The sequence below is a fragment of the Schistocerca piceifrons genome, chromosome 2 (genome assembly GCF_021461385.2).
Source record: "Schistocerca piceifrons isolate TAMUIC-IGC-003096 chromosome 2, iqSchPice1.1, whole genome shotgun sequence".
NCBI lineage: Eukaryota > Metazoa > Arthropoda > Insecta > Orthoptera > Acrididae > Schistocerca > Schistocerca piceifrons.
The window spans coordinates 1,030,422,090-1,030,668,126 of NC_060139.1; the positions used below are offsets into that span (position 1 = coordinate 1,030,422,090).

At 43.4% G+C, this 246,037-nt stretch overlaps 2 protein-coding genes across 3 annotated transcripts; one reads left to right on the forward strand and one right to left on the reverse strand.

The window, feature by feature from the left end:
• The first annotated feature begins 614 nt into the window (after positions 1-614).
• On the forward strand, positions 615-38,946 carry LOC124776572 (dehydrogenase/reductase SDR family member 11-like). The gene is made up of 6 exons (XM_047251618.1): positions 615-834; positions 11,320-11,482; positions 16,898-17,027; positions 24,496-24,625; positions 32,944-33,108; positions 38,833-38,946. Exons 1-6 carry the CDS (start codon positions 697-699, stop codon positions 38,872-38,874), a joined length of 768 nt encoding a protein of 255 aa, XP_047107574.1. The 5' UTR covers positions 615-696; the 3' UTR covers positions 38,875-38,946.
• Positions 38,947-107,201: 68,255 nt separating this feature from the next.
• On the reverse strand, positions 107,202-236,584 carry LOC124776573 (farnesol dehydrogenase-like). 2 transcript variants are annotated; one of them, XM_047251620.1, is made up of 6 exons: positions 236,446-236,584; positions 138,381-138,543; positions 123,011-123,140; positions 121,613-121,742; positions 113,716-113,880; positions 107,202-107,380 (listed from the first exon to the last, which is right to left on the reverse strand). In XM_047251620.1, exons 1-6 carry the CDS (start codon positions 236,581-236,583, stop codon positions 107,339-107,341), a joined length of 768 nt encoding a protein of 255 aa, XP_047107576.1. In that variant the 5' UTR covers position 236,584; the 3' UTR covers positions 107,202-107,338. The 2 variants fall into 2 exon arrangements, with proteins under 2 accessions (XP_047107576.1, XP_047107575.1); XM_047251619.1 differs by lacking the exon at positions 236,446-236,584 and adding an exon at positions 147,052-147,261.
• Between the last annotated feature and the right edge of the window lie 9,453 nt (positions 236,585-246,037).

Sequence of the window (246,037 nt, forward strand, 5' to 3'; positions counted from 1 at the left end):
CATCAATCTGACTGGAATATAAAATAATTACTATCAGTTAATGGAATAGAGCTTTAACGAAACTAGATACTTGAAATGGTTCAAATTAATTAGGAAAATTTTCTGACTAAGGTATTTTAGCAAAGTTGGGACTGGCCTTGTACTCGGATCTACAGAATGACAGCTTTATCTTATGGCACATCTCTCAGTAACAACTAATGACAAGTAAGAAGGAAAAAAAATGTCATTTAAGGAGGCGAGTAACAAAACAAAATAGAAATGTGTCCCAGCTTGCTTTGCTACAAACGGAGGAACTCAGAATCAGCAAAACTATAATGTTATTAACAACTACTTGAAAATGAAGTTGATCAAAAGCTCTACCCACTACTAATATACTTTGTTACTTATCAAAAAGTTTATACGTCTCTTTACGACTCAGGTGACCCGGCAATTTGTCAATTAGACGAAACCTATTGTTAGACGCCATAGAAAGACAAGTTTGCATGACGCAGGAATTATGACGTCGCAAAATCTGCTAATGCGCCGAGGCAGTGCGTGAGTGTTCTGCTGGCCACACAGAGCCAGTGGCCTTAACAGATGACGCAATGCGCTTAGCGTTGCGCAGATAAAACGGCGGTAACTGCGGGACTGTTTGCAGTTTCCGCAGACTCGTGTAGCTAGCCGCACAGCTGAGCCGGTAAGACATTTCACACAGCGATGGGCATCGAGAAATACAAGGGACGCGTCGCACTGGTTACTGGCGCCAGCGCAGGCATCGGTGCTGCCATAGTGCAGGCGCTGCTGAAGCATGGGCTCACCGTCGTGGGAATGGCCAGGAGGGCCCAGAAAGTTAAGGTAAGGATTCTCCAGCACTGTAGTATATTCCGGGTAACACTTCTTTTATCAACAAAACGTTTAAATCGTAACTCTATGCACTGTGGTGAAGCTACTGGTCATTCTGATGTAAGAAGATACAGTGGCTCTCTAGCGTAATATTAGATGTGGGACATGTAAATATCGAAACAGAATTGTGACAAACAATGCAGTGAAGACATACAGACAGTGGTGAAATCAAAGCACTCGGCTATAACAACATTCGTGTAAGGATATCGTTTTTCATGACCATTGGTGTAGAGTGAGGCTGTTGATATTATTACTCGAAAACTACGGCATCTAGCGTAAATATTTCTGAGTATAAATTTAACCTGCCGTCAATTTCCTGTAAAAAAGTCTTGTTCATATTTTCTCTAGGATTAATAGTTTCCGCGTTGCAGGGAAGGGAACAGTCGAAGATTCAGGTTACCTTCCATTAGGAAAGTGTGTGCACTCAGTGTCTGTTAAGTGATTTATGAACTATAGAGCGCACCAATCAGTCGTCCTTTTTTCTTTTGTAGGTTTTATTACGAAAATCCAGATTTCGGCTAGTGCCTATCCATTATCAATGCACTATTTTCTAATTTTGATGCATGATAGTTCCCTAGAGTAGTATTTAAAGAATTGTGACTGATGCCCGAACAACAGGGAACTAACATGCAACAAGATAAGTAAATAGTGCATTGATAATGGCTAGGCACTAGCCGAAATCTGGATTTGCCTAGTAAAACCTACAAAAAAAGGACGACTGATTTCTGTGCTCTATAATTTATAAAACAGTCGAAGATTATTAACTCTTTCGTGGTTGATGGTATAGAAACATAAAGTTTCGAGTTTTGGAACGTCTATATCTCGTATGTATCTAGTGCTACCATGTAGGGAGATTAGAAAAAAATTCTGTGGAACAGCGTTTTGATATATAGAAGGCTGTGAACGATCAGATGAGGCGCCGGGTGTTTATAGTGTATCTATTGGACGAAAATAAGTTCAGATCACCATTTTCTCGATTCCAAGAATGTCTAAGTAACTAATTGTGTGTCCTTATGCATTACAGACATTCTTTGGAAATGTTACTACACACCTCAGCAATTCTGCTGGTTTGTACGTAATTTGTATGTGGTGGGTCATATATGCCCTAGAAAACTTCACAGAATGTAGAAAACGTTAGTGTGTGGTATGTCAAAGACATCTTCAAATGTTATGTTGAAACCTTGCTTGCAATATATCATGTTTTTCATCATCAGGAAAATAATTGTGTTTTGGTACTGATTTTTTGCACTTCTTTCCATCATTGCCATTCTGATAAAATCATTCAAAAATGAAATATTTAACTCTGAAGAAACTAGGCTCACACCTAAACTTGGATATAGTTTGGTTCATGGGACAAGTGTCTCCCACTTCATTTTGAAAATCGGTCAACTTAAAATATTTTTGGTAGTAAAACTGTATGATTTATCGCAAAGGAAGACAGGTTTTGAACTTTTATTTCTCAAATATATCCTAAATAAATTTTAAGCACTAAAGGGTTAAAGGTAGTATTTACGATAAAATTAATGTTTATTGTTAAATGTAGAAGCTTTAGAACAAATATTAAAAGTGTTTACCACATCTAAGTGCAATAGAGCCGTATTAAGGTATAAATTGCGCTGTGGGGGCTCAACAGGGTGGTGTGGACGGAGGGTAGAAGCTCAAGGAAAAGTAGGTCCCCAGATTGTGGTCTTGCAATTTCCTGCTTCATAGGTCTGTAAACTGAAGATCGAGGAGGTGATTCCCTTCCTGTATCTGCCGTATCTATAATATTACTTCGCCTCGCATTTTAATCCCACTACCGAACCAATCTTTTATTCCATCATTGCTTCTTTGATGTAGAGATTGAGCAGTGAGGATGAAATACTGCACATTTTTCTTACACGCTTTTTGATGTGAACACATGGTTTTTGGTCTTCTATTTTTATTCTTCCGTCTTGGTTCTTATGCGTACTGCGTGCTATCAGACTTTCCCTATTTTTCATAGAATTTCGAACATCTTGCACCATTTTACATTGTCAAACGCTTTTTCTAGGCAGACAAATCCAATCAAGGTGTCTTGATTTTCCTTCAATCTTACTTCTGTTGCCTGACATAACTTCAGAACTGCCTCTCTCGCAACTTTACCTTTCCAAAAGGCGAACTGGTGGTTCATTGAACCGTCTGCCAGGCACTTTATTGTGAATAGCAGAGTAATCACGTAGATGCAGATGTGGATCTAACAGATAGTGATATTTTTTCCGTTCTTCAGCGTATTAATCTTCTCAGCAACTTTAACGTGTTAGTTGTTACTTTGATTGTGCGATAGATTTCGCACTTACCCGCACTTGCAGTGTTAGAGAAAGTGTCACTGCATGCTCCCAGTCTCACATATTCTGCAGATCACGTGGAATAATTGTTTGGTTGCAACAGAAATTCCGAAGGAATATTCTCAAAGCTGTACACCTTATTTAACCGCAAGTCATCCAGAGCTATGATAAGCCTATCTCTAATACTGGATGACCTATGTATTCCACGTCGACTCCCAATTTTTTTTTTTTCTGTCACTTCGTCAGACAGTTCCTCCCCTCGTAGACGCCTTCAGTGAACCATTTCCACCTACTCAGTCTCACCCTTGTGATTAACAGAGAAATTTCTCTTGCACTCTTACTGTTCGCTGCTTTACTTCTAATTTTACCAAGAATGTTTTGACTTTCCTGTCAGCTGAATGTGTCCTTCCGACGATAATTTGTCTTTCTGTTTCTTTACATTTTTCGGTGCATCCGGTTTGCCTTAACCGCCTGGCATTTTTTGTTTATTTAATTCCTAAGCGAATCACATTACTGTAATCCTGTCTTTTCCTGAGCATTTTTGTATTTCCTTCTGTCTTCGATCAAATGAAATATTTCTTCTTCGTTAACTTCCTTTTACCTTTAATCCTCAGTCCATCTTCCGTGTTTGTCCTTTTTTAGACACGTCTATTTCCGTTCAAATAAACTCTCTACTTTAATGTTCACTAGCGCATTATCTACTGTCTTGAAAAACTTCGGCGCGCGGAGTGGCCGCGCGGTTAGAGGCGTCATGTCACGGATTGCGCGGCCATTAACTCCGGAGGTTCGAGTCTTCCCTCGGGCATAGGTGTGTGTGTGTTGCCCTTAGGATAAGTTAGTTTAAGTAGTGTGTATGTCTAGGGATCGATGACCTCAGCAGTTTCGTCCGTTATTAATTCACACAAATTTGCACATTTGTAAAGAACTTCAAATGCACATCATCATGCCTCAGTATTAAAGTATCTGACTGCTTTCCACGTATGTGCTTCCTGATTATTGTCTTAAAATTCAGTCGACCCTGAATTTTGATCTGCATCTACATCTACTCCTGGTTACACTTTTCAAATCTAATTTCCGATTTCGGAATCTATGTCCGACCACGATGTAATCCAGCTCGAATCTCCCAGTAGTGTCTTCGTCTTTTCCAAGTATACCTCTTGTGATTTTAGAACAGTGTATTCGCTATTGCTAAATGAAACTGACTGTTTAACTCAAATAGACTCTCTCCTCTGTCATTCCTACTATCAAACCCAATATCTATCATAACTCTGTCTTCTGTTCGTTCCCCTACTACCTCTTTCCAGTTCCCAGTATTATTAGATACATATTGAATTACCTCTTCGATATCATTGTATACTTTCTGGGTCTTCAGATTGTAACATCAGGATGAACACGTACCGTTGGTTTGTTATCAATTCTGATAAGACAAACCCTGGTTTGTTATCAGTTATGACAAGACAAATCTATCAGTGATATTGTGTTCTGCCCACACGCCTAATATAGGGTTTTCTCGCATCGCTAGACAACAATTCTAGCAAATCGTTTAATGAAGTTTATTACAGTAAGTTAAATTGACAATACTTAACTTTGCGTATTCACAGAGGTGTGTCACAAGCAAATGGCGACATGCAAATAATCAATGTCCTTCGGTATATACAATTTCATTGCAATAAAAAAATGCAGTTCATAAGACAGTGCCGTAGCGTTAGTATGACGGCTCGTCTTCCACTCAGGCAGTGGCTATGTTTTTTTTTTCTTTATTGAGTTTCAATTCCCCCCGAAGGGGGCGGGCTGGCAGCAGCTTACTACGCTGCTCTACAGCCTACAGACTTTTTTTAAATAAAGGAAGAAGAAAGAAACAAGGAAAAACAGGCGATAAAATGGTGATTTAAAGTGTAAAATGGCGTAAAATTGCGGAAAGTTAAAACAGAAAGCAAAAGGGGTTGGCAATGTAGATAAAAGACACAGGAATCAGACAAGTAACATAGTAGACACACAATTAAAAAACATGGCGACAGTCTGGTTTCTGTTTGCAAGAGATAAGAGGCACACCCAGCGACAGTATGATGGCCATTCGCAACAAGACCCAAAAAACACAACACAGAACACTCACTGTAAAACACGCACTGTAGAACACTCACTGTAGAACCCTGCACAAAAGTGGCAGCACAAAGACGATACTCCCGAGCCAAAGGCAGATGGGGGGGGGGGGGACCTGCAGGAGGGGGGAAAACAAGGAGGGAGGAGAGGAAAAAACGAAAAGGGGGGGAACCAAGGAGGGAGAGGACTAATAAAGGGAGAGAAGGGCAGATGCGAGAGGGAATGAGAGGAGGCAGAGGAGGGAAATGGAAAAGGATGCGGGGGAGAGAAGGGGGCAAAGAGAGGGGAGGTGAGGAAGAAAGAGGATGGAAGGGGGGGGGGGGGAGCAGTGGCTAGGCGGCGCGGCGCTTTTATTCTCTTCGCATAGAGGCCGCCCCTGTGTTGATGGCGTCCCAGTCGGCGCACTATTGGCTGACGTCGTCTCACAGCCTTCTCTGCTCCTCCGTTCTTCACCGTCGTGCCAGCGCGTCTCGTTACGCCGGAACAACTGAACTATTGACAGCAACTCACTCTGTGCCCTGCCTTTCTATTCGTAGCAAATCCTACTCCGACTACACTTTCTATATTGAGCACTCATAAAATATTATAATATGGGAAATATAGAAATATGGGAACAAGTGAGGAAATACTGACCCTACGACTTATTTTAGAAGCTAGATTAAGAAAGGGCAATCCTACGTTTCTAGCATTTGTAGACTTAGAGAAAGCTTTTGACAATGTTGACTGAAATACTCTCTTTCAAATTCTGAAGGTGGCAGGGGCAAAATACAGGGAGCGAAAGGCTATTTACAATTTGTACAGAAACCAGATGGCAGTTATAAGAGTCAAGGGACATGAAAGGGAAGCAGTGGTTGGGAAGGGAGTGTGACAGGGTTGTAGCCTCTCCCCGATGTTGTTCAATCTGTATATTGAGCAAGCAGTAGAGGAAAGAAAAGAAAAATTCGGAGTAGGCATTAAAACCCAAGGAGAAGAAATAAAAACTTTGAGGTTCGCCGATGACATTGTAATTCTGTCAGAGACAGCAAAGGACTTGGAAGAGCAGTTGAACGGAATGGACAGTGTCTTGAAGGGAGGATATAAGATGAACATCAACAAAAGCAAAAGGAGGGTAATGGAATGTAGTCGAATTAAGTCGGGTGATGCTGAGGGAATTAGATTAGAAAATGAGACACTTAAAGTAGTAAAGGAGTTTTGCTATTTGCGGAGCAAAATAACTGATGATGGTCGAAGTAGAGAGGATATAAAATGTAGACTGGCAATGGCTAGGAAAACGTTTCTGAAGAAGAGAAATTTGTTAACATCGAGTATAGATTTAAATGTCAGGAAGTCGTTTCTGAAAGTATATGTATGGAGTGTAGCCATGCATGGAAGTGAAACATGGACGATAACTAGTTTGGACAAGAAGAGAATAGAAGCTTTCGAAATGTGGTGCTACAGAAGAATGCTGAAGATTAGATGGGTAGATCACATAACTAACGAGGAAATACTGAAAAGGATTGGAGACAAGAGGAGTTTGTGGCACAACTTGACTAGAAGAAGGGATCGGTTGGTAGGACATGTTCTGAGGCATCAAGGGATCACCAATTTAGTATTGGAGGGCAGCGTGGAGGGTAAAAATCGTAGAGGGAGACCAAGGGATGAATACACTAAGCAGATTCAGAGGGATGTAGGCTGCAGTAGGTTCTGGGAGATGAAGAAGCTTGCGCAGGATGGAGTAGCGTGGAGAGCTGCATCAAACCAGTCTCAGAACTGAAGACCACAACAACAACAACAACAACAACAAAATGTTATATAAATTCTGAGTAAAATATTGGCAACATTTATTAGTGAACTAGCTGTTCCTGGGTGTGCGTTGCTGTTGCTATGTCTGGTTAAATAGGAAAGAAAGAAAAGAGAAAGTATACGTATGGGAACTGGATATGCATCCTAATCTCATTCTCTCCCATGTCTCTGTCCACTTCTTTCTCCTTCGCCCTCTCTCTGTCCATCATCCACCCCCCCCCCCCCCCCTTCTTCTGTCCATCATTTCCTCCCCCTCTCTCACCGTCGCTTCCTTCCATCTGTCTCTTCCCCCATCTCTCTGTCCATCATCCCTCGCCCCCTTCTACGTCCACCTTCTTCTCCTCTCCCTTTGTCTCCATCTCCTTCTACCCTCTCTCTTTGTCCATTTCCTTCTTTCCGCTTCCTATGTCCATTTTCTTCCAAGGCTCTGTTCATCCCTTCTTCTCCCTTCTCGTTGATCTGAAGCCTACTGTACTGTTGTTCCAAATTCAGATTCTGTAGTAGTATTCAAACCATAATTCCATAAGCCATAAATACGATTTTCCCAATTTGCTAATGAAGTTTGACTGTTATGTACTTTATCTATATAGATTTATATATTGTCTATATTAAAATATGTAGCCCATGTCCATTCGAATATTCATTAGAGTATTGTGTAATAATTTGAAGTAAATCGGTGAAGAACTTTTCGACTTTTTTGGTGAAACGTTTCCCCTACATACATTACATATTTATTTATGTATTATATGTGTTTAAAAGACTGGTATATAAAAACAACGTGGTCTCAAAATTTCGTTGCAGTCCCTGAAGAACTGTCGAAAATTTAAGATTTCTGTACAATGGGTATGAAATTTGTGCTAACAGCATATCCCCTTACAGGGCACATGTTGTATGGATACACATTAAGCGTCTTTAATGCAGTATTTTGCATTGTCTTCTGGATCCGCATGCCATTGATCATTGCTGATTCTTCTGCCTCTTAGGGGTAGTTTCCCACTCTGAGGGCAAGAGGTTGCCCTGAAACTCTGTCCGCTCCTCCGTCGTCTTTGAAGAAAGTCGTTGCCCCGAATGAGGGTGACTTCTTATACCAGAAGTCTCCTGCCGCCTCTGTGAAGATTTTTTTGTTCAGAATTTAAGTAGTGCATTAGTTCGAACCTGGGACACAGACCGTCGTGACTTCTAATCAAAGATGCCACCCCTGGTTGGCGGCGTATGCTCCGAGTACGGTACAGAGGCCTATATACACTGAATCACCAAAGAAATTAGGCATGCGTATTCAAATACAGAAATACGTAAACAGGCAGAATACAGCGCTGCGGTCGGCAACGCCTATATAAGACAATAAGTGTCGGTCTCAGTCGTTAGATCGGTTACTGCTGCTACAATGGCAGGTTATGAATATTTAAGTGAAACCTGAACGTGGTGTTATAGTCGGCGCACGAGCGATGGGATACAGCATCTCCGAGGTAGCGATGAAGTGGGAATTTTCTCGTACGACCGTTCCACGAGTGTACCCTGAATATCAGGAATCCGGTAAAACATTGAATCTGGGACATCGCTGCGGCCGGAAAAAGATCCTGCAAGCACGAGACCAATGACGACTGAAGACAATCGTTAAACGTGTCAGAAGTGCAACCCTTCCGAAAATTTCTGTAGACTTCAGTGCTGGGACATGAACAAGTGTCAGCGTGCGAACCATTCAACGAAACATCATCAATATGGGCTTTCTGAGCTGAAGGCCCCCTTGTGTACCCTTGATGCCTGCACGACACCAAACCTTTACGCCTACCCTGGGCCCTTCAACACCGACATTCGACTGTTGATGACAGGAAACATGTTGACTGGTCATACGAGTCTCGTTCCAAATTGTATCGAGCAGATGTACGTTTACGGGTATGGAGACAACCTCATGAATCCATGGACGGTGCATGTCAGCAGGGGACTGTTCAAGCTTGTGGAGGATTTGTAATGGTGTGGGGTGTGTGCAGTTGGAGTGATGTGGGACCCCCGATTATGTCTAGGTGCGACTCTGACAGGTGACACGCACGTGAGTATCCTGTCTGATCACCTATATCCATTCATGTTCATTGTGTCTCTCGGCGGACTTGGGAAATTCCAGCAGGACACTGTGACGCCCCACACGTCCAGAATTGCTACTGTGTGGCTCCAGGAACACTCTTCTGAATTTAAACAGTTCCGCTGGCTACCAAATCCCCCAGACATGAACATTATTGGGCATATCTGGGATGCCTTGCAACGTGTTGTTCAGAAGAGATCTCCACACCCTCGTGCTCTTACGGTTTTGTGGACAGCCCTGCAGGATTCAGTTCTCTCCAATACTACTTCAGACATTAGTCGAGTCCATGTCACGTGTTGCGGCACTTCTGCATGCTCGCGGGGGCCGTACACGATATTAGCCAAGTGAAGACGACGATTGGCAGCCTTGACAGCAGTTTTCAGTGTGACTCAGCAGCAGCGTTTTACTGAAGACGGCGAACAGATGGGTCACCGAAATATCGAATCACGTTGATTTCAGCATCCAGCAGCAAACCCGAGGAGACTATCAAGAATTATTACGCCGGGAAAGCCTACGAAGTCACTCTCCTTTGCTACTTCCTAGCTTGTGCGGTCTAAACTATCTACGTCCTCTTCCTCACTTCAGAGATGCTAGCACGCAAACGAGGCGTCTTCCAACATATGTTTATCAGCAAAATACGCTCATATGGTACGTAACTACCAACAATCACGCCTTGTAACATACCTTTTCGATACCTCTTGCATACATGAAAAGACGGAAATAGTGAAAGCAAATCTCTCGCCCTTAGTGCAGTCTAGTCTCTAGTGTTTTGCTCTGCATGTGATTGCGAACGATCCCAGCATTACGCAAAATTTTTGATAAGCACGATTTTCGTGATACTTTTACAGCGCGCTGATAACAAAACAAAATTCTGTATTTCCGCTAGTATCACTACAGCTCGCTTAACTGTACCGCCGGCAGGACCAGTCCAGGGCACTAGCTGTCATGTGCCATCTACTTTACATTGTACTATAATCCTGAAACTTCCTGGCAGATTAAAACTATGTGCCGGACCGAGACTCGAACTCGGGACCTTTGCCTTTCGCGGGCAAGTGCTCTACCAACTGAGATACTCAAACACGACTCACGCCCCATCCTCACAGCTTTACTTCTGCCAGTACCTCGTCTCCTACCTTCCAAACTTTACAGAAGCTCTCCTGCGAACCTTGCAGGACTAGCACTCCTGAAAGAAAGGATATTGCGGCACACAGTTTTAATCTGCCAGGAAATTTCATATCAGGGCACACTCCGCTGCAGAGTGAAAATTTCATTCTGGGTACTATAATCCTGTTCGATTCTCACAGTTCAGGGCAGGTGCTTGGAACATAGTGATCATACCAGGCTACAACTGCCGGAAAAATCGGCGGTAGCGGAACATTGCCTGAACGAAGGATCCGTGTTGAAATTTGACCAGACTTTGCTAGTTGTCAATACTTCCGGTTTTTGAAACCGTGTTCAGAAACAAGCAATTAAGCAATTAAATCAGGTAATAGTGACAATGGTTTTTCTCTTAGCTGGACATCCCGCAAAACACAACGTTCTTCGATACAGCCAAAAATCGTTCAAATGGCTCTGAGCACTATGGGACTTAACTTCTGCGGTCATCAGTCCCCTAGAACTTAGAACTACTGAAACCTAACTAACCTAAGGACATCACACACATCCATGCCCGAGGCAGGATTCGGACCTACGACCGTAGTGGTCGCGTGGTTCCAGACTGTAGCACCTAGAACCGCTCGGCCACTTCGGCCGGCTCGATACAGCCAGTCCAAGTGTTTGTAAATAGTTTTTGAATATGATATTCCAGTACAAGTTGGAGTCATCCGCGATATGCAATACATCTGTAGAAGGGTTGGGCAAGATATCATCAGGCTATGCTAAAAATGTATCGAAAATGGTGGTGGTCATGTTGAGAACGTTTTGTAAGTCATTTAAGCTGGTGTTTGCTGACAATAGTGTACTTTGTCTCCTTTAGTCGTTGCCTAGCTTTTATTGTCCAAACTGTCTTCGTCCTCCTCGACATTTCAGGGACGCTAGCACGCAAACGAAGCGGTTTCGAACGTAAGTTTACTAGCGAAATATGGTCACATTGTACCCACCTACCAACCGCCACGCCTTGTAACATACCTTTCGATACGCTCTGTATAGCAAGATGTTTCTGCTACACAACAGGAGCTGGCGCTCAAGGACGCGCCAGGGAAACTGCACGCGATTGCCGGGGATGTGAGCGACGAAGCCAGCATCCTGGCTGCCTTCAAGTGGATCAAGGACAACCTGGGTGGCGTCGACGTCCTCATCAACAACGCTGGTGTATTCCCGACTACCAGCCTTATAGGTAAGAGTTTCGCATTATATTATGTCATTTATTTAAGAGCATATGAAAGTGCCAATCTACCCTGTTCCAAAGAATTAGAGGAACCTGTATCTTTCGCCGGTGTGTTAAATCTGTTTTGATACAGGAGGCACCTGTGGTCATATGTTGGCTGAGTTATGCATTACAGTGTCCTGAGAAGAAAGTGAGCACCACTGTCCCAGTGTTTTCTAGCGCACTACAGAGATGGCAGTTGTCATTTTTGGACAAAGTATTCAATCAAGCACAGGCAATACGACACCTTAATGCAGTGCAAGTTGCAAGGGCAGTCTGTTTGATCCAAAAAGGGTGGACTCAGTCGTGTTGTTGCTGATACCAAAGCCTCTCCATCCATAGGTTATGCACGCCCTATAGGGAGACAGGTTTGTACACAAGACGAATTGGATACGGTCGCCGAAGCATTACAACCCCACATGAAGACCCATGCACTGCAAGACGTTTTCGGAAGGACCACTGACGCCGCTGTGTCCGACCAGACTGTAGTGAGGGTTAAGACAAAGGACCTTACGAGCCAGACGTCGTGTTCGAGTAGCCCGCTCTGACACGACATCATCTTGCAGCTCGCCTTCAGTTCAGTGTCAACTGGCCACTTCGTCACGTGCGACATGTGTTATTCACAGATGAATCCAGGTATCGTCTGACGCAAGGTGATGGCCGTGTTAGTGTGCGAAGCCCCGTGGTGAGTAGTTCCAGATTTACAAGGTTCTTTGATAGCCATACGGATCTTGTCGCTGTCCATGGTCGCCTTACCGAGCAGATCCCGTTGGACCGTGTGATGGCTACTGCACATGGTGATGGCTCTGAATTCCTCTAATGGCAGCGTCCGTATGGTGGCGTCAGGAAGGGTGTCTAACGAAGCCTGGACAGTGAAGTAATGGAATGGCCGGCGGCGAGTCCCAGCCAAAGCCCCATCGTCCATACGTGCGTCGCGTCCTTGACAGACGTCTTCGTTGTCGTCCTGTTCCACCACAGACTTCCCAAGAACTCTCAAGGGTTCTCATTGAAGAATGGGAACGGATGCCACAAGGCGATCTCTGTAGCCTTATACGGAGCATGCCACGTAAGTTTTAGGCAGTGATAAACGCACGCGGAGGGCATACACGTTACTGAAGCTCTCCAAGTCCAATGAAAAACATCCGGTATGACGGCTTGAATGATTTTTTCCATTTTATTTTTGACACCTGCCGGACATTTCAGTTCTTTTTATGTCAAAGATCCAGGATGGAATGACGTTTTGTTGTTGAAGATTAAGATATAATTTGATAACATACCATTTCTCAATTATTGCTCAACGCAGTACAGCAGACGCCCGAAGTCATTATTTTGAGCAGTGTATTTATAAATTATCACTAGGGGAGAACGTTGTACCGTGGATCTCTCTTCAGAATCCTGGTTGCAGCCAACCCTGTAATACGAACAACAATGTAATACGATTTTAACGCATTTCAGTCACTTCATGCGTGCTGCAGCCTTTTCCAGGAAAAGTTAGGTTTTTAGAAATGTCAAAACCATGTACCAAGATACCACATGATCATCTACCTTGGAACAATTACTCAATTGCACTTTAAAAGGTTTCTGACAATACTGCATTTAATTGTCTATCTGTTACATTATTACTCTACTATAGGTCAACAATCAGTAACGAAAACATTTCATAGAATCGTTGTCAAGGCCTGTTATATGTTAAATACATTTTGAAATAGATGTTATGGAAACTTAAACAAATTTCCATTTCCAAAAGAGGTAAAACTGTTGAGGCATTAAAGAAACTTGGTTGATTTCTTAATAAAACATGTTCCATAGTAGAAGTCCCTCTTCCGACTCAAGGTACAAGATGGTGCACGACTGACAAAATATGGATTAACCGTCAACACGTTATACACCTAGTGTTAAAAATAAATATAATTTTACTCACCATAAAATTCTGTAATTGAAGAGTTAGAAATATCTTCCTACCAAATTTAACATATTATACCGAACACAAATATGTATAACTCAAAATATTTGCAAATGCTGCACAAAATACTACCCCATGTTTCACAACAACAAAAACTGTACGAAACGCCAGAAATTCCTTATGACAATCCGTAGTGGATATTCCTTTGTGTGAGCCAAAAATGGGACGCTAGATTGAAACACCGACCAGGAAACTGTGCTTGCTCCTAGGTACACTATCCTCAAGGCAGAACACTGTCCACTAATATTACTTAATCAACGTGTTTGCTTTTATTTGATTAATCTTTTATTTAGGAAAATATATGGAGATCGTGAGTGTTTTACGGATTTACATAGAATATAGGCGTCAGTTTCACTGAGTTCATACCCTATTATTTCTTGTTCACACTTTCTTTATTGACGGGAGTGCGTTGCTGATAAATAAAGTATTGCATCCAGGCACAGTAAAAGGAGCTATCTACCAAGGATTCAGATTACCGGGAATGAAGCTTCAAATGCTTCAGCTATAATTTCAGTGATACTTCTCTGTCCTTGCTGAAGGATGTAAGTTGTCCATTTTCACGTGGTAATGTTTCGAAAAGTATGTGTGATCTCAGGAACGAACTAGACTCTTACTGTCTTCACGAGAAACGCATGAGATTCGAAAAGTTCGTAGACAGTGACTCTTTTGAAGCTAGCGTATCTCTGTGACATCTTTGAAAAACTCAGTTCATCTAACGTACTGATACCGACAATTGGCAACTCTTAGACAAAATTTCAGCTTTCAGAAAGAAACTACCGCTGTGGAAGTAAAAAGCTGGATGATAAAGATATATATTACATTTTCCGTTCTCTTCACACGTTTTAGAAGACACTGAGTTTTAGTTGAGTGTCTATGTTTGTGGTTAATTTAACTGAACCTTGTCAGGCTTTCGGACGTACTTTCCAGAAGAAGTTCATTAACACAACTAGATGAAAGATACTTTTAGTGCTGAACTTCCATCGACACTTATCACTGAAAATCAAGAGCAACTAACTTATCGATATTTCTTTAGACTCTACAATGAAATGGAAGTTAGTTTCCTCATCACTGCTTGAGTTTTGGAGCTTGGTGAAGCAGAAAGATAACAAGGTTGTATATGTTCTGATTTCTTATGCAACATCCTACTTATGTGAGGTATATTTTTAGCATTGGCAGTCATCGACACGAAATACAGATCGCGTATGAACGTGGGGAAAGAGAAACGAGACGCAATTTGCAACCTTGTGCCGAGATTTGAAACCTTACGAAGAAGTAAGCTGATTTTTCCCGTTGACATCGTTCCAAGAATAAGATGTAATAACATAAAATGTGATACGTTAAGAGTTAATAAAGAAAAAAATACTCTTACTCATTTTTTCTAAACTTCAATTGATTTATCCCACAGTTCAAGTCAAATGTCATGTACAAAAGAAGCCCTGAGTGCTTATGTTTAGGTGAAGCTTGTTGTGGACCGGAAAAGTTTGAAAACCACTGGTCTGTATGAAACGAGGTTACGAATAATCAGGGAAAGAATTTTGGTGAAGCACGATTGATTTCAAGACTGCTTGCACCATTGTCAGACGTACCCCATATACCGGGTGATCAAAAAATCAGTATAAATTTGAAAACTTAATAAACCACGGAATAATGTAGATAGAGAAGTAAAAATATACACCTGCTTGGAATGACATGGGGTTTTATTAGATACCAAAAAAAAGTATTGCTAGACGCGTGAAAGATCTCTTGCGCGTGTCGTTTGGTGATGATCGTGCGCTCAGCCGCCACTTTCATCATGCTTGGCCTCCCAGGTCAGCAGACCTTAGTCAGTGCGATTATTGGCTTTGGGGTTACCTGAAGTCGCAAGTGTATCGTGATCGACCGACATCTCTAGAGATGCTGAAAGACAATATCCGACGCCAATGCCTCACCATAACTCCGGGCATGCTTTACAGTGCTGTTCACAACATTATTCCTCGACTACAGCTATTGTTCAGGAATGATGGTGGACATATTGAGCATTTCCTTTAAAGAAATCATCTTTGCTTTGTCTTAGTTTTTTATGGTAATTATTGCTATTCTGATCAGATGAAGAGCCATCTGTCGGACATTTTTTGAACGTTTGTATTTTTTTGCTTCTAATAAAACCCCACGTCATTCCAAGCTTGGTTGTCAATGTGTACCTCTCTATCTACATTATTCCGTGATTTATTCAGTTTTCAAATTTATACTGACTTTTTGATCAACTGGTATGTACACCGAACGAAGATGCAACAAGTTAATCGCAGAGCCTGCGTTGCCGACATCTGCACTGTCAGACCAGGAGACCCGCAACATCAGTCACGAATCGACAACCCCAGTGGGTGGCAGCCAGGTTGGTAAGTCCAGTATCTCATCCCCCAAACTTCCAAACTTCACAGAAGCTCTCCTGCGAACCTTCTAAGACTAGCACTCATGCAAGAAAGTATGCTGAGGAGGAGACAAGGCTTAGCCACAGCCTGGAGGATGTTTCCAGAACGAAAGTTTCACTTTGCAGCGGAGGGTGCACTGATACGAAACTTTGTGGCATGTTAACCGGACCTAGAGTCGAACTTGGGAGCTTTGCCTTCCGTTGGCAAGTGCTCTACCACTGACCAGCCCCAGGACGACTCGCAGTCCGTCATTACAGCTTTATTCCCACCAGTATCTTACCTACTACCGGCCAGACTTCACAGAAGCTCTTGTGCCTGGGTAGCTCTGTGGTAGAGCATTTGCCCACGCAAGGCAAAAGTCCGGCACACAGTTTTAATCTAACAGGAACTTTCATATCAGCCCACACTCAGTTGTAGAGTGAAAATTTCATTATTTGAACCTCATTTGACACTGTTTCTGTAAAGACGTAAAAAAATGTTCCTAAGTTAGCAAAAAACAAAATAGTATGCTCAAGAAGAAACGATGTCAACGGTATTTAAGAAACACGACCAGTTTGGTAAAAAATGATAAAACGGAAGGGACTTCCTCACATTTCGACCTCCATTCTGTTATCCTGTGTTAACTACCACGGCGACTCACATCGTACTGAAGAAGGCCATAGTCCATTTATGCACAGATTAATCTCATTCCATGGACGCTCAGTGACATTATTCGATGGAGTCCTCAATTCTAATCTGTGATTTGCACTATACTTACAGTCACATCTACACTCCGCAAGCCACGTTATGGTGTGTAGTGGTGGGTACCTTACGTTCCATTATGGTTTACCGCCATTTGAAGTACCATTCAAAATCGCGCAGAAGGAGAACAAACGTCGGTGGGTCCGCGTGCAAAGTGAAATAGTCTATGTGGGATGTAGTAATATGTTGCCTGACTGTTTCTTGATGTAAGTTTCCTGAATTTTAAGAAAAACGGTAACGATTCTTGTGTCGTCTGTCTGTTTTCGTGAACAGACGGCAAGACGAAAGACTGGAAGAGCATCCTGGACGTGAACGTGCTGGGTCTGAGCATCTGCACCAGGGAGGCCGTGCAGGACATGCTGAGCAGGGGCGTCGACGACGGCTTCATCATCCACATCAACAGGTGGGTCTGTGGCCGGTCCTGTGCCAGCATCGTGCTGATAGTTTCATCCATTTCTGTATTTCAACTGACAATGTTGTTTCTGTAGTTACACAGTGCGATTAAGCTGTCCCTACTGATGTTGTTTTACACAGCCCTTGATGTTAAATCTGGCTGTCAACAACCATGTGCAAGATTTTCATATTCTCTCGCTTGCTTAGTGCAAGCTAGTAGTCGTACAGAAAAAATTAGTAGCACCTTTGTGTAAGAAATTTAATGTCATTCAATTCTGTACTGGAATACTTTTCCCAGGAGGCCGTGGTTTTCGAGTTATTTAAGAAAAACGTACGAAAATGACCTTGAAGCGGATCTTCATTCCCACACTCAAACACTACCCGTCATCGTTTCTAGTACATTGTTAATGGCACCCCCTCCTACCACGTATAGAAATTTACGAGTGCCTGAATTATTTCCCACATTTGACCTTTTTTATAGTCTTCATTGATTGGCCTTATTACGCCACCGGTGTAGTGAAGCACTTACAAATGGTAAAACTGACGTTTGTGTAATTTTAGCTAAAAGTCTTGTGACTTTTAACAGCTTAACATAAACAATTACATTGTTTTATTAATCAGGCCTTTTGACTGAGAAACTGCTATGCTTGTAAAGGTTAAGTCTGGATCGAATTGTCAACGTAATGAGTTTTAGTGTAGCGTTTACAAAACTCATTTTCTTTCATTACCCTTGCGGAACGTTTAAATTAATAACGTTAACAAAGTAGGAGAATGTGCTGGTGGCTCAGTAGCCCAATCAAAAGACTCCAAAAAAGGTCGAATTTCGGGAAAAGTTCAGAAACTTTTGTACAATGGTGGCGGTAGTGGTAGCGGAGTGTCACGAAAAACATGCTAGAAATCCTGAGTGGTGAGGGATGGGTTTGGGGGTTAGTTGCGTTTGAAGGTCACTTTTGAACGTTTCTCTTTAAGAACTGTGACCTCCAGCGAAAACGTGGCCCAGTACAAAATATTAGTACTTTAAATTTCCTACAAAAAGATAGTGTTCATTTTTTCTGTAGGGTTAATAGTTTGAGTGCAGCGGGCGAGAGAATATGAAAATCGCACGCTTGGTTTTCGAAGGCCGGGTATAACATTGCGGGGTGCATAAGACGACATCGCTCGGGGCAGCCGAAACACACTCTTTAATAGCTTGCAGTCCAGGAGCCATAGTTTTGGTACTGCTTTTGCGAAGGTGTGAAGAACATCTTACTGTGCTTCTCACACCTAGTGAGTACCTGTTGCCATAAGTGCGAGATAGCAGCAGAAATCATTTCATGGAGAAGTGTCAGAGAAAACACGTACCACTCTCTAAACGCGCAAAATCGTGTTTAGTAATCCATACAAGAAAAACCTCCAAAAAGAAGGAACAGTCAAAACTGGACAGGCTCACTTGTAAATAACTATATAGTTTTCTCAATTGACAATCGTCAAGGAGGCTTAAAATATGGCAGAGCTCAACAAATATACGCAATAGCCGAGGTTTCTTGCATAAATCTTATTACGTACTGTCACTCTGTTTTTTATCGGTAAATCTAAGGTAAATGTGTAAAGAGCAGTGCACTGTTCTGAGTGATTGTGCTCTATGGTGTCACTTTTTTTTTTCGTCGTCAGTCTTCTGACTGGTTTGATGCGGCCCGCCAAGAATTCTTCTCCTGTGCTAAACTCTTCATCTCAGAGTAGCAGTTGCAGTCTACGTCCTCAATTATTTGCTGGATGTATTCCAATCTCTGTCTTCCTCTACAGCTTTTTCCCTCTACAGCTCCCTCTAGAACCATAGAAGTCATTCCCTTATGCCTTAACAGATGTCCTATTATCCTGCCCTTCTCCTTATCAGTGTTTTCCACATGTTCCTTTCTTATCCGATTCTGCGCAGAACCTCCTCATTCCTTACCTTATCAATCGACCTAATTTCCAACATTCGTCTATAGCACCACATCTCAAATGCTTCGATTCTCTTCTGTTCCGGTTTTCCCACAGTCCGTGTTTCACTACCATGCAATGCTGTACTCCAGACGTACATTCTCAGAAATTTTTTCTTTAAATTGAAGCCGATATTTGGTATTAGTAGACTTCTCTTGGCCACGAATGCCCTTTTGGCATTGCTAGTTTGCTTTTGATGTCCTCCTTGCTCGGTCCGTTACTGTCTTTTTTACTGCCTAGGTAGGAGAATTCTTTAACTTCATCTACTTCATGACCCTCATTACCTTCGTCTTTCTTCAATTTACTCTCAGTTCATACTATGTACTCATTAGACTGTTCTTTCCGTTCAGCAGATCATGTAATTCTTCTTCACTTTCACTCTAGATAGGAATGTCATCAGCTAATCGTATCTTTGATATCCTTTCACCTTGAATTTTAATTCCATTCCCGAACCTTTCTTTTATTTCCATCATTGCTTGGTCGATGTACAGATTGAACAGTAGTGGTGAAAAGCTACATCCTTGTCTTACACCCTTTTCAATACGAGCACTTCGTTCTTGGACGTCCACTCTTATTATTCCCTCTTGGTTGTTGTACATATTGTATATGAACCCGTCTCTCCCTATAGCTTACCCTTACTTTCTTCAGAATTTCGAACATCTTGCACTATTTCACATTGTCGAACCCTTCTTCCAGGTCGACGAATCCTATGAACGTGTCTTGATTTTTCTTTAGTCTTGCTTCCATTATTAACCGCAACGTCAGAATTACCTCTCTCGTGCCTTTTCTTTTCCTAACGCTAAACTGATCGCCATTTAGCACACTAAAGCAGAGCACGTAATGCAGAATTTTGATGGTTATATCGATGCAAACAGTTTTTACCCGTCCTATTACGTCTTTTAAGCCAGTTCAAAGGCAATGTTTAACCGCTAGAGAGGAGGATGGCGCCTCAGTTATTAGTGCTAACATGTGTTGTTGTTGTGGTCTACAGTCCTGAGACTGGTTTGATGCAGCTCTCCATGCTACTCTATCCTGTGAAATCTTCTTCATCTCCTGGTACTTACTGCTACCTACATCCTTCTGAATATGCTTAGTGTATTCATCTCTTGGTCTCCCTCTACGATTTTTACCCTCCACGCTGCCCTCCAATGCCCTCCGGTCCCTTCTTCTTGTCAAGCTGCGCCACAAACTCCTCCCCAGTTCTATTCAATACCTCCTCATTAGTTATGTGATCTACCAATATAATCTTGAGCATTCTTCTGTAGCACCACATTTCGAAAGCTTCTATTCTCTTCTTGTCCAAACTATTTATCGTCCATGTTTCACTTCCATACATGGCTACACTCCATACAAATACTTTCAGAAACGACTTCCTGACACTTAAGTCTGTACTTGATGTTAACAAATTTCTCTTCTTCAGAAACGCTTTCCTTGCCATTGCCAGTCTACATTTTATATCCTCTCTACTTCCTTTATTACTTTAGGCGTCTCATTTCCTAATCTAATTCCCTCAGCATCACCCGACTTAATTCGACTACATTCCATTATCCTCGTTTTGCTTTTGTTGATGTTCATCTTATATCCTTCTTTCAAGACACTGTCCAATCCGTTCAACTGCTCTTCCAAGTCCTTTGCTGTCTCTGACGTAATTACAATGTCATCGGAGAACTTCAAAGTTATTATTTCTTCTCCATGGATTTTAATACCTACTCCGAATTTTTCTTTTGTTTCCTTTACTGCTTGCTCAATATACAGATTGAATAACATCGGGGATAGGCTGCAAACTTGTCTCACTCCCTTCCCAATCACTGCTTCCCTTTCATGCCCCTCGACTCTTATAACTGCCATCTGGTTCCTGTACAAATTGTAAATAGTCTTTCGCTCCTTGTATTTTACCCCTGCCACCTTCAGAATTTGAAAGAGAGTATTCCAGTCAACATTGTCAAAAGTTTTCTCTAAGTCTACAAATATTAGAAACGTAGGTTTGCCTTTCCTTAATCTATTTTCTAAGATAAGTCGTAGGGTCAGTATTGCCTCACGTGTTCCAACATTTCTACGGAATCTAAATTGATCTTCCCCGAGGTCGGCTTCTACCAGTTTTTCCATTCGTGTGTAAAGAATTCGCGTTAGTTCGGTAATTTTCACATCTGTCAACACCTGCTTTCTTTGTTATTAGAATAGAAGGTACGTAAAACCCTCATTGTGTGGAATCTTGGTAGCGGTGATATCGGAAAGTATAACGGGTCACAGTAAATAGAGAACTTGGAAGTTTGACCAAAGCAGAAGTAACTATAACAGTAATTACACGGTCCAGTCAACCATAGTTCATGTTCGACGTCAGCGCGCAACGCAATAACAACTCACAGACGGCAGCTGGCAGTTCTGGCACTGGAGGGTATATAAAGCGTGTCGTAATGCGGAAACGGCGAGTTTTGCCTGACGTCCAAATTGGCACAATCATGGACTTTCGGGCCAAGGGTGGAAGCATTTCCGAAACGGCTAAATTTGTAAATTGTTTGTCTTCCTCCGTGGTTAGAGTAAACCGTGCATGGCAAAACGGCGCTATCCAAAACCTGCATCGAGGCAACTGTGTTGCGCTATGGGCCACAGATGACAGAGATTTATGTATAAGCGACTAGATGTGCGACTGTTGATCAAGTGATTTGCTAGATGAGCCAAGGGGTTACCAACAGTGTCTTCTCAACGAACATTTAGCAGACATTGTTGCATGTGGGAGTCTATAACAGGCGCCCGGTTCATGCACCCACTCAGGCTGCTGTCCATCACCAACGAAGGCTGGCATTGGCACGCCTGTGCCGAACTGGGAGCCCACTAAGTGGCGACTGGTGGCCTTTTCGGACCAATCACATTTTGTGTTCTATCAATCAGATCGCCCTTGACGTGTACGACATGAAACGTCTGAAAGCATACACCCTGCAGGCGCTATGGTTTGGGGAATGTTTCTCGTGGCATTCCTTGGGCGATATCATCATTCTGGAAGGCACAATGAATTAACACAAGTATCGGCAGCCATCCTAGAATCGCTATATGTGGTTTGCTTTTCGTCGGCACAATGGCATCTACCAGTACGACAATGCAACGTGTCGCACAGCCCGCAGTGTACGGGCGTCGTTCGAGAAACATCAGGATGAATTTATCGTACTCCCTCGGTCATCGAACCCCTCCGGATTTAAACATAATCTGGAATCTACGGGACCACCTCGATCGGGCTGTTCGCTCCATGGATCCCACTCCGAGAATCCTAGCGCAGCTGGACACGGCACTCAAGTCGACATGGCTCCATACCCCAGTCAGTACCTTCTAGAGTTTCACTCTATTCCTGCACGTCCCGAAGTGGTCCGCTCTGCAACAGGTGATTATTCAGGGTTTTGACAGGTGATCGCATTAATGTTACTGCACCGTGTATAACTATGACGCGTATGAAGTGTTTACAGCTTTCTTGGCTCGTCAACAGGCAGTTACTTACGGTGAATATGCTGGAGGTAATGACAGAAAACCCGAGTTTTTAATATGATTTGATGCACCAAAGAGACCGGTAGCATTTTGCGCAACGTTGTTGTCACAGGGAATTTCGGTCTCATTATGACACTGTGTCGAGGTTATTACTTTCAGAAGTCAGTGAGGATGATCCTGGTTCGGTGCATGAACATTTAATGATTGCTATCTGGTGGAATACAAAAGTATCCACTGGAAAATATGACAAAAATTCAACGTGAAGAACATGGAATTTATTAATGTCAGTGGTATGAAATACTAAGGCCACGAAGCTTAATAACATTGCCTAGAATTAGTCAATTGTAATACGGCAAATCATCAGTACTGATTAATGTGCTGGTTCCAATTTAAGGAAAGTAGAAAATTACAGTCACTCACAAAATATTATCGAGCTGCCTACTAAACAGGCTGATACCAATAACAAATGGCTCTGAGCACTATGGGACTTAACATCTATGGTCATCAGTCCCCTAGAACGTAGAACTACTTAAACCTAACTAACCTAAGGACATCACACAACACCCATTCATCACGAAGCAGAGAAAATCTCTGACCCCGCCGGGAATCGAACCCGGGAACCCGGGATACCAATAACAGAAAAACTGATTGGGGACTACCAATGCGGTTTCCGCAGAAACAGATCCACATTAGATATTCACCCTAAGACAAGTAACTGAGAAGGCGTGGGAATTCAGTTTAGATGTTCACATATTATTTGTGGATTATTAATGAAGGAATTTAAAATACCATCAAAATTAATCAGATTAGTTAAAATGTGTATAGGTGAAACTTTATGTCGCATAAAGACACCGGTAGGAGAAACTGAAGATTTTAAGGTATACACTGGACTGAGACAAGGGGATGCCATTTCACCTATTTTTTTATTTTTGTCCTAGAGAAGATCGATAGAGAATTTTCTAAAACCAGTCCACAAGGGATCCAGCTACAGGATGTGAACATTACAAGACTTGCCTATGCAGATGATGTAGCACTAATAAGTAGTTTCAAAAGAGAATTAATCAGAAAGATGCAAAATTACTACAAAATTGCTGAGAAAACAGGATTATATGTTAATGAAGAAAAGGCAGAACAACTGCCCATAAGTAAGAAAACCAGAAAAGATGCACCTCTGACTGTAGATGGATGCAATTTCAAGACTGTTGACCACTTCAAGTACTTAGGAAGTCTTTTTATTAATAACAACAGAACAGATATAGAAACAGACGCCCGGTTATCAACAGCAAACAAGACAATTTTTAGTTTCATCAAAATTCTATGAAAAAGATCACTCAGCAGTAACTTCAAAATCCGCTTATATTAATCGACCATTATACCTGTGATGTTATAGGGATGTGAAACATTAATATTTAGAAAGGAAGATGAAGAAAAACTGATAATATTCCAAAGGAAAGTACTAAGGGAAATTTTTGGACCTGTATACGACGAAAATAACATGCAATGGAGAATAAGAAGAAATGAAGAATTAAGAGGACGATACAAACACCGTAACATCGTCGAAGTGCTCAAGAGGAGAAGGTTGAATTGGACAGGTCATATAGCAAGAATGACAGAGAATAGACTACCTAGAATGGCATTCAGCAGAACAATAGATGGAACGAGAGGAAGAGGGAGACCCAGAATCAGATGGCGGGATGACATTCGGGAGGACACAACTAGGATGAACAGCAACAGCAACTGGACAAACAGTGCATTGGACAAGCAGAAGTGGAAGAGGCTCAGAGAGCAGGCGTATGGTCGATAAGGCCCTTTCCACATGTAAAGTAAGATAATTAGATAGGAAAAGGAGGAATAGAAGAAAGATTGCGTAGATGAGTGGTGAAGTAGCACATTACGAAATAGGCAACAAATAGCAGACGTATGTTTCACTGGTAAACTATTACTTGAGTTTGATCATCCAAAATTGGGCCTCATTTACTGATGTGCTACTCATCTGTGATGTTGCAGCATTTTTCTAATATTGTAAACTGTTCTGTAATTTTCAGTGTTGCGGGACACATACCACCGTTTATAGACGGTTTTGCGATGTACAGCTCCAGCAAGCATGCCGTCAAAATACTCCTCGAAGGGCTGAGGAAAGACCTGGTCGCCAAGGGCAGCAAGATACGAGTTGGGGTAAGTCATCCACTGTGTGTGGCACATGTCTAACGGACCAGCAGGGGTGTGCTAACTCCTTCTCGTTAGTGATACTTGCATATCATCACTGTTACGACTCTGTTCTTTCTTTCAGCCTATTTTTCGTAAATTTTCTGAGTACTTGCATTCCAGTTATCCATTGTAAAGTTTCTACTAGCATACACTGATCTCCTAAAATATTCTGGTTCCAAAAATCAAGGCAAAAAATCACCAGTACAATTAAAAGACATGAATGCAAGGTGTCTGTTCATTCGGATATGTCGGTAAGAACAGACACCATGCGGAACCCTCAACCATGATACATCTTACTTAAATTGAAGGCGGAGCAGGGAGATAGGAAAGGAAAGGGAAGTAACTATTGACATCAGCTGCATGAGGATTTTATGCGGAACAGACGCTACGCATTCATATAATTGATTCACCTCGATGTGCAGTGTGCGGATGCTCAATTCTGTTCAGCCTCCTGTGGGAATCAAACAGAGGGCATGGACGTTGACTGCGGATAGGTGGGTTGGTCGAGAGGCGTGCCGAGATAGTCTGCGTAATGACGCTGAACCCTGTGTCCGGATGGCGCAGTGGTTAACGCAATTGTCAAGTAAGCAGGAGATCCCGGGTTCGAATCCCTGTCGGGCACACATTTTCATTTGTCGCCGCTGATTCTGCATAAAGTTCCTATGCCGCGGCCATCATTAGTTCCTTTCCTTTCTGTCCACTCAACGTTCAATTAAAAGACTTACAGGTCGAACAGAAAGCACGTAACCGAAGTGTAAGACACATCAATGTGATCAATAACGTCATGAAAGATAGTTCCAGATGATGAATCAATGTTTTAGCATAGTGCGTCTTTGCCACATACAAATTACTATAGTACAGGTCAAATGACGCCAATGGAGATTTTGATAACACCCAGAAAATTTTCCACCCATGGTGTTACTTATGATCTCTATGTGCTCCATGCAAAATGAATGCCATTTGTCCTACAAAGGTTAACTTTCACTGACGTGGGGGCTATGAGGAACTCAGTACAGCTATAGTGGGTATCCCAAACATGATTTATGGGGTTGAGGTTCCGTAGAATGAGATAAATTAGTTGCTATACTATTCCAGAAACGAGACATGGCAAGGAAGCAGTGGTTGCGAAGAGAGTGACAGGTTTGTGTGTTATCACCAGAGTTACCAATCGCTACGGTGAGGAATCACCAAAGGTAAGCGAGGAGAAATGTGGAATCTAAGTTAAAATTTCATGGAGGAGAAATAAAAACATTGCCAATGGCATCGTAATTGTGTCAGAGATGGCGACGGGCTTGGAAGATCCAATGAGTGGAATGGATCATTTCTTGAAAAGAAGCCAAATGGTGAGCACCAATAAAAGAAAAACAAAGTTAATGGGATGTAATTCAATTAAATCTGGTTATGCTAATAGAATTTGATTACGAAATGAAACATTAATAGTTGTACCTAGGTTTTGCTCTTTGGGCGGCAAAATAATAGACGATGTCCAAAGTAGAGAGAATATACGGTGCAATGCATACTGGAAATAGCGAGAAAAGCCTATCTGAAAAATGGATATACAGGGTGTTTCAGAAGTGATGGTCAATAATTCAGGCATGGAAAAAAACGGGCCAAAAGTAACTAATAAGCCCGAATAAACATGGGTCAGCAGATCAAGCACTGCAGAGGTATTGCTTTAGTTCGAGTTGGGAACCAACTGCACGGCCCTGGATATTTAGGTTGGTCTCTCAATGTTTGGGATCGACTATCTGTTTACAGATGCGCAACCACTTCCCTTCCCCCCTCCATGCACTGTGCCGTTACGGCCTCATAATCAGTTACGAACGTGAAGGCACCATACACAGAGGATACACGAATGAAGAGTACGCTGACACGTACTTCATGTATGGCAAAGCGAATAGCAGCGACCTTGAGGCTGCACGATTATATGAAGGAGCTTTTCCTCTCCGTAGGCACCCCGACAGGCGTGCATTTAGCCGGTTAGTGCCTTAGAGAAACCAGGAGTTTCACACACGATGTACGAGAAGGTCGACCCAGATCGGTAACACCCGATCTTGCGGACAGGGTGTTACGCATTGTACATGAACACCCGGATACGTCAACAAAGCGGATTGCTACCCAAGGGCGTGTCCTGATTCATAGAAGTGTGTGGCGAATTTTACATCAGCAGCTACTCTACCTATATCATCTCAAGCGAATGCGAGCCCTCAACAATACTGTTTTCCCTCCTAGAGAGAATTTCTGCCAACGGCTGCAACAACAGCGTACTCGCAATACCCTATTTGTAAGGAGTATTCTGTTAACGGATACGGCTGGATTTCCCCATGACGGTATTTTTGTGTTGTTGTTGTTGTGGTCTTCAGTCCTGAGACTGGTTTGATGCAGCTCTCCATGCTACTCTATCCTGTGCAAGTTTCTTCATCTCCGAGTACCTACTCCAACCTACATCCTTCTGAATCTGTTTAGTGTATTCATCTCTTGGTCTCCCTCTATTATTTTTACCCTCCACGCTGCCCTCCAATACTAAATTGGTGATCTCTTGATGCCTCAGAACATGTCCTACCAACCGATCCCTTCTTCTAGTCAAGTTGTGCCACAAACTTCTCTTCTCCCCAATCCTATTCAATACCTCCTCATTAGTTATATGATCTACCCATCTAATCTTCAGCATTCTTCTGTAGCACCAAATTTCGAAAGCTTCTATTCTCTTCGTGTCCAAACTAGTTATCGTCAATGTTTCACTTCCATGCATGGCTGCACTCCATAGAAATACTTTCACAAACGACTTCCTGACACTTAAATCTATACTCGATGTTAATAAATTTCTCTTCTTGAGAAACGTTTTCCTTGCCATTGCCAGTCTACTTTTTATATCCTCTCTACTTCGACCATCATCAGTTATTTTGCTCCGCAAATAGCATAAACTCCTTTACTGCTTTAGGTGTCTCATTTCTTAATTTAATTTCCTCAGCATCACCCGACTTAATTCGACTACATTCCATTATCCTCGCTTTGCTTTTCTTGATGTTCATCTTATACCCTCCTTTCAAGACACTGTCCATTCCGTTCAACTGCTCTTCCAAGTCCTTTGCTGTCTCTGACAGAATTGCAATGTCTTCTGCGAACCTCAATGTTTTTATTTCTTCTCCATGGATTTTAATACCTACCCCGAATTTTTCTTTTGTTTCCTTCACTTCTTGCTCAATATACAGATTGAATAACATCGGGGAGAGGCTACAATCCTGTCTCACTCCTTTCCCAACCACTGCTTCCCTTCCATGTCCCTCGACTCTTGTAACTACCATCTGGTTTCTGTACAAATTGTAAATAGCCTTCCGCTCCCTGTATTTTACACCTGCCACCTTTAGAATTTGAAAGAGAGTATTCCAGTCAACATTGTCAAAAGCTTTCTCTATGTCTACAAGTGCTATTTTTAACTATCATAGTTGTCACATTTGTGCCGATGTCAATCCTAGTGCAGCACACACGACATCAGCAGCGCTATTTATCTGGACAGGACTGCACGGAGAACGCGTAACTGGACCACACTTTCTACCACAGAGACTAACTGGACAGCAGTACATGTGTTTTCTGCGGAATGTACTTGCAGACGTGCATGACGCCGTCCCACTGAACCAGCGCTTAAACATGTGGAATGAAGCAGCCTTCCAGCGTTTACAGAATTCGCCAGGACTGCCTGAGAGGATTCGCAACTCAGTTGAGAGACAAGTTGAGTGTTGCATTCAGGTGCATGAACAACATTTCGAACACCCACTTTTACGTTTAGAGATGCCGTATGTTTCTAGACACCAATGAACTGCACCAGAAAATCTGTTGTATCTCGACAACGGTCGATTTGAGGACCCATGTTAATTGGAGCGTTTTAGCTACTTTTGGCCAGTACTTTCCCTATGTCAGTTATTGATCATCACTTCTGAAACACCCTGTACATTAACACCCACACGTTATAAAAATGTATAATGTATGTGTGTATATCCCACATCTCCTCCTAAACCAAATGGCCGATTTCAACCAAGTTTGTTACACCTGCCATTCTGTCCGTAAAGAGCCGCTGTGGGGGTAAGAACCACCCATCTATCATAGTTCAGGACGTATGACGCCATATGCAATGAGGTGCCTGAGAAACTGCTGCGTCATGCTTGACGTTTAAAGTTTGCAACACATTACGCAGACAGTATCCACATAGGCTGGTAAATGTGCCTACATAAATTGCACGACACATAGTTCAAGAATTATGACGTCATAAACAGTAAAATACATGAAGGAATGCCCATTGTGCATGATATTTATGTTAGTTACCTCTTTGCTACTAACTATACGCATAAAAAAGTTTTACATCGCCCCAGTTGCCAGAACCCATGAAGACAGACGACTGTGGATTGTATCGCAGACACAGCCCCTTTGACTGTTCAGAGATGTCACTAAACCCTCCTAAAGATGTAAACATCCATGCATGAGCAACGTCCATTAGACGGAGGGGTTCCGACAGCCGATCAGTTCCAGTTTCTCCACCAGACAGCGGGTGTTGTCTGTATTTCAACCATGCCCAGACGGGCAATGCCGCGGTTTGATCGCGTCCGAATTGTTAGTTTGTGCCAGGAAGGGCTCTCAACAAGGAAAGTGTCCAGGCGTCTTGGAGTGAACCAAAGCGATGTTGTTCGGACATGGAGGAGATACAGAGAGACAGGAACTGTCGGTGACATGCCTCGCTCAGGCCTCCCAAGGGCTACTACTGCAGTAGATGACCGCTACCTACGGATTATGGCTCGGAGGAAACCTGACAGCAACGCCAACATGTTGAATAACGCTTTTCGTGAAGCCACAGGACGTCGTGTTGCGACTCAAACCGAGCGCATTAGGCTGCATGATGCAGAACTTCACTACCTACGTCCATGGCGAGGTCCTTGTTTGCAACCACGACTCCATGCAGCGCGGTACAGATGGGCACAACAACATGCCGAATGGACCGCTCAGGATTGGCAACAAGTTCTCTTCACCGATGAGTGTCGCATATGCCTTCAACCAGACAAGTGTAGGAGACGTGTTTGGAGGCAACCCGGTCAGGCTGTACGCCTTAGACACATTGATCAGCGAGTGCAGCAAGGTGGAAATTCCCTCCTGTATTGGGGTGGCATTATGTGGGGCCGACGTACGCTGCTGGTGGTCATGGAAGGCGCCGTAACGGCTGTACGATACGTGAATGCCACTCCCGACCCATAGTGCGACCATATCGGCAGAATATTGGCGAGACATTCGTCTTCACGGATGACCATTCGCGCCCCCATCGTGCACATCTTGTGAATGACTTCCTTTAGGATAACCACATCGCTCGACTAGAGTGGTCAGCATGTTCGCCAGACATGAACCCTATAGAACATGCCTGGGATAGATTGAAATGGGCTGTTTATGGACGACGTGACCCACCAACCACTCTGGGGGATCTACGCCGAATCGCCGTTGAGGAGTGGGACAATCTTCACCAACAGTGCCTTGATGAACTTGTGGATAGTATGACACGACGAATACAGGCATGCATCAATGCAAGAGGACGTGCTATTTGGTATTAAAGGTACCGGAGTGTACAATTTGGACCACCCCCCGAAAGTCTCGCTGTGTGATGATACAACATGCAATGTGTGGTTTTCATGAGCAATAAAAAGGGTGGAAATGATCTTTATGTTGATCTCTATTCCAGTTTTCTGTGCAGGTTCCGGAACTCTCGGAATCGAGGCGATGCAAAACTTTTTTTGATGTGTGTACATTCGAAACACATTTTGCACACGGTATTTACATACGCCACTGAATGTACTTATATAAATATATCATTGTACGACACACAGCTCAAGAGATATGACTGTTAATATGATGAGCTGTGTGAAAAAAATGCGCCATCATGCATGGAGTTTTAGTACATTTATTCTTTAGCACTAAGATACTCCAACAGTCAAGTCAGCATAAGGAAATTCCTGGCACCTGGCAGTGTTGTCGACAGCTTTCAAGTGCGAAGTGCAGACTGCAGTAAGCGAAAACAATAGCTGTGTATGGAGCTATGGAGAGGCATTGCGGTGAAGATGTTTACAAAATGGCTAAGCAGATGCACCCAGCGTACATAAACTGTCTCATAATTTTATAGCTGATTTCACGAATACATGGTCTAACATGTGTGAGACTGGTTCTGATCTATCTTCCTGCTATAGTTGCGCAAGGACGCTCTGGGAGTGTTTTAGAAATTTGTGTTGAACCTACAGCCTGCAAGATAGGAAGATACTAGTTCACCATGCAGAGTTCAGAAGAGTGCAGCAGTACGAACAGCTACGTAATCAGACAATGATCTCAATGTCGGTTGCATTACACTCCCTGTAAAGGGAAAGTTATCGTTAGCAGATATTAGTGTGCGGGTTCAGGCGTAACTAAACTTGCGATTTAGTCGTGATTCGTACAGGTAGCACTAAATATGTACAGTAAGACAACAGTAAAAAATTATATACACAAATCTTCCCCGAAATTCACTCTGCTAGTGAAACTCGTATTGCAATACCTACAGTAGGTTCTGAGATAAGCATTCATTTACGGACAGAAAAAAAGCGTTGGGAGACATTAGTAATACGAGGGCAGTTCAATAAGTAATGCAACACATTTTTTTTCTCGGCCAATTTTGGTTGAAAAAACCGGAAATTTCTTGTGGAATATTTTCAAACATTCCCGCTTCGTCTCGTATAGTTTCATTGACTTCCGACAGGTGGCAGCGCTGTACGGAGCTGTTAAAATGGGGTCTGTAACGGATGTGCGTTGCAAACAACGGGCAGTGATCGAGTTTCTTTTGGCGGAAAACCAGAGCATCTCAGATATTCATAGGCGCTTGCAGAATGTCTACGGTGATCTGGCAGTGGACAAAAGCACGGTGAGTCGTTGGGAAAAGCGTGTGTCATCTTCGCCGCAAGGTCAAGCAAGACTGTCTGATCTCCCGCGTGCGGGCCGGCCGTGCACAGCTGTGACTCCTGCAATGGCGGAGCGTGCGAACACACTCGTTCGAGATGATCGACGGATCACCATCAAACAACTCAGTGCTCAACTTGACATCTCTGTTGGTAGTGCTGTTGCAATTGTTCACCAGTTGGGATATTCAAAGGTTTGTTCCCGCTGGGTCCCTCGTTGTCTAACCGAACACCATAAAGAGCAAAGGAGAACCATCTGTGCGGAATTGCTTGCTCGTCATGTGGCTGAGGGTGACAATTTCTTGTCAAAGATTGTTGCAGGCGATGAAACATCGGTTCATCACTTCGAACCTGAAACAAAACGGCAATCAATGGAGTGGCGGCACACCCACTCCCCTACCAAGAAAAAGTTTAAAGCCATACCCTCAGTCGGTAAAGTCATGGTTACAGTCTTCTGGGATGCTGACGGGGTTATTCTGTTCGATGTCCTTCCCCATGGTCAAACGATCAACTCTGAAGTGTATTGTGCTACTCTTCAGAAATTGAAGAAACGACTTCAGCGTCTTTGTAGGCACAAAAATCTGAACGAACTTCTCCTTCTTCATGACAACGCAAGACCTCACACAAGTCTTCGCACCCGAGAGGAGCTCACAAAACTTCAGTGGACTGTTCTTCCTCATGCACCCTACAGCCCCGATCTCGCACCGTCGCATTTCCATATATTTGGCCCAATGAAGGACGCAATCCGTGGGAGGCACTACGCGGCTGATGAAGAAGTTATTGATGCAGTACGACGTTGGCTCCGACATCGACCAGTGGAATGGTACCGTGCAGGCATACAGGCCCTCATTTCAAGGTGGCGTAAGGCCGTAGCATTGAATAGAGATTATGTTGAAAAATAGTGTTGTGTAGCTAAAAGATTGGGGAATAACCTGGTGTATTTCAATGCTGAATAAAACAACCCCTGTTCCAGAAAAAAAATGTGTTGCATTACTTATTGAACTGCCCTCGTATGTAAGGATAAAGCATAAATACAGAAAATTTTTCATCTACATTATCTTTCATGTGCACACTAGTAATTACACTCGCTGATAGTTGATGGACATTTACCTTAATATTTTTAAATTGTCAGTGTACTGATGAGTTAATCTGTGGTGTTAATGTGTCTGTATATAAGCCATGAGCATGTATGCATGCATGTGAGGACAAGATGGGGGAGGGAGAGAGAGAGAGAGACAGACAGACAGACAGAGAGAAAGAGAATTTAGATTTTCAAAATGTAATTTCTGTTACGATACTTACTTTTGAGTGCAATATATTTTCTTGCAGGAGGTTTCTCCAGGACTAGTGTGGACCGAGGGAGCTGCAAACATAGCGGCTGCTCCTCCAGAAGGAAATGAGTTTTTTGGCAACTTGAAGCAGCAGCCTGCCCTGCAACCAGAAGACTTAGCAGAAGCCGTTGTTTACATGTTGTCTCAGCATCCTCGTGTACAGGTGCGTGTCATGCAGTATAGAATCGGTAGATCGCAAATTTGTGTACATGCCATGTGGACTGGTACTTTCACCACAACGTAATTCAAGATTTCATCCATATTTTCGCAGTGCTCTAGGTAATAAGATGTTTATTGAGTGTGTTTCGAAACTATTCGTTCAAATTAATACAGGAGTTTTACTGCTTGATACATACGTCTGCACCACACTGAGCCTTCTCGCTGTGTGTGACCATTCCCTACTAGGGATACAGCGTTCTTTTCCGGCTCAATATTATGTAAAAATCAACACCTATTTCTATCAGGCACTGTTTATAATGTACAGATTTTTTGTTGATATCAGGTAATGCAGCACACTTTCTAAACAAATTAGAAGTATTTTGAATATTTTTGAACCTATTTAGGGTTACTTAAAAAGTTAGCAAGAAATTAATGCAAATTGTTTTCCAAAATGCTTCCTCAAATTGAGGTACCATTTAATCCAATGTCATACATTTGAAGGTGACCAAATTTTTACCAGATATGCATAACATGATGGCTGAGATACTAGACCCATTTAATTTCAACTATTACGTATATTACAAGGATAAAAGAATATCGCATCTTACATTTTAATTTTTATAATTTTTTTCCTAATAAAATGTTACTTTTTTTATAATTTAGTTGCTTCTGCAATAAGGCTTAATTCTACTACATAAGTATGAACTATTTAAAGTTACAGAAAAAATTAGAGCAATGCATTATAAACTTTAGGAAATATTTGTACCTGAATTCCGAAAAATACAACTTGCAGGAAACTGCAAATGAAGATTTGAGTCCAATTAAACTGTGCCTCTGAACATTCCTGAAGCATTTCTTCGTCTTCAAGCTTCCTCTTGGCATTCCTTTTAGCAGTTCTTGCTTTTTTGGAAAACTTGAACGGCGAATTTTTCAGCTTTATGCACTCTTTGTCTGCCACATGCAAGTAATTGATCTTCCATATTAGAGCTACATTTTATGCCTAAATTTCTCAGGACTTCCAACCTTCCTATCACTTCATTATTGAAACGGTAATCTTTCCCGTATGCAATGGATGAAACTTTCATTTGTATTCTGAGTGGCCCCATCAAGACATTTACTAAGCAAGACAGAGTCACTCAGGTCTCTAAAAATTGGTTTTATTCCATTCATAACAGACTCAGGAAGAGAATGGTACATTTGACCACTTTCTTTTGCTTTTTGGTAAACACGCCAAGAATCTGCTTCTTTAGGGCACAGTCCGTGAATATGGTGGTCATCTGTGGAAAACTTATGAAAGTAGGTGGCCCATACAGCTTTCTCATTGCTGTACCATCATTCAGAGGTGCAGTTCGTCTAATGGCCAATCCATAATAACTCTGAAGGAGGTCTATTTCAGTTTCTGTCAATCTGTCTCGGCCAGACAGAGATTTTCACATCAGATAGTAACTTTCCTTTAATTTTTCTTCGTAGCTTCCTCAATGTAGCATCCATCCTCTTTTACACATGTCCAGTTTTGTTACCAAGGTATTATCATAAACATTGAACTCATTAATTTTATTGAAAGCTGTAAAGTCCCCATCGCCTAGGTACTTCATATAATCTATAAACGGGCATCGATCTCTGAAATATTTTCAGAACTCTATCACACTCCATACCTCCACTGTAGCCATCATAATTCTTAGAACTGTCCTTAAGTGTGACCATGGCAGGTGTGGCAGTACTTAGATAAGCACTCCAACAGCTTTTCCATTCTCCAGAGAATTAGCACTCACAACACCATTCAAGGAACGATGTCCTCGACGTTGCCATGCCCCATCAAGTGCAACAGCACTAATGTTTACTGTTTCTACTACTGCTGCTTTCATAGACGATTTGGACCAACAGTCAAGGCACCTAAAATTATTTTATATTCTTGCTGAACCTAATGGGTGGAGGAGGAAGGTCCATCAAACCACAAAACGTTTGAGCAGCCTTTTTTCCTTTTCCAGTTGCACGCATTGCATACACTAACTTCAGGTTCACATCATATGAACTATGCACAATGTTCGAAGTCATTTTCGACGTAGATTTATTGCAGGATCTACACAGAACAACTAATTTTGATGTTAAACCCTTCCTGCTACTTTGTTGTTCAGTTATTTCCAGACAGCCTTCACCATCACATTGTTAAAATTTGTCCCTTCCTTTGACAAAGAAGGTAAGATGCTCACATCAACAACAACAAATCCACTACAAACAGCGTGATTGTTAACACAAAAATTGGAATCACCAGGAGGCGTGCCGTGTGGGAGTTTCTTCCATGAAGAACTGATACGTAGGTTACTTTCAACAGTGTTGCTTGCTTTGTTTGTGAACTGATTACCACGGAATTTCTTTTTGTTGTATTTCTTGATGCGTGGCGTAGTTCGTATTTATTGCACACTAAAGGATATGTACTTCCACAAATGTATGTAGCACTTGGGCAACAAACCTTCAGTAACACGTGAACACACTGGTTCACTGAAACAAAAGTAAATACTAGCAAAGATAATCGTATAAAGACACTAAAATGTGCAATGTTACCAACATATGCAACGTATCGTACGTATAATTGCTGGAAACAGAAAGTTCACAGTTCTTTTCGAAATAGTACTGGTTTCTGTAACAGAAATAAAGGGGAGCGTGGTGGCATACATGAAGGCCTATACGGTGTATATCAGTGTAATCAGGAAAGACTGTACAATTTAATAAAGTCATAAAAATATCGATTTTTCCAACATTTATACTTGTAAGTATCTTGTATCCTTAAAGGATAGCCACAGCCGGGGCTGTGGTAGCTATACCGCTACGCTATTTGTTGGCAGACTATGTTGAAACCGTTATCAGTATATCCTCTGTCCCCCACGTGGCATATGCCGTCGTCGGATCTTCCACATGTACCAATTTTTTTCCGGCAGTGTATTTTCTTTCCTCGTCCTGTCCTTCACGAAGCGAGCGGCCTTAAGACGCTTTGAACGCTCTCTCACACTTGTACAAGCGCGCGGCCTCCCTGCAAATCATCGTCCACTAATTTAGAGAGTCTGAACGACAGCTAACTAACTAGGCTGAACTATGACCAGAACAACTTTCACTTGTACAAGTGTGAACAGGAAAACATTTCTTAGGCCATGACGCTCCCTCCTGACGATTTTTGCAGGCTCGTACAGGCCAACAGCCGTCTGTCCGATGGAGCATAAAACGCGATTCATCTGAAAAGGCCACCTGTCGCCACATGGTGGAGTCCAGTTGTGGTACTGAGTTGCAAATTCCAATCTTAGTCACAGACGAACAGCGGTCAGCATGTCTTGGAGTATTTGGAAAAGCGGGTAGAAAGTAACAATCAACATCTTCACAAGCAGCAGTGTATCATCAGCAAAGAGTGGTATCAGCTATGTTTGGCATACCTAGACTCCCTTTTTTGCCGAAGCGAGGCCATTATCCAGACTACAGGTGGTATCGTACGGTACTAGAGAGATGTCTCCTGGGGGTAGCAAATTTTTTTTTTCCAGTGTGATTTTATTTTTCGACGTGGTCTTAGACAGTGAAGACTGCACACTTCCATGTACCACATTCTGACGCTTCATGGAGTTTTAGAGGGTTCTTTCATCTTGGACAGTACTCCCCGTTCCTACTGATCCTTTCCATCGGTCCTAAAAAAGATGGCCCTACAAGATAACATTGCTGCCATATGGAAACTAGAGCAGAAGAAAAAGCGTATTGTGTTACAATATAGCGAAATTCATAGGCCTGCCTGCATCTGTAGCTCTTAACATTCTAAAAAAGCTAATTTAAATCCCGGTCTTTTGTGGAACCTGCTGCGTTTGACATTGCTTCACCTTAGGCGACCGATCCGATCCTCGTTAAAGCGGTTTTGTTCGTTAGTGGAAGTCCGAATAAAAGGTAATTATGGAGGTGCATCAGACGGAAAATTTCAGTATGCTACAAACAGACTGGCAACAATCAAAGGGTGTGCTATAAACCACCCATTCAACGTAAGCATCATATGAGCAATCATATAGCTCATATGTAAAAGGATTTTTTTATATACACAAAAATACTGTGAATTCAGACAACAATTATAATAAAATACAATTTTGTTTGGAGACATATCAATTCAACAATCATTGCGACAAGTGTTACCTTGTACTTAATCAGTTATCTGGAAGTACATAGGAATATTAAGCTTTGTTTCCATAGAACACTGGACTAACAATTTAATTAAAAAGTCGCCGTAAAATTATAGTTGACCATTATTAATTTAACTGCATAGTCTAAATGTAAATCATAAACTCCACTGTACATATATGGAGACATTATGTGATGAAATTTTGAAACAGGGTAGAAGGCGTGGTAAAGACACTGGAGGGACGCAATCTACCTGGCGGATTCATTCCCAAATAGTGACATTCTGTCAGTATACCAAAAGAGTACAAGGGGTATGACCAAAAATGCTGGCTGCGTTTCCAGCATTTATTGCAATATAGTTTTTAACATCAGTGTATGCCATCTATGTTACTTGAAACTGATTTATAAACATCTTATTAACATTTAACTGTACGCCACATGCGCTGTGCATCTAAGACACCGTTTTCAAAATTTCATCACCTAGTGTCTTCTTACATGTACAGTGGCCATTGTGATTTACATATAGGCTATGCGATTAAGTTAAGACTGGTAAATTATAAGTTTACACCAACTTGTTAATCCTGGTCTAATGGTTTATGCAAACAATGTCTTATGTTCTGACGCACTTCAAGATACGTGATTAAGAGTAAGGCAACACTTGTAATTATGCTTTTTGAACTGTTTGCCTCCAGACAAAAGTGAACTTTATTATAAATACTGTGTGAACCACTTGTATTTTTATGTATGATTCTTTTTCAACTTAACCCATTCTTTTACATACGGCCAGTAAATAGAGGGCTTTGGCTGTCCAGTATGTCGTAAACTGAGGTTACCTGTGTGAATTTGTAAACAGGGGCCTCAGTTGGACTAATGCTTGTACATGCCTGAGTTAGGTTAGAATACGTGTCATTATAACTACATCCAATCTATATTACTATTTACAACAGTATGTAATTACGGAATTGTAATTGTGTATACTGTGACACGTCGTGTGATCAATGTGCTCTTTCTATGTATGATTCTTGTATTACTTGTATTTATAGCACTGATGGTAGCTGCACTTGTCAGGTGATAGCTAGATGTGTAATATAGTAAAAAAGACAGACGATACTACAACCGATGCTGACCTTCTTTCTGTCCTGAATCATCAATTTCTCTTTTCTATTTAGCTGCAGTAGACTTCCAAAAATCTTGGGCATCCAACCTCTGTCCTACGCTATTATTGCTTGTTACTATGTCTTATTATCCAATTACTTGTTTATCCAATGACTTGTTTGGAAGTAATTTTCTACGGACGAAGGTCTGCTATGGCTGCGGGATTGTGGTTACGTACAATTACTTGAAGGCATCTAGGGAGCAAAAATGTTGAGCACATTCCACTAATCAGGAGGTGAACTGACTGTAACAGATGTTGTTTAAAAATTGGGGCTCTATTCAAAAACGTGTACTAAAGACTTCATCGTTACATTCACACTTAGTGATCCTGGAGGTGAGGAGGTGCCTTCCATAAGATCTTTTCTGTGTAAAAGTAAATATATGAAGCTGAATTACTTCCAGGCTCTAAATATCTCAATTCCTGTTGCAGGTGCACGATATAATTATTATACCTACTGGCCAACAGTTATGAGAACAACAATGGTAGACTTCTGTTGTGTAAGTGGAAATATTTAAGAAATAAAAAGTTTCTTGTTAAATAGTGCGTCTGTGTGTATTATTTTTTACTACCCAGCCAAACTATCTATAAACCAATCTAACTGATATTACATAATATAATGTTCATTTATAGTAGAGAATTTTGAGTGCTGTAGTTGATACATGCCACTAAGCCTTTCCTCCAGACAATGCATCGATTCGATGCACTGGACTTTCACTATCTCTGCGGTAAAGTTTATATTTAAGATACTGGACGGCTGGTTCAACAGTAGATTTATCTGAAAAGAATAAAAAAGAAAATGTCCAGAAACAGATTGCGGGGAGGTTTAAAACAATATTTTGGAAAATATGTAAGCTGATGACAGCTTGACTAATATGCAAAAGGTGGAATTACACCAAATATTGATACATTATAAGGTGTTTTCCGATGTATATATGAATGCAAATGAAAAATTACGGGCTATAAATAATTTCACAAGCCTTTATCCCATACCATTCGCACTGATGGAGGCGGCGCATCGAGAAATAAGTAATACGATCGATTTGTAAAATCATTGGATCCATTTCCTGTGATATCCTAGATCAACAACGATGACTGTGGTGTAATATTTTGCAGATGATATTTGATGAAGCTGCAAAAATGAGGCTACTAGTTGAGCTGAAACATCTCCTGCACAATTAGGCACAATGCACAAATTGTTTACACACACATAGACTGAGGTTACAAAAGTCTGGGATACCTCCTAATATGGTGGCCAGCCTAGTGCAGAATCTCGACGTGGCATGAATGGGAGATCTTGCCCACTTGCCTCTTATAGGATGCTTAGGAAGCTGTTTTCTCGAATAACTGGACAACAAACAAGCAAATCATATTAATGGAATTTATTACAGTAATTGAACTTACACTACTTAACTTTCGTTTCTACATGATGGGTCGCAAGCAGTTGGCGACATGCAAATAATCAATGTCCTTTGATATATACAATTTCCATGCAAGCTAATCGCACAAGTTCACAAGTCACTGCTATCATTAATATCACTGCGGCTCTTCTAGTGCTAAAGTGCGCGTCATTTACGACGGCGGCCGAGTTTAGGTTCGTTCTGCGCATCTGACGTCACAAAACACAGTCAACCAATGAACAGAGAACGACGTTGCCAGAGCTCGACTGCAGTGCAGAGCACGGACGAGTGTCTTCAGTTTTAGAAACGTACAGTCGTAAATAAAGTAATTGAACAAAAGCAATGTCTTGATAGCAGACTTTCTTTTAAAGAAAGTTTGGAAAAAGCATTCTTTATACCAATTGCTTCACATTTTGTTAATTTATAAGCCTTCTAATTCAGGCGATAGCAAGGAAATGTGTTTGTATCATTCTCAGTAACCGCTTTTTGGTGGTAATTGTTTATTTCCTGAATGAGATTTTCACTCTGCAGCGGAGTGTGCGCTGATATGAAACTTCCTGGCAGATTAAAACTGTGTGCCCGACCGAGACTCGAACTCGGGACCTTTGCCTATCGCGGGCAAGTGCTCTACCATCTGAGCTACTGAAGCACGACTCACGCCCGGTACTCACAGCTTTACTTCTGCCAGTACCTCGTCTCCTACCTTCCAAACTTTACAGAAGCTCTCCTGAGAACCTTGCAGAACTAGCACTCTTGAAAACAAGGATATTGCGGAGACATGGCTTAGCCACAGCCTGGGGGATGTTTTCAGAATGAGATTTTCACTCTGCAGCGGAGTGTGCACTGATATGAAACTTCCTGGCAGATTAAAACTTTGTGCCCGACCGAGACTCGAACTCGGGATCTTTGCCTTTCGTGGGCAAGTGCTCTACCACTCCGCTGCAGAGTGAAAATCTCATTCTGGAAACATCCCCCAGGCTGTGGCTAAGCCATGTCTCCGCAATATCCTTTCTTTCAGGAGTGCTAGTTCTGCAAGGTTTGCAGGAGAGCTTCTGTAAAGTTTGGAAGGTAGGAGACGAGGTACTGGCAGAAGTAAAGCTGTGAGTACCGGGCGTGAGTCGTGCTTTGGTAGCTCAGATGGTAGAGTACTTGCCCGCGATAGGCAAAGGTCCCGAGTTCGAGTCTCAGTCGGGCACACAGTTTTAATCTGCCAGGAAGTTTCATATCAGCGCACACTCCGCTGCAGAGTGAAAATCTCATTCTGGAAACATCCCCCAGGCTGTGGCTAAGCCATGTCTCCGCAATATCCTTTCTTTCAGGAGTGCTAGTTCTGCAAGGTTCGCAGGAGAGCTTCTGTAAAGTTTGGAAGGTAGGAGACGGGGTACTAGCAGAAGTAAAACTGTGAGTACCAGGCGTGAGTCGTGCTTCGGTAGCTCAGTTGGTAGAGCACTTGCTCGCGATAGGCAAAGGTCCCGAGTTCGAGTCTTGGTTGGGCACACAGTTTTAATTTATTTATTTTTTATTTATTTATTTATTTATTGTTCCGTGGGACCACATTTAGGAGAAGTCTTCATGGTCATGGAACGAGTCAATACATGAAATTATAACACGATTGTAGAAACAGATAAAATGAAATATAAGAACATATTCAGGCGACAAGTCGTTAGTTTAAATAAAGAAAATCAAGAATGTAACACTGGAATTTGCTTAATTTTTTAGCTCTTCCAGGAGCTCCTCGACAGAATAGAAGGAGTGAGCCATGAGGAAACTCTTCAGTTTAGACTTAAAAGTGTTTGGGCTACTGCTAAGATTTTTGAGTTCTTGTGGTAGCTTATTGGAAATGGATGCAGCAGAATACTGCACTCCTTTCTGCACAAGAGTCAAGAAAGTGCATTCCACATGCAGATTTGATTTCTGCCTAATATTAACTGAGTGAAAGCTGCTAACTCTTGGGAATAAGCTAATATTGCTAACAACAAACGACATTAAAGAAAATACATACTGAGAGGGCAATGTCAAAATTCCCAGACTATTGAATAGGGGTCGACAAGAGGTTTTCGAACTTACACCATACATAGCTCGAACAGCCCGTTTTTGAGCCAAAAATACCCTTTTTGAATCAGAAGAAGTACCCCAAAAAATAATACCATATGACATAAGCGTATGAAAATATGCGAAGTATACTACTTTTCGTGTTGAAATGTCACTTATTTCAGATACTGTTCTAATGGTAAATAAAGCGGCATTTAGTTTCTGAACAAGATCCTGAACATGGGCTTTCCACAACAGCTTACTATCTATCCGTACGCCTAGGAACTTGAACTGTTCCGTCTCGCTTATAACATGCCCATTCTGTCTGATTAAAATGTCAGTTCTTGTTGAATTGTGGGTTAGAAACTGTAAAAACTGAGTCTTACTGTGATTTAGCATCAAATTATTTTCCACAAGCCACGAACTTATATCATGAACTACATTATTTGATAATGTTTCAATATTACACACAAGATCCTTCACTACCAAGGTGGCGTCACCAGCAAACAGAAATATTTTTGAATCACCAGTAATACTAGAAGGCATATCATTTATATAAATAAGAAACAGCAGTGGCCCCAGCACCGACCCTTGGGGAACGCCCCATTTAACAGTGCCCCATTGGGACTGAACATCATTACCACTCTCAATATTGCTGAGGATTACCTTCTGCTTTCTGTTCTTAAAGTAGGAGGCGAACCAATTGTAAGCAGTAATATTTTGTGGTCTACACAGTCAAAAGCCTTCGTTAAATCAAAGAAAACACCTAACGTTCGCAACCTTTTATTTAATCCGTCCAGAACCTCACAGAGAAAAGAGACTATAGCATTTTCAGTTGTTAAGCCATTTCTAAAACCAAACTGTACATTTGACAGCAAATTATGTGAATTTAAATGCTACAGTAACCTTGTATATACAACCTTCTCGATAACTTTAGCAAACACCGATGGCATAGAAATAGGTCTATAATTGTCAACATTATCCCTGTCTCCCTTTTTATAAAGTGGCTTCACCACCGAGTACTTTAATCGGTCAGGAAACCGACCACTCCTAAAGGAAAAGTTACAGATATGGCTAAGTACTGAGCTAACATACGTGGAACAATACTTCAGTATTCTGCTAGATACCCCGTCATATCCATGAGAGTTCTTGGTCTTTAGAGATTTAATTATTAACTCAATCTCCCTCTTGTCAGTATCATGGAGGAGCATTTCAGGTAACAGTCTCGGAACACTTTTTTCTAAGAGCGCTATATGATTCCCTGTTGGGACTAGGTTTCTAATTAGTTCACCTGCTATATTCAGAAAGTGATTATTAAGTACTGTACATATATGCGACTTATCAGTAACACGGACATCCCCACTACGCACTGATTCTATAATCTCGACCTGTCTCTGCAGACCAGCCACTTCCTTTACGACTGACCATATGGTTTTAATTTTATCCTGAGACTTAGCTATTCTATCTGCATACCACATACTTTTTGCCTTCCTAATAACTTTTTTAAACACCTTGCAATACTGTTTGCAATGGGCTGCTGCATTTAGATTTTGACTGTTTCTAACGTTTTGATATAATTGCCACTTTGTTCTACAAGATATTCTTATCCCTTTAGTCAGCCACCCAGGCTGCCTGTTTGTGCTAGTACCCTGTTTTGAACGTTCTAACGGAAAGGAACTTTCAAAGAGCACGAGAAAAGTCTTGAGGAAAGCATTATATTTATTGTCTACTGTATCAGCACTATAAACATCTTGCCACTCTTGTTCCTTGATAATGTTTACAGAAGTCTGTACAGCAACTGGATCAGCTTTCCTAAAAAGTTGGTAACTATATTTAACATGTGTTGCAGCACAAAAATCTTTTAGACTTAAAATTTGTGCATCATGATCTGAAAGGCCATTCACCTTTTTGCTAACAGAATGTCCTTCTAATAATGACGAATGAACAAAAATATTGTCTATGGTTGTTCTACTGTTCCCTTGCACTCTCGTTGGAAAGAATACGGTTTGCATAAGATTATATGAATTAAGGAGGTCTACCAGCATCCTTTTCCTTGCACAATCACTTATACAATTAATATTGAAGTCACCACATATAACTTACTTTTTGTATTTCCTATGAAGTGAACCAAGAACCTCCTCTAGCTTTAGCAAAAATGTTGTGAAATCGGAGTCTGGGGATCTATAAATAACAACAGTAAGAAGTTTAGCTCCACTAAATTCAACCACACCTGCACAACGTTCAAACACCTTTTCAGTGCAGTACTTTGAAACATCAATTGACTCAAATGGGATACCGTTTTTCACATACATGGCTACTCCCCCACACCGCAAAGAGCTCCTAGAAAAGCTGCCAGCCAACCTGTATCCTGGTAAAGGAAGCCTCTGAATTATCTCCTTATTTAAGAAGTGTTCAGATATACCAATAATTTCAGACTCAACATCTATAAGCAGTTCACAAACTTTATCTCTAATACCTTGTATATTTTGATGAAATATACTAATTCCCTCATTAATCGTATACCCAAGCTTTGTAGAAAGTGGTTTCTTTGTTAGAGAGACTTCCCTTAAGCAGGAAAACCTATCAGCTGACTTCAGTCTAAAAAAGGTACAGCTCTAACACCCACAACTACCGGAATTTTCCCATGAATGGTCCCACCACCCCCACCTATGCTGTCACCTATAAGTTTTGCCAACCTCCACTTCCCATACCCGTTGAGGTGCAGGCCATGTCTAGTGAAACCCGTCCTACTGATAGACTCCATCGACACCACTGAAATGTGACTCATGCCTTCTGTCATCAGCACGCCCCCAAGTCTCATGTTATTACGCCTGACGGCTGTATTAAGATGAGGCCGATCGTGACGCTGAAACAGTTCCACGAAATGCACATTCGTGTTGCCAGTCTGAGTGGCTATCTTTTCCAGGTCACCATCTATGTCATACTCCCCATCCCTATCAATACTATTACCAGCCCCACCCACAATCACTACCTGGTCCTCTTTAGTAAAATCCCTACATAACCCCCCTATGTTAAAAGTCACCTGAGCCTATCCTGCATTAGGCTTCACAATGCTGGTGACCTGGTACTCACTCCCCAAAACTTCCTAATCTGCCAGGAGGTTTCATCGTTTATTTCCTATTGTACTTCGACGAAACGTGAGTAATTCATAGTCATACACACAGTGTTTGTCGGTAATTTGCGTTATACACTCCTGGAAATTGAAATAAGAACACCGTGAATTCATTGTCCCAGGAAGGGGAAACTTTATTGACACATTCCTGGGGTCAGATACATCACATGATCACACTGACAGAACCACAGGCACATAGACACAGGCAACAGAGCATGCACAATGTCGGCACTAGTACAGTGTATATCCACCTTTCGCAGCAATGCAGGCTGCTATTCTCCCATGGAGACGATCGTAGAGATGCTGGATGTAGTCCTGTGGAACGGCTTGCCATTCCATTTCCACCTGGCGCCTCAGTTGGACCAGCGTTCGTGCTGGACGTGCAGACCGCGTGAGACGACGCTTCATCCAGTCCCAAACATGCTCAATGGGGGACAGATCCGAAGATCTTGCTGGCCAGGGTAGTTGACTTACACCTTCTAGAGCACGTTGGGTGGCACGGGATACATGCGGACGTGCATTGTCCTGTTGGAACAGCAAGTTCCCTTGCCGGTCTAGGAATGGTAGAACGATGGGTTCGATGACGGTTTGGATGTACCGTGCACTATTAGTGTCCCCTCGACGATCACCAGTGGTGTACGGCCAGTGTAGGAGATCGCTCCTCACACCATGATGCCGGGTGTTGGCCCTGTGTGCCTCGGTCGTATGCAGTCCTGATTGTGGCGCTCACCTGCACGGCGCCAAACACGCATACGACCATCATTGGCACCAAGGCAGAAGCGACTCTCATCGCTGAAGACGACACGTCTCCATTCGTCCCTCCATTCACGCCTGTCGCGACACCACTGGAGGCGGGCTGCACGATGTTGGGGCGTGAGCGGAAGACGGCCTAACGGTGTGCGGTACCGTAGCCCAGCTTCATGGAGACGGTTGCGAATGGTCCTCGCCGATACCACAGAAGCAACAGTGTCCCTAATTTGCTGGGAAGTGGCGGTGCGGTCCCCTACGGCACTGCGTAGGATCCTACGGTCTTGGCGTGCATCCGTGCGTCGCTGCGGTCCGGTCCCAGGTCGACGGGCACGTGCACCTTCCGCTGACCACTGGCGACAACATCGATGTACTGTGGAGACCTCACGCCCCACGTGTTGAGCAATTCGGCGGTACGTCCACCCGGCCTCCCGCATGCCCACTATACGCCCTCGCTCAAAGTCCGTCAACTGCACATACGGTTCACGTCCACGCTGTCGCGGCATGCCACCGGTGTTAAAGACTGCGATGGAGCTCCGTATGCCACGGCAAACTGGCTGACACTGACGGCGGCGGTACACAAATGCTGCGCAGCTAGCGCCATTCGACGGCCAACACCGCGGTTCCTGGTGTGTCCGCTGTGCGGTGCGTGTGATCATTGCTTGTACAGCCCTCTCGCAGTGTCCGGAGCAAGTATGGTGGGTCTGACACACCGGTGTCAATGTGTTCTTTTTTCCATTTCCAGGAGTGTATTTTAAAGTCTTCCAGGTAATCTGTTGAATGATTAGCCGCGTTAGTCTAATGATTAAACTGTTTTGCTGCTAACCGAAAGATTATGAGTTCAAACATTGTTCGGTACTTAAAATTTTATTTATTTAAAGAGAAGATCTAAGTGTCTTACTTCATGAATTTTATTCGTTTGAATGTAATTTTCTCAAATTTCTAGTGGCAACTAAAATCGACCATACGGAAAGTACACGCTATGGACTTTTACCTCTGCAAACTCTTCAAAATTTCGTGCAATGGTTTACTACATCTAATGCTGCACAATAACTGCGTTGAACATCGAAACAAAATTAAGTCTTTTGTGGGGGGAAGCTATCAGTCAAGAAGATGTGTAAAAGTCAAATTTTTGGGCCAAATAGTTTTTGTGAAATCGAATGATAAGTGTGTCAAAGTAGTCGGAACACAATGTGTCTGCACAGGCGAGCAGTGCAGTGACAAAATCGCGCACAGCGCGGAATGCGGGGAGCACGTCTCTGGAGCAGCGTAAGGGTTAATGCGGCCGTGGTGGCTTTACTTCATGAACTGCGCGCTCCCCCCTAAACACAAGTTTGCGAACTATACTATACTATGGCGCTGCTTCTCTTGGCGCGTGCAACTGGCAATGCAGCAATCTCCCGCGTGTGGGCGGGCATGCGCGAACCGCCAATATAAAAGAATTGAACTATAGTGCGGCCGAGGCTAGGCAGCGCATCGCTTTTATTCTCTTCGTGTAGAGGCCGCTCCTGTCGTGGTGACGTCATAGTCAGCGTGCTATTGGCTGACGTCGTCTCACCGCCCTCTCTGCTGTATCGTTCTTGATCTTCATTCCGGCGCTTGTCGTTACGCCGGAACACGCAACGAGTGGTTGGAACTCTTCTGCAGAAATACTGAACCATGCTGCCTCTAGAGACTTCCATAACTGCGAAAGCGTAGCTGATGCAGGATTTTGAGCACTAACTGAACTGACCTCTCGATTATGTCCCATAAAGGTTCGATGGGATTCATGTTGGGTGATCTGGGTGGCAAAATTATTCTCTCGAATGGTCCAGAATGTTCTTCAAAGCACTCGCGAACAGTTGTGGCTCAGTGACATGGCACATTCCATCGTTGTTTGGAAACATGAAGTCCATGAATGGCTATAAACTGTCTCCAGTTAGCCGACCGTAGCTATTTCCAGTCAATGATCGTTTCAGTTGGACCAGAGAAGCCAGTCCATTCCATGTAAACACAGCCCACACCATTATGGAGCCACCACCAGCTTGCACAGTGCCTTGTTGGCAATTTGGATCCGTGGCTTCGAGGGGTCTGTGTCACACTCGAACCCTACCATTAACTCTTACCAACTGAAATTGGGAATCACCTGACAAGGCCACAGTTTTTCAGCCATCTAGTGTCTATCCGACATGACCACAAGTTCAACAGAGGCGCGGCAGGCGATGTCGTGCTGTTAGCAAAGGCAGTCGCGTCGGTCATCTGCTGCCGTAGACCATTAGCAGCACATGTCAGCGATTATTTCACGCAGTGTTGCTTGTCTGTTAGCATTGGTAACTCTATGCAGACACCACTGTTCTCGGTCGTTAAGCGAAGGCCATCGGCCTCTGCGTTGTTCGTGACCAGAGGTAATGGATGAAATGTGGTATTCTCGACACACTCTTGACACTGTTGTTGTTGTTGTGGTCTTCAGTCCTGAGACTGGTTTGATGCAGCTCTCCATGCCACTCTATCCCGTGCAAGCTTCTTCATCTCCCAGTACCTACTGCAGCCTACATCCTTCTGAATCTGCTTAGTGTATTCATCTCTTGGTCTCCCTCTATGATTTCTACCCTCCACGCTGCCCTCCAATACTAAATTGGTGATCCCTCGATGTCTCAGAACATGTCCTACCAACCGATCCCTTCTTCAAGTTGTGCCACAAGCTCCTCTTCTCCCCAATTCTATTAAATACCTCCTCATTATGTGATCTACTCATCTAATCTTCAGCATTCTTCTGTAGCACCACATTTCGAAAGCTTCTATTCTCTTCTTGTCTAAACTATTTATCGTCCACGTTTCGCTTCCATACATGGCTACACTCCATAGAAATACTTTCAGAAACGACTTCCTGACATTTAAATCTATACTCGATGTTAACAAATTTCTCTTCTTCAGAAACGCTTTCCTTGCCATTGCCAGTCTACATTTTATATCCTCTCTACTTCGACCATCGTCAGTTATCTTGCTCCCCAAATAGCAAAACTCCTTTACTACTTTAAGTGTCTCATTTCCTGATTTAATTCCCTCAGCGTCACCCGACTACATTCCATTATCCTCGTTTTATTTTTGATGATGTTCATCTTATACCCTCCTTTCAGGACACTGTCCATTCCGTTCAACTGCTCTTCCAAGTCCTTTGCTGTCTCTGACAGAATTACAATGTAATCGGCGAACCTCAAAGTTTTTATTTCTTCTCCATGGATTTTAATACCTACTCCGAACTTTTCATTTGTTTCCTTTATTGCTTGCTCAATATACAGATTGAATAACATCGGGGATAGGCTACAACCCTGTCTCACTCCCTTCCCAACTACTGCTTCCCTTTTATGCCCCTCGACTCTTATAACTGCCATCTGCTTTCTGTACAAATTGTAAATAGCCTTTCGCTCCCTGTATGTTACCCCTGCCACCTTTAGAATTTGAAAGAGAGTATTCCAATCAACATTGTCAAAAGCTTTCTCTAAGTCTACAAATGCTAGAAACGTAGGTTTGCCTTTCCTTAATCTATTTTCTAAGATAAGTCATAGGGTCACTATTGCCTCACGTGTGTCAACATTTCTACGGAATCCAAACTGATCTTCCCCGAGGTCGGCTTCTATCAGTTTTTCCATTCGTCTATAAATAATTCGCGTTAGTATTTTGCAGCTGTGACTTATTAAACTGATAGTTCGGTAATTTTCACATCTGTCAACACCTGCTTTCTTTGGGATTGGAATCATTATATTCTTCTTGAAGTCTGAGGGTATTTCGCCTGTCTCATACATCTTGCTCACCAGATGGTAGAGTTTTGTCAGGACTGGCTCTCCCAAGGCTGTCAGTAGTTTTAATGGAATGTTGTCTACTCCGGGGGCCTTGTTTCCACTCAGGTCTTTCAGTGCTCTGTCAAACTCTGTACGCTGTATCATATCTCCCATTTCATCTTCATCTACATCCTCTTCCATTTCCATAATATTGTCCTCAAGTACGTCGCCCTTGTATAGACCCTCTATATACTCCTTCCCCCTTTCTGCTTTCCCTTCTTTGCTTAGAACTGGGTTTCCATCATGCAAGTGGTTCTCCTTTCTCCAAAGGTCTCTCTAATTTTCCTGTAAGCAGTATCTATCTTACCCCTAGTGAGATAAGCCTCTACATCCTTACATTTGTCCTCTAGCCATCCCTGCTTAGCTATTTTGCACTTCCTGTTGATCTCATTTTTGAGACGTTTGTATTCCTTTTTGCCTGCTTCATATACTGCATTTTTATATTTTCTCCTTTCATCAATTAAATTCAATATTTCTTCTGTTACCCAAGAGTTTCTACAAGCCCTCGTCTTTTTACCTATTTAATCCTCTGCTGCCTTCACTATTTCATCCCTCAATGCTACCCATTCTTCTTCTACTGTATTTCTTTCCCCCATTCCTGTCAATTGATCCCCTATGGTCTCCCTGAAACTCTGTACAACGTCTGGTTCTTTCAGTTTATCCAGGTCCCATCTCCTTAAATTCCCAGCTTTTTGCAGTTTCTTCAGACACTGTAGATCTCCGAATACTGAATTCCATAACGATTTCCGAAATGGAATGTTTTGTGGACTGGCACGACAGCCAATCCACTAGGACGGGAGGCCGAAGGGCACGCGTTTAAGCTCACGCAGGCTGGCGTGAGGTCTGGAACAGGACACGGAAATGAACTAGCAAAAATAGTACGTAGCTTCTGGAATACTTAACTTTAATCCATAATTGGTGAACATCGGTCTGACGGTACATGCATCACAAGATAAATAGCAAATGATAATGGCGCCTTGCTAGGTCGTAGCAAATGACGTAGCTGAAGGCTATGCTAACTATCGTCTCGGCAAATGAGAGCGTAATTTGTCAGTGAACCATCGCTAGCAAAGTCGGCTGTACAACTGGGGCGAGTGCTAGGAAGTCTCTCTAGACCTGCCGTGTAGCGGCGCTCGGTCTGCAATCACTGACAGTGGCGACACGCGGGTCCGACGTATACTAACGGACCGCGGCCGATTTAAAGGCTACCACCTAGCAAGTGTGGTGTCTGGCGGTGACACCACAGAATGTCCTATGCGTGTAGCTCCAACTACCAATCCACGTTCAAAGTTTTTTAATTACCGACGTGCAGCCACAATCATCTCGGAAACTAATTTCCGTGTCGCTTCGTCAGTGTGAGGGTGCAAGGACTACATTAAGTGACACATGAGCATCAGTTACAAGGTACAGGAGACCTAAGGGTGGTATTATTCTCTTGGAGATACGACATCAGGGATGCTGTAGTAATGTATTACGAAGCAATTTCTGTGTCTCATCGTAAGTGTTAGGGTACAGGGATTTCACTAAAGACGCAGCGGACTAATAGTGCCCGCATGTTTCTTGTAAATGGTACTGGTGCGCTGGTGTTACTTCATTTTAGCATTGTAGTACCCGCAGCCTGACACTCACGAAGCAACACGAAAATAACTTCGCGATTGCATACTACACGCTCCCTGCTGAAGTATCTCCAAGAGACTAATAACACCCTCAGGTCTGAGGTAGCTTGTAACAGGTGCACCACAGCAACTCTACTATAGTCCCCATACCCTCTCACTAACGATGCGACACAAATATTGCTCCGAGCTTCCAAACTACAGCGTCCAATCTGACATATCTCCAAGAGACGAATACAGCCCTCAGTTTTCTAGTAGCTTGGAACTGTGAAACCTTCCCGTCTCCTCTATACCTCTTTTGTTATTACGCAATAACCGTCTCCTCTATACCTATTTTGTTAATGATAACCTTCCCTTTTACCATAACCTATGAAACCTTTCCTTAGGATTTCTATCTCTTGCTTAATAATAACAAATGAAATCTTCCCTTTGAAATTTATTCTCTTTCTCAATCTTCGCATACAAACTTAATTGCTGCTTTTTAAAAGTGATTTTCGGATTATTTCGACGAAACATAGAATGTGTCGTCGTCGTGTGGCCCTCAGTCGTTATCTGCAATAACCCAAAACTGTTCCCTACCTTTTATACTATTACTGGATCGCCATCTGACCGCTACATCGAACTGCGACATGAATATACTTACTCTGTTTTACTAGACTCTGTTAGCTGCTGGTGGGCTGTCATAATAAGTGGCTGTATTTATTACCAAAGCTGACGTTATTCTTTAATAGCAAAGCTGACGTTACTCTTTAATTAATTTGACTGAAGTTACGTATTTCATAGTTAAACTTTTTCTTGCCAACAATAAAATTTTGCAAAGTTTTACGTTGATGGTTTTTGGGATGGGTTATAATTAGAAATGCAATATTGCTGGCAAAAGTTAATTATATTCTGAATGAAATGATTTTACAAACGTTCAAATGGGACTTACTTTTTACGATAGTCTTACAACTAGCAATGCGCAAACATACCTTCAGTAGTCTTGAGTTTCTCAAAAAAACTAATTCAATAATATTAGTTCCTCTTATTATAATAGTTAGCTGATGTCTCTGTACATCCGTTTATAATCTCTTGTAAATCATAGCTAGTGGCTGGCAGGCACACCGCTCCTCTCAACCTCTCGCTTCAGACCTGCTACCGACTCGCTTCACTTCTCGTTTACTACTGACTTCCTACGAACGCTAAAGTGCGGTCTCTCCTGCCAACAATGCTTTCTGGTGCAGACAATCCCTGCTAGCATTACAAAATGTATCAATGCGCGGTCTTTCCCACTCTTTTCTTAAAATGTATCCATACGCGGTCTCTCCCGCCCTTTTTAAAATGACATCAATTTGCGGTCTCTCTTGTCAACAATACTTTGGTGCAGACATTCCCTGCAACCACAATTATTTCCAACATGACAAATATTAATTATTCCTACTTAATCGTATTAATAAAATATAAACATCTTTCATAAATTGTGGTTTGACAACAGACAATAGAAATATACACGTCTTACAACTGATGCAACGGCTGCCCCTTTACTGTAGTCCCCACAGCTTTCAACTGACAATGCAACACAGAAATAGCAAATGGATTGCATACTACAGGCTCACTGCCGACTCATCTCCAAGAGACTAATAGTATCCTCAGGTCACTAGTAGCATTAACTCATACACTGCTGCCACTACACTGTGGCCCCAGCACCTTCACCCTGATGACGTGACACAAAAAGTGCTTCGCGATTACAACTTACAGGCTACTTGCTGACATAACTTCAAGAGACTAATACCACCATCAGGTGTCTAGCAGCTCGTATCTGATACACCGCTGCTACTTTACTGTAGTCCTCGCACCCTGACACTAACAATGCGACATAGAAATTACTTGGCGATTTTATACTACAGGCTCCTCAATGACAAATCTCCAGTGGCTACTACCACCGTTAGCTCTCTAGCAGCTTGTAAGTGAAGCACCGGTTTCACTTAACTGTAGTCCCACCGCTCACACACTGACGAAGCGACAAAGAAATTGCTTTGAAATTCCATACTAAAGGCTAACTGCCAACGCATCTCAATGAGATTAATTCCAGCTTGAGGACTCCAGTAGTTTGTAACTGATGCACTGCTGCTACATTACATAGTAACCACACATTTACACTATTAAGTTGACACAGAAATTGCTTCACGACTGCATAGTACAGGCTCCCTGACAACATATCTGGAAGAGATACACCCTCAGGTCTCCAGTAGCTCGAAACTTATACACCAATGTCAGATTACTGTAGTTCTTGCACCCCCACACTAACGATGCGTCAGAGAAATTGCTTCGCGATTGCGTACTATAGACTCCATGCCGACGTGTTTGCAAGACTACTACCACCCTTAGGTCTCTAGTAGCTTGTGACTGAGGGACGCATCTCACTTAAGTGTAGTCCCCGAACCCTTACAGAGACGAAGCGACACAGAAATTGCTACGCGGTTGCATACTAACGACTCATTGCCGACATATCACCCAGAGATTAATACCACCCTCCAGCCTCTAGTAGCTTGTAACTGATGCATCGCAGCCACTTTACTGTAGTCCTCCCACTCTTACAATGACGATGAGACAGAAAAATTGCTTAGTGGTTGCATACCACATTCTCCCTGCCGACGCATCTCGAAGAGACAAATACTGAACTCAGATCTCTAGCAGTTTAAAACAGATGCATCGGTGCCACTTTAGTTTAGTCCCTGCACCCTTACAATGATGATGAGACACAAATATTGCTTTTCAACTGCATACCACAGTCTGCCAGCCGGCGTATCTCCAAGAAATAAATACCATCCTTTGGTCTCTAGTTGCTTGTAACTAGTGCATCGCTGGCACATTACTGTAGTCCCCACACCCTTACTATGACGAAGAGAACAAAAAATTTGTTTACGATTGCACATCTCAGGCTCCCTGCCGAAGTATCTCCAGGAGACAACTACCGCCTTCCAGTCACTATTACATTGTAACTGATGCATTGCGGTCACTTCAGTGTAGTCCCTGCACCCTTACAATGACTGTGAGACACAAAAATACCTTCGCGATTGCATACCGCGGTCTCCTTGCCGACATATCACCCAGAGATTAATACCACCCTCCAGCCTCTAGTAGCTTGTAACTGATGCATTGCAGCCACGTTACTGTAGTCGTCGCACCGTTACAATGGCAATGAGACGCAAAAATTGCTTAGCGATCCATACTACAGGCTCCCTGCCGAAGCATCTCCAAGAGAATGATAGCGTTATCAGGTGTCCAGTAGCTTGTAACTGATTCACCATTCTTACTTTGCTTTAGTTCCCGAATCTTACAATAATGATGATACAAAAAAATTGCCACACGATTGCAAACCACAGGCGCCTCATGACGTATCTCCAAGAGCGAAATACCTCTTTGAGGTCTCAAGTAGCTTGTAACTAATGCATCACTGCCACTTTACTGTTGTCACCGCACCCTTACATTGACGACGACGCAAAAAAACTACTTCACGCTTGCATACTACAGGCTCTGTGCTGTGCAACTTTATTGTAGTCCCTGCAGCCTTACAATGAAGACGAGACAAAATTATTGCTTCTTGAATGCATACACCAGGCTCCCTGCCGATGTACCTCCAAGAGACAAATACCACGTCCAGGTCTTTAGTAGTTTGTAACTGATGCATCACTGCCACATAACTGTAGTTCCCACACCCACACAATTGCATTGAGACAAAAATATTACTTCGCGATTGCATAATACAGGCTCCCTGCCAGCATATCTCTAAGAAATGTATAGCGTTCCAAGCTCTCTAATATCTTGTAGCTGATGCATTGCTACCACTTTAGTGTAGTCCCCGTACCCTTAAAATGACGACGAGAAACAAAAATTGCTTCCCGACTGCATACGGAAGGCTCCCTGCGGACGTACCCCCAGGAGCATAATACCGCCCTGATGTCTCTAGTAGGTTGTATGTGACGCATTGCTTCCAATTTGCTGTGGTCCCCACACCCTTACGATGGCGATGAGACAGAAAAATTTCTTCGCTATTGCATAACACATACTCCCTGTCGACGTATATCCAAGAGACAAATACCGCATTCATGTCTCTAGTAGCTTGTTACTGATACATTGCTGACACTTTACTGTGGTCCCCGCACCCTTACGATGAAAATTAGACAAAAATATTGCTACACGATTGCATAGTGCATGCTTCCTGCGGACGTACCTCTAAGAGACAAATACAGCCCTCACGTCTCTAGTAGCTAGTAACTGATGCATCGGTGGATTATTACAGTAGTACACACACCCTTGCAATGACGATGAGGCACAAAAGTAGCTTCGTCATTACATACTACAGGTTCCCTTCCCACGTATCTCCAATAGACAGTTACCGCCTTCAGGTCTCTAGTATCTTGTAACTGAAGCATCGATGCCACTGTACTGTAGTCCTCGCACCTATTACAATGACAATGAGAGACAAAAATTGCTACGCGATTGCAGACTGAAGACTCCCTGCCGACGTATGTCCAAGAGACAAATACCGCCCTCAGGTCTATAGTAGCTTGTATCTGATGCATGGCTGCGACTTTAATGTGGTCGCCGCAGTATTACAATGACGATGAGACACAAAAATAGCTTCGCGAATGCATACTCAAGGCTCCCCTCTGATGTATCTCCAAGAGTCAAACACCGTCCTCAGGTGTCTAGTAGATTGTAACCGATTCATCTCTGCCAAGTTACTGCACTCCCTTACAATGATGATGAGACACAGAATCAAATACAAAAATTGATTCGCGATAGCATACTACAGCTTCGCTCCCGACGTATCTTCAAGTGGCAAGTACCGCCCTCAGATCTCAAGTAGATTGTAACAGATGCACCTCTGCCACTTTACTGTTGTCTCCGCACCCTTGCAATGACGATGAGATACCAAATAGCTTCGTGATTACAAGCTACAGGCTTCCTGCCCACGTATCTCCAAGAGACAACTACGGCTCTCAGGTCTCTAATAGCTTTAACAGATGCATCGGTGCCATTTTCCTGTGGTCACCAAAATCTGATAATGCCGATGAGACAAAAAATTGCTCCGTGATTGAAGGCTCCCTGCCGACGTATGTCCAAGAGGCAAATACCACTGTCATGTCTCTAGTAGCTTGTAGCTGATATACCTCTGCCAGTTTACGTACTCTTACAATGAGTCGCTATTAAATACGAAAAGATCCATGCAGACTTCTGCCGAAGTGTGTGACGCTGCCAATGTCAATATATTGATCTCCTGCTGGAAGTCAAGTATCTTTCTTCAGATTCACCTCTGCCTGCTTCCTGGATCCCTCGCAACTTCACATAGTCGTTTTAACACAGAAATTGCGTCGCTATTAAATAGTAAAGGATGCATGCTAGCTTTTTCTTAAGCGAGTAACGCATCAACTGTCAATGTATGGATGTGCTCCTGGCAGTAAGTGTCTTACTTCCGATGCACCACTGCCAGTTCACTGTATCCCTCACACCCTTCCATTGACGAATTAACAAAGAAATTGCGTCGCTATTAAATACAAAAGGATCCATTCAGACTTCTGCCGAAGTGTGTGACACTGTCAATGTCAATGTATTGATCTCCTGCTGGGAGTCAAGTATTTTCTTCCGATTCACCTCTTCCTGCTTGCAGGATCTCTTTTACTTTCCAATAATCGAATTAATACAGATATTGCGTCGCTAGTAAATACAAAATTTTCCATGTTAACTTTTTGCTAATAGAGTAACGCATCAACTGTCAATGTATGAATGTCCTCTTCGGAGTAAGTTTCTTATTTCCTATCCACCACTGCCAGTTTACTGTATCCCTCGTAATCTTACATTGACGAATTAACACAGAAACTGCGTCGCTATTAAATACAAAATTATCCATGCTTTCTTTTTCCTAAGGGAGTACGCATCAACTGTGAATATATGGATGGCCTCTTGGTATTCATGTGTCTTATGTCCGATGCACCACTGCCAGTTTACTGTATGCCTCGCACACTTACATTGACGAATTAACACAGAAATTGCGTCGCTATTAAATACAAAAGGATCCATTCAGACTTCTGCCACAGTGTGTGACACTGCCAATGTCAATGTATTGATCTCATGCTGGCAGTCAAGTATTTTCTTCCGATTCACCTCTTCCTGCTTGCTGGATCTCTCTTACCTTCACATAGTCGAATTAACAGAGAAATTGCGTCGCTATTAAATACAAAATTATCCATTCTGACTTTTTCCAAAGTGAGTAACGCATCAACTGTCAATGTACGGATGTCCTTTTTGGAGTCACGTGTCTTATTTCTGATGCGCCACTGCCAGTTTACTGTATTCCTCACACCCTTTCATTGACGAATTAACACAGAAATTGCTTGGCTATTAAATGCGAAAAGATCCATGCAGACTTCTGCCCAAGTGTGTGACGCTGTCAGTGTCAATGCATTAATCTCGTACTGGGAGTAAAGTATCTTTCTTCCGATTCACCTGTGCCTGCTTGCTGTATCCGTCGCTCCTTCAATCAGTCGAATTAATACAGAAATTCCGTCGCTATTGAATACTAAAGGATCCATGCTGACTTTTTCCTAAGCGAGTAGTGCATCAACTGTCAATGTATGGATAACCTCTTGGGAGTCAAGTGTCTTATTTCTGATGCAACACTGCCAGTTTACCTTCGCAGCCTCACATTAACAAATTAACGCAGAAGTTGCGCCGAAATTTAATACTAAAGGTTCGATGTCGACTTTTCCCAAAGCGAGTAATAAGGTCACGGTGAACGTATGGATCTTCTCCTGGGAGTTAAGTCTTTCTTTCCAATGCATCACTGCCAGTTTATTGTATCCCTCGCACCCTCACACACACTGGACTCGCATTCGGGAGGACGACGGTTCAATCCCGTCTCCAGCCATCCTGATTTAGGTTTTCCGTGATTTCCCTAAATCGCTTCAGGCAAAGCCGGGATGGTTCCTTTGAAAGGACACGGCCGATTTCCTTCCCAATCCTTCCCTAACCCGAGCATGAGCTCCGTCTCTAATGACCTCGTTGTCGACGGGACGTTAAACACTAACCACCACCACCACCCTCACATTGAAGATTTGACGCAAAAATTACGTCGCTATTAAATTCTAAAGGATCCATTCCGATATCTCCAAAAGCGAGTAACGCAGCTTCGGTCAACGTATGATTCTTCTCCTGGGAGACATGGATCTGTTTTCCGATGCACCACTGCCAGTTTACTGTACGCCTCGCATCCTCACATTGACGGATTCACACAGAAATTTCTTCGCTATTAAATATTTAAGGATCCACGGCGTCTTCTCCCGAGGCGAGCAACGCGGCTACTGTGAGTGTATGGATGTTCTTCTGGGAGTAAAGTGTCTTTTTTCCGATGCATGACTGCCAGTTTACTGTATCCCTCGAACCCTCATAATGATAAATTTACAGAGAAGTTGCGTCGCTATTAAGTGCTTAAAGATCCATGTAGAATTCTCCCCAAAAGAGTAACGCGGCTATGGACAATGTATGGATCTTCTCTTAGGAGTCATGCATCCTTTTTCCGATGGACCAATGTTAGTTTACTCTTTCTTTCGCACCTTCAAACGGGCGATTTAAGACAGAATTTGTGTCGTTATTAAAAACTAAACAATCCATGCCAACTTAACATAAGGTCAGTGACGCACCTGCGGTCAACGTCTGGATCTTCTTCTGGGAGTTATGTATCTTTTTTTCTGATGCACCACTGCCAATTTACTGTATTCCTCGCAAACTCACATTTCCGATTTAACACAGAAATTGCTTCGCTATTAAATTCTGAAGGATCTATTCCGACTTCTCACCAAGTAAGTATCGCGGCTACGGTCAACGTATGGATCTTCTCTTGGGAGTGAATTAGTCGTTTGTAAGTGATGAATCACTGCCACTTTACTGTAGTCCCCGCACCCTTACAATGACGATGAGACACAAAGGTTGCTTCGCAATTGCATGCTACAGGCTCCCTACCGACGTATCTCCGAGATGCAGATAGTGTCTTCAGGTCTCTAGTCGCTTGTAAGTGATGAATCGCCGCTACTTTACTGTAGTCCTCACACCCTTACAATGACGATGAGACTCAAAAGTTGCTTCGCGACTGCTTACCACCGACTCCCAGCCGATGTATCTCCAAGAGACAAATACCGCCCTGAGGTCTCTAGTAGCTTAACAGTTGCACCGCTGCCACTTTACTATAGTCCTCACACCGTTACAATGACAATGAGACAAAAATTTGCTTCGCGATTGCATGCTTTATTCTAACTGCAGACGTATCTCTAAGAGACAAATACCACCACCCGGTCATTAGTAGCTTCTAATTGATGCATTGCCGCCAATTTCTTATAGTCCCCGCATACTTACGATGACGATGAGACGCAAAAATTGCTTTGCGATTGGATACCACAGGCTACCCTCCGATATGTGTCCCCAAGAGACAAATACGGGCCTCAGGTCTCTAGTAGCTTGCAACTGGTGCATCCCTGCCCTCTTTGGTGTAGTCCCTGGGATCGATGTTGCTTCACGTCCGTGGGTGTAAACCTGAAATTTGCCCCACACGTGACCCCTGGGTGGTGCTAAGAAGGCAACAAAACTGGCAGCCAGACAATCTTTCTAGATCTCCTGGCTATACGAGAAGTACATAACCGAGAGGAAATGACTCGTAAACACATCAAAACCCCTTCGCAGGGCCAAGCATCTAGGAAACTTGGAACAAGTATTAAAATATGCCATTTGAACATTGAGGGCATTAGTAAAACCAAATGCCAAATTCTTCAAAAGTTATTGACTAAGTACAACATTGATGTGGTTGCCCTACAGGAAACACACACAAATAACGAAGATCAACTACGCTCCAGAGGAAAAATACCAGGATACGATATCATTGGTGCACCATACCACCATGCCTATGGAGTAACCACATACGTCAGATGTAGTGGACTGGCCAGACAGCCAATCCACTATGACCGGTAGCCGAAAGGCACGCGTTTAAGCTCACGCAGGCTGGCGTGAGGTCTGGAACAGGTCAGAGAAATAAGACTAGCAAAACAGGAGGTAACTGGTAGAATACTCTAATGCATAATTGGTGTACATCGCTCTTGACGGTACATGTTTTACAATCTCAATATAAACTGGTAATGGCGCCTTGCTAGGTCGTAGCAAATGACGTAGCTGAAGGCTATGCTAACTATCGTCTCGGCAAATGGGAGCGTATTTGTCAGTGAATCATTCCTAGCAACGTCGGCTGTACAACTGGGCGAGTGCTAGTAAGTCTCTCTAGACCTGCCGTGTGGCGGCGCTCGGTCTGCAATCACTGACAGTGGCGACACGCGGGTCCGACGTATACTAACGGACCGCGGCCGATTTAAAGGCTACCACCTAGCAAGTGTGGTGTCTGGCGGTGACACCCCATCAGAAATAAAGTAGAGCACGCTCACCTGCTATCCACTTCCACAAATGACAACATCCACTCTGTGATAACCAAAATAGGTGAACTGCTCATAAGTAACATTTACAAACCACCAGGATCCGCATGGCCAGCAGATGTTCTCCAATCACACTGCCATCCCGCGGTCTTTGTAGGGGACTTTAAGAGCCATCACACGCAATGGCGATACAGAACAACTGATACAAATGGTGAAGCCTTAGCCAACTGGGCAGAAGAAAACAGCATCCACCTCATTTTCGATGCTAAAGATAGAGGTTCCTTCATATCAGCAGTTTGGAAACGAGAGCTTGACCCAGACCTGTGCTTTGTCACAGCTGATGATTAAAGGACACAAAACCAGGTAAAGCCCATGGCTCCCTGAGTTTCTTATCAAGTCTCCAAATATACCAAAATATGGTTAGCAAAGTTCTTCACATCATTACTGCAGACAGGAAACACATCCCCAAGAACTTAAACGCGCCAAGATAATTTCCCTCCTACAGCCAGGTACACCGGGAAATCTTCCGCAAAACTATCGGCCGATAGCACTGCTTAGCATGGTGTACAAACTTCTAAAACGAGGACTACTTAACAGGATCGGTCAGACAATACTCACGGCCATCACAGTAGAACAAGCTGGCTTTCGTCCCAACCAAAGCTGTGCAGACCAAGTCCTGGCCCCTACAACACATACTGAAGCGGGATTCCAAAAGAAATTAAAAACACCTGTGGCCTTCATTGACTTATCAGCTCCTACGATACCGTCTGGAGGCAAGGCATACTCTATAAACTGATGAAAATAATTCCCTGTCAAAAAGTGACAAAGCTTACCGGTAACATGATTGGTAACAGAGGATTCCAGGTCGTCATGGGAAATAAAGTCAGTAGCCAGAAACTCCTTCCAAATGGCGTACCTCAAGGCTCGGTATTAGCCCCACTGCTTTTCAGACTATACATTGCTGACATGCCAGAAACAGCTTGTATGAAATTTGGCTACGCTAATGACTGGGCTACTGCAACAAGGCACACCGATTTTGATGCATTGGAAGAAACCCTGTCATCCGACCTGTCTGCCCTGAAGACTCCACGAAGACAGAAGTAACTTGCTTTCACCTCAATAACAGAGAAGCCGACAGAGCTCTGGAAGTATACCTTGACGACACACGCCTCAAGAAGTAGTCAAGGTACCTAGGGGTCACGTTAGACAGAACCTTGTCATTTAAATCACACCTTACAAAAGCAGCAGCCGACGTGAGGACAAGAAACGACCTCATTCATAAACTCTCCAGAACCACCTGGTGATCAACGGCAACAACTCTGAGGACGTCTGCACTGAGCCTGGTATACTCTGCGGTGGAGTACTGTGCCCCAGTATGGCTAAAGAGTAGTCATGTGAACAAAATCGATGTCGACAACATGCGCATTATTTCAGGAACCATTAGGTCTACACCTAACATACGGCTACATGTCCTGAGTCATATACTACCCCCAAACTACGACAGAGAAGCAGCCTTGGTCAGGGAATAAAACAAGATCGAAGCAAACCCTGAACTACCGGTACACATCGATATACCTGATCTGAATACCAAGAGGCTTCGTTCAAGACATTCTCCTCTTGCTCGCGACAGCCTCATTGGATCTGACATCAACTCTTGGAGAAGAGAATGGATCCAGAATGCCCCAACAACTTGCCACCTAATGCCTTGTATTACCGAGGCAGTACCTGGGTTTGATCAGCCCCCTAAGATCTGGTCAACTCTGAATCGATTAAGAACTGGGCATGGAAGATGTGCTGACTCACTCTTGAAATGGGGACTGCTGTCTTTGCCAGCATGTGACTGCGGCGCGCCAAAGCAAACCATCCAACACATCAGAGAAGAATGCAGTGCTAGAGTGTTCAGTGGGGAATTTGAAGAATTCCTCGTGGCATCCCAAAGATCCATCGAATATATACAAGGATTAGATGTTTGTCTGTGAATATATGTAATTTTATGAAATGTAGACTAACGTGATCCAGTACTGAAATGTAGTTAAATGCCATACGCTGAATAATAAATAAATAACTGTAGTCCCCACATCCCTTTCAATGACTATGAAACACAAAAATTGCTTTGCGATTGCGTAATTTTAAAAATTATCTGTTTACAACAAGTAACCAAGCCATACATGAACATTATTAACACAAAATTTAAGCATTATTATTTAAAAATTGGTTAGAAGTGGAAGTGAAAGTACTGAAGCCATCTTGTGCATTTTATTTATGAAAAATAATTAATCGGGAATTAAATCAAAGATTTTTTTTAAATGTTGACAAGAGTTAGTGATATTTAAAAAATAATTAGTTCCTGGAGTTATGTTTTGTTTTCTACATTTTTACAGAAAAAAAAGTCACATAGTAAAATTTTCATTCTGCAGAAGTATGCTAACTTGTGTGGAACCTCTGAACTGCATAGTTTTATGTTATCAAGCCTTTTTATTACTCACAGTGATGACTGGCTGCTCCCATTGACTTCTGTTCTTTTGACGTGTTTGTTCTATTTCCTAGTTTTCATTTTTGGTTATTATACACCTACAATCACCCACATAAGTGACATTTAATACTTCAGAGTAGATCTGTGTCTGAGTTATCTCCTTTAAACTTGCAACTGGTTGATGGAAACTGCTGATATAGTAATGTAATATCGTATGGAGAAACAGAGTTGAGCATTTACAAATTTTCCAGATATGTCCTTCACAGTTATTTTTAAAATGAAAGAATTCAGTAATTGGAAAAAACCATATTTGCACTCGCTATATAGATCTCATAATGAAAAAGCTTTTTTGATGTACAGAATATTTTAAAGATGTAGAACATGGAACGTATCTCTAAGAGACAACTACCGCGTTCAGGTCTCTAGTAGCTTGTAACTGATGCATCGCTGTCACTTAACTGTAGTCACTGCACTATTACAATGACGATGAGACACAAAAATTGCATCGTGATTGCATACCACGGGCTCCCTGCCGTCGTATCACCAAGAGACAAACACCACCCTCAGCTCTCTAGTAGCTTATAACTGATGTATCGCTGATACTTTACTGTAGTCCCCAAACCTTTACAATGACAATGACACACAAAAATTGCTTCGCGATTGCATACTACTGTCTCACTGCGGCCATAGCTGGGTTAGACAAATACTACCCTCAGGACTCTAGTAGATAGTAACTGATTCTTTGCTGCCACATTACTGTAGTCCCCACACCCTTACAATGACAAAGAGAAAAAAAAATTTGCTTCGCGATTGCATACTACAGGCTCACTACCAACATAACTCCTCGACACAGAAGCCACCCTCAAGAAACTAGTAGCTTGTAACTGATGCACCACTGCCATTTTACCAAAATCCCTGTACCCTAACACTTACGATGACATCTAGAAATTGCATATCGGTACCAAACAACAGCATCCCTCTTCTCGTATCTCCAAGGGGCAAATACCGCCCTCAAGGTCTCTAGTATCTTGCAACTGATGCATGTCTTCCACCTCACTTTTACTCCGCACCCACACACTAACGAACGACACAGAAATTGCTGCTAGATTGGATATTACAGGCCTATGCCGACGTATCTCCCAGAGACAAATACCGCCCTCAGGCCTCTAGTAGCTTGTATAGATGCAACATTTCCACTTTACAGCAATCCCCGCACTCTAACAATGACGATGAGCTACAAAAATTGCTTCGCGATTGCATACTACAAGTTCCCTGACGACGCATCTCCAAGAGACTGATGCATTACTGATACATTACTGTAGTCCCCGCACTCCTGTAATGAGGATGAGATACAAACATTGCTTCGTGATTACATACTACGTGCTCACTGCTGATGTAATTCCATGAGACAAATGCCGCCTTAGGTGTCAAGAAGCTTGTAACTGAAGCATTATTTCCACTTTACTGTAGTCCCCGCACCCTTAGAATGACGATGAGACACAAAAATTGCTTTGCGATTGCATACTACAGGCTCCCTGCCGACGTAACTCTCAGAGATAAATACTACTCTCAGGTCATCGCTGCCACTATACAGTATTCCCCGCACCCTTATAATGACAATGACACACAAAAATAGCTCCGTGATTGGATACTACAGGAATCCTGCTGACGTATCTCCATGAGACTAATAACGTACTCAGGTCTCTAGTACGTTTAATTGATACCTCGCTACCACTTTAGAGTAGTCCCCTCACCCTTAAAATGACGATGAGACACAAAAATTGCTTCTCGATTTTATACGAAAGTCTCACTGCCGACATAACTCCATGAGACAAATACCGCCCTCAGGTCTCTAGTAGCTTATGAAACGTCCCCTTAGAAAAATTATACAGGACTGTGCTTAAACTGACACACAATATTTTTAGCGCAACGCAATCTGACTTTCAAAAACCTCTACAAAAGAATGGCCCTGACTAACATTAACCTATACCTTTCACAAATCACTTACCTCACCAAAAATCTTCGTTACTCGAACTACTGCAATACAGCGAGCGCCACTACTGCCAGCTAAATAAAAGATTCAAACTACGGAAGGCACTAACTACTGATAGACATAGTTAGCAAATGAAAGATTTTAATAGAGAACGAACAATGTATTTACCTTAATAGTCACAATTGACATCCAGTCTTACAAATTTCAAAACTCCGCCATCTCTCTCCCCACATCCACCACTGCTGGCGGCTCACCTCCAACTGCGCAACGCTACGCGCTGTTCGCATCCAGCTGCCGCTGCCCAACACTACAATGGCAGACAACAATGCAAACTAGCCACAGACTGCACACAGCACAGCCAGTGATTTTCATACAGAGCGCTACGTAACGTTGCCAATAAGAAAACATAAGCAGTCTACTTACATAGCCCCCATGCTCCCCACGAAAAAATTTTACAAATTATCTTGGGCACTGGCCAATACAGATTTGAAAAAATTTTTCATAATTACAGTAAGAAAGATATCAAATGCACACACTTCTTGATACAATGTTGGTCAAAAGCTAAAATTTTCTCACAGTCCATAAAGACAGTCCTGGTCATTCATCACAGTAACATTGCAATGTTTTTCTCAAAGTCTGAGCAGTAAAAGAAAATGCACATGGAAGTAGTGGATTTCCATGCAATCTTGAAGAAGTAGTGTTGTCCTTCCAACGGAAAGACAGTGCTGACTCTTGACTTGCAGACAGGTATTGGTCCACAACAGAGCAAACCCACAGCAGAGTCAGTCGAAATTTTGAAGAGTATTGGTAGGTAGGTCATCACAGACCAGACCCACTGTAGTCCTGGTAGAGATTACGGTATTGGTGGGCCACCAGAGGCGCAGACCCACTGCAGTCCTTGTAGAAATAATGGTACTGGTGAGTCAGCAAAGACGCAGACCCACTGTAGTCCTTGTAGAAATAATGGTATTGGTGGGTCATCAAAGGTGCAGACCACTGTAGTCCTTGTAGAGACGGCCAGCAGCCATCTGTTGCAAATGTGCAGGTGCACAATCACCATCGAAGAGTCTTGCGGACAATATAGCAAGTCCATAAACCACCACTTGTGCACTCAAAAAGTTTTTTAATTGTCCTTAGAACCAGCAATGCCGTTATCCAGTCCCTTGCTGAATTATTAACACACGTGCAAACACTAACAGTCCCTTCTTCTCACATATTGTCCATATACTACGACCAACAGAAACGTGTGCAGTGAAATGGAACTTACAAGTTACTTAATTTGATGACCTGGTGTCAATTACAATTTTATAACATAAGAATACAATTACAAAGGTACAAAATACATCATTAAAGAACATAACAATACAGATAACATTTGTAGTAATAGGGGCTTTACAAAAGGATGGAAATAAACATATACATCAGTGTTACAGGAATTGTGACATAAGTGAATATATAAAATAATGAGAATAGTTTTCGAAACATTAATTTCACACATGAGCATTAAAACAGAACAGAATAAATAATGTCTCAATATCATTACAAAGATAATAACATATTATTAGAAAAAATCTACAACATATCTCTTATCAGATAAACACATAAAGACAGGAAAATCACAAATACACAAGAGTGCACAAACACATACCAGAATAACACAGGAGGAAAGGACAGGGTTTGTTTTCAGTGTAACATTTGGTACTGCAGTCCAACCCAAAACTACATTCCATAGATCTCTCGTCTTATATCAACATTTGTTTCCACCAAAAAAAATCCTATCCAAGCATGCTTTCTGTATTTATATGTTCACATATTTCATACCTCATTATTTATTTCCAAGAAAATCCTACCTAAACTTGTCTCTAAAACCTCTTTAAAAATACTTTTTACGTAAGAATACAATTACAAAGGTATAAAATACATCATTAAAGAACATGACAATACAGATAACATTTGTAGTAATACAGGCTTTACAAAACATGTAACATGTACATCAGTGTTACAAGAATTATAACATAAGTACATATATAAAATTATGAGAATAGTTTTCGAAACATTAACTTCACACATGAGCATTAAAACAGAACAGAATAAATAATGTCTAAACATCTTTACAAAGAAAATAACATATTATTAGAAAAATTCCACAACATAACTCATATCAGCTAAACACATAAAGACAGGAAAAAAACAAATACACAAGGGAACACAAACACATAGTGGGATAACACAAGGAAAGGACAGGGTTTCTTTTACTGCAGTATTTTGCAAACAAATCTTTCTTTACTTCTCGGAGATCTCCCTTCGTTCTTCATTATTCCCAAAAGGTCCTATCTATACCTGCTTTCTGTACTTTTTTCGTATAACTTCTCAATGCATTTCTTCCAATTCATTGCAACTCATTCTCTTATATAGTCTACCCCCTCTTAAGCTAACTTAAATCTACTGAGCTCAGATGCTAAACTAAGGGATGAGGCAATGCAGCAGTACAAAACAATTAACACAAACAGCAATGACAAAATATTCAAATTGGCCAAGCAAGCAGCAATATTACAACTAATATTACGCAATGAGCAGCAAACAAGAAAAATAAATCAGTAGTAAAACTGGCTTAACAGAGTAATGTAAAGTGAAATTTAGTAGTACTATGGCTGGCAAACAGCAGAAGCAAATGCAATAAATTATATCTAAACATGACAGAGCTCCAGCAGAAAAATATTACAGTAAAGACAACAATGCAGATAAGGAAATGTATATTCACATCCTAATGTCTATGTAATTAAAGTGGTGCACCACAACTTATTCTACAAAATAAATTACCAAGTACTTGAAAAGAAAATTATGAATGCAGTTCCTGTGAAGGTAAATGTCTTTTTGTGCTCCCTCATTCTTTTGAAAAAATTATTATTTACTCGATCTGTAGACAGAAAATATTTATATTAGTACATCTATAAAATTTTATTTTAACCAATGCTGCAGTGCAGCTGGAAACTAGATATTAAACAAAATGAGTAAATAAATACATAAAGCAAGCCATATGGCATTTCTCTCAATTAGCAAGACAATAGCCGTGAAATGTTTCTCATCGTTTCATTAGGCATTTTAGTAAATATCATAAATTAAGAGCTCCACAGTATAATCACATGTTTTCAAGTTCGACCGTGTCGTTTTTTGCGATGCTTTCTACAAAGGAATGTCAATAGCGAGGATAATGGCCTCTTTTTTTTTCACCTGTGCCTCTGAAAGGCACTCACTAATGACTTCTTTCCAGGCGACTGTCACCCATCTGGGTGCCCACGACGCATTACGTGCAGCTGGTCACTTAACTTTCTTACGGAAATATTTACGACAGCAGTTTCCGCTACAGTGACAGTCTCATATAAAAATATTTCACAGGTCAAGAATTTGCGTTACAAGTGTCTAGAAACAAAATCCTATTGATATAACAGAGTCCAAAAAATTTTCGTCGGCATTGTAATACATTCACGCATTTACATACATTTCATAACTCTTGGTTTCCAACAACCTGTTTCACAAACCAGAGTCCCTAACCACTACTCATTATTCCTTACCTTATTCGTCGACACTTCTTCAATATTTCATCATAACAGATACGTAGCATACTCAAATAAATCATATAGCATCAGCTTACTGATCATAAACATACCGCGACAGCATAATACACATAGTCATCGTAATAATAACATCATAACACCTCAGTCAACTCTCAAAATCGTCGTAGCTTCCTCCAATAATTTCAAAACCTAAAAAAAATTCTCTGCTCATTTCAATAGTGTCATCTACCTCAAGCGTACTTTAAAAATCATGATCTCGTACCAAATACATCATTCAAAGCTCTCATAGTATCACAATGGTTCCAAAAAAATATGAACAGTTCACACAGTACAGACAAAATACAGTTTCATAAGTGTGATGTTATCCAACTGTGTAATTATGTAAACATCTGTCACTGACGTAGTAAAAAAAATGTTTATCTCTCAGTTTAAAAATATCAGATAGCTGTGTAATTTGTGTCTTATAGAAAATTGGTACCGATGTGTAAAGTTGTATAAGCAAATACCATATTAGCTAGGGCTCCTTGTGCTTGCCACACACATGGTACACAAAGTAAGCGTGTACCCCCTGAGGATTAATGTAATTATACCCTCAGGTGTTACAGATTACAGCAGTGGAATGAAATGTATCATGGAAAACTTTTGTAGCATTGTACTACAAATATCTTTAAAAATAAATTATTTAAGTGCAAAATTAATCACTCAAATACGTGTCCTGTAGCGCTAAATGTGCGTCTTGTTGCAACATAATGCCTGTGGAAGTGTCGTAGTTATCGTCCTCCGAAAGCTAAGTTCTGCAGAAGTCAGTGTACTTACCTCACGATAAACAAAAGTGAAATGCTTTGCGTATAGATATCTTAGTTATTACGCTTATTGCCGTGATGAAGAAAGTACTGTGCTGTAACGTATTGTTGTGCTACAGAAAAGGCTGTCTCATTGTAGCTATACCACATAAGTTACTACTAAAACATGTTTTACTTTCCAGAATAATTCAGAAAAAACTGTGCAGATATAAAACAGATACACCGCAAAAGCAACATTGTAAATTGTCACTCATTAGTAGTGTCGTGATAAAATCGTGTAGCTGTCACAGAAACCAAATACTAAGTCATCTTTAATCTCACACAAACTACTTCAAATAAGGAATGTCTTTTCAAGTAAACCAAAATGTTGCATTAAAATTTCATTAGGTGTATATGTTCTAAGTATGTAAACCTTATAGTCGTTACGTAATCGAGCAACTAACAAGCAAGAATGTACACACACAATAACACTGTGTCGTCTGTTCACAATAACAATGCATTCGTAATTTCTGTTTAAAAATGTTCCCTAGGTTCTAGACTGGATATTTAACTTCAAACATTGTTGGATGTTAACAGTTTCTTAAGTCTGACAAAGCATACTAGAAATGTGAAGTGAAAAGTTTTATGGCAAAGACAAAGTTAAAAAGCAGATTATCTTTCAATAAACGGTTTTACATGTGAAATGTGGTGTAAACCTTTACTCTTCCTAGTGCGCAGAGTTTCAACTTCAAAGTAATTATCACGTTCGATACGTCGGTAAGGAATGCTAAAATTTTTCTCAAGGTTAGCGTCTATGTTATTTTTCGCTGAGCCATCCGGCGCACGTGGCTGCCTGCGGCGCGAGTCATTGTCTGTCTCTTTGTTGGCGCGCGTCGTTATTGGGATTAGGAGACCTAACTTCTACAAATTCACCTTGTCGAGAGGGCCATGCCCAGTTTGAATGCCGCCAGTTCTGATGCAATTCAAGTCTGTCGTTACGATTATATCGTCTGTCGTCATGTCGGTTGTTTCTGTAGTTTCTTTCTTGTCGGTCACATGGTGGAGAATTTCTCCCTGAATCGTAACTGCGCGCTGGACCGTTGCATCTAAAGTTATTCTGTCTCCCTTGATAATAATTATTTTGGTTCCCAAATTGTCTGTTTCTCTGATTGTCTCTGTGATAGTCACTACTGCGGAGAGGTGATCTTTCCCTGTAATTATTACTACTCTGCCAACGGTTGTCATACGGGTGGTGTCTGTTTTGGTCACGATATGTGTTGTGAGAATAGCCTTGTCGCGTCCAGTTATTATTTCTTTCATTGCAGAATTGTGACAGATGTGACCTGTAATTGTTGTGCTCCTGTTTTCATGTTCCGCGATTGTCAGTGTCAATTTCCAGTTCTTGTAACAGTCCCTGAAAAGCTTCAAAGTCGTCTTTCCAACGTCCTGCTAAAATAATATGTCGTAAATGTTCAGGCAATTTGATTAAGCAAATGCGGATGAGTACTGAGGGGCTGTATGGGTTTGAAAGATACTGATTCTTATGCAACATGTCTTCAAAAATTTGACAAGACTGGAAAATTCAGATTGTTCAAAGTGTTTCATCATCATGATGCTATGTTTTACTCGGTCTTGTGTAGCTTGACCAATATTCTGAGAGGAAGGCATGGTAAAATTCTCCTTCACTGTGACAATCGTGAATGACCGATCGTGTTCTTACAGCTGGTTCATTCTCTAAATAGCCACACATAAATTCTAATCTGTGTTCTAACGACCAGTTGGGAGGAAAACAATGAGAGAATTGATGGAGCCATGCTGGTGGATGAATGTCGTTGCCAGAATTCTTAAATGTTTTGAATTTACGTGTAGTAATGAACAGCTTATAGTCAAAGTCATCATGTCGGCGAGTCGCATATCGGTCATTGTTGCGTCGTTTCGGCGGTTCCATTTCAAAATTCGGTGCACCTTGCCAATTTCTTTCATAATTTCCGAAATGCACTGTGTTATTATTTTGTGGCTGTTCCGTATTTCTATGTCCCTCTTCCCATATTGGGGCGCGAGGGTCCTCTGAAATACGTAATTCTTGTATTACGAGTACTTGTGCCAACTGATCTTGCACTTCCCGGATTTCTCTTTTGTACTGTGTATTGATTTGATTTTGATTTTGTTTGAATTTTCTAATTTCTTCATACTCTTCAGTGTCAGTGAAGGCTACAGGTGTTGTGTCATTCAGATCATCATCTACCTTTGTAGATAAGTTAGTGAACTGATCTGAAAGTTCGGCTACTTTATCCGATAGTGAAATTATTTCTTCTGTATGTTTTTCTGAACCAAGTTTCAGAGTGTCTATTTGTGTTGAAATCGTGTCTACTGTGTCCTTTAAGTTTTCCTGAGTATTTGCAAGTTGCGTAACCGTATCGGTAGATGCTACTGAGTCAATTTTAGCTTGCAAGGTCTCATGATTTTCATGAACAATAATTTGCAGTTCTTTTATGGCTGCTTCGTGATTCTGTAATGCATTTTCATGCCGCGAAAAAATAGGTTGAAAATGCTCACAAATTTGTGTTTTTACGTCATTACAGGCTTTTTGACATTTCGATACAATGTTATGTAACTCAGTAGTTAAATCTTCACGTGTTTGTTCAAGAGTTTGTTCCAATGAGTATAACTTTTGAAGCTGTTGCTGTGTTTGTCTCTGGTGTTGTTCCATTGTGTCTAACTTTTGAAGATTTTGTTCCATTGTGTCTAACTGTTGCTGTGTTTGTCTCTGATTTTGTTTCATTTGCTGCATTAATTGCAGTAATAATGTATTAGTGTCTGGAATCTGTTCCTCTATGCTTTTCGGCAGTGCATTTGCACCGGCAACATTTACATTTTGACGAGCAGAAAATGTGTCTTGACTTATTTGAGAAAACGGTGGGGACCCAAAACCTGAGTCTACAGTATTTGCAATATTGTGTTCTGTCATTTCGGATTCCTGAGGCGAGCTGTTGCCGACCGATCGATCGATAATGCATCCCTGTTCACTAATTGTTCCACTGTCTATGCCATTATTTGCCGACCGCTCCATTTCCCTATGCACAATTACCAAATTACCACTTTGAATGTCTGTTAATTCATTACACAGTGGTGCTGATAAGCTACGCTTGTCGTCACTATTATTTCTCAGTTTACTTTGTAGCCTAGTGTTACGTTTTTCACATGCCATTATTGTAACAATATGTCACACGATAACACAGAAAAGCACAATTTGAAGAGCAAAAATAAGAGAACACATTAAAATAGCACTGAAAATAATATCTAGTTAATTGCAACTGCGAAATACTTGGTGCAAATCTACATGCATGCCACAACTGTCTTACTGTACAACAATGAAAAACTACAACTACAAAGGAAATTCTCTCTATGATTACGCACTAGCAATAAACAATAGCTACACTAATTACACAAACTACAAGAAAAAATCAGAAGATTCCAGTGAAGTATCCTGGCAGGGTCGCCATGTGAAACGTCCCCTTAGAAAAATTATACAGGACTGTGCTTAAATTGACACCCAATATTTTTAGTGCAGCGCAATCTGACTTTCAAAAACTCCTACAAAAGAATGGCCCTGACTAACATTAACCTAAACCTTTCACAAATCACTTACCTCACCAAAAATCTTCATTACTCGAACTACTGCAATACAGCGAGTGCCACTACTGCCAGCTAAATAAAAGATTCAAACTACGGAAGGCACTAACTACTGATAGGCATAGTTAGCAAATACTGGCGGCTCACCTCCAACTGCGCAACGGTACGCGCTGTTAACATCCAGCTGCCGCTGCTCAACACTACAATGGCAGACAACAATGCAAACTAGCCACAGACTGCACACAGCACAGCCAGTGATTTTCATACAGAGCGCTACGTAACGTTGCCAATAAGAAAACATAAACAGCCTACTTACACTTATTACTCATGCATCGCCGCCACTTTACTGTAGTCCCCGCACTCTTACAATGATTATGAGACACAAACATTGCTTCACGATTGCATACTATAGGCTCACTGCCGACGTATCTCCAACGGAAAATACCGCCCTCAAGGTCTCTAGTACCTTGTAACTGATCCACAGCTTCCACAATACTGTAGTCCCCGCACCCACACACTGTCGAAGCGGCACCGAAATTGCTACTTGATTGCATACTATAGGCCCCCTGCCGACGTATCTCCAAGAGACAAATAACGTCCTCTGGAATCTAGTAGCTTGTATTGATGCACCACTGCCACTTTACTGATGTCTCTGTACCCTAACACTTATGATGAGACACAGGATATGCTTTACGTAACCATACCACATCATGAATCTCCAAGGGAATAATACTGTCATCAAGGACTTTAGTATGCTGTAACAGATGCACGGCTGCCACATTCCTTTAGTTTCCGCAACCACACAATAACGAAGCGACACAGAAATTGCTACTCGATTGCATACTAAGGGCTCCCTGCCGACGTATCTCCAAGAGACAAATAAGTTCTCTAGTAGCTTGTAACTGATGCACTGCACCATCTTTACTGTAGTAACCGTACACTTACCATGATAATGACACACAAAAATTGCTTCTCGAATGTATACTACAGTCTCACTGCCGACGTACCTGTATTAGACAAATACCACCCTCAGGTCCCTAGTAGATTGTAACTGATCTACCGCTGCCTCTTTACAGTAATCCACGTACCCTCACAATGTAATTGTTTGGCATACTACAGGCTCGCTACCGACGTATTTCCAAGAGGCTAATACAGCCCCTAGGTCTCTAGTACCTTGTAACTGGTGCACACGTGTCACTTAACTCTACTCCACGCACCCTTACACTGACGAAACAACACACAAATTCCTTCGAGATTGCATACTACAGGCTCCCTGACAACGTTATCTCAAAGAGACTAATACCGCCCTCTGGTCTCTAGTAGCTTGTAACTGATGTGTCTCTGAAACTTTTAATGTACTCCCCGCATTCTCACAATGGAGATGCGACAAAGAAATCATTTCACGATTGCATGCTATATCCTCCCTGCCAACGTATCTCCAAGAGGCTAATACCACCCTCAGATCGCTAGTAGCCTTAACTCATACACCACTGCCACCTTACTGTAGCCTCCGAACCCTCACAATGATGTTAAGACACTAAAATTGTTTCACTTCTCCGTAACATAGTCTGACCGCTGACTTAGCTGCATGAGACTAATACCACCTTCAAAGAGCATAGCAGCTTGTAACTGATGCACTGTAGCCACTTCACTGCAGTAACCGCACCCTCACACTGACAATGTGACAAAGAAATTACTTCGCAATTGCATACTATAGACTCCCTGGCGACGTATCTCCAAGACGCTAATACCACCGTCAGGTCTCTGATAGCTTGTAACAAATGTAAAGTGGCTACTTTACTGTAATCTCCATACGGTCACATTTACGATGCAACACAATAATATCTTCGTGATAGCATACTACAGGCCCCATACTGACGTATCTCCAAGAGACTAATACCGTACACTGGTATCCAGTAACTTGTAACTGACGCAACGTTGCCAGTTGCGATAGAGGTACTTCTTCGCGATAGCATGCTGCAGGGTTATTGCTGACGTATCTCCAAGAGACTAATAACGTACTCAGGTCTCTCTACTAGCTTGTAAGTGATTCACCGCTGCCACTTTACAGTGGTCCCCATACGCTAACAGGATAAGACACAGAATTTGCTTCCCAATAGCATACAGCAGGATCTCTGTTGTGTATCTCCATGGGAATAATACCGCCCTCGAGGTCTCTGGCATATTGAAACTGATCCACTGCTGCCACTTTACTGTAGTCAGCCCACAATCATGGTGACGATGCTACCCAGAAATTGCTTCGCAATTACATATTACACCCTACCTGCTGACGTTGCATGAGGGCTTAATTAATTTTTATTGCAAATAATTTTTAATTTTAGTCGCTGTATGTCCGGTTACGAAGTCTCGTAAACGGTTGGCCCTGATTAGTATTTGTACGCAATCTGAATGCATAGAACAACAACAAAGAATGAAACGAAATTTCCGTTAACACAATTAATTAATTAAGTCCCCAGCAACTATGAAAGCTACGAAACAACAAGGCACAAGTGTCGCTGTTCTGTGTGTGGAAGTGTGATTCAACGTACACATCTGGCACGGTTCTTCCTCAATACGACAAGATATTTTAAATACCATTTATACTGAAGTAATTAAAAAAAACAAACAGAAATACTATAATTGCACATAGAAACCAGAAATACAGTCTAATACAAGAACACGAGCCAGATGCTTTGTTGACTGAACCTGTTGTGACCAAGAGGCATTATTGTTTAAGACATTGAAATAATGAAAAAAAAAAGGAATTTTTTACCTTCATATATATTGACGAAAAGCACACTCTGATCATTACAGCATCCCCAATCCAACAACATCTGGTGTCTAGCCCATCAAAATAATACTACAAGTTCTGAACAAGCCCTCTCCATGGGAACTTCTCAACAACGACTCACCACTGCTACATCTCAATAAGCACTGCCTACTGCTACTTCTCAATAAGCACTCTCCACTAGCGCAATCTCAACAAACACTGCCAGTGGAGGCGGCTGAATAATACTCTTTGGCGCAATCTCTGGCGCTGTGGCCCAGTGTAGCCACCTTTCAACGTATGTGCAAGAGACTCATACCACCTGCCAGTCTCTAGTAACTGGTGCACTGCTGCCACTTTACTGTAGACCACGCACACTCACACCGACGATGCAACACAGATATTACATCGAGATTAAATACTACGCACTACCTTTAAAAGTATCTCCAAGAGACTAAGACGCCTTTCAAAGTTCTAGTAGCTTGTACTGATGCACAGGTGTCACTTAAATGTAGTCCCTGCACCCTCACACTGACAAGTGGGACAGAAATTGCTACTCGATGGCCTAATACATGCTCGCTTCCGACGTATCTCCTAGAGAAAAAATACTGCCCCCCGGTCTCTAATAGCTTGTAACTGATGCATTGCTGCCACTTCATTGCAGTCCACACAATGACAATGAAACACAAAAATTCCTTCACCAGGGAAGGCGAATGGAATATTCCAGAATTTGAAACACGAACAGCTGCTGGCATGAGTTTCTTAGAAGTAGGTACCTTAGAGGCTGCGAAGTAACTCAAATCGCTTGATACGGGCAAGTCTTCAGGTCCAGATTGTATACCGATTAGGTTCCTTTCAGATTACGCTGATACAATAGCTCCCTACTTAGCAATCATATACAACCGCTCGCTCACCGATAGTTCTGTACCTACAGATTGGAAAATTGCGCAGGTCGCACCAGTGTTTAAGAAGGGTAGTAGGAGTAACCCATCGAACTACAGACCTATATCATTGACGTCGGTTTGCAGTAGGGTTTTGCAGCATGTACTGTATTCAAACATTATGAATCACCTCGAAGGGAACGATCTATTGATACGTAATCAGCATGGTTTCAGAAAACATCGTTCTTGTGCAACGCAGCTAGCTCTTTATTCGCACGAAGTAATGGCCGCTATCGACAGGGGATCTCAGGTTGATTCCGTGTTTCTATATTTCCGGAAAGCTTTTGACACCGTTCCTCACAAGCGACTTCTAATCAATCTGCGGGCCTATGGGGTATCGTCTCAGTTGTGCGACTGGATTCGTGATTTCCTGTCAGGGAGGTCGCAGTTCGTAGTAATAGACGGCAAATCATCGAGTAAAACTGGAGTGATATCAGGTGTTCCCCAGGGAAGCGTCCTGGGACCTCTGCTGTTCCTGATCTATATAAATGACCTGGGTGACAATCTGAGCAGTTCTCTTAGATTGTTCGCAGATGATGCTGTAATTTACCGTCTAGTAAGGTCATCCGAAAACCAGTATCAGTTGCTAAGCGATTTAGAAAAGATTGCTGTATGGTGTGGCAGTTGACGCTAAATAACGAAAAGTGTGAGGTGATCCACATGAGTTCCAAAAGAAATCCGTTGGAATTCGATTACTCGATAAATAGCACAATTCTCAAGGCTGTCAATTCAACTAAGTACCTGGGTGTAAAAATTACGAACAATTTCAGCTGGAAAGACCACATAGATAATATTGTGATGAAGGCGAGCCAAAGGTTGCGTTTCATTGGCAGGACACTCAGAAGATGCAACAAGTCCACTAAAGAGACAGCTTACACTACATTCGTTCGTCCTTTGTTAGAATATTGCTGCGCGGTGTGGGATCCATACCAGGTGGGATTGACGGAGGACATCGAAAGGGTGCAAAAAAGGGCAGCTCGTTTTGTATTATCACGTAATAGGGGTGAGAGTGTGGCAGATATGATACGTGAGTTGGGATGGAAGTCATTAAAGCAAAGACGTTTTTCGTCGCGGCCAGATCTATTTACGAAATTTCAGTCACCAACTTTTTCTTCCGAATGCGAAAATATTTTGTTGAGCCAACCTACATAGGTAGGAATGATCATCAAAATAAAATAAGAGAAATCAGAGCTCGAACAGAAAGTTTTAGGTGTTCGTTTCTCCCGCGCGCTGTTCGGGAGTGGAATGATAGGGAGATAGTATGATTGTGGTTCGATGAACCCTCTGCCAAGCACTTAAATGTGAATTGCGGAGTAATCATGTAGATGTAGATGTAGATGAAATTGCTTCGCGATTGCATACTACAGGCTCCCTTCCGACGTATCTGCAACAGACTAATAACACCTCCGGTCTTCAGTAGCTTGTACCTGATACACTGCTGTCGGTTTACTGTAGTCCCCGCGCCCTCACATTTTCCACGCGACACAGAAATTGTTGGGCAACTGCATACTGCTTGCTCCGTGACGACGTATCTCCAAAAGAATAATACCACACTCTGGTCTGTAGTAGCATGTAACTGATGCACCACTGCCACTTTACTGTAGTCCCTCCACCCTCACAATGACGATGAGACACAAAAATTGTTTCCCAATTGTATATGTCAGGATCCTTGCCGACGTATCTCCAAGAGACTAATCCTCAGGCGTCTAGCAACTTGTAACCAATGCACCGCAGCCACTTTACTATAATCACCGCATCCTCACACTCACGATTCGACACAGAAATTGCTCCAGGATTGCATACTACAAGCTCCTTGCCGACTTGTCTCCAAGAGACTGTTACCACCCTCAGGTCTGTAGTATCTTGTAACTGATGCACTGCCGCTCTTTACCATAGTTCCCATACCATAACACTTACTGTGCGACACAGAAATTGCTTCGTGATACCATATTAGAGGCTCCCTGCTGTTGTTTCACCTAGAGACTAATGCCGCCCTCAGGTCTCCAGGATCTTGTAACTGATGCACCGCTGAAACATTACTATAGTTCCCGCATATTCACACTGAAGATCCAACACAGAAATTGATCCACGATTGCATAATGCCGACGTATCTCCAAGGGACTATTACCACCATCAGGACTGTAGGAAGTTTTACCTGATGCATAGCTGCTGCTTTACTGCAGTCCTCGTACACTTGGTATGTGACACAGAAACTGCTTCACGATTGCATACTACGGGTTCCCTGCCGACTTATCTCCAAGAGACTAATACTACACTCAGGACTCTAGTAACCGCTGCAGCTTTACTCTAATCCCCGCACGTTCTCACAGACGATGTGGCACAGTAATTGCTTCAACATTGCACTCTACAGGCTCCCTTCCAATGGATCTTGAAGATACTAATACCGCCCTCAGGTTTCTAGTAGCTTGTACTGATGCGCTTCTGTCATTTTACTGTAGATCCCACGCTCTCAAACTGACAAAGCGACACAGAAATTGTCTCGCGATTTCATTCTACAGTCTCCTTCCAAAGTATGTCCATGAGAATAATACCAAATTCTGGTCACTAGTGGGTTATAACTGATTTATGGCTGCCACATTACAGTTATCCCCAAACTCTCACACTTTTGATGCAACACAGAAATTTCCTCGCGGTAGCATAGTACAGGCTACCTGCTGACATATCTCCAAGAGACAAGTACCACCCTGAGGACCCTAGTAGCTGTTAACTGGAACACCACTGCCACTTTACTGTAGCCGCCGCACCCTCACCCTGACGATGAGACAAGGAAATTTCTTCGCGATTGCAGGCTGCAAGCTCCATGCCGATGTATCTCCAAGAGGCTATTACCACCCTCAGGTCTTTCGTAGGTTGTAACTGATGCACCGCTGCTACCTCACTGCAGTCCCCGTACACTCACACTGACGATGCGACGCAGAAATTGATTTCCGATTGCATTCTATAGGCCCCCTCCAAGAGATTAAGAGGACATCGTATGTCCATTGCCGCCAATGTTAAATTATCGAACTCTGTGACCCATTATCTTGGAAACATTTTAAGACACCACCTTACAATTTTCCATAATTATGGAATCCACCTTTCTAGATAGTTTCTGTATGCAAAGAATAGTGTGGGATATTGGATACTGGATAGTTTTCCAAGCACACAGAAACAGAAGAAATGGTAAACAAAGTTCTTAAAAGTATCATTGACTGGTTTTCTGCGAATGGTTAGAGCCTCAGATTTAAAAGACCCAACATATTCAGTTCTGTGCAACTAGAGGTACTACACCAATGATAAGTGTAAAAGAAAGTAGTAAATAGGATGGCAACTTCAAAATTGTTAGTGGTCCATATTGATGAGGCTTTTTCTTGGCAACTCCTTCTATTCAATAGAACTATTTCTATTTTTTTAATGGTGTGTAAGAATTACTACCCCGCATCAGTACATCTTTTTTTTCTTTTCGTAAAAAAATTCGAATTGTTCAGAACGTAGCCATAAGCACAATTTATTTTGCGTTGTGAATGTGTAATGACTTGTTCCACATCGTTGCGACCTGTCGTGCAAAATGATGCATGGAACTTGTTACTAACTGCTAACTACTCACTTGCTACCCACTGCTTATCACCCCATCCTGGAAGTAATACATCGCCACTGGTGGAGAGAATTGACTATTCCATTAAGGGGACATTGTATGTCCAATGCCGCCAATGTTAAATTATCAAAATTTGTGACCCATTATCTTGGATACTTTTGATGACCCCAACTTACAATTTTCCATAATTATTGAATGCACCTTTATAAACACACAGAACTAGAATTATTACTAAAATTGTATTGAGGGGCGTTTTATCTTTTTTTTCAAACAATCAATTTTTTTTACAGGATGTTATGAATAAATGAAATTAAAAACAACTCAACTCAGGATATTGTAATTATTCTAGTTCCATATGTGTTGAATCTCATACTTGGTATACTGTTAAAATTTCCTTTTTATAAAATGGGCCATTTATTGCAAAAATTGTAGTTCAGAGGTATTGAGGTATAAAACCTTTTTTATTACAAATTCTTTACATACTTACATTTCTGTGTCTTTTATGGATTAGAATTGCCCTAGCCCACAGTCTGTGTCTTCGTCAGTGTCACAACAGCTCAGTGCTTGCCTCCACTTTTTCTTTCTTGCTTCTTTTGTCATTTGCCGAGCAGTTAACTCTGCATCACGTGCACGAAGCTCATCCAGTTCCCGCAATCCTTTAGCTGTGTTCTGTCAAAATCTTACCCCTTACTTCTCCAGAACCTTAAGTCTTTCATAGTTCTCACCATTAAAAGCTATTACAGCATCAGACACCGCTAACTTTAGAGTCATAAGGCCAACAAATACATTTTTAGGCACACGGCACTACACAACAGTTCTGAAGAACTCATTCACATTCTGGGTATTCCCATGTAAACACTTCTTTAGCAGCGCAGGATTTGCCTGCTCCTTTTACCTCCATTCCTCCACTTGTGCCATCATAATTTTATGTACACTGCTGCTTATGAAGTAATCTGTTCTTCTAGTTCACTGTACAATCTTGGCAGTACTTAATGAGCACTTCAAAATCCAAAACTTTTCTAGTGTCAATATTTATTGCATGTATAAAACTAGTTTTAGAACTAAACTCACGCTTTTTCCAGGATCCATCCACAGCAAATGACACCTTCCTTTTGTTCAAGAGCTTCTGATGTAGCAGCAACCATTGAATCTTCAACCACAGTATTTACAGAGTACCCATTTGGTGTTACGTATTTCGAATACCTAGAACGTTATTTTGGTAAATTCAACACAGTGCAGAGAACATTACCAGCCGTTGCACATTTACAAATGCATATGAGGCCATAGAACAGTCTCATATTCATACAATGTAGGCTTTCACGGCCGGTGCTGTCTTCAGTTGAAACTTCCGGGCTGCGAGGCCGTGGTCGTATAAAATTTCCACCTAACGTTTCGTCTCCATCCCATTATCATGCTCCCATGTATAGAGAAGCAATAGAGATTTACAAACACCATGCTTTTTCGTTTTTGCGCTTCTGACATTTAATAATTAATTTAGACACAACACCTATTCTGGCTCCAATATCCTCATAAAGTTTAACTTCACCACCACAAAGACACCAAGAGACAGTTTTGGGAAAGAATTTGTGCAAGGATTTGCAGGTCAATAATGACGTTGTCCATAATATCATTACTTTTACCACTGCCACCTGCTCTGAAGTTACTTTTCTTTTCAATGCACTAGAGGGGTTGGTCACTTCAGAAACATTATAATGGTTTCCTTCACTGCTAGCACATGTGTTTTCAACTACTTCAGAAGAAAATTCAGGTCTCACATATCTGTTACCAGCAAATTTGCATTTCTTGAAGTTACTTTTACGGTTAGTCATTTTATTTACGTATAAAAAGCAATATAAGTTAGCTTACTACAAAAATAGCCGGTAATCACACTGCTTTCAATGAAAACTAGTATCAGAAACAAAGGGCTGATTTGTTTATTCGTAATGCCAACTTCTGAGACGTAGCAGTAGGCACAAAACAAAGTAATTCACAGCCTTCTAGAATGTATAGTTCTCAAGAGATGACTGCTAAACTGTGGCAGTATATGCGTAGCCGCGAAATTTGACAGTCACACGTCAACATTTAAAATATTATCTCACAATTGCCTGATTTTACTGTATTATATACCAAAATGTTCAGGAAAGTCCAAAGTATATTACAGGGTAGAAAACAGGAAATGTCAAATTTCAACGAATTTCACGTGCAATGTCCCCTTAACTACTATCTAGTACCACTGTTTCCACTGAACTTATGCTTAGTAGAATTGCGTGAGGTAAATGCTTTACCTGGCTGCGTTAGGATGTCGGTTCCGGTACTTGGGAAGGCGCGCTGACACCGAATCAAATCCTTCCGGTGTGTTAACGACGAAAGCCGGTGTGCTCACCAGCATGGACTTAGTTTTTAAGCGATTTCCCACATATGACTGGGTGAATTCCAGGCAGCTACCCACATCCTTCATCAATTACATGATTCACAAAAACTACATACAATGTCCCACACTTTCACTTGGGATAACACTAAACACAGACAGGTGGGGAACACATGTCACTTCTCTTTGTCAGAGGAGATTGGGTGGCGACAGGAAGTGCGTCTGGCCAGCTTCTACCACTGACGTTGCCAAACGTAGATTATCTCGTCGACCCCATGCAAACATGGGATAAGATCAGGAAAAGGTAGATGTCAGGTAAACTCGATGATCTGCCTGCTACGAGTATATCCAAAACAGCATCCAGGGCAGGACCTAATACTTGGCGGCTTCCTTAGATGGCTGCATTATATACCAACCCCTCCGTCTTCCCCCCGCCCCCCCCCCCCCCCCACTTCACCCCATCCCCTTAATTTGATAGCTTATTCATGACGAATTGTGCGACAGTACAACTGGGGCTCAACCATTGTACTTCTATATTAAGAGGGTCTGAAGCGACTGAGGTTTGTTAAATAATTAAATAACCAAAATAACGGTAACCTTGCAACAATACCCGCTTGGAAAACTCATACAAGTGAATAAACAAATCAGTCATTTAAATGAATAGTCTTACAATAATGCACTTGACTGGTGCAAGAAAATACACTTATCTTTAGCTCTCCATTGATGCGGCTGTATCAAAACGCGTGGAAATAATTACCCAGTGAAACAGGCCTATTGGGAGTTTGTTATTTGCATTTCTGGAATTTGTACATATTTTGGGTCTCTCAAACGCTAAGCGACAATTTAAACCGCTTATTACTCATTCGCAGTCATTGGTCAGAGTAGCTGTGTCGCTGTGAGATGTGCTTGTTTTTGTCATCGCTGCTTGGCAGCGATGAGTGCGGGAGCTCTATCGTCAGAGGAGTCGGGAAAAGGCGCTGAGTAGAGGATTCGTGGCAATGCAGTCGTAGAGTTAAGTTCATCCGTGTTTAATTAAAATGATTTGTATTTGAATATCGTCAAACGGATGAGAAGGAGTTGCCTAGTGATTTACAATGAAGGTAGTATTTTCACCTATTGGCACCGCCGTCGCGAGTAGTTAGAATCATTGTTGAATGAGACATCCGTATCAGGGAAGTTTAGATATTTCATTAAAGATTGAGTAATTTTGACCGTAAGGTATTTTTCACGTTTAATAATTATTTGTCTAATATTTGTGAGGGTAAGAATTTGGTATCAATGTTGCCCTTTATCAATTTAATGAGTGTGAAAGGTGGCTACACTGAGCCACAGCGCCAGAGATTGCGCCAAAGAGTATTATTCAGCCGCCTCCATTGGCAGTGCTTGGGGAGAACTCGTAGTAGGCAGTGCTTGGGGAGAACTCGTAGTAGTCAGTGCTTGTTGAGATGTGCTAGTGAAAAGTGCTGGTCGAGAACTCGTAGTAGGCAGTGCTTGCTGAGATGTGATACTGAAAAGTTCTTGTTGAGATGTGGTAGTAACGAGTCGGTGTGGAAATATTGTAATGATTAGAGTGCTTGTTGAGATGTGCTAGTGAAAAGTGCTTGTTGAGAACTCGTAGCAGAGAGTGCTTGCTGAGATGTCGTAGTGAAGAGTTCTGGTCGAGATGTGGCAGTAGAGTTCTTGTTGAGATGTGGTAGTAGCAAGTCGGTGTGGAGATATTGTAATGTTTAGAGTGCTTTGCATCAATATAAATGAAGGTAAAAAAAATTTTTCTTTTCTCTCTCATTATTTCAGTGTCCTGAATAATGCGTCATTACAGGTTCAGTCAACAAAGCATCTGGCGTGTGTTCTTGTATTAGAGTGTAATTCTGCTTTCCTTACGCAATTATAGTATTTCTATTTTTTTAATTATTTCAGTATAAATGGTATTTAAAATTTCTTGTCTTGTTGAAGAAGAACCGTGCCAGATGTGTACGTTGAATCACACTTCCACATACAGAACAGTTATACTTGTGCTTTGGTTTCGTAGGTTTTATAGTTGCTGGGGACTTAATTAATTAATTGTGTTAACGAAAATTTTCATTTCATTCTTTGTTGTTGTTCTATGCAGTCAGATTGCGTACTAAGACTAGTCAGGGCCAACCGTTTACGAAACAGCGTAATCGGACTTACAGCTACCAAAAATATTTGCATTTTATTTAATTAAGCCCCCATGCAAGTGTTGTAACATTAACCGCATACACGTAATAATGTATCAGATAATTAAAGAGAGTCCTAAGAGCATTGTCCACATCCTCGATCCAAATCATTTTTTTTAAAGGAGGCCGTTGGGATCCAGCACGGCGTTCCGTATTACCCTCCTGAACGCACCGATTCCATATTCTGCTTGCAGTCATTGGATCTCGACCAACGGGAGCAGCAATGTCGCCATGAGATAAACCGCAATCGTTGTCTGGAGCGTTGCACTAAGGTCTCAGCAACTGCAGTCTCGTCGCATAGAGAGCAGCAAGCACCACGTTTACAAGCAATTACATTACGACGTAAGGTATTTTCATTTCAGAATCAGTTTATTACGAAAATCATCAATGCACAGGAACCGTTTCATGTACAGCACTATTAGCCAGATCATTAACACACTGGAACCACTTTGTTTCATTAATAAAATTAAAGTAAAATTCAGGATTTAATCAGTTTGCACATTTTTTAGAAAGATTATAAAACAGAGCCAAATTCATGTTGTATTATCGCAAGCATATATACACTACTGGCCATTAAAATTGCTACACCACGAAGATGGCGTGCTACAGACGCGAAATTTAACCGACAGGAAGAAGATGCTGTGATATGCAAATGATTAGTTTTTCAGAGCATCCACACGATGAAAGTATCCAATCGATTTCTCATACACAAACAGCAGTTGACCGGCGTTGCCTGGTGAAACGTTGTTGTGATATCTCGTGTAAGCAAGAGAAATGCGTACCATCACGTTTCCGACTTTGGTAAAGGTCGGATTGTAGCCTATCGCGATTGCGGTTTATCTCATGGCGACATTGCTGCTCCCGTTGGTCGAGATCCAATGACTGCAAGCAGAATATGGAATCGGTGCGTTCAGGAGGGTAATACGGAACGCCGTGCTGGATCCCAACGGCCTCGTATCACTAGCAGTCGAGATGAAAGTCATCTTATCCGCATGGCTGTAACGGATCGTGCAGCCACGTCTCGATCCCTGAGTCAACAGATGGGGACGTTTGCAAGACAACAACCATCTCCAAGAACAGTTCAACGACGTTTGCAGCACCACGAACTATCAGCTCGGAGACCATGGCTGCGGTTACCCTTGACGCTGCATCACAGACTGCGATGGTGTACTCAACGACGAACCTGGCTCCACGAACGGCAAAACGTCATTTTTCGGATGAATCCAGGTTCTGTTTACAGCATCATGATGGTCACATCCGTGTTTGACGACATCGCGGTGAACACAAATTGGAAGCGTGTTTTTGTCATCGCCCTACTGGCGTATCACGCGGCGTGATGGTATGTAGTGCCATTGGTTACGCATCTCGGTCACCTCTTGTTGGCATTGACGTCACTTTGAACATTGGACGTTACATTTCAGGTGTGTTACGACCAGTGGCTCTAACCTTCATTCGATCACTGCGAAACTGTACCTCTTGTTGGCATTGACGTCACTTTGAACATTGGACGTTACATTTCAGGTGTGTTACGACCAGTGGCTCTAACCTTCATTCGATCACTGCGAAACTGTACATTTCAGCAGGATAATGCACGACCGCATGTTGCAGTTCCTGTACGGGCCTTTCTGAATACAGAAAATGTTCGACTGCTGCTCTGGCCAGCACATTCTCCAGATCTCTCACCAACTAAAAACGTCTGGGCAATGGTGGCCGAGCAACTGGCTCGTCACAATACGGCAGTCACTACTCCTGATGAACTGTGGTATCGTGTTGAAGCTGCATGGGCAGCTGTACCTGTACACGCCATCCAAGCTCTGTTTGACTCAATGCCCAGGCGTATCAAAGTCGTTATTACGGCCAGAGGTGGTTGTTCTGGGTACTGATTTCTCAGGATCTATGCACCCAAATTGCGTGAAAATGTAATAACATGTCAGTTCTAGTATAATATATTTCTCCAGTGAATACCCATTTATGATCTGCATTTCTTCATGGTGTAGCAATTTTAATGGCCAGTAGTGTATTTGGTTTCTCTCGCGGCTTTAAAGAGCTATAGAACAGCGAAGTTTCAACCAACCAACCAAGCCAGTACGAAATCATTACAAACGAAAATAAATTAGCAAAGGAACTGTCAGCAGTTAATTGACATTGCTGCTCAAATACAGAAGAGGCAGCCGTAGACACGGAATTGCATCAAACTACGCTTCTGCAGATAATGATCTCTGAATGTTTACTGCAGCTACGGCAAATACGTGTCCGTTGATAGCACTCAACACATTCCACATTTAAGTCTGAAGTAGGCTAGACTGAGCTTCGATATGACGACATTTTCCTCTGGAAGTGTAAATAGAACTTAGACTCTTGACTGCACTCGAGACGGAACTGTAGAGACAACTCGTAGAAAGAACAGAACAGAACAGGTCTTCTTCTATGCGGCGGTGTCCGAAGAGCGTGATGTGGCCATGGCGGCGTCTCGTAACTATGGGAGGCTCAGCCTACAGCTTGTTCCTCATAGACTCGCCTTGAGGCTGCTTGGGTGTGCAGCATCTCTGCTGTTGTCGACTGTTGATCTGATGCAGTCGATTATCGAGGACACTGCAACACCAAGGACTCAATAACATATGGCAGGCTGGTACGGCATTTTCACGTGAAACTACGCACATTTTAAGCCTATAGATACCTCCACTTTCCATGGATGTACTTTTCATTCAAGCTGAAGATTCCTCGTTTCACGAAATTTCGGGTAATCTGGCGGATGTCAGTAAATTCTGACATAATATTCCGGCACAGATGCTTCTTGCCATTTGTAGATACATGCTGGTGGGAGCACATGGAGCTTTCCTGTTTAAGTATCTGCTGGCAAATTCTTGGTATACTCGAATGTCACTGCGAAGTGTGTAATTTGAACAAATCTGCTTCTGCTTTAAGTGTGTGCGTTACTATAAGCGTTACTGTAGTAGTAGGTCCTCTTATTTCAGATCAGTTATCTTCCTTCGATGAAATCGCAGAACGAAGGTGGTTATGCCCAACATGAAGTTCCAGGATTCCAAGCAGTATCCAACAGAATATTTACTGTCCCGATTGGAAAGCTACTCAAAGAGTAGTATTTACACTAAATTCCTCTTCATGGAGTTCAAAATCTTCAAAATGTGGGCCACAATTTTCGTTTCTCTGTGTTCCATCGAAAGACCAGTACACGTAATTGTAAGTAATATATCTATAACGATTCTGGTGCGCTTTTCACTTCAATGACCTTGGAGAGTGCAATTGTTAGTGAGGGATGCCTATATGCCAGGAGCCCAGGCAATGATCTCAAACACATGCTTTCCTTGAGACGGCGCTTGCGAGAAATCTAAAAATGCAGGATGGTGCTGGTGAGAAATTCGAAAATGACGAATGGTGAGAAAGTTAAAAAAATTCCTTTCAATCTGAGGCTTTTTACGGTTTCAGTATAACATGGGCAAGTGTTGTAACAAGTTGCAACTTGTTCAAACAGGTCTTAACTTGCTCAGTGAACATCGTGATTAGATCTGCTGACATCTGTGCATGTGCACTGATGCAATCTCCAAGCATGTCGTATTTCTTTGAGTTGAGATAAATACACTACACCACTCTTCAAGGTCCAGTAGCTGCACTCCCAGTATTGTCACTTACAGTAGCTGACACATTCAATACCTGACACACCGAATAGCTGACAAACCCAGCACCTCACAGTCCCAGTATTGACACTCCCAGTAGTTGACACACCGAGTAGCGACATACCCAGCAGCTGACATCGCCAAGCAGTTGACAGCTCAAGTAGCTGAAACTTCCAGTATTGACACCCCCAGCAGCCAATTCTCCCAGTACCTGACATCGCAAATAACTGACACCGCCCTCCCCAGTAGCTGACACCCTCAGTAACTGACACCTGCTGTAGATACACACTATCAGCTTCTGGTGACAATACTATTTATGACCCAGTACCTAACACTCACTAGGCATCTTGCTACATTGTCACTCTAACATGGAGCAACTAGTTAAAATTTTGTTATAACATAAAACAAAACAGTTTCGTCGTAAAATGTGCCAACTTGTTACAGCTTCGCTTTTACATTGTGGGCAACCTATGCAACTGACACCGCACCCCCCCCTCCCCACCCCCTCCCCCATAGCTAAGATTCCCCTTCCCCCCATCGGTAGCTGACAACCTGCACACACATAGTTACTGCTAATAATGTTACAATACAGTTTTAATATCTAGAAGTTGACAGTCACTAATAAGTATTGGCATACACACTGTCAACTTCCGGTTTTGAGATACTGCTTCAGTTCTAAAAGCCCGTTTGTTTGTGCCAGTCATCACTGCCTTGCCTGCTTGCCACTATCAGTAGAAAGTGACAAATGTTTTGTTGTGGAAGGTGAAAGCAATATCCTTAGCTGGGGGCGACTATTCTGTTGACTGATTTTGAAAGCATACCAACCCTTTGCTGCGCTGGTACTAGTCTTAGTCGTAGGAAAGGGGAATTTTGTTAAAATTCAGTAAAGGCGTGGCTGGGCGAAAGAAATCTGGGGCCGCTAACGGTGTGTGGTTATGGTCGGCAGCCAGTAGGCCAGGCAGGGTAAACATGGCGCAGAGCTGCAGCGGCGATTTGCACGTACGATTTGTTTGTAGTGGGGCAACGTGAGGCAGGAACTGCAGCGTTGCTTTAAGCTATTGCGATGTATGAGGTGAGGCACGGGAGTGGCAATGTATAAGTGACTGACATATGGGAATTTACCCCTGCCTTACTAGACAACATTCCATTAGAACTACTGATGGCCTTGGGAGAGCCAGTCATGACAAAACTCTATAACTCTACCATGTGGTGAGCAAGATGTATGAGGCAGGCGAAATACCATCAGACTTCAAGAAGAATATAATAATTCCAATCCCAAAAAAAGCAGGTGTTGACAGATGTGAAAATTACCGAACTATCAGTTTAATAAGTCACAGCTGGAAAATACTAACGCGAATTCTTTACAGACGAATGGAAAAACTGGTAGAAGCGGACCTCGGGGAAGATCAGTTTGGATTCCGTAGAAATGTTGGAACACGTGAGGCAATACTAACCTTATGACTTATCTTAGAAGAAAGATTAAGAAAAGGCAAAACTACGTTTCTAGCATTTGTAGACTTAGAGAAAGCTTTTGACAATGTTAACTGGAATACTCTCTTTCAAATTCTGAAGGTGGCAGGGGTAAAATACAGGGAACGAAAGACTATTTACAATTTGTACAGAAACCAGGTGGCAGTTATAAGAGTCGAGGGGCATGAAAGGGAAGCAGTGGTTGGGAAAGGAGTGAGACAGAGTTGTAGCTTCTCCCCGATGTTATTCAATCTGTATATTGAGCAAGCAGTAAAGGAAACAAAAGAAAAATTCGGAGTAGGTATTAAAATTCATGGAGAAGAAGTAAAAACTTTGAGGTTCGCCGATGACATTGTAATTCTGTCAGAGACAGCAAAAGACTTGGAAGAGCAGTTGAACGGAATGGACAGTGTCTTGAAAGGAGGATATAAGATGAACATCAACAAAAGCAAAACGAGGATAATGGAATGTAGTCAAATTAAATCGGGTGATGCTGAGGGAATTAAATTAGGAAATGAGACACTTAAATTAGTAAAGGAGTTTTGCTATTTAGGGAGTAAAATAACTGATGATGGTCGAAGTAGAGAGGATATAAAATGTAGACTGGCAATGGCAAGGAAAGCGTTTCTGAAGAAGAGAAATTTGTTAACGTCGAGTATAGATTTAAGTGTCAGGAAGTCGTTTGTGAAAGTATTTGTATGGAGTGTAGCCATGTATGGAAGTGAAACATTGACGATAACTAGTTTGGACAAGAAGAGAATAGAAGCTTTCGTAATGTGGTGCTACAGAAGAATGCTGAATATAAGGTGGGTAGATCACGTAAGTAATGAGGATGTATTGAATAGGATTGGGGAGAAGAGAAGTTTGTGGCACAACTTGACTAGAAGAAGGGATCGGTTGGTAGGACATGTTTTGAGGCATCAAGGGATCACAAATTTAGCATTGGAGGGCAGCGTGGAGGGTAAAAATCGTAGAGGGAGACCAAGAGATGTATACACTAAGCAGATTCAGAAGGATGTAGGTTGTAGTAGGTACTGGGAGATGAAGAAGCTTGCACAGGATAGAGTAGCATGGAGAGCTGCATCAAACCAGTCTCAGGACTGAAGACCACAACAACAACAACAACAACAACATAGTTTCTGTCTCTCTCTGACACTATGTCAGAAGCAAGGGGAAAAACAATATAAATAGTCAGGCATTTTAAGCTTGAGGTGTGTGCCAGGTCAGTCAAGAGTCGGGTCGGACCAGTGCTGGTCTACGCTTACAGGGGCCAGTCTGTCGGCGATGTTGTAAATATTCTGTGTAACTCTGTATTTTGTTTCTGTGTACTTGTTCTAGCTGTATTCCACCTCCCGGGACACAACACCGGGGCGGGATGGAACAGCAGCCGGGTACATGGAGATTGCACGGTCTGCCTGAAGGAGGGCAGTGACAGCGGTCTGCAGTGGGTCCAATACGAGCCACGTCCACTTCCCACCTGCCATACCAGTTCCGGACGAGGCGCACACTGTGTGAGGCACGGCAGTGTTGCGGCAACAGCAGAGACGGCGGCGGGTGTTGCCATCTGGAAAGCACCGCTAACGGCAACCTGCAGCACCGCATCCAGGAGGGCGCGGGTCCAGCCCTGTCCTGGAAGCAGCGTCGACCCGAGGGCCACGGGTGACTAGTACATCCACCTTCGTCCCATGGTTGGACAGAGCAGGCCAAACGTGGCTGAGGGCGGCGAGGACCACACACTGCAGCAGTCTCCGCAATCACAGGCAGCTACACGGCGCAAGACGTGACGCCTCTGCGGGCGGCGACCGGGCAGAGCGTGGCCGACTCCCAGGTGAGCGGCCTTGATGACAACAGCAGCAGCATCGTCATACCAGGAGTTGCTGAGCTGGCTGGACTCGCGGAACAGCGTGCGGTGCGCCGACATTACACTTCTGTACACTAGCTAAATAAAGGAATACTTCTGAATACTGCTGTGCCACTCTGCACTGCCCCTTGACGCTATTGAACTTGCTCAGCCTCCCGACGAGAATCAGCATGGTGGACCCTGACTTTAGCTCTGCCAACTGCAGTCCCGGATTCGACCATCGTCACCCCACAACAGAGGTGTCAGCTATACGAATGAATATTACCACTGTTCAATTTGGTATTTGGGAAAACATATTTCAACAGATTCACCTTCCCAGAGGTTTTTGTTACTGGTACAGACAATCACCATTTCAGTTATCAACAAAAATCATTGATGGTGGTAGGCATTTTGATCATATTGATATGCTAAATTCATTCCAAGTATGGAAATGTGTATGGATAAATCATGAACTAGCTCAAACTGTTGTTTGAAAGCATTATATGTTGTGAATAACATAATAAAATAAACTTCTTTACCCTGATAGTTCTGGTCGACAAGTGCACTTTATGTTGTTGGTTGGATCAACAGCAGTGGTTATGTGTGTGTTGCTATGTTATAGAACAATTTTTAGGTATTTTAAAGAATGTAATGCCATAACATTCCTTATTTTCTTTATTCTCGTTGACAAGTGCAATTTAAGCTGAAGGTTAAACAGCAGCAGGTCCCATTTGTGTTTTGCAATGCTATAGAGCCAGTTTTCATGTATGTAGATGAATTTAAAGCGTAGTATGAAGAACTAATTGGGCTCTTCGACTAACCTAAAATTTATTTCATTAGTGAAAATAAGCAGTCCATGTGTGTACAGACAATTTACCTGCGGAAATATTTAATTTCAAGGTCCCTTGTGCTTGCTAAAGTATGGTACAAAGATGGTACTACGAAGATTCACGAGTGCGGCTTACACTGTAGGTTAAATCAATAGTCCTAATACGCAAGCTATTTGTGTATTTTTAAATGTTATAGATCAAATAAGTTACAGTGGCAGTGCCATAGCTGTTTATACTCGAAATCTTACATATTTTTAAGAATAATACAGTTTTATTTTGGTGCAGAGTTATTTTTGTCCACAATCAGAGATTGGTAATTGTGCTTATGTATTATGATAAGCAAACTGTGTTTGTGTGTGTATTTTGCACTCGGAATCGTTACTTGGTTTGATAAAGAATTTGTATTTTGGTGGTAAAGATTGTATTTTCCACATATAGACCTTTCATCTCTGTCTTGTTCTGTCATTATATTTTGGCATGTTTCCTCTCGGTCATTTTCCACCAATTTTTTTGGTAATATAGTTTAACATGTAAAACATCCTGTTATGTAGTCCTCCTTGCGTATTACGAAGATATGGAGTTTAAGTGTTACATCACAATAATGATCTTGTCAGAACACCTTTTCTTGTCCTATAATGATGCTTCATCAGTTCGTTTTTCTGTGGCTATGCTGTGAGCTTTTTTGAAATTGTATTTTAGCGCATCATGATTAAAATTTTGCTGTTGTGTAGTAGCTGAGCATTTGAAGTACAACTGAGCACAGGAAATACAATCAGTAAATATTTTCAGAACCTTAGCGCTATAGTTCTGCTCAGACAAAGCCTCTCAAAAATTGATTGTACATAACCTTTTGTAGGTACAAATCATTAGAAGTAAAAAGCATTATCGGCTAACTGGCACCATCAGTTACATTTTCCTACTGCAGAACATGCTGAATTGTCTTAAATGATGCTTTCTAAGGTCAAACATTAATGAAAAACTTGTAAAGATTTCAGCTGATGACTGTTCATTCGATGAACCACAAATTACATAACCTCAGACTCTGATGTCAGCACCCTTCAAATATATTATACATTGAGATGTCATTGTATCTTTTGACAAGCAGCCTAGAACCATTTAGATGTGGCAATATTTAATTTGAGACTTAATTGTGCATTGCACCACATGTATTTTATTTTATTTCCTTATTCATTTATTTGTTTAACGTAGTCGAATTAGGGGCATCAGGCCCTCTCTTACATCAGACCACGGTTGCGCACAGTTACCTAAGGAATAACAATTTTAATATCACAATTGAGTCAAGGTCTTCAGAACGGCCGTATCTGTTCTGGATGGTGACAATTGGTAGCCTGCAATTACAGGTCTGTATGAATAGGCTTTCGGTACAACATCTGTCGGAGTGTGTCTTCGTTCTTAGGCCATACTAGGTGTCTAAAAAGGAATATTATTTTTCGATCTACAAAGCACATTTTTTTTCTCTGTATCCAACTGAGATGTTGAAGAAATTTGCGGAGACTGTGCAGACCATGGGACCAAATTATAAATGTATCATGAATGTGCTTGTTCAAAATCTTGCATAAAACGGTTGGACAGGTTGGCTACCAGGGGAGACAAAGAACGACACCGTAGGAATGCTGAAAAAACTCCTCTCGATATCTGTCTATCCCCAAGACGTTTTTGAACGAAGGACGCTTTCAGCATGCTGCACTCCTTCTCTCAATCATAGTTTCATTTGGAGTGAGCAATTATCAGGCAATGAGGTACTGAAATTAAAGCCCCATATAGTCAGCTACATGCACTGTCCAGTCACATTAATGTGGCTACCTTCCTAAAGCCTGAATAACAAACTTTTGCAGTGCAGACCGCTGCGCGAATGTGTAGGAGGAGAATCTGTGGAGGTTCTGGGAGGTACCGACAGCGACATGGAGCACTGCCGACTTCAGCGAGCCGGCCGGTGTGGCCAAGCGGTTAAAGGCGCTTCAGTCTGGAACCGCGCGACCGCTACGGTCGCAGGTTCGAATCCTGCCTCGGGCATGGATGTGTGTGATGTCCTTAGGTTAGTTAGGTTTAAGTAGTTCTAAGTTCTAGGGGACTGATGACCTTAGATGTTAAGTCCCATAGTGCTCAGAGCCATTTTTTTGACTCCAGCGACTTGGCCACCTGCATTAGGATTCTCGGCTGAGGATCAATGACATGAATGGCCTGATTGAGCTAGTCCCACAGATTATTGGTTGGATTTAAATCTGGGGTGTCTGGTGACCAGACAAGTATCCTTGTTCTCCAGACCTTGACTAATCCTGATGCCATTGAAACCATGCACGTACACTGTGAGTTATATGACACTGCAGCATTGCCCTGCTGGTAATGCCATTGTGCCAAGGAAGAACAATTTACATGTACAGGTGGAAATGGTCCCCAAGGATAGATGCATACTTACATTAATCCATTGTGCTTTCTAGAAGAGGATATCACCCAGAGTATGCACTCCAGCCTGGAGGGTTCACGAACCAGGCAACTGTTGTGAAGGCCCATACCTAGTAACGTTCAGTGAAGGTCGTTGAGGAGACGCTGTAGGTAGCCACTTGATACATCTAGCTGGTCAGTTGAACAGTTGTACGTCTATTCCCCCGCACATATGTATTGTGCTGTGTCATGGGCATGGTGTAAGTTCACCTTTATCCTTTTTGGGCAACCGAGTGCACATGGGTCTGGGAATAAGGTTGGTGTATGTAAAAATGTGTGTATTGAAGTGAAATGCCGTGTGGCTAGGGCCTCCCGTCGGGTATGCTGGTCGCCTGGTGTATGTCTTTTGAGTCGACGCCACTTCGGTGACGTAGAGTGTCGATGAGGATGAAATGATGACGAAAACAATAAAATACCCAGTCCTCTAACGCAGAAAATAGGCGACCCAGCGGGGAATCTAACCGTACCCCTCAAATGGCAGTCTGCTGCGCTGACCACTCAGCTATGGAGGCGGGCAATATGTGTGTTATACATTGCGTATGTTTGTTGTAATGATGTTCTAGATACGCCGTTCGTTCATTGCGGAAACCAAAGATGTAACAACACTGTGGAGTAGCTAGCAACCGCTCGAGGTTGCCGAAGGCCGACGATAATAATGAAATAGTTGTCAAAAGTCGAGGTGGTGTCACGTGTTTGTTTTGCAATGACGGTCCGAAACGATTTTTCTTTGAGAGGGATATACAGTCCACGTATGAGCTTCGTAAGCGTCAGTTTGTCAAAATCGGTACATATCATAGTCCTTCTTGGTTGAGGTCTGATTTGTAGTCTGTTGGACAAGAGGTTCTGATAAGCAACTACCTTTGACTGGCGTGGCAGTGAGATTTTTTTCTCCCGCGACCGATTTATAACCGACGTTGTTCGAGTAGGTTTCGCTGGCTTAGCACTGGCAAGGGAGGTCTTCATTGACTAATGGTAATTCGTGGGTAAAAATTATTGGTTCACGTGGAAGAAACTCAAGTAGCCAAGTCTTCGTTTGGTGGTAGTTGTTGGCGTAATTCACTGTGTCGAAAGTTATCCGAATTTTGACCGTGTCTTCCTGCTAGTTGACTGAAAGCAGTCTCAGAGGTAACAGGATTGTTGCTGTTATTTTTCGGAGAATTGAGTGACTTTTTGATGCCTCGAGAGAGAGGCACTGATTCGCGTGTGTACTGCTGTATGTGGTGGCGCTAGCAGATTACGATCGGTACCACTTGGCTTGTTAATACTGAATTTACCCACAGGGATTTGAGTCGATCTTGAACTTCACCGTTATTTAAGGTAAAACTCAGTAAAGAAGAACCGTCGAACGAACAGCACGTAGCAAAACTGATACTAGATTGATTATTAAAGACGAGGGCCGACTTTCATTTAAAGCAAAAGTGTCCGTTGAAAGCCACTTCAGGCCAGAAGAGTGCACCATTGTTCCATAAGTTTCGTATTATTTAACACAAAGTTTTATTACTGCATAAGTATCACAGACCATAGTTATTTTACATTAATCCGTTTGTTATTCTATACACACTCTATGCACTGAATAGCCGATGCTATGGATATTTTGTGCTAGTTAAATAAATTATTTCCGCCAGGTGGTACTACAAGAAATGAGACAAATAATTATTACATTACTCACTATTTTTAACGTTCTGTTCTGTCCTGTAGGTTCTACTTTTTATAATTATTCACTTTTAGATAAACTGTATCTTCAAATAATACGTAGTTTATGTAAATCGTTCCTCATTGTCTGATGTAGACGTCATATAGCACAAACATGCCCTCACCAGACCTATATATCGCAATGCTGCCCGGCCAATAGGAGCAGTTTCAGCGGCTGAGATCAACTGTTATACACAACATCTGCTTCAGTTTATGAGTAGCAGATCTTCGATTTTAAAATGTAAAAGACTTTATTTTAAGTCACTGGCGCCTTTGCGTAACTAGAAAGTTTTCCATCTTTCACAATGCTGTCTGAAGATGGCCTAAGCCTAGGCCAAAACCGGTCAGTTTAATAAAATACCCAACTCGATCTAGACTGTTTCTTCACTGATTTGATATAGATTAGAAAAATTTTGCATATCTGTCCTTATACTGGAAATAACGGAGAACAGTCAACTTATTCCTATGCCCGATTGTTCTCATAATAAAGTAAGCGAATATAAAAATTCATTTTTGAAGTATAGAGGACAGCAAAGTCTTAGTGAAAGAGTATTGTTAGAAAAGGAAGAACCAGTAAACGGTGTGTCAACCGTTACTGTAAGAGGAGTACTGAATGAAATTGAATTAGAATTTTTGATTGACACAGTCAAGTGACTCTATTCCTAAAGCAGCTTGCGAGATCCACAAGAATTGATACACAGCATAGAAGTCTTCTGCTTTTCCTGTAGCTAACGTGCTTATAGTGGGACTGACAGGAATCAAAAAGAAAAATTTAGAAGAAGAAATGCTACTGACATTTGGCATTTCTGGAATAACTTCGCAACAATCAATGTTAGCAGTGTTTAGAATTCCCTATTTTATTGGATATGAACTTGTTAGTGACACACAAACTATTGTTAGACTTGCCTAATGAACGAATGGAGATCAGAGTTATTAATCAGCATTTGTGGATTAAAAGAAGTTTAACTCAAGGATAAATAGAAAATTTTAAAGGCTGGAGTACCCAGTTGAATGAAGGATTTGATGTGAAGGAGGAAGAATTGTCACTGGAAGCCGAAAGTATGGTTAAAGACAAATGTTCAGAAACGAATTGTTTAAATGAGATGGTGAAAGAACTAGCATCAGTGTTAGTGAAGAATAGACCAACATTTAGTGACAAACCTGGGGTACTGAAAAGGTATGAATGTAGGCTGTGACACATGAAATCCATAGAATGACTGGTTGGGATATTACTGAATGATCTAACTGTAACAGCTAAGAAACAAAACGGTGATTTTTAAACTCCTCCTTGATGCTAGAACACTTAATCTAACTACTGAAATTGAGCGCGATAGGCCTGTTCCTACAGGAGAAATGCTAATGAGGTTTCATAATGGGAGCTATTTAAGTTTCATCGACCTCCCAGTTGGCTATTGGCAGATAGTCCTCCCTAAAGAATTAAGGAAGTACACTACATTTTTGTTTAATGGTAGGTCCCATCATTTCAAGTTACTACCATTTGTTTGTAGAACAAAAATCCGCTTCAGTTGCTAATGAGTACAGTTTCGAAGTTTAAAGCTTCGTCTTCAGGTGCCACCAAATAATTTTGAAAACATGAATGTGTAGCAATCAGGCCAGTCAGTCTTCAGAGATCATATCAATGTGAAACGAACGGATCATGTTTCTGTTATACAAAAAATAAAGTAAACGAGCCCTGGTCCGGAGCCTTCCCTTTTTGTCCAGTGGCGTTCATGTGTTGTAGCAGTCGCAGGGATCTCCAAACTGTAGAATGTTGTAGTGGCAACCAAGTGATGGGGGTTATGGAGATTGTCCACTGCTATGACTATCACCCTAGAACCATATTAGCAAGCAACTGAAAAATGAAGTGCGCGACCTTTCACAAAAAGTGTCACTGTACTTGGATTAATAAGTAGTACACAACACTTGTTATAGACTGAGCTGGCTATGAATTTTTGGTTTTGCATTACTTTATTTATTTATCTATTTATTCGAATATTTCTTTTACAGAGCATGTTAAAGCAATATTTAAATTTCTGCTGTAATATTCTTCATTCTGTTTGGCCCTATTCATTTCAAATCTTCTGATCCATGCCTCAGGAGTTCTTTCATGTTAGAAGGCTGATTCCTTTTTCTTTCCTGTTCATCCACGAAGAGAAGTTTCTGAAATTCTTCTGAAATAAATTCCTGTTATATGAGTCAGCTACATTGGTGTTTACTTATATGAGGTCATTTAGTGTCTATGTAAACCATGCGTGTTGTCATTTCAACTTCATTGTATTAGAGTGTTCCGTGTGTTATGTTCTCTACATGTTCAGAAATCTCCTTGTAAGTCATGGTCTGTTGCTTTCTGTTTCTGTTGCCCTTTGGGGCAAGTATCCTTCTAATCAGCATTCTTTCCATTTTCATAATTTTGATTATACCACTTTTCCACACTAGTTTTAGGGTTTCAATGCCATATAGAGCGTTTGTTTAATTTTCGTGCCACATGATAATGTCTTCTTCTTGTTTAAGTTTCCGGAGTTTGGAATGAAATGTTCATCTCAGTAGTACGGAGATGGGGATACGAGCACAAATTTGATACCACATTGATACGCAAATTAATTAAATTGATCAATTAACTAGCCCCCTCCCCGAACACACCCATCCCCAAACTCACCTCGCTGATTGACATAAATGTGTTTTCTTCAGCCAGCATGTGGGTTTCCCATCCTCTCCCCGCCCCACTCGCTCAAATACCCTATTGGCAGGAATTTCGAATTCTGGCGGCAATTCCGAATTTTCGCTGTACAATTCAATTGTCAGTTCAGTGGACAAAATATTAACCGTCATTGTTGATGGAAATTGTTTAAAAAACGGAAACAGGTGTTAGAAATCGGGAAACATTTAACGGGATGGGGGATCGGAGAATTATCCTCGGAGAACGAGATAACTTGCATTTAGTAGGACAGGGATATTCTTGTTTAACTTGCGATCACATTGTGTACTGTGATGGCAGAGTCATTACGACACTCTGTGATGCTCAGCTGGTCGCGAGTGCGCCAGTGTTCATCCCTTCCCCACATCCTGCATCACGTCGCCTCATATGTCCTTGGGGGGCTTGGTCTATCGCCCACCTGACCGCATTCATGCCTGCTACTGCTACTGCCTCACCTCGTGGGCACTCCTCCCCTCCTCTAGGGGCTTGAGAGGAAAGGGTACCGTGTGACGCGTACTCATAACTTTCAGCGGGCCTTAGATGGCACAACCAGTGGCATGTGTTCCGCTTGGCTCAGTGTCCGGCAATCTGCACAGTGACCACCCACACACCATGGGGTGGGTGGCAGCCAGCAGTTGGAAATTGGCAGATGATTGCAACGTTCAATTCCATGCTCAAGGCGAGCTTTGGTGGCTATCTGCCACTAACAATAGCTTTGTTTTCGAAGTTTAGTGTCTTCCTACAACTGTGTCCTGATGAAAACAAATATTTCGAGGGCTGCAGCTGGAATTGGGTGTGACAGACTATCTGTCTCAGAATGAACAAAGGATGTTTTTCTAAAGATATCAGATGAGTCCAATTTTTCATCCACTTGTCGGCAAACAATTTCCAGAAAATGTCTATCTTTTTCACAGAATTTTTTTGTCCCCCACAGAAGCCACCTGCATGAAGCCTGCTTCACGAAGAAAAAGAAGACGAGGTTAGCGTCCTCCTCCCACAGCTGTATTCTGACTAACAACAACATCTATTTCGAGGGATGCAGCTGATGTCAGAAGTATCAGTCTACCTGGTTGCCTCAGAACGAACAGAGAGTGGTTTTCTATATTGCCATTTAAGTGTCTATAAGAAAATTATGAGTTCAAATTGCGACAGATACAAAATTTTGTAGCAAAGTATTCAAAGTTTGCATGATTGTGATACATATTCATACCAAGTGGCTATAAGAGTTCTTTTTTTTTTTTCCTTGCTCTCGTGGTATTCATTCCCGAAATGTGGCTAAGTTATAACGCCAGCTGTAAGCTACCATCACATAAGTAAATGTCAAAATTCAGTGTGTGATAGTTTACATATTCAGAAAACATCTTTTAAAGTATTCAAATCAAAGGGATTGTGCTACCATCACATACGTAAATTTCAAAATTCAGTGTGTGATAGTTTACATGTTCAGGAAACTTCTCCTACAGTAATCAAATCAAATTGTGACAAGCGCTTATTACATTTCCACTGTTGTTCTAGCATTAAAGCAGCAGCACCTGGAAGCTGAAAGTCGCCATCAAGCCGAAGAGCTTGTGCTACTATCATGTGAGTACAACTCCAAATTCTGTGTGATAGTTTATTTGCACAGAAAACAGCTCTTGATTTATTCAGATCATAACAAGTGTTTTAAAACTTTTGGTCTGCTGTTGCAGCATGAGAGCGCCAGCTGACGGACATTGAGCGGATGCTGCAGGCCAAAACGCAGCAAGAAAATAGGTACATTTGTAATATATTGCCGTTAGACTTAGTTTCATCGTATACAGCTGTGTGAGGCATATATTATTCATTCTTGTAGATGCTGTTACAGAGCACGAGGTGGAGGAAATTCTAGCAGGGCATGCATCGAGGATGATGACCAGGAGTCATCACTTCCACCTGGTATGAACATTTAATTTTTTCGTCGCTATGTATAATCAGTATCTCGCTGCAGTCAAATTCAGTACAGATTTTTTGTTGTTATTTCTTACAATCAATTGTACGGATGGCAGCCAGTCAAGGAATATTTTAGGGAATTGGTTTAAAAACATTTATTTCAAAGGCCCAGTGGAATCTTTACAAGTTTTCTCCCAGAGTAATTCACGTCCTGTCTTCGTGACACGAGTCGCTTGTCTTTCATAATGGAGGCAGTTAAAGCTGCTGACAGGAGACGCCCTGAGCCCTCAGCTGAAATTGCTAGCGAATTCACGCCATTGACTTTAGCCAATAGCGTGCACGGGATACCGACCACATGTGTGGACTTCGGAGCGTCCTGCGGTGCAGAACACAGTTGCTTCTCTCTCTTGTAATCCAGAGCTCGAGTAGAACAGGCGTCCTTTTGGAAGGCACAACCTCTGGCTCTGCTTTTCACGACCGGCCACCAACGTAAGTTGACATGAACCGCTTCCCCTTCCGTTGCCCATTTTAATTAATTGTTCGACCTCCTAGACTGGCCTAAACCTGCTAACTTCCGATCCTAGGCGCGCCCTTTGTACTATGTATATTGAAAAATACCCTCTTTATTGTATTTAATTTCCTATTTTGTCATTTAACGGCAGTCCTGGATGCCCACTATCAAATCCTGACCGCACGACCTCCTGCACACTGCCGCCTTCCCCCTTCCCTTTCAGAAGTGGGATGTAACAATTATATTCACCCCCCCCCCCTTCCCTGCACGTACTCTTTTACAATTGGTGACCAGAAGTGGGACGTTAGCGTCCGCTTAACTTTACATTGGCTGCAGAAGTCCCTCATAAACTTCCCCTAACTGTACAAATATTTTGTTGTAGATGACTACCAGGTGGAAGTGTTTTCCACCGCCACTACCTCTAGCATCACTGCTAGCTGACTGTTTCATATTGTAGGGAACACACGGACACTACTAGGCAGTGTCAAAGAATGATGATGATGGTGGTGGGGGTTGGGATTTATATACCTTCAGACTCCACCCACTATTTTACAGAGACGAATAGGAACTCAGACTGACATACCAGTGAATTATAACTGGCGTTCTTTTTTCTTCAAGCAGGCTTGGTGCAGAAGTTTGAGGAACATATCGCAGCTGTTGGGAATGAAAAAAAAAATTCTTACACAAATATCCTTTGTTTTTGGCAAGTGGCTGGAAAATTGAATGCAGCTGATAGCTTTAGAAAAACACTCTTTGTCCGTTCTGAGGCACATAGGTAGATTGATACTTCTGGCACCAGCAGTATGCCTTGAAATACATGTTGTTGACAGTTATGTTCAGCTGTGGGCGGAGGACGCTAACCTCACAATCTTTTCCTTCTTGAAGCAGGCTTCATGCAGCTGGCTACTGTGGGGGACAATAAATTCTGTGTAACAAGTAGAGGCAGTTTCTGAAAACGTCCTTTGTTTGCCAGCAGCTGGATGGAAAGTTGGATGCATCTGCTATCTTTAGGAAAACATCCTTTATTAATTCTGAGACAGATAGATAGTCTGACACACCCAGTGCCAGCTGCAGCCCTCGAAATATATGTTGTTGTTTGTCGTGAGAGGAAGGCGCTACCCTTCGAAAATAAATTGTTCATTACAATCATCTGCCGCTGTCATCTGCTGCTGCCTGCTCCCCCTCTCCCTCCCCCCCCCCCCCCTACCCCACACCCTGTGGTGGGAAGTTGAGGGTACTGCAAGTGCACGTGGTCACTGTGCAGAGAGCTGGACACTGAGCCAAGCGGCACACGTTGCACTGACTGTGACATCTAAGACCACCTGAACGTTAAGAGTACGTTTCGCGCGTCGCCCTTTCATCTCTAACCCCCGGAGCAGGGCAGGCGGCAGTAGACGGATCCAGCAGTGTCCCTCGAGGCGAGGCAGCTGCAGTAACCATCATGAATGCGGTCTGGTGGAGGATGGACCGAGCCCGCCAAGGTCATATGATGTGGCGAGGCACGGAAGACATGAACCCTGGCGCACTCGCGCCCAGCAATGCACTATAGAGCGTCTTAATGACTTTGCGATCGCAGTATACGAAGCGAACAGAAGTTAACCAAGAATATCCCTGTCCTACGTAATGCAAATTATCTCCTTCTCAGAGTGAATTCCATTCATTCCCCATTCTCTTAAATTTTTTCAGGTTTCTGCCAACTATTCCCATTTTATGAAAATAACCATCAACAGTGTCTGTTAATATTAAATCCTCTGAACTGACAGTTGAACTGTACAGGGAAAATTCGAAACTGCTGCCAAAATTCGAAATTCGCACCAATGGGACAGGTGAGGGAGGGGGACGGAGAGTGATGGGGACGGAGTGGAGAATTCATGTGCTGGCTCAGGGTAGCACATGACGTCATCTGGGGTGGGGAGTTAGGGATGAGTGTGGTTGGGGGAGGGTAGCTAATTGGTAAATTTAATTAGTTTCCATATCCATTTGTTTTTGTTTATCAGTAACTCCTGTGGTCAATTTTTAGCGATTGCTGTTATTTCTGTCTTTCGGCAAGAATTTTGGTAACCGATTTTTCCTGGCTGCTCATTTAGTTTTTCGATCTGGATTTTGGCAGCGTCATTTGCGAATGACAGGCTGTCCACATAGGTGATATTTTCTTTTTTTCCCAGGTTTATGCCTTTCGTGCCGGATTTTCACCAGTCTCTTATCACCTTCTTCAGGCCGCAGCCGAAAATCAAAAGTGTCAGGCCACTTCTGTGCCTGTTTTAAAGGCTCCTTTGAAAAAAAAAAATTGTTTACTACTACTACTAGGCTAATTACTGTTTAGCTGTACAGGGCCTTTATACTGAAATGTTTCCCACACCACCTTGTATTCTCTTTCTATGTGTGTGCATAACTGTATGTTCACTGTTGTGGGTAAATACAAACGGCGTACACAGGGCGATGTGTGAAACTGATAGCGATTACACACTTCCGCTGTTGTAGAAATCTGCTGCAGCTGCTGCAGATATCGTGTTGAGCTGAAAGTGGTAACCAAAGTAGTGAGAAACTTTCTTCGGGGCTCTGTTGCATAGCAATCAGATTGCTTTCAGTTCTGAGAAATGTCCAGGTACAAATGTGGATTTGAATGATCCGTGAAGTGACTTCTTTTCCTAAGAAAGCATCGAACTATTTCACTAGAAATGAACGCTCCCTTCGGAACTGTTCTCAAGCTGGTATTTATTATTAAATCACGATAGAAGTATATGCTGGTTCTAGAATAACGCGTACCTTCTTGAAATGAACAATATTTTATTGTTCTATTAACTGATTTCCTTCGATATACACATATATTTTACAATGTGAGTCAAAATCTCGCAATGGTGTCGATTTTTACGTCACAAGAATGGCTCTCTTCTTGTAAAATTACTCTTAACGAGAACAAAAGCTCTATATCCTAAGAATAATTATGCGAGCGCTGACCGCCACAGAGTAATAAACAATATCTTTGTCTTTCTCTGTCTCGCACTGTCACAGCAACTTACGCTGCATCATACATCATACTGTGTGATAGTAGGTACCACCATTTCAAGGTACAACTATCTGTTTATGGAACAAACTTCCACTTCAGCTGCTAGTAAGACCGGTTTTTGTCTCAAAGCCTTTGGAGGATTCTTCACAGAATCTGATTGTACATTAAGTATTTGTCAATGTGTCTTGGATAATGCTTCTAGTTTCTGGGTCCAAGCCGAATTCTTTCACAGTATTGATGATGGATTTTGTGTCAATGGAATCATATGCTTTCTTGAAATTACTAAGGCAACCTGAGGATAGTGCTATGACATTTTTTATGAACTTTTCGTTCTCAAAAAAATTGGTTCAAATGGCTCTGAGCACTATGGAACTGAGGTCATAAGTCCCCTAGAATTAAGAACTACTTAAACCTAACTAACCTAAGGACGTTACACACATCGATGCCCGAGGCACAATTCCAAACTGCGACCGTAGCAGTGGTGCGTTTCCGGACTGAAGCGCCTAGAACCGCTCGGTCACCCCGGCTGGCTTTCGTTCTCTGTACCGAAGAATAGAGCGAGATATTAGAGATACGATCCATTGTAGAAAGCATTTCCAGCCACTTTAAATCTTTTTGTTGGGAAAACATTACTGCTTACAAGGGAACCTCCCTATCGCACCCCCCTCAGATTTAGTTATAAGTTGGCACAGTGGATAGGCCTTGAAAAACTGAACACAGATCAATCGAGAAAACAGGAAGAAGTTGTGTCGAACTATAAAAAAAAAGAGCGAAGTATACAAACTGAGTAGTCCATGGCAAGATAGGCAACATCATGAGTAATGTGAGCGCAGGAGCGCCGTGGTCCGTGGTTAGCGTGAGTAGATGCGGAACGAGAGGTCCTTGGTTCAAGTCTTCCCTCGCGTGAAAAGTTTAATGTTTTATTTTCAGACAATTGTTATCTGACAAACTCTTCATCACTTTTTTGGGAGTGATCATCACATCCACAAGAAAGCTAAATCGGGCAAAGTAGAAGAATCTTTTTACCCATTCGCCAAGTGTACAAGTTAGGTGGGTCGACAACATATTCCTCTCTTGTGACGCACATGCCGTCACCAGTGTCGTATAGAATATATCAGAGGTGTTTACCCGTGGAGGAATCGGTTTTGAGCTATGACCTTGCGATCAAATGTTTTCGGTTTCCATTGGACAGGCACGTCCTTTCGTCTACTAATCGCATGGTTTTGCGGTGCGGTCGCAAAACACAGACACTAAACTTATTACAGTGAACAGAGACGTCACTGAACGAACGGACAGATCTTAACCTTGCGAAAATAAAAAAAATAAAATTTTCACTCGAGGGAAGACTGGAACCAACGACCTCTAACTCCGCAGGTGCTCACGCTAACCACGGAACCACGGCGCTGCTGAGCTAACACTCTTCATGATGTTGCCTATCTTGCCCATGGACTACTCAGATTGTATATTTTGCTTATTTTTTTCATAGTTCCACACAACTTCTTCCTGTTTTCTCGATTGATCTGTGTTCAGTTTTTCATGGACTATCCACTGTGCCAACTTATGACTAAATCTGAGGGGGGTGCGATGGGGAGGTTCCCTTGTTAGTATCTGTGTGTAAGAAAGGAATCCTGACTTCTTGCTGTATATATTTAGTAAACCTTGGAAAGTACATGATCCTTTTTTATGTTTCATTCTCTACTCTAAAATGTGCTGTGGACTGTTCTCAATTCACCCAATTGTAGAGCCTTTTCGCTGAAGTACCATGGGATTACTTGGGAGAGGATTTCCAGTTAGTGCATTTGCTATAAAACAAAGAGCAACCTGGAAAACTCGGTCTCAACTTAAGCAGTAGGGTATGATTCATTTCTGGGACAGGGAGAGAAAGGTTATCTACAACTTGTACAGAAGGCAAAGTATAATAACTTTATGTGGCTTCTGGTGAACTATCTGTCAGCAACCTTATAAGCTTCGCCACAGAGAGAATGAAAGTTTAATATATTGCGAGCGATGCTACTTAAACCTAACTAACCTAAGGACATCACACACATCCATCCCAGGGGCAGGATCGATTACCTACGTCCTCTTTCCTAGGAACCAAGTTGGATGGCATAAGTTATCAACTGCAACGTTAAAAATCGCATACCGTTAACGAACATTCTGAAATGTAGTATCATTTAGAGTGTTCTATTGCAAAATATTCTAGGTATAAAAAATATCACACAGATACACCATTTAACAAGAGACTGTTTATTCTGTAAAATGTTTCCAACCGTACCATAGTATTACTGTTCGCTCATCAGTATAACTATTACAGAAAAACTGAACGCCACACAATCGTTAGCAGAGGGATTCGCGTTCTCATCTTTCCTTAGAACGGTTGGCCGGTTGGCATAACAATTACATCGTGCACCTGCAACAAGAATTGACACGTTACAGGTAAGAGCTTGCAAATAATTGAGCTACATAACTTTATTTTAATATGGAATAAATTGTTATTTTGAGAAGAGGGAACGCCTCACTCCCAGTAACATTAGATGTGAATATAATTAAGATGTCACTACCAAATTCCAACTTTTTAAAATAATTTCATTTACACTATTCATCCCTTTATCAGTGGAGTCCGCTCCTCAAACAATTTTTGCTGCAGATATTTTGTGGCAATAAGGCGTATTCCCAATCTCACGACAGTATTATCCCCTCGTCCATAGAAAACTATTTACTTTTCAGACAAGACCTTGTGTAAACAGGACTTAGTAACAAACAATGTAATGCCGTAAGATACAGTGTGGGTGCCCAAGAATTTTGGAATTCTACTGCAGCCAAATAGAAAAGACAAATATTTGATTGGTACCTCCGACCACTGCAGTGATGAGAAACCAGCTGCCTATTGAATAGATGGTTCTGAGAATACCCTGTGATTGTCAGCTATCTCGTTTGGCACTCCGAAATTTTCCATTCGATAGACGTTCATCTTCACTACTTTGCGACTACTTACGGAACACCGCTATAACGATCAGTGGTTCCGTCATTGAAAGTGCAGTGAAATTACGCTGATGAGCCAAAATATAATGAGCACCTGCTTAATGTGGTATCGATGCCACAGGGTAGGTGCCCGTTCTTAGGTTGGCACTACGAGAGCGGAAGATCTTCGCCGACCACAGCGACAACTAGCCGGCGCTGTGCAGCTCTACGAGCGCCGCTCCACTTCCCGCATCTGATCAAGAGCAGACGACTTAGCAACTTACAAGGGAACCTCCCCATCGCACCCCCCCTCAGATTTATTTATAAGTTAGCACAGTGGATAGGCCGTGAAAAACTGAACACAGATAAATCGAGAAAACAGGAAGAAGTTGTGGTGTCACCGCCAGACACCACACTTGCTAGGTGGTAGCCTTTAAATCGGCCGCGGTCCATTAGTATACGTCGGACCCGCGTGTCGCCACTGTCAGTGATCGCAGACCGAGCGCCACCACACGGCAGGTCTAGAGAGACGTACTGGCACTCGCCCCAGTTGTACAGCCGACTTTGCAAGGAAAGGTTCACTGACAAATACGCTCTCATTTGCCGAGACGATAGTTAGCATAGCCTTCAGCTACATTGACTACGACCTAGCAAGGCGCCATAGCTTTGATAATTAATATTGTGAAGCATGTATCATTAAGAGCGATGTTCTACAAATGTGGATTAAAGTTAAGTATTACAGCAACTGCGTCCATTTTCTAAGTTCTCATTTCCTTTTAACTGTTCCAGACCTCACGCCAATCTGCGTGGGCTTAACGCGTGCCTTTCGGCTTCCTCTCGTTGTGACTTGGCTGTCGTGCTAAGTCACAACAGAAGTTGTGTGGAACTATGAAAAAAATAAGCAAAATATACAAACTGAGAAGTCTATGTGGAAGATAGGCAACATCAAGAAGAACACGAGCTGAGGGGTGCCATGGTCCCGTGGTTAGCGCGAGCAGCTGCGGAACGAGAGGGCCTTGGTTCAAGTATTCTATCAACTGAAAATTTTAATTTTTTTCTTTTCGCAAAGTTATGATCTGTCCGTTCGTTCATTGACGTCACTGTTCACTGTAATAAGTTTAGTGTCTGTTTCTTGCGACCGCACCGCAAAACCGTGCGATTAGTAGACGAAAGGACGTGCCTCTCCAATGGGAACCGAAAACATTTGATCGCAAGGTCATAGGTCAACCGATTCCTCCACAGGAAAATCCGTCTGGTATATTCTATACGACACTGGTGACGGCATTTGCGTCACATGACAGGAATATGTTGTCGACCCACCTAACTTGTACACTTGGCGAATGAGTAAAAAGATTCTTCTACGTTGCCCGATTTAGGTTTTCTTGTGGATGTGATAATCACTCCCAAAAAAGTGATGAAAACATAAGAGTTTGTCACATAAACTGCAACAAATGAATGCAACAGTTTCACAGTCGCACAGTTTTCCCTGTGCTCTGTCAAAACATATGTTTTTAACGCTTTCATATTTTTCTGTGTGTAGACCGTCAAATCCTGTATATGTCCAAGCAAATCTGAACATGTCCTGGAATTTTGGAGAGCGAATTTAATTGTGTGTGATTGCCTGATCTTCGATAATTGTCGGAAAATAGAAAATTGAACATTTTATTCGAGGGAAGACTTGAACCAAGGACCTCTCGTTTCGCAGATGCTCACGCTAACCACGGGACCACGGCACTCTTGAGCTCACATTATCCTTGATGTTGCCTATTTTACGCATGGACTACTCAGTTTGTATATTTTGCTTATTTTTTTCATAGTTCCACACAACTTCTTCCTATTTTCTCGATTGATCTGTGTTCAGTTTTTCAGGGCCAACTTACAACTAAATCTGAGGGGGGTGCGATGGGGAGGTTCCCTTGTTAGCTTCTACTTGTAGGGGGGCTAGCCATTATAGACTTTGCCTTTTGTAACTTCTAGTAGCTGTTAGCTTCGACACATGAACAGCTTCGCACCTACGTGCTCATCTGTACCAAAAGTTAAATAATGTGTGTGTATATGTTTATACACCAGTAAAGGTGCTTTAACTTTACTTGCAGTACCGAAGTGCTTCACCTTTTCCTGCTCCTACTCGCGTCCTTCACTCTCAGCCTATTTTGCAGAAGCAGTTCACAGGAGCAGATCCACGCGTCGCCTATCCAGGCGGGATACAAAAAAAGTGGCGACGAGGATCGTTCTTTTTCTCCTCTTAGGTCGTTTTTTGCTCGGTACTACTTTATTTTTTGTGATAGCTCCGTGTGACTGCATGTATGAGTGCTTCCACCCTTCGCTATAAGACTTTTTGTGCAAACCATTTACTGAACAGATCAACGTATGACTTGCTTGGTTCGCCCCCGCTTCGTCGTTCACATTCCACGCTGACTGCATTTACTGGACAGAAAATCTCAGTGCTTGGCGTGTGTAGTTAGCAAGCCACGTATAGTGCAACGACGAAAATACTGTCTTTTCATGTGCTCCACTCTAGTAATGCTCCGAGCATTTTGTCATGGACGCATTTGAGCTTTTTGGCCTCGCAATCAGGACAATGTACAGGGTTATTACAAATGATTGAAGCGATTTCACAGCTCTACAATAATTTTGTTATTTGAGATATTTTCAAAATGCTTTGCACACACATACAAAAACTCAAAAAGTTTTTTCAGGCATTCACAAATGTTCGATATGTGCCCGTTTAGTGATTCGGCAGACATCAAGCTGATAATCAAGTTCCTCCCACACTCGGCGCAGCATGTCCCCATCAATGAGTTCGAAAGCATCGTTGATGCGAGCTCGCAGTTCTGGCACGTTTCTTGGTAGAGGAGGTTTAAACACTGAATCTTTCACATAACCCCACAGAAAGAAATCGCATGGGGTTAAGTCGGGAGAGCGTGGAGGCCATCATGAATTGCTGATCATGATCTCCACCACGACCGATCCATCGGTTTTCCAATCTCCAGTTTAAGAAATGCCGAACATCATGATGGAAGTGCGGTGGAGCACCATCCTGTTGAAAGATGAAGTCGGCGCTGTCGGTCTCCAGTTGTGACATGAAGACAATTTTCCGCGGGCTACGCGTGAAACTTGCCTGCACGCGTTCAACCGTTTCTTCGCTCACTGCAGGCTGACCCGTTGATTTCCCCTTACAGAGGCATCCAGAAGCTTTAAACTCCGCATATTATCGCCGTATGGAGTTATCAGTTGGTGGATCTTTGTTGAACTTCATCCTAAAGTGTCGTTGCACTGTTATGACTGACTGATGTGAGTGCATTTCAAGCACGACATACGCTTTCTCGGCTCCTGTCGCCATTTTGTCTCACTGCGCTCTCGAGCGCTCTGACGGCAGAAACCTGAAGTGCGGCTTCAGCCGAACAAAACTTTATGAGTTTTTCTAAGTATTTGTAGTGTGTCGTGACCATATGTCAATGAATGGAGCTACAGTGAATTTATGAAATCGCTTCAATCATTTGTAATAGCCCTGTACTTTGCATCAATGCTAATGACCATGGAGACAGTGTTGCCGCACTATGCGATGATTTCGCTCAACTCTTTTCTGATGGCCTTGGTTGTGTCACAGACTTTGCAGCGCATGTTGTAGTTAAAAAACAATGCCACGCCTGTTTTCCGGCGTGCACGCTAGCTCTAAATGTGGAGTCCGCAGCTCGTGGTCTCGAGGTTGCGTTCTCGCCTCCCGAGCACGGGGTCCCGGGTTCGATTCCCGGTGGGGTCAGGGATTTTTCAGCTGCCTCGAGATGACTGGGTGTTTGTGCTGTCCTCATCATTTCGTCATCATTCATGAAAATGGTGAGATTGGACTGAGCAAGGATTCGGAATTTTTACGGGCGCTGGTAACCGCGCAGTTGAGCGCCCCACAAACCAAGCATCATCATCATTCAATGTGGAAAAATGTAAGTTAATGTGGATGTGTAGGATGGAAACACTTGTAATGTTCGCATAGAGTATTACTAGTGCCCTGCTTGACACAGTCAAGTCGTTTGAATATCTGGGTGTTACGTTGCAAAGTGATATGAAATGAGCGTGTGAGAACTGTGGAAGGGGAGGCGAATGGCGAATGGTCGACTTCGGTTTTTGGGGGAAATTTTAGGAAAAAGAGTTTGATCTGTAAAGGAGACCGCATATAATATGCTGGTGCGACCTATTCTTGAGTACTGGTGGAGTATTTGGGATCCGTAACAGGTCAGATTGAAGAAAGACATCGAAGTAATTCGGAGGTGGGCTGCTACATTTGTTACCGGTAGGTTTGAACAACACGCAATTGTTACAAAGATGCTTCGGGAACTCAATTGGGAGTCCCTGGAGAGAAAGCCGACATTCTTTACCAGAAACGATATTGAGAATATTTAGAGAGCCGGCATTTGGAGCACATTGATGAACGATTCTACTGCTGTCAACATACACTGTGCTTAAGGGCCACAAATATAAGATGTGAGATTTTAGGGCTCATTAGGAGGCATATAGACAGTCGTTTCTCTCTCGCTCTATATGTGAGTGGAACAGGAAAGGAAATGACGTAGTGGTACTGCTTACCCTCCGCCACGCACTGTTCGGTGGCTTGCGGAATATCTATGTAGATGTACGTGCCGTCCGCCTATTGACGAGCCCTATATCCCAGCTGCCTTCAGTTAGTATTACGTCCAGACAGAATTTGAGGGCTACTCTTCAGAGTTCCCGGGTGTTAACATGTTTGGTTTTCTGGTATTTGCTACCGATTCAATCCGTTGCTTAGTAACAGAGGCCAAAGCAAAGTGGCAAGTCTACGAGTAAGTACGTGATGTGGAGTACCTGTACCCTCTACAAACAACTCACGCATAATGCTTCGCAGCCGCGCACCATAAACACATGATAATCGTTATGCAAAATCAAAGAAGAACCTGGTTTTAAATTATTGGATTACTTAATACTAGCTAGTCACCATGTAATCATTTTATTTCCGAGATAAGTAGGAAAGGATACACAGAATGAACTGTTTTAACGTAACCATTCTACATGGTATGAATGCGCATTTGCTCTCTAGTAGGAGACTGCCTACAGTACGCTTGTCCGTCCTCTTTTTAGAATACTGCTGCCCGGTGTGGGATCCTTACCAGATAGGACTGACGGAGTACACAGAAAAAGTTCAAAGAAAGGCAGCACGTTTTGTATCATCGCGAAATATGGGAGAGACTGTCACACTATTGATACAGGATTTGGGCTGGAAATCATTAAAAGAAAGACGTTTTTCGTTGCTACGGAATATTCTCACGAAATTCCAATCACCAACTTTCTCCTCCGAATGCGAAAATATTTTGTTGACACCGACCTACATAGGGAGGAACGATCACCACGATAAAATAAGGGAAATCAGAGCTCGTACGGAAAGATATAGGTGTTCATTCTTTCCGCGCGCTATACTCGATGGGAAAAATGGTTCAAATGGCTCTGAGCACTATGGGACTTAACAGCTGAGGTCATCAGTCCCCTAGAACTTAGAACTACTTAAACCTAACTAACCTAAGGACGTCACACACATCCATGCCCGAGGCAGGATTAGAACCTGCGACCGTAACGGTCGCGCGGTTCCAGGCTGGAGCGCGTAGAGCCGCTTGGCCACTCCGGAGAGCACTAGATTGGAATAATAGAGAAATGTGAAGGTGGCTCGATGACCCTCTGCCAGGCACTTGAATGTGATTTGCAGAGTATCCATGTAGATGTAGATGTAGTTGTACCGAGTCTATATTTTATGTAACTCACCTGAACGCGAGGGTGTTGGGACAGCATGTAGACAACGGCTTCTGCAATGTCTTCTGATTCCAGGAAAGGCATATCCTTCAGTTCGGAGAAAAATTCAAGTACCTTTGGGGGAGCAGCTGCCATGTTTGATGTTCCTTCAGTTCGTACTGCGCCTGGAGAAACTTCCTGCAAGAAGACACATTGCACTAAGATGTAAGTACAGTCGCAGAAATCAAATTTTGAAAATCAAAATCCTATCACTTTGTTCTTCCCTCTTCCTCTTCCTTTCTCTCTCTCTCTCTCTCTCTCTCTCTGACACACACACACACACACACACACACACACACACACACACACACACACACACACTCACAGAACATACCCACACGACCTTACATACAAAACCATTAACACCAAGAGAATCCCATCAACACATTACCACTTCGTCTTCAGGCACGAGTGGCCTACCGGGACCATCCGACCGCCGTGTCATCCTCAGAGGAGGATGCGGATAGGAGGGGCGTGGAGTCTGCACATCGATATCCTGGCCGTTATGATGGTATTCTTGACCGAAGCCGCTACTCAGTTGGCATCACGAGGCTGAGTGCACCCCGAAAAATGGCAACAGCGGATGGCGGCTGGATGGTCACCCATCCAAATGCCGGCCACGCGCAACGACGATTCAAATTATACACTCCTGGAAATGGAAAAAAGAACACATTGACACCGGTGTGTCAGACCCACCATACATGCTCCGGACACTGCGAGAGGGCTGTACAAGCAATGATCACACGCACGGCACAGCGGACACACCAGGAACCGCGGTGTTGGCCGTCGAATGGCGCTAGCTGAGCAGCATTTGTGCACCGCCGCCGTCAGTGTCAGCCAGTTTGCCGTGGCATTCGGAGCTCCATCGCAGTCTTTAACACTGGTAGCATGCCGCGACAGCGTGGACGTGAACCGTATGTGCAGTTGACGGACTTTGAGCGAGGGCGTATAGTGGGCATGCGGGAGGCCGGGTGGACGTACCGCCGAATTGCTCAACACGTGGGGCGTGAGGTCTCCACAGTACATCGATGTTGTCGCCAGTGGTCGGCGGAAGGTGCACGTGCCCGTCGACCTGGGACCGGACCGCAGCGACGCACGGATGCACGCCAAGACCGTAGGATCCCACGCAGTGCCGTAGGGGACCGCACCGCCACTTCCCAGCAAATTAGGGACGCTGTTGCTCCTGGGGTATCGGCGAGGACCATTCGCAACCGTCTCCATGAAGCTGGGCTACGGTCCCGCACACCATTAGGCCGTCTTCCGCTCACGCCCCAACATCGTGCAGCCCGCCTCCAGTGGTGTCGCGACAGGCGTGAATGGAGGGACGAATGGAGACGTGTCGTCTTCAGCGATGAGAGTCGCTTCTGCCTTGGTGCCAAGATGGTCGTATGCGTGTTTGGCGCCGTGCAGGTGAGCGCCACAATCAGGACTGCATACGACCGAGGCACACGGGGCCAACACCCGGCATCATGGTGTGGGGAGCGATCTCCTACACTGGCCGTACACCACTGGTGATCGTCGAGGGGACACTGAATAGTGCACGGTACATCCAAACCGTCATCGAACCCATCGTTCTACCATTCCTAGACCGGCAAGGGAACTTGCTGTTCCACCAGGACAATGCACGTCCGCATGTAGCCCGTGCCACCCAACGTGCTCTAGAAGGTGTAAGTCAACTACCCTGGCCAGCAAGATCTCCGGATCTGTCCCCCATTGAGCATGTTTGGGACTGGATGAAGCGTCGTCTCACGCGGTCTGCACGTCCATCACGAACGCTGGTCCAACTGATGCGCCAGGTGGAAATGGCATGGCAAGCCGTTCCACAGGACTACGTCCAGCATCTCTACGATCGTCTCCATGGGAGAATAGCAGCCTGCATTGCTGCGAAAGGTGGATATACACTGTACTATTGCCGACATTGTGCATGCTCTGTTGCCTGTGTCTATGTGCCTGTGGTTCTGTCAGTGTGATCATGTGATGTATCTGACCCCAGGAATGTGTCAATAAAGTTTCCCCTTCCTGGGACAATGAATTCACGGTGTTCTTATTTCAATTTCCAGGAGTGTAGATTATCGTTACTAGTTACGTGTAAAACGTAGTGTAGGCCACGAATGCGGGTATTCATGCTTTATTTAATATTAAATGCACAGCGACGCCGTAAGAACTACTCTTTCAACTGCTATTATGATGGCGTACTGGAAATCCGTAGCAGGAAATGGGAAAAGAAAAATAGTAGGAGAACATGTAGTATAGCAATGAAAGAGGAAGCTGCCTGATAGGGTTCTGCACAGAACATAATTTAAGCATCGCTAATACTTGGTTTAAATATCATGAGAGAAGATTGTGTAAGTGTAAGACTTGGAAACACAGGAAGGTTTCCAATATACTGCATAATGGTAAGGAATAGTCTCCGTAATCAAATTATAAGGCAAAAACTTCCAGGGGCAGATGTGGATTCTGACCATAAGTTATTAGCTATGAATTTTAGATATAAAGTAAAAAAAAGACGAGACTTGAATAAATTGACGAACGTGAGGCTGTTGAGAGTTTCAGAGGGGTAAGAAACACAACAATAGATGAATGGGTACTCTTCAGGGATAAAACAGTGAAGGCAGCCAAGGTTAAATAGGGAAAAACACGGAGCACAGTACAAATTATTGGACAAAGAATGAGAGAATGAATGTAAAGGAGAAAATACAAAAATTCAGCAGATGAAACAGGCAAAAGAGAATACAGACATTTAAAAATTGAGTCTGACAGGAAGTGAGAACGACAAAACAGAAGTAGCCAGATGAGAAATGCAATGATATTGAAGCATTCGTTACTAGCGAAATGATAAACGTCACCTATAGGAATTATAAGGAGATAATTGCACAAATGAGAAGGTGTATGAGTATCAAGAGATCAGATGGAAAGACAGTTATAACCAAAGAAGGGAAAGCTGAAAAGCGAGATCAGATAGAAAGACAGTTCTAACCAAACAAGGGAAAGCTGAAAAGCGAAAGAAATCTATAGATGACAATAGAACGGAAATGTCCTTGAGGGTAATACAATAGAAAGGGCGCATAAAGTAGATTAAGATGAGCTGGGGATCATGACATTGGTAGAAGAATTTGGCAGAGCACTGAAAGACATAAGTCGAGACAAGACTGTTGGAGTAGACGACATTCCTTCAAAACTATTGAGATCCGTGGTAGATACAGCCATGACAGAACTGTTCCACCTGGTGTGAAAGTTATAGGAGGCAGTCGAAATACCATCAGACTTCAGAATCCAATTTCAAAGGAAGGAAGGCGCTGAAAGTGTGAATATTGACGAACTATCAATACAATAAGCCATGGTTCAACACACTGACATGAATTGAAACTAGTAGATGCCGACCTGGGAAGATCGCTTTGGGTTCTGCAGAAATGGACACACGCGCGAGACAATAGTACGCTACGATTCATCTTAGATGATAGGTAAGGCAAATCTATGCTTATAATGTCTGGATTTACAGGAAACTTTTTACAATGTCAACTGGAATACGATCTTTGAAATTATGAAGATAGAAACGATAAAATAAATGTACTGAATGGTTATTTAAAACTTGTGCAGAAACTAGACTGCAGTTATGGGAGTTGAAAGACATGAAAGGAAAGCAGTAGATAAGAAGGGAATGAGACTGACTTGTAACCTATTCCGATATTGCTAAATCTATACACTGGACATGCTGTGAGGGCAATCAAGGAGACATTTGGAAAGGGAATTAAACTTCTGCGAGACGAAATAAAACCTTGAGGTTTGCTAATGATATAGTAATTCAGAAGTGAACTTGGAGGAGCAGTTGATTAGAATGGGCAGCGTCTTGAAAAGAGGTTATAAGATGAATATCAACAAAAGCAAAAATACGATAATGAAATGCAACGGAATTCAACCAGATGATGCTGAAAGAATTAGATTAGAAAATGAGACACTAAAATAGTAGATGGATTCTATTAGTCATGCAGGAATATTTGACGATGGCCGAAATAGAGAGAATATGAAATGTAGATAAGCTAAAACACGAAAGATTTCTGTTAAGATCTAATGCGAATTTAAGTTTTAGGAAGTCTTTTGTGAAGGTATTTATGTGGAATGTAGCGCTGAAATCAAGTGTAACGTGGACGATAAGCAGCTGAGACAGGAAGTGAATAGAAATGTTTGAAATGCGGTGCTACGGAGAAACGCTAAAGATGAAATGGGTATATCGGAAAAACTAATTGTGAGATACTTAATCGAACTGAAAAGAAAAAAATAAATTTATTGCATAACTTGACTAAAAGAAGGGATCAGTTGATGGGACACATACTGAGGCATGAAGTAATCGTCAGGTTGGTACTAGAGGTATACATGGTGTGGGCGAGGGGGGGGGGGGGGGAAGGGGAGGAGTGGTAAGAAAAAGTAGAGGAAGACCAAAGTTTGAATACAGTAGTTTCAAATAGATGTAGGTATGCATAGATGTAAAGGCTTGCACCAAATACAGTATGTGGAGAGGTGCATCAAACCAGTCTTCGAACTGAAGATCACAACAGCGACAATCGTATGTCTGAATGAAGTATGGTACTCGGTGTTCTGAAGGTTGGAAAAGACTCAGGTAATAAACACCTGTTCAGAAGTCATATGCATTCGCGTAATTTGCCGAATGATCTACAGTAATGAACCATTGACAGAAAGGACACAAATTATTCGTAGAGTCGGAAAAGTGAATAGATGTTTTAACTTAATGGGTGGTGGCAAAAATTTATGACCGCAGAAACGAAGCGAGACTGTTCACTTATGGAGCAGTTGGAATGAAGTTATCAACCAGTACCGTGGACAGGGATGTAAGGTATACCAGGTGATTTCAGAGCGGCAGAGAAAGATGCAGGGGAAGCCCTAGTATATGCTGTGTGGACTGCAGGTCAGTACCAGGCCATTGTCGACACGGATGATCCAGCAAGCGAGGTGGCATTCGGTGCGTGGCAGTGCAAATCCCTAAGCGGACACGCAGATTTGGCTTTCTCTGGTTTCCCTATAATCGCGTGAGCAAATGCACGAATTGCTCCTTTGATGAGAATCTCATTCTTATTCATACCCAATCTGAACTTGTACTGTCACTAATGATTACATCGTACATAGTACGCTCCACCCTAACGTCCCTGCCTCTTCAATGGTGAATCCCATATTCGGTTGCAAAGTAGCCTGAGACGTATTTTAGTTGAAGTGTAATTGTGGTGTCACCGCTAGACACCACACTTGCTATGTGGTAGCTTTAAATCGGCCGCGGTCCATTAGTACATGTCGGACCCGCGTGTCGCCACTGTGTGATCGCAGACCGAGCGCCACCACAAGGTAGGTCTCGAGATACGGACTAGCACTCGCTCCAGTTGTACGGACGACTTTGCTAGCGACTACACTGACGAAGCCTCGCTCATTAGCCGAGCCAATAGTTAGAATAGCCTTCAGCTAAGTCAATGGCTACGACCTAGCAAGGCGCCATTAGTAACGTTGCATGTATCTAAAGAGTCTCACTTGTATCGCCACAATCTCCAGATGTACCAAAAGGATGGATTAAAGTTAAGTATTCCAGAAGCTACGTACATTTCTTTATAGCATTCATTACGTATCCTGTTTCAGACCTCACGCCATCCTGCTTTAGCTTAGCGCGTGCCTTTCGGCTTCCTCTCATTGTGTCTAGGCTGTCTTGTCTAGACACAACAGTAATCTGTTATCATTTGTCAGAAATTGCCGAAATTAACGCCTTCCGACGAAACATGGCTTCTCTGCAGGTTGACAAATTATCTATTTCATGCACAGACCTACTAGTTTTCCATACGTGTAAGTCTGCAGGCAAAGCATCCTTGCAGCTTCTTTGATGTTACACATGTCCGAAAGAACAGATTAGATCTTCATATAGTTAAGGCTAACCGGCCATTGACCTTCTTGTTCTGTGCTGGATGCACACGCATTGCCCGAAGTCTTACGGGACCCGGTAAGATTGTCTGCCGCGAGTAACGAGTGTAATGGGCAGGGGCACTACCAACGTAGTGTGTGGACATTAAGTTGAGAATGTGGGTCTCACGGGGAGCGTGCAGGGGATAAATCCCTGCAGTCGCTCTATCCTATCTGCACTCGGTGGCTCAGATGCCTAGAGCGTCTGCCATGTAAGCAGGAGAACCCGGGTTCGAGTGCTCGTCCGGACACACATTTTGAACTGTCCCCGTTGATGTACATTAACGTCTGTCGACAGGTTAGGGTCTTGGTCCCATTATCTTTTCGTTATATAGGATAGATCATCCAGAGCTCACCTCGTGTAAGTATGTTGTTGTTGTTGTTGCAAAGACTAGTGTGGTACAGTTTTCTACGCTAGCCTATTCTGTGGAAGCCTCTTCATCTCTACATAAATAGTGAAACCAATATCCATTTGAACCTGCTTTCTGTTCCGGCCCATTACGTAAGTGGCGCTTCCTTGATTACTCGGGATTTGTCCCATCAACCGAATCCTCGAATCCTTCCTTCCCCCCCCCCCCCCCTTTGATGCCTCACAACGTGTCCTACCAACCGATCCCTTCTTGTAGTCAAGTTGTGACGCAAATTTCTCTTCTCCCCAATTCTATTCAATACCTCCTTATTAGTTACCATCTAATCTTCAGCATGCTTCTGAAACAATAAATTTCAAAGACTTCTGTTCCGATCTAGACTGAACTGCTTACCGTCTACATTTCACTATACAAATACTTTAAGAAAAAGTTTCCTAAGCTGAAAATTATATCAGACGTAAGCTAAATTCTCCTTTTGACAAATACTTTTCTCCCCATTGCCACGCTGTTTGCATCAAATTTGCTTCTTGCATCGTCAGTTACTTTACTACCAAATATCAAAACTTACGTGCTATTTTCAGTATCTCCGTTGTTAATCTAATTCCCTTAACACTACCAAATTTAATTCGACTACATCCCACTACTATTGTTGACGATTTTATCGTTTCAAGACATTCCGTTCAACTGTTCGTCCAAATCCTTTGCAGACTCTGAGCGATTTAAAATACCATCAGCAAGTTTCAGATTTTTTATTTACTTTCCCTGAACTGTAATGCCCGTTCCAAATTTTCCTTAGTTTCCTTTACTGCCCGCTCAACGTACAGACTGAATAACACCGGGGTAGGCCTGGGACATGTTTCATTCCCTTTTCAAATACTGCTTCCCTTTCATGTCCTTCGATTCTTACAGGTGCAGTCCGGTTTCTGGAAGAATGTGCCAACCAATTCGCACATTATACTGGAATCTCACTCCCGTGACCGTATTTCATATTATGTGGTTGCAATAATCACTGTAGCTGTGCTATTGTTCGCCTAGTTCCTGTCCAAACACTAGGCTTCACAGACATCAGATTCTTAAGACGATTTGCATCCACATCACGCCAATTACACATAAATCAAAAGTAAGACCATATATCCCTTGTTCGCACGGTTCATTTGCTAGCATAATCCGTCTTGTTTTATTTGAACGCTAATACACTGACTTAATTTGTATGTGGCAAAGATAGTCTATGTTCAAATATTGATTCTTCGTCCGGAACTGCGTTTTCTTCTTTTATTAATCACGTGTGATGGGTCTTATACTTGGACTAAGTGCGTTCTGTTCGACCTGTAACTTTGTAACTTGTATCTGCAATATTTTCTTGATTAATGAGAATCAGCATATGCTACGTTACTAAGAATAGCTGGAATACAAGTACTAAGATAACTTGCGAAAAACAAATAAAAGATAGTCTCATAACAATAATGATATGCAAGCATCCTTAATTTGAAAGCAGACAGAATGTGACTTTTCCTTCATTAGACATGTGCCACTTATGATGGATGACTTACCCCAACTCGTATCTTGCTGCCCTTGGCGACCAGGTCTTTCCTCAGCCCTTCGAGCAGTACTTTGACGGCGTGCTTGCTGGCGAAATACATCGCCATACCATCTATAGTCGGTGGTGTGTGTCCGGCGACACTGAAAATTTGATACCAGGTTACAACTTTTGAAACAGGATCCAGCATCGCATGTGAGTAACATATCAGTACGTGAGGCCCGTCTTGGAAGATTAACATCAACTCATAATTTACCAGTGAAACACACTGATTATATTTTGCTGTCTATTTCGTAAAGTGCTACTTAATTACTCTTCTTCCCAATACTTCTTCTTATTCCTTCTTACTTCTACCTGACTGTACTTTTACATTCAATAATCTGGACCCAGCACATAAATCAATGGTGGTGATGAATTACGCTTAGTCCATTCTTGGAAATGTAAATAGCTCCACGGTCGTATTAATTTTTACTACTGTCAGGGACAAATTACGTGAACGTGACACTTTCCGAGGGATGTATTTGGAGTATCAGTATGACTTACTACTGGTTCTATTGATTGGAAAGGAACAATTCAGAGACAGTGGTATTATGGGAACAAAGTTTCTTGTGTTGGAATTTTTGTGTAAGTCGTTAGTGGTTTTCTTGCTGCATCAAATTACGGTAGAAACCGGGCTTTCTATCATTACTTCCGTGACCTTCACTGGAAATAATTGGTTGTTGTCGTGCCAAGTAACGATCCAAACAAAAGTGACCATGAAATTTCTACACACCTGCTACGTCGGAACTGAAGCGCCATCCGGCCCTAGATGTGGATTCTAAAGTGGAGAAGTGCGTAGTATTAAATTTGATATTAGTGAAGGTCCTTGAAATATATAATAAACCATATGAAAACTAGACTGTGATACAATACATGGACAATATTTATACACCCGATCTCGGCTAGAGTTTGTTAGCTACAGCTGGTCTCACTAAGCGTGTAGATGTTCGGCTGTTTTATATTTTAAACCTCGTAAATGATTGTCAAATGAAAAAAAAAGAAAAAAATAGTCATGTCCATTTGAGCTAACGCAGTTCTGTTACCTTTCTGGGGGACTTTTCATGTACGAATCAATTAAAACGTTTTTGCTTATTAAAGGTTTGCTGAATCTTTACGAGCTTGTGTGCGGGAACTTAACCTGACACGTGTCCAAGTGAATACCTTTCACCATCGACAATGATTGCTGGTGCTGTCTTCCACCTGTTGCAACAGCTGTTCACCAGGCGTAACACACAGGCTCATACATTACTATTAGGATCGCAAAGCTGTGTCTAAATGACTAAATTGTCTACACTAGACTGCAAGGTACAGACATACGTTACTGAATAAAACTAAGAACACAATGCCGAGACAGGAAGTGACACAAGCGCACCTGTTGATGTGGATGATGAAGCCGTCGTCGACGCCCCTGCCCAGCATGTCCTGCACGGCCTCCCTGGTGCAGATGCTCAGACCCAGCACGTTCACGTCCAGGATGCGCTTCCAGTCTTCCGTCTTGCCCTCTGGTCACAAGAACAAAGATAAATACTACTGCACGTGCGTAAACATTTATGCAATCTGTGTTACTAAATGGTTAACCTGGTGAACAGTCACTTGGTTCCAGCTGAAGGTTTGCATAACCCTGTGCTTGTTTAAAATATTCACCGTGACCCCGGAAGTTAATCAAGAGCCAGACACACCATTAAGATCCAAGTTGAAATTGTTAAGCACAACGGAATGACTAATATGAAAAATATGGCGGTAGCTGTGGATTCGAAAGTGGAGAAGTGCGAAGTATTAAATCTACATCTACATCCATACCCCGCAAGCCAAGTGACGGTGTGTGGCGGAGGGTATTTTGAATACCTCTATCGGTTCTCCCTTCTATTCCAGTTCCGTATTGTTCGTGGAAAGAAAGATTGTCGATATGCCTCTGTGTGGGCTCTAATCTCTCTGATTTTATCCTCATGGTCTCTTCGCGAGATATACGTAGGAGGGAGCAATATACTGCTTGACTCCTCGGTGAAGGTATGTTCTCGAAACGTCAACAAAAGCCCGTACCGAGCTACTGAGCGTCTCTCTTGAGTCTTCCACTGGAGTTTATCTATCACCTCCGTAACACTCGCTGTTACTAAATGATCCTGTAACGAAGCGCGCTGCTCTCCGTTTCATCTTCTCTATCTCTTCTATCAACCCTATCTGGTAAGGATCCCACACTGGTGAACAATATTCAAGCAGTGGGCGAACAAGTGTACTGTAATCTACTTCCTTTGTTTTCGGACTGCATTTCGTTAGGATTCTTCCAATGAATCTGTCTGGCATCTGCTTTACCGACGATCAACTTTATATGATCATTCCATTTTAAATCACTCCTAATGCCTACTCCCAGATAATTTGTGGAATTAACTGCTTCCATTTGCTGACCTGCTATATTGTAGCTAAATGATAAAGGATCTTTCTTTCTATGTATTCGCAGCACATTACACTTGTCTACATTGAGATTCAATTGCCATTCCCTGCACCATGCGTCAGTTCGTTGCAGATCCTCCTGTATTTCAGCACAATTTTCGATTGTTACAACCTCTCGATATACCACAGCATCACCGGCAAAAAGCCTCAGTGAACCCCCGATGTTATCCACAAGGTCATTTATGTATATTGTGAATAGCAACGGTCCTACGACACTCCCCTGCGGCACACCTGAAATCACTCTTACTTCGGAAGACTTCTCTCCATTGAGAATGACATGCTCCGTTCTGTTATCTAGGAACTCTTCAATCCAACCACACAATTGGTCTGATAGTCCATATGCTCTTACTTTGTTCATTAAACGACTGTGGGGAACTGTATCGAACGCCTTGCGGAAGAAACACGGCATGTATCTGGGAACCCGTGTCTATAGCCCTCTGAGTCTCGTGGACGAATAGCGCGAGCTGGGTTTCACACTATCTCTTTTTCGAAACCCATGCTAATTCCTACAGAGTAGATATCTAGTCTCTAGTCATTATACTCGAACACAATACGTGTTCCAAAATGCTACAACTGATCGACGTTAGAGATACAGGTCTATAGTTCTGCACATCGACGTCCCTTCCTGAAAACGGGGATGACCTGTGCTCTTTTCCAATCCTTTGGAACGCTACGCTCTTCTAGAGACCTACGGTACACCGCTGCAAGAAGGGGGGCAAGTTCCTTTGCGTACTCTGTGTAAAATAGAACTGGTATCCCATCAGGTCCGGCGGCCTTTCCTCTTTTGAGCGATTTTAATTGTTTTTCTATCCCTGTGTCATCTATTTCGATATCTACCGTTTTGTCATTTGTGCGACAATCTAGAGAAGGAACTACATTGCTTTCTTCCTCTGTGAAACAGCTATGGAAAAAGACATTTAGTATTTCGGCCTTTAGTCTTTCATCCTCTGTTTCAGTACCATTTTGGTCACAGTATCTCGACATTTTGTTTTGATCCACCTACAGCTTTGACATAAGACCAAAATTTCTTACGATTTTCTGCCAAGTCAGTACATAGAACTTTACTTTCGAATTCATTGAACGGCTCTCACATAGCTCTCCTCACACCACATTTCGCTTCGCGTAATTTTTGTTTGTCTGCAAGGCTTTGGCTATGTTTCTGTTTGCTGTGAAGTTCCCTTTGCTTCCACAGCAGTTTTCTAACTCGGTTATTGTACCACGGTGGCTCTTTTCCATCTCTTACAATCTTGCTTGGCACATACTCATCTAATGCATATTGTACGATAGTTTTGAACTTTGTCCACTCATCCTCAACACTATCTGTACTTGAGACAAAACTTTTGTGTTGAGCCGTCAACGACTCTGAAATCTGCTTTTTGTCACTTTTGCTAAACAGAAAAATCTTGCTACCTTTTTTAATATTTCTATTTACGGCTGAAATCATCGATGCAGTAATCGCTTTATGATCGCTGATTCCCTGTTCTGCGTTAACTGTTTCAAATAGTTCGGGTCTGTTTGTCACCAGAGGGTCTAATATGTTATCGCCGCGAGTCGGTTCTCTGTTTAAGTGCTCAAGGTAGTTTTTAGATAATGCACTTAAAAAAATTTCACTGGGTTCTTTGTCCCTGCCCCAGTTATAAACGTTTGAGTCTCCCAGTCTATATCTGGCCAATTAAAATCTCCACCTAGAACTATAACATGGTCGGCTAATCTACTCGAAATATTTTCCAAATTTTCCTTTTTTTTACCACAACAGCTATCAGTAGAAGGTGTTAACAGTGGTGGTGGTGGTTAGTGTTTAACGTCCCGTCGACAACGAGGTCATTAGAGACGGAGCGCAAGCTCGGGTTAGGGAAAGATTGGGAAGGAAATCGGCCGTGCCCTTTCAAAGGAACCATCCCGGATTTGCCTGAAACGATTTAGTGAAATCACGGAAAACCTAAATCAGGATGGCCGGAGACGGGATTGAATCGGGTGTTAACAGAAAAATGTTTTAAATCCATTAATTTAATAAACTAAAAATACACATTAACCGCATCTCCCTATGGAAGAACTTTAGTTGATATTACAAAATGTGCCCTAGGTATCTGCTGATTTTAAGCGTTACCTCAGAATAAATGAGAAAGTGCCCTTTTGACGCAACTCAGGAACTTTTATTCCAACGAATATAGTTAGACTGAGGAACACGTGTATCTACTAAAGCAATGCTGGACTGGGACAGACAACCACAGTGATATGAGTAAATGCGGACCAAGCGTTGTCCTACGATGCCGGTGCAGCTAATAATGCTCAACATAAATATTCAGCATGAGACGTACGGAAAGCTGCTGTCATAGTACAGGACGTGGGTCGTGCTTCAGCTAATATAAAGTCTCGGCCCCTATAGGTTACGAAGGAGTGCCCCAGATCCGGGTCTGCTCGTCTCTCAATGGACTGTTCAATCCGTCCACGTCTCTGTCCCATAGCTCTCTATATTATAGCTAAACTGTACAGCCTGCTCTTTTCGTCGTGGTATACAGCAGCTAGGTGCAAATCACTGTATAATAAGACTCCCCGGCCAGTGGCATGATTCCCTCTTACACAAAACTCCCGCCAAGAAAGTGCATTGCGCTAAAATCCTGATGACTTTCCGATTCGTCCTTCATTCTCAAAATAGGTACAACTTCTACTCCGTATTCGTGACGTCACAAACGTTTTTACCAATGACATGTTTTCATGCTCGTAACTGCCCTCACATCATAGGTCCTCTAAAAGTAAAAAAGCTGCAACCACTGCTAGGCTTTTATTTTTCTGCAAGCCGTGTTTCTTTGGGAAAGTGTTGGGGTTGTTTTGGGGAAGGATGCCAGACAGCGAGGCCATCGGTCTCATCGGATTAGGAAATGACGGGGAAGGGAGTCGGCCGTGCCCTTTCAAAGGAACCATCCCGGCATTTGCCTAGTCATTTAGGGAAATCACGGAAAACCTAAATCAGGATGGCCGGACGCGGGATTGGACCGTCGTCCTCCCGAATGCGAGTCCAGAGTGCTAGCCAATGCGCCACCTCGCTCGGTGGGGACGTGTAAGATAGTTATCCGCTGAAGGCACACTTCAGGAGATGACAAAGCGCCGGGCTCCCACTGATAAAGCTCTTTGCCCTAGCCTCTGCTTGGTCACAGGGCTGCAGGCGGCTCATTGACGCACAGTAGCTGCGAACCCTTGGAGCTAGCCCGGCGAGGCAACTTTCACGGAGACAGGAGACATCCAGTGATCAGCCCACATCCGACGTCACTGAACACTCCTGTCCGACCCATTCTGCCGCTACTGCCCCTCTGCTAATGACACAATACTAAACCCACCTCCTTTTACACCTGTCGTCGGTGTGGAATTCCTAAACTTGACTTCACACGAATAGCAGTTGCTTAGGATCCAGGCGATCGGCAGCTGCGGTCGCCGCTTCCTGACTGGAGCTGTGGGTTTGACAGTGCACGTCACTGTTAAACAGTTAGATCAGTAAGATGCGGGTCCTATGATCAACGTACCGCAAATTGATATCATGTACACTACTAGCCATTAAAATTGGTACACCAAGAAGAAATGCAGATGATAAACGGGTATTCATTGCACAAATTTATTATACTAGAACCGACATGTGATTACATTTTCACTCAATTTGGGTGCAAAGATCCTGACAAATCAGTACCCACAACAACCACCTCTGGCTGTAATAACGACCTTGATACGCCTGCGCATTGAGTCAGAACAGAGCTTGGATGGCGTTTACAGGTACAGCTGCCCATGCAGCTTCAACACGGTACCACAGTTCATCAAGAGTGGTGACTGGAGTATTGTGACGAGTCAGTTGCTCGGCCACCATTGACCAGACGTTTTCAATTGGTGAGAGATCTGGAGAATGCTGGCCAGGGCTGCAGTCGAAAATTTTCTGTATCCAGAAAGGCCCGTACAGGACCTGCAACATGCGGTCGTGTATTATCCTGCTGAAATGTAGAGTTACGCAGGGATCGAATGAAGGGTAGAACCACGGGTCGTAACATATCTGAAACGTAACGTCCACTGTTCAAAGTGCCGCCAATGCGAACAAGAGGTGACCTAGACGTGTAACCAATGGCACCCCATACCATCACGCCGGGTGATACGCCAGTATGGCGATGACGAATACGCGCTTCCAATGTGCATTCACCGCGATGTCGCCAAACACGGATGTGACCATCATGATGCTGTAAACAAAACCTGGATTCATCCGAAAAAATGACGTTTTGCCATTCGTGCACCCAGGTTCGCCGTTGAGTACACCATCACTTGCGCTCCTGTCTGTGATGTAGCGTCAAGGGTAACCGCAGCCACGGTCTCCGAGCTGATAGTCCATGCTGCTGCAAACGTCGTCAAATTGTTCGTGCAGACGGTTGTTGTCTTGCAAACGTCCCCACCTGTTGACTCAGGGATCGAAATGTGGCTGCACGATCCGTTAGAGCCATGCGGTTAGAAATCTGTCATCTCGACTGCTACTGATACGACGCCGTTAGGATCCAGCATGGTGTTCCGTGTTACCCTTCCAAACCCACCGATTCCATATTCTGCTAACAGTCATTGGATCTCGACCAACGCGAGCAGCAATGTCGCTATACGATAAACCGCAATCGCGGTAGGCTACAATCCGACCTTTATCAAAGTCAGAAACGTGATGGTATGCATTTCCCCTCCTTACACGAGGCATCACAACAACGTTTCACCAGAAAACGACGGTCAACTGCTTTTTGTGTATGAGAAATCGGTTGGAAACATGTCAGCACGTTGTAGGTTACGCCACCCTTGTGTGAATGCTCTGAAAAGCTAATCATTTGCATATCACAACATCTTCTTCCCGTCGGTTAAATTTCGCGTCTGTAGCACGTCGTCTTCGTGCTGTAGCAATTTTAAAGCCTAGTTGTGTGTATGTATCAGGTTCGAAGCCTCGAAATCAATAATGCTATAATGAAAAAAAAAATTCCAAATCATTCGTTTAGTGACTATTGGCTCTTTCAACGACGATCTACACATTTATGAGATCTCGTTAACCTCTACGATAACGCTATTGAAGGGTCTCTACATGAGCCTCTTCATCATTTTGTTTAACACTTAACTTAATGTACCCACCTCTGGCGCTTCCTTTCCGGGCGCAAACTGTACACCACATAAAAAAAGAGACTGAGCAGCTTAGTGTGTCTATAGAGACCACACGATACGAGCTCGGGATTATATTCCTTTATATATATTACCTTTATTTCACCTCACATTTTACTAAGATTTTTGATAATTCTCGGAGCCCCACACCATATTCAATACATCTATGCCCAGTATATCAGTACATACATCCTCCCCTCCTCTCACCTGATATATGAAAAGCATGAACGAGAGTGTACGAGGTAAATTTCAGTATCTAGATCTGTAGGAGTAAAAGTTTGCCTGCTACTGTGGCAGAACAGCGAACCCTTTAAAGCACGTACCATGTACCAAAGACGTTTCTGTTCACCTTGGACGAGGCTCTTGGGTTGGCACCAGACAGTAGGGAGATCTCTGAGCACTTCCCGAGGAACAGGACGTGTGGGTTCCAAAGAGTTCACTCAGCGGTGTACCTGGAGACGCGAGACGGGTGACACCGACTAAGTGTGAGTGTGCCTATTCATAGTTAATTCATTACCTTATTTTTGTAGATTTAACGTCCTGCTGTCATCGCTCATTGTTCGTTGAGCGGTATACACAATTTTTGCGGTTAATTTCGGAACGTTATAAACAGTTGCATTTGGCCACGCTTGCAATCCATTGTTCTGCTCTACCTCTGCTCGGACATGTGCACTCGATTTCTCTTCGGAATCTAGTTTCCACATGTCTTTGTTGTCTCAGAACGTGTTAAGTACGGATCTAAGACCCTTAAGTTTGCAGATCGTGACTCACAGTAATGTATCCTGTCTAATTTGGTCAGCTATTTTGAATTTCACCATTCATTTTATGCAGAATTTTTGTTTGTGACGACCACGTGTTCGCGTATTTGCAGAATCATTACACGTCATAGTTACTGATTCTCGAGGTAAGACTTCCGAATTAGTTTCAGAATTTCTTCTTTGGTGCAACTGTTAAGTTCATTCTTAACGACGAATTCTTGTTCACTTGCTTCGTGAACTCAAGACAAGCGAACGACCGTTCGCCAATCACGTGCATAATGGTGAAATTTCTTCTTTATTCTTATATTGTCCAGAATATCTGTTATATGCGTATACGTGCGTGAATGTCGCCATTAAAACGTTCCTCTGACCCTTCCATAATTAAAATTTAATGATAAATCGTGCGGGTGTCTCTAAGACGCAGTTGTAAATGTGCTTTTGGAACTCAGCCAAGTGTGTTATGAATAACACCATCCATTTATTAGTTGTTCAAATGGCTCCAAACACATCTGAGGTCATCAGTCCCCTAGACTCAGAACTACTTAAACCAAACTAACCTAAGGACATCACACACATCCATGCCCGAGGCAGGATTCCACCCTGCGACCACAGCAGCAGCGTGGTTCCTGACGTAAGCGCCTAAACCGCTCGGCCACATCGGCCAGCATTTATTAGTTGTTTAGCTTATTAGTTTGTTCACCTGTTCTTCACTAAATGTGATATTTTTACCATAGCACATGTTTACGTATGCCCTCGTAAAAGAAAAAAAAACGGCTCTGAGCTCTATGGGACTTAACATCTGAGGTCATCAGTCCCCTAGAACTTCGAACTACTTAAACCTAACTAAGGACATCACACACATCCACGCCCGAGGCAGGATTCGAACCTGCGACGACCGTAGCAGTTGCGCGGTCCCGGACAGATGCGCCTAGAACCGCTCGTCCACCGTGGCCGGCTGCCCTCGCAAACTTTGATTTTATGTCCTACTGCTATCTATTGTGCAAGAGATAGATATACCCAAGTTATTTTTTTAATATTTATTCAACTATCATAAATGGGCAGATCCGGCAACTCAGTTCATCTAAACATCAAGCGTTTTTATTTCGGGTGCATCCAGATACCGTCTTGCCACCTTCCATCTTAACAGATACCTCATTTTCAAGGACACCGTCATTCCGAGCACCGACCCCCAACCAGATCTTTCGCCGAGAGATAACTTTCAGTATTAACATTTATTTGTTCAAGCGGTGGTGAGTGCAGTTAAGGGATGTAACTCTAATACAGGTACAGCAAGAAAATGCAGAGTAAAATCACATTGAATATTTTTTTATGTGATATTGTTGCGACCGATCGGATGGTGGTCCATATCTGTGACCCACTTTCCATGGAACCTAATGTCGTTGAGGTCAACAATACGTGATGCGTGTGCCACTCTCGACGAACACCTGCCTCGTAGAGGCAATTGGCACTTACTTACACAGTTATTTTTTCCAATTTGGAGGAGTTGACTGAAGTACAGTGGGACCACTCGACGTGGGTCAGCGATTTAATATTCTGTTGGCACAATAAATGCGTGCAGGTTGGTAAGGGCAGATGTTCAAGCATGACTTCGCGCATGTCTCCATGAACTGTAGCGTAAACTTTCTGGGGCACAGTATTCGAACGACCACAGCAGCATAAAATACCCGTATCAACGTTTCTTTTTATGCCATTTCTTAACGGATCCGTATATGAGTAATACCAAAAAAATTTGCCTCATGTAATTCTGCTAGTCTGACACAGAAAATACCATAATTCCGTTGGAAAAGTGTATGCTTCTCTCTGAGTTATTAAACAAATTACGAAAACTGGCTGGAATTCGTTTAATATTTCCCTGGTCACTATATGTCTATGTGACAGCACTACTTGAGACATTAGTCGAGTCCATGCCACATCGTGTTGCGGCACTCCTGTGTGCTCGCGGGAGCCCTACACGATTTTAGGCAGGTGTACCAGCATCTTTGGCTCTGAAGATCCACACAATATTAGGCAGGTGTAGCAGTATATATATATATATATATATATATATATATATATATATATATATATATATATATATATATATATATATCGTGTAGGGCCCCGCGAGCACGCAGAAGTGCCGCAACACGACGTGGCATGGACTCCACTAATGTCTCAAGTAGTACTGAAGGGAATTAACACAGTGAATCCTGCAGGGCTGTCCATAAATCCGTAAGGGTACGAGGGGGTGCAGATCTCTTCTGAACAGCACGCTGCAAGGCATCCCAGATAAGCTCTATAAAGTTCATGTCTGGAGAGTTTTGTGACTAGCAGAAGTGTTTAAACTCAGAAGAGCGTTCCTGGAGCTACTCTGTAGCAGTTCTGGACGTGTGCGGTGTCGCATTGTCCTGCTGAAATTGCCCCAGTCCGTCGGAATGCACAATGGACATGAGTGAATGCAGGTGATCAGATAAGATGCTTACGTACGTGCCACCTGTCTGGGTCGTATCTAGATGTATCAAGGGTCCCATATCGCTCCAACTACACACCATTACGGAGCCTCAACAAGCTTGAACTGTCGCCTGCTGACATGCAGGGTCCATGCATTCATGAGGTTGTCTCCATCCCCTTACACATCCATCCGCTCGATATACAACTTGAAACGAGACTCGTCCGACCAGGCAACATGTTTCCAGCGAGGCGTAAAGTTTTGTGTCGTACAGTCATCGAGGGTACACGAGTTGGCCTTCGGCTCCGAAAGCCCATATCGATGATGTTTTGTTGAATGGTTCACCCGCCGACACTTGTTGATGGCCCAGCACTGAAATCTGCAGCAATCTGCGGAAGTGTTGCACTTCTGTCACGTTGAACGATTCTCTTTTGTCGTCGGTGGTCCCTTTCTTGCAGCATCTTTGTCCAGCCACAGCGATGTCGGAGATTTGATGTTTTACCGGATACCTAATATTCACGGTACACTCGTGAAATGGCCGTACGGGAAACTCGTCACTCCATCACTGCCCCGGAGAAGCTGTGACCACGTACAAATCCACTTCAATCTTGATAACCTGCCATTGCAGCAGCAGTAACCGATCTAACAGCTGTGTCAGACACTTGTATTACAGTCAAAATGAACACTTACCTTTTGTTATAGAACTTCTTCTTTCATGTGACTGTGGGTCAGTGTGTAGATACATTTATACGCACTTATAGAATAACTCTAACACTTATTATGAAATAGACTGTCATTGGTAATACAACTCAAGCACCTTCAAAGAAAACCGCTTCTCGTTGCCCTGTCCCTGTGTCGGTCTATTTGAAGACAGACCGCCGACGGCGGCGCGGAGAAATCTTCTGGGTGTTTCTTGATACCTCCGCCTCACTGGTGCGATAGAAGGAACACCTGTGTGGTGTCGATAGTAAGTGCCAGCTCAACACCTATCGACTGTAACACATATTTAATGTCTATTCCTGGAATGTCTAGCAATTACGCTGACATACGTACACTTTCGAGTCGTTATCGAATCTGTAACGATAGTACGAGAAAACATGAATGAGAATGAAGAGCAATCTTCAAATCGCGGTTTATTACTAAAATAAATTAATAGCAGTCTCTAAAAAACTATAGAAATGAGTGATAAGTTATATCGTTGCTGTTAGCCCAAAAACGCAAGTTACAATGACCAAAGTGCATTTTCTGGTCGCAGCGAAATAACAATGACGTTGCTTTGCGCCCAGTCTTCGTTTGATGTAGCACATTTGTTTCTCATGGTGGAGTGGGATAAACAAGAATACAACCAGTTTTCTTTGCCATAATTTTTACTTTTTCCGTCCTATGTGTGGACTATAGCAAAAAAATTGTTCCAATCCCTTTTTCCCCAAACGCAAAACATTTGCTGTTATGTGCACTGCTTCTACACTACTGGCCATTAAAACTGCTACACCACGAAGATGACGTGCCACAGACGCGAAATTTAACCGACAGGAAGAAGATGCTGTGATATGCGAATGATTAGCTTTTCATAGAATTCACACAAGGTTGGCGCCGGTGGCGACACCTACAACGTGCTGACATGAGGAAAGTTTCCAACCGATTTCTCATACAGAAACAGCGCTTGACCGGCGTTGCCTCGTGAAACGTTGTTGTGATGCCTCGTGTAAGGAGGAGAAATGCGTACCATCACGTTTCCGACTTTGATAAAGGTCGGTTTGTAGCCTATCGCGATTGCAGTTTATAGTATCGCGACATTACTGCTCGCGTTGGTCGAGATCCAGTGACCGTTAGCAGAATATGGAATCGGTGGGTTCAGGAAGGTAATACGAAACGCCGTGCTGGATCCTAACGGCCTCGTATCACTAGCAGTCGAGATGACAGCCATCTTATCCGCATGGCTCTAACGGATCGTGCAGCCACATCTCGATCCCTGAGTGAACAGATGGGGACGTGTGCAAGACAACAACCAACTGCACGAACAGTTCGACGACGTTTGCAGCAGCATGTACTATCAGCTCGGAGACCACGGCTGTGGTTACCCTTAACGCTGCATCACAGACAGGAGCGCCTGCGATGGTGTACTCAACGACGAACCTGGGCGCAGGAATGGCAAAACGTCATTTTTTCGGGTGAATCCAGGTTCTGTTTACTGCATCACGATTGTCGCACCCGTGTTTGGCGACATCGCGGTGAACGCACAGCACATTGGAAGAGTGTATTCGTCATCGCCATTCTGGCGTATCACCCGGCTTGATGGTATAGGGTGCCAATTGCTTACATGTCTCCGTCACCTCTTGTCCGCATTGACGGCACTTTGAACAGTGGACGTTACATTTCAGATGTGTTACGACCCGTGGCTCTACGCTTCATTCGATCCCTGCGAAACCCTACACTACAGCAGGATAACGCACGACCGCATGTTGCAGGTCCTGTACGGGCCTTTCTGGATACAGAAAATGTTCGACTACTGCCCTGGCCAGCACATTCTCCAGTCCAGATCTCTCACCAATTGAAAACGTCTGGTCAATGGTGGCCGAGCAACTGGCTCGTCACAATATGCCAGTCACTACTCTTGATGAACTGTGGTATCGTGTTGAAACTGCATGGGCAGCTGTACCTGTACACGCCATCCAAGCTCTGTTTGACTCAATGCCCAGACGTATCAAGGCCGTTATTACGGCCAGAGGTGGTTGTTTTGGGTGGTGATTTCTCAGGATCTGTGCACCCAAATTGCGTGAATATGTAATCACATGTCAGTTCTAGTATATTTGTCCAATGAATACCCCTTTATCATCTGCATTTCTTCTTGGTGCAGCAATTTTAATGTCCAGTAGTGTATTAATTTTCGTCTTACATCCTCCAGTGTCGCAAAACAAAGCTTCGTTAAAGGCCATCCGATCCCGACGGTGAGTCACTCCACCTTGTCAGTGATACTTAACAGCAGCAGTACAGTGCGCTTATCTTCCATATTGAGTCAACAGCAGCAGTACAGTGCGCATATCTTCCATATCGAGTCACCGCTAGACTTACACTCCTGCACACTTGAGTAAGAGAGAACGAGTGGACGAGTGTGATGCGACTGCAGCGCCACAGTTGTCATACTCGCGTAACCACAGCGAGAACGAAGCAACTCCGTTGGTATTGATGTTAACAATGGCGCCTTGATTTGTGAGGCATAGAGTCTGCAGCATAAGACTCGCGTACTACCTGCGTCCCTGATCCCTAGCACACAGGATTTGAGCCTGGAGAAGCAGTGACTTGAGGCGATACGGAACACCTCTCCACGGAGACAGTGGAACCAAGAAACTGTCCCTACTCATACAGATGAGTGAGTGCAATGTAAATTGTGGGAATGCAGGAGGACGGCGTAGGTTATCTTCAATCAGAAAGATTGGCGACAATTAATAATAAAATGATGTCCATGGGTTGGCAGCTGCGGCGCCCGGCTGACCTTTTTATAGTTCGTACTGCCAACTCGTGTACCTGCTGCACTGCAAGTGTTTCGAGATCGGCCTATCGATTGTGGTGCGGTACTCTCCAGAGTCGTGAGTAGTCATCACATAAATGACAACTCGCAAAAGCTCAGAGCCTCTTTCATTGCAGGAGATACTCCTCTTTTGTGACAAGTGTAGCAGCCGACGGAACCTGATACATTACAAAACGCCCACAGAGTTATGTCGTAGGCTTATGTACAAGGTACAGGAGACTTCAAGTATTCAAGTCTCATGTATGGGAGTTATTTTAGCCCAGCTAGATGGGCGTAATCGAAAACTTTACGTTTCACATACATTCACACTAAGTGGAACAGTATTTCGTACCAATATCCTTCGCTACGAACCGTACTGTGGTTTGCAGAGTATGTGTGAGCTATGCTGCGGCTCGCATTCGTACTGTTGTAGGTTTTCGTCCTCTGTTGGAGGCCAGACTGTTTCGTTTAGTTGACATAGTTGCGGTTGCTTGTATTCTTCTTGTGTTGACTTGGTTTCGCAAGTGTTGCTTGTCCGCTAGTGGCAGCAGTGGTGTTATCGATATATAGTAAGTGTGGCCCTATTTTTGGGGTAACGTTGTTGTTCTTCCGGGTCGTGTGACTGAGTAGTTCGGTAGAGGACTCCGGAGGAGCCAAGAGGGCAGTTCGCGAACACGCCGGGTCTGCTGGCGGCACGCATGCAATGCCTGATGGAAGGGCTGCGGTCGCGAGGGTACACGATCTAGTCGTCATCCGGATCCATCAAAAGTTGTGTGGATTTTAATCCTAGCAGTGAAACCTCCACCATTGTGATATCTCGCGATTCTCCAGTGACTTGGGTTTGTGTTGCTGCTCGCAGTGTCACCGAGACAAAGAGCAGAGAGTCGAATGCTTGGGGAAGGCGGATCTAATTAGCTTTCCTCGACTTCTTGTTACTAATCGCTGCATTCTATGTTTTACTATTTATTAAGTTCAACTAGCGGTACTTTTCCTGCCTGCTGACCGCTAACGCTCCGGTGAGCGGCCCTAGAGGTTACTGTATGTAACGGCAGTGTACGTTTCCTCGCCTTGGCGCTGCTTTCCGGTAAGGCGTGTAGTTTTGACAGTTTCCTCGATTTGTAGGTCAGTTGGTGTTTCTTCTACTCTGGTAGTAGTGGTTCCTTTCTCCTTTCGGACGCTCTAAGCACAACTTTCTGAGGTCGTAGTGCTGACCACCGGTTCCGGCTTTGGCGTGGTGTACCATCGTTGCATTGGTTATCAGACGTTAGGTAGTTTCAGCAGATTATCATTAGTCATTCGTTAGACTCCCACTAGTCTGAGTTACCATCTTAAGTGAATGCAATTCTTAACTGCCTTTCTCATCGCTCGCGAAACTGTTTTTGGCCCGAACCTCTCAGAGGTCGATTCCTGGTGCGCCGTCTGTGATTGGTCCTTGTATTTTATTATTCTATTTGTTGTTTTATTGTATGTTTCTAAATTTTTTATATAATTGCTATTCTTGGCGTTACAGCACGTATAAATGATCGTGCTACCAAGTTTACCATAATTTTGTCTCACCTGTTTGGTGACATGTGTTTTTAAATTAACCTTTGCTGCTGTATTTGCTGCTAACCTCTATGTTTTATTTAAATTTTTTATGTAATTGAAATTCTTGGCGTTACAGTAGGTGTAAAGGTTGTGCTACCAAGTTTACCAGCATTTTGTCTCACCCGTTTCGTGATCAGTTGCCTGACTTTTTAAATTAACCTTGCTATTGCATCGCTGTTTTTTATAATTGCCGTTCTTAGCGTTTAAAGCCTTCAGCCGTGGTCACTTGCCTTAAAATTCTAACTGGGCTCACATTTGCTTGTTTTTAAAACATTATTTACTGTGTTTGTATTTTATGCTCATTTGGTAAATTGTAACGCACGGAAAGCCACTATTAATTATAGAGTTGTTTATTCTTTCATTAATAACGTCTGATATCTTTATTTATTGCTTAGTCTGGAATTACCCTTTTAAATAAATATGTGTAATTGCAAAAGGCAAACAGTAGTTCAAATACAAATGGCTCTGAGGACTATGGAACTTAACATCTGAGGTCATCAGTCCCCAAGAACTTAGAACTATTTAAACCTAACTAACCTAAGGACATCACACACATCCATGCCTGAGGCAGGATTCGAACCTGCGACCGTAACAGTCCCGCGGTTCCGGACTGAAGCGCCTAGAACCGCTCGGCTACAATAGTAACAATAGTAAGTGATTACAACCCCGTCCACAATTGTAACCGAATCCTGCCTTCCTTAACTACCAGGTTTCAATTTGTACATATGTGGATATAGATGTTGAGTAAGAGAGATTGTATTGATTTTAAATGGCTTGGGAATATCAAATGTTCTTCAAAACAGTCAGGTAAGCTAATCCAAAATGTTTCTCTTACCTGTAAGGCTAGTAAAGGGGAATACACCAGCGTTGTTGATGAGGACGTCGACGCCGCCCAGGTTGTCCTTGACCCACTTGAAGGCAGCCAGGATGCTGGCTTCGTCGCTCACATCCCCGGCGATCGCGTGCAGCTTCCCTGGCGCGTCTTTGAGCGCCAGCTCCTGTTGTGAGGCACAAATTCCATACTATACACGAGAAAAGAAGAAAATGATCAAAGCAGATCTCTCACTCTTAGTACAGCCTAGTCTTTCGTGTTTTGCTGTGCGTGACATTTCGAACGTTCTCATGACTACGTCGAATTTTTGAAAAGAACGATTTACGTAATTTGAATAAATATTCTCCAGTTGTACTTGAGAAATCGTTTATTTGGTTAAGATAGTACACACAGCCCAGGTTTCAGGACCTAAATCCCATCTTCAGGGGCTACAAAAAACGAGGGAAACAAGAGACATACTGTATAATATTAACTAACACTAAAAGTCCATCTATCTGGTCATACCTCAATTGCTTACGAGAAAATCATGCCAGCCATGTTATAAAGCCGCAAAGTTATCAAGTAGCATGCGGGATCCCCTGTGGATGAGGCATGAAAATATTCTCTGTATTTTACTAAGATGGTATCTGTTCTTTCGGACATGTCCGAAAGAACAGATACCATCGCTCCCCATGCAGCTCATTAGAATGAAATTACAACCAAATGAAAACCCTTAGCTGCTTACAGGCGTTGACGTACGTCAACGGGGACAGATGAAAATGTGTGCCCCGACTGGGACTCGAACCTGGGATCTCCTGCTTACATGGCAGACGCTCTATCGATCTGGACCACCGAGGTCAAGTGGCCAGTGAGTCTTATACATATGGTGTTGTGGGTTGGCAGGAGAGCCAACACCGGGTACTAGAGGAAGCCGAAAGGCACGCGTTTTAGCTCACGCAGGCTGGCGTGAGGTCTGGAACAGGACAAGGAAATCAGACTTTAGAAGAACGGACGTAGATGGAGAAATACTTATCTTTAATCCATTAATGATGAGCGTCGCTCTTGACGGTACATGATTACAGTATCAATAGTAGCTGGTACTGGCGCCTTGCTAGGTCGTAGCAAATGACGTAGTTGAAGCTATGCTAAACTGTCGTCTCAGCAATTGAGAGCGTCTGTAGATAGTGAACCATCGCTAGCAAAGTCGGCTGTACAACTGGTGCGAGTGCTAGGGAGTCTCTCTAGACTAGATCTGCCGTGTGGCGGCACTCGGTCTGCAATCACTGATAGTGGCGACACGCGGGTCCGACGTATACTAACGGACTGCGGCCGATTTAAAGGCTAACACCTAGCAAGTGTGGTGTCTGGCGGTGACACCACACTCTGGGTCTGAGTTAAAATGATGCAAGCTACAGCACGGCTATAGTGAGCATTCCAAACATGATATATGAGATCAAGTCATAAAATCAGGGTTCCCGTATTTTGTGGTGCATTTGTAACTAGATTCTTCCAGAAAGCAAAATGTTTATTATAAGTGTCGAAAAACAGAAAGGAAAGCAGCACTTGCAAAGCGAGTGAGGAAAGTTTGTAGCCCATTGCTAGTGTTTTTCGGTCTGCACATTCAGCATGCAGTAAAGGAAACCAAGGAGAAATTCAGGACGTGAATTGCAACTAGAAAAAAATAAATCAGTACATTTTAGTTTTGAAAGAAGCAGGAATGTAGCAGAATGAACAGTGTCTTGAGAAGAGAGTTGTAGGAGGCACATCAACAAAAGTAAAAGAAAGCTAATGAAAAGTAGTAGAATTAAATCAAGGATAGCTGAAGGCTATGCTAACTATCGTCTCGGCAAATGAGAGCGTATTTTGTCAGTGAACCATCGCTAGCAAAGTCGGCTGTACAACTGGGGCGAGTGCCAGGAAGTCTCTCTAGACCTGCCGTGTGGCGGCGCTCGGTCTGCAGTCACTGATAGTGGCGACACGCGGGTCCGACGTATACTAACGGACCGCGGCCGATTTAAAGGCTACCAGCTAGCAAGTGCGGTGTCTGGCGGTGACACCACCTATGGTATCTGTTCTTTCGGACATGTCCAAAAGAACAGATACCACCGGTGACCATGCAGCTTATTAGAATGAAATTATAATGATATGAAAACAGATGTTGACATAGTGACCATCTTCTGATTCTGTGCGGATGCACAAACAGTGACCGAACTCTTAGGGGAACGGCAACGCGCCGCGAGTAACGAGTATAATGGGCGGGGACACTACGAATCTAGTGCGGGACAGTACGTCGAGAATGTGGGTTTTGCGGGAGGTGTGCCAGAGATAAATCCCTGCAGTCGCACTATCCTTTGAGTCCTCGGTGGTTCAGATGGATAGAGCGTCTGCCATGTAAGCAGGAGATCCCGGGTTCGAGTCCCAGTCGGGGCACACATTTTCATCTGTCCCCGTTGTAAGCAGCAGAGGGTTTTCTTTTCAGTGTAAAGATTCTTTGTGTTAACCAGAACCACACCTGGTAAACAGGGAGTGACCGAATAAAACAAGAATAAATCAATAAACAGACACTGACTGACAGCGTAATGTAACATACGAAGCAACTGCGAACGGCCCGACATGAGCCATATGCGTACGACCGTAAAACGGAGGAGTACACGTCGTGAAATGTCAATTTATGAATCTCAGAAATAACTTACGTATAAGCGCCCAGCCCGCTGCATGTCGTACACGTCAAGCAAAACCGGTCAACAGACGGCCACGCGAACCGCAGTGAGAGTTCTCAGAACACGTAGTCGTCATGGAGCGTCGCCGCCACCGAGGGCGGAACAACCGACGAAATCATAGTTAACACCACGACGACGCTCCCACGTTTTCTCCCAAACGTCATCCACTACTAGAATTTCTGCATGAATGGCATTAACTTATCCAGGCCTGGTACAGAGTAAACAATTAAAGGCCGTTTTCCATCTAACTCAACCAATGCGGGCTGGTATCCGTTAATCCGCCTCAGTTACCCTGTGTCGGTGATTACTGCGCAAACACCGTTTCCACACCGTTTCCAGGTACGCGTACACCATAGTTATTCTACCACACAGAGATTTGGGTTCAAATGGTTATGGCTCTGAGCACTATGGGACTTAACATCTTAGGTCATCAGTCCCCTAGAACTTAGAACTACTTAAACCTTTGGAGAGAAGAGAACCACTTGTATGAATATCAAGAGCTCAGATGGCAACACAGTTCTAAGCAAAGAAGGGAAGGCAGAAAGGTGGAAGGAGTATATAGAGGGTTTATACAAGGGCGATGTACTTGAGGACAATATTATGGAAATGGAAGAGGATGTAGATGAAGACGAAATGGGAGATAAGATACTGCGTGAAGAGTTTGACGGAGCAGTGAAAGACCTGAGTCGAAACAAGGCCCCGGGAGTAGACAACATTCCATTAGAACTACTGATGGCCTTGGGAGAGCCAGTCATGACAAAACTCTACCATCTGGTGAGCAAGATGTATGAGACAGGCGAAATACCCTCAGACTTCAAGAAGAATATAATAATTCCAATCCCAAAGAAAGCAGGTGTTGACAAATGTGAAAATTACCGAACTATCAGTTTAATAAGTCACAGCTGCAAAATACTAACGCGAATTCTTTACAGACGAATGGAAAAACTGGTAGAAGCGGACCTCGGGGAAGATCAGTTTGGATTCCGTAGAAATGTTGGAACACGTGAGGCAATACTAACATTACGACTTATCTTAGAAAAAAGATTAAGAAAAAGCAAACCTACGTTTCTAGCATTTGTAGACTTATAGAAAGCTTTTGACAATGTTATCTGGAATACTCACTTTCAAATTCTGAAGGTGGCAGAGGTAAAATACAGGGAGCGAAAGGCTATTTACAATTTGTACAGAAACCAGATGGCAGTTATAAGAGTCGAGGGGCATGAAAGGGAAGCAGTGGTTGGGAAAGGAGTGAGACAGGGTTGTAGCCTCTCCCCGATGTTATTCAATCTGTATATTGAGCAAGCAGTAAAGGAAACAAAAGAAAAATTCGGATTAGGTATTAAAATTCATGGAGAAGAAGTAAAAACTTTGAGATTCGCCGATGACATTGTAATTCTGTCAGAGACAGCAAAGGACTTGGTAGAGCAGTTGAACGGAATGGACAGTGTCTTGAAAGGAGGATATAAGATGAACATCAACAAAAGCAAAACGAGGATAATGGAATGTAGTCAAATTAAGTCGGATGATGCTGCGGGAATTAGATTAGGAAATGAGACACTTAAAGTAGTAAAGGAGCTTTGCTATTTAGGGAGTAAAATAACTGATGATGGTCGAAGTAGAGAGGATATAAAATGTAAACTGGCAATGGCAAGGAAAGCGTTTCTGAAGAAAAGAAATTTGTTAACATCGAGTATAGATTTAAGTGTCAGGAAGTCGTTTCTGAAAGTATTTGTATGGAGTGTAGCTATGTATGGAAGTGAAACATGGACGATAACTAGTTCGGACAAGAAGAGAATAGAAGCTTTCGAAATGTGGTGCTACAGAAGAATGCTGAAGATAAGGTGGGTAGATCACGTAACTAATTAGGAGGTATTGAATAGGATTGGGGAGAAGAGAAGTTTGTGGCACAACTTGACTAGAAGAAGGGATCGGTTGGTAGGACATGTTTTGAGGCATCAAGGGATCACAAATTTAGCATTGGAGGGCAGCGTGGAGGGTAAAAATCGTAGAGGGAGACCAAGAGATGAATACACTAAGCAGATTCAGAAGGATGTAGGTTGCAGTAGGTACTGGGAGATGAAGAAGCTTGTACAGGATAGAGTAGCATGGAGAGCTGCATCAAACCAGTCTCAGGACTGAAGACCACAACAACAACAACAAACCTAACTAACCTAAGGACATCACACACATCCATGCCCGAGGCAGGATTCGAACCTGCGACCGTAGCGGTCCCGCGGTTCCAGACTGTAGCGCCAAGAACCGCACGGCCGCTCCGGCCGGCCTTTCCCGCATTACTAAATGTATTTGAGGGGGGGGGGGGGGCTCTAAACTATGGCGCAGAAGTTTGCCTAACTTTGTATTTGTCCAAAAACCTCCCTGTATGTAATCTTTACTGAAAGCATGTGCAAATTTTTGAGACAACGAGCCATAAATGGTAGAGATATATATTTCGTATTAACACGAATAAAAGGATTTTTTGTTTTCTATTTTGCGAAAAACTTTTTCAGTCGTCTTCTCTTGTAGCCATTTGCCTTGCCTATCTAAACAATGGTGTCAGTTTCTCTATTCCTATATTTCTCATCTAACTGAAACTTATTGAAGCTTCATGATAGCTATAACACCCTTCTATCTGTTTGCAAAAAGGAAGAGGATCCAAACCATACATTTGTACACTGTCCTCGGAGCAAGTATCACATAAACGTACTTGCAAGTAATCTTCGGGCTCGTGGTCATCAGTTCCTGAACAGCCTCCAAACCTTGTTAGAATCTAGTGATACAGCAACGTGTAAAATACAGTACTAGTTCGTCAAGAGCACCAATATCACGACATAGCTCCACACGCTGCTAATCTAATGCTCTTGGTATTTGAAATTCTACGGGAAGACGAAGCACAATTAACTGACCATATTCCCACGTGCTGCTCAGGGGTATATGGAACGCTCAGTCTATAAATGAATGTCACTCCTTAACTGACCATAATCACACGTGCTACTCAGGGGTATATGGAACGCTCAGTCTATAAATGAATGTCACTCCTGTATTCATGTGTCTGAATACTGGTGTATCTATACGTGTGGCTGTAATGCGCAAATGTCGCTCTTGTGTCCTGTTCTCATTTTCTGTCTAGATGGTACTTATAGACCTACACAAATATTCAATTCTCTTTACGCAGTTTTTGAAATAATTCATGCAGGACATATAAAAGATGATTTGCTAATTTAGATTAATAGTCATTAATATGGATTGAATGTTTACCAATGACGATTTATCATTTGTAATTGTGATCTATATATTCAGAGTGAGACGACGATTGAAAATTTGTACCAAGGGCGGCATTCAAACCCAGGTCTCCCGTTCACGAGGCAGATGCGCTAACCACTACGCCACCCTGGCACATTGGCTTTGCACAACTACACAGACCACCTACCACGCCTCCCTTCTCAATGCAAATTCCCAGCCACGCATCAGTCCAGGATCCCCTGTTATTTTCGATGCTCAGATGCTATTCCAACACAATTGGAGAGTATCTGCAATGCTTTTGAGTTTAGGGGGATAACAAGTGGGATGAGGTGTGAAAGGGAATTTGGACTGAGGAAGGAGGCATCCTAGGATAGTCCATACTGTCGTGGAAAGCCACTGTGCCAGGATGGGGTAGCATCAAGTGCGTCTGCCTAGTGTGCTGGAGACATGAGCTCGAATCTCAGCCTTGCTAAAAGATTTCATTCGTCACTTCAGTTTGTACACATACATCACAGACGTTTGAGACTTGAAAAGGTCTCTGGAATCATACAGTTTCGTTTGATTTCTTATTGAGTTACCAGTAGAATTTTTATAGCATACTACCTCGTGAACCCTGTGTTACATTTTCGCCTTGTTTACTCGTTTCATTATACTGTGGATGTTAAATTTGTTTTATATCGGAATCTGTCCCTTGTTAAGCCCATGTAACTTCGTAATAGGCGGGCCGGCCGCGGTGGCCGAGCGGCTCTAGGCGCTTTAGTTCGGAATCGCACGACTGCTACGGTCGCACGTTCGAATCCTGCCTCGGGCATGGATGTGTGTGACGTCCTTAGGTTAGTTAGGTTTAAGTAGTTTTAAGTTCTAGGGGACTTATGACCTCCGATGTTAAGCGCCATAGTGCTGTTTTTCGTAAAAGGTGAGACTTAAAAAAAGTAATGTATGGCGCACTCTGAGCTGTCAAAACAAACTGTACTAATGTCAAGTGTTGACATGGTTGCAGGGGCATGTTCCGATAGCCAATAAACAAAAATTAAAAACGGTGTCAGCAGGTCTCTACACACTTCGCTTCTTGTGATCACCAGTGCCTGGCTCCGAGCGTTTGGTACCGCACTTTAAGAAAATCATATTTGCTCACCACAGATTGTAAATGGATTTGGAGTGAGTACTGAGATATACAAAACGGAACTTTTGCCGTCAACGTGCATTATTCCCAAAGGCTCTACACTACTACGGAACGGATTAAAGATATATCGATAAGCGCTCTGCAAATTATCAATGTCATTACATTGGCAGTAGAGACAGATCGCGTTGAAAATAATCCTGGATTTTGTGTATGCGATTCACGGACATCTAAACAAACTGCATTCGATAGCCGGCCGCTGGTGGCCGAGCGGTTCTGGCGCTACAGTCGCAGGTTCGAATCCTGCCTCGGGCATGGATGTTCGTGTTGTCCTTAGGTTAGTTAGGTTTAAGTAGTTCTAAGTTCTAGGGGACTTATGACCTCAGCAGTTGAGTCCCATAGTGCTCAGAGCCATTTGAACCATTTTTTTTGCATTCGATATCTGGAATGGTCGTGGTGTAAAGCTTTGTAGATATAGACGCTAGGGCGTTTCGCTTCGTAATGGTATCATAGCTGAGATCTCGGTAACTTTTTGTTTCGTTTTAGGAAAATAAGGGCAGAATACCAATACGTTTTAGGTTTTGTAATGCACATTATTATGTTACTGATTGTTTTAATCAATTATGCTGCAGCGGTGTCGTGAAACGGCTTCGTCGTACGCCCACTGGTAGTGTCCCGAAAAACTTAGATTTGGTGCTAAGTCTTGCGGAAAATTAACGATTCACTTATATGTTTAAGGAAGGAAATCCGTTTTTATTTTCTGCGATAATCTTTTTAACATTTGGTCACCCCTTAAATATGAATGGCACCATAATCGTTGCCCGTGTCATAGGTCCTAATAGTACTGTTTCCTGATTGTGACTGATTTAAAATAAGCATAATGGCTTGGAGATCTGTATACTCCACAGGAAATGACTCAGTCATGTACAAATCTTACCTGCAGCGTAGCACTACTGGAAAACGCGCACCTTACGAGTATTGTAGCCGTGATACATCTTTGTTGTACTTACCTTTGAAAAGCCGCTTTTCGTCATTCGATTTAGTTTGATCTGCATTTCTGTCACCATTGACAGTGCCAACAAAAAACGTATGGAAATTAAGCAAATCAATCGTGGTTTGATGTTGGCCACATGAGAATCTCTTTGCACAAAAGAAAGTGAAAGCGGTACCTTTACTGGACGAACGTCTGCAGTTCACCCACTCGCTAAAAGCTTTTATTACACTTCAACTGGCAACCACATCGCTGTTTGTCCCAGTCACGCATCTGATACTACTGTTAACAACCTTAGGTATCTTTTTATTAAATATTACCAATTAGCGATGGCCTCAGGATAGTGGTTCAAAAATGGTTGTAATGGCTCTGAACACTGTTGGACTTAACATGGGAGGTCACCAGTCCCCTAGACTTAGAACTACTTAAACCTAATTAACCTAAGGACATCATACACATCCATGCTCGAGGCAGGATTCGAACCCGCGACCGTAGCAGCAGCGCGGTTCCGGACTGAAGGGCCTAGAGCCGCTCGGCCACTCAGGATAGTGCCTGAGCATTTAAACGCTACCTTGACAACGGATGTATTATCCCAAATACAGTGCCGTGGTGAAGAGTCCTTACCTTAATCTTCTCGACCCTCCTGGCCATTCCCACGACGGTGAGTCCATGCTTTAGCAGCGCCTGCACTATGGCAGCACCAATGCCTACACTGGCGCCAGTAACCAGTGCTACGCGTCCCTTGTATTTCTCGATGCCCATCGCTGTGTGAGCCAACTTACTGGCTCGGCTGTGAGACTAGCTAGACGAGTCGACGGAGTCTGCGAACCTCCCGGCGAGTACCAGCGATTTGGCGATTTAACGATAAGGGTATTACGGCACGCGCAAAGGTCAATGGTACGTTTATCTCTGGAATTCTGTGTAGCCCGGCAAGACAACCTTGTACTCTGTACACTCTTAAACAGATTTGCGTCAGGCGAAGTTCTTATCCTACGTCGTTGCACAATACTTCAGTCACGACATACTAATTGTCTTATTTGACATATCATCGAGATACTTCGGTTATAAGGAGATGTAGAAAGATTTTACATAAGTGGGGGAGTAGCCATGTATGTGAAAAACGGCAACCCATTTGAGTCAATTGATGTTTCAAAGTACTGCACTGGAAAGGTGTTTGAATGTTGTGCAGGTGTGGTTAAATTTAATGGAGCTAAACTTCTAACTGTTGTTATTTATAGATCCCCAGACTCCGAGTTCACAACATTTTTGTTAAAGCTAGAGGAGGTTCTTGGTTCACTTTATTGGAAATACAAAAAGTTAGTTATATGTGGTGACTTCAATATTAATTGTATAAGTGATTGTGCAAGGAAGAGGATGCTGGTAGACCTCCTTAATTCATATAATCTTATGCAAACCGTATTCTTTCCAACAAGAGTGCAAGGGAACAGTAGAACAACCATAGACAACATTTTTTTTCATTCATCATTACTAGAAGGGCATTCTGTTAGCAAAAAGGTGAATGGCCTTTCAGATCATGATGCACAAATTTTAACTCTAAAAGATTTTTGTGCTGCAACACGTGTTAAATATAGTCATCAGCTGTTTAGGAAATCTGGTCCAGTTGCTGCAGAGACCTTTGTAAACCTTATCAAGGAACAAGAGTGGCAAGATGTTTATAGCGCTGATACAGTAGACGTTAAATATAATGCTGTTCTCAAGATTTTTCTCGTGCTCTTTGAAAGTTGCTTTCCGTTAGAACGTTCAAAACAGGGTACTAGCACAACAGGCAGCCTGAGTGGCTGACTAGAGGGATAAGAATATCTGGTAGAACAAAGTGGCAATTATATCAAAACGTTAGAAACATCTAAATGCAGCAGCCCATTACACACAGTATTGTAAGGTGCTTAAAAATGTTATTAGGAAGGCAAAAAGTATGTGGTATGCAGACAGAATAGCTAAGTCTCAGGATAAAATTAAAACCATATGGTCAGTCGTACAGGAAGTGGCTGGTCTGCAGAGACAGGTCGAGGATAAAGAATCAGTGCGTAGTGGGAATGTCCGTGTTACTGATAAGTCGCGTACATGTACAGTATTTAATAATCACTTTCTGAATATAGCAGGTGAACTAAATAGAAACCTAGTCCCAACAGGGAATCATATAGCGCTCTTAGAAAAAAGTGTTCCGAGACTGTTACCTGAAATGTTCCTCCATGATACTGACAACAGGGAGATTGAGTTAATAATTAAATAACTAAAGACCAAGAACTCTCATGGATATGACGGGGTATCTAGCAGAATACTGAAGTGTTGTTCTATGTATGTTAGCCCAGTACTTAGCCATATCTGTAACTTTTCCTTTAGGAGTGGTCGGTTTCCAGACCGATTAAAGTACTCGGTAGTGAAGCCACTTTATAAAAAGGGAGACATTGATAATGTTGACAATTTTAGACCTATTTCTATGCCATCGGTGTTTGCTAAAGTTTTCGAGAAGGTTGTAATATACAAGGTTACTGGAGCATTTAAATTCACATAATTTGCTGTCAAATGTTCAGTTTGGTTTTAGAAATGGTTTAACAACTGAAAATGCTATATTCTCTTTTCTCTGTGAGGTTTTGGACGGATTAAATAAAAGGTTGCGAACGCTAGGTGTTTTCTTTGATGTAACGAAGTCTCTTGTCTGTGCTGACCACAAAATATTACTGCAGAAGTTGGACCATTATGGAGTAAGAGGAGTAACTTACAATTGGTTCGCCTCTTACTTTAAGAACAGAAAGCGGAAGGTAATTCTCTGCAATATTGAGAGTGGTAGTGATGTTCCGTCCCAATGGGGCACTGTTAAGTGGGGCGTTCCCCAAGGGTCGGTGCTGGGGCCACTGCTGTTTCTTATTTATACGTATAAATGATATGCCTTCTAGTATTACAGGTGATTCAAAAATATTTCTGTTTGCTGATGACACCAGCTTGGTAGTGAAAGATCTTGTATGTAATATTGAAACAGTATCAAATAATGTAGTTCATGAAATAAGTTCATGGCTTGTGGAAAATAATGTGATGCAAAATCACAGTAAGACTCAGTTTTAACAGTTTCTAACTCACAATTCAACAAGAACCGATATTTTGATCAGACAGAATGGGCGTATTATAAGCGAGACGGAACAGTTCAAGTTCCTAGGCGTTCGGATAGATAGTAAGCTGTTGTGGAAAGCCCATGTCCAGGATCTTGTTAAGAAACTAAATACTGCTTTATTTACCATTAGAACAGTATCTGAAGTAAGTGACACTTCAACACGAAAAGTAGTCTACATTGCATATTTTCATACGCTTATGTCGTATGGTATTATTTTTTTGGGTAATTCTTCTGATTCAAAAAGGGTATTTTTGGCTCAGAAACGGGCTGTTCGAGCTATATGTGGTGTAAGTTCGAGAACATCTTGTCGACCCCTATTCAATAGTCTGGGAATTCTGACATTGCTCCCACAGTATATATTTTTTTAATGTCATTTGTTGTTAGCAATATTAGACTATTCCCAAGAGTTAGCAGTTTTCACTCAGTTAATACTAGGCAGAAATCCAATCTGCATGTGGAATGCACTTCCTTGACTCTTGTGCAGAAAGGAATGCAGTATTCTGCTGCATCCATTTTCAATAAGCTACCACAAGAACTCAAAAATCTTAGCAGTAGCCCAAACTCTTTTAAGTCTAAACTGAAGAGTTTCCTCATGGCTCACTCCTTCTATTCTGTCGAGGAGCTCCTGGAAGAGCTACAAAATTAAGCAAATTCCAGTGTTACATTGTTGATTTTCTTTATTTAAACTTACGACTTGTCACCTGAATATGTTTCTTTATATTTCATTTTATCTGTTTCTAATATCGTGTTATAATTTCATGTATAGACTCGTTCCATGACCATGGAGACTTCTCCTTAATTTGGTCCCACGAAACAATAAATAAATAAATAAATAAATAACGAAATGTACCAGGGGCAAGCAATAAGTAATGCAACACTTTTTTTCCCGGCAAATTTCAGCTGAAAAAAATGCGGCATTTGCTGTGGGACATCGTGGAATATTGCCGTTTCAGACCAGATTCTGTAAGTTCCTATAGGTGGCGGCGCTTTACATAGCCTTCAAAATGGCGTCTGTCACGGAGGCGAGTTTCAAGCAGAGAGTTGTAATTGAGTCTATTTAGCTGGAAAAACAGAGCATCGCATATATTCATAGGGGCTTTCAGAAGGAATACGGAGACCCGGTAGCGACAAAAGCACGGTGAGTCGTTGGGCGTTGCGTCTGTCGTCATCGCAACGAGGTCGAGCAGACCTCTCTGATCTTCCGCGTGCCGGCTGGCCGCACACAGGACTGTGACACTTGCAATGTTGGAATGAGCGGACACTCTCATTCGAGGTGATCGACGGATCACAATCAAGCATCTCGCTGTTTGCCTCTGAAGGTAGCCCTGACATACTGTCACTAGTTGGGGTATTCAAAAATGTGTGTTCCCCTCTGGGTTCCCCGCCTCCTCACAGAAGACGATAAGGAGCAACGGAGGCCCATCGGTGCTTGATTGCTTGTGTTTCAAGAGGCTCATTGAGACAATTTTTGTCGAACATTGTCCAGGGCGATGAAACATGAGTTAATCACTCCGAACAAAAGGATACCACCTCTCCTCCGAAGAAAATGTTCAAAGCCGGAACCTCAAACGGTAAAGTCGTAGCGACGGTCTTATGAGACTCTGACTGGGATATTCTGTTTGATGCCCTCTCCCATGGTGCAACCTGCAACTCCGAAACGTATTGTGCTACCCTCACGAAACTGAAGAAACGGTATCAGCGTTTCCATCGCAACAAAAATGCAATTTAATTTCATCTCCATGACAACGAAAGGCCTCACACAAGTCTGCGCACCCGAGAGGAACTCACAAAACTTGATTGGACTGTTATTCCTCGCCCACCCTACAGCTCGGATCTCGTACCTCTCAAATTCTATCTCTCTGCCCGATGAAAGATGAACTCCATGGGGAGCAGCATGTGGATGATGGGGAGGTTACCCATGCAGCAAGGCTTGACTCCGACGTCGACAACCAGAGTGGGTAACACGCGGATGTGCAGTCCTGCCAGTAAGGTGGCGTAAGGCCGTCGCATTGAACGGCGATACTGTTGAGAAATAGCCTTCTGTAGCCATGAGACTAAGGAGTAATATGGGGTATTGGAATCCTCAATAAAAGTGTGGGGTCCTGCCCACTCGTCTGATATAGGTTTCCTAAAGGATGCTGCGTTCTCGGAATGCTATACAATAGTTCAAGGAAATCACTTTATTTATTTATTTAACCTGGCAAGATTAGGGCCATCAGGCCCTCTCCTACATCTAACCAGGCATTCTACTTATTTTACAATCCTATGTTTTAGTAGGCATGTTAAATTACATCTAGTACAAAAAAATGAAATAAACGATTACAAAGGCACACCTGGAAAAATACATACATATAGAGTTTATATTCGTAGATCATAAGTTCAAAATGGTTCAAATGGCTCTGAGCACAATGGTACTTAACAGCTATGGTCATCAGTCCCCTAGAACTTAGAACTACTTAAACCTAACTAACCTAAGGACATCACACAACACCCAGTCATCACGGGGCAGAGAAAATCCCTGACCCCGCCGGGAATCGAACCCGGGAACGCGGACGCGGGAAGAGAGAACGCTACCGCACGACCACGAGCTGCGGACACATCATAAGTAGTGTTATAATTAGACATTATTGAAGAGACAGATTTTAAATAGGAGTGCTAGCAGCAGGGAGTATGAGGGAGACTGATGGTCAAGGGAGGAGAAGAATAGAGACATGATGAAACGTAATTAAGGAAATATAAAGGAAAAGAAGACTGCGTGGCTAATAGAGATAGATGAAGAGGAAGGCATCTCAGGAGCAAGATAAGGGATGCTAGATTTGCCATTTGACAGATGAGAATATTGGCCTTGTACATTAATTTTGTGGAGAACGTTATGAGGATGATAGCAGGAAATGCTTCAACTTCTTAAAAGCAGCAGTGGATTGAATTTGGCGCAAGGTAAGGGGCAGTTTGTTCCAGAGGCGGACAGCGGCAACTGAGAAGGTGTTTGCAAAAGTTTTTGTTTTGTGAGTAGGCACAGTTAGGATGCCAAATAAGAGTGACCTCGTGTTTCGATTATGATGGCATGACAGGTTTTTAATCTCTGAAGCAAGATATTGGGGTGCTTGCGCGACGAGGAGTCGGCGAATGTTGCAGGTGTTATGCACACAGGCATTCATGGTTAGTTCTAGCCGTCTTTTGTTTTCACTACTCATGCTTTGTTTTTATTACAATGAAGAAGGTAGATAGATGGTTCAGATGGCTCTAAGCACTATGGGACTTAACGTCTGAGCTCATCTGTCCCCTAGACTTAGGACTACTTAAACCAAACTAACCTAAGGACATCACACACATCCATGCCCTAGGCAGGATTCGAACCTGCTCCCGTAGCAGCAGCGCGGTTCTGGTCTGAAGCGCCCAGAACCGCTCGGCCACAGTAGACAACACTTAACTTTGTATTACAAGAACGTGTCGCAAGCGATGGGCGACAGCAAACAGTCAGTGTCCTTCTCTATATACTATGTCCATACAAACAATGGATGTGGGTCACTAATAACTGCTGTCGTAGTGCTCTCCTAGCGCCCGTCTAGTACTGTGTCCGAGGCTGGCAGGAGCGGCGCTTATATTCTCTTCTTGTAGAGGCTGCTCCTGTCGTGGCATGGTCCCAGTCAGAGAGCCATTGGCTGACATCGTCTCACAGCCTTCATTGCTCTTACGTTCTTCATATTAGTGCCGGGGCTTGTCGATATGCCGGAACATTCCTTCCCCTCCGCCCCCCGCCCCAAAGCGACGAACCGTCGTCGTGTAGGGAGCGCGACCACGGCGGGGAAGACAGGAGTGTGGGCACCTCGCCGGACCGGAAGCTGTGGCTGCAGGGGACGTCAAGCTTCCGGTCGTGCCCCGCCATCCGGCCTGCGCTCTGGCGGAAACGTCTCCCAGAAAACAAACAGAAGGGTACGCATCCGAATCCTGATACCAGGAATCATATGAAGAAGGCGGTGATTGCTGCGGTGTGCGAGGGTGCAGCTCCATCGGTAGGACGAGAGGAGGCGGATGGGGCGAAGGCTCCCTCTCCATGGAGTTGTCCCACGGTGTCGTGAGGACACCCTCCGGCGGCTGCTTTGGCCGCGATGTCCTCAGGACCCGTGAATATGGCGGAAGAGACACTGCAAGACCATCGTGCGCGTGACAGAGGTGAAGCTGATTTTCATGTCGACGCTGCAAGCCATCTGGACCTGAAATGAGATACATGCAAGCGCCAAGTTGACGATTTAGCTCGCGTCACCCCCACCGTTTTCTGCCGCTATAAACCCTGTAAAAGACAATATCAAGCGGCGTGAAGCGATACTTACGGCCTTCTTTCGGCGCCGGACGCTGAGGAGAGTGGAACAGGTGGAGGAGTGTCCAATAGCAGCGGCAGTGAAGCGGCGATGGCCCACTCGTGGGTGCGAACGATATGAAGCGAGAAACAGTTCTAGTGCTTGATCCCTGGTGTATGCGGCGCGAACTTTGTCCGTCTACTGCTTGAAGGTTCTGACAAAACGTTCCGCTTCGCCGTTTCACTGTGGATGGAACAGTGCACCGGTTACATGTTGTATGCCATGGTGTTCACAGAATGTTTCAGATTCATTTAACGTGAAATGAGATCCTTTGTCTGACACTATTGCTTCAGGTAAACCTTCTAGGCATAAAATAGACGACACCTGAATTGTGCTACGTGAAGTTCATTGGCACAGCAAAACGGAACTTGATATACGAGACAATCACAATCAACCAGTGAGTGTTCCAAAAAGGTCCCACAAAGTCTGTTTACACACGTTGCCATGGTAACTGCAGCTTAGGCCAAGCAGAGAATTTTTATGGCGGAGCGGACTGATTTTTCGCACATGCGTGACATTGTGACGTCATCTGTTCTATTTGGGCGTCCACACCCAAGTACGGTGTCGACGCGCTATCTGTTTCGTAAGAACAGTCCCCCAGTGTCCTTGAAGAAGTAACTACTACATTTCTCTTTGCAAAGTCTTAGGGATCAACACACGTGACTGTACACTGTCATTTTGAACAAGAACTACACCTTTCTGTACAGCGAGACTATGCCGACGGGCAAAGTATCAGCGCACTACACAGTTCTTTATGCTAGGCAAGAAGCAAGGCCAAGATGTGCGAATATATGTTCAAATCTGGATCAGCTTCCGTGGCCTGTGCAAATTTTCTTATAGTTCAGCCGAAAAGACTGAAGCAATTCAGAATCATGAGCATCGATGTGACAACAATATATAGCAGAAGCGTCAAAGTCTGCACCAGGGTTAATCAGGAAACGTGTAAGCGCATCCGCATTACCATGTTAGGCCGTCGGACGATACACAAGCTCGTACTGGTGTACTGAGACAACAACAAAGCCCGTCTTTGCAATTCCGTCGGATGAAACAAGGACTGCAAAGGCTTGTCATCCGTTACTAAGTAGAATTTTCTGCCATACAAATAGTGGTGGAATTTGGTGACACCGTACACAATAGACAAAGCCTCCTTCTCGATTTGTGAATAGTTACACTGAGCTTTGGACAACGCTTTCGACGCGAAAGTAATAGGCCAGTCTTTATCACCAATTCTGTGCGAAAGCACTGCACCGATTCCGTAAGCGTACAACTGGTTTGTCAGGATCAAAGTGAACTAAGCGTCGATCACTGAGCAATGAATGTTTAAGTTTTTGAAAAGCTACTTGGCACTCATCTGTCCAAATAAAGGGGACATTCTTGCTACACAACCGATGCAATGACGCTGCTATTTGCGCAGCATTCGGTATGAACTGAAATAATACACTACTGGCCAATAAAATTGCTACACCAAGAAGAAATGCAGGTGATAAACCGGTATTCATTGGACAAATATATTATACTAGAACTGACATGTGATTACATGTGCACGCAGTTTGGGTGCACAGATCCTGAGAAATCAGTACCCAGAACAACCACCTCTGGCCGTAATAAGAGCCTTGATACTCCTCGGCATTATTGAGTCAAACAGAGCTTGGATGGCGTGTACAAGTACAGCTGCCCAAGCGGCTTCAACACGATACCACAGTTCATCACGAGTAGTGACTGGCGTATTGTAAAGAGACAGTTGCTCGGGCATCATTGACCAGACGTTTACAATTGGTGGGAGATCTGGAGAATGTGCTGGCCAGGGCAGCAGTCGAACATTTTCTATATTCAGAAAGGCCCCTACAGGACCTGCAACATGCAGTCGTGCAATATCCTGCTGAAATGTAGGGTTTCGCAGGGATCGAATGAAGGATAGAGCCACGGGTCGTAACACACCTGAAATGTAACGTCCACTGTTCAAAGTGCCGTCAATGCAAACAAGAGGTGACCGAGGCGTGTAACCAATGGCACCCCATTCCATCACGCCGGGTGATACGCCAGTATGGCGATTACGAATACACGCATCCAGTGTGCGTTCACCGCGATGTCGCCAATCACGGATGCTACCATCATGATGCTGTAAACAGAAACTGGATTCATCCGAAAAAAATGGCGTTATGCCATTCGTGCACCCAGGTTCATCGTTGAGTACACCATCGCAGGCGCTCCTGTCTGTGATGCAGCGTCAAGTGTAACCGCAGCCATGGTCTCCGAGCTGATAGTCCATGCTGCTGCAAACGTCGTCGACCTGTTCGTGCAGATGCTAGTTGTCTTGCAAACGTCCCCATCTTTTGACTCAGGGACCGAAACGTGGCTGCACGATCCCTTACAGCCAACGGATAAGCTGCCTGTCGTCTCGACTGCTAGTGATACAAGGCGGGTGGGATCCAGCACGACGTTCCGTATTACCCTCCTGAACCCGCCGATTCCATATTCTGCTAACAGTCATTGGATCTCGACCAACGCGAGCAGCAATGTCGCGATACGATAAACCGCTATCGCGATAGGCTACAATCCGACATTTATCAAAGTCGGAAACGTGATGGTACGCATTTCTCCTCCTCACACGAGGCATCACAACAACGTTTCACCAGGCAACGCCGGTCAACTGCTGTTTGTGTATGAGAAATCGGTTGGAAACTTTCCTCATGTGAGCACGTTGTAGGTGTCGCCACCGGCGCCAACCTTGTATGAATGCTCTGAAAAGCTAATCATTTGCTTATCGTAGCATCTTCTTTCTGTCGGTTAAATTTCGCGTCTGTAGCACGTCATCTTCGTGGTGTAGCAATTTTAATGGTCAGTAGTGTACAATAATACTCCTGGTAACACAGTATCTGACATTTTTGAGCAGTGTCATGAAATTTATATATGCTTTGATAGCTTTTAATAAAGTGACGTCAAAACAAAAGAGAAATAACTCTAATTATACTATGAACAGTGCAATGTTAATTAAGCCCGACGCACATCAGCAGTCAGCAAACTAACTCAGTACTCAGTGTGGTTACGGAATAATAAATAAGTAATTCGTCTTGAATACCAATGTAAGATAACAACCATAATCTTTTGCAGATAAAATCTTATACTAGAACTAGAATCCTGTGACCAGGCCTTTCTGCCTGGGATGTTATCTCGCAAACTTGAGAAAATCTGGAAGTGAAATATATTAAGTCATTCGTAGCGGCCGCATAGCTCTCGTGGAATCTGAAAGAAAGTTTAGTGTCCTAACCGGTGGCGTGCCTCGAAGATGAGCTGAAAGAAAACTACTAATTATTTTCTAGTATAGCGCCTAACAGTGCTCAATATTTGATTAAGGCCACGTCTACTCAGGACAAGCAAGGTTTAGGTTTACAAATAATTACGTACCTTACACAAATTTTAGGTCATGAACGACTATGTTTTAGTTCCGTTTACGACTTACATAGACTATTACAGCAAGATGAACCTCAGAAATCTTTCTTTCCTCTTCGAGTCCAACAACAGAAGAAGATTAAAAAAAAGTAGAAAGTTCAGACACAGAATCTCGAATGTCCATGGAATATATTGCAACACAATGCATTTGTTTAATCTTTGGCATTATCGCCAGCTATTCATACAATAATTATCACTACTTGGCATTTACAAACTTAAAATTCATGACCACCCCAGGAGACACAGTTCAGCAGTTGTCCCATTAATAGAGAAGTGTTGGCGCACGAAACGAAAATTTTGTTCATTTAAGTCATTTACGCTTGCCTTTCTTACCTACTTCTCTCTCGTACCAACTCTTAAGCTCTTCATCTCAGAGTAGCACTTACACAGAGGATCTTCAGTTATTTCTTAGATGTATTACAATCCCTTGTGTTTACTTCAGTTTATTCCCTCTACGGCTGCCTCAGGTATCACAGAATTTATTTCTGATGTTATATCGTCCTTTTTTATTTGTCGTTCGGAATTAACAAAGCGAATATTAAAAAAAGAAGACTACAACTTAAAATAAGACGGATTCAGAGCTACATAATGCTAAATTTTACACTACAAGACTTATTTTTTAAGGCAGTTAGCGGCATTGTTCATGTGTTATGTCCTCAAGTTCACTGCTAAAACCATTCACGGCGCACTCGATACGGTGGGACATCTACATCTACATAGATACTCTGCAAGCAACCGTACGGTGCGTGGCAGATGGTACCCTGCACCACTACTCGTCATTTCCTTTCCTGTACCATTCGCAAATAGAGCGAGGCAACAACGATTATCTGTATGCGTTCGTATAAGTCATAATTTTTCGTATGTTATCTTCTTGGTCCTTGCGCGCAACGTACACTACTGGCCATTAAAATTGCTGCACCAAGAAGAAATGCAGATCATAAACGCGTTTTCATTGGGCATTACTATACTAGAACTGGCTTGTGATGACATTTTCACGCAATTTGGGTGCATACATCCTGAGAAATCAGTACCCAGAACAACCACCTCTGGCCGTAATGACGGCCTTCATACACCTGGGAATTGAGTCAGAACAGAGCTAGGATGGCGTGTACAGGTACAGCTGCCCATGCAGCTTCAACAAGATACCACAGTTCATCGAGAGTAGTGACTGGCGTATTGTGACGAGCCAGTTGCTCGGCCACCATTGACCAGACGTTTTCAATTGGTGAGAGATCTGGAGAATGTGCTGGCCAGGGCAGCAGTCGAACATTTTCTGTATCCAGGAAGCCCGCACAGGACCTGCAACATGCGGTCGTGCATTATCCTGCTGAAATGTAGGGTTTCGCATGGATCGAATGAAGGGTAGAGCCACGGGCCGCAACACATCTGAAATGTAACGTCCACTGTTCAATGTGCCGTCAGTGCGAACAAGAGGTGACCGAGAAGTGTAACCAATGGCACCCCATACCATCACGCCGGGTGATACGCCAGTGTGGCGATGACGAATACACGCTTCCAACGTGCGTTCACCACGATGTAGCCAAACACGGATGCGACCATCATAATGCTTTAAATAGCACCTCGATCCATCCGAAAAAATGACGTTTTGCCATTCGTGCACCCAGGTTCGTCGTTGAGTTCACCATCACAGGCGCTCCTTTCTGTGATGCAGCGTCAAGGGTAACCGCAGCCATGGTCTCCGAGCTGATAGTCCATGCTGCTGCAAGCGTCGTCGAACTGTTCGTGCAGATAGTTGTTGTCTTGCAAACGTCCCCATCTGTTGACTCAGGGATCGAGACGTTGCTGTACGATCCGTTACAGCCATGCGGATAAGATGCCTGTCATCTGGACTGCTAGTGATATGAGGCCGTTGGGATCCAGCACGGCGTTCCGTATTACCCTCCTGAACCCACCGATTCCATATTCTGCTAACAGTCATTAGATCTTGATCAACGTGAGCAGCAATGTCGCGATACGATTAACCGCTATCGCGATAGGATACAATCCGACCTTTATCAAAGTCGGAAACGTGATGGAACGCATTTCTCCTCCTTACACGAGGCATCACAACAACGTTTCACCAGGCAACGCCGGTCAACTGCTGTTTGTGTGTCAGAAATCGGTTGGAAACTTTCCTTATATCTGTACATTGTAGGTGTCGCCACCGGCGCCAACCTTGTATGAATGCTCTGAAAAGCTAATCATTTGCATATCACTGCATCTTCTTCCTGTCGGTTAAATTTCGCGTCTGTAGCACGTCATCTTCGTGGTGTAGCAATTTTAATGGCCAGTAGTGTATATTGGCGGTATCAGAATAGTTCTGTAGTTAGCTTCAGATACCGGTTCTCTAAAGCTTCTCAACAGTGTTTCTCGAAAAGTATGTCGTCTCCCCTCCATGGATTCCCATTTGAGTTCCCAAAGCATATCCATAACACTTACATGTTGTTCAAGCCTATCGGTAACAAATGTGGCAGCCCGCCTCTGAATTGCTTCGATGTCTTCCTTCAATCCGACCTGGTACAGATCGCCAAACACTCGAGCTGTACTCAAGAATAGGTCGCACCATCGTCTTAGATGCGGTCTTCTTTACAGGTGAACCACTGTTTTCAAAAATTCTCCAAATAAACCGAATTCGACCATCAACCTTCCCTACCACAGTTCTCACATGCTCATTCCATCTCATAACACCTTGCTGCGTTAATCACAGATATTTAAAGGACTTGACTGTGTCAAGCAGGTCACTAGTAAAACTATATCCAAACATTACAGGTTTGTTCTTCCTACTCACCTGCACTAACTAACATTTTATCGCATTTAGAACTAGCTGCCATTCATCACTCCAACTGGAAATTTTGTCTGAGTCGTCTTGTATGTTCCAACAGTCAGTCAACTTCGACATTTTACCTACACCAAGGCATTATCAACAAACAATCGCAGATTGCTACCCACCCTGTCTGCCGAAACATTTATGTATGTAGAGAACAACAGTGGCCCTATCACACTTCCTTGGGGAGCTCCTGACCATACCCTTGCCTCCAATCAACACACACCGTCGAGGACAACATACTGCGTTCTATTACTTAAGATGTCTTCGAGCCACTCACATATCTGTGAGCTTATTCCATATTCCCGTACTTCGTTAACAGCCTGCAATGGGGCACCGTGTCAAATGCCTTCCTGAATTCTATAAATATGGAATCTGCCTGATGCCCTTCATCCACAGTCTGTGATATATCATGTGAGAAAAGGGCAAGCTGAATTTCGCACTAGCGATACTTTCTAAAACCTTGCTGGTTCGTTGACATAAGATATTCAGTCTCATGAAAGTTTATGATATTCTAACTGAAAATATGTTCAAGGTTTCAAGCAGAATTTAGGAATATTGGTCCGTAATTTTGCGGGTCTGTTCTTTTACGCTTCTTGTATATTGGAGTCACATGCGACTTCTTCCAGTCGCGTGGGACTTCGTGCTGGACGAGAGATTCGCGAGAAATGCAAACTAGGTAAGGAGCCAATACCGTAGAGTACTCGATGCAAAATCGAACTGGGATTCCATCCGGACCTAGTGATTTATTTGCTTTTGGAATCTTTCAGTTGTTTCTCTACACCAGGGATGCTTATTACTATGTCGTCCATACAGAAGTCTGTCCAGTGGTCAAATGACGGTATGTTTGTAGGATTCTCCGGTGTGAACGATTTATTGAACGTGAATTTCGACTTTCATTTTGCTTTCTTCACCTGCCACACAAGACTGGTTCATCGATTGGCTGAGTCCACACTCGCACTGAAGATCGTTCGAGACGACCCATGTTATCATCATCTCCCAACATCATCCGATGCCTTGCCTCACACGTTTTAGGGTGACCCATACTCTTCTCGAAGGTTATATATATGGATCATCTATATTTCGACGTTCTATTCTTGACTTTGCTTCTGCCCCACAATCTTTTCCAGTCCTTTCCTGGTTGGTTGGGCAACATCTCTTCGCTTGTTTACCATAGTGTGACATTGATTTTAAGCGGTGTTTTGCTGTCACATCCTGGTGTAGAGGAAGCTTTGAGCTTGACAGTATTGTACTATATTGTCTGAATATTGTCTAATTTCTTCTGGTTTCTGTACAGGTAGACAATCAACAAGTGTAGGTATAAACGTTCCAGTATTATTCTCAGTGCTTGTCTTAGGTAAGTATGGATTTTTGACACTTATGTACTTCTAGCCCAAACAGGTGCACAGTACTCGGTCACCTAATATACAATACCAAGGCAGAAGTTCGCATTGCATTTACATCACACCCCCAGTTTGTTCCAGTGAGTTTGGAAATGATGGTATTTCTATATTTCAGTTTTTGTTCTGTATCCATCTCCTATGGGCTTTGAATGTTGCAGGCCGGTCAAGCCTTACTCCAAGGCAGAGAGCGTTACCTTCATGTTTAATGATCTGGTTATTCACTCAGATGTTCAAAGTTCTTTTGGCTTCTCTTTTATTAAGGTGTATGTTTACACTGTCTGTCTTGTCTGGTTTGATTTGAAGATGCAATTTAGTGTAATATAGGCGAAGCTGGTGTAGATATCCGTTCGGTTTCTGCTCTGTTTTTTCAAATGATTTACTTTGATAAGTTATTGACATATCTACCGCGAATATTAACTTACGGGACGTTGTATTTGTAACATGCGCAGTGTACAAGTTAAATAATAAGGGTGCCAGTACTGAGCCCTGCGGGAGTCCATTATTGGGCGCCATGCATGTGCTAGTCTGACCATTAAGCGTTGCTGTTATCTTTGTTCCACTTCAAATGTTCTTCACGAGTTTATAAACCTGGTTGCATTGAGTTTTTTCTGTCAGTTTATAAAGTAGGCCATTCCTCCACGTATGCTGATGTTCTATCCACCAGGACGATGCCTGTTTTCTTCTTATGCTCTTAGCCATTTTCGATAAGAATTGTCAGAGCAAGGACTCGATCGCAGCAATTTCTTTTAGGCCTAAAACCTGCTTGCTTTATCGGTGGGGAAAGTTCTACAACTAATCATCAAAATTCTGTTTCTTCTTTTTCAGTGTTCTCGATAAATTCCTTTCCTGACCTATTCTGCGGAGAACCGGTTACCTTACCTGTCCACCTAATTTTCGACATCTTTCTCTAACCTCAATCTCAAACGCTTCCATTATAGTCTTCTCTGGCTTTCCCAAAGTCAATGAAACATCATAACATTACTATGTGAACACTAAAATTGAAGTACTGACGTTTAATCTTAATTATTCAAGGGGGCCATTGAAACTTCATATAATCTTGAAAGGTAATCTGCCATAGTTGCGCACGAGAAGTCATGTGCACACGTAGCCATCAAGAGAGGTAAAAGGAAGTAGACATACTCACATGATATAAGTTTCCCTCTGTGCCCCACATTGCTACGATTTTCTACCACGCCTACCAATCAAGTGCCATGGTAGAAATGACGCACGAAACTAACGACGTTTCATGAAAACGCATCCCAGGGCGTTCACGTTTAAGTGTGGCAGACAGAAGATTTTCAGTAACACACGTAGAACGGGCAGTTACCATGCCACAAGTGCTACGTCGTTGATGCTGTGTGCAGTGGAAAATGAAATTTAGTAACGGAGTCGTTCCTCATTAGTGTCGTTTTCAGGATTCCATGCCTCAGTCTCTGAAAACGGAGCCGTTACTGGACCGTTTTGTTGTCCATCTGACTGTCTGCCTTTCTGCCAGACTGTTAAGAACCCTTTTTCTCAGAAACGAGTGGACGTATGAAGTTCAAAGGTATATGGTTGCTTGTTGGTGAAAATTTGTAAGCTTGTAAGTCAATTCTGTTACGGCTCAAAGTCAGCGTCAGCATGCCGGTCGGGACCGACAGAGAAGAGAAGGCTGTGAGAAGAAGTCAGCCAATCGCACGCTGACCGACCTACCTTCCAGGACGACAACGCGACGCCAGAGGCCCCTAGGTAAAGAGGACATAAGCTCCGCGCCTCACTTGGTGGCGGGGCATTTCGTTAGCAGCTTCGACGTTAGGCACCTGGATACCAGTGTCAACATTAGCGACTTCGTTAGGAACCTCTATGTACCACAGACTTGGGTTTGTCTAATCTGAAGAAGACCGATTATTTTGTATGTCGCACTTTGCTTACGACACATTTATCAAAGTTAAGTATTTTTAATTTTCTTATTGTAATAAACCTCATTAATACGACTTGTTTGATTGTTTGTCTAGCGAACCGAGTATGTAGGACTCCTAGACACAACAAATTCAATCAAAAGATGCGGCCATTTGTGTTACATATTTTTGTAATCGAAAACTCTCTCATCAAAACTTATAGGGTGCTTTCCGTTGACCCAGAATCATGAAAATCGGCAAGAAGTAAGCTTTCACATACAAGTAAAGGAAAAATTCCGAACTATCTTAATTCCTAATTATATAACACGAAAAAATATTTTTTGTCATTTTTTAACCGCCTCCCTGTTTGTCTGTCCGACGGTTACGATCCTTTTTCTCTGGAATAGATTGCCGTGTTAAGTTCAAATTTATGTTACGTACTGAGAACTATGGTACGTCGGCTGTGGAAAAATTTTGAGCTTCTAAGACAATTCAATCATAGATACGATCATTCATTTCACGTATTTTGACACTCGAAAACTCACACATCAAAACCTAAAGGGTACTTCAGACTGACATAAATTCATGAAATTTCGCAAGAAACAAGTTTTCACGGCACACGTCGTTTCCCGGAATGGGTAAACTGTCTATATACATGATTAACGTGAGAATTGGCAATACTCTCTTAGGATTTAAAGGTTGACTACAGCGCGCATACACAAGCTCTGGAATCTAAGATATTGTTGTCGCTCTTCGCAGCGCACGGATTAAGTAGTATCAATTTGGAGGCCAGTGTAGGAGCCCGCCTGCTGTGGTGCGCACGTGTGTTGGGCGAGGGGTCGACGCCGAGCTGCCGTACCGCCGTGTCCGCCAGCAGCGACGCAGGGTTTGGTAGTGAGTCGATATTTTTTATAATTTGCATCGCGCTTATCAGTTTAAAGAAAAGGGTTTGCGTATGTGCGTAGCAGCAGACGGTGATTTTGATAATGATAGGAGTTGAATTCTTAAGGGAAACCATTGTTAGGCGAATAGATTAAGTATTGATTTTTGTCATTGATTTCTTTTGTGATTGTCAGGGAATTGTTTCACTATGTATTTAATTGAGAAGTATTTCAGTCTGTCTCAAGAGTTTGATTAATTTGTAATGCCACTGAAGGCAGATTTACATACAAAGCGATTGCTCAAGGAACTTCTAGTGTTTTGTTAATTGAATGAGAAAGAATCGCTTTCAGAATATTTTTTTAAAAAAGGAATTACTTGTTTGGGTTATCATTTATCGAGTTTAGATTTGACCAAACCCTTTCTCTTGAATTATATGTAGTTGTAGTAAGCAGCAGCAGCAACAGCAGGAGCCGCCATACAGAACAAGCATTGCACTCAGCATGAATAATAGGTTTTTTATTTTTTTGTTAAATAATGGAATGCAGCAGATCAAGCAGTGGCAGCAGAAAGACCAAGTAAGTTATTTGTTGCGCACAGGACCAATAAAAAATAGAGTCTAGGCGATCTCTGTAATAGTAAAGTTAACAAGGGTACAAGCACGAAATTTTCAGTGGAAAACATGAGACAAGAAGATAGAGTTCGCGACTTTTACCTGGCGACCCTGTCAGGATCCTTTTTTTTTTTTTTTGTGGATGAGTTGTAGTTAGATATGCTTCGTCTTTCTACTGCCAACTGCAAGCTTATGCAACAGTAATCATTAGTGGTGGCACAGCATTTTGATCGCTTGTGCACTGCTTTGTATTAACACAAAATTTTACTTCAGCAGTTTTGTCTTTGAATTTGTTGGTGCATTGTGTAATAGTTAATTGAACAGTGGTATTTTTAGGATAGCGGTGTATTTTAGTGACATGTTTTCATTCGTATTGCGACAATGATGATGCGAGCACAAAAGAAAATGGAAAAGAATGCAGATGCTACTGCAAACGTGAACGTAGATACGGTTCCGAACATGAATGTAGAAGCGGTTTCAAACGCAGTTTCCGAAAATTCGGAACAGAGAGTAGAAAATTCTTTTGAGAGTATTGAGATCGGGGGAATTTTCGTACGATACTGTGGGGAATTGGAATGTAGGCGACCATTTGCCAACAATGCGTGATGAACAACTGTCTGCTACACGCAACTTAGGACATGACAATACAGTGACCAAACCAAACTCATTATGAGAAATTCTAGCGTTGCTTTCGCCTCAAAAGTGCAAAGTAATTTTGCTTTCCCCACTTTCGGTGGAAATTCAGGCCTCGTTGGCGCTCCGATAGAGCGGAGTAATTTTGCCTTTCCTTCTGTTAGTGGAAATGCAGGTACTGCTTCTGCTTTAACAGAGAAGAGTAACGTTGTACTCCCTGCCCCAGTAATGATGTTTTACAATTATTACTGAGTAAACTCACTGAACTTAACAATAATGCAAAGAATTTCAAATCGCTTCAGAACGAAATTAACGAGAATCTCACATTGTTTCGGGGTGAGGTGAATGACAAGTTAAACTGTAAATTTGAAGAAACGACCAGTCAGTTGAAAAGTCAGGTACGTGAAGAATTCAAATCAGATCTTAATAGTCTTGTATCCCGACTTGATCACGTACAAAACGTTGATATTGTTGAAGTGAAACGACAGACGTCACAACAAGAACTGCAAGTAGAGGAATTAGCGAAAAATGTCGAGTCATTGCAATTACAGACCACCAATGAAGTTTCAAAGATAGAAACTCAATTAACGACAGTAGCTAAACAGGAAGAAGATAGGCGCGATATGCGGCATCAAACGTATAACACAGATCATAGACGCCAGAAAAATGATTTTTATGACCATAGGAACTCTCAGTTCAGTAATAGAGATCGCAGACTGCGAGAGCAAAGGCGTTATGGAAATGAGAATTATTTTAGAAGGAATGGTAGTGGTAGAGACAACCGAAATTGGCGCGGACACTCAAATTACAATTCGGAACGCGGTGCTCATGCAGAATACAGAGCATCGAGCCCACGTGATAATTATGGTCATAACAATTATGAGAACCAAAACAGTTATGATGAGGGGACAAATCAAAATTGGCAGGATCGCAGAAATTTCAATTCAGAGCGTGGTGACAATGTAGAGATGAGACCACCCAACCCAAGCAATAATTCGCGGCAACGCGAGCCGGCACAATGACTAGCAACACGGACTACATACGAACAGTTTGTAGCGGCGGAAAGCCGACACACAAATTATGCTGTTCATTGCATTTGACAGGTCCTGCAATTCTTCCTGACATTCAGAGATTGCAACAATGCCATCAACGAATCTTATCGTTATATCCCATCACTCCGCAGTTGACTCCCAATCTCGAACCATCTCTAAACGGGCCAAAGAGTACATATCTGTCTCATATTCTTTGTAATCCAAACACTTTATTCTTGGCCTTCCACTATTATTTTTCTCTCTTAGTTCTTGTACGTATGTGTATGACCCGTCTTTCCCTGTAGCTTACACTTCTTTTCCTTAGAATTTTGAACACCTGACGTCATTTTAAATTTTCGAACCCTTTTGGGGTCGTGCTTCCATTATCAAGCACAACGTCAGAATGCCCCCCCCCCCCCCCCCCTAGTGTCTTTATCTTTCCGACAGCCAAACTGATCGTCATCTAAAGTTTTCCCCGTGTTGTTTCAATCCGTCTGCACATTATTTTTGTCAGTAACTTGCGTGCAGAAGCTGTTAAGCTGACTGTAACAGTTCTCCTATTTGTCTATCCTTGCAATTATCATGAGAGTCTTGATGACGTTTTTCCGCTACGTTTGTTGGTACGATTGCTACATCCCCCAATGATTTTGGAAATTCCCAAGGAATTACTAGCACTCTCAATAACTGAAATGCTTTGGAAAGTATGAAAGATGGCCATGTAAAGAGAATACTGGCTTGTCTGCCTGATCGAACGATCCTTACATGGGTTTTCTGTGGTAGTGTCCTATCATTCCTGACAAATGAACTGATAGTTACTGCTAGAAATCCATGATCTGTAACTACCCACTTTCTTGCCTGTTATTTCTTGCGAATTGTAATACTTCCTCATAAACTTTATTTTCTACATTCATAATAATTTTCATCTTGATGTTTTGTGTTTCCATATTTTATTACTTCGTTTTCTTTTCTTTCAATAGTCTCTGTGTACGTTATGAGAGAATCCATTGTATTAATCACTGACGTATACATCTAATTGAATGCACACCAAATAAACAATGGTATTACAGACTAATCGATCTACTCTCTTCGCATTACTTCGGCACACGACATTGGGTTGGAATTTACTATGGTACAGAGTTGAACGCACAACATTAGGTATTGAATGTCCGATTCATCTGATAAGTACCGCCTTGCAAAACTTAAATTCGATCTCTCATTTTCATTAGGGTTCTGTAAGATAGTAAATGAGACAGGCCTGAAATCTGACGAACAGAACAGAGCACACTGTATGGGAAACGGGGAAGGGGGGGAGGGGGGGGGGAGAGGAGGGGGGGGTTGGTTGGTGTGTTCATAAGGGGCAATTAAATGTAACGAGGAAGATAGAAAAAAGTAACTAAACAGTTTATTATTTTAAAAGCAATCACCACAAGTGTTAAAATTGTGAGACAAGACGTTCAGTGCCTTCATGTAAAAGTATTTCCAGTAGCCTACGGAACAATGGTGGTACCCAGATTTGCACCACCAAAGCAAATCGACGGCAATGAATGTTTTTCTTCAGAGCTCCAAGTACACTATCAGAGTGCAACAGAGCTAATAGTTCTGTCTCACTCTCTCTCTCTCCCTATCTTTCTTCTCTCCGGTTATGCTTTCATCGGTGAACTTCTCCACTATATGTTCCTGAAAAGAAACCCGTCATGTATTGTCAGTACTTTTTACTTTTAATTGGCTGCTGCCTTTTAGAAACGGGAATAACAAAGAAATGCAACATATCTTGATAAAATTATAGTTCTCCTTCTTGTTAGACTTACAGCTTTATTCTTCAGTGCCAAAAAGTTATAACGTTTTTCCCGTCCTACTAAGACAAATAATCCCTAAAGTTGAAAAAAATTTAAAGGGAAAGAAAGTGTACCATTAACGTTCTTTTGTAGAGCTGGGTTCTCTCATCTTTTTGTTATATATTTAGTGCAGTTGATTTAAACATTTTAAGAATAGAAACTGTAAAAGTTAACTGAATCTTCTAGCGTAAGAATAAATTGCGTTTATCACTTTTAGTGTTTTTAGGCAGTTAAACTAAAATGTCTTTTGTGCTCAGGTGATTTTCATGTAAGTGTTAAAGAATTTTAGAAATTAGTTGAAACAAGATTTCTGCAGAATTTTAGGACTGCCATCTTTGTTCTTGGTTATACACGTCTGCGTATATACATGGATCATATTTTGCACTTAGTTTCGTATTTGTCAGTATTTTCCATCTTTCTTTCCCTCAGTGGTAATGGAATTTTTGTGCGTTGCTGCAGTAAGTTTAGCGCTTCTTTCCGTTACATATGTTTTCACAATGTATATGTCATTCTGTGACAGATCATCATTACTTACTACTCTTCTCTTGAAGTTCGGCTTCATTTGGTGGATGTGATGGGTCATCTGCCCAGAATACAACGTTTTGCTCCGCAACCTTTTTATGCAGCTAATGGAATTCTTTGTGATGCAAGGCAGAGACTAGCGTGATTTCATTGTCTTTCTTTTCTCTTTTGTGTTTCTTCACTATCGAAACTGGAGTTGAGATTTCAATTCTCAGTTTCTTCCTTGCTTTTCGTGTCTGTTGTGAACAAAGTACTGTTGTGGTCTGTGTGGTTTCATTGGTCATAGATTGGTAATCACATTTGTTTCCTGCTTATTCAGAATAGATATTTACACTGTTTTTCAGTTGTTATTTGCTTTCGTTAACGCTTGTTGGTATCTTCACATGCTCTTCCACTTCCATAGGTCCCTAATGGTGTTCCTTACACGTGTACTATCAGTAACGCCGACGTAATCCTCGTCTATTTTCTTTTACCAGCAGTTTCATCGCTCTTAATTTTGTTCACGTGTTATTCTTCGGTATTTTCTGTAATCGTATCATTCATATTTTTCCGATTTCCAGGCTCCGATGTGTCCATTGAGGGGTCAGCACGCCCTAATACACCGACCAGCCAGAACTTATCTGATAGTCGGTATGTCCAGCTTTGGCACGGATAACAGTCACGGCGCGTCGTTGCATGGAAGCAATGAGGAGTTGATAGGTCGCTGGAGGGAGCTGACACCACATCCGCTCACACAAGTCAACTAATTCCTGTAAATAACTGCATCTGTGATGCTGAACTCCATCTTGAGTGGAAGTATCCAATAGTGTTTGGCTAGTGTTGTTATGTAACATTTGTATTTCGTTAGCATTGTTGTCTCTCTCTCTCTCTCTCTCTCTCTCTCTCTCTCTCTCTCTCTGTGTGTGTGTGTGTGTGTGTGTGTGTGTGTGTGTGTTTGGTGTGGTTATCATGTGCGTTCAAATACAAAATAAAATGGACAGATCCACGATTCAGGACCCAAACACATCAAGGAAGAATGCCGAAAAAGGATCTGGAAGTGAACTGAAAAACGGTTGTGGCAGTCTGGCCGTGGGGAACGGTTCGTGCTTGACAATGAGCGCTGTGATTGGCGGAAATATCACTGTCAAGGCGTTGCTCTACGGTCATAGTTGTGATCCAAGCATGACACCAGGATATGAAACCAGCTGGTTTAGTGATCTGTCGTCTTATAAGTCACTGGATAATAACCTTTGTGGGACTGCTGGTGAATCAGCTGTTAGCCATCTGTCAAGCTTTGCCACAGAGAGAATGGAAGTTTAATATATCATAAATGATGCTTGAAATTCATCGATTAATTTCGTCGTCTTTCCTAGAAATGAAGTTCAATGAAATACGCTACCAACTACGAGGTTCAGAATCGCACACCATTAACGAACGTATTGAAACGTACTGTCATTCTGAGTGTTTCTTTCTTTCTTTCTTTTGAAAGCACCTTGTCCCGCATCTTTGAGCAGGGTCGGCATGGTTAAGTCGGATTTGGAATGGTGAATGTTAAGGGGTGGCTGGATGCCCTACCTGCCACCACCCCATACCTCCCAAGATGGCATGAGTGTAGCCCAGCTGCCTGCACCTAGTGTAAAATATGAAATAGGGCGAACGTGTTTCAAATGTCCGCGAGATGGGTAACTGAGGCGGAATGTGGGGACCAGCCCAGTACTCACCTAGTGGGATGTGGAAAACCACCTGAAAATCACATCCAGGCTAACTGGCACACCAGTCCTCGTCGTTAATCCGCCAGGCTGGTTCGAACCGGGGCCAGCGCCCTACCCGAGTCCAGGAAGCAGCGCTCACAGCTAACCTCGCGGGTCGTTCTGTCATTCTGAATGTTTCATTACAGAATATCGTAGGTATAAAAAATAAAACACAGATACACAATTGAATAAGAAACTGTTTATTCCAGAAAACATTTCCTATTACACAGCTGTACCACAGCATTACCGATCCCTCATCAATAAGTCTGTAATAGAAATACTGAACGTGAGACAATCGTTGGCAGAGGGATACAGGATCTCACTTTACCTTAGAACGGTTGGCCAGTTGGCATCACAATTATATCGTGCACCTGCAACAAGAATTGAGACATTATGGGTAAGAGCTTGCAAATAATTGAGCTACATAACTGTATTTTAAGATAGACCCTGTTTTTTTGGGTAGAGGGAACGCCTCACTCCCAATAACATTAGATATGAATATAATTAAGACACGAGTAGAAACATTTTGCAATATAACTTCAACTTTTTAAAATAACTTCCTTTACATTCAATTCATTCGTTTATTATTGGAATCCGTGTCAAAAACAATTTCTTGCTGCAGGTATTTCCTGGTAGTAAGGCGTACTCCGTATCTGACGACCGTATTAGCCCTTCGTCCATAGAAAACTATTTAAGTTCCAAATAAGTCATTGTTTAAACAAGACTTAAGCAGTAATGCTGTAGGATACAGGTTGATTGCCCAAGAATTTTGGAAGCCTGCTTAAGACATACAGAAAAGACAAATACTTGAGTGGTACCTCCGACCACTGGAGTGATGAGAAACCAGCTGCCAGGACTTTCTATTGAATAGACAACTTTTAGCATACCCTGTGGGTGTTGGCTATCTCTTTTTGGCACTCCAAAATTTTCCATTTGATGGACGTTTATCTTCCCTGCTCAAACTGGGACTACTTACGAATTCCGCTGTAACGATCAGCAGTTCCGTCATTCAGAGCACAGTGAAATCAATTTCTGGTTTTCCGCTAGGTAATGATACGCACAGTAGAGCCCACCCTCCATAAACTTGCATTAAATGACTCATTGGCTGTCAGTGCACTCAAGGCGTTGCATCATTCGAAAAGAGGCAATGTAATGACTCACTAGATTAGACTATAGACATCCAGTGAGTTACGATCCAATTGCTCTCATGTTTCGTCCGTTAAAGACGTGCAAATGTATGTGACACTGTGAGAATGTCCTTTTCTGAGGTAACCGACTGCAAGCGTACACTAATGTTATGAACAGACAGAACATCTTGAACGACTAGAGATAGGACGTTCATATTCACAAGATATGTATCTTCTGCAAAAATGATTAGAATTTGAACCATGTCGGCCAGCGTGTTCAAGGTCAACATCGATATCGCGGCTCAACACCACCTACCGGTAAAATGTGCCGGCGGCTCTCGCTGTTGCTATAAAGCGAAGGTGGTGGATGAGTGTGACTTGAGCAGACGTCCAGGATACCTCGCTGACGTATGCCCGAACCGTACCGTCAAATCAGTGAGTTTGAAAGAAGATGCATTATTGCCATGAGAGCATATGATGCGTCCATCCGGGAAACTGCTGCTCTTGTGAGATGAATTGTTTTGGCAGTGCAGTGGATGTGTGCAGGTGAATAATTTACGGCTCAAATGGCTATGAGCACTATGGGACTTAACATCTGAGGTCATCAGTCTCCTAGACTTACAAGGGGAGGCCGCCAATTGTGAAACTCAGATTCGATTCATACTGCGCATAATAAAAGCTCATGGCCAGAGGTGTAATGTGGCAAAGCACCAAGATGCACTTCTCAGCCGTTGTCGAGAAAACCGAGTTAAAAGAAACCGTTCCGGTGAAATACTCTCTACGATTAATAGTTTTCCACAGCGTCGTGGCGCAGCGGTAAGTGCTCGGGTTTGTAATCCGAAGGTCGCCGGATCGAATCTCGCGCCATGCAACCTTTTTTTTAGTATTTGTTTTTTGTAATTCAAATGTATATATATATATATATATATAATTCCCGGCAATCAGTTGCAACAATTATGCGTATAATAAGTTGTTGAAAGTCGTTTGTCGTGGAAAAACTGGCGGCTTCGAACATCATTATGTTTTCCGCAAACAAAGTTGTATTTCACAAATGTTATTAATGGTCTTCATAATGTTTACCACGTATAGTTAACGGAAGACGTAGAAACGATATTCCGAAACGAATACGTATAGCGTAAGTAAAACGTTCGAATTAGAATAGAGACCCCACGAACACAAATTTGCTGTGGCAGGTATGAAATATAAACTCCGTTACTCGCTCGTTACACTTGAAGGACAGATGTTGAATGGGCCGAAACGAGCCGCCGCATAACAGCGTAGTTGCACGCTAACTTCGAAAGAAGGTAGATGCGGTCCCTAGCGCAACTTATAACATCGCTGAAAATCAGTGCGGACGTGAGAGTTTTGGTACACCCTGTTAAACAAACGGAAAAATGGAGGCGGTACAATTGGAGAGCGATCCGCCTTTTCCAACATGCATAAGCAATTCATTAATAGTTTATATATATATATATATATATATATATATATATATATATATTTGAATTACAAAAAACTAATAATGAAAAAACGTTGCATGGTGCGGGATTCCATCCGGCGACCTTCGGATTACGAACCCGAGCGCCAAGCGCTTACCTCTGCGCCACGACACTGTAGCAAATTACTCATCGTAGAGAGCATTTCACCGCAACGGTTTCTTTTAACTGCCGATTTTCTTGACAACGGCTGAGAAGTGCATCTTGGTGCTTTGCCACATTACACCTCTGGCCATGAGCTTTTATTATGCGCAGTATGAATCGAATCTGAATTTCACAATTGGCGGCCTCCCCTTGTTAGAACTACTTAAACCTAACTAACCTAAGGACATCACACACATCGATTTCCGAGGCAGGATTCGAACCTGCGACAGTAGCAGCAGCGCGGTTCCGGGCTGAAGCGCCGAGAACCGCTAATGATTCACGGAGGGCCGTAGAACACGACGAGATGGGTGAAGTCGCACCACACCACGAGAAGATCGACACCCCGTCCGAATGGCATTGCAAATCAGATCTGCGTCGTCTTCGACTCTTGGCGCAACAATGGAACGCGATGACAAAGCGTTACCGTTTGTTACGGCAAGGGTTAAGTGCGCGTCGTCCTCGGTCTATCTCTGACTAATGTGCAGAAACGTACTAGACGGCAGTGGTGTGTGGAAAGACGTCACTGGTACCGGAATTGCATCACAGTGTTTTCAGACGAACCCAGGTTGTGTTTGTTTGAAAATGTTGGCCGCATTTTGGTTCGCAGCAGACAGGGGGAGCGGCATCACAGTGACCGCGTTCGCACAAGTCTTACAGCGCCAACCCAAGGCCTTATGGTGTGGGGTGCTATCGGGTAAAATCACAAACCACAACTGGTGCGAGTTCAGGGCACTGTCACCCGTGTGACCTAAGTGAATGACATACGTCGACCCGCAGCCGTACGCTTTCTGCACAACAACTAAGATACAATTTTTCAGTAAGACAATCCACGATCACATGTTGCTGCGCGAACACGTGCCTTCTTGGTGTCACAGGATGTCAGCCTTTTGCTCTGGCCCCGCCCAATCGCCACACTTGTCACCAGTCGAATGTGTGTGGGATAGGGCGAAATGACGTGTGAAGCTCTGTTATCCAATGCCAACCATCACAGACGAACTTTGGAACCAAGTGAGTGCAGCATGGATGGCTATACCACATGGCGCCATTCGCGCCTTATTCGCGTCGATGCCATCACGCATGGAACAACTTATCAGTGTCCCTGGTGGACCTTGTGCCTACTAGGCATGCTGAAATGAGGTGGCTAAAATGTCAATCATTACTGGAGAACATACCAATGTATATGTCCTGTGAATACGTACGACATATCTCTAGTCGTTCAAGGTGTTCTATTTTTTGTGAACATGAGTGTATATTACACGCAAGTCGATTCCCAATGTTGGCTCGAAAATGTAAGTGGAGCTGTACTCACTCGGTAGAAATTCCTGTCGAGTTTGAAACTGATTGTTATTGATAAGACGTGACACTGGTACTTGATCCCTGCTGTTTAGAATTTTTTACGACTGCTGCTCAAACTCCTTGTTATAAGGTTGCTGGTGGTACCATTCCTCGTGTATACGTTAGACAGTCCTCACTGATACACCAACGACTCGGGTAAGTTCGTCCTGGGTGTGGTCCTCGGCTCGTCCATATACGGTGGCTCATTTCTGCCATTCTGACTTCTTCACGTCGACCCATCTTACTGCGCTCATTCTATACAGCTGACTGGTACATACACACCACTTCACTGCCATAACTTACTCCAACGTGGAAGGTCACACCACCACCTCGTCACAATTCTACATCATCTATAGCGCTCCAAAGCGACTCGTGTACTCTATAAAGGGGTGGACTTGTATTTCACCCCAGTGAGTTTTAATCCAATCGACTACCGAGAAAAATTTTTATGATTCTATTTGAGAGACGTGTTTGTGCAGTTTGAGCTGTTAGGAACTGGACCTTCAGATGCGTGCATATGCAGGTCGAAACTAAGAACAGAATCTGATAGTAAAGTTTCGACCTGCAACTCTCGTCACATGACCTGTCTGTTAACATTCGTAGGTTGTCTGACTGAACCATCCTTTCAGATATGTAGCGTGTAGTAAGTGAGAACTGTAGGAAGCTCCAACTAGTGTGCGGCTTTAAAACATCGACTGCACATCGACCAACCCAGCGCTACGAAACGTCATCAAGGACGCGCCGACACGCCAGCCAATGGAAAGAGCGGACAGCGCCACACCTCCAGTAAGACAGAGTTCAGCGCCCACTCTCAACGCTGGTTTACCCATTCGCCCATCACTGGTGGGCCCCCAGTTAGATCCCAGACTTCGAGAACATCACTACTGAGTATAAGAAAGACGATACATAGCCTGGGTTTTGGGAGGAGTTATAGTGAACAGTAATTGCTTGTAGGAGGCACAAGCAGCACCTCAAGTTAGGTTATATTTATAATTTTTTTAGCAATAAAGTACTGTAATAATTTGAAAGTTTAATGTACACGTTATTTTTGGATTCCTGGCACCTGCCATCGCAAGTTCTCTCATTCCTTTTTTTGGATTTGAGGTCCGCTAGTTATGCAAAACACCCTTTTTCTCAGTACCCAAACATGTTTCGGCATCACTGTGCCATCATCAGTGAGTTTTCGTCTTTATTTATTGTATAATGTGAACATTTTTGTTACATGATTATAAAATTATGTGCATTTTTAGTTCAAACAACAGGTCGTTTGTTATTGTAAATACCTTTACATTTGGTGAGCATGAATTTTCTGGACCACTTTTGTGTTAATTATTACAGGTAGCTTGTCATCTGCAACCAAATTATGTTGATGAGAAAGTTTTTTTTGTTGAGAGTTAACCTATCTTCTAGAGTGTAATTTAGTTTTTAGCGATGTTTTCGCGCCTATTTTCGTGTTTACTTACGTTTTCGTGTGGCACGCACTTCCATTCCCCGCATCATGCTGAGATGTTGTGATGCATACGTAGCTATTTCCACAAATAACGTAGTAAAACGCTTTTCATTACACCAGAACACAGTGTGATTGTGGTTTGTTATGTGTCCCAGCCCCGTCAGTGTTCATTTGTTCACCAGAGAGTTCGGCGCCAAATTTAAATTTTGTTTGCATTTTATCTTTGTGTGTGTGTGTGGGTGTGTGTGTATGTGCGCATCTGTGTGTGTGTTTTCTGTATGCTTCTTAGCTGTGTGTGTTGTCTACACTCCTGGAAATTGAAATAAGAACACCGTGAATTCATTGTCCCAGGAAGGGGAAACTTTATTGACACATTCCTGGGGTCAGATACATCACATGATCACACTGACAGAACCAAAGGCACATAGACACAGGCAACAGAGCATGCACAATGTCGGCACTAGTACAGTGTATATCCACCTTTCGCAGCAATGCAGGCTGCTATTCTCCCATGGAGACGATCGTAGAGATGCTGGATGTAGTCCTGTGGAACGGCTTGCCATGCCATTTCCACCTGGCGCCTCAGTTGGACCAGCGTTCGTGCTGGACGTGCAGACCGCGTGAGACAACGCTTCATCCAGTCCCAAACATGCTCAATGGGGGACAGATCCGGAGATCTTGCTGGCCAGGGTAGTTGACTTACACCTTCTAGAGCACGTTGGGTGGCACGGGATACATGCAGACGTGCATTGTCCTGTTGGAACAGCAAGTTCCCTTGCCGGTCTAGGAATGGTAGAACGATGGGTTCGATGACGGTTTGGATGTACCGTGCACTATTCAGTGTCCCCTCGACGATCACCAGTGGTGTACGGCCAGTGTAGGAGATCGCTCCCCACACCATGATGCCGGGTGTTGGCCCTGTGTGCCTCGGTCGTATGCAGTCCTGATTGTGGCGCTCACCTGCACGGCGCCAAACACGCATACGACCATCATTGGCACCAAGGCAGAAGCGACTCTCATCGCTGAAGACGACACGTCTCCATTCGTCCCTCCATTCACGCCTGTCGCGACACCACTGGAGGCGGGCTGCACGATGTTGGGGCGTGAGCGGAAGACGGCCTTACGGTGTGCGGGACCGTAGCCCAGCTTCGTGGAGACGGTTGCGAATGGTCCTCGCCGATACCCCAGGAGCAACAGTGTCCCTAATTTGCTGGGAAGTGGCGGTGCGGTCCCCTACGGCACTGCGTAGGATCCTACGGTCTTGGCGTGCATCCGTGCGTCGCTGCGGTCCGGTCCCAGGTCGACGGGCACGTGCACCTTCCGCCGACCACTGGCGACAACATCGATGTACTGTGGAGGCCTCACGCCCCACGTGTTGAGCAATTCGGCGGTACGTCCACCCGGCCTCCCGCATGCCCATTATATGCCCTCGCTCAAAGTCCGTCAACTGCACATACGGTTCACGTCCACGCTGTCGCGGCATGCTACCAGTGTTAAAGACTGCGATGGAGCTCCGTATGCCACGGCAAACTGGCTGACACTGAGGGCGGCGGTGCACAAATGCTGCGCAGCTAGCGCCATTCGACGGCCAACACCGCGGTTCCTGGTGTGTCCGCTGTGCCGTGCGTGTGATCATTGCTTGTACAGCCCTCTCGCAGTGTCCGGAGCAAGTATGGCGGGTCTGACACACCGGTGTCAATGTGTTCTTTTTTCCATTTCCAGGAGTGTATTATATGGTGTTCCTATTTGTGTGTAAATGTTGCGTCTTTGCAGATTTTAGTGTATTTATTTTTCGTGTGTGTCTGCGCGCACACACACACACACACACACACACACACACACAAAAGATAAAATGGATATAAAATTCAAATTTGGCGCCGAACTCTCTGGTGAACAAATGAACACTGACGCGGCTGGGACACATAACAAACCACAATCACACTGTGTTCTGGTGTAGTGAAAAGCGTTTTACTACGTTATTTGTGGAAATAGCTACGTATGCATCACAACATCTCAGCATGATGCGGAGAATGGAAGTGCTTGCCACACGAAAACGTAAGTAAACACGAAAATAGGCGCGAAAACATCGCGAAAAACTAAATTACACTCTAGAAGATAGGTTAACTTTCAGCAAAAAAAAAAAAGAAAAAAAAATTCTCATCAACACCATTTGGTGTTTTGTATAACTGGCGGACCTCAAATCCAAAAAAATTTTATCTGCCAACACGGCCAATACAAGGAGCTGCAAATCAAAAAGATGGATATCTCTCATTCCTTGTTTGTGTCGGTGCTGACTGCCACGGTGGCCGTCAGAACAGCTAGTCCAGTAGTTGCTTAACCACTAAATACTATCTAATGTCTATTCTGCAAAGCTTACACTATCTGATCAAAGTATCCGGACACCAATATGGAATGTATAAAGGGAGGGTGGGAGTACTGTGTTGTCAGTGGAGAAGCAGTAACAGGACAATGGGTCGTTCACGAGAGCTCCGAGACTTCGAACCTTGGCTAATCACTGGATATCATCTGAGTAAGAAATTCATCAGAAACACTTCAATCCTTCTAATGCTGCCCTGGTCCAATGGTGGTGTAAACCACAAGTAAATCAAGACGAGGCGGACCTGATCTACTGACGGTCAGCGATCGTGGAGCATTGCGGAGGGTGGTTGTATAAAATTGAACTAAGTCAGCGGAAGGAATGACTCGTGAGTGCCTAAGTGCTACAGGAAGTTCAGCTACTACAATGCCTGTGCTTAGTGAGGTAGAAGAAGGATAAAATGGTCGAGCAGCTTCTCATAAAGCAGTCAGTTCAATACAATAGTCAACACTAGCCGACGCGTGAGAAGGTATAACAGCGGCCACATTGGACAGTGCATAACTGCAAACGAGTAATTTGTTGTGATGAATCACGATATACAGTATGGCAATCCAATGGAAGGGTTTTGGTTTGGCGAATGTATGGTGGACTTTACTGAGCCGTGCTCTCTCCCGACTATGCTTTTTCGTGAACTTCACTGTCTATCTGTGTTTGGTTTCTTCCTTGGTTTGGTTCTTCTTCCTTCTACATGTGGCAGCAGTGATGTGTATCGATATTTACGCCGTGTACCATCTTTGGTTTGGTGCAAATAGTTTCCGGCAAGGGGATGTGGAGTAATCGGTCGGCTGTTGCGGACGAGGGAAGTTATCTCCGCGCGGTGCTGTCGGCTGCGGCCGCTGTCAGCCCCTGCGCAGTGTCGGAGCGTGTGTGGAGCTGTCCGATCGCTACGAGCTTCGTGGTTCGCCGACCCAGCACGTCAAAATTGAGTAGTGGTTTCAACTGCCCAAGTCACGTCCATTCATGGGGTGATGGTTCGCTTCGGTGGTTTGCTGTTGGGGAGGTTTTCCGGTGAGCGAGTGGTTCTACTGCTGAGATTTAGCCGCTGTGCGGTGCAATTGGCTATTTTGGTCGACTACGATTTGAGTGCACCAGTGGAATTTTCTGTCTTGTGGCCGTTAGTGTTCTGGTTACTTGCCCTGGGCACTGACGTAAATTCAGGCAGTGTTCTTTTGAGCGAAGTTAACTACTATCGTGTTTCAAATTCAAGTGTACCAGCGGAATTTTCTGCCTAGTGGCCGTTAGTGTTCCGGTTACCAGCCCTGGCCACTAACGTAATTTCAGGCAGTGTCCTTTCCTCACCTGTTATCGCTGCCCAACATGGTGTGTAATTTTGACAGCTAATACGTACTCCATTGTGGATTATCACGTTTGTAACACTGCCGGTTTGAGTTCTCAAGTACTGATTGACGGGAAGCAAGTCGTTGTGTCGGTCTGTCCACGGCTGTCCCCTGGTTGGGTTCCGACGGATCAAGTATAGCTGGGCTCACCACCTGTCTCACCTAAGTGAACGAGGGCAGACCGACCTCCCAGGAGGCTTTCTGAGTGCTACCGGTGTTTAATTATCTGTTGTTAGCTATTTTATTTTTTAGGGTTATGGTTATTTGTTTTGTTTTCTAAATATTTTACAAAATTAATTTTTAAATTTATCTTTCAAGCTTAAAAACTGCAGCCTTCTGCCTTTAAAGATTATGGTCATATATTTTAAAAATTTTGAAGTTTAATTGTGGCTTTCAGCCATTAGTATTGCACCTTGCATATGTTGCTTCTTTCAATTATGTTATTGCCATCTTAATTGGATTTTAAGATTTCTTGTTATTAAACACGCTGGCCTTCTGCCTTTAAGAGTCTGTGGTAATATATTTTGAAGTTTTGATATTTAATTGTTACCCTCAGCCATTTGTGTTGCTCTTTGCATATGTTACTTTTTGGGTTTTAAATTATTTTATTGCTATCTTAATTGAATCTTGATTTTTTCAAGATTTCTTGTTGGTCTTCTGCCTTTACAGGTCTATGGAAATATATTCTAAAATTTGCGTATGCTGTTTTTTGAATTATTTTATTGCTATCTTAATTGGATTTTTATCTTGTTAAGATTTCTTGTTGGAGGCCTTCAGCCGTGAAAGAGCTGCATTCGGTAAAGATTTGGCTATGTGCCGTTCTGGTTGTAAAGGTTATTAAATTACAATAAATGACAATTAGAAGCAGAAACTGATCTCAACCCTTGGCCCTTTCCACAATCCTATTACCTGTTCCGCTCAGCGGGTTTAGCGGGCGTATCATGTGCCTGCTATCACGTGTAGTGGACGTATGGACGAGGCAGTGTTACAGTGTAGGGGTGTTTTTCCTGGTTACTGTGTTGTCCCCTAATTGCGTTCAAGAAAAAGCTAAATGTGGAAGGATATCAACGCAGTTTACAGCATTGTGTACCGACAACAGTAAATGAACAGTTCGGAGATTATGATTGTCTGCATCAGCCCGACAACACACTGTCATGAAATAGGATTTGTAAGAGGCAGTGATTTGTGGGCAAATATATTCCCCCAATGGAGTGGCCGTTCCAGAGTCCCTGTCTGAACCCAGTGGAAAAACTTTGCGATGGCTCAGGACATCGACTTCGCTTCAGACCCCTGAGGCCTACGTCAGTAGCTTCTCCAATTTCGGCTCTTGAGGAAGACAGGGCTGTCCTTACTTCACACACATTCAGACAACTCACTGAATGTGTCCCTAGCAGAGTTCCAGGCCTCATAAAGCAGAACGACGGGCACACTACGTATTAATGTCTATTAATAGGAGTTCTGATACTTTTTATCAGGCGGCGTATATTTGAAACGTCAAGAAAACCAAACGCTGCTCAATAATGTAACTGGGTGATGAGCAAACAGTCTTTATCATTGTGACAGCAACAGCTGTGTGATTCCGTACTAGGTGCATTTACTCGCCATCCTGTAATGGGCAGTTTGAAATTCGCTTCACGGAATCAGCTGTATCATCTCTGTGCCGCCTTTCGCAGCTAGCTCCAGACACTGTGTTGCGTAGAGTAAACATGTCACACAGAGAAACAAGATGATCAACAGAAACAAGTCACAACAGTTAAATCAGAGGCCTCAACTACCATCCCAATTTCCCGTCTCAACAAGCACCCAAGGTATGAGACCAATACGGCGACGGCGAACAAAACACAAGACTTGTCGAACAGTATTATGTTCTTGTTGTGGGAGCTGCTCTTCAAGTAACTGGCTGACAATGACTTGGTTAGTCTGACCTACATATTTTCAGTGTGAATATGTATTTATTCAAAAATCATACTTTTGTTGTTAATTTTATCATGAATGTGTAGGAACGCAGATAATATTTATGTAGATATAGATGTAGGTGACAGAATTTTGTTCTTGTTGTGGCAACTGTTCTTCAACTTACTGGCTGACAATGACTTCGTTAAAAAATGGCTCTGAGCACTATGGGACTTAACATCTATGGTCATCAGTCCCCTAGAACTTAGAACTACTTAAACCTAACTATCCTAAGGAAATCACACAACACCCAGTCATCACGAGGCAGAGAAAATCCCTGACCCCGCCGGGAATCGAACCCGGGAACCCGGGCGTGGGAAGCGAGAACGCTACCGCACGACCACGAGATGCGGACAATGACTTCGTTAGTCTGACCTACATATTTTCAGAGTGAATATGTGTTTATTCAAACACCACACTTTTGTTGTTAATTTTATCATGAATCTGTAGCAACCCAGATAATATTTATGTAGATGTAGATGTATGTGGCGTCCACTTATTTGATGAACCCTGCCTCTCAGCTGCCTTCAGTTAATATTACGTCCACACAGTGCCTCGTGGCTACTCTTTAGAGTTTCCGAGTGTTAATATGTTTGGTTTCTGGAATCTGCTGCCGACTCAGTCCGTTGCTTAAGGGAAGCCGAAGCTAAGTGATAGGTCTACTGGTAAGTACGTGATGCGGACTGCCTGAAGCCGCTACAAACAACTCACGCATAGCGCTTCGTTACCCCGCACCATAAACACATGACAGTTTCTATGCAAAACCATAGAAGTCCCTGCTTTTAAACTATTAGCTTACTTAATACCAGGTAGTCACCATATAATCGTCTTATTTCCAAGATCAGTAGGAAACGATACGTGCAATGGACTATTTTTAGAGTAATGCTACCAATCCACAACGTATGAATACACATTTGCGCTCTACCGATTCGGTACTGCATGTAACTCACCTGAACGCGAGGGTCCTGCGACAGCATGTAGACAACGGCTTCTGCTATGTCTTCCGTTTCCAGGAAAGGTGTATTGTTCAGTTTGGCGAAAAATTCACGTAACTCTGGAGGAGCAGCTGCCATGTTTGGAAGTCCCTGAGATCGTACTGGCCCTGGAGAAATTTCCTGCAAGAAGACGCATTGCACTAAACCAAAAGTACAGTCACAGAAATCAAATTTTGAAGTCTCTGTCTTTCCCTCTCTCTCTCTCTCACACACACACAAGGACACACAACATACACACACGACGTAATATACAAACACATTGACCATTCGAATTATAGATTATCATTACTAGTGAAACTTCCTTGTAGATTAAAACTGTGTGTCGGACCGAGACTCGAACTTCCGACCTCTGCATTTCGCGGTCAAATGCCCAACTGAGCTACCCAAGCACGGCTCACGACCCGTCCTCACAGCTTTAACTCCGTCAGTACCTCGTCTCCTACCTTCCAAACCTCACAGAAGTTCTTCTGCGAACCTTGCAGAAGTAGCACTCCTGGAAGAAAGGATACTGCGGAGACATGGCTTACCCACAGCTTGGGGATGTTTCCAGACTGAGATTTTCCCCCTCAGCGGAGTGTGCACTGATATGAAACTTCCTGGCAGATTAAAACTGTGTGCCAGACCGAGACCCGAATTCGGGACCTTTGCCTTTTTTGGGCAAGTGCTCTACCAACTGAGCTACCCAAACACGACTCACGATCCGTTCTCATAGAGCACTTGCCCGCAAAAGACAAAGGTCCCGAGTTCGAGTCTCAGACCGGCACACAGTTTTAATCTGCCAGGAAGTTTCATATCAGCGAACACTCCGCTACAGAGTCAAAATCTCATTCTGGGATCATTCAAAATGGTTCGAATGGCTCTGAGCACTATGGGACTTAACATCTGAGGTCATCAGTCCCCTAAAACGTAAACTACTTAAACCTAACTAACCTAAGGACATTACACACATCCATGACCGAGGCAGGATTCGAACCTGCGACCATAGCAGTCTCTCGGTTCCAGACTGCCGCGTCTAGAACAGCTCGGCCACCGCGGCCGGCTCTGAGATCATTACAAGTGTTCATCTAAAAGGTGGTGTAGGCCAAGAATTTGTGTATTTATGCCATATGTAAAATTAAATTCACTACGACACCACAAGAACTACAGACTCATCTGTCTTCTTCTTTTTTCGGACTGTGTCCAGTGTTACGAGAGCCACGGCTGCAGTGGACTGCATCGGTCACTGCTGCGGTCGAAGCAGCTTCAACGAAGGGTATTCAGTAATTCTGAAGACCATGACAACGATGGACGTCACCCTGGGACTCTATTCTACGCAGTTCGTCAAGCATTCGGACGACCACCGGATTCAAGCGGCAGAAAACCTCTTGTCACCGGCCATACGAGCGGCTCTGGAGCAGCGCAGGATGGCCCAGATCGAGCAAAACGCCCTCTGTGACGAAGAGGAAGGACTTGTTTATGGACCCGGAATAGCAGATTGAACGTAAGTTGCATAATATTGCATTTATATGTAGTCAAAACTTCTAACGCGTTTATCTCGAAATGACTTTCTTTTTATCGCGCGGTGCGGTAACTTGAAATCTACTGAACCGATTGACATGATTCTTTGTTTCTGAGGAATCTAACTAAATTGTCTAGGAGTTGTACCATTTTTATTTCACTCCATCAACTATAAATATTTTTACTTGGTCGAAAAATGGATGAAAAAATCCTAACTTTTTTCAAATGGCCGCCAATTTGTTTCTCATGGTCCAAATAACTTAAGCGAGGTACAACTCCTAAAGAATCTTATATACTTCGCTAAAGTCAACTCAATTTTGATTTCAGACGAGCAGTCTGACCTGTGACTTACCGCGCGTGGAGGTCTACATCGAAATTTTGTTTCGTTCCGACGGCACTTTTACCTTCGCTCTTGGACATAACCGGTCGAAAAAATTCCAAGTTGTAGAGGCAATATCAGTAAACATTTTGACCAAATTTGAGAATGATATCTGTAACATATTCCGAGACAAAAATTCTCAAAGAACATGCTTTTTCCGGGCCAAAGATAGTAAACCTCCCCTTAAGTAAGGCAACACATTTTTTCTCGAAAGCAGCTTGGTTTGATTCAGGATTCCAGTATATATTACCCTCCACTCTTTTCGCTACAAAATCGCGTTTTTCAATATAATCTCCGTTCAATGGTGAAGGCTTTACGACACATTACCCGAATGATGCCGCTCTACTTGTCGACCTAGGAGCCAAAGTACAGTATTTTTGCATCTGCCGGCCGGCGTGGCCGAGCGGTTCTAGGTGCTTCAGTCTGGAACCACGCGACTGCTACGGTCGCAGGTTCGAATGCTGCCTCGGGAATCGATGTGTGTGATGTCCTTAGGTTAGTTGAGTTTACGTAGTGAAAGGTGGCTACACTGAGCCACAGCGCCAGAGATTGCGCCAAAGAGTTTTATTCCGCCGCCTCCACTGGCAGTGCTTATCGAGATGTGGCAGTAGAGAGTGCTTATCGAGATGTGGTGGTAGTGAGTCGGTGTTGGGATGTTGTAGTAGGGAGCGCTTGTTCCATATTTTATGCAGTTGTTTGATGGGCTAGACAGAAGATGTTGTTCGAATGGAGATATTGTAATGATCAGAGTGCTTTTCGTCAATATATATGAAGGTAAAAAAATTCCCTTTTCTTTTTATTATTTCAATGTCTTAAATAATGCGTCATTACAGGTTCAGTCAACAAAGCATCTGGCTTGTGTTCTTCTATTAGAGTGTAATTCTTGTTTTCTTGCGCAATTATAGTATTCTATTTTTATTAATTACTTCAGTATAAATGGTATTTAAAATTTCTTGTCTTATTGAAGAAGAACCGTGCCAGATGTGTACGTTGAATCACACTTCCACACACAGAACAGTTACACTTGTGCTTTGGTTTCGTACGTTTTATAGTTGCTGGGGACTTAGTTAATTAATTGTGTTAACGGAAATTTTCTTTCATTCTTTGTTGCTATTCTATGCAGTCAGATTGCGTACTAAAACTAGTCAGGGCCAACCGTTTACGAGACTTCGTAATCGGACAGACAACTACTAAAAATTAAAAGTATTTGCATTTCATATTTATATAATTAAGCCCCCACGCAGTAGTTCTAAGTTCTAGGGTACTGATGACCTCAGATGTTAAGTCCCATAGTGCTCAGAGCCATTTTAACCATTTTTTACTGTTGCATCCATAATTCCCCATCATCCACGTACTGTGTTCCACGGAGTGCGTCCCTCTTCGGGCCAAACAGATGTAAGTAGGATCGTGCGAGAACGGGGTAAAGGGTGGATGAGGAAGAACAGTGCAATAAATTTTTGTGAACTCCTTTCAGGTACTGAGACTTGTCTGCGGCCATGTGTTGTCATGGAGAAGGACAAGGTTGTTTGCATTTTTTGTGAAGCCGAACACGCTGAAGTTGATTCTTAAATTATCCTAGGAACCCAGCGGGACACACCTTTGAGTACCCCCAACTGGTGGACGAGTGTCTCAGCACTAACAACAGTGACACTCCGGTTGAGAAGCGAGCTGTTTAATTGTGATTCCTCCATCACCTCGAATGAGAGTGTCCACACGTTCTGACACTGCCGGAGTCACAGCCGTATGTGAACGGCCGACACGCGGGAGATCGAACAGACCTGCACGACCTTGTTGCAATGATGACAGACGCCTCGCCCAACGACTCACCGCGCTTTTGTTCACTGCCAGGTTGCCTCAGACATTCTGCAAGCGCCTATGAATGTCTGCGATACTTTGCTTTTCCGCAAAAAGAAACTCAATGACACCTCTCTGGCTGAAGACACTTCCTTTGCAGACGTCATTTTGAAGGCTTCGTGAGGCGCCCCCACCAATCGGGAGTTCATGAAACTGGAGAGGCTGAAGCGGGAATATTTAGCGATGCCCCAGAAGAAATCCTGAATTTCTTCAACCGAAATTGGCCAAAAATTAAGTGTTGTATTACTTATTAAACGCTCCTCGTATATACTCGTCGATTTTCAGTTAGGTAAAGAAATAAAAAAATATTAATTGGCTAAAATTAAAGCAGTTAACAATGATGTGAATTATGCTAGTACTATGTCAGTCCTACACAAGTCATCATATGCAAACCGGTGACTCTACAATCTTTGTGTCATTAGTAGAGACTATGTCATCTCTGCATGAACCGTGGATTTTGCCGAGGTCGAGTGGGTTACGTACTGCGACGATACAGATAGGTGCAACCACAGGGGAGGGGTTTCTATCGAGGGACCAGACAAGTCTATCTTTCCTAAAAAATGGCGGCAAACGTTCCAGTAGTTTAGTTGGAGGGGCAACTATTGATAAGGCGTTGGAACATCAGCCAACATGGCCTTGCAATACTGGTACTGCGTACTGCTGAAAGCAAAGTGAAACTACAGCCGTTATATTGAAAGAGAGTATAAAACTCGTGTGGTTAAATAGTGATAGCATTCAGGAGGTAAAAATAGTCCCCCACTGCGATCTCTGGTGCAAGGGTGTCGTCACCAGGAAAAATAAAAGTAGGATCCCACAGGTTGCAGCTTGGAATGTTGGATTCATTAATCGAGTAAGTAGGTTGGAGAATTTAAAAAGGAGAATTGGATAGGTTGAGGTTAGATATAGTGGGAATTAGTGAACTGCTGTGGTAGGAAGGATACGACTTCTGGTCAGATGAGTAAGGGGTTACAATGACAAAATCAAATGAGGGTAATGCAGGAGTAGGTCTAATAATGAATGAGAAAATAGGAATGCGGGTAAGCTATTAAGAACAGATAGTCAACGCATTATCCTAGCTTAGACACTAAGCCACACCCGCCAGAGTTATACAAGTTTATATGCCAACTAGCTCCGCAGATGATGAAGAGATTGATAGAATGTATGATGAGATGAAAGAAATTATTCAGATAGTTAAAGCAGACAAAAATTTAATTATGACGATGCACTGGAAATCTGTAGTAGGAAATGGAAAAGGAAAACTAGTAGGAGAACGCGGAGAATAGAAATCAAAGAGGCAGCTGCCTTATAGGATTATGCACAGAGCATAATTTAATCATCGCTAATACTCGATTTAAAAGTCGTGAGAGGAGATTGTGTACCTAGGAGGGACTTGGAGACACAGAGAGGTTTTAAATACTTATATTGCATAATGGCAAGGCACAGATACCGAAATCTTTTGAAGTGCGAAACACTTCCAGGGGCAGATGTGGATTCTGACCTTAAGTTATTAGCAGAAGTAAAAAAATGCAGACAGGTAGGAAATTAAGGAGAGTGGACTTGCATAAATTGAAGAACCTGAGGCTGTTGAGAGTTTGAGAGAGGTAAGAAACATAACAGTAGACAGAGATAAAATACTGCAGGCAGCAGAAGATTAAATCGGCAAAAACACGAAGCGCAGTGCAAATTATTGGACAAGGCACGAGGTAATGAATGCAAAGGACAAACTGAAAAAAAATCAGCATATGAGACAGGCAAAAGGGAATACAGGCATCTACAAATTGAAGCAACGACAATGCAGAAATAGCCACACGAGAAATGTAATGATATAGAAGCTTGTGTTACTAGCGAAAAGGTAGGTGTCACCTACAGGAGCATTACAAAAGCGAGAAGCAGCTGTATGAATATCAAGAGGGCATATGGCAAGACATACTAAGCAAAGAAAGGAAATCTGAAAAGCGAAGGGAATGTATAGAGTGGCCATAGAACCGAAGTGAACTTGAGGGTAATAGAGGGCTATTCAAAAACAAGGAACTCAGTTCAGAAATTTTTTATCTCCCAAATTACAAAAGGTAGCAACGTGATTCCTGTGCTCCTGAACAGACAACAGTTTAATATTTGAACAGTTCTGGTAGACGTAAGACTAACCGCCGCAGTGGCGCTGTTGCTTGCTTCTTGGTGGAGAAAACTGTGACAGGACTAACCTATCTAGACATGCTTCAAAACTGGATTCCTCCTCAACTCGAAGATGATTCAGATGACTTAACCTTCATGCAAGATGGTCCCCGTCTCGTTTCTCTAAGCACGTCCGACGTTACCTGAATGACACCATTCCAGGACGTTGGATTGGAAGAATGGCCTCTCATGTCTCCAGACCTCACACCTTGAGACTTTTATGTGTGGTGTTACGCAAAAGACGGTGTTTATATCCCCCCTACGCTTGACACTCTTGAAAGTCTGCGACATCGCATTGTGAATTCGATAACGAGAGACGAGCTACTTCGTGTGTGGGAGAAAATGAGCGGCCGTTTTAGTATTTGTCGTGTAGCACATGGTGCTCACATTGAATGCATAAACATTTGAACTTTTCTCTTTCCAGGAACGTTGGAATTATGTTTCTGTCTTTTGTAGTTCGGAAGGGATAAATTTTTTAAATCTGCTCCAACTTTTTGAATAGCCACGTATAATAGAAATAGAATAAGATGAGGTGGGGATCATGATATTGTCAAAAGAACTGAACAGAGCATTCAAACACCTAAGTCGAAATAAGACCGCTGGAGTAGACCACATCCCCTCAAAACAAATGAGATTCTTGGTAGATCCATCCATGGCAGAACTTTTCCACCAGGCGTGCGAGATATAGGAGACAGTTGAAATACCCTCCGACTTCAGGAAGACCGTAGTAATTCCAGTTTCAAGGAAGGCAGGCTCTGAAAGTGTGAATATTGACAAACTATCAATATAACACTTTACGATTGCAAAACATTGTCATGAATTATTTATAGAAAAGTGAGAAAACTAGTAGATACCGACCTCTGTGAAGATCGCTTTGGGTTTCGCAGAAATGAGGAAACGCGCGAGACAGTACAGCCATATGATTCATTTTAGATGATAGACAAGACAAACTTACGTTTATAATATTTCTAGATTTACAAGAAGATTTTGACAATGTTAACTGGAATAAGTTTCTTAAAATTTTGAAGATAACAACGATAAAATGAAGGTAGTGAAGGGTTTTTTACAACTTGTGCAGAAACTACATTGCAGTTTTAGGAGTTGAAATATATGAAAGGGAAACAGTGATTGAGAAGAAAGTGAGACGGAGTTCAGTCTGTAGACTGAGCGTTCTGTGAAGGTAATCAAGAACACAATTGGAAAGGGAATTAAAGTTCTGGGAGACGAAATAAAACCTTGGGGTTTGCTAATGACATTGTAGTTCACTAAAGAACTTGGAAGAGCAGTTAATTGGAATGAACAGCCTTGAAAAGAGGTTATCTGATGAATATCAACAACAGTAAAACTAGGATAATGGAATGCAACCGAATTCAGCCAGACGATGCTGAAAGAATTAGATTAGAAAATGAGACGTTGAAAGACTACATGAGTTCTATTAATTGGGCAGCAATAGCTGATAATGGCGGAAGTGTAAAGGATATAAAATGTAGACAAGGTATCACGAAAAGAATTTCTGAAAGAGAGATGTTTGCCAAGATCTGATGTGAACTTAAGTTTTAGGAAGCCTTTTGTGAGGATATTTGTCTATAATGAAGCCTTGAACGTAAATGAAACGTGGATGATGAACAGTTGTGACAGGAAGTGAATAGAAGTATTTGACATGTGGTGCTACAGAGGAACGCAGTTGATTTGATGTTTAGATCAGAATAACTAATTAGAAGAAACTTAACCAAACTGTGTAAAAAATAAATTTATGGCACGACTTTCCTCAAGGAAGGCATCAGTTTACTGGATACGTGTTGAGGCATGATATAATCATCAGGTTGGTACTGGAGAGAAGTGTGCGGGCGGGGTTGGGACGGGGGGGGGGGGGATGTGGGATACAGAAGATAGAGGGAGACCAAAGGATTAATACAGTAGTTTCAAATTGATCTAGTTTACAGATGCACGGGTGTAAAGGACTGTACGGGGTAGAGCAACGCGGAGAGCTGCATCAAACCGCTCTTCGGAATGAAGACCACAAAAACGGCAATCGTGTGTATGAATGAAGTAAGGCGCTCTGTGTCCAGACTGTGAGAAAAGACTCATGTAATAACCAGCTGGTCGGATGGCGTTTGCACATGCATACTTTGCTGAGTAATCTGCAATGTTGAGCCATTGACAGACAGGAGACAAGTCATTTCTAGAGTCGGAAAAGTGATCAGATATGTGTACTTCATGGGTGGTGGCAACAATTTATAACCGCAGAAACGAAGCGAGACTGTTCACCCATTGGAGGAGTTGGAATGAAATTATCAACGAGTACTGAGCACAGAGATGAGAGGTATGCGAGGTAATGTTGAAAGCGTCAGAAAAAGATTCGGGGGAAACCTGTGAGGACCGCAGGTCAAGAGAGGCCCATTCTCGTCACGGGTGAGTCGGCAAGCGAGGTGGCATTCGGTGCGTGGCAGTGCGAATTTCTGAGTGGCCACGCAGATTTGGGTTTCTCGGGTTTCTCTATAATCGCGTAAGCAAATGCATGAATTGAACCTTTGATGAGAATATCTTTCGTCATTCATTCCCAATCTGAACTTGTAATATCGCTAACGATCATATCGTACACAGTACATTGTACCCTAATGTCTCCCCTTCTTGAGTTTTGATTACAAAGCAGCCTGGGACGCACTTTAATTGAAGTGTAATCTGCCATCACTTGTCGAAAATTGCTGTTATTAATGCCTTGAGACGAATCATGTCTTCTCTGCAAGTTGAGAAATTATAGATTTCATGCACAGACCTACTAGTTTCCCATATGTGCAAGTGTAAGTCTGTAGACAAAGCATCCTTGAAGCTTATTTGATGTACGCATGTTTACTCGACTAGTGATGATTTCATTCTGCAGGGCAAAGTTTATACAGGATATATCATCCAGAGCTCGTCTTGTGGAAGTATGTTCTTGTTGTTCTGGTGGTGTTCAGTGCAAAGACTGGTGTGATACAATTTTCTACACTAGTCTATTCTGTGGAAGCCTCATCATCTCTACATAGCTGGCCGGTGTGGCCGAGGGATTCTAGACGCTTCAGTCTGGAACCGCGTGACCGCTACAATCGCAGGTTCGAATCCTGTCTCGGGTATTGATGTGTGTGATGTCCTTAGGTTAGTTAGGTTTAAGTAGTTCTAAGTTCTAGGGGACTGATGAACTCAGATGTTAAGTCCCATAGTGCTTAGAGCCATTTGAACCATCTCTAGACAAATCCTGAAACCCAAGTCCATTTGAACCTGCTTTTTGTTTCTTTCCGTTACCAAATTAACGATTCCTTGATGCCTCGGGATTTGTCCTATAAGCTGATCCCTTCTTTTAGTCACGTTGTACCATAAATTTTTCTGTACTGCAGTTTGCTTCACTACATCCTCGATAGTTATTCGATCCATCCGTCTAATCTTCAGCATGCTTCTGTAACAACAAATTTCAAAGGGTTCTATTCTCTCCTTGTCTGAACTGATTATTGTCTACATTTCACTTCAGAACAAAGTATAGACCGTACGAATACTCCAATATAACATTTCGTTATACTGAACTTTATATTAGATTTAACCAAATTTCTCCTTTTAGATATACTTTTCTCGCCATTTCCATGCTTTTTGTATCAGCTCTACTTCTTTCATCGTCAGCTATTTTGCTGCCAAATATCAAAATTTATCTTTCGAATCTAATTCCCTTATCACTACCAGATTTAATTCCGCTACATTCTACCGGGTAGTTATAATTGAAATTTCCCTATTTAACACGTTATAACACGGGAACTAATTATCGTTCGAGTACCAAAGTTGGTAGGATTAATGTCAAGGGCATGGAAGAGAGAAATAATGCAGAATCGATTCGTCTGAAACACTTTTAATGTGCTGCTACGGTACATCATACCATTACATACTGGTACCACTATTATTACAAAAGGGGCTCAATAAGGCGTCCATCAGTGTTCAGAAGAGTCTGAAAGCGCAGGATTGCATTCTGCACAGCAGAACGAAGCATGTCCGTAGGTATGCTGGCTACCTCGCTTGGTACGCTGCGCTTCAGATCCGTACATGTGCGAATGTCCCCCTGGTAAACCCTACCCTTCTGGTAGCCCCACAACCAGAAATCCCATGGCGTGAGATCAGGTGATCATGCCGGCCAAGCATTTGGAAACGATGGTTGATAATTCAATTGTTTCCAAATGTGCTTCGGAGAAGCAGATGAACTTCAAGTCTTGCATGAAAACTGTTGAGTTCACTGCGTCTCTCTCCTATAGGGCGGGTATGAAATGCTGGTGAAGCATATCGCAGTAACGCTGGCGAGTCACGCAGCATGCCTTTGGTCCTCGAGCGCCAACCTGTTCAAAACAGGAATGGGCGAATGATGAACATAGTTGTGAAGCAATAGCATACAGAGACTCGTTCAATATACAGGGTTATTACAAATGATTGAAGCGATTTCACAGCTCTACAATAACTTTATTATTTGAGATATTTTCACAATGCTTTGCACACACATACATAAACTCAAAAAGCTTTTTTTAGGCATTCACAAACGTTCGATATGTGCCCCTTTAGTGATTCGGCAGACATCAAGCCGATAATCAAGTTCCTCCCACACTCGGCGCAGCATGTCCCCATCAATGAGTTCGAAAGCATCGTTGATGCGAGCTCGCAGTTCTGGCACGTTTCTTGGTAGAGGAGGTTTAAACACTGAATCTTTCACAAAACCCCACAGAAAGAAATCGCATGGGGTTAAGTCGGAAGAGAATGGAGGCCATGACATGAAATGCTGATCATGATCTCCACCACGACCGATCCATCGGTTTTCCAATCTCCTGTTTAAGAAATGCCGAACATCATGATGGAAGTGCGGTGGAGCACCATCCTGTTGAAGGATGATGTCGGCGCTGTCGGTCTCCAGTTGTGGCATGAGCCAATTTTCCAGCATGTCCAGATACACGTGTCCTGTAACGTTTTTTTCGCAGAAGAAAAAAGGGGCCGTAAACTTTAAACCGTGAGATTGCACAAAACACGTTAACTTTTGGTGAATTGCGAATTTGCTGCACGAATGCGTGAGGATTCTCTACCGCCCAGATTCGCACATTGTGTCTGTTCACTTCACCATTAAGAAAAAATGTTACTTCATCACTGAAAACAAGTTTCGCACTGAACGCATCCTCTTCCATGAGCTGTTGCAATCGCGCCGAAAATTCAAAGCGTTTGACTTTGTCATCGGGTGTCAGCGCTTGTAGCAAATGTAAACGGTAAGGCTTCTGCTTTAGCCTTTTCCGTAAGATTTTCCAAACCGTCGGCTGTGGTACGTTTAGCTCCCTGCTTGCTTTATTCGTCGACTTCCGCGGGCTACGCGTGAAACTTGCCCGCACGCGTTCAACCGTTTCTTCGCTCACTGCAGGCCGACCCGTTGATTTCCCCTTACAGAGGCATCCAGAAGCTTTAAACTGCGCATACCATCGCCGAATGGAGTTGGCAGTTGGTGGATATTTGTTGAACTTCGTCCTGAAGTGTCGTTGCACTGTTATGACTGACTGATGTGAGTGCATTTCAAGCACGACATACGCTTTCTCGGCTCCTTTCGCCATTTTGTCTCACTGCGCTCTCGAGCGCTCTGGCGGCAGAAACCTGAAGTGCGGCTTCAGCAGAACAAAACTTTATGAGTTTTTCTACGTATCTGTAGTGTGTCGTGACCATATGTCAATGAATGGAGCTACAGTGAATTTAAGAAATCGCTTCAATCATTTGTAATAGCCCTGTACAGAGGAACTTCATGCACAGTGACTGGAGGTGACTCGGCAGTTCTGTGTGTTCACCTCACCAGCCAGAGAAAAATGAACTTCGTCTGTCCATAGGATGGTCCATGGCCAGCCCTCTCAACTTCAGTCCTTGCGAAATAATAGAGAACAAAGTCAACACGTCGTTGTGCGTCCTGTGGTGCAAGCTGCTGTACGATACGGATCTTGTACGGATACCATTTGAGAATGGTTCCAAGTACGTTCCACACAGTGAACTACCGGATGTTCAACTGTCGCGACACTGTACTCGCACTGCCTGACGATCGGGAATTCCACGCAGCGTTGTCTGCCGTAGCAACAGCGATTTCATCTACCACCGGTCGTCGTTCTGTTCCCGGAGCGACGCCAATTCTCTAGTTGACTCGAATTTTTTCATTATGCTCTGCACAGCAGGTGAAGAAAGAGGACCCTTCCGTAATCTTTTCAGCCGGCGATATTCTCTAGGTGCAGCTGCAGCATTACGGTTTTTTTTTTTTTGTATAACTGAGCTTCGCCAGTAATTCCCCGCTCCTTTTGTCCAAGCTTATGTTGACGCATTAACAAGTACTCTGGGACTGGTCAGGTTTGTGAGACTATGAACCACGACGGCTGATCACGGCACCTGGTAGCCATAGTTGGAACTGGATGGAGGCGCTGTGACGCATGGAAATCATGCACCCCATACCCTGGACATTAATGCTACCAAGTTTGATACTCATACGGTAATTAGTTTCCGTGATATAACGTGTTAAATAGAGAAAGTTTAATTATAACCACCCAGTGTTAACACTGTTGACGATTTTTATAGGTTCAGGACATTCCATTCAACTGTTCGTTCAAGTCCTTTGTAGTGTCTGAGCGATTACAATACCATTAGCAAGTCTCAAAATTTTTATTTACTTTTACTGAACTTTAATTCCCATTCCAAATCTCTCCTAAGTTTCCTCTGCTGCTTGCTCAGTGTATAACTCGCGCAGGATACTGTGGCCAAAAAGCAGTGACCAGATTTCGTCCAAACCGCTGGGAGAGTTCATTCGTTTTTTCGAAATGGGAGGGCGATGAGTATTTTCCACCTTTCGGCCGGTCCACGACGACAGAGTACAGGCGCGCGCCCTACAATTTTTCTCAAACGATTTTACGGAAACTATTAGATAAAAAATTTTATTTTTGCTTTACTCATAGCCTTATATGTCAGGTTCATGATGATGTTCCCAGCATTTCGTTAAAAGCAATAGTTATTGTGATATTTACGAGAAGCTAAGGCGAGGTGCGAAATTCGGGAAAGTGTGCAGTGAGAAATAGAGGTGGCTATGATTTTGTGTTTAATGTATATTAGATAATATGCTGTTGCGTATGAAATTTACCTAACATATTGCAGTTTTCTTCAGGTTGGGTAAAGGTATCTATCTGTCACCAATCTCGAGAAAAATTGATCTGATGTTGCACACTCATTTGCTATCGCGCCGCGCCAGCGATAAAGGCAGAGTGAAATATCCACAATATTTCCAGAATGAGATTTTCACTCTGTAGCGGAGTGTGTGCTGATGTGAAACTTCCTGGCGGAGTAACACTGTGTGCCGGACCGAGACTCGAACTCGGGGCCTTTGCTGTGAAGATGGGGCGTGAGTCGTCCTTGGGTAGCTCAGATGGTAGAGCACTTGCCCGCGAAAGGCAAACGTTCCGAATTCGAGTCTCGGTCCGGCACACAGTTTTAATCTGCTAAGAAGTTTCATATCAGCGCACACTCCGCTGCAGAGTGAAAATCTCATTCTGGAAACATCCCCCAGGCTGTGGCTAAGCCATGTCTCCGCAATATCCTTTCGTCCAGGAGGTATGCAGAAGAGCTTCTGTGAACTTTGGAAGGTAGGAGACGAGGTGCTGGCGGAATTAAAGCTGTGAGGACAGGTCGTGAGTCGTGCTTGGGTAGCTCAGATGGTAGAGCACTTGCCCGCGAAAGGCAAAGGTCCTGAGTTCGAGTCTCGGTCCGGCGCACAGTTTTAATCTGCCAGGAAGTTTCACCCACAATATTCCTCATATTTCATAACCGGTTTCAGAGATCGAAATGAGATTTTGGCAAATGTTAGCTTGCAAAGAGGAAAGTATTTTACCATATCTACCGTGTTATTCCAATAACTACAGACTTTTTCGGTGAAAGAATGTAATTTTTTACGGGCATCGATAGCTGTGCGAAATAAGAAGTGCTATGGGTTTTGGAACTAGTTTTAAGATACAGCAAGTTTTTGTAACGAGGATGCGCTTTTTCCTAAAATATTTACTTTACTTTTCGTCATTTCATCCGATAATAAACTTAATAAATGTTTCAGGATCCTCTCGTAATTGTGTCTCCACAGTGTGTTAGTGAGATAAGATAGTTTAAACTCCGCTGTGTTTTGGCAAAAGAAGCAAAGATGGCAACCAGAGAAGTGTGTAGGTTGTACTCGAAATTCGCCACTCATGACGCTTCTCTGAAAGTTACAAATGGTGAACAAGTCAGGTGAAAATAAATCGCGGCATTTTCGGCGGAATTCTTTTTAGATACTAACGAAAGCAGAGGTGATGGTAGATCTTTTTGTGTGATCACCATGTGTGTGCGTGGAGTAATGTGAGCGTAGGCTTCTGTTTAGAATGGCACTTCCCCTACAGCGTTCTGAGCGACTCCCCACCACTGACACCCTTGCCATGCTTCCCCAGCCGACTGCGCATCTAGCGGCCACGGCATATCGCACGCACTCTACAGACTGAATAACATTGAGGATAGGCCTGAATATGTTTCATCCCCTTGTCAAGTACTGCTTCCCTTTCATCTTCTTCGACTCTTTGTAATATTATTGGGTTTCGGATGCTCAGTATATAAACTCTTTGTCATAAAAGAGAAGAACAGCCATCGAGTTGTAGCTGGAAAAATGTTATATTTTTGTAATGTGCGTCTACACAAAGACGCGTGTCCAGAATTAACTGCTTCAAATAAACACTATGACCCGCTTGCCGCAGTGCCCGATCGTAATAAGATGCGAAACATATGAATGAAAAAAAGCTGTCTTTTCGTACGTATAGTTCTAGAGACTTGATTACCTTTTACTGTTTTGTTGCCGACATGTCAAGAAGTGCAGTGTAGCATCGCTACAAGTTATACTATATTCTGTATACTAAAAAATGTAAATCTTCGCACAAACGCTTCAAAAAACAGTGCGACGCAATTAAATACTCACGCGCAAGTAAGGACAACTAATTCCAAGAAATATTGGACAGACAAAACAGGACATTGTTGTACCACGTGGTCGTGCGGTAGCGTTCTCGCTTCCCGCGCCAGGGTTCCTGGCTTCGGTTCCCGGCGGGGTCGGGGATTTTCTCTGCCTCGTGATGAGTGGGCGTTGTGCGATGTCCTTAGGTTAGTTCGGTTTAAGTAGTTCAAAATTCTAGGGGACTGATGACCATAGATGTTAAGTCCCATAGTGCTCAGAGCCATTTGAACCATTTTTGTTGTACCACGCAATGTGTGAAGGAAAACAACAGATGAAAGTTCTGTGTTCCTTAGATATTTACTCATGTTCAGTGGTATGGATTGTTTTAGAATATACTGATGAGTCATAACGAAATACACTCCTGGAAATGGAAAAAAGAACACATTGACACCGGTGTGTCAGACACACCATACTTGCTCTGGACACTGCGAGAGGGCTGTACAAGCAATGATCACACGCACGGCACAGCGGACACACCAGGAACCGCGGTGTTGGCCGTCGAATGGCGCTAGCTGCGCAGCATTTGTGCACCGCCGCCCTCAGTGTCAGCCAGTTTGCCGTGGCATACGGAGCTCCATCGCAGTCTTTAACACTGGTAGCATGCCGCGACAGCGTGGACGTGAACCGTATGTGCAGTTGACGGACTTTGAGCGAGGGCGTATAGTGGGCATGCGGGAGGCCGGGTGGACGTACCGCCGAATTGCTCAACACGTGGGGCGTGAGGTCTCCACAGTACATCGATGTTGTCGCCAGTGGTCGGCGGAAGGTGCACGTGCCCGTCGACCTGGGACCGGACCGCAGTGACGCACGGATGCACGCCAAGACCGTAGGATCCTACGCAGTGCCGTAGGGGACCGCACCGCCACTTCCCAGCAAATTAGGGACACTGTTGCTCCTGGGGTATCGGCGAGGACCATTCGCAACCGTCTCCATGAAGCTGGGCTACGGTCCCGCACACCGTTAGGCCGTCTTCCGCTCACGCCCCAACATCGTGCAGCCCGCCTCCAGTGGTGTCGCGACAGGCGTGAATGGAGGGACGAATGGAGACGTGTCGTCTTCAGCGATGAGAGTCGCTTCTGCCTTGGTGCCAATGATGGTCGTATGCGTGTTTGGCGCCGTGCAGGTGAGCGCCACAATCAGGACTGCATACGACTGAGGCACACAGGGCCAACACCCGGCATCATGGTGTGGGTGCGATCTCCTACACTGGCCGTACACCACTGGTGATCGTCGAGGGGACACTGAATAGTGCACGGTACATCCAAACCGTCATCGAACCCATCGTTCTACCATTCCTAGACCGGCAAGGGAACTTGCTGTTCCAACAGGACAGTGCACGTCCGCATGTACCCCGTGCCATCCAACGTGCTCTAGAAGGTGTAAGTCAACTACCCTGGCCAGCAAGATCTCCGGATCTGTCCCCCATTGAGCATGTTTGGGACTGGATGAAGCGTCGTCTCACGCGGTCTGCACGTCCAGCACGAACGCTGGTCCAACTGAGGCGCCAGGTGGAAATGGCATGGCAAGCCGTTCCACAGGACTACATCCAGCATCTCCATGGGAGAATAGCAGCCTGCATTGCTGCGAAAGGTGGATATACACTGTACTAGTGCCGACATTGTGCATGCTCTGTTGCCTGTGTCTATGTGCCTGTGGTTCTGTCAGTGTGATCATGTGATGTATCTGACCCCAGGAATGTGTCAATAAAGTTTTCCCTTCCTAGGACAATGAATTCACGGTGTTCTTATTTCAATTTCCAGGAGTGTATTTTTCTTTCTGTTCTTTTCTTTAAGTAACATCAGTGTTCTTTTGATGTATGCTGACTGTGTTACAGGCCACCTCTTTATAGCGGTATCTCTGTTCTTTTCGGGAGGCTACTAATGTATTCAAACTCAGATTTGATAACTATTACCAAAACCCACTTTCGTGTATCTATTTCCCTTCTTTTATGTTCAGTTAGGTCCCTTAGGTCTCTGTATCGAAGAATCAGATTGCGTGAAGGCAATCCGGGTTAACTGCCAGGCTCAAGCCACCTTTACGTAATCAGACATTATTCCTCCTGAACGCAATCGTGAACCGACGCAACGCAGTTAAAAACTCTGCTCTGCCTCGCAGACATGCACCAATAATGTGCAAAGAAATTGCCACGAGTCCCGAATCTAGTATAAATTGCATTATCATTATCATTTGTAATATTATCTACATCACATTACTATCAATATACCACATTTCGCTATTTTACCTTCTCTTTCTCTTCGCGATTTATACTAGATCTTTTAGATCTTACAGCTGCAGTCCGTTGATCACTAAAGCTGTGTTATTGTTCGCAGAGTTCCTGTCCAGACCCTAAATCCCACAGACATCAGCTTTTTAAGACGGTTTGCATTCACATCCCACGGAACATACTTATACCATAAGTAACACCATGTATCGCTGTTTGCCCGCCTTAATTTGTGTGTGGCAAAGATAATCTACGCTCAAGCTTTGATTCGTTGTCCGGAACAGCGTTTTATTATTTTATTAGTCACTGTGATGTGTCTTATACTTGGACTATGTGCATTCTATTCGACTCGTAACTTTTCAGTTATTCTATTTGCGAAATTTTCTTTATTAGTGAGGTACATTACTGTAACAACTGTGATATGCAAGCATCCTTGAACTGAATTGAATTGAAAGCGCCTATTCGTTCGTTAGACATGTGCCACATACAATGGATGACTTACCCCAACTCGTATCTTGCTGCCCTTGGCGACCAGGTCTTTCCTCAGCCCTTCGAGCAGTACTTTGACGGCGTGCTTGCTGGCGAAGTACATCGCCATACCATCTATAGTCGGTGGTGTGTGTCCGGCAGTACTGAAAATTAGATAGCAAGTTGCAACATTTGAAACAGGTTGCAGCATCGCATGGCGAATAACATATCAGTACACGAGGCCCAATCTTGGAACATTAATCATAACTATTAATATACGAGTGAAACCCAATTCTTCCATTTTCCTGCCTATTTCGTAAAGTGGTACTTAATTACTCATCTTCCCAATATTTCTTCCCGTTCCGTCTTTTTCCTACCAGACTGTAGTTCTTTACTTTCCATAATCTGGAGCCAGTACATAGATCTGTGTTGATGAACTGCTGAATTGCCTTTAGCTCAATCTGAGCAATGTTAATAGCTCCACGATCGCATTAATCTATGCGACTGACAGGAACAAATTACGTGAACGTGACACTCAATATTTGCCTCAAACTTTCCGGTGGATGTTTTTGCACTCCAGTTGCCAAAGTACTTTGTTCATGTATCGGACCAGTATCAGTATCACTTACTACTGGGTCTGTTGGTTCCAAAGGAATAATTCCGGGACAGTGCTGTTAGGGGAACAAAGTTTCTTGTGATAGTATCCTTGTGTTAGTTGTTAGTGCTCTTCTTGCTTCATCAAATTAGAGTGGAATTCGGGCTTCCTGTATTTACCTCATGACTTTCACTGGAGCTAACTGGCTGTTGTCGTGCCAAGTAACGATCCACACAGAAGCGACCATGACGTCTTTACACGCCTCCTACATCGGAACTTATAATCGAGGCGCCATCCGTCTCCCTAGCTGGTACACATTATCTTTCAAGTTCCTTGAAAGACATAATAAAAAAACTGCTCCAACATAACCACTAAAAATCTACCATTGCACTCTTTGTTTTATTGTGATGACTGTGAACCCATTCGTTTTGAGTACAACAGTTCACTACTGTACTATATATCATCCTTACTTTGACCTATAAAAGACTGAGTAGCTAAATGTGAATATGTACATATGATGTCGGCTAGTGTTGGTTACCCTGATTTCCCTAATTGTATACATGTTCAACTGTTTTATATTTATACCTAATTAACGACTGTCAAATAAAAAACAAAATAGTTATGGGCATTTGGGCCAGCTCAGTTCTCTTGTCTTTCTGGGGGCTTTTCGTGCGCGAATCAGTTAACACGTTTCTGCATATTAAGAGTTTGCTCAATATTTACGAGCTTGTATGGAGAGGCTTTACCTGACGCGTGTCAGTGAGAAAACCTTTTAGCACTGGGAATGATTGCTGTTGCGATCTTATGTCTTTTGCAAAATCTGCTCCCTAGGTGCGTGAAACTTCCTCGGACATTCTTCTCGCGATCGCAAAGCTGTCCCAAAACTATATATGTTAGACCGTTGCCTTCAGAAATAATTAAAATATGTAAATGAATAAAACTATGAATACAATGCCGACATAGGACGTGTCAGAAGCCCACCTGCAGATGTGGATGATGAAGCCGTCGTCGACGCCCCTGCCCAGCATGTCCTGAACGGCCTCCCTGGTGCAGATGCTCAGACCCAGCACGTTCACGTCCAGGATACTCTTCCAGTTGTCAGTCTTGGTATCTGGTCACAATAACGAAGAGAAATTCCACTACACTTCTTCCGTAAACCATTAATGCAATCTGTGTTACTAAATAGCTAACCTGGTGGACAGTCACCTTGGTCCAGAACCCTGCTCATCTTTAAAATATTTACCCCGACCTGGGAAAGCTGAACACATCTCTAAGGTCTGAAATGAAATTATTATCGATAACGGAGTGACTTGCATAATAATTTATGGCTCTAGCTGTGGACCCTAAAGTGGAGAAGTGCACAGTATTAAGTTTCATGTTAGTGGAACGTGTCAACAGAGACAAGTTTTACATTAATACATTAATTTAATCAACTAAAATCATTCATTAACCGCGTCTGATTGTAAAAGAACTTCAACTGATATTACAAAATGTGCCTTATGTGAATTATAGCAAGTAAACCTGCTGGTTTTCAGCGTTATCTCCGCATAAATGAGAATATGACCTTTAGAGCCAACTGACGTTCTAAAATTACTCACGAGCTCTTATTCCAATGAATACGGTGACTGTTGCCCTGACTGTTGGACTGAGGAAGACATGCAATGCTGGACTGGGTCAGACAGCAACAATGATCTGAACAATTGCGGACCAGGTGTTGTGCTACGATGCTCGTGCTGCCAATAATGCTCTACGTAAAGACTCAGCATGAGATGTACAGAAAGAAGCCGTCGTCCCTGTGACTCTGTGGTGCAGAAAGAGGGTCGTGCTTGAGCAAACACAAACTCTGGGCCCCGATAGGTTGCTAAGAAGAGCACCAGATCCGTGCGTCCTTGTCTCCGGATGGACTCTACGATGCGTCCACTTCTCTGTCCCATAGCTCACTACACACCAGCTGAATTGAACAGCCTGCTCTTTTCGTCCTGGCAAACAACACATACGTTAAACTTACTGGCAGATTAAAACTGTGTGCCGGACCGAGACCCGAACGCGGGCAAATGCTGTACCATCTGAGCGACCCAAGCACGAATCACGACCCGTCCTCATAGCCTTTTTCCGCCAGTACCTCGTCTCCAACCTTCAAAACTTCACAGAAGCTCTCCTGCGAAACTTCCAGAACTAACATTCTGGAAACATCCCCCAGGCTTTGGCAAAGCCATTCTTGCAGGTGCGCTAGTTCTGCAAGTTTCGCAAGACAGCTTCTGTAAAGTATGAAAGGTAGGAGACGAGGTACTGGCGGAAGAAAGCTGTGAGGACTGGTCGTAAGTCGTCCTTGGGTAGCTCAGTTGTTAGAGCACTTGCTTGTGAAATACAAAGGTACTGAGTTCGAGTATCTGTCTGGCACGGAGTTTTAACTTGCCAGGAAGTTTCAAATTATTGTATAAATCTTCTACATCTCGTTGCTTATGGCACCTACATTTGTATCAGAGTGTTATGCGCACTAGAACAACAACGAAATACCTAATATGTAATTAAGGCCTACCTCGAGCGATCTTAAGACATCAGGTGCTTGAGCAGTACAGCTGATGATCAATGGCAGAGCATACATTTTCTTATTCGAATGTCCACCTTAAATGAACAGAGTACATAAGCACGGCGACTAACGACTCCGGTAATAGTACTACCCAGCCACAGAAGGATTTTTCTTGAATTCTTTCCTATTCATGCAGCAGCACATTGTTTTCCTTGCTTCCTCCACAATCGCGTCTCACTTCACTCCTCAGTCAGCAAAAATTGGAAGCCTTCGATCAAGTAGCATAACTGCTTCATTAATCGCTCGGGGACCTTTGAGACACCAAAGCAGCAACAAGAACTCTAATGTGCGTTTGAGATAGGACGTCATAAATGTAAAAAGTCGATTTTTCAACAATATGTTCGTTTTATAGCGCACATCTTTCTGACGAGTATGATATTTAAAACATAGACTGAGGTTCCAAGGGAGCAGGTGTAGGCATGCGTATTCAAATACAGAGATATGTAAACAGGCTGAATATGGCGCTGCGGTTGGCAACGTCAATGTAAGACAAGTTGCTGGCGCAGTTGTTACATCGGTTACTGCTGCTACATTGGCAGCAGAACAATGGCCATGTCGGAAGAGTGTCAAGCCAGTACACATACACTCCGAAGCGCCAAAGAAACTGGTGAAGTGTAAACATGCAGGTCGGCAACACCTTTATAAGACACCAAGTGTTTGCCGCAGTTGTTTGGTCGTTTACTACTGAAGCGATAGCAGGTTATCTAGATTCAAGTGAGTTTGAACGTGGTATCATAGTCGGCGCACGAGTGATGGGACATAGCATCTCCGAGGTAGCGATGAAGTGGAGATTTTCCCGTACGACCATTTCACGAGTACACCGTGAATAACAGGAATAAGGTAACACATCAATCTCCGACATCGAAGCCACAGGAAAAAGATCCTGCGAGAACCGGACCAACGACGACTGAAGAGAATCGTTCAACGTGACAGAAGTGCTACCCTTCCGCAGATTGCAGCAGCTTTCGATGCTGGGCCATCTACAACCGTCAATGTGGGGTCCTGCTCACTCGTCTCGTATAGGAGGCCTAAAGGATGCTGCGTTCTCGGAATGGTATAAAACAATTTAACCCTTTGTGTCATAGTGGTTTCAATGCGAAACCACTTTTTGCTGCATTGTATCCATTTGCGACGTAGGTGACTCATTGTGAAACCACCGTCTCACCCTAGAGAGCCTGCATAGGGAGAGAGTGGCTATAGGTGAAGTTGCCCGTGATTGGTTGATTAGCTTTGGCAGAAAAATGGCGCCAAACATCTCTCGCGCTTCCTATGTTCGCCGTGCTTTTGAATTGATTGAAGTTCAGAGGACTTTTGAAAACGATTAAAAGGTATTTGAGTTATTGAAAGACTCGTTATGTGCTGTGCATGCATTTTCGATTTAGTTGTATATCGTTTTTAGTACGTAATTAGCGTTTGCGATCTTAAATACGAGTTGAAATATTGTGATGAAGTCGGTAGGCCTACATGTCTGAAGTAAACACGTTAGTAATTGCACAGTATTGTTTTTGACATCTGTAATTCGTTCTGCAGACGTTCGTAAACGATGCCAGATTGTGCTGCATTTGGTTGTTCCAATAGAGGCGAAGGTGGATTTCGGATGTTAGCATTTCCACGCAATGAAGAAAGACGAAAGCAGTGGGCAGTCGCAGTCAACAGGGCTGACATAAATCAAACAGGAGCCTTGTGGAAACCAACCAAGTACTCTTATCTATGCGAAGTAAGTCGTTTTTGCTTTTTAATACATATAAAACTACTTGCAATACACATAATTAAATTTGAAAACAGACCTGTAAATTGGCCGTGTGAAAATTATTATAACACATTATTCTTATAAACAAAGGCATTTGACGAATAATTTCGCCATATTGTCTTCTGCTTTTGATTCGGTGAATGTGTACTCCACTACTGCCATTCAAAAGTTCCGCCCGCAGTTTGGCAGAAAAATGGCCGCCGTATCGTCCGGTTGGCCACTCTCTCCCTATACAGGCTCTCTATCTCACCCTTGTTTGGGGTACACTCTAGCGGATTTTCGATGAACCAACTAACAAATCTTTGAGAGAGCAACGCTGCGAGCGGCCACTGGCATTCAGCTCATGTCTTCCAAGCAAGTGCGACATATTGTGATTCACACACGTTGTTTTGTGTTATTCAGAAGCTGTACTTTATTCAATGTAAGTAAAATTTTTATACACATTACCATATATGTTCTAGATTGAAAATATGTCTATAGTTTGAATATAGCACATTATTTCAAACAATGAGAAGCACAAATGTTGGTGGATTCGCTGTGAAATCACTATGCTAATACGATACCTTTACCATACAAAGCTTCTATTCTTATATACAGTAAGTTATTTAACTTTTACCTCTATTTAGATGTATAAGAGACACACCTTGGCGGAATTAGATGAGGCTACTATCTACAACATACTTTTTGAGGATATTTCAAGCGATTTGTCAGAATCTGAAGAGGATGAAGATGGTTATCTGGAGGGTATTACTCAGACCCCTGGTCAGGAAGCCCCCGCACTCCTACCTTCTTTATCAACTGAGAAAGCAGTTTCTGAAGCTCCAGCTGATGTCAGTGAACTTCTTCCTTCCATCCAAGACCTTACAGAACCAAAATGGGCACAGGAGTTCGGTGATTATGATCATGTAAATTTTGTGGAGGAAACTGGGCCTTCAGCCAATTTCAGTAATCTTTCTTCCCAAATTGACTTTTTCCTTGAACTTTTTACGAATCAGACAATTGAGGAAACAGTGTATCAGACAAATTTATAAGCTATGCAAAAGGGTGGTGGCATCGATCCCCACCCTACAAATATAGATGAGATGAAAGTGTTTTAAGGTGTTAGTTTACTTATGGGTGTAAAAGTACAACCTAATTTTAGAGATTACTGGCCATCTTTCCCAGCATTGCGGGATGAATACATTGCCCAAAGAATGCCATCGAATAGATTTGTGTGGCTCCTTTCTAATTTACATGTAAATGACAACGAAAAACAACCACAGAGGGCATCAGCAGGTTATGACAAACTATATTAACTACGACCATTGCTAAATTCTCTGTCACAAACTACAACAGTAGTTATAATCCATCTAAAAACCAAAGCATTGAGGAGTCAATGATTAAGTGCAAAAGTCGATCATTTATGAAAATACGGATAAAAAGCCCCCCCAGAACCATGGACCTTGCCGTTGGTGGGAAGACTTGCGTGCCTCAGCGATACAGATGACCGTACCGTAGGTGCAACCACAATGGAGGGGTATCTGTTGAAAGGCCAGACAAATGTGTGGCTCCTGAAGAGGGGCAGCAGCCTTTTCAGTAGTTGCAGGGGCAACAGTCTGGATGATTGACTGATCTGGCCTTGTAACGCTAACCAAAATGGCCTTGCTGTGCTGGTACTGTGAACGGCTGAAAGCAAGGGGAAACTACAGCCATAATTTTTCCCAAGGGCATGCAGCTTTACTGTATGGTTAAATGATGATGGCGTCCTCTCGGGTAAAATATTCCGGAGGTAAAATAGTCCCCCATTCGGATCTCCGGGCGCGGACTACTCAAGAGGACGTCGTTACCAGGAGAAAGAAAACTGGCATTCTACGGGTCGGAGCGTGGAATGTCAGATCTCTTAATCGGGCAGGTAGGTTAGAAAATTTAAAAAGGGAAATGGATAGGTTAAAGTTAGATATAGTGGGAATTAGTGAAGTTCGGTGGCAGGAGAAACAAGACTTTTGGTCAGGCGAATACAGGGTTATAAATACAAAATCAAATAGGGGTAAAGGAGGAGTAGGTTTAATAATGAATAAAAAAATAGGAGTGCGGGTAAGCTACTACAAACAGCATAGAGAACGCATTAATGTGGCCAAGATAGACACAAAGCCCATGCCTATTACAGTAGTACAAGTTTACATGCCAACTAGCTCTGCAGATGATGAAGAAATTGATGAAATGTATGCTGAGATAAAAGAAATTATTCAGGTAGTGAAGGGAGATGAAAATTTAATAGTTATGGGTGACTGGATTCGATAGTAGGGAAAGGGAGAGAAGGAAATCTAGTAGGTGAATATGGAATGGGAGTAAGGAATGAAAGAGGACGCCAGCTGGTAGAATATTGCACAGAGCATAACTTAATAATAGCTAACAATTGGTTCAAGAATCATAAAAGAAGGTTGTATACATGGAAGAAGCCTGGAGATATTAGGAAGTATCATATAGATTATTTAATGGTAAGACAGAGGTTTAGGAACCAGTTTTTAAATTTTAAGACATTTCCAGGGGCAGATGTGGACTCTGACCACAATCTATTGCTTATGAACAGTATATTAAAACTGAAGAAATTGCAAAAAGGTGGGAATTTAAGGAGATGGGACCTGGATAAACTGACTAAACCAGAGGTTGTACAGAGTTTCAGGGAGAGTATAAGGGAACAATTGACAGGAATGGGGGAAAGATATACTGTAGAAGAAGAATGGGTGGCTCTGAGGGCTGAAGTAGTGAAGGCAGCAGAGGATCAAGTAGGTAAAAAGACGAGAGCTAGTAGATATCCTCGGGCAACAGAAGAGATATTGAATTTAATTGATGAAAGGAGAAAATACGAAAATGCAGTAAATGAAACAGTCAAAAAGGAATACAAACGTCTCAAAAATGAGATCGACAGGAAGTGCAAAATGGCTAAGCAGGGATGGCTAGAGGACAAATGTAAGGTTATAGAGTCTTATCTCACCAGGGGTAAGATAGATATGGCCTACAGGAAAATTAGAGAGACCTTTGGAGAAAAGAGAACCACTTGTATGAATATCAAGAGCTCAGATGCAAACCCAGCTCTAAGCAATGAAGGGAAAGCAGAAAGGTGGAAGGAGTATATAGAGGGTCTATACAAGGGCGATGTACTTGAGGTCAATATTATGGAAATGGAAGAGGATGTAGATGAAGATGAAATGGGAGATACGATACTGCGTGAAGAGTTTGACAGACCACTGAAAGACCTGAGTCGAAACAATGCCCGGGGAGTAGACAACATTCCATTAGAACTACTGACAGCCTTGGGAGAGCCATTCCTGACAAAACTCTACCATCTGGTGAGCAAGATGTATGAGACAGGCGAAATACCCTCAGACTTGAGGAAGAATGTAATAATTCCAATCCCAAAGAAAGCAGGTGTTGACAGATATGAAAATTACCGAACTATCAGTCTATATAAGTCACAGTTGCAAAATACTAACATGAATTCTTTACAGACGAATGGAAAAATTGGTAGAAGACGACCTCGGGGAAGATCAGTTTGGATTCCGTAGAAATATTGGAACACGTGACGCAATATTACTCTACGATTTATCTTAGAAGAAAGATTAAGGAATGGGAAACCTACGTTTCTAGCATTTGTAGACTTAGAGAAATCTTTTGACAATGTTGACTGGAACACTCTCTTTCAAATTCTAAAGGTGGCAGGGGTAAAATACAGGGATCGAAAAGCTGTTTACAATTTGTACAGAAACCAGATGGCAGTTACGAGAGTCGAGGGGCATTAAAGGGAAGCAGTGGTTGGGAAGGGAGTGAGACAGGGTTGTAGCCACTACCCAGTGTTATTTAATCTGTATATTGAGCAAGCAGTAAAGGAAACAAAAGAAAAATTCGGAGTAGGTATTAAAATGCATGGAGAAGAAATAAAAACTTTGAGGTTCGCCGATGGTATTGTAATTCTGTCAGAGACAGCAAAGGACTTGGAAGAGCAGTTGAACGGAATGGACAGTGTCTTGAAAGGAGGATGTAAGATGAACATCAACAAAAGCAAAACGAGGACAATCGAATGTAGTCGAACTAAATCGGGTGATGCTGTGGGAATTAGATTAGGAAATGAGACACTTAAAGTAGTAAATGAGTTTTGTAATTTGGGGAGCAAAATAATTGATAATGGTCGAAGTAGAGAGGATATAAAATGTAGACTGGCAATGGCAAGGAAAGCGTTTCTGAAGAGGAGAAATTTGTTAACTTCGAGTATAAATTTAAGTGTCAGGAAGTCGTTTCTGAAAGTATTTGTGTGGAGTGTAGTCATGTATGGAAGTGAAACATGGACGATAAATAGTTTGGACAAGTAGAAAATAGAAGCTTTCGAAATGTGGTGCTACAGAAGAATGCTGAAGATTAGATGGGTAGATCACATGACTAATAAAGAGGTTTTGAATAGAATTGGGGTGAAGAGGAGTTTGTTTCATAACTTGACAAGAAGAAGGGACCGGTTGGTAGGACACGTTCTGAGGCATCAAGGGGTCACAAATTTAACATTGGAGGGCAGCGTGGAGGGTAAAAATCGTAGAAGGAAACCAAGAGATGAATACACTAAGCATATTCAGAAGGATGTAGGTTGCAATAAGTACTGGGAGATGAAGAAGCTTGCACAGAATAGAGTAACATGGAGAGCTGCATCAAACCAGTCTCAGGAATGAAGACCACAACAACAACAAGCGATAAAAAGGGGTTACAAAGTGTGGGTAAGGGGCATATACATGAGTTTCAAATCTGGTGGGACAGTTGTTATTGATATGACAACATCACTGGTAGGGTAGGGTCATGAAATCTACGTAGACAACAATTTAATATCAGTACCATTGTTCAAAAACCTTCTATTAGATAAAATATATGGCTGTGACACAATTAAAAGTGTCAGGAAATACTTGCCAAAAGATTTTAAATCTGATAAATGTTACACTCGTGGGGAATCAGAATGGAGGAACTGGGAGGGAGTAACCTGCACTAAATAGTTGGCCAAACAGCCTATTCTTTTTCTCTCAAACTTCCATAATCCAAACCAAGAAGCCACAGTGAAGTGAAGAAAAAAATATTTCTCTCTGAGGAAGCAATAAAATGTCCGGAAGTCAAATGAGACTACAATAGTTCAATGGGTTATGTTGACAAAGCAAACATGCTCAAATCAGCTTATGAATTAGACAGGAAAACCAAGAAATGGTGGCACAGAAAATGTTTACATTTCTTGGACGTCACTGTTGTAAATGCCTATGTCATATATAAAATAAAAAGTGGAGGAACACTACTGAAATTAAAAGATTTTAAGATGCCAGTGGTTGAGGGTCTGTTTGTGCAACGTAGCATTTCTCCTGGCAGGAAAAGGAAAGCAATTTCCTGGCCATCATCATCTAAGAAGACAGTTAGAATGAAAGTCTCTGTGGATGAAAAACAATCCAGTGAACCATATATTCCTGTTCATAGCAAATGAAAACGATGTGCAAATTGTAATTCAAAAAAGGAGCCTCATAGGGCCAGATGGTCATGCAAAGAATGTGATGTCGGATTGTGCCTAACAGATAAAAAAACTATTTTCTGAAGTATTAAGAAAAGCAAAAAACAAGTGTTGTATGTTATGTACTTTGAAATTTTGCATTAAACAAAACTCCTTTTTTGTGACACCACTTTATTAAAAAAACATGTGTGAAAGAAAATGTAACATTAATAAAATATTAAAATTAAAAATTAGTGGATTTTTGAAAGGCGTAGTACAACCCCTTGCGTCACAGTGGTTTCATAGTGAAACCACCTATGTATATTTTTTATAAAAATTGAAAGATTTTTAAAAATTTGTAATGTGCTCCAGTAATGCAATAAAGAAGGGTAAGATCAAATTTCAGTGCATATAAAGTCCAAAAGTATTTGTGTGACTCAAAGGGTTAAGCAAAAGAAACGTTAATAGTTTTATTTCAAATAAGGAGATTGACAATACTTAGCTTTGAAATAACAATGGTGTCGTGACGGGTGGCATGCAACGTGAATCCGAATCCTTTGCTATCTGTAATGTCGAAAAAAGCAGTGGATATGGATCATTGATAACTGATCTCGCTGCACTCTGTGCTAGGCCATGCTTACACTCTGCGAGTGCTGTCCACAAATATCTGTCCGAGGCTGGCAGGAGCCGCGCTTATATTCACTTCGGCTCGATGCCACCTCAATCGTGGTGACGTACAGGTCTGCGCCCTATTGGCCGATTTCGTTTCACCGCCTTCTTTTCTCTTGCGTTCCTCATCTTTATTCCGGCGTTCGTGGTTACGCCAGAACAGTCAGCGTGCGAACCATTCAATGAAACATCACCGATATGGGCTTTCGGAGCCGAGGGCCCATTCGTATACCCCTGATGACTGCACGACACAAAGCTTTACGTTTCGCCTGGACCCGTCAACAACGACATTGGCCTGTTGATGACTGGAAACATGTTGCCTGGTCGGAAGAGTCTCGTTTCAAATTGTATCGAACGGATGGACGTGTACGGGTATGGAGACAACACCATGAACCCATGGACCCTGCATGTCGGCTGGTCCATTGTGCATCTCAAGTTTGGTAGGAATATCGAACAATCAGTTTTACTTCTAGACGTGACAGTAACACTGATAATCCATGGTGCATTTTGAACTATGAGCTAGAGTTGCAGTAGTGCTCATGTGCACATTTTTGCAACCAGTTTTCATTTACTTAGATTAATTTAATGTGTGGTACAAAGATAGAACTAAAGTCATCTACTAAACTACAATTTATTGAAATAGTGCCAATAAGCGAGCTGCATGTATTTTAATTAGCAGTACAAACAACTTACTTGTGGAAATATTTATTTTAAGGGTCCAAAGCGCTTGAAAAGTGTCCCAAACCTTACATATTTTAAGAAATAACACAATTCTATTTTCCTCGAATTTGCATAGAGATCTGTAATTGTACTTTCATGTTACGGTAAGAAGGCTAGCCGTGTGTGTTTTGATAAGTTTTACAGAAAGTTTAGATGTAGAAATTTTTGCTTACAAAGTGCGAAAAATCACACACACACACACACACACACACACACACACATATATATATATATATATATATATATATATATATATATATATATAAATAATACAATGTACTTGTTGTATTACAAACACTGCAACAGGGCGTGTTATAAATAAACAAATAAAAAATAACATTTTTTTGATCGAATTTTTGTTCAGCTCTGTAATTATACTTGCATATTACTTCAGTACATAAGTAATACATACTTGTGTGTGTGTGTGTGTGTGTGTGTGTGTGTGTGTGTGTGTGTGTGTGTGTCCTCGATAAATGATAAATAATTTTATCAAAGAGTTCATTTTCTAGATATCGACTCTATCTAGTTGCACCATCGTCCTTGGCGGTGTCATCGTCTTTGGTTAAAGATATGCAGTTTAAGTGCCACACCGCAATGAAAACGTCCAAAACCTTCTTCCTTCTTAATAGGGTGTTAGCTCAGTTTGTTTCTCTTTTGGCTGTGTTGCGTGTGCAAGTGTGTGCTTTCACACCACATATTTTTATTAGATGTTGGTGTTATTTAACTGTTGACTGTAGGAAATAGAATCTATAAAATTTAGAGAGCCAGTTGACACATATTGCAACGTGTGTCGAAAGTTTTTTTTTGTACACAACTTCTAGTAGGCCTGAGTTATTTGGAATGAGATAGCAATAGCTGCTATCAATATCATAGATTACATTTTTCTAATATAGTGCATATCTAATGTGATGTATTACCTTTGTCCCTTCCAAAATTGTGCTTGGGAGCAATTTAGATGTGGAGATATTCATTTTGAGAACATATTTTGACTCACACCAAACACACATGTATTTAATAACATTCTTATATATATATATATATATATATATATATATATATATATATATATATATATATATATATCATTCTATTGATTTCAAACTATTTGGTATTTTCAAATGCTCTTAAAATCGCTTAAGATAATGCAAAGTGTACCCCTTACCTATGAGGCTAGTAAATGGGAATGTACCCGATACACCAGCGTTATTGATCAGGATGTCGACCCCACCCAGGTTGTCCTTGACCCACTTGAAGGCAGCCAGGATGCTGGCTTCGTCTCTCAAATCCCCGGCAATCGCGTGCAGCTTCCCTGGGGCGTCCTTGACTGCCAGCTCCTGTTGTGAGGCAGAAACAAGTTACTGTCTACGTGGAAAGAGGGAAATAAGGAAATGAGATCTTTCACTCTGGTGCAGTTTAGTTTTTAATGTTTTGATCTTCACGTGATTGCGATCATCCGCATGATCATGTAAAATTTGTAGGAAGACAGATTTACGTAATGTTTTGACGTTCATGCATCCGTTACAGTTGTACTTGAAAATCGTTTATTTGGATAAAATCGTCCACACGGTTCGCGTTTCAGGATGAAAATCCGATCTTGAGGCTCTGCAAGAAATGACAGGAGCTAAGAGGGATGCTACAGGGTCGGGAAAATAAAACGAATGACAATATTAAAGGGGGAGGAAAAGCCCTAGAGTTACTTCTAACAGCATGGAGCAACTGCCCATACAGCCGGCCGAACCTTGGAACATATTTACACAGTCTTCATTCCTGACAGAGTGGTTAGCAGAGGTCAGTCTGGTCGTGGTCGTAGCTGGCCACCCAGGTCACCGGATCTGTCACTGTGCGATTACTTTGTATGGGGAGCCCTAAAGTCTAAGGCGTACCGCAACAACCCTCAAAGTCTTCAAGAATTGCAGCAGAACATTTCGGATGAGGCTGCAGTAATTCCAGCTGACCAGCTTCGATCCGCCTTCAGCAACTCTTGACCACGACCCAAAAGGACCAAGGTCATGAATGGTGGTTACTTTCAACATGTGCTGCAGTCAGGTTGATACTGTATTTAATTTCCTCTGCTGTGTTTCTTTGTATGCTGGAACTCTGTTCTCTGGGTCACTTTAATTTACCCCCACCCAGTATATATTATTCATTAACATTAAAGAGGTGCATACAGATGAACATCAGGTCATAAAATGGTTCAAAGGGCTCTGAGCACTATGGGACTTAACATCTGTGGTCATCAGTCCCCTAGAACTTAGAACTACTTAAAATTAACTAACCTAAGGACATCACACACATCCATGCCCGAGGCAGGATTCGAACGTGCGACCGTAGCGGTCATGCGGTTCCAGACTGAAGCGCGTAGAACCGCACGGCCACACCGGCCGGCCATCAGGTCATACCTGGATTGCGTATGAGACAATCGTACCAGTGTTGTAAAAATTCAGCAGGTTTATCAAGAAGCATGCGAGATACCACGCGGGTGAGATATAAAAAGGTTCTTTCGGCTAACCAGCATCACACCGGACAAAAGTGAAATAAAACTGGCGGGCTACGAGTAGGTCTCGTGCATTGAGGGTTCAGTACAAAACGTAATTATGTATGCAGACAGTTCATTCAGCTCGGGATTATAGAATCTCTACAACTTCTGCCTGTTATCGACACTGACACTTTCAAGATATTGGTCTCAGACATCCACAGTAGGTCTCGTGCGTTGAGGGTTCGGTACAAAACGTAATTATGTATGCAGACAGTTCATTCAGCTCGGGATTATAGAATCTCTACAACTTCTGCCTGTTATCGACACTGACACTTTCAAGATATTGGTCTCAGACATCCACAGTAGGTCTCGTGCATTGAGGGTTCGGTACAAAACGTAATTATGTATGCAGACAGTTCATTCAGCTCGGGATTATAGAATCTCTACAACTTCTGCCTGTTATCAACACTGACACTTTCAAGATATTGGTCTCAGACATCCACAGGTTTTCGAGACACTTTTAATTTCAGTAATATTAATGTGACATAAAGTCATGCAGGAGACAGCCGACCATGATTATAATAATTAGCATTTCTCCATGCAGGCTGAGTGAGTAGCAGTGGTAAAAATCAAACATGAGGCAAGGGATGACTTTATTGCTCATATGAATCGTTTTCGAATTTATCCATCATCGGATATCTGTGAGCGATTACTGCACGTAGACAAGGCGTTTCAAGATGTACGTGAAACAAACATTCGCGCACTACTCCTGTCTGAAGTCATTATCTTCCATCTCTCATTTCAGTTCAAGGCAGTTTGGTCCCATAGCAACACACCACAAATTTCAGTACAATGTAACACTCCAGTCAGTTATCTACAGTACAGAGTTCATATCATATAAATTTGCATTTGATAGCAAATTTCCATGTTTTGTAAATGCTGTCCTTGCCATTGTCAGTTTGCATTTTGTATTTTCTCTACTTAAAGTTTAACGGAATCAGATGATTTTTAAGTAACCTTGCACAATACTAAGTTAATTTCTTTTTATTTGAGAAAACTACTGGCAACAAAAGCAATTGAACACAGACTCAGTTCTACAGTTTCGCAAATATGATTTTATTTCGTGGAACTATAAACAGGCAATATTCATCAGTGTCCACTCTGTGGTGGATGCCTCGTTGTCGCTGCTCCTCGCCTTGAGCGAACTGCACTGGACGCTTCGGTGAGAGACTTGTCGGGCACCCTAAAATAACTTTTACCACTGAAATAGAAGAAGATGGCGCTATAGACTACCTTGATCTCACTATTAAGAAAGTTAATAATAAACATCAGTTTTCGATTTTTAGGAAACCAACTTGTACAGACAGTATCATCTATGCCAGTTCATGCCATCCTCCCAGATACAAAAAAGCTTTCTTCTCTTCCATGGTTCACCGGCTCCTTCGTCTACCTTTAGACGAAAACGAAATACGTAAAGAACTTAGCATTGTAAAGCAGATCGCATTAGCTAACGGCTTTTCTACAAACGGCGTCACGCGCCCCTACAACAGGTTAAAGAAACGTTTAACAAACAGCAGGCACACCCACACCCACACGCAAAAGAGAACCGGCAAAGATAGAATGAACACTATTCCCATGAAATTTAACGGCAAAATGTCCCTGCAAATAGAAAAATGTTTTAAAAAGTCTGATGTCAGATGTGGCTTTCAGGTCAATAACACATAAATTGAAAGGGAACTATGATAAATTTGATGGCTTTGGAGTGTATAGGATCGACTGCAGTAACTGTGACAAGTATTATATAGGTCAAACAGGCCGCTCTTTTAAGTTAAGGTTCAAACAACACTCACAGCCACGAAACAAAACGGCTTTTGGACAGCATTTGTCTGATACCCGTCATTCCATAGGGAGCATTGAAAACTATATGCGTATTCTTCACAGGGTGGAAAAAGGCCGTGCTCTTAATTTGCTGGAAGAACTTGAAATCAATAAAGCAAAAAATAGAGAGCCGGATAAGCTGCTTAACTGGCAGAACGATTTTGTGCCCAATACCTACTTCGCTTTATTAGACAATGTTTTACCCTAGTCACTCCACGCCTCTGTTATTTATAGTGTGTTCGCAAGTTCTCCTAGTATTGAGTATATCACACATTTACTTCGTTTTCATACGTTTTACGCATGACTCTAGTAGGTTCTTGTTCCTTCTTTATTCATTTCATAGACTGCATTAATCAGATAATGTAAATCACCCACTGTTATGGAATTTTATCATTCTTTACTTGCAACGAAGTACCGCAGGGTACGAGGGGGCCCTCTACCGGTCACGTTCCTCCAACTACTTCCCGCCTGTGCGGAATTCTAGAGTTAGCGCTAACAGAGGGCACTGATTATGTGGAGAACTATATTTCCTTTCATTTGTGGCTCCATTAGCGATTTGTTTTATGTTGTTTATATAACCCGGTGCCATATCAACGGTGTTTAATATTTATGTTATTGCCTAGAATATTGGCACTAGAGCACAAGTCAACCACTGTTTTTTAACCCTTCGTCTTTTTAACAATATTACTTTTGTCGTGTTCTTTTTATTACTTTTTACTACTGTAACACTTTTTATACTTTATAAGCTTATTACAGATTTAAACTATTGTATCCCCCCTTTTATTTTCGCTGTTTCAATTAATTATTGAAAAATAGTGTATGCTGACATTAGCGACATCTGGTCAACTTACTACACAAACATCTTGTGGCTACTGTACGACAGCTAGTTTTAAACAGTAGTTTTACTGACAACATGACGCGTGCATGTGATGTTATTTATATGTATTTGACGATGCTGGTGCTGATTCCGCATTTAACAGTTTAGTATGCCACTATGGCTTCAGTGCATTAGGACTTTGATTTTATGAGACAGGTATGTCTCTTCACACTTAAAGCGCACAAGTAAAATTTTGTCACTACTACCTTTTCAATATGTTCTATGTATTGTTCTTAAGCTGTATACAGTTTGCGAGTGTATTTATATTTTTCCCATTTTTGCTGCAGATCTGATGACGGTCATTAAAGACCGAAACCGGTAATCTGTTAAACAGAAAAGATTGTGACCATAGACGTAAATTAAAGGACACTCAGCAGATTCTGCCGAGAACATCTTCATTTCTTATTACTCCAACTAATTGTCAACATTCTTCTATGGTCCCGTACCTCAAACACTTTGAATCCCTTTTCCCACTGTCCATGATTAACTTTCATTGAATACTGTACCCCAAACGTACATTTTCAGGAATGAGATGAAATGATCATATAGCATTGATGGCCAGAAATCCCCACCTGGGCAAGCTCGGCCGCCGCGTTGCAACTCTTTTCAGTTGATGCCACACAGGGCGACTTGTGTGTCGATGGCGATGAAATGATGATCAGGACAACACCCAGTCCCCGACTGAGGAAAATTTCCGACCCGGCCGGGAATGGAACCTGAACCTGCTGCGTGGCAGTCAAACGCACTGACCACTCAGCTAAGGGGGTGGACACATTCCCATACGGGTAAATTTATTCCTCAATTTAGGTCCCATGTTTGATACTAGTAGACTTCTTTCTAGTGGGCATCCCCTCTTTGCCTTTCTTGTCTGCTTTCTACAACTCCTTCCTCGTCCGTCATGTTGATTGCATCGTAGCAAAATTCCATCATTTCTTCTTCCTCGTGGTCCCCAATTTCAACTTTAACTTTATCGCTAACCTCAGTGCTACTATTTCTCATTACTTTCGTCTCTCTTCCGTTCAGTCTCAACTCACAAAGTCTGCTCATGAGATTGTTCATTCCATTTTAATAGACCCTGCAGTTCTTCCTTTCTTTAACTGATTATAGCAATGTCATCTGAGAATATTACGGTTAATATTATTTTTTTACCCTGATTTTTAAAGTTACTCCTGAATGTTTCATTTTTTTCCCATGATTGCTACATTAAGGTATACGCTGAACAGCAGACGAGACTACATTCCTGCCTTATAACTTTCCTTATCGAAGCACTTTGTTCTGTCTTCGAATCTCTCTTGCAAGTTATTGCCACCAAAAGAGATGGTACAGCATTTAACATAATGGACACGTATTTGGGGGAGCGACGGTTCAAATCCGCATCTGGCGATCCAGATTTAGGTTTTCCGTGATTTTCATGAGTCGCACATAGTAAATCTCGGGATTACTCCTTTGAAAAGGACACGGCCGATGTGCTGCGCAATCCTTTCGTAATGCGAGCTTGCGCTCCGTCTCTCTTGATCATCTTCCCTCTATTAGTGCCCCAATATGATGGAATTTTCATTTGAAATCCCACAAAGGCGAATAGTTTTTCTAGAGCTTGATGAGACAGATACTTTCCTCTTGGTTCATGTCTCCTGTGCAACAACTGACGACTTTCACACCTCGCGAAATTAGAAAAGCTAAGCTCTTTGATAATGCGCCAAAAAGTCTTCCGGGACTACCTGAACGCGAAACAGCCTCGCGCAATACGTTTCGCCATGGAGACCAGGTCATATCTGCTTCGAGAGGCTGTATGCGTGTGTATGTGTGTGAATTTTTAAACGACCAGACTGCTGAGGTCATCGGTTCCTAGACTTACAAACTACTTGAACCAACCTAACTAACTTATGCTAAAAACACCGCACACACCCATGCCCGAGGGAGGACTCAAACCTCCGCGCGGCGAGAGGCTGTCTCCTGTAGCGTAAACGCACCTTAGGAAATTTCATCATTTACGAGACTAACCTAACTTCTTCGTCGAATGAACAGAAATGTTGCAGCCTCACATCTAAAACCTTGTGCTTAAATATTGAAAATATGCACGTCAGACATAGACAGGATGGTGAGACAATATTCCACTGTCAACTCTGTGAAGAAATATTTGTCAAAAATGGCATGTTTTGTTTTTCACACAATTAAAGCATCATGAATGATGTTGTCGCATGGTACACACCTAGTGTCTGCTGTATAATTTATATTCGGCGGAGCGTCTGCCGTTTAACTCTTCACACAGGTTGACGCAAAGCACGATGGTCTGTGCAACGTTTTGGTGAACGAGATACGGGTGCAATCCATGCGCCGAATGACAAACCTTTTTGTACACTGCCGAGTCTTAGAATGTACCATTAGGTGACCTCTAGAGAACAATGGTACATTCTGACACTCGACAGAGTACAACGAAGGTGCTCATTTGGCGCATGGATTGTACCCGTGTCTGGGTTACCAAAATGCCCACAGACCATCGTGGTTTGCTTTAACCTATGTGAACAGATATAGGGCAGAATTTCTACCGAATATGAATAATACAGCAGGTACTACGTGTGTATCATGTGATAGCATCACTCATGTTGCTTTGATTGTGTGAGAGTTAAATTTAAATCTTTTTAAAAGCATTGGCTTCACTGTTACTTCTTTCTCCTTACCTTTGTAAACAAAGCTTGCATAAGCTTCGATACAATCTGGACATCATGTTTTATTGTGGTACTTTGATTTTAAGTGTGTTACCATTTGATCGCTTCTATTGTGGCCGGTCGTTACCTGAGTATCATGCATAATATCATATAGTGCTGATTAATTACAGGAATGCCGATCTCCGTAAGCGGTTTCCGTGTAGCCTGTTTGGCCAGCCTGTCAGCAAGTTCATTGCCTGGGATGTCGTCGTGTCCCGGGGTTCAGACAGACACCACAGAACGAGTAGACGGCTCCAGGGCATAGATGGTCGCTACAAAAGAATGGCGAGGGTAGCACGGTCGGTAGCTTGGAGGCTGCACAAGGAGTCAGTACAGAGAAGAATCGACTCGCCAGGGCATGAGCGGATGTGCTCAAGAGCACGAGATATGGCTACCAGCTCTACAGTGAACGCACTGCAGCCATTGGGCAAGGAATACTGCTCAATATGCCCTCTGTGAACATAGGCGAAGACAACATGACCATCAGCTACTGAGCCGTCAGTGTAGACCACTTCAGAGCCCCGTGGCATGGCAAGAGTCGAGAGGAAGTGACAGCCGAGAGGCGCGGGCGTAACTGACGGCTTAGAGCCATGCGAAAGGTCCAGCCGAAGCCGCGGCCTAGGTATACGCCATGGAGGTATAAGCAGATGTAGCCGGAGGGGAGATGGTAAAGGAAAGGACTCTGATTCACATGGAAGTGATCGGGTACGAACTGTGATCGTAAGCCCTGACCTGGGTCGCACATGTGCGAGATGAACCGCCGTGGGTGGGAAAAGGAGACGGTAATTCGGATGCTCAGGGGAACTACGAATGTGTGCAATGTAAATGGAATTTGCAGGCCAGTCTACCAACTGGACGTCCACTGACTGTTGACGTGTGGACTTTTCAGATGAAGCACCATTTTATGCTCCATTGTTCAGATGGTCGTTGGCCCGTACAGGGTGAAACATCTGAAGGCAAATGCCCTGCAAGAATCGCCAGAAGATGAATGTTTTCGTGGGATCTCCTTGATGACCTCGTTATCCTAGAGGGAACATTGGATCAACACAATTGTGGATCTATCCTTGGGCACCTTGTCTACCACTAGATACAGTGTGTTTTACCTCTTACAGAGCTCACAGTGTACGTGCGTGGTTAGCAGACCAGCAGGATGATTTCTGTGTGTGTATGTGTGTGAATTCCTAAGGGACCAAACTGCTGAGGTCATCGGTCCCTAGACTTACACACTACATTAACTAACTTATGCTAAAAACAACCCCCCCCCCCCAAACACACACACAACCATGCCCTAGGGAGGGGTCGAACTTCCGGCGGGAGGGGGTGCACAATGGGGCTTCAACCCGCGTGGCCACACCACTCGGCTAGCACCATGGTGAATTTACCGTACTCCTCTGACCACCAGCTCTTGGGTTAAACCCAGTGGATAATCTGTGCAATCACTTTGTTTGGCCTGAGCGCCATGGATCCTCAACCGAGAAACCTAGAGAAGCTGCCCACAGCACTGGAGTCGGCATGGCTCCACATCCCTGTTGGTACCTTACAGAAACATTGACTGTCTTCTTGCACGTCTGGCGGCTGTCCACGCTACAACAGGTGGTTACTTAGGTTCTTCGCAAAAGGCCACATTAAAGCGACTAGACAGTGTTTATCTGACTTACAAGATGCTTGTCGTAAAGAATGTACAGGGCGTTTCAAAAAGAAAGAGCAGATTTCAAACATTTATTTCTCAAAAACTACAAATGATAGAAACACAATTCAAACGTTTCTTGTCAGAGAAAGGTTCAAAGTTTTTCAATGGTCCGCGCAGAAGTTCCATGCAAATCCGCAGTGGCGCTGGCGTTTGTTTGTAGGAAAATGGCGACGACACCACAGGAACGATCATTTTGTGTGCTGCAATTTGCAAAGTTAGAGTCCATTGTTGGTGTGCAACGTGCATTCCGCCGTCAATTCAACAAACAGCCGCCTCGTCATAAGCAAATTTATGAGTGGCATCACAGATTCGTAGAAGATGGTTGCATCTGCAAGCGAAAAAGCACGGGTCGTCCACGCACATCGGATGAAAATGTCGAGCGTGTCCGTGCAGCTTACGAAAGGAGCCCTAGAAAATCCACGGCACGGGCAAGTCACGAACTAAACATGTCTAAAACAACGGTATGGCGCGTTCTGAGTAACCGTCTGCACATGAAGCCGTACAAACTGCAGTTATTGCAAGCATTGCGTCCTGACGACCACAACAAAAGGTTCGAATTTTCAACTGCAATTCTACAGGACATGGAAGAGGACAATTTTGCCGAACGATTAATTTTTTCAGATGAATCAACGTTTCACATTTCTGGTAAAGTTAATCGGCATAACGTACGAATTTGGGCGAGTGAAACTCCGAGGGACGTTATTCAACATGAAAGAGACTCACCAAAGGTTAACGTCTTTTGTGCAATTTCGGTAAACAAAGTTTATGGACCTTTCTTTTTCATGGAGAAAACTATCACAGGAACCATTTACCTGGACATGTTAGAAAACTGGCTATTTCCTCAACTTCAGGAAGATTCAAATCACTTCATCTTCATGCAAGATGGCGCCCCACCACACTTCTCTGAACCTGTACGACGGTACCTAAATAACACCATTCCAGGACGGTGGATTGGAAGAGCAGGAGCACAAGATCAATGTCATCGTCTGTGGCCTCCCAGGTCACCAGACCTTACTCCCTGCGATTTTTATTTGTGGGGGTACATAAAGGACTGTGTTTATGTCCCACCTATGCCCGCTACTCTTCAAGAGGTACGACATCGAATTGTTGCGGCCGTGAATTCGGTAACTAAAGACCAGTTGCGTCGTGTGTGGCAAGAAATGAGATACCGGTTTGATATTTGTCGTGTAACAAATGGTGCTCATATTGAGGTACAGTTTTGATATTTGTTGTGTAACATTTGGTACTCATATTGAGTGAAGGACCGTTGGAATTGTGTTTCTATCATTTGTAGTTTTTGAGAAATAAATGTTTGAAATCTGCTCTTTCTTTTTGAAACGCCCTGTATTTCAAAAAGTATCGAATGCCTGTTTATGCGAAACAGAATTTTTGTCTTTAACATACACTGTTCCCGAACTCAGTAGAGTACGTAACGGGACCGAGCGAGGTGGCGCAATGGTTAGCACACTGGACTCGCTTTCGGGAGGAGACGGTTCAAACCCGCGACCGGGCGTCCTGATTTAGGACTTCCGTGATTTCCCTAAATAGCTTCAGGCAAATGCTGGGATGATTCCTTTGAAAGGGAACGACTGACTTGCATCCCCATACTTCCCTTATCTGACGGGACCGATGACCTCGCTGTTTGGCCCCCTCCCGCAAATCAATCAACTACGTAACGACAGAAAGATAAGGTATATCTGTAAGCGCTCTGCATGGTCAATCCCTAGTTAAGACAGATAGACATGGTCGAAACGTATCATGGATTTTGTATATGCCATTGACGTGCATCTTAATAAAGTGTATTCGATATCTGAAATGGACGTGGCTTAAAGCTTTATAGAGAGAAACGCAAGGGCGTCTCGTGTCGTAATGACAGGTGTTACAGCTGAAGTAACGGTAATTTTTTGTTTAGCTTTAGGACAGGAAGTCATGGTACTAGTACTTTTACAATGTTGCATTGCACATCATTGTGTTATGGAGTTTTTGTTTCAATAAATTCCGCTGAGACGGCGTTGCGAAACTGCTTCGTAGTACGTCAAAGGGGCAGCGGTCGGTTTGGAGATGTGGCATGCGGAAAATTCGCAATTTATCACACATACACACTTAAGGACGAAAACCTTCCGTTTCAACTTTACAGGATAATCTTTTTAACATTTTGTTGCTCATAGGGAAACTTAAATATTAATAACACATAATCGTTGTCCACGTCATAGTACACTTTCCTATTGTGACTGGTTTAAAGTGCGAATAACTCTTGGAGATCTGTGTGATTCACAGGAAATGACTCAGACTGTCATACACAGATCTTATCTGCGTGGGACCACTACTCAAAAACACGCCACTTACATGGATGGTAACGAAGATAGACCTCTGAAAAGTCACGTTCCGTCGTTCGATATATTTCGATTTGCATTCCTAGCAGCAACATTTACACACAATTGCTGTCACCAACAAAAAGTATTTTGAATCTGCGCAAATACGTGTAAACTGGACGGTGAGTCCATGCTTCAGCAGCGCCTGCACTATGGCAGAACCGATGCCCCCGCTGGCGCCAGTAACCAGTGCGACGCGTCCCTTGTATTTCTCGATGCCCATCGCTGTGTGAACTGGCTTACTGGCTCGGCTGTGGGACTAGGTAGACGAGTCCACGGAGACTGCGAACATTCCTGCCGGTACCGGCGATCTGCCGATGTAACGATAAGGGTATTGCGTCATATGTCAAAGCCACGGGCCCGGATGTCGCAGAAGCTCTGTCTAGGTATCGGCGATCTATCAGAGTAGCCATAAGCGATAAGCGTGTTACGTCTTGCGTCAACATCAAGGGTCCGAATATTACCCTATACGCATGTGACCAGAAATCCTTGTCTTCTTTTCGCTTCACTTCTCTGACCCCTACTACATCTAGGCTGAGCGTTTGCATTTCCCTTTCCAGATTTTCTAGTTTCCCTACCACGTTCAAGATTCTGACAATCCACGCCCCGATTCGTAGAACGTTATCCTTTCCGTTGACTATTCTATCTTTTTCTCATGGTAACCTCCCCCTTGGCAGTGAGTGGTAGGGAAGCCGAATGGTCCACTTCGGTTTACTGGGAGAATTTAAGGAAAGAGTGATTCACGTCTAAAGGACACCACACATAGGATGCAGGTGCTAGCTATTCTTGAGTACTGCTAGTGTTTGGGGTTTGTACCACGTCAGACTGAAGGAAGACTTCACAGCAATTCAGATGCGGGCTGCTAATTACCAGTAGGTTCGAATGACTCGTAACTGTTACGGAGATGCTTTGTAATGAAGTCCCATGCTTCTTGACAGAGCGTAGGGGAACGATGCAGGAGACAAGCGCCGCCATACAAGGCTAGGTCCTAATGGAGATGGTTTGTCGTTGCCTTCCTCCAACCGTAATGGGAATGAATGATGATGATGATGAAGGCGACACTGCAACAAACAATTATCCAAGAGCAGGTGAAAATGCCTGACCCCTCAGGGAATCGAAACCGGACGCCGTGTTCGGGAAGCGAGAACGCTACAGCGAGACTACGAGCTTCAGGAACTCAAATGGAAATACCTGAAGAGAACTAACCACGAATGTGGTTGTGTGCGTTACGTCTGCAACGTCTGTCTATTTGACCACAACAGTACTTCCTATGCAGAGCTTCGTTGGTTGCTGTGAGACAGGTTACGTGACTACCACACTGTATGTCTGCTTCGTTGACTCCTCAGTGTCCACGCACCACTAGCGACTAGAAGAAGGGATTAAGTACCGGTCATCTCATCATAATCGGAACACAAGATCTCACTATTCTATTACCGTAGCAGTGGCAAACCATGAAAAAAAATTCGCAAACGCTTTCTCTGTTGCTGAAGTCTGTGTGTGTGGAACAAGCTAAACTGTACTCTGCGCACAGTTAAATGCCGTCTTGCTTTTAAGAACAACCTGAAGCACCTCTTCCAGTCACCCTCATAACGTTTCCCCCAAAATTCATGCATATCGCCGGTTTTTCTTCTGTCCAACAGTAAAACCAATGTTCTCACTTTCTTCTATTTATTTTCATTCCTCACTCATTCACATCACTTTCTTTTCCCCTGTCTTCATTCAGTGTCTTTTATCAGACCCCTTCTCTGCTTATTTCACCTTTCACCAATTTCCACAGCTGCTACAGCTCATAATTTGATAGTACCTCTACGCTGCCTCTGATTTTGTAGGCATGAAAGAATGTTAACTGCGTTTATTCTTATTTCTCTTTCTGTACTACAGTAGTTGTGAAACGTTTTATAATGTATACAGGGTGTTACAAAGAAAGAAAATATGTTATGTGGACATGTGTCCGGAAACGCTTACTTTCTATGTTAGAGCTCATTTTATTACTTCTCTTGAAATCACATTAATCGTGGAATGGAAACACACAGCAACAGAACGTACCAGCTTGACTTCAAACACTTTGTTACAGGAAATGTCCTCCGTTAGCGAGGATACAAGCATCCACCCTCCGTCGCATGGAATCCCTGATGCGCTGATGCAGCCCTGGAGAATGGCGTATTGTATCACAGCCGCCCACAATACGAGCATGAAGAGTCTCTACATTTGGTACCGAGGTTACGTAGACAAGAGCTTTCAAATGCCCCCATAAATGAAAGTCAAGAGGGTTGAGGTCAGGAGAGCGTGGAGGCCATGGAATTGGTTCGCCTCTACCAATCCATCGGTCACCGAATCTGTTGTTGAGAAGCGTACGAACACTTCGACTGAAATGTGTAGGAGCTCCATCGTGCATGAACCCCATGTTGTGTCGTACTTGTAAAGGCACATGTTCTAGCAGCACAGGTAGAGTATCCCGTACGAAATCATGATAACGTGCTTCATTGAGCGTAGGTGGAAGAACATTGGGCCCAATCAAGACATCACCAACAATGTCTGCCCAAACGTTCATAGAAAATCTGTGTTGATGACGTGATTGCACAATTGCGTGAGGATTCTCGTCAGTCTACACATGTTGATTGTGAAAATTTACAATTTGATCACGTTGGAATGAGACGTCATCCGTAAAGAGAACATTGTACTGAAATGAGGATTGACACATTGTTGAATGAACCATTTGCAGTAGTGTACCCGTGGAGCCCAATCAGCTGCTGATAGTACCTGCACACGCTGTACATGGTACGGAAACAAATGGTTCTCTCATAGCCCTCTCCATACAGTGACGTGGTCAACGTTACCTTGTACAGCAGCAACTTCTCTGACGCTGACATTAGGGTTATCGTCAACTGCACGAAGAATTGCCTCGTCCATTGCAGGTGTCCTCGTCGTTCTAGGTCTTCCCCAGTCGCGACTCATAGGCTGGAATGTTCCGTGCTCCCTAAGACGCCGATCAATTGCTTCGAACGTCTTCCTGTCGGGACTCCTTCGTTCTGGAAATCTGTCTAGAGACAAACATACCGCGCCACGGCTATTGCCCCGTGCTAATCCATACATCATATGGGCATCTGCCAACTCCGCATTTGTAAACATTGCACTGCCTGCAAAACCACGTTCGTGATGAACACTAACCTGTTGATGCTACGTACTGATGTGCTTGATGCTAGTACTGTAGAGCAATGAGTCGCATGTCAACACAAGCACCGAAGTCAACATTACCTTCCTGCAATTGGGGCAACTGGCGGTGAATCGAGAAAGTACAGAACATATTGACAAAACTAAAATGATCTCTAACATGGAAATTAAGCGTTTCCGGACACATGTCCACATAACATCTCTTTTTATTTATTTGTGTGTGAGGAATGTTTCCTGAATGTTTGGCCGTACCTTTTTGTAACACCCTGTGTATGACACAGTCTAGTCAGAAGAGTGTGACCGCCGCTTATGTTCGCCGCCAGTGTGCAACAACCGCTCAGAGATGGGAGTTGGCAGCACGAGCAGTGGAGGGTATAGAAAGCGTGTCGGGGAGACGAGGAAAATAGTGCAGTTGGTATCTGACGTACAAAAGGGGATGATCATTGGCTTTCAGGCCAAGTATGGAAGCACTTCCGAAACGGTTAAGTCTGTAAACTGTTCACGTGCCGTCATGGTTAAAGTGTATAAAGTATACAGTGCGTGCAAACTGATGCCATAAGAAACGGAGTCAAGGCAGTTGGGTCTCGGTAGCTGGCAGGCTGAGGAGATGTGTATGGGAGAACAGACAGTTGAAAATCTGAACTCCCGGGAAAACCAAGGGCTGCGAACAGTGTCTCCTCAACAAGATTGTTTGGTTGGTTTAAAAAAGGGAGGGGGGAGACCAAACTGCTTGGTCATCGGTACCCCAGTATGTCTTTAACATACGTTGTTCCCAAATTCGAGTAGAGTACGTAACGGGACCGAGCGAGGTGGCGCAGTAGTTAGCACACTGGACTCGCTTTCGGGAGGACATTTCAAACCCGCATCCTGCCAACGTGATTTAGGGTGTCTGTGATTCTCCAAATCGCTTCAGGCAAATGCCGGGATGATTCCTTTGAAAGGGAGCGACTGACTTGCATCCCCATCCTTCTCTTATCTGATGGGACCGATGGCCTCGCTGTTTGGTCCCCTCCCTTAAATCAATCAACGACGTAACGGCATGAGGTATAGCTGTAAGCGCCCTGCATATATCATTCCATAGTTAATTCAGACAGACATCGTTGAAACGTATCATGGATTTTGTATATGCCATTGACTTGCATCTTCTGCATATTCATATCCAGTGACGCCAGCGGCTGAGGATGACACGGCGGCCGGTCGGTACCGTTGGACCTTCACAGCCTGTTTGGATGGAGTTTAGTTTTTAGTTATAATTGACGTGTATCTTAATACAGTGTATTCGATGTCTGGAACTGACGCGGCTTAGGGCTTTATAGAGATAAACGCAAGTGCGTCTAGTTTCGTAATGACTGGTGTTACAGCTGAAGGAACGGTAATTTTTTGTTTTGATTTTGGACAAGCACTCATGGATACCAGTGATTTTTCAATGTTGCATTGCACATCATTGTGTTACGGAGTCTTTGTTTTAATAAATTGCGCTGTGGCGTCGTTGCGAAACTGCTCCGTAGTACGTCAAAGTGGCAGCGCTCGTTTTTGGAGCTGTGGCGTGCGGAAAATTCGCGATTTATCTCACATACACACTTAAGAACGAAAACCTTCCTTTTTCACTTTACAGGGTAATCTTCGTAACACTTTTTTGCTCATAGGAAAACTTAAATATTAGTCACACATCATCGCTCTCCACGTCATAGGTGCTAATAGTACACTTTCCTATTGCGTCTGATTTAAGATACGAATAATGGCTTGGAGATGTGTGTGATTCAGAGGAAATGACTCAGACTGTCATACACAGATCTTATCTACGTGGGACGACAGCTCGAAAACACGCCACTTACATGGATGATAACGAAGATAGACCTCTGAAAGGTCACTTTTCGTCGTTCGATGTATTTAGATTTGGATTCCTAGCAGCAACAGTTACTTACAATTGCTGTCACCAAAAAAGAGCATTTTGAATCTCGGCAAATACGTGTAATCTGAAGCTTTCAACATTAGCGCAAATTACAAACAAGCAACATTATACGAAAGTCACGCAGCAATCCCAGTTTGATGCTGGCGACATGCGCGGTAAACACCTGCTCTGCTTTGCTCGCCCACGAAAATCTGTGGACATGTAAAATAGGCGTACTGCACCTACGGCTTCTTTTAAATTGTCGATAGTTACACTCTGCACCGAACATTATCAAATATTGTACGGTCGAATGTTTGCATTTTATCTAGTCGCTGCGTGCATCTATCACACTTCAACGGAAAACCACAGTACTGATTGTCCCAATACTGTTATGAGATTTGTAGATCCTGCTCCTGATATTACTATTAACGAACCAAAGTTTCATCTTACTAAATATTACGAATTAGAGTGGCCTTAGCACAATGCCTTGAGCATTTGAATGCTACGTTGTCCTTACCTTAATCTTTTCGGCCCCCCTGGCCATTCCCACGACGGTGAGTCCATGCTTCAGCAGCGCCTGCACTACGGCAGAACCGATGCCCCCGCTGGCGCCAGTAACCAGTGCGACGCGTCCCTTATATTTCTCGATGCCCATCGCTGTCTGAACTGGCTTACTGGCTCGGCTGTGGGACTAGCTAGTTGAGTCCACGGAGACTGGAAAGATTCCTGCTGGTACCGGCGATCTGCCGATGTAACGATAAGGGTATTGCGTCATACGTCAAAGCCACGGGCCCGGATGTCTCAGAAGCTCTGTCTAGCTTCCGGGGGATTATCAGAGTAACCTTAAGCGATAAGCATATTGTGTCTTGCGTCAAGGTCCGATTATTACCGTATACGCATGTGACCAGAAATCCTAGTCTTCTTCCCACTTTACTTGACTGACTCCTGCTATAGCTAGGTTGAGCCTTTGCATTTCCCTTTCCAGATTTTCTAGTTTCCCCGACCACGTTCAAGCTTCTGACAATCCGCGCCCTGACTCGTAGAACGTTATCGTTTCGTTGATTATTCAATCTTTTTGTCATGGTAACCTCCTCCTCGGCAGGAGTGGTATGGAAGCCGAATGGTCGACTTCGATTTATTGGGAGAGTTTAAGGACACCACACATAGGATGCAGGTGCAAGCTATTCTTGAGTACTGCTAGTGTTTGGGATTTGTACCACGTCAGACTGAAGGAAGACTTCACACCAATTCAGACGCGGGCTGCTAGATTTGTTACCGGTAGGTCCGAATGACTCGTAAGTGTTACGGAGATGCTTGGTAATGAAGCTTCTTGACAGAGTGTAGGGGAACGATGCAGGAGACAAGCGCCGCCATACTAGGCAAGGTCCTAATGGAGGTGGTTTGTCGTTGCCTTCCTCCGACCATAGTGGAAATGATGATAATGAAGGCGACACTGCGACAAACAATTATCTAAGATCAGGTGAAAATGCCTGACACCGCAGGGAATCGAACCCGGGACGCCGTGCTCATGAAACGAGAACGCTACAGCGAGATTATGAGCTTCAGGAAGAGAACTAACCATGAATGTGGTTGTGTGCGTTACATCTGCAACGTCTGTCTACTAGACCATGATAGTACTTCTTACGCAGAGCTGCGTTGGTTGCTGCGAGACAAGTTACGAGACTACCACACTCTGTGTCTGCTTCGTTGACTCCTCAGTGTCCACGCACCGGTAGCAACTCGAAGAAGGGATTAAGTACCGGTCTTCTCATCATACTCGGAACACAAGATCTCACTTATCTATTAACGTAGCAGTGCCAAACCATGAAAAAAATTTCGCGAACTCTTTCTCTCTTGCTGAAGTCTGTGTGTGTGTGTGTGTGTGTCGAACAAGCTAACCTGCATTCTGTGCACAGTTAAATGCCGTCTTGCTTTTAAGAACAAGCTAAAGCACTTATTCCAGTCTTCCTCATAACGTTTCCCTCAAAATTCATGCATATCGCCGGTTTTTACTTGTGTCAAACAGTAAAGCAAATGTTCTTCTTGTGTTCCATTCATGTTTCTTCCTATTTCATTCCTCACTCATTCACCTCACTTCCTTTTCCCATGTCTTCATTCAGTGTCTTTTACCAGTTTCTTTCTCTGCTTCTTTCACCCTTTCACCAATTTTCACAGCTGCTACAGCTCATAATTTGAAAGTACCTCTACGCTGCCTCTGTTGTTGTAGTCGTGAAACAATGTAAACTGCGTTTATTCTTGTCTCTTTTTCTGTACTGCAGTAGTTGTGAAATGTTTTATAATGTATATATTACACGGTCTAGTCAGATTACTGTGACCACCGCCTATGTTCGACGCCAGTGTGCAACAACCGCTCACAGACTGCAGGTGGCAGCACTAGCAGTGGAGGGTATAGAAAGCGTGTCGGGGAGCTGGGGAAAATAGTGCAGTCGTTGTTAAATGCGAAAACGGAGTGATTCATCTGATATCCAAAAGAGCATGATCATTGGCTTTCAGGCCAAGTATGGAAGAATTTCCGAAACGGCTAGGTCTGTAAACTGTTCACATGCCATCGTGGTTGAAGTGTATAGAGTATACAGTGCATACAAACTGGTGCCATACAAAACGGTGCCAGGACAATTGGATCGTAGATGGCACACTGCGGAGGTGTGTATGGGCGAATAGACAGTTGAGCATCTGATCTCCCAGGTAGACCAAGGGGCTATCAACAGTGTCTCCTCAACAAGATTGGTTGGTTGGTTTGAAAGGGGTGAGGGTGGGGGGAAGGGACCGAACTGCTTGGTCATCGATCCCTTGTTTCTCTTGAAACAATCCCAGAAGAAAAAGAAGAAAACATGCGAGACGTATAGCACAATACCGAAAGGAAGGAAAAACCACAAGAAAGACAGAAGGGCAACAAACACTACAAGGAACAATAGAGGACAGGAAAACCACAGAGAGACGCAAGAAACAGGGAGAAGATATTAAAACAAGAAACCAGATTACCACGGATGGCTGATCACGAGAATGAAAGGGTGAAGCCAGCCACTCTGCTACACGTTAAAACCTCCAGCCTAAAAGCACTAGGGTGGAGGACACAGAGGGACAAAGGACATGCGGTAAAAATTAGAGAAAATGATAAAGCCCTCCCTCACTGATCGAACGTAAAGCTATGTCAGCTAACATTAACGGCGAGTCTGGTAAACGAAGATTATGACGAAGGGCAGCCAAAGGAGGAGAGCTTAACAGTATATGGGCCACTGTCAACCGGGCGCCACACCGAGACTGAGGTGGGTCTTCACGGCGCAGGAGATAGCCGTGGGTGATCCAAGAGTGTCCATTGCGGAGGCGGTGGAGAACCACAGACTCCCTGCGAGAGGCCCGCATGGAAGACTTCCACACACTCATAGTCTCCTTAATGCCACACAGTTTGTTGTGCGTACTGTTATGCCATTTTTCTCTCCCAATTCCGAAAAACCTTGTGGCGTAACGAGGAACGCAGGTAAGTTACAGAAATGCCGATCTCCATAAGCGGTTTCCGCGACGCCTGTTTGGCCAGCATGTGAGCAATTTCATTGCCTGGGATGCCAACGTGTCCTGGGGTCAGGCAAACACCACTGAATGACTGAGCCGTTCCAGGGCACAGGTGGACTCCTGGATGGTTGCTACAAAAGGACGGCGAGAGTAACACGATCGATAGCTTGGAGGCTGCTCACGGAGTCAGTACAGAGAAGAAACTACTCGTCAGTTCATGAGCGGCTGTGCTCAAGACCACGAGACATGGCCATCAGCTCGGCAGTGAACACAGTGCAGCCATCTGGCAGGGAGTGCTTTTCAATATGCCCTCTGTGAACATAGGCGAAGACAACATGACCATCAGCTACTGAGCCGTCAGTGTAAACCACTTCAGAGCCCCGTGGCATGGCAAGAATCGAGAGGAAGTGACAGCCGAGAGGCGCGGGCGTAACTGAGTCTTAGGGCCAAGCGAAAGGAACAGACGAAGCCGCGGTCTACGTATACATCACGGAAATATATGCGGATGGACACGGAGGGGAGATGGTAAAGGAAATGAACTCTAGTTCACACAGGAGTGATCGGTTACGAACGGTGATCGTGAGCCATGACCTGGGTCGCCGATGTGGGAGATGAACCGCCTTTGGTGGGAAAAGATGATAATTGGGATGCCCAGAACTATGAATGTGTGCAATGTAACTGGAATTTGCACGCCAGTCTCCCAACTGGACGTCAACTGACTGGTGACGTGTGACCTTTTCAGATGAAGCACATTTTGTGCTCCATTGTACAGATGGTCGTTGGCGAGTACGGGGTTAAACGTCTGAAGGGAAACGCCCTGCAAGAATCGTCAGAAGGTGAATGTTTTCGTGGCATCTCCTGGGTGATCTCGTTATTCTAGAAGACACATCGGATCAACACAAATGTGGATCTATCCTCGGACACCTTGTCCACCCCTACATACAGTTTGTTTTGCCCCTTACACAGCTCGCAGCGTACGTGCGTGGTTCGCAGGGCACCAGGATGATTTTTGTGTGTGTGTGAATTCCTAAGGGACCAAAGTGCTGAGGTCATCAGTCCCTAGACTTACACACTACATTAACTAACTTATGCTAAAAACAACCCCCCCCCCCACACACACACACACAACCATGTCCTAGGGAGGGGTCGAACATCCGGCGGGAGGGGGTGCACAATGGGGCTTCAACCCGCGTGGCCACACCACTCGGCTAGCACCATGGTGAATTTACCGTACTCCTCTGACCACCAGCTCTTGGGTTAAACCCAGTGGATAATCTGTGCAATCACTTTGTTTGGCCTGAGCGCCATGGATCCTCAACCGAGAAACCTAGAGAAGCTGCCCACAGCACTGGAGTCGGCATGGCTCCACATCCCTGTTGGTACCTTACAGAAACATTGACTGTCTTCTTGGACGTCTCGCGGCTGTCCACGCTACAACAAGTGTTTACTCAGGTTATTGGCAAAAGGCCACATTAATACGACTCGGCAGTGTACATCTGACTTACAACGTGATTGTCGTAATGAATGTATTTCAAAAAGTACCGAATGCCTGGTTATGCCAAACGGAATTTTTGTCTTGAACATACTTTGTTCCCAAACTCAGTAGAGTACTTAACGGGACCGAACGAGGTGGCGCAATGGTTATCACACTGGACTCGCTTTTCGAGAGGACGGCTTTTGAAACCCGCATCCGGCCATCCTGGTTTAGGGTGTCCGTGATTTCCCCAAATCGTTTCAGGCAAATGCCGGGATGGTTCCTTTGAAAGGGAACGACTGACTTCCATCCCCATCCTTTAGTTATCTGATGGAACCGATGACCTCGCTTGGAGATCTGTGTGATTCAGAGGAAATGACTCAGACTGTCATACACAAATCTTATCTGCCTGGAAGCACCGATCGAAAACAGGCCACTTACATGGATGATAGCGAAGATAGCCCTCTGAAAGGTCACTTTTTTACTAACAATTGCTGTCATCAACAAAAACGCATTTTTAATCTGAAACAATCAACATTAGCGCAAATTATTAACAAGCAACATTATACGAAAGTCACGCAGCAATCCCAAAAATGGCTATTCAAATGGCTATGGGAATTATAGAACATCTGAGGTCATCAGTCCCCTAGGACTTAGAATTACTTAAACCTAACCAACCTAAGGACATCACACACATCCATGCCCGAGGCAGGATTCGAACTTGCGACCGGAGCGGTCGCGCGGTTCCGGACTGAAGCGCCTAGAACCGCTTTTTTTTCTAATCTGATTCTGTTCCGTATTGTTCGTTGACTTTTTTCATGGCGGACGTCTGATGACACTCGTTCTGGTTGTTCGTTGATCGATTCACTCAGTTTTTTTATTACAAAAGGTAGCTAAACCCTCTGACAGAACACGCTGAGCTACCGTGCCGGCGAACCGCTCGGCCACAGCGGCCGGCGCAGGACTTCCAGTTTGATGTTGGCGGCATGCGCGGTACACACCTTGAAACTTCCCCTTTGAAAATTTAAGAATGACTGTACTGCTAAACTTGTACGTTATTTGAAATTCAAACAGCTGAGCAAAACTGAACGTACTCAGACAGTTCTCTCTTTACTTATTCTGATCATCACTAAAGTGACACACAATATTTTTAGCGCAACGCAATCTGACTTTCAATAATCCCTACAAAAGAATGGCCCTGACTAACAATAACCTATACCTTTGATGAATCACTTACCTCACAAAAATCTTCGTTACTCAAACTACTGCAATACAGCGAGCGCCAATACTGCCAGCTAAATAAAACACTCTAACTACTGAAGCCACTAACTACTGAAATGCATAGTTAGCAAATGAAAGATTTTGATAGAGAACAAACAAATTATTTACCTTAATAGTGCTCAAAAGTCATTATATATCTCAGTTCATGACATCCAGTCTTTCAAATTTCTTTTTTCTGACGAACACACATCCAGATCGTCCGCTCATAGTAGCCTCTCAAAACTCTCTGGCATCACTCTCCCCACAACCACCACTGCTGGCGGCTCACCTCCAATTGCCCAACGCTACACTAGCGAATAATCCAACAATGAGTCCAACCAACCACAGACTGCACACAGCACAGTCAGTGATTTTAATAGAGAGCGCTACGTGGCGTCAGCAACATAAAAACCTAAACAGCCTATTTACAACCTGCTCTGCTTTGATCGCCCACGAAAATCTGTGGACATGTAAAATAAGCGTGATACACCTATGGCTTCTTTTAAATTGTCGATAGTTGCGCTCTGCACCGACAATTATCAAATGTTGTACGGTCGAATGTTTGCATTTCATCTACTCGATATGTCCATCTATCACACTTCAACTGTTTGCCCCAATCCTGTTATGAAATTACTAGGCTCTACTCCTGATATTACTGTTAAATATTATGAATTAGCAGTGAGCTCAGCACAGTGCCTTGAGCATTTGGATGCTACGTTGATAACAAATGTGTTGTCCCGAATATACTGCAGTGCTGTAGAGTCCTTACCTTAATCTTTTCGACCCTCCTGGCCATTCCCACGACGGTGAGTCCATGCTTCAGCAGCGCCTGCACTATGGCAGAACCGATGCCCCCGCTGGCGCCAGTAACCAGTGCGACGCGTCCCTTGTATTTCTCGATCCCCATCGCTGTGTGAACTGGCTTAATGGCTCGACTGTGGGACTAGCTAGACGAGTCCACGGAGACTGCGAACATTCCTGCCGGTACCGGCGATCTGCCGATGTAACGATAAGGGTATTGCGTCATATGTCAAAACCACGGGCCCGGAAGTCGCAGAAGCTCTGTCTAGGTATCGGCGATTTATCAGAGTGGCCATAAGCGATAAGCGTGTTACGTCTTGCGTCTGATCAATGGTCCGTCTATCACTGGAACTGCGTGTAGGTGGCAAAACGGTCCTGTACTCTGAAAACTCAAACAGATAGCAGTGCAGTTATTCCTGAGTCAACCGAATTTGTTTTCGTACGTCGTTGCACAGTACTTCAGTCACGACCTAGTATTTGACATACGTGACATACCATTTTTTTATTATTAAGAGGTGGATCCCCTCCACGCCCAGACCGGCATGATGGTGGTCGTTGTTGGTATGGAGGCGAAGTTGGTCTGTCTGCTGGAGCAACAGCAGCAGCTCACGCAGCAGCAGCAGCTCCAGTTGGACATCTTACAAAAGTCGCTGCAGTTGCTAACGGACGAAGTCGATGCCCGGGACGCGTTACCGCAGCAGCTTCAGGGTCCTCGGGTGTCCGATGCTTTCCCGCGTCCGCCGTCGTTTCCACCCTTTAATGACGCTGAAGAGGACTGGGAAACCTACTTACATAGGCTGAAACAACATTTCACGGCTTTTCAAGTCACTGACGACTCCTTGCAGCGGTCGTTGTTTTAGTCTTGGGCCTCTCCGGACACGTTCTTTCTTCTCCGCAAGTTGTCCGATCCTGTGGCTCTCTCTTTCCAGGAGATCTGCCTTTTGCTGACAAACTATTATTCCCAACGCTACCATGTAGTAGCCTCTCGGGTGGAGTTCCACCGGTACCATAAACAGCCTGGTCAATCGTATCGTTCCTGCGTCACGGACTTGCAGCGTCTCAGCCGTGAACGCCATTTTACGTGCCCCGATCAGCAGTGTAAGACTTCGTATGCGGACTCCCTGATCCGGGATGTGGTGGTTCAGCTGGCTCCCGATCCTTAGGTCCGTACTGCGGCACTGAAACTCGACAACCCCTCCTTGGAAGACATTCTCCGCATTTCCCACTCCTTTGAAATTGCTCAAGCGGCTAACGAGCGTCTTACGGCGCGACCGCAGGTGGCAACGACCGTGGCGTCCCAGCGGGTTCCGCCCTCGGGACGTCGACGTGGCCCAGCCGACAGCGGCCAGCGCCGTCGGGACTCCTCGTTGTCCGACGTCTCTATGGCATCGGCGCTTTCGATCGCCCCTCGTCGCCGGTCGCGCGGCCCACTTCCGTCTTGCCCACAGTGCTTTACTGCCCATTCGCGGGCTGATTGTTCCCACCGCTGGAAAACGTGCACGCTGTGTAACAAGGAGGGCCACATCCGATCGGTTTGTCGTAGTCACTCGACTCGATCCAGTCCTGCTTCTCCTGGGCCCCAAGATACCGTCCACGCTCTGCAATCGGCCGTCCCACAGGGTGATCCATCAGTACGGAAGCTTTTGCTCACGCTCCGCATTTTCACAGAAGACGCCAGTTTTCAGGTCGACACTGGGGCCACCGTCTCCCTGATTAATATGGCGACATATACACGGCTGGGCTCTCCTGCGTTGTCGCCTCCCTCTCGCCGTTTGGTCGCCTACGGAGACGGTTCCATTCCCCTTCATGGGCAGTTCGTCGTCCAGGTGACATACAAGCATGTTCCGCGGCTCCTTACTGTTGTGGGTTGGCAGGAGACCAACCCATAATGTTAGAGGAAGCCGAAAGGCACGCGTTTTAGATCACGCAGGCTGGCGTGAGGTCTGGAACAGGTCAAGGAAATTAGACTAGCAAAAAAGGACGTAGCTGTGGAATACTTAACTTTAATCCATAAATGGTGAAATTCGCTCTTGACGGTACATGCTTTACAGCATCAGTAGTAACTGGTAATGGCGCCTTGCTAGGTCGTAGCAATTGACGTAGCTGAAGGCTATGCTAACTATCGTCTCGGCAAATGAGAGCGTATTTTGTCAGTGAACCATCGCTAGCAAAGTCGGCTGTACAAATGGGGCGAGTGCTAGGAAGTCTCTCTAGACCTGCCGTGTGGCGGCGCTCGGTCTGCAGTCGCTGATAGCGGCGACACGCGGGTCTGACGTATACTAACGGACCGCGGCCGATTTAAAGCCTACCACCTAGCGAGTGTGGTGTCTGGCGGTGACACAACACTTACCCTCTTTGTCGTCGACCATCCGTAGGCTTCGAATATTTTTGGCCTGGATGCGTTTCACCTGTTTGGCTTTTCAATTTCCGACGAAGATAAGGTCGTTTCCACGGCTGTTCCCTTTCAGGTCTTGGACGATCTGTGCTCTGCTTTTGTGTCGTTGTTTGCACCGGATCTCGGATTTGCTTCCGGCTTTCAGGTGCACATCACCCTACGGCCGGATGCACAGCCTCGCTTTTTCCGGGCCCGGCCCCTTCCAGTGGCCTTACGGCCGGTGGTCAAGCAGGAACTTGATCGGCTCCGGGCCGCTGGCGTGCTGGAACCTGTAACCTATTGTGCATGGGCGACACCACTGCTGGTCATACGGAAACCCAATGGGTCCCTTCGGCTGTGTGGGGACTTTGGCGCTACAGTCAGTGCTCAGTCCCTCGTTGACACTTACCCCATTCCCCGACAGGAAAACCTTCTTGCCAAGCTTGCTGGGGGAGAGCATTTTTCCAAGATCGACCTGGCTGAGGCATACCACCAGTTGCCCTTGGATGCCGAATCTCAGAACATCATGGTTATCAACACGCCTTTCGGATTCTATAAGTACAAGTGCCTTCCCTTTGGTGTCTCTTCAGTGCCGGCCATTTTCCAGCGATTCCTGGAGCAGCTTACCCAGCCTATGCCTGCATGTGTGAATTATCTGGATGACATCTTGGTCATCCGGCGTTCCCGGCAGGAACATTTGCAAAACCTCAGCGACTTATTTCACGCTCTGCAGTCTGCTGGTCTACGCTGTCGGCTGGACAAGTGGCTTAGCAAAGATGACATTCAGCCTTCGGATCGTAATGTCGCAGCCATTGAGGCCCTTCCTCGTCCCAAGGACTTATCGAAACTGCAGGTGTTTCTGGGCAATGTTACATATTACTTAAAGTTCATACCGCAGGCGGCCTCTGTTGCTCAACCCCTCAATCACTTGCGTCGCAAAGGGGTACCTTTTGATCGGACTCCTGTCTGTGACCAGGCTTTTCTCCGTTTAAAGGCGATGCTGAAGTCTGCCCCTTGCTTTACTCCCATTTCTCCAGACCGCCCCCTGGTTGTGGCAGCTGATGGGTCGGCATATGGCACTGGGGTCGTCCTCGCGCACTGGGATGCCGATGGCTCTGAACAGCCCATCGCTTATGCCTCTAAGACGTTGACCCCAGCGCAACGGAACTATTCCCAAATTGAGAAGGAGGCCCTGGGGATGGTGTTCGCCGTCGAAAAATTTCATTCCTATCTCTTTGCGGCAAAGTTCACCCTCCTGACGGACCATAAATCCTTGCTTAAACTTTACGGACCCCATTCTCACCTTCCCGAGTGGATGGCTCAACGTCTCCAGCGCTGGGCATTGTTTTTACGTAATTACGCTTACACCATCTGGTATAAGCCCACCGCCCACCACGTTAGTGTGTACACTTTGTCACGTCTCCCAGTGGGCCCCAATCCTGCCTTTGACCAACAGGAGGTCCTCTGCTTTCACATTGATTCCGCCTACCGGGATGCACTGGAAGGTCTTCTTCTTATGGCTGCTGACGTTGCTGCGGCTACCCGCCGCGACCCTGTCTTGCGGCAAGTTCTAAACTATGTGGTCCACGGGTGGCCGTCCTATGTTACTCATCGGATGCAGTCCGATTTCAGCCCCTGGTGCCACCTGTGCCACAGGCTCTCCGTGGTCGATGATGTCCTTCTGTTGGCCATGAAGTCACATGCCCACCAGGTGGTCATCCCTCTGGAATTGCGGCTTCGGATGCTCAGTTTGTTACACCACAGGCACTGGGGTGTGTGAAACTTTTGGCTTGCCAGCATGTGTATTGGCCTGGAACCCATGGCGATATTGAGCGCTTGGTCTGTGGCTGTACTGTCTGTGCGTGTCACCAGGCAAGTCCCCCCCTCAGTCGTTTGCACCCTGGCCTGTGCGTCGCCGGCCCTGGGATCGCATCCATGTCGAATTTGTGGGCCCGTTTTTGGGGTCCATGTGGTTACTCATCGTTGATGCCTACTCCAAATACCCATATGTTGTCTGAATGGCATCCACCACCACGGAGGCTACACTCACAGCCCTGGCCCGGGTTCTCGCCGTTGAAGGCATGCCCCACACGTTGGTCTCCGATAATGGTTCCCAATTCACAGCATCCTCCTTCCACGACTTCTGTCAGGCCAACGGTATCAAGCATATCTGTAGCCCCCCTTTCCACCCTTCGTCCAATGGCGTGGCAGAGAGGCTTGCCCGCACTTTTAAACACCAGTTATCTAAGGCTGTCGACACATCTCCAACCACGGTGACCCTCACCCAGTTTTTGAGCACCTATCGCACTACACCGATTGACGGACGCAGTCCGGCAGAGCTCCGTCATGGGCGACAGCTGCGGACCCTGCTCCATTTGCTGCTGCCGTCCTCCTACCGCCGACACTCTCGGCCCTCGCAGAGGTATGTCCCTGAGAGGGCCGTGTGGGCCTGCCAGTGGGGGCCCAAGGCGGGTTGGACACTCGCCACGGTCATCGCGGCCCATGGGCGGCGGGTGACGTCGGTGCAGACGTCGAAAGGGTTGGAGCGCTGCCATCATAATCAGCTCCGACCTCCTGCTGCTTCGGGCCTCGCACTGCCACCTCTTTCCATACCTCCTTCGGGTACGGACGTGGTCCTTGAGTCGCTGTTCCAGACCCCGGTTGCCAGCTCCCTGCGGGCCTGCCGCCGGCCCTCTCTGCCTCTGGGTGGATCGGCTGCTCCCTCCCTCGCCCTGGATTCTGGATCGGTTGTCATGGATACCTCGGGCGTCCCTTCCCCCCCGCTGCTAGCGGTTTATTCGCCCAGTTCCTCTTCCCACTGCCACCCACATCAGCACTGTCCAGGGTGTTTCCATCCCTACGCGCAAGTTTCGGGGGGGGGGGGGGGGGGGAGGGGATCTGGTGCCGCGCGCCATGGAATTTGATTCCGCGCCAGACGTCTTGGACGTCGAACACCCCTAGAGGTCTCTGCATCATGGCGCCTTAAGCTGTGGTGGCGTGCACCTCCTGGCCCGCTTTTAGTGTGAGGGCGCCACAGTGGAACACATGGTCCCAGCGGCCAATAGCGGCGCCCCCGATAGCGTACTTAAGCGCTGGCCACTCGCTCAGCCAGACCCCCTGCCACATCTTCACTGTTGTGTCCCCCCTACCTACCATCTCTACACCCTATATCTCCTTTCCCAAGGTGGCTTCCATCAACTCCCCCTCCCGGATGATGCCCTCTCTCCCTCCATTTATCCCTCCTATCAACTCTGATCCTCACTCCCCCTCCTTTCCTCTGTCCTTTTCCCGGGCTCTCTCTCCCCCCTTCCATCCTCTTTGTTCCCCACCTCCCCTCTCTTTGCCCCCTTCTCTCCCCCGAGTGCTTTTACATTTCCCTCCTCTGCCTCCTCTCATTCCCTCTCGCGTCTGCCCTTCTCCCCCTTTATTAGTCCACTCCCTCCTTGGTTACCCCCCCTTTTTTGTTTTTTTCCTTCCTCCCTCCTTGTTCTTCTCCCTCCTCCAGGTCCCCCCCCCCCCCCATCTGCCTTTGGCTCGGGAGTGTCATCTTTGTGCCACCACTTTCGTGTAGTGTTCTACAGTGCGTGTTTTACAGTGAGTGTTGCGTGTTGTGTTTTTTGGGAAGTGTTGCGAACGGCCATCATACTGTCGCTGGGTGTGCCTTTTATCTCTTGCGAACAGAAACCAGGCTGTCGCCGTGTTTTTTAATTGTGTGTGTTCTATGTTACTTGTCTGATTCCTGTGTCTTTTATTAACGTTGCCAACCCCTTTTGCTTTCTGTTATAACTTTCCGCATTTTTCCGCCATTTTACACTTGGCGTCACCGTTTTATCGCCTGTTTTTCTTGTTTCTTTTCTTCTTCCGTTCTTTAAAATAAAAGTCGTAGGCTGTAGAGCAGCGTACTAAGCTGTTGCCAGCCCGCCCCCTTCGGGGGGAATTGAAAATCAGTAAAGGAAAAAAAAAAAAAAAAGCTCAGCCAGTCAGTCTAATCTCGCTCACGTCGGTTTACACCTCGCTTCGCGCTAGACAGCTTACCTCCTTGTTCTGTGTACGAGTGGACGTGTATGTTTCCTTGTGACTCTGTTGTTCGGTGTTGTATTCGTTCCTACGCTGGTCGTGTCCGTCCTCTCCTGTTGTGTTGTTGTTCGCGGGCGTCTCCGTGGGTCCCGCCGCGACTTCCGTCATTGATACCCCGCGACCGTCCTGGTCGCAGTTACAACAGACTTTCTCTCGGAAACATATTTATCGTGTATGTAGCGATATCTGTCTACTGCGTTGATGTTTGCGCAGTATTTTTGGTCTGCGTGTAAACAGAACTGCTTCGCACTTGTCGACGTTTACTTTAATACGTCGTCGTTCCAACCTAGGCCCGGCAGTTCTGAGTGCCGTCTCTATTCGTGAATTAATATTCGATGGTTTCCAATCTTGCGCAAGGATGGCTGTGTCATCCGCTTAGATGGCTAACGTCGTGTTTTGTGTTGATGTGAAGTCGTTAATGTACAGGTTGAACAAGATTGGCTCTAAGATGCTTCCCCGGGGCACTCCAGGTTGGATGCCATGTTGTGTTGATTGTTTGCCCTGTACCTGACATAATGTGACATACCACTGGGTTACTTGGGTTATAAGGAGATGTACAAAGGTTTCTCATAAGTAACGAAATGTATGAGGGGTTTTCAGTAAGTATGCAACACTTTTTTTTCTCGGCCAATTTCGGTTGGAAAATACGGTATTCGTTGTCGTGGAATATCGTCGCTTCAGACCCTATAGTTTCATGAAGTTCCGACAGGTGACGACGCTATACGTAGCTTTCAAAATAGCGTCTATAATGGAGGTGAATTCCCAGCAGAGACCCGATATCCTTTGGCGGAAAACAAGAGCATCGCAGATGTTCATAGGCGCTTGCAGAATGTCTACAGAGACCTGGCAGCGAACAAAAGCACGGTGAGCCGGTGGGCGAGGCGTCGGTCATCATCGCAACAACGTCGCGTAAACCTGCCCTATCTCCCGTGTGGCGTCCGGCCGCACACTCTTACTATGGTGGAATGTTCGGACATTCTCATTCGAGGTCATCGTCGTCGGCTCATAATAAAATACCTTGCTGCTCAACTGGACGCCTCCGTTGGTAATACTGACACACTCGTCCACCTGTTGGGGTATTCAAAGCTGTGTGCCCGCCAGGCTCCTCGCGGCCTGACAGAAGACCACAAAGACCAACGAAGGACCTTCTGTGCGGAATTCCTTGCGCGTTTCGAGGCCGATCGTGACAGTTTATATCGAGTATCAACACAGGCCATGAAACATGAGTTCATCACTCCGAATCAGAAACAAAACGGCAGACCGTGCGGTGGCGCCACACTACCTCTTCTCCGAAGAAAAAGTTCAAAGCCAGACCCTCAGAAAGAAGAGTTACGGCGACGGTCTTCTGGAACTATGAATGGATTATTCTGTTTGGTGTCCACCCTCATGGTGCAATGATCATATCAGAAGTGTACTGTGCTACCCACAGGAAATGGAAGAAAAGGCTTCAGAGTGATACATTGGCTCCGACGTCAACCAGTAGAGTGGTACCACAGGGGTATGCAGCCCTCCTAGCAAGGTACCAGGCAGTCGCACTGAACGGAGATAATGTTGAAAAATTGGGTTTTCTAGCCAAAAGGGTGTGCAATAATATGGTGTATTGGGATCCTGAATGAAACTAATCTGCTTTCAGAAAGAAAAGCTTTGCATTACTTATTGAACGAGCCTCATATTAATTGTGGTTAAACTTTGTGATCTCTTTTTGAAGGACAGCACCTTTACGCTAGTGACTGTTATAGGTTCTTATTACACTATTTCAATTTCGGGCTTAGGCCATTATCAAGTGATATTATTCCTTTAAGCCATGTCAACGTAATGTAAGCTGACACATTTGTATATCGTTCTCAATCCTGTTAAATACATTCGTGTCGTTGTACACAAGGCAGAATGGACAAAGACTTACAAATGTGTCAGCTTTCATTACGTTGACATGACTTAAAGCTATAACATCACTGGATAATGGCCTAAGGCCAAAATTGCAGTAGTGTAATAAAAACCTGTAAGTGTCACTGGCGTAAAGATGATGTCCTTCAAAAAGTTTTGTGTGACTATGAATCCCAGCTACAACAAGTATATTTGTGATCTCTGTTACAGTGTTCTTTATTTTCAATTCGTTATTACTTACGTTTTCTGTTCTGGTGCTTCTACTGTTCCTATGTTGGTAGAGCCAATTCACTCAAGATGACAAGTAAAATTTTAGGTACTTGGTGAATTATAAGACAGAACTGCATCTTCTTCACAAAGATTTTTATTTCACTACAGCATTTTTTTGTCCACATTTATAATTCGAAAGAATAGTTGTAGGGAATTATCTGAATTGTCAAATTATTTTTTTAACAGACTTTCAGAGTCATCTAGTAGCACACTAATTACAATTTTCGTAAGAGAAAGAGAAGTTTGCGTAATGCATTTCCGCTCACATGAGCTATCATTGTACTCTTGTTGCTCCTATCTTTAATTACAATAGTATGCCCGCTAATACCTGATATTTTTGAGCACCTGTCCCATTATTCGAGAAGCGCTGGCGCACGAAAATTCTGTTCATTTATGGGTACTTTATTTTTCCTTCAGTCTTGTCACCGGTTTGATGTGGTCGGAAACGTACTTGTCTCCTGTACCAAACTCATAAACTCTTCTTCATCTCAAAGTAGCACTTACGCAGAACGTCTTCCATTATGTCTTTGACATATATTGCAATCTCTTTCACCCATCTACATTAACTCCCTCTATCGCTTCCTCGATTGCTTAAAAATTTATTCCGTTATGTCCTATGACCTTTTTCTTATTTATTCTTTCGGCATTTATAAGGCGAATACTAAAAAAGGAGATTACAGAAAAAAATAATACAGATTCAGGACTACAGAATACAACATTTTACACAATAAGACATTTTTTAAGCAAGTCGATGGCACTGTCCGGATTTTATGTATTTTTATGTATGTTTTCACCATTAAAGCCATGAAGGGTGCACTCGATCAGGTGGTCCATTGATTGGTTGAGTTCACACTGACACTGAGGGCAGTTCGAGAAGCCCCATGTCGTCCTCATCTCCATACAATCTTCAACGCCTGTCTTCACACGGTTTACGGTAGTCCATACTCTTCGCGAT

Excerpts from the sequence above, each read along its gene's own strand:
- LOC124776572 (XM_047251618.1), top strand. The coding sequence starts at position 697 with ATGGGCATCGAGAAATACAAGGGACGCGTCGCACTGGTTACTGGCGCC. Across the intron at positions 835-11,319 it reads GGAGGGCCCAGAAAGTTAAG|GAGCTGGCGCTCAAGGACGC; the intron begins GTAAGGATTCTC and ends GCTACACAACAG. Across the intron at positions 24,626-32,943 it reads GCAGCAAGATACGAGTTGGG|GAGGTTTCTCCAGGACTAGT; the intron begins GTAAGTCATCCA and ends ATTTTCTTGCAG.
- LOC124776573 (XM_047251620.1), bottom strand. The coding sequence starts at position 236,583 with ATGGGGATCGAGAAATACAAGGGACGCGTCGCACTGGTTACTGGCGCC. Across the intron at positions 121,743-123,010 it reads TTCATCATCCACATCAACAG|TGTCGCCGGACACACACCAC; the intron begins GTGCGCTTGTGT and ends TCAAATTTTCAG. Across the intron at positions 107,381-113,715 it reads CCCAACACCCTCGCGTTCAG|GTGCACGATGTAATTGTTAT; the intron begins GTGAGTTACATA and ends TTCTTGTTGCAG.